Source organism: Prinia subflava, chromosome 12, assembly GCF_021018805.1.
Source record: "Prinia subflava isolate CZ2003 ecotype Zambia chromosome 12, Cam_Psub_1.2, whole genome shotgun sequence".
NCBI lineage: Eukaryota > Metazoa > Chordata > Aves > Passeriformes > Cisticolidae > Prinia > Prinia subflava.
In genome coordinates this window covers 18,248,726-18,507,695 of record NC_086258.1, presented here as the reverse complement: position 1 = coordinate 18,507,695, position 258,970 = coordinate 18,248,726, and the positions used below count along the sequence as shown (strand labels likewise).

Here is a 258,970-nt window from a genome sequence, read left to right as displayed (position 1 = left end):
ACAGCAGTGACAGCCCCCTGCCCTTCCAGCTGTGCCCAGGCTGGGACTGGGCTTGGCAGCAAGAAGTTCATAAAGGAAAAGTGGGAGGTAACAGATTTCCACCCTTAATTATCTCACCAAATTAATCCCAATTAGGAGCAGTAATTGGGGTTACAATGGTTAATCATCTTCCCCCCAGCCACAGCTGACCTATCTCTCTTAACTGCATCACAAAGGGGAGGAGTGCAGTGACCTGTCCATGACACCAGAGCTGCCCCCCAGGCACCCCCTGGGAGGAGGGGATTGGGTCTGGGCCCCTGGACCTGCTGCTGCCCGGGGTGGGGACAGTGAGGGGACATCTCTGTGTGACCCAGTGACCCCCTGGCTGAATTTCATCATCAACGCTTTTCCAAGAATGCTGCGAATTCTGCTGCTCATGCTCCTGTTTGAGCAGGTTCTTGCCAGAAAACCAAAGTGCAGGGACATCTCAGGGACATCCCCACTGCTGCTTTGTGCTGCAAAGAGCCTGGCTGAGAACATCTGCTTGTCCTTCTTTTCCTGGGGATGTTAACCAAGCAGTGCCAGGTGGGACATGGAGCAGCCCTTTCCTCCTGCTTTGTTCTGGATCACAGGAGGGGCTCTGGACCCCTCAGATCCCAGGGGCAGCTCAGGATTGTGTCCAGCCCTGCCTCCAAACCCTCCTTGCTTCACTCCTGCTCCCTAAACCCCAGCCAGCAAACCCCAAACCTCCTCCCTGCACCCCTCTGCTGTTCATGCAGCTCCTGTGGGAGCATCCCAGCACACCTTTGCTGTTCCCTTGGGGAATTTGCTTCCAGAGCCATGGGATGTAAAATCCTCACCCCTGCCTGGCACTGGGAAAGATGCTGCCAGTGCTTTATTGAAAACTGGCCAGGAGGCTGAAAGATGAACTCTTGGAGAGGCTTCTCCCCAAAGGCTGGCTCCCAGCAAGGCCACAAGGGAATCTTGGATGCCCAGTGCCCTGGATGCACTAAAGCAGTTGGACAAAGCTCCATTAAATACCCCCAGAAAGGACAAATTCACTGACAAAGTCACACTGCCAATATTCAGCAGCACAGAAAATAGGGGATTATGCTCCTTGCATTTGGCTCAGCATCGTCCAAAGCTGCAGAGAATTGTACACCACAGATCCCGGGGTTATCTTTCTGGAAGCTTGTTCTGCTGCAGAGAAGGGCAATGCTCCTCATCCTCCTCATCCTCCTCATCCTCCTCATCCTCATCCTCCTCCTCTGGCCACCCCCAGGCAGAGCCTTCTCACCTGCCCACCGCCAGCTCCTCCATCGCCCACCAGGGGCTCAGCCGGTTTTGTAGCTGCTATTTTGGCTGGGTGTTTTTGTTGTAAGTGTTGTTGAACAGGAAAAAATAAAAACTCGAGGCCCCTGGTGGTATTTTTAGTCCCGTATCGGTGACTCGCTCAAAAGCCTCAGCAGGACTGTAAAATAAAATTAATCTGCATCTGCCGTGCGTCACTTTTACAAAGCTTGTCTCCTCCTGCTGCTGCGGGGATGGTTTGCAACCCTCGGCTTGGGAGAGCGCCAAGTACCTGCCAGGCAGCCCCAGAACAGCTGACAGCAGTGGGGAACCAGCAGGGACGGGGGTGTGGGGCGGGCTGGGGAAGGAAATCGGATTCTCACGGAGTTTGCAGGGAGGTTGTGCCTCCTCCGGCTGCTCGGGTACCCCACGGGCACTGTCAGTGCAGGTGGAGTGAGCTGCACTGGTGGTGCTGCGTTGCTGGCAGGGCAGAGCTGCTGGGGTGCTCTGGGAGCCCCTGGCAGTGCCCCACCACCCTGGATGGGGAGCGAGAAGAGTTATTGCCATGGAGACTGATGAGAGGGATGCAAACTGACTGCAGTGTGTCTTGGTTTGGAAAGACAGGTGTCTGTCAGGGAAAACTGGAGTTTCCCTTGGAAAGGAGAATGTAAGACCCTCTCTCTCCAAATTATTATAATTTTTCAATTAGGAGATTCCAGGCAAAAATATGGGAATAGGAATAACAGTTTTTTACTAGGCATATTAAAAATGCAAATGCAGTAATACAAAAAACCCAAGCAAGTAAACAAACAAAAGTCCTAGAAACCCCTGATGGAATCAGGAATACAACCTGACACCCTGTTGGGGACAGAGGTGGCTTTTGTCACCCCTCCCACGGGCCATGCTCCCTGGGCCATGCAATTCAAACACTCCAGGGTGCCTCTGGCCCTTCCAGCTTTGCTCCTGGCACAGCCCTGGCTGGCACCTGTGGGCTGGTGGGGTCTGAGGGTCACCTGCCCAACGCCTCAGGGCAGCAGAAGCAGCTCTGTGTCCCTTCCCCTCTTTTCCCCACATCCAGCAGCTGGCAGAGGAATCCTCCATGTGCAGGTCTGAGCCTCTCCCAGGGCTGGTGATTCTCCAAGGTGCCCACTCCCCATTCCATGGGAACACTCTCTGGCACTCCCAGCCCTTCCTTTTCTGCTGTCCCCCTGCCTGGTCACACCCAGCACTGGCCATGTCCCCTTGCTCTGGGCTGGAGGGATTGCCCCCTATCAGGGCACCCTCCCACCCCAGACAAGCCCTGCAGGGCCAGCAGGGCTGCAGATCCCAGGGCTGTCACCCCTTGGGATGAATTGATGGCAAAGGGATGGGAGCTCACCAGACCCAGGGGAGGAGAGGAGGTTTGCTCACAGCTGTGGTACTGAAAACACCTTTCTGCCCTTGTTCCCTGTTCCCAGGGGTCTGGACACAGCAGGATGGGGCCAGCCCGGCCTCCAGCCAGCCCAGTCCGTGGTGCAGGGAGGGTGGGAGCAGCTGGAGCCTCCACAGCGTTGTTAGAGGTGAGATTTGGGCTGTGCTGCTGCAGGGGGGGCTCTGGGGTGACCCTGGCTGCAGGACCAGGGATGGCTGGGGGGCCTGAGGCTCCTCTGGGAGTTGATATCCCCACCCCTGTGCCCTGAGGGGAGGGTTGGGGGGTGTTGGCAGCCACAGGGGTGGTGGTTTGGGGGCTCTCTCCTCAGGGAGGCAGCCTGGGCTGGGCAGGGCCTGTGGCACAGAACTCCAGGTTTTGGGGGTAGATTGAGGGGCTGTGCCCCTCCCCAGTGCTGGGCTGGTGCCCAAGAGCTCAGCTTGCCCTTGCTGGGGCTGAACACAGCTCTCATGTTCTCTGTAACCTCAGGATGCCCTTTAATTTTTAATGCTTCAATAAAACAGTAATTACAAACACTGGAATTGGTGTTTTTTAAGCAGAGAGTATTAACTTCCCAGGGTTTAATTATTCAACAGAAATTAAGGAAAGTGGGGCTGGATCCTGCTGTTTCTCTTGGCTTTTCCTGGTCCCCATCTGTTTTGGAGGGAGGAGCCCATCTCTGGTGTGTCAGGGCTCCCCAGTGCCTTAAAAATCCAGGGCAGAGGTGTAAGGGGGGCACCAAATGGGCTGGGCTGGGTCAGGGTGAGGAGAGCTCTGGGGGACAGAAGGAATCCCCCTCTAAATGGCTCCTTCTCTATTCCCTGCAGGATTTGCAGCCAAGGCAGGGCAGGATCTCAGCTCTCTGGGAGGTTGGTGACTGCTGGGATCCCAACTGATGCCACTGGGGTCTGTGCATTGCCCCAGTGGGGATCCTGGGGCAGGTGGCACCTCAGGAGGTGACACCATCACCCCTTGTGACCCCCATCCAATGCCTGCACCCATCCCCTGATCAGGAGGAGGCTCATGAGCTCCCAGTTTTTGTTTTCTGGAGTTTTCTGCAGCTTGGGCTTTGCTCTGAGTTCCCTGGGAAGGTTTCAGGCTTGCTTTTAATTCCTCTGCTCCAGCATGGTGTAGTTTAAATTACCTGTGATGGGGAATGGTCTGGGGAGACCAGGAGAGCTCCCAGGGATGCTGAAATGCAGCAAAGCAGCTGGAGCTGAGGCAGAGCTTGTGTGTTTGGCTGATTTTGAACCCCCACCCTGCCTGGGGTAGCAGTGTGGCTGGGAAGCCTCGATGGAGGAAGGCAAGGGAGGTGGAAACAGGGATAAAATAATCCCTGTGAGGAGTGATGGGGATTTGGGGGGGTCCTTGTGCTGGGATTGGACCTGTTGGGGTTTTCCTGCACCCACATCTCACACCTCAACCCTTTCCCCACATCCACAAAACCCCTTTTCTGCATGAGGCACCTCTTGCATTATCCCATCCTGAGTCCACGTGGGGATGGACCTCAGGGGCTGGTGTTGGATGAAGATTTAGGGAGCCAGGTCTGCTGTAAAAGCAAGTTGTTCTTGTTAATATTAACAGTTAACTGCAATAACCTCACTGGTGAGCAAACCTGTCTGCAGTGAGGTGGGAATGCCTTTGTCAGGGCTGGGGGATGAGTTGAAGTGAGTGGGGTGGGGATGATGGCTCTGCTGATGAGGTGCTGGGGATGGGGAAGGAACGTGGGCTCATTTGCAAGGGAAATGAAATTATCACCTGCTCTGCTGTCCTCACTGCACGGAGCCTGATGAGCTGTGCGGGGAGGGGGCTGGAGGTGGTGGCCATGAGAGCCCCCTGGGCTGGGGACCCTCTCTGCAGGAGCAGGGCCTCCCACAGGTGGGGCAGCTGCAGCCCCCCGAGGGATTTGGGGTGGTCTCTGCCCACCCCGAGGGGTCTGGGGTGGTCCCGTACCCTCCCTGAAGGGTCTGGGGTGACCCACAGCCCTCCCTGAGGCGTCTGAGGTGACCCACTGCCCACCCTGAAGGGTCTGGAGTGACCCCCTGCCCACCCCAAGGGGTCTGGAGTGACCCCCTGCCCTCCCTGAAGGGTCTGGGGGGATCTCCTGCCCTCCCTGAAGGGTCTGGGGGGATCTCCTGCCCTCCCTGAAGGGTCTGGAGTGACCCACTGACCACCCTGAGGGGTCTGGAGTGACCCACTGCCCTCCCTGAAGGGTCTGGAGTGACCCACTGCCCACCCTGAGGAGTCTGGAGTGACCCACTGTCCCTTGGGTGGCCCTGTTGTTCCCTTTTCCCCACCTTGCTCTGCTCAGGGGGTATTTAGGGGAGGTCACAGCAGTGACTGGGGTTGGTCCCTCCTGGAAGAGGGGTGGTGGGAAAGGGAGGTGATGCTGCTCCAGGCTCACTCTCCACTGGAGCAGTGAGTGCTGGTGCTGCCCAGGGCTCTCACGCTGTGCTGTCACACAGATTCACGTCCCCAAGTGGGTCTCATCACGTGGGATGGTGGCTTTGGCATGTGCTGGGTGCCTTCTGCCCGTGGTGGGGCAGCAGGACCTTCCTTGGGGCACAGGGCAGTGCCTCCTGCCAGGGACAGGGTGTGACCAGCACCCTCCCCAAGCTGGGCGTGCTGCTCTGCCATAATGCAAATATTTTCATCATTCCTATGCCATAAGGAGTCCATCAGCAGTTCCCAGATGGGCACAGCACTCCCTGGTCTCTGTTTCTCAGGGTGGTGTCTGCTGGCCTGGAAAGAGAAGGGAATTGGGCTTGAAGGAGGAGCAGGGGAGAGGGAAGGGGTGATTTAACTCTCCATGAGTTGTGGCAGTGCTGGCCTGCTGAGAGACCTGGCTGCTCCCTGCCAGCTCCACAGAGAGAGTTCACTGCTCTGCCACCAATCATTTGGGGCATTTTATTCGGGTCTAACTTTGATTTAACTTCGCTAGATTATAAAGAACTAAAAGTCATTCCAAGGCACTTCATTCAGAGGGGAAAAGAAAAAAAAAAGAGCCAGAACGGGATAGTTTGATGTTGTCAGAATGATTTTCCTCTCCTTCAAAATAATCTCACAAAACTGACCCAGATTTTACAAGGCACTCCAATTTTCAAAGACCTTCCTGCCTGTGCAAGAGATGGGTTGTAAAATATATATTTTTTTTTTCTTTCCCTGTCAGTAATTTCACAGAACCTGTGCCTTGCCTCATTCCTGTGGGATCTGTAAGGGCTTTGTGGGAAACACGATCCAGCCTCGTGGCTCATCCCAGAGCTGAAAGCTGCAGTGATACTCCCAGGGATGAGGTGAGATGCTCTGGGGAGAGGCTGCAGAGTGTCCTCATGTGTGGGAAGAATGGAAATCCCCGGGTCACAGCAATGCCCTGCCCCAGCTGCCCTGTGGAAGAGCCCGTCCTTGGTTTTTGGGAAGGCTGGCTCAGGTGTGGGTGGAGGTGAGCAGAGGATGAACAATAATTGGTGATCTTGTGCTCTGAGGCTGCCTGGGGTAGCAGGGAGGGCTGTGAGCTCCCATTTGGGAGAGGCTGATGGAGAGACCGGGCTAATTGCTGCTTCCTTGTTTGTTCAGTTGCTTGGCTGGGTGCTGGAGAAGGAGGAAAGGGCAGCCCTGGGCTGAGCACCCAGAGAAGAAGCAGGGCTGGCTGGCTCTGTGTCCCCAGCCATGGGCTGTGCCATGGCAGGGGGTTGGAATGAGATGAGCTTTATGCTCCCTTCCAACCCAAACCACTCTGATTCTGTTTGAAATTCACTGGATGTGGCACTGGTGCCATGGTTTAGTTGAGGTGTTAGGGCTGGGTTGGACTCGATGTTCCTGAAGGGCTCTCCCAGCCCAGTGATTCTGTGATTGTGTGTGTGATTCTCTGATAGGATTCTGCCTTTAGCAGATAAAGATGCCTGGATGTTCCCAAAGGAGGTTGCTGTAGGCAGGTGCAAAGTAGGCAGCTACCTTCCAAAACTGGGGAAGTGGAGAGAGAGAGGAAGATAAAGAGGAGCCAGATGAAAGCAGGGACTGTGCCAAAAGTGCCTTCTATTTATGATCTCACAAGGTCGACAATAATCCCCACAGCTACGAGCACATAAAAATTGATTCTTTCCTGAAGAGATGGATGGATTCATGGTCAGGACATATTCTCTGATCCTGCTGCCCTCACCATAGCTGGGATTTGTGGAGATGGTGTGTGTTCCTCTGTAGAGGTGTAAATAGCTTCTCAAAAAGGAACCACTTCCAGTTCTGACCTGGGGTCCTGGAAGCTGCTGTAAATGAGGGAGGTGCCTCCTCCAGCTGCTGGGCTGTGTATCCACAGGTGAGCAGCTGCCTGCTGGGGGTCGAGGCTCTTCATCCTGCCCCAAATCCCAGCCTGAGGTGAGTGGGATGATGCTCACCCTGCACACCTCTCTGCTCCTGCCCAAAATCTTTTCTGCTCCTGCACAAACCCTCAGCACCTCAGGGAGGTGACATTCCTGGGGGTCACATCCCCCCAGGGCCAGCACAGAGCTGTGTGATGCAGACCCTGTGAGGCTGAAGGCTCTTTCACTGTCTCTCTGTGCTGCTGTGGGAGGGAAGAAGGGCTGAGCATTTCCAAAGCCTCCATCTCCTTCCCCAGCTCTTCCCAAGCTCATCACGCCACTCCGATGTCAGCTGGAAATCTCCTTCACTTCTTTATTTTAAAAACACCCAGCTTTAAAAGCCGTGGTGTTTGAAACCACTTTGTTTCCCACAAGTGGCAGAAAGCTACCAAACAAAACCCATTTATTTTTCACAGCCTCATCCCTGCAGCTATTAAATCCTCAGCACTCCTGAATTCCTGGGAGGTTTGCTGGGTGATGCCAGGGCATGCGAGCAAAGAGCACACGCTGTAACATCCCTGTGAGGAGTTTGTGCCCTGCATCTCCCACCTGGCAGCTCCTAGGTGTGCTCAGAAGGGCTCTCTGCAAGTGCCTCTGCACAGTTTTGGGGCACTGAGTGTGTTACATAAACCTCACACAGGGATCCCAGCACCGGGGCTTTGGGAGGTCGGGGAGGGATGGCACAGAGAATCGATGCTGGGCTTTTTAACAACCACACAGGAATTGAGCAGAGGTTTTTAAGGGCCCCTCAGGCAGCAGTGGGCTCCCTCTCTGTGCTGTGATGTTTGTTGAGGTTTGTTGTGCTGGGAATAAGGAAGTGCCGTGCTCAGAGCCTGCTGGGTGTTTGTCCAGGGTGCTTCCCCAAACTGCACTGAGAGCTCAGATTGTGGCACTGGGGGAGCTGCTCTGCTCTGGGCTGTGCTCCTGCCCTGCTGAGGGCTCTGCCAAGGAGGAGCCTGGTGGGCTTCCCTCACCTCTGTGTCCCTGCTGCCCCCAGCCATCCCCTGGTGATGCTGGAGAGGACCCCAGGCTGTGGTGAAAGGAGAGGGAAGGCAGGAAACAGGGAGAGGAGCCCCCCGGGACAGCTGGAAAGCAGCTCAGAGCCAGGAGAGGTGAAAAATGAAGTAGCCTGAGCATGAGCAGGAATGTCACGTTCAGGAGTCTCAGTGGAGGATGTCCCTGTTGCTGTGGCAGTGGTGTCACTCACTTGCCAGCTCGGTGTGGGCTCAGTGTGTTGGGTAGAACCATCCCCGTGATATTCCCCAAGCTGCCTCGGACCAAGGATCCCTTCCCATGCCCAGGGACCCTCCAAATCTCCCTCAGGCTGGGGGAAGGCAGGCAGCTGCCTTTTCCTCCTCTTTGACCCAAATTCCAGCCTCCTCGGAGCAGTGCCCTGTGAGGCCACACACACAAACAGTTCCTTGGAGGCTGTTGCCTTTTCCAGGCTTTCCTGGCTGGGAAACGCTGCTGTGGGGTTTGCTGCTGCCTCCCTCCCTCCATCCCTCCTTGCAGCAGTGCAGAGCAGTCCCTGCAGAACCTCCTCACAGCAGGATCACCTCCTCCACACACCCAGCTGCCCTTTGGCTCCCTGCTTCTGGGACCTGCTGGGAGGCACAAACCAGGATTACAGAGCAGCAGCAAGAGGGAAATGCCAGGGAGCCCCGGGCAGCCTTGGGCTTTAAAGTGCCGTGTTTGCTCATCCCCTGGTATCCCCCTGCTCAGAACAAACCCTTCTGCTGCCGAGCAGCAATCCCACACAAATCCTTTGGCATAAAGCTGCTTCCCAGAGGGGGTTTAACAAACACTGGATGGAGCCTGGTGATGCCTGCTCTCGCTCCCAGTGCATCCCAGCACCAAAGCACCCTGTGCTTCCATCTGCCCTCAGGGAGCAGCTCCGGCAGGGGTGAGCAGAGGCCACCAGTGCTCCCTGCCAGGCTGGCAAACGGGCTCCTGCTCCCAGTTTAACCTCCTCCTCCTTCCTACAAACAAGTAAACAGAGAAACCCTTTTCCCCTTCACCTCCTGCCCCGGCTCCCCGAGCTCTGGCTGCCAGATGGCAGCGAGCAGAGGCTCCTCTGCCCCTCTCTGCTGCCAGCGTGTCACGGCTGCCAGAGCAGGGGAAGCTTTTCCCAAGTCTCTCTCAGTGCTCTGCACCATCTGCAGCACGAGCCCAGGGCCGGGCCAGTTGCTCAAGGGCTCTGCCTGAATGAGCAGCATCCTTCCTAAGTGTAAAGCAAAGGGGAGCTGGATCAGAGGCACTGGGGGGGTGAATGTGCTGCCTCCCCTGCATGCAGCCAGGGCTCATCTCCAGAGGATTTCCTCTCTTCTCCATCTCCTTTTCTCTTCCCCATCTCCTTTTCCCGGTGTCTTTGGATGGGTGTTGAAAGCAGCCTGGCCTCAGAAGATGGTGCACGTAGATTTACAGGTGCTGTAGGTTACCTGCTGCGGGAGCCCTAGCACGGATGTTTGCTGCCTGCAAAAGATCTTTTTCTCATTTTCTTGGAGGCTGTTGCAGCCTCACAGGATTTTGAAGGACCAGGGGAAGCTTAGCAGCTGTGAATCCTTGTGGGATGGCTGCTGGTCCCAATGTCACTGCCCTCAGAAGGACGGGGACACAGGGGGGTCCTGCCCATCACCTTCTCTGGGGCTGAGCCCACAGCCATGGCCAGCTGTGGGGATGTCCCCATGTGCTGTCACCCTGAGCCACATGAGGATGACAGGTCAGGGCCACCCAGAGTGGGGAAATCTGTAGCCCCCCCTTGGTTTATTTCCAGAAGGAAGCAATCCAATTTGCCCCACTTGTTAAAGTTTGATTCATTTTTGAACAGCTTTTTTCAAACTGGAAAATGGGGAAAAGCATCCCGAGCTGAGATCTGCCTTCCCTGGAGCTCAGCTGGTGCTCTGTGAGCAGCAGAGGAACCAGCCCTGTGCTGCAGAGAGGATGGGGAGCCTTCCCTGCTGTTTCCCCAGTTTTAAATGCAAGCTGGGATGCTGCAGCAGACAGTGATGGTGCCCACGGCAGTGTGCAAAGTGCTGCTTTGGCAGCTCCCACAGGATCCCCAGCTTGAGGGCTGGGACCCATCGCAGGAGGAAAAACAAAATCATGTCTGTGTCAAAAGCAAGAACTGAATCTGCTCCGCTGATTTCCCAGGTGAGATCTCTGTCAGTGTTTAAATAGGATAAATGAGACGACCTGGATAATTACAGGCCTGTCAGCTCCACTTCGATCCTGGGCAAACTGATGGAGTGGCTGATGTGGGAATTGATTAATAAAGAATTAAAAGAGAATAACATCAGTTAATGAAAGGAAAGGCCTCAGTGCCTATCAACAGGTTGAAGGCAGCAGGATTTGCAGAAGCAGCTTTTTGGGGCCGAGCTGCCTGCTTTGGAGGGAGCGGGTCTGTGTGAGGTGTTCCACTTGGAGCACAGAGTGGACATCAGTGACCAGCCCAGCAGGGCCACAGCTGGATGTCACCATGGGCTGCCAGGTCCCTGTGCCTGTGCCTCCATCCCAGTGCCCCTCTGGACAAGCTGAGCTCCCTCCTGGCCACGAGTGGACACAGCAGAGCTGAGCAGGGCACAGAGAACCCCAGGAAAACGTGTTCCTGCCCTGCCTGCTGCAGCCCTGTGCATCCCCCTGCGCCGCTGTGGGCTCCTGGCAGCCGGGAGGGGATGGCAGCATCCACGCAGGATCCATCCCGGGCTGGCTGCAGCTCCTGCCTCCTCCTGCAGTTGCCATAGGAACAGACGAAGGCCTTTAAAGCATCGCAGTGGGGAGCGTGTCTAGGTCATGCTGGGGAGCAGGCAACCATTTTATAGTGATAATAAATTCAGGGAATTGGGAATTTGGCCGAAGTAGCACGCAAGGAAAGGACTTGAAAAGGCAGAATGGAGATAAATGAATGAAAATAATTTTATGAGGAATGGCCTGACTGAAATCCTTCTCTGGAGTTCAGAGAGAGGAGCCTGGACACAGATTGTAGGGAATTGTTTGTCCCTGAAGCCTGAAGATAGAAAGGCAAAGGCAGCACCTGAAAGTGTTTAGGGACTATTGGATTTCAAACCCCTTCCTTATCTTCAGTCCCTGCGCTGCCTGGCTGTGAATTACTGCTGGCCAAAGATTTACCAACCCTCCATTTGCATGACAGGAACCAGAGAGGCTCCAAACCATCAGAGATGAGAGCTGGCCAAGCAGAGACAACCCTGTGAAGGTCATCAAGGATCTGCTGGAAGTGTCTGCACAGGGGCATGGGGGCAGGTGGCCTGGGTGAGCTCTGCAGGTCCCTGAAGGTCTCCCCAGGCAGAGCAGGGGTCTGGGATGTCCCCTGGGATGATCCTGGGGAGCTCCTGGCTCAGCTGATGCTCGGAGCAGGTTGGATTCTGGAGCTCTCAGCCACCTGCTCATGCTTGGCTGATGCTCTCCTGCATTGTGGTGTGGAGCTGCTCTCCTGCTCCAGCCTGGGACCCTGTGTGGGTGCTTCCCACTACCCTGGCAAATTCCCTCCCTTTCATACAGATCCATGTGCTGTGCAGCATCTCCCTGCCTTTTTTCCCCCACTGCCTGGTGAGACAGAAGCAAAACCTCTCTGCCAAAATGTTCTTTGCTGACAGAGCCCAACCCATCTGTGTTAACAGCAGCTTTAACACACCCAGGTTCTACTGCAAGAGCGTGGCAGCAGGAGAACACGTGGGTGTGGAGGGGGTGGCAGGTCACTGACCCATGGCAGCAGTGTCCTCGCATGCCCTGAGGAGTTGGGGAGCTGAAAATGGGTGGAATCAGACATATCAGGCAATGTTTGTGTTTTCCCAGCCCTTGGAGCTGTGGGTAAATGCAGACCCCCCCCGTTTGCCCCAGCCTGGTGCTGCTGGCACTGCACAGGGAGCTCTGGGAAGCCCATGCAGGTGTCCCCTCCCCAAAACCCTCTGCATCCCTCCCCTGACAGAGCTGAGATTTGAAACCCGTTTTGTGTCACCGTGTCCTGTTGGCTGGGAGCAGCAGGGTTTCTCACGCTGAGTTAATCACCTCGTTATGTCAAACAAGTTTGGGTTATTTTGGGCATGGCTACAAGGTGCCAATTTGTACCTCCTGGCAGCACCAGGCCCCTGCTTTGCCTTAGCACTTGTTCTTGGCAAGACAAAGAAAGCCTGGAGCTGGTGCCTCACGCAGCAAACAAGGCTCGTGTGGGACCTGGGACAGCTGGTGCTGGGGCTGCTGCTTTCAGCTGATGCCCAGTTTGGTTTGACAAGGCAAAGGGAAGAACTTGGAAGTGACTGAGCTGGAATGTGGCCAGAGCCCAAGGCAGGCAGGCACCAAGAGCTGCAGCAGCTCCTGGAGCAGAGACCCAGCTGTGGGCTCTGCTCCCTCCTGGGGGGTGCAGAGAGGGCTCTGAGCCCTCCCAGACACCAAATCTCTGCCTGGGCACTCCAGCAGAAGGAATTGGACTCTGCTCATGCTTCCATTATCCCATCCACAGCCCTGGCTGTGGGACACCTTTCCCTGTGCTGGCTGCAGGCATCTCCTCTCTCATGGGGACAGGGGGATGATGGGGACACGGGATGGAGCTCAGATGCTCAGGTCTGCTTTTGGAACCATGGCAAGGGACAGGTGGAGGGGACAGGGCAGGCTCTGTGTGGTCCCACTGCAGGTACTGGGCATCAACTGGGACTGGAGAGTGGCCCTGGCTGCCCTGGGGGTCAGCACAGAGCCTGGGCACACAGTGACTGCTGTGGGCATGGGTGGCCCTGTCACTGGGCTGTCCCCAGGCAGGGAGGGTCTGGAGCAGTCCTGTGCCAGCCATGGAATCATTCAGGATGGAAGAGACCTCTGAGGCCCTTGTGTCCCAAAGTTCTCCCAGCAGGTGCTCAGCTCCTGGAGCCAGCCTGGCTGTTGGAATGGGGGTGCCTCTCCCAGAGGAGACAGCGGTGTTTTTGGGATTTCTCTCTCTGGCCTGGGTGACTGGCTCAGAGATTGCCTCTCCCCCCTGCCCAGCATCTGCCAAAGCCCTGTTCAGATGCAGCAGTGGATGCCAAGGCAGGAGGGGTGCCACGTGTGGGTGGAGGAGCTGCAGGGTCCCCCTGCCCAAGCGGGTGTGACCGGGGAGGCTCTGGGGTCTCCCAGCTGGCTGACGATGGGAGATGCCCCTCTGAACCCTCCTGCCTCTTCCCAGCAGGTGCTGGGAGCTATTCCCAAACAAACTAAAACACAGAGCACCTCCCACTGCTCTCACCCGAGCCCCTTCCTTGGAACAGGAGTAGGGAAGGGGAATGTTTGCTCTATTTCGGGATTCCTGTGCTCCGGAAATCTTCTCCAACTGCACAGAGCTGCTGTCGCTATTTTGAGGTCCCTTTCCTCCCTTGCCATCCCCAGAGGCTCCTCACTGAGCAGTGGAACAGAAAACAACACATTATTGCTACATTTTGCTGAGTTTCTCTGTTTCACATGAAAGGAAGATGCTCTGGCCTGCCAGGGAGCAGGGCGTGCTCTGGGAGCCCTTTAGAGCCAGAGATGCCAGCAAGGAGCTGGATTTTTTCCTGTCTTCCCAGGATGCTGCCACAGCCAGTGGGGAGGTGCCCTACCATGACCCTGCATGACCCTGCCCCAGGTCCTGCTAAAATCCAAAATTCTCTCTTCAGGCTTCTGTCCATCCCCTCCTAATGGACTCCTCTTCCTCAAGAGCACTGGGAAGGACCACAGGAGCCTGACTTGGAGGGATATGAAGCATTTATTTCTTCACAGTTGTGGGAAACCCCCAGGTGGTGAATCCAGGTTGCCAGGGGGTCTTGGCATGAGTGGTTCTGTGGGATTTTGGAATGCTGCATCCCTGGGCTCCCCACAGCATCCCACCAGCGATGGCAGTGTGAGGGTGGATCCATCTCCCACCCAGGAGGGATGGATTTCCAGCTGGGACACTGCTGTGGGGCTGGCACACAACTGCTGCCCCTCACATCCTGCTTGGGAGGATCCCTGTGAACATTTTCTGACAGAACTTGCATATCCTACCCATAATAACCTCAGGGAGGGGTGGATTTGATGGCTGCAGGGGGCCAGGATCCCATCTCCCCACTCCAGGGCTCTGGGCCCCCCATCAGTGCCTGAACATCACGGGATGTGCAGCAAAAGGGAGCATCAGCCACGAGTCTGCTGCTTTTCTGTGCCCCTGGCTCTCCCAGATCCCAGCTTTCCCTCCTGGACCCTGGGATTCAGGAGCAGCCGTGGGATAAGGTCTTCCCAAGCTTGTGGTGTTTGATGGAGCTGGGACCGGGCAGGACGGAGTGACCTGGTCAGCTCTGGGCTCTGGTCATTTGGATTTTTTAATCCATTCTAGGCACTTGTCATTTGGATTTTTTGATCCATGAGAGTTCAGCACTATCCTGAAGTCCCCTGCCACTGTCCCACCACCTCCAGCTGCACCCCTGAGCGTGCCAGGGCTGCCTCTCGCCCTTCCCAAGCTTTTCCTGGGGTGGAAGGAGTGGAAAGCTGAAAACTCCAAAGATTATTTATTTCAGCCACCTCTTTTAATGAGCAAAGCAGAAAGCTTGGTTTAAATTACCAGCTTTTAATCTTGTTTCTCATTTGTGCGTTTTATTTATTCCCAGAATTTGATTCTTTATTGGTAACCACCGACCTGCAGCTTTGGTTCTTCTAAAACTCCTCTGTTTTGCTAAACAGAAGAAAACACTTTGTATGTGGGAGGTTACTTAAGCAATTATGTGGCTTAATGTACATTTACAGCAATTCTTTGTGTTTGTATTTTATTATATTATAACATGGGGAATGATGCATTTCTTCTTTATGAGATGATTATTAAGTTTGGACTCACACCGTGTGCCATGGTCTGCTTGGATAGAAATTGGGTTTCAATTTAAGATGCCCAAAACCCAGTATTAAAAATGGGTTTTATTAGTAAAATGAAACCATTTAAAATGTGCTAGCCACAGATGAAAAAATTAGCTTATCTGAGCATTTATTTAAAGCTGATTTCCTAAACAAGATAAGCAGTATCTGCCAGGAGGGAGCTGAGTGCTTTGTTCCCACTTTTCATATTCTTTATGGGTTTTAAATTAATATAATACTTAGGATTTATTCGCAGGCAGGAAAAGGCAAAGGAGCTTTTCCACTTTTCCTCATCCCAGATTCCTAGGGTTTGCAATGACTAAATTACTGGGAAATGTTAATGCAGAAGGAATTTATTTTGCCTGCAATTTCGGAGGGTAGGGATGCTGGGAGGTGCTGGATCCACCCCTTCAGCCACTAAAACTTCCATGGGTTTAGAGCTTCTTTATTGAGCTGACAGCACCCATGTGCTGCCTGATGTTTTTAGACAAGCTACTTAAATTACAAGAGGGTACACCTCAACAACAAACTCAATTTTTAATTTAAAAAAAAAAAAAAAAAAAAAAAAAAAGAAGAAGAAAGTGTATTTCAGGTAAAGAGAAAACACTCCTTAACTGGAAACACTCCAAAAATTAAGGTGGAGAGCTGTGCCAGAGCAGGCAGGGAGCACTTCAGCCCCCAGTCTTTTCAGGCACAGAAAATTATTATTATTTGCCTTGCCACAGCACTGAGTCCAGTCCATAACTTCTCGTTCTCCTTCCCTGGAAGAGGAATTTTTCCCCATTTGCAGGTCAGAGCCAACAGTAATTGCCCACTACTGCCTGCTCGGGGTTCTCACTGTAACAATCCCACACAAAATAAATGGCTGTGTGCTGCTATCAGCAGTTTTCTGCTCAGCAGATCCAGGGGCTGTTGTTATCTCAAGGAAAAGAATTCCAGGGATTGCACATAAACAGGGCCATCCTAATAAAGATAAGGGATTATGTGCATCATGCCAATAAAAACGCCCAGGGTGGGTGAGATCTCCTGTTTGGAGAGGCTGGAGCTGTTCCAGGGCATATCCTGTGGTGGCTGAGGCTGGGATGGCCTCTGGTGAGGGGAATTCTTTGGCATTTCCAGGGATGCTGTCCTGGTGAGCTCAGGGATGCCAGTCTCGGGTTTAACCCCTGAGATTAGGGTGATAAATTGTCTCTGCCCTTTGAGGAGTCACGAGCCGGGTGCAAAGAAACACACGGAGCCTTCAGATTTCTCGTGTTCAAGGTCTCCCTCTCTGCCCCTGCTGGAGAAGAGCTTGTGAGATAAGAAGGAATAAACAAAGATGCTCTCCTCCCCTCTGAGAGGGTCTTGACGTCTTATACTGCATATTAAATTTCCATTATTTACAATTAATCACCAATACCCAACACCTATGCTAGACAGGTCATATCTGCTTTGACCCTATCCAAACGTGCCACCTTCACAGCAGAGATGTTGGACAAGAGGGAGAAGGAGAAGGAGAAGGAGAAGGAGAAGGAGAAGGAGAAGAAGGAGAAGGAGAAGGAGAAGAAGGAGAAGGAGAAGGAGAAGGAGAAGGAGAAGGAGAAGGAGAAGGAGAAGGAGAAGGAGAAGGAGAAGGAGAAGGAGAAGGAGAAGGAGAAGGAGAAGGAGAAGGAGAAGGAGAAGGAGAAGGAGAAGGAGAAGGAGAAGGAGAAGGAGAAGGAGAAGGAGAAGGAGAAGGAGAAGGAGAAGGAGAAGGAGAAGGAGAAGGAGAAGGAGAAGGAGAAGGAGAAGGAGAAGGAGAAGGAGAAGGAGAAGGAGAAGGAGAAGGAGAAGGAGAAGGAGAAGGAGAAGGAGAAGGAGAAGGAGAAGGAGAAGGAGAAGGAGAAGGAGAAGGAGAAGGAGAAGGAGAAGGAGAAGGAGAAGGAGAAGGAGAAGGAGAAGGAGAAGGAGAAGGAGAAGGAGAAGGAGAAGGAGAAGGAGAAGGAGAAGGAGAAGGAGAAGGAGAAGGAGAAGGAGAAGGAGAAGGAGAAGGAGAAGGAGAAGGAGAAGGAGAAGGAGAAGGAGGAGGACAGGACCACGGCCCGAATTCTCCATTTAGTCTTCTCAAGTCCACACACCCAAAATACATGCACCCTCAGTGATAAACTGATTATTATCTATTTCACACCTTGGTGACTTGTAACTCCTCCTGCAGTGTAGGCAGTCTCTCCCATGGACTGAAGTCAAAGCCTGTGTCTCCCTGGGCTCTGTGCCAAGGCTTACAATCCCCCTGTACAGACCCCAGACCCCCTGTACAGACCCCAGACCCCCCTGTACGTGTTCCAGACACCCTGCCCGGGTCTCAGACCCCTTTGACAGGGTCCCTGACCCTCCAGGGAGACCAGAGGGATGCCCTGGACTCCAACAGCAGAGGACCAGCCCCGGTCCCCATCATGATCTGGGGATGTTTTGGGAGCTCCCGGTGGGTCTGGCTGCACTGGCACCATCTGCCTCCCTCCCTGGGCATCGCTCCCGCTGCAAAAATTGAATAACGAGGGAAGGCAAGGAAGGAAAACAGGAAAACAAGGCACTTCTGTGCTTCCAGTGCTCCAGCAACTGGCAGCAGTTCCATGTGTGTATATCACTGATGCTGCTTTATGGGCTCCAGTCCTACTGGCATCGTTTTTTTTTAAATCCCCTTTCCAGAGTAATTGCTGTTTGTTTTGTGATTTCTCAGTGGACAATTACAGTTCAAAAACAAGAGTGCCTTTGAAGATTGCGGCGGCGGGCGAGGCTTCATTAACACACTATTAATGCTCCATCGAAACTCACTTGAACTCCACCTGCCTGGGGCCTGGGACGGAAAACTCTGGCTTTGCAAAGCGAGGATTATTTGATCTATTTAAAATACTCATAGTACGGTCTCCTGGATACATTTCAACGTCAGCGGTTTGGGAGGCTGAAATAAATCCTGTAGGTTTGTGCTGTTACTTATCATTCAGAAAAAATTCATTGCGAAGAATAATTTTTTTTCCTGGAGAAGGGAAAAAGAGAGACAAATCTGAACCTGGTTTGTCTCAGGATGAGGTCCTTTACCTGGGGTTAAAGTATTAAGAACAGAACAATTTTGATTCAAACAAGCAGCTCCCCAGCCATGAAGAGCTGGGGTCACCCCACCAGGCCTGCCAGGGATTTGATCCTTTTGGGAGTGTATTGGGAGAGTTTTTCCTGAGGGTACAGTGATGTCAGGAGTGAGAAGAGCTGTTAAAGATAAAAAAGAGAGAAAATCAAGAAGTCTCCTGCTTAGCTCATTTTTATAATTTTTACTGAAAGGGAAGCTCTGGTAAATCAGGGGTTTGTGGTGCTCACCACCCACCTGTCCATTCATCCATCTGAGGTTACTCTGGTGTTTCATTGCTCATCAGGAATGTTCTCCCTTAATTAATATTATCCATCATCCACGAATGAGGCTGTTTGCTGGGAGCTGCTGCCAGAGCTGGGCTCCTGACTCTGCTCCCAGCAGGATTTGGGAAGGATCCACCACCCCAAGCTCCAGCCTTGACTGGGAGCTCAGAGCTCAATAATCACTTCTATTCACGATGCAAATGTGGCTCTGCACTCGTGTCCCAGGGCACAGAGATTTTCCTAAAGGGTAGGAAGGGTTTCTTTCTGCTTTGCTGATACCTTAGGATTGCAGATTTTATATTTTTCAAATCCTGTACTGCATTAGTGCCTAACAATAATAACACATATATAGAGTGTTAGTTACTGTTTTCACCTTTTGGTCAGACAAAACAATTCCTCTAGGCCTGAGATTCAAGGAAACTGTGCCTCAGGTCCCAAAAAGTATAAATAAAAGTGAATTGGGGGGAGGAGCAAACTGGGGAAATGTGACTTCATTACCTGAAGCTGTAATGGGAGGATTAAATGGACCAAACTTTGAATTATCTGAAAGACTCGTGACCATTGTCCATCTCAGATGTAGCCCCTCTCGGGGGTGTCTGACTGCCCAAGGTGCATCTGTTGAAGGCCTTTAATAAACACCCACTTTTATTCTCTTAATCTTGTCTAGCCTCTGCTGTAGAGGCATCGAGCACACAGGGAGGTGGCCCTGAGCAGGGAGGTGTTTGCCCAAGGTGCTGGGGCTGGCACCCAGCCCTGGAGGGAGCAGGGCAGTGAAGGGCTGCACCCCTGGAGATGCTGGGCTGGGATGTTTGTGTCAGCCCTCCAGGGGAGCTTGGGCACGATGGGACAGCAGCAGCAGGCTTTAATTTGCGTGTAGGCACAAGATTTTGGCCACTTTCCTGTGATTTCCAACCCGCTCCTGTTGCAAAGTGCAGCCCTGGAGCCCGCTGAGCATCGCTGGGCAGGGGATGGAGAAGGAGAAGGGAAAAGGGAAAAGGGAGCTGCTGCAAACAGCTGCCATGAAGCCATTCCTTTAAACCTGGAGAAGTTTTCTCCAGTGCACCTGAGGAGGCTTGAGAGACTCTGTGTAGCAGGGAGGTGAGCAGCCCTGGAATTATGCCCTGGAATTACGGCACAGTAATTGCTTGGTACTTACAGTCCAGGTCTAGAAGATCTCCAAGCCATAACTCATTGGAAAGATATTGAGCTCTCATCACAAAGAGGAAATATGGTCTCTAAACAGGCAGCTAATGGTGTGCAATTTATCTGATGGCAAATCACCCACGTTCATTACTCTGCAGCACAGCCAGAAAGAGAAATACAAAATTAGCTGAGGGAGAGAGGGAAGGAGGGAAGGACATGTTTCCTTCCAATGTTCCTTCAAGGTGGCTCTTGGAATTAGGGTGGCAGCTCTTTGTACCCAGGGCTGCAGCCAGCACAACCCGGCCAGGAAGATCCCCTTTATATGCGTCTTCCTCCCTGGAAGCAACAAAAATGTTTTCTGTTATTATTGTCACACTATTCAGACTTCTTACTGAGAAAACCCTTAACACTCATCCAGGAAAACCTCAGAATGGTGGGATTTTTATAGCTCTTGCTCATCTTTGCCAGCACTGTGACTCCAGGGGTGAACAAAGACCAGATACTCTTTTATGCTTCTCCAGCTCCTGAGCATCACCATGCCGAGGTTGGGAATGCCTTCCAGCTTCCTCTGCTTTACAGCTTCCTTCCCCTCCACTCCTTTTACTCTCTTCCAGGTATTCCTGGTGGAGGAAATGGCTTGCTGACTGCAGCAGCCTTTTCCTGAGGGTTGGGTAATGTTTTCCAAGCATTTCCAAGCCTGGTGAGGGGAGATGCTGGGCGAGGAGCAGCCCAAGCGTTCCTCAGAAAACAACCCCAGTCCCTCCATCCATCACCCCTGCTGTGATAAACACACATCTCATCCATCCCTGTGTCTCAGGAGCTGAGGGTTCCCTTTGCAGCCCTGGTGGAGGTGTCTGCAGCAGATGGGGAGGAGGGGAATGTGCAGGGCTCTCAGAGCTGTCAGCGATGCAGGACTGCTCACCACGGACACTTCTCCTTCCTCCTGCCTCAGGGTGATGCCTGGGTGGAGTCACACAACTGTTAAGGTTGGAAAAGGTCTCCAACCCCATGGAATCCAACCATTAACCCAGCACTGCCAGCTCACCCTGCCCCATGTCCCTTAGTGTCACAGCTGCACATTTTTGAGCTCTTGCAGGGATGGTGACTCCAGCCTCTTCCAATGCCTGACCACCCTTTCCATTTGAATTGCTCCTAGTATTGAAATAAACCTCCCCTGGTGCAACTTGGAGCCTTTTCCTTTCATCCTAGTGCTTGTTATGTGGGAGAAGAGACTGACCCCACTTGTCCACAACCTCCTTTCAGGGAGCTGTAGAGCACTTGGAGTTGAAATGTAGCAAAACTCACTGGCTGATCCTGAAAAATCCTCCTTTGTTCCACCAGCTGCTGTGGAAAGGCCTGAAGGAGGGACCCCTGCCCAACACCTGCCCAGGGTCCATCCCCCAGCAGCAGCCCCTGGGATCACTGAGAATTTGCAGATTGCAGACACTGAAAGAAAAAAAAAAAGCTAATTTTAGTTTGCAGAGCAAATACCTTCATCAGTTAGTTATCCTTCATCGTGGAGTTATGGAGGAAGGTTGGGGGCAAAAAAAGCTGTAACATTTCTTAACTCTTATTTTGCCTTTTCTAGATGATCAGAGGGACACAGTGGCTTGGGGGATGTTTGATTGAGGTTGCTGTGGATTTTACCTCCTGTTTTTTGATGGCCAACAGGAAGTTCTAAACCCCTGAAATAAACCTTGATTTCTTGGGAGGGGATGTTTTGTTTCAAAGAATTCCTTCCATTTCCTCCCAGGGTGACTATGAGAACGATCCAGAAACAATGTGAAATCTAATTTTCTGTTAGTCATACACAAAGCACATCCAAGTCGTCGCTTCATGCTTGGAAATTTAATGTGCCTGGAGATCCTGCTGCAGTTCTGAGCTGTCACCTGCTGGTGCCAGGGCCAAATCCTTGCTGGGACTTTTGCTGCAGTGGCTCAGCCTTGAGCCTCTCTGTAACCCTGCAATTCATCTGACCCTGTGCCTGGAAAAGAAACCAACAGCTCAAGGCACAGAAGGGAGGCACCTTTTCCTTCCTTTGCTTGGCCACCGTCAGAGAGGTGGCTGCTGTTTTCTGCTCTTCATCCCTTTCCTCAGATTCCCAAACAATTCCCACCACCTTCTCCCTGGGCAGGTGCGTTTTGATGATGGATAGAGGTGTTGGAATCCAGGGATGGGAATTAATTTAAGCTATATTTTGGTGATGGACAGACTCCCTCGGAGTCTGGAGCTGGGAATTAATAAATGAGGTTAAATCTGGGGGCAATTCTTACAGCCTTTTTTGGAGATTTTCCTGTCAGGGCTGGCTGCTGGCAGGAATCCTGCCTGACTCAGGTCTCCACCAGCTGTGGAGGTGATGATCCACACAGCACCAGCCAAGCTGGCCCAAAGGCTTCCCCACCCCACAGCAAAAACCTCAAATTCCATCCCCATCTCAACAATTCCTGCATAACTTTTAATCTCCCAGGACTGGGGCTTGAGAGACATCAGCAAGGGGTGATGCCCTGGGCTTGTGGGGAGCAGAGGGACAGCCCAGTGCTCTCCTGGGGACCTGGGGAAGGCAGAGGGACATTGGCACCTCTGGCTGTGTCCCCTCGTCCCAGGAGAGCTGGAGTGGATTCAACAGGAGCAATGAGTTGCAGTGAATGCCAAGGCAGGGACATTAAGAATAAATCACTCATAACTGGGAAGACGATAATAACAGAAGCCTCTGGGGAAATCTTTACTGCTGAACAGCACATTTTATTATTTTTTTCTTTTTTCACTTGAAGTCGCTTAATGAACCCTTGTGTTGAAATCTGCAGAAAGACTCACCTTAGGGGATATTGGGAAATATTGATAAATAGTGTTTGGCACTCCTGGGGCTCTCAGTGAGTGGCATTGTCACAACACATGGACTGGATGCCTCCAATTTTTGTTTTCCCACCCTCTGTGGCTCTTCCCACCTGCAAGGGGCAGGCAAGGTCCAGCAAGAGGTCAGCAACCCCCATGGCAGCACTCACACAGCCTAATTCCCAGCGAAAGGGGCTGTTAGCTCAGCAGGAAGACCTATTTCATCCCAAACTTTCTGAAGAAACAATATATTAGCTGTAAAACAGCTTCCACACTTTATTTGCTGGTAATTTACAGCCCACACTGTGAGACAGTGCAATATTTGCAAGCAATTAAGGAGAGGATGACTCAACAGCAGCCACCTCGGGTCAGATTTTCAAGTGTTCATCGTTCATAATTAAGAAGGGATTTGGGAAGCAGCGGCTGCTGCCCTGTCCCGGGAGCTCCTGCTTTGGGGACTCCGGGCAGGTCTGGCCCTGGAGGAAATGGAATTGTTGGTTAATGAGGGGAGGGATGGTGCCAGGGAGCTGTGGGCAGAGGTTATCGGTGCAAGGGGAGGGTTTGGATGGGGTCAGGGGGGTTCCAGCCCAGCCTTGCCGGGGCAGGGGGATGGAGGTTAAGGGGCCGGGAGGAGCACAGGGGGAATTTCCAGGGATCCTTGGGGCAGCTGCGCTCTCCAGCCGAGCACCTCCGTGCAGGAAGGGCAGGAGGAGTCACTGAGCTCGGCTGAACAGCGCACACAGCCCATGACTGCAGCCCCCGGGCATCCCCCGGGCACCCCCGGCCCCGCCGGGCGGCACAGGGATGCTCCAGAGCCGGAGCCGGCTCTGCCTCCCTCCCTCAGCACGGAGAGGGAGTGTTTGACTCGGGTTTATCCCTCAGCACAGAGACTGCTGCCCTTCGGACGGGTGACAAGCCACCACCGAGGCTGTGACAGCGCAGAGCAGCCGTGGGGGCCGAGCGGGGAAACTGAGGCACGGCCCTGGAGTGACACCTTGGTGTGACCCCGCAGAGCCGGTGGCTGTGGGCACATTGAGTGATGCCAAGGACCACACTGAGTGATGCCAAGGACCACACTGAGGGGTGCCAAGGAGAGCTCTGGGGTGGGGGAGGCTGCCAAAGCCTTTCCTGGGCTGTGGCATCCCCCTGGAGCTGCCCTGGGATGCTCAGAGCAGTCTCAGGGGCAGGAGGGCTCTGCTGCACCAGGGGCTCGTGGGCTTCAGCAGCATCCCTGGTGTCACCAGGGCCAGTCCAAGCCCTGGGCACGGGGCACTTGGGCTTCTCTGGGTGTCACCAGGGCCAGTCCAAGCCCTGGGCACTTTGGGTGCTGTGTCATCCTGCTGGCAGGGTGGGGTGACCCCGGACTGCTCCTCTTCCACCCGAGGGATGCTGTTCCTCCCCTCCCTGCCCATCACAGCTCCCACAGCTCCTCAGTCCTTTAAACAGCTCCGTTTGCTCCTCTCATGCTCCTTCTCCTGCTAACCTTACTCCAGAAAATGACTCTATTTACCGCCTGCTTTTCCTCATCGCTGCCTGCTGCAGCCAAACAACACCCTGGGAAGTGATGGGGGGCTGGAAAGGGAAGAAATGGAATGGGACCAACATGGAAACGTCAGCTGGGGGAGGCAGCTGGGCTACAGGGGAGGGTGTCTGCGTGGGGAAGGGCTCAGGGCCCCTCCCTGAGTGTGAGCGCTGTAAAAGGGAGGGAAATGGGGTTTGCATCTCCTTTCTGCTTTGGGGGAGGCAGGTGCTGCTGAGCAGGGCAGGGTTAAGGGCTCTCCTGTGCTTTTATCCCTCCTGCCCAGGGCTTTCCCCAGCCCCACATTCCCGAGGAGCTGTGGTGCTGGTGGAGCCACCCTGGTGCTTTCAGCTGCAGCCACCGCTGTCCCTGGCACTCATCTGCCTCTGGAAATGTGGAAACCTGGAAAAACCCCGGGGTCACACTGCTGGCTCAGGCACAGGGGAGGAAGCAAACACACCCTGGAGTGAAGGCGCCTTGCTCTGCCCCGTGGCCCCTTCTGTAAACAAACATCATTTCCCAGCCAGAGATAAAGTGCTGGAATCCATCACAGCAGAGTGGGTACGGCTCCCTGGCCATGGCAGGTGGGCTGGGACTTTGTCACTGTCAGGGCTCAGCCGAGCTGTCACCCCTCGAGGTGGCTTTGTGCCATTCTCCTGGGCCCTCCTGCTTCCCAGCCAGCCTGGCAACTTCCAAGGATTGCAGGAAATCCCAGAGCTGGTCCATACAAGAGCTGCTGATTTAACAGCTTTGCCATAAACCATTCTTCATTCTCTGGGTTTCACTGGATGACCCAGGCCCTGCTGAAGAAGTGCTATTTCTTCTGCAGTCAGCTGTATTTTAATAAGTTACATTGTGGGTAAAACACCCCCAGAGAAAATCCATGCATTGTTCCATTCATCAGCCACAGCAAGTTCAGAATGAAAATATTCCAAGGTGAGGTAATGTACTGTGACACTGTGCAAGTTAATTTATATGAGAATTAACTGTGGTTGGAAGAGAGGATGAAACTTTCTCCAGTCAGCCAGGGTTGGAGAAGCCCGAAAATGAAATGTAGTGATAGAAAAAAAACAGTTCTTCCTTAAAAGATTGGTTTGTTTGGGTAGGTTTTTTGGTTTTTAAAAGTTTGGGTGCTAAAAGTGTGAGTGGAAGTGCAGCTCCCTGAGCTGATGGAGCTGGGGAGCTTCTGCAGCTTTGCTGATTCCCATCATCTGGAGCTCTGCTGCCCTGCCTGGTCCCCTCCTGGCTGCCAAGGAGTGGTGCCAAGGAGAGCTCTGGGGTGGGGGATGCTGCCAAAGCCCTTCCTGGGCTGTGGCATCCCCCTGGAGCTGCCCTGGGATGCTCAGAGCAGTCTCAGGGGCAGGAGGGCCCAGCTGCACCAGGGGCTAGTGGGCTCCAGGCTTCTCCCAGCCAAAGCTGACAGGAATTTGGCCACCACCAGCATCCCCTTGGCTTTGAGGTCCCTGTCAGGGAGGGAACACGAGCCCTGCTGTGTGTCCTGTGTGTGCAAAGGGAGCTGCAGGCTGTGGCTGCCAGCTGTAAAAGGCTGGGAATGCCATTGTCCCAGGAGATTTCCATGCTGTTTTTTGCAGCTGCACTTCCCTGGGTGCCTTTGGGACATGGGATCTCTGCTGGGAAAGTCCTGGCACCTCCTCGGGCTCCTGTCCCCTCCCTGTCAGATCCTGGTTGCTGCAGCCAGGGACAGGGACACACCCCAGGGTGACACCCAGCTGGGGACACACATCCCACCTGGCTGGGGGTGATCCCCACGGCCTTTGGGTCATGCAGGGATTCCCTGCACACCTGATCTCCCACCAGCCACAGTGGATGGAGCCAGGAAGGACCCTCCAGGCCTTTTATTCCAATGAATGTTTGCAAATTCCTCCCCCTTATCTGGCAGCTTTGCAAAAGCAGCGAGGAGTCTCTGTTCTGCAGCTATTTTTCACCATAATGATTTATAATAGTTGACGAAAATGAAAGTGCTGGAGGAAGAGAGGCCCAGCCCGGGCACTAGGATGGCCCTAATGAAGTCCCATCCAAGTTCCCATTTGTTGTCAGCTATTAATTCTCTCCCCAATTCAGTCCCCAAATTACTTTCCCTAGAACTGAATCTAAATATGAAAATCAATTAAGAAGGGAACGAGTAGCTACATCTGGGAGAGGAGGCAAATATAATGACAAATCACCTGGTTCCTTTCGAGCATGCAAATTAACATTTAGAGTGTATTTTGAGGAAGGGGAGCTTGCAAATGCTGTTTCACAGAAACTGCTAGATCAATTTTCCAAGCCTGAGTGCTGGAGATTCTTCAAAGTTACTGAGGGCTCTGTCTTGGGATAAAAATATAAAAAAGGCAAGAAATCAATGCTGATAATTAATTTAGCAGAATCTATTCGTTCTTTCTCCTTCCAGTCAATGCAAAGAGAAAATCATGCAGGAGCTGAATTTTACATTTCCACAGAGATTGTGCCGGGACAAAATGGATAAACGCTCATAAATTAGTTCAAAAGCTCTGCTGTGTTGTTGAAATGGGGCTTTTTAATTAACTGGAGGAATTTGTCATCACTTTCCCCCCTGCCCTTGCTAGGGGAAGAGAGTGCCATCCAAAGTGCCTGGGCAGCCCAGCCCTCTGGAGAGCCAGCAGCTCCACAGCAGAGTGGGGAAGAGCTTTAAGCTGGGATTTTTTTGTTTTAGGTCTTTGATGATGCATTGCAAAGCCCAGAACCCACACTGGGAGCTCATGTCCCAGCCAGGGTCCTGCTTGTGTCCTGCAAACAGCAGCTGGCTGGGAGCTTGTGGCATTCAGACTTTTGTAGTGGGGTTTGTGACAGGACAGGAATGACATTTTTAAACTAAAAGAGGATTGATTCAGACTAGATATAAGGAAGGAATTTATGGTGAGGGTGGTGAAACAATGGCACGTTTTGTGTTTCTGTAAATAGTTTGGGGGTTTGTAGGGTTCCTAAATAGCTCAGAGGAGCCTCAGTAAATATTTAAGGAGGTTGCAGGATTGGTAAATAGTCTGGGAGGGTTGCAGGGTTACCAGAGGGGCTGGGCTGGGATCCTGGAGCAGGGGCAGAGCAGCAGCACATCCTGTGCTCTGCCCACAGCAGGCAGACAGGAGCCACGTTTTAATTATTCAAAACTCATCTTCCCTCCCATTAGCAACAAATGGGAAGTGGATGGATTTTGGTAATGAATCCTCAGGAGGGTACTCGAGTTTAAAGCAAAACCTGTCCAGTTCAATCTGTCCTGTGGAAATGGATTTAAATGCTCTGATCCTCCAAATTCGGTTCGGTAGGAGCAGATTGTCAGAGAGAAAGGCTGGGCAAAAGTGTGAAAGTGAAAAATAAGAGGGGAAATGGGGCTGGGCAAAAGTGTGAGAGTGGAAAATAGAAGGGGGAAATGGGGCTGGGCAGGTTTTGCCTTTGGTCTCAGCATCAGCAGTGATGGGGATGAGGGGAGCTGGGGACACAGGGCTGCAGCATCCCGAGGGATTCCCCTGAGCAGCTTTCCCTGGGAAAGGTCTGGTTTGGTGCTTCACACTCATTTAGGGATCAGAGTGCTGTGGCCTAGGCCATGCTGGGGCTGGAGGAGGACGTGTCCCTGCAATGCCAACAGGGACAAAGCCCAGGGTGCTTGTGGAACAGGGAATGTGTAAAAAGCCAGGGCTGGTGAGAGGAGTTCATGGGTGTTTGGCCCTTGCTCCATCTGCAAATGGTTGATGAGCTGATCCATTTCCATGGAGATATCCTGAATATCTTGGTTAATGCATGGCAGGCTCAGGGGTTTGCTGTCTCTGGGGTTTGTGGCCCATCCCAGAGCCCCAAGAGTGACATCTCTGGGATGCTGGCCCACACCTCCAGCAAATCCAGGTTTTGCCCCATGCTCAGGGACTGAAAAATAATGTTTTGCACATATACAAACAAAACTTGGGGTTTTCACTTTATGTAAGAACACTGGGATCTTCCTCCTGCAGCCCAGGGATGTTGGATGTGCCTCTGGATCCCAGCTCACTGTTATCACTTTGATAACATCCAGGAAGAATTAATACACAATATCAAATTCTAAATCCCTCAAAACAGTTTATTTTCAGCCTGGATGTCCCAGTGAGCTCCTAGATTTCCACCCTTTGTGAGGATCTGGTCCCTGAGATGAGATTCAGTCGCTTTGCTCCAAGCTGGGAAAAAATCCTGCAGTGCCAGGCAGCTGAACCTTCTCAGTGTTGGAAAAGAGAAAATATTCACTGATGCTTTAGAGCAAGGGATGATTTCTGGGACAGGAAGGACAGCTGAGGAAAGGTTCATTTATTATCCTTGTCAGGGATTTTATTAGCAAAGGTCTGTTGTAAGCATTTTTTTCTTTCTGCTTGTTCATTGTTTTTCCTTAGGAGTGGCTGAGCTCTTCCCCCCGATCAGGTAATGAGGAGCAGGGAGCAAACCCCATTAATCAGAGCTGGAGAAGGGGAACAGGGGCATTTCCCATTCAGCCTTTTTTAAACCCTCAGTGCTACATCAGCCCACAACAAACCATCACCCCCAGTCCAGCAGGAGCCTGAGCCTCCCAGGACTGGTCCCTGTGCCCTCTGGTCCCAGTTCACTCCATGCAAACCCCCACGAGCTCCAGGGCCACGTTTGGCAGCAGAGCTGAGCTGTTATTTTCCCTCCCTCATTAACAAATAAATCTCCTTGTGGGTGATGTTTCAGTGATGGGTACTGGCCACGATCCCAGTAGGGCAAGGCAGTCATGTTCAGTTATTTCATCAGCAGGACGAGGCTCATCCCTGTGACTTCATGCACCAGCTCCAGGCTGGGGCAGCAGGTTGGTGCTCCAGAGGGGTTGGATGCTGTTTGCTCCAGGTTTTCCAGCCCTGTCCACCCTCCCCAGGGCTTCTGAGCTGCCTCTGCCCCACCACCGGCCTGGGCCACACAGCAGCTGCTTGAAATGAAGGAGTTTCTATTTCCTCTGTCTTGAGAAACCAGAAATTATCTAAAGAGAGGTTGCTCAAGGGTTAACATTTTATTGGACAGTTTGGTTGCTGTGTCTGTGTTTGGAGCTTCCGTGGGTTCTGCCCCAGTTTGATTAGCATCAGACCCCAGTTTGTCACGGGGAAGGAGAACATCACCTGACATTTTCAGGCCAGGGCCAGATTCATCTCTTGTCAGGCAGCTCTGCAGCCGTGCCTGTGCATTTGGGAACGAGGGGGGGATGCTCACAGACCCTGCAGGCTCCTGTGGGATCCCACACTGTTCCCTGTCCCACTTGCCACTGTCCCTTTGTCCCGTCTGTGTCCCAGCACACCTTGTCCAGACAAGAGGCAGAGCCCGTGGGAGCTGTCACAGGAGTTACTGAGCTGGATTTCCCCAGCCTAGGAGGGATCCATGCACGGGGATGCTCTGCAGGGACAATTCCCATTCCCAGATGTCCAGAGGTTTGGCACGCCCTCCGTGGCCCCAGCAGCAGTGGAAATGTGTCTGAAGGTGGAACCAGCTCATGCTTTTCTTTCCCTGCACACAAAGCCAAGGCAAAATCAAAACCCACTCGGGGGTGTCACCAGGGCTGCTGAACCCACAGGGACAGGACCCTCCCCAGATAGGTTTTGTCCTATTTTTCCTGCACCACCCATCCCAGAGGGCTCATACAAAGCAGTTTTGGTCCTTGCCACCCTCAAAGGAACCCAAGGCACTCTGAGCCCCCATGAGGGCCCTGCTGCTCCCACTTTGACCCCGACTGGCTGGAGGAGCCACACGGGGAAGGAGCACACGTAGAACTCAGAATTGCCTTGAGGTGAGCAGCAGGAGAGGAAAGCGGGGATGGAGCATCCTCTTAACAGCCTAATATCACATGCCAGGCAGCACAAGGCCTGGAAAGGCAGGGAATTTATTGGAAAAGACATTGTCAAGCTGAATAGCATCAGAGGGAGAGGCACTGGGGCTTGGCATCTTGGTAGCAGCAGCAGCAGCAAAGTCTTGCTTGGAAGGAGCTGCTGCTCCTTCACTCGTATTTTGGCAGGTCAGTTCCCAGTGATTTTGGGGGTGTTGGAGGGGTGTTTTATCCTGGAGTGCAGGAGAGAGGCAAAGCTGCAGCCCTGATGGATCAGCTCCTCTTGGGCTGCAGAAAGTGGCAGCTCTGGATTTGTCCCCAGGTGTGTGACATGTCCTCCCTCTGGGGCAGCGGCGTGGAGGGATCGAGTGTTGTTCACACTCAAGAAAGTAGAAATTTGGAAAATAAGAGATGTGTAAAGACTTGGTAAGGGGTCAGCACTGGGTGAATGCTCTTCTCCCTGGAGGGAATGCCTCTGCTACAGCCCTGGGGTGATGCTCCTGCTGCAGCCACTCCCTGCCCTGATCTAGGGCGATGCCAGCCCCAGGCTGCCAGTGGGGGAAATTTTTAACCCCACTTTAACACTTCCCTGGGTGTTATTCATAGAAAACACAGCATTTTTTGGTGCAGCAAAGGCGTTCCAAGTGAGAACTGTCTCTCCCCTTTGCTCTGCCACCCTCACCCCCTCCCAGCCCCTCTCTGGGCACACTGAGGTTGAAATTCCTGATCCCTCTCCTCATCTCCAGGCTTTGCAAGAGCAAAATGTTTTGATAGCTGAGCCCTCAGCTCCAGCAGCTCAGAGCTAACAGCAAATGGTTTTGTTTGCCATCGGGACAATGGGTCAGGGGGATCATCAGGAGAGTGTTTGCATGGAAAAAGTGGTCAAGCATTGGAATGAGCTGCCCAGGGAGGTGATGGATTCACCACCCCTGGAGATGTGTAAAAACCAACTGGACAGGCACACTGTGGTATGGTCAGGTTGGCAGTGTGCAGATCAGGCAAAGGCTGGACTCGGTGGTCTTGGAGGTCTTTTGAAGCCTAAACAATTCAGTGAAATGATTCCAGGGCTCAGGATCAGGGCTGGGACTGCTGACTAAGCCCATCCTTATCTCTGTCTCAGTGTGCCACGTGTGGGACCTTTCTGGAGAGAGAGTCTTGGCATCTCCCTCCTTTCCTGCTTCATGTGGGCATCCCTGTCCCCTCACAGCCAGAAAACCTTCCCCTGCCAGCTCTGAGTGTCAGAGTCCAGTCCAGACTGTGCCATGGGGTTTCACCTGCCACATGAACCTTTTATGGGGTTTTCTCTCTGGTCCACGCAGCTCTCAGCCCACTGTCCATCTTCCTGGGGTATGAGGGGCTCTCAGGAGGGAGAGGAGGCAGAGAGAAGAGCAGGAGGGTGTCTGAGAGCCCAGGCAGGGCCTGTTCTGGGTGCTGCACCAGAGCAAATGCTCAGGGCTGTAAATGTTTCCCTGAGCCTTTGAATTGTGTTTGCTCCAGCTGCCTTTGGACCTCTCCTTTGGGCTGGTGCTTGGGAAAACATGCTGGGCAAACAGGGCCATCAGCAGGGAGCAGCCCTTGGGGGCAGCAGGGTGCAGCCTGCCAGGGCCATGGGGATCCTTCATTCCTTCAGCTCCTGGTGCAGCGAGGTCCCCACACGACTTGCAGCACCCAGAGCTGCTGGGTGAGGAGGAATAAACCTCCCAGCAGCTGAACCTTCCCTGAGAGGGCTCTGCAAACAGCAGAAGATGAGCTTTACCCAATTAGTAACTGCGTGTGGTGATGGTATTTGCTCAGCTGTGGTTCTTGCTGACTCAGAGGCAGGGGGGGTCTGTGCTGTGTGGGCTCCCCATGTGTCACAGCAGGTTTGGAACCTGCAGCTCCATCCCTGCACACCCCCAGAGTGAGCTCCCTCTGCTCTGGGACAGCAGCCTGGGGTCTCCCTGAGACAACCCAAAAAACCACCCCAGACCCCGGGCTTGAAGTGCTAAAAGCCCACCCTGGTGTGCACAATCTCCCTGAGCTCTTTCTTCACCCTTGGGAAGATCTGTCCTGCAGGGAATGAGGTGGCAGTGATGCCTTAATTTTTATCTCTCATGTATTTCAGACTCTGTGCTGCCCAGGGGTGCAGCTCTGAGCTCACACTCAGGGTCACTCAGCTCTGCACACAGCAGGGACACAAAACAAATCCTTTCCCTGCTGCACACCAAGGACAACTTTCAGCCCAAAAGCACAAACAAGGGTGGGCTGGAGGGAGGAACAAGAAGGATGGGACCTCCCAACCTGGAGCTGGAATTGGACAATTAAACCCAATATGCAAATGGACCAAAACTTATCAAAGTGTGAGACCTTGTGACCGTTTGTCCATTTTGTGACCATTTTGGGTCCACCTTGGGTGTAGCCCTGGCCAGGCTCTTGTCCTGCCCAAGGTGTATCCTGGAGGCCTTTCAATAAATCCCTGCTTTATTCTCCAGCTCTGTCCAGTCTCTGTTCCAGGTCAGCCCTCCCAAGGCATCCCCAGGGCACTGCTCAGGCACGCTGATATTTCCCTGTCCCAAGATCCCCTCTTCACCCCCCACACCCTCAGTTCTACCCCAGGTCCCCGCCCAGCAGCAGCAGTGGCAGCTGGGTGTCAGCAGGACTGGTTTGGGTGTGGGTTTTGGCTCTGTGGTGGAGCTGGATCCTGCTGGGGGAGGACAGGAGGTGTTTAAACCCCACCAGCACCAGGGGCTTTACCAGCACTGCTGGGGCTCAAAGCTCTGCTTAAAACCCCTCTCAGGGAAACCACAAAAACCCAGCTTAAGTGGCCCCAGCTGGTGTCCTGCACATGGAGAGAGCCCAAATGAAGCATCTGCACCCAGTCCAGGTGGAAGGATGGAAAACAGATCCCACCTGGACCCAGCACCCACTTTGGCCTCAAACCAGTCACTTTCCTGGCTGTTTGTCCTGCCTCCTGCTTGGGTTTAACTCAGGAATTGCAGCTCCAGGCTGCAATGCTGTGACCACTTCTGAGTGTGTCTGTCCTGCATCATAGCCAGAAATCCCCATTTTCCCCACTATAAATAGCATTTATGTGTGTGTGTGTGCATTTATAGATATAGAGACAGCTCTGCAAGCTGCAAACCCAATCCTGCAGTGCTGGGTTAGCAGTTGGACTCAGTGATCTTTAAGGTCCTTTTCAACCTTAACTTTTCTGTGCTTCCATAATTATATACATTTTTACATAAATAAAATGGATTTGCAAGCTGATATCCAATCATGCAGTGCTGGGTTAACAGTTGCACTCAGTGATCTTAAAGGTCCTTCCCAAGCTAACTCATTCTCTGCTTCCACGATTAAATCTATCTCTATCTATATATCTGTATCTATTTAAATAAGCACAGTTACAAGTTGATATTCAGTCATGCAGTGCTAGGTTAATGGTTGCACTTGATTTTAAAGGTCTTTTCCAACCTAAATGATTCTGTGCATCCATGCACTGAAGAAAATAGCAGTGGGATTTTGCAGTAGGGGAAACTGAGGCCCAAACTGGCTGTCATGTACCTGAAGAAATCAGTGTTCCTCACGTTAATTCAGTAATTCAGGGGAGGGATGGGTCACCCTGACTGCCTTTGTGCCAGCCCTGCTCTGGATTTTAGAGCAAACTGCTCATTTATTCCCCAAGATATGAAAAATGAGATCTGCATTGGGCTCTTGTGGGGGTGAAAGGCACCGGTGTGAATTGGGATTAAGGTTTTGGTTTGCTTGGTTTTGCTTCCTCCTTTATTTCCATGAGGGATGACAGCAGTAGCACCGTGGCTGCAGAGGCAGAGCTTGCTTGGAGAAAATCCAGCCTGCTTTGACACTCTGTTGCCCTGAATGACAAGAATGAAATTAAAAAGGGAGAAAAAAGGAAAAAAGGGGAAAAAAAGGAACTAAAAAAATTCCAGCAGCCACCACTCGTGCTCTGGCATTGCTAATCCAACAGCTGAAGGTTTATTTGTACTGACTAAGCTGAAGTGAGCAACTTAATTCCCTTTTAATTCCCTTTAGAAGGCTTCAAAAAGCCTAAGAGCTGTTTTCCTGCTCGCTGGGAACTCTGAGGCTGCCCCCAGCCCGCCCAGGCTCTGTGGATTCCAGGATGGTGGCTGGATTTTTACCAGCCCTTCCCAGGCATGGGTGGGATTGGAGCCTGGAGAAGGGCCTGGAGCTGCTGGGATGGAGCTGTTATTCCTGGTGATTGATAAATTATTCAGGCTAGGCTGCTCTGGGGGCACTGCCAGGGGGCTCAGGGCTGGGCTCCCTCCATCCCCTTGCTGCATTCCCCTGGAATGTGTCAGCCAGGACTCGGCCAAACATGTCTCTTAATGCCCCCCCGACCCCTGTGGCTCCAAAGCATCTTGGAGAGGGGAATTAAGGCACTGAAAATCCCACTCAGGGTTAGAGCATCCCTGTGGGCACCTCCAGGCCTGCCTGTGGTAGAGCTGCTCAGGGCTGGTTTTACCCTAACCCTAAACCCTGACCCTAACCATGACCCTAACCCTAAGCCTGGCAGAACTGCTCAGGGCTGGTTTTACCCTAACCCCTAACCTTAAACCCTGACCATAAACCCTGACCCTAAACCCTGACCCTGACCCTAAGCCTGGCAGAACTGCTCAGGGCTGGTTTTACCCTGTCAGAGCAACTCAGGGATGCTTTTACCCTAACCCTAAACCCTGACCCTAAACCCTGACCCTAAACCCTGACCCTAAGCCTGGCAGAACTGCTCAGGGCTGGTTTTACCCTATCAGGGCAACTCAGGACTGCTTTTACCCTAACCCTAAACCCTGACCCTAAACCCTGACCCTAAGCCTGGCAGAACTGCTCAGGGCTGGTTTTTCCCTGTCAGGGCAACTCAGGGATGCTTTTACCCTAACCCTAAACCTAACCCTAACCTGTGCCCTAACCTTAACACTAACCCTAACCCTAAATATTAACCCTAACCCTAAACCCTGACCCTAAACTCTGACCCTAAATGTGGCAGAACTGCTCAGGGCTGGTTTTTCCTTGGCATCCCGGAGCTCAGAGCCACCAAAACCCCCAGCCATGCACATGCTGCCTAAAATCCTGGCAAACACAGCAGAACAACCCCCTTGCACTCTTCCCTCAGTTGGCAGCAGGTGGTTCCAGCCCTGCAAACCTCTCCCCATCCATCCCCTTAGAGGGTGCAAGGCATTTTTTTGCTTTGTCTGTAAGAACCTCTTCAGCCAATAAATCGTGGGGGGAAAAAAATCAAATTAAAAAATAAAAATCAAACTGAAAAGTAAAAATAAACCTGAACCAAAAATTTAAAAATAAACTCAAAGAAACTGAAATCTTTTAACCGGATGGGCTTTCAGGAGGATTTCGGGATGTGGGCCCTGCACAACAGTGGCTGCTCTTCCGTAGCCCTCTGAGTCTTGGAAGAACAGAAACAGAACTGGAAATGGAACTTTTTTGTATTTGAGGGATGGATGCCAGGTCTGGAAACAGGGAGGACAAAGGGAGCCTCAGACTGGCAAGAGAATGGGAGTTTTACCTTCCTGTACCATTTAATATCTGTGAACCTTCAGCCCACAACAAGAAATACTTGAGAATTTGATAGAAAGCACCTTTTTTTTTTTTTTTTTTTTTTTTTAACTAGAAAATGGAAATTGCAGGGGATATTTGTTACTGGACAACTAAGAAAGCAAAGGTTAAGTCGAGTTGGAAAGAGGTTTTATGGCTAGAGCAAAGGATATATTGACCACAAACAAAGAAGTTTTTACCAAGCAGAAATAAGTCTTAAAAAGCAAAAGATACCATAGGCAAACAAAAAACATGTTTTTACCCAGTGGAAACAAAGTCTAAGAATTTTCCACTGCAAGAAAACAGAAAAACAAAACTGAGCTTAAACTGAACATAATATGGTAATGATATTAGTTATGATAGGCTATAGGTAAATGTAAAGGTATTGTGTGTGATGCTAATTGGTTTCTGCGTATTAAGATGTTCAGTAAAAAAAAATAAATATATATAATGCATTGTAACCAGAACCAAGGGGGCATCAGGCTTGTCTGTAAGCTGGAGCTGGCAGCTTTAGGCTGGGCTCTGTCACCCAGGACCCAGGACTGCTGCAATAAAGAGCATTTTGGAAAAGAGCCGCCTGCCATCCCTGCATCTCTCTCATCTGCTCTTACAATGTGTGGGGCAAAGCCAATTGCAAAGGGAAGGAAAGGATCTGGCAGGCTCAGAGGATGTTAGGAGGGTGTTACAGGGGTGGGTGATTTTAGGGGAAGGTTAAATGGCCAGGGCATCCTTGCCTGTGACAGGATTTGGGGGCAGTGCAGAGCTCAGGCTGGGGGCACAGCTGACCCCACAGCTCACCCCATCCCTCAGGGTGGTCCCCTCGCACACCCTGCAAAGAAAGGCCCTGATCTCTTCCCCCTGCTTTTCCCACACCCCATTTATTGCCTAACCAGGAGCAATTGAGCAGCTGCCTGCTTGGACACTCCCTGCCCAGTGCCAGGGATGGCGAATTGGGACTCCTGAACCTCCAAACCAACCTTCCTCCCTCCCTTCCCTCCCTCCCTCCCTCCCTTCCTCCCTTCCTTCCCTCCTTCCCTCCTTCCCTTCCTTCCTCCCTCCCTCCCTTCCTTTCCTTCCTCCCTTCCTTCCTTCCCTCCCTCCCCTCTTCCCCAGCCCTCCCAGCCCCAGTCTCCGCTGACATCTAGTGGCACTGCCACAAGGAGGGCTCAGCCTTTCCTGCGGGCTCCCCTCCTCCTGGGAAGGATGTTTGCTAATCTGAGGCACTCAGCAGGAGGATTAAATATTCCAGGGTGAAAAGGCTTTTCAAATTTATGGTCCAGGATGAAAACGCTTGGCGCAGAGGTTTTTAAATACCACAGCAAACCCTTGCTGGCTGCAGCTCTCCTGCTGTGCTTCCCTTTTTCCAGCTCCTTAGCAGTGGGAGCACGGCCTGAGCAAGGGAGGGTTTGAAATGTGCTGCTGGAGGCATCAGTTGTGAGGGGGTCTCACATCTTTCCCATCTAAAGGAGTGAAAGTTTTGGCAGGACGGGTCAGCTTTGATCTCCTTGAATTGAGATAAAAGCTGTAAAATGGGAGAGGGGTAAAAAAAATAAAGAAGAAGTAGCAGGAGGGGGACCTGTGAGGAGCTGGGGATATTTAGGACAGAGGGGCTCCACAGAGGGGGATGGAGGTGGGTGACACAGGGGTGGAGGTGGGTGACACAGGGGTGGAGGTGGGTGACACATCCCCTGGTCTTGTCACCCCACCAAGGACAAGGGATGCTCCTGCAAACCCAGTCTGTAAAACCTGAGCTGGAGCAGCCACCAGTGCAACCCTGGAAGGGCTGGAGCCGGCCCTTACCCCCCCATTTTACCACCTCCTCCTCCTCCAAAAATAAAGCAACTTGATAGGCATTGTTGCCGTGCAAACAGAATTTTACGCTTCGTGTGATCTCCTCCGCTCTGAATTTCCCTCCCAATGCGTCACGGAGCCCAGCACAGGCTCCCCAGTGCTGAGAACAGGAACACATTATCTGATAGAGATCTCCCTTTCTCCTTCCCACGAGCATCCTTATCTCTGCCCCGGCGTTGTGTGTGCGCACAGGGCAGCGCCTCCTTCCCGTTCAACTGCCGGAGATGGTGTCGATTCTCTGCCCTCGCAGGACCAGAGGAGCACAATCCCTTTCCTGCAGAACCAGTGAGGGATCAGCAGCTCAAAAGCTCCGTCCCCAACTCCACCGCGGCAGGGGCAGAGCAAGGAGAGCCTGGCACGGCTGTAAAGGGAAAGGTGAAACTCCAGGAGAGCTGGGCTCCCCTCCCCGCCCAGAAGTGCTGAGGTACAGAGGTTCCTAATCTGATCTGTTGCTTTTGAAGTAAATTAACTCCTGGGCAGGTCTGAGTGGCTCTGTTAAATAACTCCTGCCCCAGGAGGAAATGGTTTGCCAAGCAGGCAGGAGCCAGAGCAGTTGGCAGGTGCTGATCCCCCTGGCTCACCACAGCCAGAGCCCGGCATCCTGCAGCTCGAGGTGTTCAAAGCTCGAAGCTAAATGTCTTTTTAATGGGATAACATAGCTGTGGTATTTATTGGAGCAGCATGCTTTGCATGCAGGATGGGCTTTTTTCCCTGTTTACTGTTTTTCTCTCTTGCCATTGGAAAGCAGAAAAGGAAAGCCTGTAATCTCCAGCTGGCAGAGCCGGGCAGATAAACTTCAGGTGCCTCCCAAGGCTCCTGGAGGGGTTTTGTCCTCCCTCCTTATCTCCACCTGCAGGTCGCATCATCCCGGGGATTAGCACCGCTCCTGGGGGCAGAGCAGAGGCTGCTGTCCCATTGCTGCTGCGGGCAGGGCTCCCAGGGAGGGCTGCAGTCCCAAGCCCTGCAGGAGCAGCGTGTTTCCCAAAGATAACCCCTGTCCCAGCTCGGCCACCACGTGCAGACACTGCCAGTGACAATGCAGAGCCTGGCTCCCAACCCATCCTGGCAGGAGCATCCCTGGAAGGGCTTGATGAGCATGAAGAAACCAATTTTCCCCATCTCCTCAGGTATTGGAGCTTTCAGCACTAATTATTGTGTGGTTGAATTCATCCATAACTGATATGGTCTTCAAAGCTTGAGTGTCTTGCTCTAACGTTTCCAGTTTTTTATTCCTTTTTTTCCTTTGAACTCCTGCAAGGGAGCCTCTGGGACTCCACAGCTCCTGCTTTTTGTTTGCTTTTAATCAGCTTGCTTTTCTTCCCCAAAACAAAGACAAATAAGGCTGCCATGGTTTCTCCTTGGAAATTTCTTCACACTGAGGAAAAGAGAAAGCATGACTTGTTACAGGCTGAGTTTCCTAATGTCTTTCCACATTTTTATCTGGCTGGCTGTAAGACAAACAGCTCTCTTAATTTAGATGAGAAATTGAAGGGCACACATATCATTTGGGAATGATCCAGCCTGTGGGACTGTGGTGAGCAAGCGTGGTGGAAATGAGGGATCAGCAGGCCAGGGAGCCCGGTCCTTGTGGCAGAACCATCATGGCAAGAGTGGCACTGGTCCTGCTGTGAGCAAACTCTGGTCACTGGTGCAGTGAAACCCCTCTGCAGGCGCTGGGAGGTTGGGTTGTGCTGCTCCGTGTGGGCTGAGGTGATGCTTGGAGGAAGCACCCACAGTGCCCAAGGGTGCTGCTCCTCCTGGCAGCATCTCAGGTAGAGCTGACTGTCCTGGGGTTATTCCAGAGGATGGATTTGTTTGCCAAAAGCACAAACCCTGCGGACAGTGCTGTGGCAGTGCCTCCTGTGCAGGCAGGAATGAGGAGAGGCTGCTGAGTGCACCCCTGCCACCGCCCACACAGCAGCCCCCAGTCCCTCCACAGCTCTGGGGGACAAAACCTCCTCATTCTGCAGCCCAGGTGGGCTCCAGGAGGATGGGGGGGGGGTTCATGCAGGCATGGACAGAAGGTGGTGGAAGGAGATGTTGGTGGTGACTGCCCAGGCAGGGCTCAGAAACCACGGCACAGCCCCAGTGCCTGTTCAGGCCAGCCCACACACCCCACACCAGGAGGGCATTTGCAGGGCCCCTTCTCTCTCTTCCTTCCAAAGGATCCAAGTAGAACATTTTGGGTCTTTTTTTCTGCTTTTCTCATCTTTGCTCCCTGCTGGAGCTGATTTATCCCTCTGGCTTGCAGAGCTCCATCCAAGAGGGACATGTTTTGCCTTTGTAGTACATGAGATTGCTATAAATTATTGCCTGCTTTGTGTCAGCCGGAGCCCGACACAGCCCATAAAACTTTCTGGCCATGATATTGCTCTTGAGCCTTGCACCAGGCTGCTGCTGGTGAGCTGGCACAGACCCAAAGGAAGGGGCTGGAGCTCCAGGGATGTGTTGTTCTCCAATGTGACACCCCCAGCCTTGTTGCTAAAGTCACCCATGAGCTTTACGAGTCCACGGAGCCTCAGAAGGAAGAGCTCTGTCCTTGCTGTCCCTTGTGCCTCTGGATGGCCACTCGTGCTCCAGCTCTGCAGGGGATGGGGCAGGGAATGCTCCCAGACCCTGCTCAGTGGTGCCCAGTGACAGGACAAGAGCACTGGCCATGAATGGAAACACAAGAACACGAGGAAGAGCTGTTTCCAAAGAGGGGGCAGAGCCCTGGAACAGCTGCCCAAGGGAGGTTGTGGGATCTCCAACTCTGGGGACATTCCAAACCCACCTGGATGTGTTTCCATGTCCCCTGCCCCAGCTGACCCTGCCTTGGCAGCAGGGTGGGACTGGGTGATCTCCAGAGAGCCCTTCCAACCCTGACTATTCTGGAATTCTGATTCTGTACCATCCCTGGCCACCCCTCCACTGTGGACAGGTGGGCAAAGAATCCAACAGTGTGTGTTTCCAAGGCTTGCAGGTGCAGTAGTAGTTATTATTATTATTATTATTATTATTATTATTATTATTATTATTAGCCAAGCACAGAACCAGTGAGGCTAAAACTCAGCTGTCTCAAGGCGAGATTGCTGCCTGTTCACTTTATTATCCGTAAGTGATGTGTGCAGGAGGGCAGTGGGAAGCAAAGGGGGCCTCTTGAGAACCACAAGAACTGGACTTTTAATTTTAAACTACCCTTTCCTCTCCTGCCGGTCCATTTTTTATTCCTGCTACGCAGCAGTGATCAGCAGGTAACAAGGGAGAAAGGAAACGGATGGTTTTGCAGCCCTGTCTGGCCTGTTCCAGTGCTGTAAATTTTAGATATATATGGTACGAAGGAGTGCTGGGATATTAATTTCTGTTGTTGAAAATCACAGACCCTCCACTTTAATTTACTGCTAAATAATAAATGACTTTGCGAGATACTCGGCAAAGATAAAGACACCTCGGTAAATCAAACAGCTCATAAGCACTTAGGGCTCAGTCTGTCTTGCATGTGTACTTAAGTGCTTGATATTGTTCTCAGAAAGCAGAAATAAGCAGGCGTTTAACTGATGCTATCTGCCAAAATAAAGGATGAACCCGTGAATCAAATGGTTTCCTGCAAATCCTCATTTGCATTTGAAGAGTGGAATGAAGAGCGGTGCTGTAGGGATCTGGAAACGTTTAGGTCCGAGGCTGGAATGTGTCCGTGGGATGCGGGCAGTGGGGCAGCAGTGGGGCTGTCAGGGAGAGCAGCAGGTGGGTTTATATGGGATTTGTGTGGGGTTTATCCACAGCTCAGCAGGAGGAGGAAGGGAGTGCACGGATCAGTCTGGAAGATGCCAGGACTCCATTTCACCCTGCACCTGTGAAAACACCATGATTCTATGATTCCATTCTCGTGGCACTTGACACGGTGCAAAGCAAGGTGAGACAGTGGTGGCACTGGGGACCCTTATCTGCAGCGTGGATCTGCCATGGAGAGCTGGGTCCCCGGCTGGCTCTGCCTCAGTTTCCCTCTTGGCATGCACAAGAGGCCTTCCACCTCCCCAGGCTGCTGGACAGTTCCTGGCTCAACACTTTCCTCCCTGGGCAGCAGTGACAGAGACACTGAAATTTCTAATTTTAAAAATGAGACACTAATGCAGACACTAATCTGCAGGGAAGGCAGGAGCTCTGGGGTGGCCGTGAGGGAGTTGGATGTTGGGCTCTGGCAGCCCAGCCCCACGGATCCAGGAAAGCAGCAGCCACAGAGTGCCAGGCCCCAGCTGTTTGCAAAGGCAAGTTAGAGTCAAGAAGATGCAATCAGAGTCTGAACTGAAAATAAGATATGGATATGGCCGATTTTGACATTTATAGCTCATGTTTATTATGCAAATTGGCCACACTCTATAGGAAGGCAGCAGAAGGAGATTGCAAAGGGCACCAACTCATCCTTGACATCTGTGTTGGAAGTGTCTCCCGTGCATCTGTGGGCCGGTTAAGCAGATTTTTGGGGTGGTGGGGAGGCAGCCGGGGGTGTGGGGGCTCTGTGAGCAGTGCCAATGCCTGGCTGGGGCTGTGGGATCTTTAGGGATGTGGGTTTGGTGGAACAAGAGGGTGTCAGGGCAAACCATCTCAGAGCTGATCCCCAGGGTACAATAGAGAGGCATTTCCTAGAGATAATTTCAGCAGCCAGAGCTCTGGCTGTGCCTTGGCCTCTCTCTGAAGGGTACAGGAAGCTCCCAAGTGCTTTGGAGTGTTTTAGAGTGTGGCTGCCTGAGCACAGACTAAAAGAGATCCATGATCCTTTGTTGAATCACCTCTGCATGCCCAGCCTTCCCCCTAGTCGGGGTCTGCTGTGCTTGGAAATGGATGTTGACCCCGAATGCAGACACACTGAACACCTCACTGCCAGCCCAGAGCCCTCCCCATCCCACAGGGGGATGGCAGGGGCAGCTGAGTGCCTGCTGCCATCCTGCAGCACCCACAGAGCCAGCAAACACCACCTCAGAGACCCCAGCAACCAGCACCCTGTGGCATGGGCAATGCCACCCTTGCAGGGTGCTGGTTTGGGGTGGGGACTCTCCAGCCCGCTCTGGGGTGTGTTCCAGCCCCATGGAGAGGCCTGAGGAATGTGCAGGTGGTAATTCATGTGCTGACAGCAGAGAGGAGCTCTGGATGGGCATGCTGGTCTGTGATGGAGGAGTTTGTCCAGCTCCATGACACAGCCTGCTGCTGGCTGTAGAGAGGACAAATCTCACCTGGTGTAGCTGATGTAAGGGGAGCACAGCCACACAGAGCTGGATCCGGAAGAAATTTTGCCACAATGAGTTAGTTATTCTTCAAAAAAAGAAGGCTCTGGTAGGTGGGAGGCAGCAGAGGGGATGTGCTGCAATCAGCACACTCCTGGCCACAGCAGTGCTCCCCAGCAGGTCACCAGCTCTCGGATTTGTCATCTTTGGAGTGGAGGACACCAGCCCAGCTGGCTCCACTGGCTTGTGCACACACTGCCCAGCTGGCAGGCTGAAAGGGCAGCAACATCCAGCTGGGGACAGTGACAAGTGCCTGAGAGAGAAAACATCTTTCCCCAGCACAGCTGGATTTGGTCAGGGATGTTCCTCTACAAGCAAGCCAAGCGAGTGTGTTTGAATAACAATTTATTAGATATACAAACCCCTTCAACCTTCTCTGCAGCAGGGGGCTGGGGACAGAGGAGATGCTGATGGGAGTAATTCCAGATACAACAGAGCTCTGTGGAGAGGGGAATTTTCACTTAGTTTTTCAAGGGAAGGCAGAGATCCCTGAGCTTTCAGCTCACCACTGTGGTGGGAGGGACGAGTGCTCTTTGAGTGCCTTGGGCTCAGGTGTCCAGGTGACATCACCAGCCATGGCACTCTTTCCTGAGGGGGACACCTGCTTTTTGGTCTCTGCTGGATGTGTTTTCCAAGTGGGAGAAGGGCCAGGGTAGCTCAAAGCCCATTTCCAAGGCAGCAGGAGCTGGAGCACAGTGCTGGTCCCCATGTACCAGGGGCACTACAAAGGTCACTACAGAAAGGACATTGAGGGGCTGGAGTGTGTCCAGCGTGGAGCTGGGAGAGGGTCTGCAACCACAAATCTTATGAGAGGGAGCTGGGGAGGCTCAGCCTGGAGAAAGGAGGCTCAGGGGGATCTCCTGGCTCTGCACAACTCCCTGACAGGAGGGTGCAGGCAGGGAGGTGCTGGGCTCTGCTCCCAAGGAACAGGGACAGGATGAGAGCAAACAGCCTCAAGCTGCACCAGGGAAGGTTTAGATCAGCTGTTATGGAAATTTTCTTCACAGAAATGGTTGTTAAACCCTGGAACAGAGTGCCCAGGATGGAGGGGAGTCACCATCCCTGGAGGGATTTAAAAGATGTGTGGATGTGGCACTTGAGGACATTTCAGTGGTCCTGGATTAATGGTTGGACTCGGTGATCTTAGAGATCTCTTCCAAGCTTAACAATTCCATGATTCTCTGAAGTCCCTCAGTGTGAGCAGCCCCAGGAGAAGCAGGAGTTTGGGTGGTGGGTGCAGGCCAGGAGCAGGTACAGAGCCAGCTTTTCACATCAGAGATATCCAAACGTACACGGGCCAAGGGCTCAGCTTTAGTTCAAACTCTCAGGTAAAAAAAAAAAACAAAAAACAAAAAAAACCCAAAACCCCCCAACTTTACCTGTGTTTACCTACCTTTACCTGTTGAACTCCACACCTGAACACATGAGACCAACCCTCACAGCTGGGTGCCACCCTCAGTTTCTGACCATGCCAAGAGGAGGACCCAGAGAGGCCCACAGGGATTTTAAGGGTTTGATGCACTGAAGTGCTTTGTCCCTTGCAGATCTGGCAAAGCTCTGGTGGCAGCAAACCCTCTGCTCTGTGCATCTCCCCCAGTGGATGAGCTGCAAACCCTCCAGCTTTGCTCTCCAGGAGGCAGAAAGGCTCCACTCCCTGCCCTGGAGCCAGTGCCCGCTCCTCCCATGGGATATTCCACGTGGGGGCAATGATCAGCTGTGGAAGCCACTGACCCCATCAGGAATATCGATGGTCTGACACATCCCACACCACAGCAGTGACCCCAAAAGCAGCAGGATCCAAGCCCAGCAGGACCAGGCTCCCAGATCCACATTCTATTCAGTTTTCCTAGCACTGTTTGAAAGCCAGGGCAGCTCCGATGTGCCCAGAGTGGGCAAGTACCAAACCCCATGTGTGACAGTGAAAGCATTCTGCTGGAGAGCAGCACGAGGAAAGCAAATTACTGTGGAGTAAACGAGGAAATCCATCATTGGTGGGAAGAGGAGGAGGGAACTGGTTGAAGGATCCATGTACAGGGCTGTGACAGCAGTCAAACAACAGCCCTTTAAATGTCAAGGGGAGGGGGGGTGAGAGTGGTTTAACAGCAACCAAAATGCTGCCAAGCTGGGTGACAAGGAACAAAGCAGAGGGATGGAGACATCCACCTATTATCTGCTCCCTAGAGAAAGACAGGAGCAAGATAATTCAGGTTTATGCTTGATCTACTGTGGAAATCTCGGAGAAGTAATGTTTGCTCTTATCAAAAAGGAAAAAAAAAGAATGCTTGTTTTCAGTGCTGTCTGTGCCATCAGCCAGGCAGCCCGAGGTCGGCTGTTCAAATGAGATACAGAACGTTTACAGCTGGCCAGAGCCGGGCAGAATTACACCCAGGAGGGAGGAAATCCTGCGGGGTGTGGCAGCTGGCCAGCCCCTGGCTCCCTTGGAGGCAAAAGACAGAGTATGAGAGGGCACAGGGGGATCAGCAGGATACACGGTCTGAAAGCCGTGAAATGCTTTAACCTTCACAAATAAAACTCGTGCAAGGGTGTGAAATGCTTTTGTTCTGCCCTGGGCCGCCCTGGAGGGAATGGGTGGCTGTCCCTGCCCACAGGGGGGTGTTGGGACTGTCCCTCCACCCTCCTGCCAGGCTGGTGGCACACAGGCTGTGAGGTGTTGGAGCCCCTCTGGCTCAGCTGTTAAAATCCCTCTCTCTCGTGAGCTCTGGGTAGCCAGCACCCCACAAGGATTTCACTGCAATCACAGTTGGATTTGATGATCTTGGAGGTCTTCTCCAGCCTCAAGGATTCTGTGAATCTGTAAGGAAAAAAAACCCCACTGAGCATTATGACTTCAGCATTAAACCAGCAATGCATGAAAAGCGGGGCTGTGTTGGGAGTGGGGATATCCCTCGGCTTGTAAGTGCTGGTCAGGGGGCAGCAGGGAAGGGCTTTGTGCTCTCAGAAGCACAAAAGCAGCTTTTGCAAAGTCAGCTCCTCAGATCTGTGGGTATTTGTGTTTTCATTCATCCCCCTGCATCACAATTCTTTGTGCAAAGCAGGGATCACGCCCTCTGCTTTCACAGGGACTGGAAAGATGTTCCCTGGTATTTGTAGAACACTCCTGCTGTGTATTTACAAGCGGCAGAAGGAAAATCACAAGGAAATTAAGAGTTTAGTATTCAGAGCAGGCTCTGAGCAGTGCAGGCACCCACTCCTGGGGAGCCTGAGTGTGGAATTACCTGCTCAGCTGGCTCAGCGTGGGGCTGGTGGCACAAACCTGTCCCTGTGTCACTCAATCCCTGTGTTTGGATGTGCCAGAGGCCACACCAAGCTTTAATGGGCAAAAGTGAGTTTTTGTTGGCTGGTGGTGTGGTGCTTGGTTTCCCCAGCTGCTCCTCCCATCCAGGTTTTGCCCAGCTTGGACCTGTATGTATATTTTATAAGAGGTCTGCTAAAATGTGTTATTGCAAGAATAAAACTAAGCACTGCTTCATTTTTAATGAGGCATCAGGGAGCAAGTTATTGCTTGTGTGTTGGAGTGGCTTTCTGCTCCCAGACTGTTAATACCAAAATGTCTTGGAGGGGAAATTGTGATTAAATTTCTTGAGAGATACCTGCATTTGTGCTGAAAGTGTCTCTCTCATCCAGGAGTGGGGCTGTCAGAGTCACTGAAAGTGAAGCACAATTCAGCATAAACAGGCAGCCTTGAGAACCATCAGTAGAATATTAAATCAAAATACTGATTTACGCTGTATTAACTGCCCTGTGGTTTCAGCTCCAGCCAAGAACAGCCTCTGAACTCTCTGTGTGCAGAGATTTTGCCTTTGGGAGGGATTATAATAATGCAATCCTGGAATGATTTGGGTTGAACAGGATCTAAAAGCCCATTTCATTCCACCCCTGCCATGGGCAGGGACACCCTTCACTGTCCCAGGTGGGACAACCTGGCCTTGGGCACTTCCAGGGATGGGGCAGCCACAGCTTCCCTGGGCAGCCTGTGCCAGCGTGTCAGCACTCCCCCAGGGAGGAATTTCTTCCTCCTCCTTTTACTGTAAAGCTATTCTGTCTTGCCTTATTGCTATCTGCCTGTATAAGAAGTTACTCTCCATCTTTTTATAGGCCGCCTTTAGGCACTGGAAGGGGCTGTGAGGTTTCCCTGGAGCCTTCTCCTCTCCAGGTGAGCACCCCCAGCTCTCCCAGCCTGGCTCAGAGCAGAGGGGCTCCAGCCCTTGGAGCATCTCCGTGACTCCCTTTGCACCAGCAGCTCCAAAACCAAACCCCGCCCGGTCGGGCCGGTCCCGAGCCGCACGGGGTCCTGTCCTGCCGGTCCCGAGCCCCACAGCGCTGGGCTCCGCTCCCGTCCCGTTCCCGGGCTCCGCTCCCGGCCGTTCCCGTCCCGTTCCCGGGTTCCTCTCCCGGCCGTTCCCGTCCCGTTCCCGGGCTCCGCTCCCGGCCGTTCCCGTCCCGTTCCCGGGTTCCTCTCCCGGCCGTTCCCGTCCCGTTCCCGGGTTCCTCTCCCGGCCGTTCCCGTCCCGTTCCCGGGCTCCTCTCCCGGCCGTTCCCGTCCCGTTCCCGGGCTCCTCTCCCGGCCGTTCCCGGAGGATCCCGGGCTCCTCTCCCGGCCGTTCCCGTCCCGTTCCCGGGCTCCTCTCCCGGCCGTTCCCGTCCCGTTCCCGGGTTCCTCTCCCGGCCGTTCCCGGAGGATCCCGGGCGCCGCTGCAGTCCCGGCTCTCGCCGCACCAGGGCGCTGTCCCTGGCGGGCCGTGCCCCGCCCGGCGCTCTGGCCCGGGGCTGCTCTCGCTGCGCTTCCGGCTCCGCTTCCGGGCCACGCGGCGCTGTGGGAGGGCCGGGGCCATGGCGGGTACAGGGGAGCGCTGAGGGAGGGCCGGGGCCATGGCGGGTACAGGGGCGCTGAGGGAGGGCCGGGGCCATGGCGGGTACAGGGTGCTGAGGGCGGCTCGGGGCCATGGCGGGTACAGGGTGCTGAGGGAGGGCCGGGGCCATGGCGGGTACAGGGTGCTGAGGGCGGCTCGGGGCCATGGCGGGTACAGGGTGCTGAGGGAGGGCCGGGGCTATGGCGGGTACAGGGTGCTGAGGGCGGCTCGGGGCCATGGCGGGTACAGGGTGCTGAGGGAGGATCGGGGCTATGGCGGGTACAGGGGCGCTGAGGGAGGGCCGGGGACATGTGGAGCGTGATGGGGGCTGAGGTTCAGTGGGGTGTTGGGTGCAGGGAGGGGGCCAGAGGAGATGGAGCAGGGGGGGATCCGGAGCGCGGGGGGGAGTGAAGGTCTGGGGTGCAGGAGGGGCTGTAATGGGGGTCCGGGTGAGCAGGGGCTGGGGGTGGTGTGGGAGGTGGGGGGCTCGGGGTTTGGGGCTGGGGGCGGTGTGGGAGGTGGGGGGCTCGGGGTTTGGGGGGCTGGGAGCGGTGTGGGAGGTGGGGGGCTCGGGGTTTGGGGCTGGGGGCGGTGTGGGAGGTGGGGGGCTCGGGGTTTGGGGGCGGTATGGGAGGTGGGGGGCTCGGGGTTTGGGGGGCTGGAGCGCTGAAGGGGTGCAGAGTGGGGGAAAAGCGAGGTGCTGGAGTGCAGGGTGTGGAGGTTTGGGGGCGGCTGGATTTGGGGGTGCAGAGGGGGTCTGGGATGCAGGGTGGGGGTATTGAGGTAGGGGTGGAAGGGTTGTGTGGGGTGCTGCAGTGGGGCTGGAGGATGGCGTGGGAGGCAGGGTTTGGGAGACCTGTGGGGGGCTTGGGATGTAATGAAGGGGGTGGTGAGGGCTTGGGGAACAGGATGTGGGTTCTGTGGTGGGCTGGAGAAGGCAGCTGTGGGGGGTTTGTGGGGATGTTGGGGAGTAGTGAGGGCCTGGGGGTCAGAACTCCATGGCGGACAGCAGTGGGATGCAGGGTTTGGGGGCCACAGGGTTTGGGGTCTATGTGGGGGCTTTGGGGCTGTGTAGGAAGTCGGTCGGAGGGCTGGGGTGCTGTGCAAGGACAATCTTGGGGTGTGGCTGCTCCCTGGGGAGGGGTTGGGCCCACAGCAGGGTGGGGGAATGGGGGGAGAGCTGAGTGGGGCCAGTGGGGTGTAAGGAGTGAGCCATGTGGTGGGGAGGGGGCTGCAGGGCCAGCCCCAGGGCCAACAGCCAGACCAGGACGTGGTTCTTGCTGTGAGTGTCCCAGAACTTTGTGTGTCACAGGATTTCCTGCCGGGGCTCAGCCCCAGAAAAGCCACAGCCCCAGATGGTGACACGAGTGGGACTCGGTGCTTCCATTCCTGAGGTGAGGGAGCAGCAGGTGAGTGGTGGGAGCCCAGTGTGTCCCTCCTGGGCAGGGTACAGGGCCTGTGGGCTGGGGAAGGGCTGCTGGGTGGTACCAGCCAGCCTCACCCGCGCCCGAGAGCAGCTCCCAGGTGGGCTCCATGCTGGGCCTCATCTGTGCAGTAACAGGTGTGAACATCCATGAAGCATTTTGATGGTCATGTATGATACTGCATACAACAGCTGCAGCCCTGTTCCAAGGAAAAACGGGTTAGATTGGGGTTTTTTAATGTATACTGACTCTTCCTTTGAAAATGTTTTGCAAAGTCACACTGGTGCTCCCTCAGGTGTGGAAATGAGAGTCTGGGTACTTGATTTATCACTAGGTACTGTTTGAAGTGCAACTTTGTTCTCCACGTAGCGGGGAATAGTGATAAGGTTGGCTTCTGCACTTGAGCAAATGTAAAGCTTTGTTGGAAGTTGTGTACTCTGCTCTCTTGTTACATGTTTGGTTTCTCTCCTGCAGCAGGGGGTTCACCTGGGGACAGCTCAGGGCTCTGTGTGCCCTGGCAGGTGTGGGAAGGCAGAGGGAAGGCCTGTGCTGGGAACCTGGCACCACAGTGATCCCAGCTCCTGGCAAGAACTCCTTGCCAAAATAAGAAGTCCTTTTCCTATTGTTGCTGGGGGATGGGTGATCTGGCTCTGGTGTGCTTTTGGGAAGGATTTTAGGGAGAGCTGGGGTGGGATATGGTGCTGCAGTTAACACTGATCCAGAGGGGATGGGGGTGTGTAGGATGGGAGGCTCTGCTCTAGCTGCTTTCCTGGTTGAACATCCTGGTTATTTATTTTCAGGTGGCTGGACCAGGAGGTGACTGCAGGACGGTGAGAGCTGCTCTTGCAGCTTGGTTATACCTGTGTGGTCATTTTGGGTTATCACAGGATCATAGATGGTTTTGGGCTGGAAAGGACCATAAGGATCATCTCCTTCCACCCACTGCCATGGGCAGGGACACCTTCCACTATCCCAGATTGCCCCAAGCCCCATCCAGCCTGGCCTTGGACATGTCCAGGGATGGGGCAGCCACAGCTTCTTTGGGCACCCTGTGCCAGGGCCTCCCCCACCCTCACTAATTCCCGAATACCCCATCTAACCCTTCCCTGTGCCTGTTGAAACCATTCCCCCTTGTCCTGGCACTGCATGCTCTTGTAAAAAGTCTCCTTCCACCTTTCCTGTAGGTTATAGAAAGTAGTTGTCCCTAACTGAATGGTGAACGTGAATAAAATCTATTTTTCAAAGTTGACTTTCTTTATTCTCATTTAACACTTTCGTGCCTGAACACAGCAGGCAGGTGTTCAACTGCTCAGATGGCTGTGCAGGCAGCAGAGCTGACAGCCGCACTGATGCCGGGGCTGTCACACCCTGCAGCGGTGCGGTGCCCATCCCTGCAGCAGTGCCGTGCCCCATCCCTGCAGCAGTGCCGTGCCCCATCCCTGCAGCAGTGCCGTGCCCCATCCCTGCAGCGGTGCCGTGCCCCATCCCTGCAGCGGTGCAGCGCCCCAGCCCCGCAGCGGTGCAGTGCCCCATCCCTGCAGCGGTGCCGTGCCCATCCCTGCAGCAGTGCCGTGCCCCATCCCTGCAGCGGTGCCGTGCCCCATCCCTGCAGCGGTGCAGCGCCCCAGCCCCGCAGCGGTGCAGTGCCCCATCCCTGCAGCGGTGCCATGCCCATCCCTGCAGCAGTGCCGTGCCCCAGCCCTGCAGCGGTGCCGTGCCCAGCCCTGCAGTGGTGCCATGCCCATCCCTGCAGCGGTGCCGTGCCCCAGCCCTGCAGCGGTGCCCAGCCCCGCAGCGGTGCAGCGCCCCAGCCCTGCAGCGGTGCAGCGCCCCAGCCCTGCAGCGGTGCCGTGCCCAGCCCCGCAGCGGTGCAGTGCCCCAGCCCTGCAGCGGTGCAGCGCCCCAGCCCTGCAGCGGTGCCGTGCCCAGCCCCGCAGCGGTGCAGCGCCCCAGCCCTGCAGCGGTGCCGTGCCCAGCCCCGCAGCGGTGCCCAGCCCTGCTTGTGGAGCTGTCGGATCCCGAATCGAGCTCAGCAGTGCTGTGGGATTTGGGAGCATCCCCGTGTGCCGAGCTCCCATCTCCACTAGAGGGTGCGGAGCTCCGCAGAATCCTTTGTTTTCACGGCAGTGGGAAGCTGGGAGCCTTTCTGGTATGGGATGCGCAGGCAGCGAGGCCGTGGCAGGATTACATCCCTCGGGACATCCCTGCTCTGCACCTGGCAGCAGCCCAGGCTGCTCGTGCATTACACAACTGCCAGCCGGGCTTGGAGCGTTCCATGGGATGTCCCTGCCCAGCCTGCAGCCAGGAAGAGCAGCTGGAGAGTGCAGGGGAGGCAGCTCTGCTGTCGGTTGGATCAGGTTGTGCCCAGCTCCTGGACAAGGTTTCCTGGAGGGATAACTTACACATTACAAGTTTCCTTTCCTTCCGCTTGGAGAGCAAAATGTATCTAAACAGCAGGGACAAATGTTTCACTTGCACAATAGCCTGGCGCCCAGATTTCCCTTCCTAGAGAGAATTTCCACTTGGTCTGCAACATTCCCAAGCCAAGCCAAACACCAGTGTGCTGTGGAATTCCATAAGCCTGGGCTGTGTGTGCTCCCTGTGCTTGTAGGATGTGCTGCTCAGCCCCAGGTGGCCACATTGGCTCCTTGGCCAGGTACAGGATTTCTTCCTTGCTAAATTCTGCCTCCAAGTGTCTCGTTAAGAATGAAATCCTGAGCAGAACTGGACCCAGCAGTGCTGCACTCCCAGGAGAGCTGGGTGTCTGGGTGAGCAGGTGATGGGGATGTGGAGGAGCAGAGGCTCCTCTCCAGCTGCTGGTGCCATTATGGAGTTGGATCCATCTGGCAGGGGAGCAGCTCCACAGGCGGGTGGGATGTGCAGCTCTGTGGGGTCAGGAGGCCCCAGGCTCTGCTTGGTGCCAGGGCTGTCCAGTCAGAGCCCTGGGCATGGGAAGAGCTAACTGGCCTCTCCAGGGACCTTCTTGGAGGAATCCTATGGGAAATGTCCTAGAGGGAAGAAGGGTCCCAGAGAGCTGGGTAATACCCAAGGATCACTTCCTCCAGACTCAATAACATCCCTATGGGCAAGGAACAGAGCAAAAGGGGCAGGAGAGATGCAGGGACGGACATGGGACTCTGTCAGGACAGACAAGGAGGTGGAAGAAGGGCCAGGCCACCCCAGATGAATACAGGGGTGGGGTCTGAGTGTGCTCTGGTGTGCTCATCCACGGCCAGGAGTGCTGATGGGAGCACAGAGACCGTGTCCCCCAGTGCCAGATCCTGGTACAGAGCCAGCTGTGGAGCAGCAGCCAGGATCATAACCCAGCCAAACAAATCCTCCATCAGCTGAGCATGAAATGGATATTTATGTGTGTAATGAGGAAGGAGGCAGAGGTGTTTGCACAGGCACCTGTGTTATACCTCAACTGCAGCCAGGCCAAATCCTAAGCACTGGGGCTTTGCTGGGATCTGCTCAGACCCTGTGGAAGGGGAGGAGGTCCCGTGTGGGCAGGGGAGATGCCCAGACTATGGGGAACGAGCTGAGGGAAGCTGCCACGGTGGGGCAGGTTGGTGAGCAATGGGGAAACCTCTTTGTCCTCCAAAGCACAGTCCTGGCTGTGCCCGTGGTGTCACCCCTCACACTAAGCCCGGCCCTGCTCCAGGGCTGCCTTCTGCTCTGCCCTGCTCTGCTCCTGGTTTGTGCTGAGGCTGGAAGAGCTTTGAGCTCTGTGCCTGGCTGGACCTTGAGCTGGGGCAGCAATCAGCTCACACTGTCTGTGTTACGTAAGGGTTTGAACTTTGCCTTGTGTGAAGTGGAAATGTCTGGCCTGCTCTGATCTCTGCAGGAATTGAGAGTGTGGAGATTGGGGACTGTTGCCACTTCTAAGTAAACAGCCAGAGAACTGCCTGTTTGCCACCTTTCCTCTCCCTCCACCACCCACTGAAGATGCTCTGGCAGCTCTCTTGGAGTGGGATATCTGGAATAGCACTGGCAACCCACAGTGCAGCCCAGAGCCTTCCACTCGGCATTGCTCAGCCTTGGTGAGGCTCACCTCTGCTAAGAGGCTGCTTTTAGCTGTTCCCTCGAGAGCTGTTTTTAGGTCTGGCTGTAGCACAGCTCTTCCTTCAGCAGCAGCTGAAGTCCTTAGGGCACAGGCTGCAGGGAGGACACACTGCCCAGACCCCAGGGAAGGATGAGGCTGGGCTGGGCACAGCCCGAGCATCCTTGGAACTCACAGCTCCCACCAGAGCCAGGATTGCATGGCTCTGGTGTATGATGAGTATGATGCCAATAACTGTGCTGTGGTGATGAAGGGCGGGGGCAATCAAAGAAAGCTTAAAAATATATATTTTTAAGCCATAGCTAAGAAATCTGCCATGGCTCCAAGTTGGACTTTGGTCAGAGGTGAACAGGCTTAATTTGACAGCTATTTCTTAAATATTTTAAAAGCTGCCTGGAATAAACTGAATGCTTCCGAGTAGTGACCTAAATTCCACTTGCTGTAAATTTCATTAGAAAGTGGATTTGTGTGCCTGCCAGGCTGCTTTGCAGCTTCATTGATCTGCCCAAACCATGTGCTGTGCAAGTGCCTTCCTCAGCAGATTTTTAAAGAGCTCACTGCTGTGTGCTGCCAGCTCAAAATGTGACTAGTTTTCCTTCTTTTCTCTCCTCTTCCTCTTTCTTTCTTTTTTTTCTTTTTTTTTTTGTTTCCTGGTGCAAATGCATCATTTGTTTACTAATCACGTTGCATCATTAGTTGCACAGAGTCATCCCACTGCCTGTGTGGGCACGGATGGAGCAGCTGGCAAGGAAAGTGTCACTCTCTTCAGCTTGCTTGATGTGCTTTGCTCCCAAATCCCCATCCCACGCCATGAAGGCCAAAGACTTTCACAACCCTGGGAGCTGTAAGCAGCTCCCTGCTCTCCAGCACCGTCACCTGTGGTTCTGACACCCCCTGGAAAAAGCCTCCTCCCCTCCAGCTGTCCCCAAAGTGCAACCACGGCTTTGGATCTTGTGGAGAGGTGTGATGGTAGCACAGATGGCACAGACTGAGCCTTACCAGGGAAAATAGCCTGGGGAGATGTGGGACTGCCACACCTGTGGATGCTGGAGCAACATGCACCTCCCCGGGCCTGAGCAGGGTCACACAGGTGACGCTGAGCTCCCTTCCTGTGCAGTGTGTGTGCTGGGGTTAAAGGGAGTGGAGAGGGGCTCTGCAGCACCACAGGGACACAGGGCTGCTGCAGAACCACAGCTGTCTCTGTTACATGTTTGGTTTCTCTCGTGCAGTGGGAGGGCTCAGCTCCTGTGTTATCAGACATGGAGCAATTGCCTGGTTGGGCTGAATTACTGGGTGGGGAGAAGGTTCCTGTAGCCCTGAGGTTGGATACCCAGCCCTGCCTGCCCTGTGGGAACCCAGTTCTGGGGCTGTCCCTCTGCCCCTGGCACTTCTGCTCCTGTGGGGACCCCCACAGAAATGCTCTGCCAGTTTCCCAGCTTCTCAGCATCTCTGCTGGAGTTGCATGTTATTTATTTCCCTGAGGTCTTAGATGTACAATAGGTTTTGCAGAGCTGATGACCCAATCCTGTACCCTTGTGCTGTCAGCACCTAGAGCCTTTCCTTATTCCAGCTCTTGATGAGAGGTTTCTCTTGTGGCCTCAGGTGGCTTCAGCTGTCCCCAAGCCTCATCTGTCCCCAGCTGCAGGAAAGGTGGGGAGGAAGGAGAGTTGGAGGCAAGAAGTCACCTGGCTCTGTCCTGCTTTGGTTTGGGGCAGTGTGGGTGGTTCAGCCCCTCTGAGGGGGTGCTCTGCAGGCTCATCTGTCCGTGGCTGGCAGAGGGGCACCAGGACTGTGCCAGCCTGGCCATGACTGGGTGCAGGGATGGCACCAGGATCTTCCCTGTGTCATTCCCCTGTCCAGTGCAGTGAGGTTGGAGCAAGTGCAGCTGCACTTGTGAGTGCTGAGCAAAGGGCTGGTCGGGGGGAGATGTCAGGGATAGTTGGATTTAAGTGTTGGGAATGTCACCAAAGCAGCAGTTTCTCTCTGAGACCTATGGGGGCTTATGTGAAAAATGAAATTTCTGTCTATCTCCTTCCATGTGCTTTCTCATCTCCGCCAACGGAGCTGAAGATGGGAGAGGATTTTTCCCCTATATTTAGCTTTGGAGAAATTGCTATAACTAATCGGCTTTAGGATTCCGCATTCTCTCTTTTATTTTATCTTTTTCTGTCACTAAGACCTTGTCATGTGGCTGTGGACTGCAGCGCGCTGGCTCTCTGTTTGCTGGGCTTTCATGGAGTCAATTAATAACCCGTAAAAATAACACCTCCAGCTGTTCCACTTGCAGCTGCCAGACTGGAGTCTAATTATGGGGCCTTGAATCCCAAATCCTGCTTTGCACGTAAAAGTGCCAGTGAATAGGAAGAGGCAGAGGAGATGGCAATGCAAAAAAGGAATGTGGTTTGGGGTCTATTTTTAGCCTTTTCAAGCCAAATGTAAAAAGACCCTTAGGCTGCTTGTGTCCTGCTGAATGTGATCACATGCACAATATTGTTCCCATGGCAAAGCACAGCAGCCGGGATGGGTTGGGGGTTATTTTTGGCAATTAACTTGCCTACATTGCAAACCTCCTTCTGGGTTAGTTTGCACAGTGCCGTGTTGTGGCTCACATCCATGTGCTAATGGGTTTATTGCAATCAGCTCCAGCTCTCTCTGTGTTCCTGAACGTGCCAGTGCAGTGGTGGGGAGGGGAGGAACACAGCTGCTCACCCAGGGCATCTCACAGAGTGGTTGGTGATAAAGGGGTGCTCAGCCTCTCTCTCTGTCTCTCTCTTTCCTGCTGACACAAAATTAATTTACCTGGGGCTCTGGTGATGGTCTCCCACTCATATCATCCTGTCTGTTGTGCACTCTCATCTGCTTTCCAAGCTGGGTGTCATCTCTGGGTGAACTGCTGCCCAGATTTGTCCTCTGTTCTCTGCTTGGGGCTGGTTCTGCCTCAAGTCCCACCACTGCCATATTCACCTGCCTCTTGCCTCCTCCTGGGTGCTCCTGAACACTCTTTTCTAGCTCCCAAGTGCAAGAAGTGGTGCAGCAAAAGCCCACAGGGGCCCTGGTGCATGGGAAGTGTAGGGGATGGGGCAGAAGGAAAGCACTGGGCTCATTTCCAGTCTCTGTCCAGGGAGTTGTCTGGGAACATTTCAGTCCTTTCCATCACAGGGCTCTTGTTTAATTCAGACTCAGCCTGATTGTCATCAAAAGCAAATTGAACAGCTGCTCATCAGACAACTTAAATACCTAGTGGTCATACATCAGTCTGTAGCCATCAGTTTGAAACCATGGCTGCAAATAGGCTTCCTGTGCTGAAGACCATCCCCTTTTTCAAAACAAGTTATTTGGAGACTGATACTGAAACCTGCCCTCAGAAAAACCTCTGACACCTCCCACTCGCACAGGGGTTGCAGAGCCACCCCTGTGACAACGCCACCTCTTCCCTGTCTCCTCAGGCTCCCCCTGACAATCACCAGAGCCTGGAGGTGTTAAACACCTTCTGTCTCAGCCCTTGGGGGATGGAGCCGCACTCTCAGAGGGTGTCCCTTCAGCAGAGCTCTGCTAGGAGTTCTCTTAACCCAGGGACAGAGCAGGCTATCAATCCGTCCAGCCTTGCCTGGCAAAGAGATTGCAAACGTGGCTTTCCATCACGCGCTACATTAGCCAAATTAATTCCAGGACAGCCAGCCAGCGGTGCTCGGGGCCGAGACAGATTAATGCTGCAGCCGTGGCAGAACCAGCAGAGCTGCTGCTTGCACTGTGCCAGCTCCCGGCCGCTCCGCTCAGCCGTGCCCTCCGCCTCACACCTCTCCGGAGCGCTGAACTCCGCGATCACTGACACAGACAATTCAATTGGAAGGAACATCTGTCTCGGAATTGTGCTCCCATTCAGGCTGCCGCTGCCGCCACGGGGTGACATTTCTCATGCGTCTTGTCTGCTTTCTTTAATCTCCTAAACACAGGCACGCCTGTGGAGCACAGGAAGGTTCCTCCCCCGTGAGAAGGAGAAAGAAATTAGCCAGCAGATCGAGCGTGTATAGCAAATAATGAGATTGCCTTGGATACAGGACCGGAATTCATGCAAAGCATGATGCTGATCAGAGGCGATAAGCAGCATTTCTGGGGTCTGCAAACAGCGTCACGAAACTTGCATTTCTCAAGTTCTGAGACACGCATGGACAAAAGCTGCCAGCACAGGCCCGATCCACAGACTGCAAGTTAAAAAATAAACCCTAAAATAGCAATACTGGTAGTTATTTTGGTGTGCAAGAGCCTCATAATGCCTCGTTTTCCTCCAGGCACAGGAATAAGCTGTACAGACACAGGCACTGTGATGCTGGAGGGGCAGCAGTCACAAAGGCAACTTGTCCTGACAGAGCTCCACTGAAAGGTGCTGTGTTTGCCCACAGGGTGCAGAACCAGCTCTAGTGGAGTCAGTGTTTCCTTTAAAAGGAGATGGATTAGTGCAATACTTTTAATAGTAAGTAATTGCTTCTTATTACTCTTCTTGTATTAAAAAAAATAATAATTATCAACACATTAGAGGCAAACAGGGACAAAGTCTCTCACTACCCAGTGAGTGACCCAGCAGCTTGATTCACTGCTTGCTGAAGCAGCTGAGAGTATTTGTACTGTCAGACTCATTAAAAGGAGGGATGGTAAACAGCCTTTGTTTTTATTTTTATAGGAAATTTACTCATCATTTCTGCTGAGCTTTTGGCTGAGACTCCTCTATTTTTCTAAAGAATGAGTGATCAGATCCTGGCAGTGCTTTCAGTCATTTAAAGAGACAACTGGAAGCAGGCTGTTCCCTGGGAGGCAGGTACCAGTGGCACACAGACACAAGGGCTGTTCCCCTTGGCAAGTAGAAAAGCTGGGCATTCCAACAGCCCAGTGAACCCTTCCTCAATCACAACTCCAGCTCCCTGTATTATGAGCTTGACATCTTCAGCATCAATAAAACACCTCAGCAAATTAGTTATTATCCAAGTGTTTTTCCCTTTATTCCCTGTACCTTTATTTACTGGAAAAAAAGGTCATGGGGGTGAGTTCTCTTTAACCTGTGCCACCTCCTGATGTCTGAGGGATAAAACAACCCAGTGGGAGCCCCAGAGAGTGTCCCCTGCTCCTCACAGTCCCCTGAGAAAAACAGTGCTATCAGGCTTTTAGGTATTACAACCATCCAAAATAGGTATTGGAATAAATGTTGGATCGGATTCTTCATCCAGAATATCCACTCCACCAGCTCCTCACATTTAATTATCTCTGTACGAGCAGCCCGCCCTGCACCACCTGCTCACTTTTGTTTTAGCACTGCACCTGAGCAGCAACACAGAACTCAAGGCAGGGAGCCTTGGATGGGTACAGGCTTTGCAGGGACAGCACGGGAAGAAGGGCTGGGACATGTGCCACAAGCTCATCCTGACTCATCTATTTTATGAATTAGGACTTGGTCCTGTTTGCTAATGTTTGTCTGCGTAACCTTTGCTGTCAATGGGGCCGGTGCTGTGATGTCAGCTGCTGGACTCCGAGCGCTGGCAGCTGGTGTCCCTGGCCAGCTCCCAGCCTACAATTCAATTTTCCTACCAGTCACTCGAGGAGGCAGGAAAAAACATGTTTCTGCCTGTTTGTGGCATCAAGACATAAAGGGCTCTAGTCTACAAGGTCATTTAAGGCTTTTCTACAGCAAAGCTCAGATAAATCAAATAGTGGTATAAAGTTAATACACCTTCACTTATGGTGCAATAAACTACAGTAAACTCAGGATGGTTTAATCTGAATAAAAATCTCATCACGGAGTGTAACACCTTCTAAGTATCATACATTAACATCCCCTCTCTGAACACAGGCCAGTCTGGAGATATTTTACCCTTATCCCAGTCTTGTGAAGAGTGGAAAACTACTGCAGAGCTAAAAAGAATATTTACAGGAATACCTGTAAATAAGGGAACCACCCACGAAGTGAGCAGCTCTGCTCTCCTTTCTCATATTGGCTTACTGTGTGACTTTTCTTATGGCATTTGTGAGCCTCATATTTAGAATACTAGTGTCTTCCCTGCCATTAGGAAGGGCTTTAAGATCTCCAGAAATACGTGGAGAAATTTTTCCTCCTGTTCAGTGTTCCCCCAGTACGGGCTGTCCAGGGAAGTTACAAAAATATATACAACTGTAATGGATGGGTACATTCAGGTCTGTGTCTGGAGGGCTGAACTTAGGGCTCACAGTTACTTTTAAGAGAAGAGAGGTGAAGGAGTTCACACATCCTCACACCCAGCTTTACCAGTTTGTCTCTCCCTAGACTGACAAGGGAAAGCAAAAATGGTGACACCTAGTGAAAGACATTAAACAAAAACGGTGCAAACCAGAATCAATGTCCCCGGGGCACAACTCTATTCCATTAACTGTTTGTCACTCATCATGCTTATTATTATTTCCATCATGCTGACAGCGTTGTCATTTGGGACCATTTCCATGGCTTTAAACGTTTAGGAAGCAGGTATTTATTTCAATGCAGCCAGCAGTACATAAAAAATTCCACTGACTCAGATGGGACTGATTTGTTAGGGAACAGCTCTTGAAGCAGTTCAGTGTGTCTGAACCCAAACTCTCATACCTTTCCCACATATTTTAATAAAAGTATGGCTTAGCAGCAAGACCTTGAGTGAACACGTTCTCTCTTGTCATGAACTGCTGACAATCTCCTCTCTTTAGCACAACAGCTCTGAAGATGAGACTTGATGGACAGTAAGAAGTCAGGATCCTTTCACTTTTCTTCACTGCCTGGGATGCAAACAAAAGAAATCAGAGCAAGTTCCTGCCTGTTGAAATTCCAGGAGCTTGAGCTGCATTCCAGCATGGCTGAGAGGCATTTTGAATCTTTTCTCATATGCATCAGCCCTGCACTGCTCCCAAGCAACTGCACTTTCAGTTAGTTATTATTAATAGTAAAGGATTGACTACCAATAGTTCTCATTAATTTCCATGGCAATACTGCCTGAATCAAGATAACAGTTGTGTAACTAAAGTTCATAACGTGAAAGAATGCAATACAGGAAAAGTGCTCAGATGGAGGGAAGTGACCGACCTTGCATAACCTCCCTAAGGCCAAACTTCCCTTCATATCTAGCAGGCTGTGTTCTTAATTTTCTGAAAATATGGAACGGTTTGCACTTTCAGCCTGTGTCCTCTGGGCTTCAGTCTCCTGCATGCCTCACAGCTTTCCTGAAACATTTCACCCACACATTTATTCACTATATTCCTCCTAACGATGGAAGCTGGAGCTTCTATAAGAGAAGATGTAACAGGAAAATAAACAACAGTAGAAAAATTTAAACCCACATTACTTTCCTCCTCTTCATCTATCTTGCTAAGATTGTTGTTTCTGCAGAAAACAGCTGAGACTGCGACTGATTTAGACATTAAATTATGGATTTGCACTCTATCAATAAACCCCAAACATCTTTAAAAATCTAAATAAAGCATTTCTGGTTACCTGGCCATTTGGTGAAGTAGAATAGAGGCAGACGGTAAGAATTAAAACATTTCCCAGAATCTAAAGAGGGAAATATTATGAACAAAGAGGAATCTGAGTGGGCGTAAATTCCTCGCCCTGCTATACCGGTAGGATTATATCTCAGGCTTTCAGAGCAGGAAAAGGATGTTGCAGGCATAATGGCATGGAATACCAATCAGATAACTAAATCTAATTAGAGTTAACTAGTTAACTCCTGCTACATGAAGGCAACTGGCCAAGTGCCACAACAGAAATGAGATTCAGAGGAACAATTTCTCAACATATGAAACGACTTCTTGTAAGGACTAGTTCAGATCAGACAAGAGGCTATGCTTGACTAACTTTAAAAGACACAAGGTTTGTATAAGAAAGAAAGGTAGCTTAATCCCTCATTAGTGGTAACCATAAATTCAGCTTTCCTAGGGAAAGAATTGGATCAAAATGTCAGGACATGACTCTGAATTATAGGGGATTTCTATTCTGAGGGAGTGAGCAAAGAAAAGACTGGATGTGGCACATAGTGCCATGGTCTAATTGTTAAGGTGGGGTTAGGTCATAGGTTTGACTTGGTGATCGCAAGGATTTTTTCCATTCTAACTGATCCTACGATTCTGTGATTAGAGATCTGGAAGAAATTCTTCTTTGTGAGGGTGCTGAGGTAGTGGAACGGAGCGGTTGTGCCTGCCCCATCTCTGGAAGCGTTCAAGTCCAAGCTGGAAGCAATCTGTTCTAGTGTAACCTGTCCCTGCCCCGGCAAACCGTGACACTACACGGCCTTTGGGACTCTTTCTTTACCATTCCACCTCCTCACAACAACCGCCGCTCCCCTCACGGCCGCCGGGCGCCCCGCGCCGCCCACCGCGCATGCGCGCCGCGAACGACGGGCGGCGGCGCGCGCGCCCCTCCCGCGCAGGACGGCGCTGCCCCGGCGGCATGAGGGGAGAGCGCGGCCGGCTCCGAGCGGTAAGGGCGGCGCGGAGCCTCCCGGGGCTCCCGCCCGCGCCCCGCGTCCCCCAGCCCCGCCGCCCTGCCCCGCGGCAACTTTCCCATTGTCCGCCCGCTCCCAAGCCGGCTACTCTCAGCGCTGGCTGCGGGGAACCCCGAGGAGCGGTCGGCGCTGCCCGTGGTGGTGGTGGTGGGTGGCGGTGGTAATGATGATGGTGGTGATGATGATGATGGTGGTGGTGATGGTGGGGCGGGGGTCGCGGTCCTCGGGCGGGTCACGGCGGCGCCGCGGCCGCTGCGCTCCGGCCGCCCCGGGCAGGCGGCTCCGGCCGGGTCCCTGCGTGGCAGCGCGGGGCTGTCACAGGTGTCCCGTCCCCTCTTGAGGTGTCCTGGAACTCTCAGCTGAGAGTCGCTGGTGTCCCGGATCCTTCCGGAGCAGCGCGGAGCTGTCACAGGTGTCCCTTCCCCTCCCGGGGTGTCCCGGTCGCTGCGGGGCTGTCACCGGTGTCCCGTCCCCTCCCCGGTGTCCCGATCCCTCCGGGAGAGCTCAGGGCTGTCACAGGTGTCCCCCCATTCCGTCCCTTCCCGGGGTTCCGCCGCGGTCGGAGGAACGCGGACTTTCTTTGTTGTGTAACTCTTTTTGTCCGGGGATTAGAGAGCGTTTGCGGCTGTTTGAGCTGATTCAGGTGGTTAAAAAAAAAAAAAAAAAAAAAAAAAAGGCGGCGTAGTCATGGGTAAATTCTTCTCGGGGCTGGGATGTCGGAGAACTTTCCTGTGGCTGGGGGGGTTGTTCTTGGCTTTGGCCGGAGCCCGGGAGCCGCCGAGCCGCGCTGCCCCGGCTCCGGGGCCGGGAGCGCTCCCGCAGCGCCTTACGGGCAGAAAAGTGAAGCGGAATTGCTTTAGCAAAGCCATTTCTCGCTGAAACGAGGCTGGCTCGCAGCCCGCGATTCATATGCGATTGCTACTGCCAGAATTTTTCAATAAACGTAAATTGCGGTCGAGAGAGTTCGGGTCAAGCACTTTGTTGGGTAGAGCAGGCACGAAGCCTTTGAATTATTCCTCTCCGTGTTGCCAGTGAATCCTTTCTGGCTGCATACTGGAATTTCTCTCGAAGTTTTTTTCCCCATCTATCTCATAAGTTTCCCTCTGAAAAGTTTCAAATTTTTTGGAGATGATCAAGAATCACCTTGATCCATCAGTGTGCTTTAGTAATCCATTTTTTTCATTCTTTCTGCAAACGAGCATTTTTAACACTTATTTTTAACTTCTTTTTGTGCATTCTGTATTTCTTTCTTGTTTTTTTTCCTGCCTAGTTCCTGCTCTGAGTAGGGCAGCCCACATACAGTGCTGGGGGACTGGGAAATGCTTCTCTGCCTGTCGCTGGGATGTGTCAGTGTTTGGTTCTCAGCAGCAGCACAGGAAGTGTCACCATCCTGACAAAGAGTCATAAAATGTGTTGAAGATTTGTTACTAAAAGTGGACTAAAAATGTGCTAATTTTATGTTGTCTTTGGAAGAAATGATAAGTCAGTTCTGACAGAAATACGTATATATAGCTTTTCAGGGCTCCTGTTGGGTTTTAAAAAAGGTTGTCAGGGAATCGTGAAGGATTTCCTGTGGAATTGCTAGCGTGGTACCACGCACAGACTAATTGTAAGAGAAAATTGAAAATGGCTTCCTACGTCTGACAGATGGTTTTAAAAATTTCTTTTTCAGGTTTGAGTTGATCTCACTAAACTGCAACCATGGTGCAGAAGTACCAGTCCCCCGTACGGGTGTATAAACACCCTTTTGAGTTAATTATGGCTGTAAGTATTAATTTTTGCTGCAGTTTCCTTCTTGATAGTTCCTTGTGTTGCTGAGTACTTGCTGGGCTTTGTTTGATAGATGCTGTAGAACATACAAAGCTGAAAACAAAACTCAAACTGTGAGAACTCTGTGTTTCAATGATTTCTTCTCTGCCCAGAGTGGGTTTTTTTTACATAATGTGCTCTCCTTTTCTGCCAAAGTTTAGATAGTGTTTACAGATGTATTTGAAAGTTAGAGCAAAAGTAGGATTGAAGTGTACTGGAAGTTGATTACTGGGGGCAGACCCTTCTAGAACAGAAGGAAATGTCATGTACACCAATTAAAACATTGCTATGGTTGTGTTTTCATCAATGTAGAGTTTACAGGATTAGAGAGCACAGAAAGCCATGAAAGAAAGGATATGCCTGAATGAAAAGGGAGAAAGGACACTGGGAACATTTTGAGGGAAGGGAAGAAAAAGCATGGTAGGGAGGCCAAAGAGATGAACAAAAAGCCTTTTGCGTGCATGTTGCTAATTGGTGTGATAGTGGTACAAACAGTAATGAAAAGAATGAAATTTAATTAGGTTCCCTTTTTTTAGTCTTTCTACTCATCTTCCTCCCTTTTCTTTCCTTTTAGAAAACAGAGTGGAAGTAGGTATTTGACATTTTAAAGTATATTCAATTGAAACCACACCTGTGGGGCTCTTAGGAGTTACAAAGAGCAATTAAGGAGCTTTTCCCTGATAAAAACAGTTAAAAGTGAACCATAATCTACATAATAATTGTTTGATTTCACTTGCTGAAAATGCTATGTTTAATGGCTTCAGAGGAGAGTTTTAATAGTGCTCATAGTGTAAATATTTAGATAGATCACGTGGTTTGGAGTGCAGGGTTCCTTACAGAAGTGATTCTTTGCAGTCACAGGGCAGAAAAGGATTAGATCACTCTACAGGGAATACTTGCATTTCTTTTTATCTCATTCCTAAGACTGCCTCCAGTGTTGTACATTAGGTCTTGCTCTTGCAGACACTTCAAGGCAGAGCTGTTATTTTGCTGAGCAGTGAAGAAGCCAACTGTGATATGTGTAAGGTCTTTTATGACTTCAGTACCTCTGACAGCCGGGCTTCAGGTGGTCTCAGTGAAATCTGATGGTGTCTGTAACTTTAGCCTTCAGCAAAGTCATACTGGCTCTTAGATCAATCAGCCAAAATTAATTTCCTAAATGAAATTCCCTGGCTGTTTGCTAAACTGATGAGTCTTTACCTTGCTGCTGAATTGAAGGCAAAAATTCTTCCCCTGAGTTATTTGTAAAGGGATATTTTGAGTGAAAATGCTGACATCAAAATTGTCCACAACGCTTTGCTGTGTGTAATTAAAAACACTTCTGACTATTAGTATTAACCGAGAGTTCTTGAACTGTTGTGTGTCCTGGGAGTAATATCTGAAGAATAATATTTAACAAATATAAAGTCTTCCCTTACATTAAAGCTTCTCTTTAGAAAGCAAGAGGCTATAGTAGGTATGCAACTAAGTTGCAAATAATAGTTAAAAATTAAAAGTTAACTAAGAGGAGAAGAATGCTTATTAAAAGAAGCAGCCAAACAGGATCCTTTCTGAGACGGGAAGTTCAGCTGAGCAATAATACATCTGATTTATTTAGTGTGTGTCAGAACAGGGGGTTATCACTTGTACTCGTTCAGAATGTGAGTGCTGGATGAACATCCTCTCCCTGCAATGTTGCTGCTGTTACTGATTTTTAAAACCTGTAAAATTCCTGCTGGTGATCCATCAAAGCTGTCCATGCATTTTCTGAAGTGTGTAGAGGCGTGCATGAGCCAAATTCTGTGAGGAATATAAACAGTATATGCGAGCTTGATGCTTTTTGTTACTGTTTGGTTACTGTTTCCCCTTGGTTGAACAGTGATTGCATAAGTTGATGAAGTATTTCTGGAAGGAATACTTGTGTCAAATTCTATGCTCGCTAGTAGAAGTAGAAGCACTATGTTGCCTGTTCTCAACCAAAAAAGTGCTATAATGTTATTTTAACAGTGCCAGCAACTCTTCTGAAAGGAGGAACAGCCTGGCGTATACCAGGCTTGGATTTAATGCACCCAAAAATTACTTATGTGTTGTGCTTGATTTTCCTCCGTCCCTCTCTCTTATTTGCACCTAGCCCTTGAAAAAATGTGTCCTCAAACAAAAGTTTAAACCCACACCCAGAGATACTCATCTGTCAGTAAAAAATCTCTCCAGAAATCTTTGGTCAATGTGGCAGCAGTGTTCTGTGTGCTGAATTGTCTTTACAAAAATCACTGTTTCTAGCCTCGCTCTGGTGACATCTCATCTTTGTGTTCAGGTGCTGAGTACTTTAAAAAAAATTATTTAGCCAGTTGTCCTCTCCTCCCTGGGTGTTCTGTGGAACTCCAGAGGTAATTCTTTCTCTGGAGTAGTAATGAGTTCCCCAGTGTCAGTGAAGCCCTTGTGCACTGGGAAGATTCCCTGGATGTTACACGTTGCAATTGCAAAGTGGAACTTATGAAGTCAAACTAATATTCAGCCTTCAGATGGAGAAATCAGTATTAATTCTCCTTTTCTAGAAGCCACTGAGTGAATGCCACTTGCAGAGTGGGTCATTTCCAGTGCAAACTTCCGATTTGCCCTCTTTCCCCTTCCTGGGTTTCCAAGAGGTACTTGAGGGAGAATGGAGCACAATCAGCATTCCATTCATGCAGCTCTGGTGTGTTCCCAGGGAACTTGGTTCTCTCAGAAGGGTGACTTCAGCTCTATATTAAGACAAAAAGCTGAATTTAATTCCATTTTGATCTAAGCCAAGATAGCCAAGGCAAAAGTGTTTTGTAGGAAATTATGATATAAAGACTTCTAAAACAGACAAGAGTCAAAATTCTTTTCCTAAGTTGAATTTGTGTTGAAAATAAGCTTCTCTGTTATGGTTCCTCCACTGACATCTAAAACTCATCTGTTGAATCCTAATATATCTCTATGACAATATCCTTAAGGCATGACTCCTTCTCTCCCAGCTGGGAATTGGTGAAGTGCTGAGGCTGGGGGGGAGTGCTGACATCCATTGCTTCAAAGCTTCCTACCTTCCCTCATCATTCAAGTCCAGCTGTGTAAAATCTAATATAAGCTACTTCCCTTGAAGATTTCCTTCTACTGGCAAATTGTGTGGTTCCAGATAATGGTTAAGATGTAAATCTTTTAATGAAACTATTTCCTAAACTTGAAAAGATTCTGGAATCATAGGCTAGAAATCACCACACTTTAGTCTGACACACCTAACACAGGCCAGATGATTTCACCAAATAGTTTCCAAAGCTGACATGATGATTTTTGGCTGCTCTGTGGAATATCTGTCATAATGAACTTCTTGGAATCTCTGTGTGTTAGTGGATATGTATTTAAAAAAGCACCCAGAGCAGCAGCGTGCACAGCTGTTCAGGAGACTGAATAGATGTCGCTTCTCCTCCTGTTCAGCGTTTACGTAACGCTGGAAGCAGCTGAAATGTGGAAAATGGCTGTTTACTTAGACTCACTTGTCAAGTTACCAAGGTTAAATATGCTGGAGAAAAACTGAGAAGCTGCTTTTAGAAAACTTCTAAAGATTACGGATTCAATTTTTTTTATATTAGCTTAAAGAGGTTTACATTTAAAGTAATACAGGGACTTTGCTGACTAAGTAGTTCTTAATATTAAAAGGCAGTTAAGAACTTGAATCTTCCTTAACACACATGAAGCTAAAATTAACTTTGGAGATTTGCAGCTCATTTTCAGTCTGACATACTTTAGATAATTCCCCTTGAGTTTAATTTCCAAAGTAAATTTAAATAATGAATAATCAGTTGCAATGGCATTTCAAGGGTGGAATCTATGCTAATGGAAAATAAATAAGATGTTTGAAAAAGCACACATTGGATTGAACCATTGACCAGCGGGATTTTTCTTTTTAAGTTTCTGAAAGCTCTGTGGAAAATGTATTGCTCTTCAGCCCATTTAGAAAATGTCCTATTTACAGTCCCAAATTACTTAGTTTCAGAAATAATGTGAATTTTAAAAAATCGATCTCACATTTTGCCACTGTTCTGATGGAATATCTGAAGTATCTCAAGCATGAATCTTTCCTAGTAAGTATAATGTGTAGTGCCTTTGATTATATTATCATTTTAATGGTTCAAATTTGCTGCTTTTGGACATCAGGTTGACTGACTCTGGCTTTATAGATCTAAAAAATAGTTCTTAAGGTATATCTCATGAATTAAAGTATCCCTGAATTGCAGGTAAGTAGTAACATTGTAAATGGGATAAATATGCTTCAGTGATAAGAGTAGATTAGAAAAAAATTATCTGTTTTTGCAGATTGACAAATTAAAGTATAATCCCTTTATCTAGATTGTAATGAGCTTCTTGATCAGCAGTACATTGTTATTTCACTATAAAAGTTATTACTTTAAATTTTTTTAAAAATTTGAACTGTATCAAGCTGAGTGCCACACCTGCTCATAAATACTCGCCATTTTCATTCCTTCCAATCTCATTTTGTTTTCCTGGAAAAATGCATTTCACTCATCATGTGAAGAGGGGCTGAGAGGCTGGGAAGAAAAAGGAAGTGCTTTTGAAAGCACAAAGTAGGCTTTAAATATATAGAGAAGTATTTTATTCCCCTGATGCAGTGCACTTTGCTGAGAATTTGTCTTGGATACTTAAATCCTGGGGAAGGGAATAAACTTGAGTGCCTGCTCCCAAAACCACTGAGCAGTTTTCCTTTCTGTTGCAGAACTCCCAGAGTCTCATCTGCTTTTTTCCTGTCTTTGTTGAAAACTTAGCCTTATTTGCTGTTGGAAATGTGTTGGTAAAGCTATGGTGGAGCAGAGCCTTGTGTGGAATTTCTGAATTTATATTAAATGCCTGCACTTTCACTGCTGGTTGATGGTGGTGGTGATTCCTGTGTTAGCACACGGTGTAAGAACAAATGATTATTTGGCCTCTTGTTTGGAATGAACTGTGGGTAACATACAGGAGAGTTCACTTAAGCACTAGGGAAAAATATTGACGTAGCAGCCTGCTAACAGTGCAATTTCTGTATTATTTTGTGTTATTTCATGACCTGCTTAGCTATTTCCATGCTTGGTTTCCTGTTGGGTTTTTTTTAATTTTTTTTTTGAGCAAACACATGACCTGACTGTAGCTGACAGCTGCAGTTCTCTTCTTCACTAAAAGCTTTGAGTCAGTTTTTAACAAATCCTTTACACTTTAAAAGCTAAGCCACCACTACTCTCACACTCTGAAAGGTGTCACAAGAAGGAAAATATGTATCAAAACAGTTCCTGTGTTTTGTTCTGAAAGCACTCCAAGCTTTTCAGCCTTTGCAGGTGTTTTAGCTGTGGTGTGAAGTGCTGCTCCAGGATCTGTTGATCCAGCCAAGCAATGTTGCCTTTGAGTTAAAACTCTTAAATATGGGAGGATCTGGCAGAAAAGAAGTGGTTACACATCCTGCAGAGTCCTGGACACTCAGGGGTCTACAGTTACAGTCTGGAGAAGGTATAACTTCATGCTCATGGTCTAATGTGCGGTTAGACAGTAAGAAGTGTGTGAAAAAAGCCTTCAAAATGTTGCAGGAAAGAGATCGGGTGAATTTTTTTGGGATTGATTGAAAAAAACATATCCAGTGAGAAGCCAGAAGTTACTTAGAGGTGAGAATGAGGTATTTCCACATTTCTTGGGCAGTCTGTGCTGCCTGAGGACTTCCCATAAATCGCTGTCAGTCAGAGCCCAGAGCTGGACCCAGAATTGAGGGGTATTTGTTGTAACCAGGATTGCTTTTCCTTTGAACTTCGTTTGGAGTCAGTATGTTCATGGCATGAGGCCAGCGATGGACTCTTTAAACTGTTGCATTCTGAATGTAGAACGAATCTTCTGAGAATATGCAAGAAAAGCTGTTAATTAGCTCAAGTTGAAATTAATTACAGGTTGGTCTTAAATGGTCTGTTTCCTTTTCTCCCAAGTGAATTGGTCTTCCAGTTTTTTCATGTAGTTTAAAAATACTGTGCGTGTATTCTAAATGAAGAACTAGGATGTTAAGCTGAATTATTTAACACTTTATTTCATTTTTGTGATAGAGTTAAGACAGGTCAGGTTAGCAGCTCATGTAAAGTGTAGAGTCAGGCCTGTTACAGGTAGTTTAGTAAATTTGACTTTCTCACAGTCGGACTGCAGCTGGTTTCAGCTGTCACCAGGCAGTCAGTGGTGTTTGACATGAGAGCCCTGCCAAGGCCCCGCGCTGGTGGCAGCGCTGGTGGCAGCACTGGTGGCAGCATGGCTGGGGGGACTGCCTGGCATCCCCCGTGCTCCACTGCAGCGTGGGGCAGCACTGCCAGCAGAGTCCAAGCCAGCAGTGAGCCGTCACAATTGGAGATCAGCCCTCAAGTTCTTGGCTTTTCTCTGCATAGCTTCTGCTCAAGTCACGCTGATTTCAGCCCAGTCCACAGGGCCTTTCAGCTTGTGGTTCACGGCCTCTGTCTTCTCAGGGTCAGAGAAATATCACCAATATGTGGTTTCCCATTGTAGCTGATGCACCAGGCTGCTGCTCTTGTTTTCTTGCAAAGACACGTTCATCAGCAAGCCAGCCTAGGGACACAGGCTGGGCTAGAGCTGTCTTGGAAAAAAGGAAGATAAATTCTGTGTCAGCCCAATTTCCTCGCTGTGCTCCCTTAAGACTGCTGAGCACCCCTGTGGGAGCAGGTGCCTGTCCCCCCCATGCTGTGGGTGAGGTGCTGGCAGCTGCCTGCAGGAAAGAGGAGTCAGCGGGGCCTCTGTCACCAGGGTTGCACTCTGAGAGCCCTCCATTCCCTTGGGAAATAATTAGGGATCTGCAGCTTGAAAAATGCAGAAGCCGCTTGCTGTAACAGTAAATGAAGGGACCATGAGAAACCTGATTCAGCAGTCTTCAGGTATTATTTAGCAGTGCAAAGTACTTGCGATTTGCACTTAATGGCTTGGAGTTGTGGGTTCTGTGAGTTGCTTTGGCATAAAGGGGGCTCTGTCCTTGCTTCAGAAAGATGAAAATTAAAAATTTCTGTGTTGTATGCTAGAACACAGTCGCACGTGAATGGACTGGCTGCCTATCTTGCTTTGTATTCATGTATAAAACTTAATATTTGAGCATTTTCTGTCTTGGACTTCTCTTGGGTTTTACTTTATTATAATTAGTTTTGGGTTCTATATATCAGCAAATTTGAAAATAAGAATATCACTGGGCTACCAGCTTTAACTTGGGTGACAGCAGAGGAATTGTAGGAAGGAGCAAAGAGAAGCTACTCTTTTGCATTAAAAATGAATTTTTATTTAAACTCCTTTAATTCTTAATTATACATGTTTGGGCTCTGTTAAATTACTGTTTCAAGATTTTGTCATGGTCAGATTGATGAAGTTAAATATCGAAATCTGTGGGGTTATGGATTACTGGATAATTATAACAGTTTTCATTTTGTTGGTATTTATGCTCTCATAACTTGAGTATGAATGCTTTTTGGAATACATGGAGATCAATTTGTGCAGGAGTTGAAAGCTACACTGCAACCCTCACTGTCTCAGCCTGTCTGATAACTTTCTGCTGTGCCTGCTGCTGCTGTAATATTAGATCATATCGCTGTGACAATAATAGATCTCATTTTGTGAAAATGAGATTTCCCTGGTGATGGTCAGGGTGGTGATGTGCCACTCAGAGTTGTTTATGCCACAGCAGAAGGGAGCAGCTTCCTGATGAGAGCACTTCCTTTCTTGTGTGCATTGTGTCCCTTCATTTAGTGTAAAATTCAAATGCCACAGACATTCTGTCCAGTTCAGGCATACCAGGCAGCACAAGTCTTTCCAGAAGATGGTCTGTTCAGGCTGTTTCATTCGATGTGTAAATTATACTGTGTAATTTGCAAAACTCTTGTTGCTGTGCAATTCATTGGCTTGTAGATAAGTTCTTCATTACTGAATTCAAGGCTCTATGAAATTACTTATTTCTATTGAAGTATTTCATGGTGTGTGTGGTGCAGCCACTGAAGTTGTAATGAACAGGATTTAAAGCAATTTGACTTGAACTTGTTTGTTCTGTGTTGACTAAACCGATTCATGTTTTTGTTTGCCTTTCTTTGCTGTAAAGGAGGGTGAAGAACAAAGAAGTGATTGTCTATAATCTATGAGTTTAATTTCATTTTAGAAAAGAATCAAATGACTCTTGATTTTTTTTTTTTTATTGGCATATTTTTTGAAGCTAGGTTGTGTTTTCTCTCTGTGTTTTACTGGGGAGCAGATGCAGGGGTGCAGCAGTTGTACCAGGCCAGTGATGGATCTTGCACTGGTGTTGCCTGATTATTGATATCTGGATGATGAATTTGGATTTTTATTCTGTCTCTTAATGAGAAGCTCAGAACTAGATTGCACCATGAGGCCTCTCTAACTAGTGCTGCCTTTCAGGCAGTGGCCAAGGGCAGTATCTGCCTCTAGGGTGGAAGATAGGAATGAGATAAACACATGGTAACACTCTCTTAGGATACTCTCTCATCTTCCAGCAATGTGTCTTGACAGCCCTTCTGGTGCAGAATGTGCCGTTGTCAGGAATAACATCTCATGTGCTTGATTTCTTGTGCTCCCAGTTCCCTTCTGGAGCCCAGTGAGCTCTGTGGTGACACTCCAGCAGGAGCTGGTGCTTCATGACACGCTCTGTCAGGAGATGGATCCTTTCCCTTGAGCCTGGCAGAGCTTGCTCAGCCTCACACCTGCTGCTCCTTGTGTCACAAGAGGCAGCACAGCGCGGCTCAGGCTCTCTGTGCTGCCTGCCCTCTCAGCTCTGGCAGGCCTCTCCCTCAGGTCCTAAATAACTCATTTTCATGGTGATGCTCTTAGTTCAGTAGTTTGGTTTCACACGAGGAGCTGTTCTCTGTACTCTTGGTTTTCCACCATTGTTTTTTTACCTTTTTGGAGGTCTTCTGATACATCAGACATGGATGTAAGGTATTTTTTTCTTACACTTACTAGCTTGAGGTAAATAGTGTGCAGGCTCCAGACCCCTATCATGCTGCCTTTTGATGACATTCCATTGATGTTAGTCAATGGTCAAGACTTAAAATGATGTACTTAAAACTTTTTAATTGGTTTGCTTAACAGAATTTGGCTGCTCTATACCTGGGAGTTGATGTTTTGCCAGTCCAGAAGCCAAACCAAGACCTTGCTATTTATCTTGAATTTTGTGTTCTGCTGGTGAAGCTCACTGTACTAATGATAGTCTTGGAGGAGTGAAATCACTGGGGCAGAGCTTTCATTTGCCTCTGGGCCAAATGAAAACCTGGTGGGTGAAGTCTGAGGCAATGAAGTCAAACCTGTTCCACTGAACCTTCATGGAGCAGGGGGAAAGTCTGGAGACTTTTTTCCTTGTGGTAGTACAAGGGCAATGGTTTAATGAGGAATTCTGAGCCCACACTGTAGCAGTGCTGTAGTCATCCTATCCTCCTCCACTCATAAATTAGATTTTGTCTGCACAGTAGTAATTTTATTTAAAATAGCCTAACATATTCCAGATGTTAAACATGTTATAACAGACCTTCTTATTGAAAGTGTCTGTGATTCTAAGACCAAACAAGTGACGAATACTAATTATAGGACTCATAAAAGTGAGACCTAAGCGTGGTACAATAGAGCAGCAAGGAATAGTTGACTGTTCTAAAAATAGACCCTCAGTGGACACAGTGGGATTGCAGCTGAATTTTAAAAAACCGACTGCAGAGGAACCAGCCATGCAATTTTGTTAACTGGAAAAGGAAAGGAGAAGCCAAGCACCAAATTCTGCTTTCAGTGTGACAATACCCCTTGCCTGTGAAATGCCTGTTGGCAACACAGAACGTACTTGTGATTGTTCAGCTGCTGTAAGACAAGGAATGATAATTAGAAGAAACGTAGGACAAGCTTAATGATTTACGGTTGGTTTTATGTGTGTCTCTTAAAAAATTCGCAGGAAGATATGTTCCTGTGTTATGTAAAGGGCTGTGTATTGCCAGTGTTGCAGAGAAATAGGAAGAGCTTGGGAATAGCTCACATTCCTCAGTAATCACATGTCGATCTCCAGGCATTTAAGCTTTCCCTGGCCTGTCGCCAGCCTTTGCTGTGATGCTCTTTTGGAGGTCAGCCTCTTCTCCAGAGTGCTTTAACCTTGAGCCAGAGCAGTCATGTCCTGTGCAATTGGGGTCAGAAGCCAGGTTTCCTCTCATAGGAACCACTGAAGTTGACTTTAATTGCAGGGCACATTCTGTCAAACAAAGTGTTGTGCCCCGAGCTACGTGGCTTCTGGGCCAGACTGATTTCCATCTGTCTTGCTTGGAACACGGGTAGGGCAGGCGTTTTTCTCTGAATACAGAATAGTATGGCAAATGTGTTTGTTATAAACAAGTTACAGTGACATTACAAGTCCATCTGGTATTGCTGTTGCCCCCACAAGGCCAGGTAAGATCTGTGGATGTTGAAGAGCAGCTTGGAGCAGCACAGCTGTAAAGTCTGTCCTTGGTGTTCCACCTGCAGTCTAGACCAGGGCAGTGTCAGTTGTTTTCTAACCAGCAATTTGATCTTGGTGTCTCAGTCATAAGCCAGCCTAACCTGAATGATCAGGCTTTCCCACCTTACTCCAAAGGAAAAGAAGATTAAAATTATTTGCATTCAGCGTGGTTGTTGGGTTGTCTGTCCTTAACCTTTTGTTTTTCTTGAGGAAGGAGTAGTATTTGCCCAGCTTCTCTATTCCAGGTTCTCATTTTAGGGATTTGTGTCTCAAGATTGTGCAGAGGCTGCAGTTGAAGTTTGGCTTGCTCACTCTTTGGTGGAGTGGCACTTGGGCACTTTGTGCTCTCTGGACTTCCCAAAGGGAGGAAGAGAATTAATAATTCTCTTGTTTGTGCCTGGAAGGCAAAGCAGGTGTAACTCAATCTCCTACACAGGCTGTCCACTTTCTCCTCTGTCCTGCCCTCATATTAAGGTGTCCTCTGAAGATGGACATTTAGGCTCCCATACAAGAATCAATTATTACACAATTCCACCTGTGTGAATTTATTTAAGCAAACCACAGATGACTCAGATCTGTTTTAAAGTAACTGCTCTTCTAATTAAAGTTACGTTGAGGCATGTCTGTGGTTATTGAAGATCTTCTTTTATAGACAGAAGATGGAATGTTAGCCCTTGTCTTCAGGTCACATCCTTTGTCCCCAGTTTGTTGTATCTGCTGAATTGGTGTACCTTTTGTCATCAAAACTTAGAATAAAATTGCATTAAATCATGAAAGATTTACTTTTTATCTGGCAGAAGATGGAATCTCTGTGTGTAGCAGTGTGGTTCTTAGGTGATTATGAGCCAGTTCCCTTCCAGTGTCATTCCATGCAACATCAAACCGCTGTAATTTTGCTGGTAAAACTTCTCTCTGAGCACTTTTCTGACATGAAAATGCCTAGATGTTGAATGGGAGAGGTGCACTGAGGGGGACAGAGTAGTGATCTGTGCAGAAAGAGCCTGCATGGGTGGATTGACTGGTCACAGCCCTGATGAGAATTGAGGTTTCTGGTGCAGAAAGAAGCTTTGGTGAGTTGGTGACCACAGTTGAATAACTCAACAGTGAACTAATGGAAAAGTTCCACTTATCTAGAAGATTGCTTCATAACCTGTTCTGATTCTCCTGCTTTATTTATAAGGCCTAAATTATTTTAATGAAATATTAAAGTATTAAAGTAACTTTATGCATGCTTGAAAACCCTGAACACCAAGGCTGAGATTCCTTAGCTCTGTAGCCAACACATTTATGCTGCCATACAGAGGAAATTTGCTGCAGACCTTCCTGTCCCCCAGAAACTTCTCTTTTTTTGCTCCTGCTTTTTGCCTGTTCTTCTATCCCCTTCCTTGCTTTTGGTTTTGGGCAGTCTTAAGTGAATCTATGCTTTTTTAGTATAACTCAGATTTGTCAAGAATGCTTAATGAACATATATTGTCAAGTATTTCCCTGAATAAGCGGAGAGTTTTACTGATATTTAGTTGCAGGTGCTGTCTAAATGGAGCATTCTTTCAATAAGCTGCCTGTGAAGTCCTTTTGATTTCTGGTTTGTGTGCTGGTAGAAAAACAAGCACTTCTTTGCTTTGCATTTAGTTTGCAGAAAATGTAATCTAAAACTCTGAAATGCGTGTAAACTTTTAAAATCACTACAAGGATTTCTTTCCCCTGAAATTGTTACTGTCTTTTTGATTGTAGGCAGGGTTTGATGTCTGCTGTAACTTCACAGCAGTAGAAAATTAGTTTTAAATCCTGTTCATGGAAGTGATCCTAATATGCATAATCCTTTCTAGTTGATTCTTAGTCTGGATTTCTCCAAAACATTCTGTGCCACAGCTACCAGAGGTGAGTTTGTTGCAGTGTTCTGTGATTGACAACTGAGATAATGTGCCAGAGTCCACGTGGTTTGGGGTCATGTTTTTGCAGTAAGAATGTTTTGGTTTTAGCAGGACTCCTGATGCTTTCTCTGTTTGATGACCTCAAAGGAAGGAAGTTTAAACACAAGCAAGACAAACTAAAATGGGTACCAAAGTTTGGGAAGATGGTGTGGCTGCTGTGCCGAGTTTCCTTGGAGATCTGCCTGGTTTCAGTGACATTTTGCAATGACCTGGAGGATGTAATGAGCAGTGTGGTATTTTCAGGGGTGGACTGGGCAGTGCTGGGTTCATGGTTGGACTCAATGGTCTTAACAGTCTTTTCCAAGCAGAATGAGTTTATGATTCCAGGTGCATTCCACCTCACGGGACTCAAAGCCAGGTTACAAGAACTGGCCTGCAGGGGTGCCCTCAGGGCTGTTTAAAATGCCAAGCTATGCATTTGGTCTGTAATTTGGAATGCAATTAAAGCCAATAAGTGATCAACACTGTAACCATGGAAATGCTGCCTGAGCCACAGAGAGGAACAGAAATGCAGAAATTTCTGTTGCATAAAAACAGAAATTTGTGTGTTGATGCAGTTGCTTTGGCTTGGAAGTGCTTTGTAGCACTTCAACACATGAGAGGTCCTGCTGTCAGAAATCCAGGGTGGTGTGTGATGTGCTGTGTAAGCAGCACTCTGTGAGCTGTCGAGCTGCAGTTTCATTTATGACACCAACTCAGTAGTATTTCATGATTTTTGTGATTGGCTGTGTGTATCAACTATGGTTATGCCTGAAATTTAACATGAAGCTGTTCCTTTTGCACTGCAGAAGACTTGGAAGAGATTAAATAGGTGTGAAGAAGCCTGGATTGTGTCTGCAGAGCTGTGTGGAGATAAAGCTCTGTTCTGTCTCTGTTCTGAAAGGTTGTTTTGCTTCCCCATGCACATCCCTGGTGTTCTGGATGAGTGGTGGTAAGTGCTGTTTGAAGCCAGCAACCAAGAAAAAATTGCCTCTAAATTTTTATGGTCTCAGAGTAACTTAGAGGAGCCAAAGCACAAGAATAACTTCTCTGCTGTTTCCTGTCTCCATAGAGATTTTTAATTTGCTGAATCAAAGCCCTTCATACAAGATCACAAAGCAGTTATTGAATTTGAGTTTGGTCTGTATACTGGGTTATTTTGTAGTGGTTATGGGCAATATCCCCATTGTTTTCAGGAATTTGCAGAATGGATGGAAGCTGGGAGGTTTCTTGCTGTGTTTCTAGGATTTGAGCAGCAAATTGCCTGCTTGGCATGCGGCAGGGCTGATAACCTATTTGGTGGAACAAATAGGTATTGTTTGTTCAGTGGTGACATCTGCTGAAGACAAGATCACTTTAACAGGCAGAGTCTTTTTGAGATGTACAAGAAACTTAACTGGGTATTTGCTGAACTTGAAAGTACTGTGGGCTTCTAATACAGCTAAATGTAAAAATGGACAGAGCAGTCTTGCCCCGTTCTTTCTATAGGAAGTAATAAAATCTGAGGCTTTATATAGTTAAGCTAGGGGTGAATTTAAATGTGCTGGAATAAATCTGCTCATCCTTTCTTCCTCTTTCTTTGTAGAGTTTTGCAAGGCACAAGTGGGTTGTTCGTAGCAGTGTAGAGCCTGAAATCCTTCTCAGTGAAACCTGGCTAAATCAAGAGAACTCCTTAAACAAGTATAGGCACCAAGAGAAGACAAGGACGAGTGGGGATTATGTTCTTCTGTACACTTAATAAAACCTTTTCTTCCATGCAGATCTCTTGAGTAACAGGGGAGCTGTTGAGGGCAAGAATTAATGGCTTTGGTAAATGCCAGGGAAAAAAAAAAGTTTTCTTATTCACTTCTGCTTACAGATGGCTTAATTTTCCTCAAGTCCCGCTTTCATAGAGAATTTCTCAGGAATTTCATTTCCATTCCACAGAAGGAGAGGTGAGCTGAGGCAGCTCATTTTGCTGGCTGCTAAGCCAGTTATGCTTTCAGATGCTTTCTTGAGACAATGATACTGAAAGGAACAAGTCCTTGTATCACTTCATGATTGAACAAGGCCCAGGGAAGCCCTGGCAGTGTTAATGAAAATGTTTCTGCAGTGACCTTCAGTGTTTGTAGCAGGTAAGGGCAGCTTAGAGCACGGTTATTTAGCAGCTGTGGGTGTTGGGAGCCCAGGGAGTGCCTAGAGACTGTGCAGGGTCCTGTAATGTCGGTGAAATCAGGACTCATTCAGTGTGGGGAGTCTCTCCTGGATCTTCTGAGGAGAAGAGATGTAGACCTGGGTTGTAAATTTGAGCACCACTTCAGTGCAGTATCATAAATAAAGCATTTGAGGAATCTGAATATCATGCTGCAGTAAGTTTTTGAACCACTGACAATTTCTCTTCCCAGATACTCTACCTGAAAGCTCTGATCTCCAAGTTGGAGAACATCCAAAGTTGTTTTTCAAGATTGCTTCTCTTGCTGTTTGAGAAATAATTAACCTTCAATTACAACTCATGAACAACATCTGTGCAGAGTAGATTCTTGTTAGTGCTTGTCTGATTTGTATAATAATGTGTTTGTGTGGTCTATTAAAAAAAAAGACAAATCCCAGAACTTCAAAAACAAAAAAGCCATTGTAATTGTAATCCAAGGATTTGATGCTAATTCTATAAAACTTTCACAGCCCACAGCCTCTTTATGAAAATTTTAGACTATATTGTTTATGAACTTTAAGGCATTATTGTCCTTCTGTGAAGTAGAGGGATTGGGGCATTTTGGACAATTACTTGGGAATGCTTTGCTTTGGAAGACTGGATATTTACTGTACTGTAAACTTACACTCTTAATGCACTAAAGATCATTTAATTAGAAAGTTCCAGGTCACTTCTTACACTCGTGTAGTAAACAGGAACTCTCTAGTCTCTAAAATGGTGCAGAATGTTTGTCTTACAGATATCGACTTGTCCTATTGATTTTTTGGTGTAACTTACAGAAGGGTTATTTATTTTATCTTGGATCCACTTAATAGCCATCATTAATACTTAGATGGCCAAATTTCATTGTACCAAGGAACAGAGAGTGAAGACAATCTATTGTGCTTCTGAATGACTCCTGCCACTCCAGGGTAAAATGATTTTTTGGACTATAATGGAGGGAGGATACAAGGAGGACAAAGTAAAATAAGGTCAGGATGCAGTTGTAAGGAAATGTGATGGACAGAAAGGAGAATTGTGCATTTTTTGTTTCCTGTAGCTTAGAGTAAGGGGCTACTTGCATTTGCCAGGTGAATATCAGCTCTCATTTTGGGAATCCTTCAGAATGCACAATCCTTCCTTCCAGCACACGGTGCAGCCCTGCCCTCAGAGCTGCTCTTGGGAGCCAGCTCTGCTCCTCACACCCTGCCTAAGGACAGCTCTGCTTGGAAAGGCAGGATTTGCCTCTCCTCTGTGGAATTCTGCTCTGCATGGAGTGGAAGAGCTTTTTCCTGTTGCAAAATGAATGTATTTAAACAAAGGTTTATTTGAATGTGGGCATTGTGATTTAGGTTTTTTTTTAATAAACCAAGATGAAACAGAGCCTTCCTTTTTACTGAATGCTTGCTGCCTGCTCCATTTGTCTTAATTCTTAAAATCCCTGCAGTAGCTCTCTTTCAGGTGAAGGGGTATAATTTTTAATTCAAATTGCTTCCACACAAGGTATTTCCTGATGTACTTTCTAATTGCTTAATCCAGTTCAGTGATAAATTGTTAAGCAAACATTTTGTTTGTTGATCTTGCACTGATAGCCAGCAGGTTCACCATTGGTGAACCTTACTGGAAAAACTATGGTGTATTTGTTCTAGTTCTATTGGAATACTTTTAAACCCTTTTTAAAGTAGAAATTGCAATGGAAGGCTTAAACTCTTTTTTTTTTTCATTTTAAAGTAAGTCATAGTGTTCTTTACTAGTCATATCTTGTTGGTATAGACTGTGCTAAGATTTACAGGGAAGTCAGAGGACTGTTAAACAGCCTCATATTTGTCGAGGACCAGAAATGGTACATGAAGAAAATGTTTGTTTAGATGATACAGAGCCATTCAGACAGGTCTGACCCTGCCTCTCCTGCTGGGTTGTCTGTAGTGCTCACAAGCCTCAGCTGTAGTCTGTGTAATGAAAGCCTTCTCCATCTTTTCCAGAGAGAGTTCTAGAACTGAGTGCCTGCCAAGCAGCCTTTGTTTCCCAGCAATAAGAGAATAACTCCTCTCTTTGTAAATGAGAACATTTAATGAAGTGAAAACACTGCGGAGAGAAAAACCACTTAAGCCTCCTGAGCAGGGGCTGCTGTGGAGAGCTGCTCTGAGGGGAAGGTCACTGCACACAGCCGAGGGGAGCTGTGCTGCAGGGAGCAGGGCCTGGCTGGGACCCTGCACGTGTCCTTGGAGGACTTGTCCTTCCACAGCTGGCTTCACAGGGGAGCTTCTTCCCACAGAGCTCACTTTAACCTGTGTGTTAAAGATGTTTGTGCTTCTCCAATGTGCAGTTCGCGTCACGTTCCCTCTTCCCCGTGCCTGGGAGTGTTACCTTACCCAAACCCCTATTTCTGGAGCTTTTTGAGGTGTATCCACTGTAACCATCTGCTCTCTTGCACACACGCCCCCGAGCTGATGGCTCCCATGTGAGCTAACATCCCTCAGAGACACTGGCACCGAGATCACAGTGCTTTGTTCAAGCCTCACGATTTTTATGGTGCTTTGAACAAGTGTCATGATTTTTATACATATGTATGGATTGCAAAGGGAGTGGTAGCTCTGAACAGCAGAATACAGGGCATGAAAAGTTATTTGCCAATCTGTGAGAGTTCATCTTGAATTGTTTCTTTCCAAGTTCAACTGCCAAGAATATGAAACCTCTTGGTTACCCTGCCGTGAGTCTCTGCTTTTCCTATTGATCTGCAGTGCTCTAATGCAAGGGCAGGAAGGGATACAGTGCTCTGCAGGAATGATGAGGCTGCTGGAGGGGAGCCAGGGCAGCATCCTGCTTGAGTGACCCTTCTTGTTTCTTGTGTTTAGGAATAATTCAGAAATCCCACTGGAAGTGCATAGGGGAGCACAGTGAACTTTGGTATGCACTTGCACATTGTTACCCACACATGGGCAGGCACTGCAGGCAGAAACTAAACTTAGCACTGAGTGCTGCAGACAAGATTGGGCTGCCAGGATGAATCTGTTCATGGGTTCTCTTGAGGTGCCCTTGGAGAACGTGGTGCTGCTCTTGGAATGTTGCTCTGCCAGCAATTTCAGACAGAAAACATAAAAATGAAATAAAACATCTTAATAGCCATTAAGCTGTTAAAGCACTCAATATGCTTAATTTTCTAAATGGTAATTGAAATTTCTCCATATTTCACCAGGTCAGAATTTCTGTTTGGAGGATTCACCTACTAGAACAGCACAGGATAAGATTGCTTGGAATATTTTTTTCCTCTTTTAAGTGTAGAAGTTAGTTTTGAATCACTTAGTGACATACTCAATAAGCCGTATCCTTGAAGGCAGGAGACTGGGAATATATTAATCTGATCAGGAAAACCGAGTAATTTATTTGCATGCATCACTCTCTGACTGAGGACTGAGCACATGCTTATTATCAAGGTATTTTATTAGCCCTAGGCATGGTTTGAGAAGTAAAAAGCCAGAAATCTTTGAAAACTGGGTTGGAGGTCATACCTAAGTGCTGTTTTAAAGGTGGTAGTTTGAAAGGAATTTCTTATTCCTGATACTAGAATTCCAAAATCTAAGGGCCGTGGCAGCAAGTACAATTCCCTTGGCTATGAAAAACGACTGCAATGGGTTTAAAATAGTCTGACTTCTGAATTGCTTTCATGTCTTCACACTCAGCTGAAATACTAGCAAGGATAAAAGTGGATTAAATCCTGTTATTTTGACTCTACTCTGAGCATGAGTTGCTAAGGGAAGCAGTTGGAAAAGAAGCTTTATTACAGTGCTATTTTGGTTGAAATTGTGCTTGTCAGTGTTCTTGCTGTTAACATGCATTAAGAAAGTTAAATTTGCAGTTCAAGCTGCTTCACCAGACTGTGTTTGTCTTGATGCACAATGCATCTTCTAATGGATCCGAGTACACAAATGTTCCAGAGACTGGTGGGAAACGTGAAAGTACATTATTGAGGAAGTGCAGAATTGCAGGCTCAAAAGCACTTTTTGAAAGATCTGTACACAGGTGCCTGAGGCAGGGAGGTGTTGTGACTTCATGTCAAGCCCAGCAGCAGCTGCACAGTTTGGAGGATGAGCACATCTGTGCTTTTGACTTGTGCTCCGTGTCACACCCTGTGTGTTAAATGTGACCGGCAAAACAGTAACAGTGTCACCTCCTTGAAACACCATTCTTGGGTGCATTTAGTGCTACAGCAGCAGCATTTCACTCCTGCACGGAGCCCTTCAGGATTTTCTGCAGCTGCTTCTCTTTTGAGGAACTGTCTTTGATTGTATCTGTACAGTGAAATTGGAACACTGAGACAAACGTGTGGATTATCTGATTTTATTTGTGAAGAGAGACCTGTCTGTCCAGGTTTGACCACAACGCTGGCAATACAAGGAAGGGCCAACATTTTATAATAAACTCTGCTTTATCAGCGTGCTGGAGGAATACTGCATAATGCAGTTCAGTTGTTTTCTGTCTGCAAAGCTGGATTTGAGACAAAATTTCTGGTTCAAAACACTTCAATAACGAAGCAAAATCCCTTCAGTTCTCTTGGAAAATAAAAGCAGTGTTTGATCCTTCTTTAATCTTCCCCTGCTCCTTGAATAGCTCCTGTCTTGGCCATGCATGTGCTGCTCTGACTCACGTGGCTCTTGCTGTGTTGTACCACAAATTACAGGTTTTGTTCCTGTGCTGCGTTGGTTCGTGGTGAAAGATTTGTCAGTGTCCTACAGCCTTTAGCAGCTTTTTCCTGCCCACTCTGCTCTGTGAAAGGGAGCAGTTTCTCCCTTCTGGAAGACACAGCCGTGCTTGAATCAGATTAAATATTTTGATGTGGCCATGGTTTGCTCTAATCACCTTTTATTCAAACTGGTGTGTGCTGAGCAATGATGCATTACAAGGATATATGAGAGATAAAGAAATAAAACCAGCCTGATTTAAGAGCCCAGTAAAACTGACTGAACAGTTTTCTGTGTGTATGTTCTTTAGGGAGAAAGAATCCTGAGTCGCTGTTAATCTCTTGGAAACCTTCAAGTACTTTGCTATGAGCATTCAGCTTGCCAGCTTTTGGCAGATAATTAATTCATTCTCTTCCAAATTGAACACATTCAATTCAGTCTTGCCATTTAAACAACACATTCTTCTTGGGCATTTTTTGTTCACAGTTCAACAAACACTCATGAGCAGGTAATGCTTTGAATTGTAAATGTTCACAGGGCAAACATGAAGTGTTTGGAGGACTAAGATGAGAAAAGCATCAATATATGCAATGAAGGAGAATTGCAAAGGCTTTGGCATAAAGGGGGCTGTTCAGATGGGGAAAACTTGTCATCCAAATGTAAAAAAGACTTTGAAAAAAGTGAGAAAAATGTTAGATACCTACTGCCCCTGCTCTCCTGTCTATAAAATAACCATAATATAAGATCCTCAAAAGTATTAAATGAAGCAATTTGAAAGTCAGGAATACTTCAAAATTCTGCTGCTTCTAGGAATGTTTTCTTTTTCTGACTTTAACAGAATTTAACTACAGTCATTGCAGTTAAAGATTAATTTAGAAAGTATGCTGAGACTTTTTCAGGGAGAAGGTTGAGATACTCGTGAGCAACTAAACTGTACAGCCTTCTGTTCAGAACAAGAGCCTTGTAAAAGAAATAGAACTCCTTTGCCATACTAATAGGGCAAAACCCCCTTCTTACTCCCTGTTAATAGGACCCATCCTCCCTTTGTGTCACAGCTGTGAAAGATTTTCTCCCCCAGTGCTGACTATTGTCTTACAACACTAATGCTCTGTGGCTGCTATTGTGCACACTTCTCTGAGCCCAAGAATTATTGCTGTTCTTCAGTCAAAGCGAACCAGCTGTGCACAGATGAGGTCTGGAGCAGGGAGGGGGTGTGACCCCTTCCCTGGCTGCACTTCTGCTGCCTTCCAGAGCAGCTTTATCAACTCGGGACAGTCATGCTGCAAAAATGGTTTAAAAATATGCACAAGGGGAAAAAAGCTGACACTGTTTTAGTGCCTTACACCACTGTCACCATAGTAACAGTACCTTCAAACTAGGATTGAACACTGGTAATAAACTGAAGTATTTTAATTATTCTAAAGGGAGAATTAAGAGACCTTTTCTGTTCCAGCCCCACCATCACATACTTTGTGCAGCTGGTGCTTGTTTTGTTCCCCACCCTCTCCCTCTTGGTGCTGCAGCTGTTTTCCAAGTAGTTGAAATCATCTAAAAGGACCAAATGGATGTTTTACCTCTTTTAAAGAATTGTTTCATGATGTTCTCCCAGATTTACTTCATCTAAGCTTTGCACTGCATTGAGACATCTTGTAAAATCCTACCTCTTCACCAAAGCAAATGAGGTTCTGATAGTAGTGAAAACGAAGGAATTCACAATATGGAAAGCAGACTAAAGTATTAGTTGCTTCACTGTTACCCCATGAAAAAAAAAAAAGTGCCTTAGAGAAGCAGAGATACAGTAGAGACTGTGAAAGAAAAGGACAAAAAAAAAAAAAAAAGCTGTCTGGTATTCTCCAGCCACAGTGGTTTTAAAATCAAAATCCAACAAGTTTACTAGTGGGGATAACACCCTCTTACTTGTTTTACTGATCCCAAATCCTTAACTATCGTGTGTCTGGTTTAATACCATCTTCTCTGTGTGTCAAGTATTTAAGAGATGAAGTTATTTACATGACTGTGTTCTTTAACCAAAATCAAAGCTGTTACTAGCTCTGCATTACTACAAGAAGTTTTGTATTTTCAGAAGTGTGAAACGAGCTCATTGTATTAGACTGCCTGTTGTTGGACAAAACTGTGAACTGATAAACTGCAGTGAAATCATTAGGAACACTCTGTGCCCAGGGAGCTTGAGAGCTCTATTAGCTTAAGAAATAGCTTTTGAAATATTTTTATTAGACCTTGGGGAGCTGTATGAAATCCCTCTAGACAGCTTGGTGAAACACCGGTAATTAGTAAGTGGGTTTTTTTAATCCAAGACATAATTGTTTTGTCTTGTGGTATTTTAGAACTAGAGGGTCTGATTTTCCTGTTATCAAGGGGGTTGTCATGGTACAGAATGAATAACTTCCTTTTCCGAGGGAGAGGAGGAATGGGTTATTTTGCACAGTTTAAAAACAGCTTTGCTGGCAAGGAACATATTAATAAATGGATTGTTTGGAATGCAGTGTGACTCTTTCAGCTGTAATGTGGATTCAGGGAGGCTCAGCCCCTTCCAGGGAAGCTCTGAAGGGCATGGAGCCTCCAGATGCTGGCGCTGCCCGTGAAGGAGCTCTGCACACCCTGAGGAATGAACGGTGGTGATTGTTTGTTCTCCTTCCATTGTGACAGGCGTATGAAAGAAGGTTTCCCACGTGCCCTCTGATCCCCATGTTTGTAGCCAGTGACACTGTAAACGAGTACAAGAGTGAGGATGAGGCCATCCACGTGATTGAGCGACGCTGCAAGCTGGACATCGATGCACCGCGGCTGCTGAAAAAGGTGATGAGCTTTGGAGTGCCTGCTTTGTGCTTCTGCATATCCCTTCACCTGAATGCTGTACCCTAACAAAATCTGTGCCTGTTCCCCAGATTGCAGGAGTGGACTACGTCTACTTTGTCCAGAAGAACTCTCTGAACAGGCGAGAAAGGACTCTGCATATAGAAGCCCACAATGAAACCTTCTCTAACAGAGTCATCATTAATGAGCACTGTTCCTACACAGTGAGTAACAGCAGGCCTTTGGTGGGGCTGCAGATGGAGCCCAGGCAGTGTTCAGACCCCAGGACTCAAACAGAGCTTGGGTCGTTCCTGGCTTTTGCCTTGCAAGAAAAAATAACCAACACACCACCCTGAGGGATAATTGTTACTGTTAAATGTAGCACACTTGCCTCAAGAACTGAGACACGTTTGGCACCCTCTTGCTTGAGCATCTTCTCAGAGAGCAGAACACAACATAATTTACTGTGTTTGACAGCTCTGTTGAGGCAAATCTGTACTTTGTAGCAGCAGTGTGGGACTTGGTGAGGCTGATGACACCCTGACAGAACTGCCAGAGGAAAGTTCAGCTGATCTGCCTTCTGCTCAGCTCAGACAGAGGGTCACTGAGTCAGCTATGTTTTAACCTATCTTTTTTCATTGTTCTTGGCCTTCAGTGCAAGTGTTGATGCAGAGGAGTGTGGTGGCAGGCCTGCTGCTCTGCTCTGGTCATGGTTTATTTCTGAATGGCTCAGCCCATCCTCATGGGCTCTTACAGCACGTACTGTAGCAGTAGAACTTCAAATTGATGCTAAAGGTCAGATCAAAGCTAACAAATGTGACTGATTTATCTGTATTGTAGCACTCTTTTTAGGTCATAACACTCTCTGTTGTGTTTAACCTGTGGTTAAAAGATCACCGGGTGCCAAGCCCACTTGACACTATTATCTAATCTTTTTATAATTATTTCTGCTGTAATTTCTAGGGTAAATTTAAGAATACTCTTCCGTTTACCTGCAGTTTTTATGGGAAAGCTCTGTTTAAATGGAGGAAATGCTGTACAGAGAAGTGCATGTGGTAAATATGTACAAAACACAGTACTTCTCTAGGCCCATTTGCTCTACTCAATTGATAAATTAGGTAAATACAAAACCAGGTTTTTAGTGGAAGAATAAATTGTTTCTAAAAGTTTGTTTTTATTAAAGGTAACTTATAATTGAATTTATAAAAATACAATAAGATTCTTAAATGTTATTATTATGAGTTGTACTTACTGAGGCTGTACAAGCTATTCTTGTATCTCCCATTCCCTAATGCAGAAAAAGAAAATGAAGGGAAAAGGGTTTTTTTTCTGTAGTTGTCTCCTTATAAACTGTTGATCCTGTTCTTAGCCAAATTTAGCATGTTTTGAGGGGGAAGGGAACCCTAAGGCATCAGGCCAGTTACATGCTCAGAAATCCAGACTTTTGTGATGTTTTTATAATGACAAATTCAGAGCCTGGCCTAGAAATTGCTTGAACAAATCTATTTTAACTGAAGAGAGTTTAAAAAACAGCTTTTGTAACAGTATCAGCATCAATAGTAGAATTGTTTGGGTTGGAAAAGCCCTCTAAGATCCAGTCCAACTAAAAGTCTGTTTCAGGATCATGTCAGTAAAACAAGAGATAAGCTAAGAGGGAAGGTGTCAGCTGAGAGAGGAGTGTGCACTTGTGTCAGTGGCATTATCATGGGAGAACAAATGAAAACAGTTTTCATTCTGCAGAATGCTAAAATACCTCCTAGGTCAGTGAGGGAACAGTGTTTTGGCTGTTTCTTGGAAACACGCTGGGCCTGCTGCCCCTGCTGAGCTGGCCCTGAGCTATCAGCCACAGCAGAGTTCCCTGTGGAGGCTTTTTACCCTGTTCCACACACATCCTGCAGTCCCAGCCCATATCTAGGCTGAGACAGAGTAGAAATGGGCAGTCTTCTGGCTCTTGCCTGGTGCACTTGTGATTCTCCACCCTCCCCTTTCTTGTTAAGACAAGAAAAAAAAAAAAAAAAGGAAAAAAGGGGGGCCTGTGGCACCATGAAAGGGCTACTCAGCTTTTTGTCCTTTAGTGTTGCCTCTTCCCAACTGAAGCAAGTGAAGCAAGACACCTCAAATTCCATTGGAATGTTTTGGACTGTGTGAACCTGTAAAACAAGAAACATTTCAAATATTATGAGAGAGAAAAAAACCCTAAATGGATAACTGAGCTATATGATCTTTTGACTTGCAGGTTCATCCTGACAATGAAGATTGGACCTGTTTTGAACAGTCAGCAAGTCTGGATATCAAATCTTTTTTTGGTTTTGAAAGCACAGTGGAAAAGATTGCCATGAAGCAATACACCAGCAATATTAAAAAGGTGAGCCTGCAATTGGGAAGGATGTGCCTGGCTCCAAGTTACCAAAAGACAATGAGGCTGCTGCTAAGTAACAGGCTGCTCTGCTCAGAAAGCTGGGCTGCTTTGCTAAAGGCCTGGGGCAGTGTGTCTGTGTAGGGCTGTTTCAAGTGAAATCTTTAGAGATCTCATCACTTAATTTTCAGACCAGTCCTTTCTGTGTCTAATTGTGTGGGTTTTTCAGTAGCTGAAGTAAAATTTCTTTTTTGAAGGGAAAAGAAATAATAGAGTACTACTTGAAGCAGCTGGAGGAAGAAGGAATAACTTTTGTCCCTCGCTGGACTCCTCCTGTTGCATGTAAATCAGAGAGCAGCACATCCCACCCAAGGAGACCAGTGTCACCTGCCATTAATATCCCAGAGTCTGCCACAAAGGAGGGCTTGAGCAACAAGGAGATCCTCAACAGCTCCAGCAGCCCCTCGGAGCCCACTGCAGGAACGCCCGATGGTATGGGGGTCTGATGGGTTTTACTGGGCAGCTTTGGACTGGACAGGCTCTCAGCACTGGGCAGCTTCTCCCGGGCAGCTGAGGAGCTCCACATTATCTCCTCAGTTGGTGACATGCAGTGTCAAAGTGTGGGCTCAGCAAGCAGTGATGGCAGAGCTCAGGCAGCTGTTACAGAATGAGTGGAGATCAGGTGTGAGCAGAAAAACTCTGTGCTGTTCATTGGGTTGTACATGAACAGTCTGCTCTTACCCTGACATTCAGGGATGAGTATAACTATAGGAGTGATGGGGAGGAAACAGCTGAAACTTCTCTAGACAGTCTTCTGGGAATTTGGGAGAGCTGTTGTACTGGGAGACCAAAGCTTCTCTAAGGATTTCTAGAAGCAGCAAGGTCAGTGGTGCTGTGGATTGATGTATCTGAGTATACTGGCAAAACACTTTTACAAATGTCTGCTTTGGTCCCTTCCTTAGCTACAGAAGGAGAATTTTATCTTCTTTATGAAGATGACCGTGTTTGTTGCCTTGCTCATCTTTTCATTGATTAGAGGAGCTTTATTCAGTTCTGACTTCACTGAACACAGCGGCCACCTTGAGACAGCAGCAAATCAGATCACTTGGTGCTCAGCCTAGGTCAGGTCAGGAGCGCTCTGATCACCTGCAATCTCTTTTTAGATAAGCTGGATGCAGACTACATCAAGAGGTACCTGGGGGACCTGACCCCCATGCAGGAGAGCTGCCTCATCCGCCTGCGCCAGTGGCTCCAGGAGACGCACAAAGGCAAAGTGAGTTCCTGGGGTGTCCCCTGCCTCAGAGTGTGAGACACACGAGGCGTGCCTGAGGAACCATCCTGCCACACCCCCTGGGGCTGACTCTTTCTGCTCTTCGTGTTCAAAACCTAAATTTAAGCAGTGGCAATAGGAGGAGTTCATTGTGACTGCCCAGCTGACTTTGCAGCTGAGCTGCTTCAATAATTAGCATGAAAGCCTCTCAGACTGTCAGTTAAACTGCCACCAGGGAATAACATCAGACTGATAAGTCTTCCTGGTTCCTACAATGACCTTATTTTTATGTTTGTTTGTTTTGGCCAAACATCATAGTCTCAAATACTGAAACACTGGTAGCAGTAGAGCACTGATAGCAAGGCTGGGGTTTTTCCAGTGCCTTTTGATTTGCATGTGTGTCTCAGCTTCCTCTAACTTAGCAATAAAACACAGTCTGTGTTTTGTCCTGATTTATTTAAATTGGACTGGCTTGGTATGATCATACAGGTGGAAATGATTACATTAGAGTTCATGAAATTTTTATATCCCTTATGAAGGTAGCTGCAGTGCCTGACAGGGCTTATGATTTTGTTTCAAACAAAGGCTGATTTTCTTGAGTAGCTCCCACTATTACACACCATCCTCTTGCATTGGTGCAGGGCTGCACATTTTTCGCTTTCTATTGTTTGAGTTTCTGTTCTTGTTTCAAACCTTGAATACAAAATTTGGTTTGGTTTTGTTAATAGATCCCAAAGGACGAGCACATTTTAAGATTCCTGCGTGCCCGGGACTTCAACATCGACAAAGCAAGGGAGATCCTTTGCCAGTCGCTGACGTGGCGCAAGCAGCACCAGGTGGATTATATTCTGGACACCTGGAACCCTCCCCAAGTGCTCCAGGATTACTATGCAGGAGGCTGGCATCACCATGACAAAGGTATGGTTCCAGTACAAAATATGTACTGAACAGCCTTTTTACGTTGTGAATCACAAGTGGCAGTTGTCCCTCTGTTAACTAGAGGTGGCTGTTGAGAACTTCTCAGTTGTTATGTACCAAAGACACTTAAATTGATAGAATGTTTTGAGTTGAAAGGGAATTTAAAATAATCTTGTTCCATCTCCCTGCCATGGGCAGGGACACCTTCTGCTAGACTGGGTTGCTCAGAGCCCTGTCCAGCCTGGCCTTGAACACTTCCAGAACTCTGGGGCATCCAGAGCTTCTCTGGGCAGGCTGTTCAGGTGCCTTTGCCAGCCCTTAGCTGCTGGAGGCAGAGTTCTGGATCAGTCTTTCTGACTAATACTGACATACTTAAATTTGCTTTGCCAGGAGATTAAAAAAAAGTGATTAATTGCACTTCCATAGTACTCTGAGGTGCTTAGAAGGGTGTTAGGCAAATGCTGAGTGTGCTCTTTCAGTGATTAAAAGGTGTTTGTAAATAAGTATATCTTTGTAATCAATTTATTTCTGATGTTGTATAAGTCTGCTGATGGCATAAATGAATATTTATTCGGCATTACAATCAGCTTAATGACAAGAAGTGGAATGTTGCAAAAACATCAAATAGAGCAGGTTTGTTTAAGAAGGAAAGCAGCTTTGGCTGAATTCCCTTTCTGCTGTGAACCACAGCCTGACACAGTCCCCTGTCCCTCTGCTTTATCGTGCACTGATCTCGTTGTTAATACATACATAGAAATGAGACATGTTGGAATTTGTGGCTTGAGGCAAGCTGGGCTCTTTAGATAAGGAAATGATCTCTTACTGTGAGTGATCTGTGCTGTGATTGAGTCTTTTCCCACCAGGCACCATTGTTTCTGCTCAGCTCTTCCTTTTTCAAGCAGCATATGAAACAGGGCAGGATGCTGTCAGCAGTAGTGGCCAGGAGACAGGGAGGATGCAGCAGAAGTTTAATCACAGAGCTTGAATGGCTCTTCCCTGCTGCTCTGGGCTTGACAGACCTCAAACTGAGAACATGGAAAATGAGAATGTGCTTGCAAAGATGGTAGGGAAAAAGACCTGTTAATAAGTTCTCCCTTTCAGCCTGTTCCTTGCCTGTCCTTTGCAAAGACTTCCTCTGTCAATAGCACACAACTGGGTCCTGCCAGTGAGCAGAAAGGTGCAGAATGCATCAAAGACTTGTTTAATGTTCTTCTGAGAAGTTTTGCAGTCTTGTGGTGAACTCCATGCCCCCTCCCTTCCCCTGCAGATCCTTTGATCTCTCTTGCAGCATGCCCACAAGTAAAGCATGGCTTTGTCAATAATGGAAACACCATTTCAGAACTGAGCAGTTCTCTATAATTTAAAACTTTACAGTGGTAGGTTCTTTTTTTAAACCCTCTTTTCTAGTATTGCTCCTTTCCTCCTACATATGCTAAATGTGCCAAACTTAAGCTGGCTGAATGCTGTGTGGCTTTTAGTGCTACAGCAAAGGCAGCAGTGATAATGAAGCATGTTGTCTAGAATGAGCTATCAGTGCTAAAGAAAATAAGTTATTATTTTGGCTTGCAATTAGCACAGATTTCTATACATCTGAGTGGATTTTATTTTGACAGGAATGCCTCGATCTAATGTCTTTTTAAAAGCACAAAGCTCTAATGGAATATAAATTGTATGGTGATAACAAAGCACTGTCAGCTGAGTCTCTCCTTCATGTGTCATTTGGGTGGACCAGGGTTACTGAGCTGTTAGTTTGGGTTTGGAGGCTTCTGTGTCTGGGAGGGAGGTAACGAGGGAGACCTGCTATGAAGCTTAATAGCAGCTTTTGTTTAGTGTTTCAAAAGCTAAACAGTGCATTCCAAGATAAGTGTGTGCTGATACTAAAATAACATTTTCTTTTAGTCCACCTGATAAAACATAAAACACTGTGAACTTCCATGGAGGCAGTGTCTTTGCCAAATAAATAACTTGCCTTGACTCTGCAGTTTTGGTTGTTTGTTGGTTTTTTTTAATAGTGTGTTTTTTGCAGTTTCTCTCCTTGTGTCCCAAAGGACTTAATGATAATTTGATAACCTCTCTTGCAGCTGTTGGAGGGGAGTGAAACTGCACAGACAACAAGACTTGAGGGAGATTTTTATGTAGAAAGCCTCCTTTCGTTTCTTCTTTTTATATTGTATGCTAACACATTCACTTTTATAAGCTGCTGATTGTTTAGAATAGATGAAGCAAAGCTTAACAAGTGCATCACAGCTTTAGGAGGAGGCTGGGAGCTGTTTTGTACAACTAAGAGCCAGAAATGCAAGCTTTGATTCTCAATTTCGGCCAGCACAGTAATTCACCTTAATGCCTGAGTGTCCTGCCCGAGTCAGGCTGCCCCAGTGTGTCTGTGGAAAGGCAGGGCTCTAATGCAGAGGGTCCAGCTGAAGCTGATCTCTGGAGCAGAGTCTGTTCTCACCGGGCTTAACCTGCATTAGCAGGGCTGTGTGCCAGTCCTGCACTGTGTGCAGTGACAGAGCTGGAATGTGGCTCCATCCAGCAGACTCTGCAGAGGGCAGGCGCTGGGTTAACACTGGGTTTCATTAATTCCCTGATGTCAGGATGGCTGTTTTTCCGGAAAGGTTGCTGTAAACTCTCCAGAGCACTATTGCATCACATGTGATAAAAGCCTCACAGCCTTCCTTGCAGCTCTGCAGTTACAGGAAAAGCTTCAGTTCATTGGTGTACCTGAGCTGTCCTGGAAGCTAAGAATAGTCTGTGTCATTAATTGTGTATACCAAGGTCTGGAGTGTACTGATGTACTCAGAGTCCTTTGAACTTTCCATGAAGGTTAGGGAGCTATTTCTGAATCAGGATATCTCCATTTTGCATCTCATTTACAGGTAATGTGTTGGTATGGCTGCACAGAGTGACGTTTATGTTGCCATCTGCTCTCCATTCCCCCTCTTGCAGTGGAGGTTTAACCATTACGGTTCATTTCCACCTGGATTTTCTGGAAGCAGCTCTCTGAGGTGTCCCTTGCTGTGTGGTTTGTGTCTCTGCAGACGGGCGCCCGCTGTACGTGCTGAGGCTGGGCCAGATGGACACCAAGGGCCTGGTGCGCGCGCTGGGGGAGGAGGCCCTGCTGCGCTACGTGAGTGTCCTGACAAGGGCAGCTGGGATTTGGACACCCCTCTGCCACAGCATCCGCCCCTCAGGGTGTGCTGATGGGCTCTCTGGCCATCAGCCTTTGGTTGGAACACGTCTGAAAGCCCCTGGTAGCTGTTCCTGGCTCATTCTGCAGGCTAATGGAAAGGCAGAGCTCCTGGCAGCTCCCGTGGTTATTGATTGGCATTTTGACAGATTTTTCAGAGCCTTCAGGCTCCAGTCTCTGCTCTTGTACAGAAAAGAAAATGCCACACTCAGGATTTTGTCAAGCCTGTATTCCAAGAATAAGAATCATGTATTTTTAAAGAAAAAGTGCTTGCCTGTATTTCTGCCCTCTCTAAAAGCATCACTCAGACTGTTACTGTGGATCTGCTCAGCTTCCAAGCAGAAAGCTGGCAGAATTCCAGGTTTGCACTAACTTTTTTGACTCCTAGTAATTACAGGAGTAGCCATAGTGACTATTAAAAAAAGGGACCGGATTCTATTTTTCTCTCCTAGTGGCATTTCCAAGCAGACGCTAACTTTTGTTGGCTTGCTCTAATTCTGTTTCAAGGTTGCTTTCTGTGATTTCAAAAGGGGCTTTAATTGCTGAGTAATTAAGGGTAATTGTAGTGATTTCTAGTTCATTCCTTGGCAGGGGGAGAAATTTTTGTTGGTTTGATCTTGTAGTTTTAATTAGTCTTTGGATATAAACATATTTTCTTTATCCCACCTACTGAGTTTGAGACTGTCTTTTCTGAACTCCACTCTTTTTTGTGCAGGTTCTTTCAATAAATGAAGAAGGGCTGAGGCGGTGTGAGGAGAATACAAAAGTATTTGGCAGGCCAATAAGGTAAAGTCTGCACAGTGGGAATTAACTGCTTTCATGGGGTGCAGTGAGGGGGGTGGAACAAGCAGAGAGAGTAGGCTGTGTCTCACAGGCAGGTACAATCATACAGTTAATTAAGAGCCTCCCCAGTTAGTGGGGCTAGAGGGAATGTGCCTGGGGAAGGGAAGCCTGAGGGACACACAACACCTGCCCCAGCAGCCTTGGTCTCGTGCTCAAAATGGTTCTGTTGGGGCTCTTTCTCTTCTGCTCCCTCTGCAGAGCAGTGCAGCCTAACTCCCAAATCTGGGGGTTGGATTTTACAGGCAAATCTGGGGGTTGGATTTTACAGGCACTGGGCATTGGTGCAGGCTGCCAAAAAATTAGGCCATGGTAGTATCATGAGTAACATTTCCAGTAGTTTAGGGTGTGGCTTCCATGTCACTTGTTCATCCATAGTCCACTCCAAGGCTCATTATGCTCAGTTCTGGTTTGCTTTCTCCATTTATTATGTGTGACTACTCAGCTGTTGATCCAAGGTGAGGCCATGAGGCTCCTGTGGAACCTGGGATCTAGTTTTCCAGGTTCTGGCATGACTTTGTGTGATGTTCAGTCAGAATTGGTTTGCCAGCCCATCTTTAAGTCATTGTAGGGGTCACTTGTGAAAGTGGTAACTGTAAAATGCATTTAAGGGCGTGGAATGAAGGCAGAACCAGCCCTGAAAAGATGCCAGGTTTCTTGGACTCTCTCCAGTTTCTTCCTCCTTCCCCTAATCTGTAAGGTCCAGGGATGTGGGGTGTGCCTGCTTATCCGTGTTACAGAACCTGCTGCCCAAGCTCTCCGAGGGAGGTCAAATCCAAGGGAGAAGTCTCAGTGGAATGGTGCTCCCTGCTGGATCTTCATTTGTAGCCATAATCCTAAAGGGCTGCATATTAAACATTTAAAGTGAAACAAAGAAGGGTTTGGTGTTTCATAGAAGCCTTATGCATAATGTAATGGCTTCTGGCTGGTGCAGCACAGCTGTAAATCTTGAATTCCTGCCCAGGGCGAGACCTGAGCTTGGAAAGAAACTGAAACACATGCTGCAGCTCAGTACTTAGTATTAAGAACATATCTCTTCCTATAGAAAGGGCTTTCTTCACTGAGATCTGACAACAGAATTAGCTTTGATGTGTATTGGCACCATTGTGCTCTGTGCTGGCAGAAAATCTGCACTGTGAATGTTAAATTGCTTCAGAGCAGCAGCGTGGCCACTTAATTGATCTCCCAGTAAAAGCAATGGTTTAATGTTTGGGCTGACTGTTGACAGGATTTTTTTTTGCTTTGTATGAACTGAACTTTTATCTGGAATCTAAAATATCTGTGGGGGAGTGTGCAGAGTGATCAGTGCACACCCCTTAAACTCTAGAGGCAGCACAAAGCAAGGAGGTAAAACAGAAGAAACCAACACATGCAGAGGGGCCCCACATTTCAGTGTTTTGGGCACTTGCATAAGCAAGGAGAATTTTGACGTTATTTTTTTTTCTTTTTGTCTCTCTCATTCAGCTCTTGGACCTGTCTAGTAGATCTGGAAGGCTTGAACATGAGGCATTTATGGAGACCTGGTGTCAAGGCCTTGCTGAGAATCATCGAGGTGGTTGAAGCTAATTACCCTGAGACCTTGGGCCGGCTCCTCATCCTCAGAGCACCTCGAGTATTCCCAGTGCTCTGGACACTGGTATGTGTGTAATCCAAGGTGTTCCTCAGCTCTCTCAGTTTGTAAAATCACTTGAGATCAAGGCTGTATGTGCAGCAGATGTTGCCATTTGGAAGCATGTCCTTTATATAGGATTCCTGGAGCAGAATAAAAAACACCACCTAAGAACCTGATTACTCCGTTGGTTGATTTGGCTTCTTTGTGGTGTGGACTTTGCATACCCACACTCAGTGGGATCAAAACTGATTCCTTCAAAAGTGACTTGAAAACAATGGAAATGGACTTGAAAAAAATGTGAGGGCCTGATCTGTTCTGTTTTTCCTTGTTTGCAGGTTAGTCCATTCATTGATGACAACACTAGAAAGAAATTCCTTATTTATGCTGGAAATGACTACCAGGGTCCTGGGGGACTGCTGGATTACATCGATAAAGAAATTATCCCAGATTTCCTCGGTGGAGAGTGCATGGTATGAATATAAAGTATTGCATATAGAAACCTTTTTTTTTTTTTTTAATTATTGTTTTTCCTCTCCTCTAAGCAAAGAAGTCTGTAAGCACAGAGTGATTCCTGGTGTAGTTTGGAGGTGGGGGCTGTGGTGTAGGATTCCAGGCTCAGTGCTGTTTTCTGGATCCACTTTAAAAAGAACAGTACAATGCTTCTCTCAGATGAGTATCAAATACCTTTTCAAAACAGCCAAACACAGCTAAAAGCCACAGTCTGTTCCCTGGAAAGTTCAGGCAAACATGGTGGCAGAGCTCTGAGCAAGAGCTGTCACCATCAGCTGATCAGAGTCTGTGTCACCTACAAAACTGATCCCATAAGGAGCCCAAGGAACACGTGGCACATCTGCTAAGAGGGCCCAGCAAACAGCCCAGTCTCCCCACAGAGTATGCAGTTACCCTCAACAAACCAGAAAAGTGGTTTTACTGCAGGATACTGTAATTTCTCAGTCCCTTGTCACGTGCCTTGGTAGATTTTTCCTGCCTGGACCTTAGGTGTCAGTTGGGTCTGGCATTTTAACATCTCGCTGATAATGTAAGGTTTGTTTCACCTGTAATGCTTTTGACAACACAGGCTGGGTGTGTTTCCAATGCCTGTACACTCTCTAGATTATTTTCTGTACCATTCTTGAAAATTCATCTGTGTCAGTTCCAATAGAGTCTCAAACAATAATGAAGTACAGTTAGATGTGTTGGAGCAGAGCATGTGTTTATCTCCAGTGGGCTGGTTTTTGTTGCAGCAGTAGCTTTCAGTGTTATCTAATTTGGAGTTTAAAGCTGGCAAAATCCACTGCTTAAGTAAGCAAAAGTGAATGTTACCAGAAAGCAAATTGCTGCAATACTTCCTGCCAGTTACAGGCAGTGGCAGTCTCTCTCTTCTTCTTTACTTCTGAGTATTTGAACAGAAATGACTTCTCTGAGATCTTTTCAATTCTCTGTTGTAATTCAGTTACTAAACACTTCTATTTCCCCAGACACTTCTGTGGAACCTGTTGTCAACTTCATTGCTACAGGCTTCTTAAAACAGAAGTTTGCTTAGGGAAGTTGTGTAATCACTTCGAGTACTGAGCTGTCAGACAGCTGTAACTTCAAAACTGTTAACTTTCCTGGCTGCAGTGTCCTTTTACCTGCTTGGAAACTTTCTGTATCTCCCCACTATCCATCCTTAAATTTAGCTACCCCTTTTCTTCCAGGTATCTGTAGCTCTGTTTTTCAGACTTAGTTACTATTGCCACTTCCCTCAGGATTCTGAAGTGCCTCCCACCTTTCTTCAGTGTGAGGTGTGTAAATGATAATTACAGCCTTTGCACAGTCCCTTTCTGGGGTTCTGGCTGTTTTGTATGTCCAAGATCTGTTCCCTTGGTGTGCAGTTCTGCAAACGCCTCACCCAGATCATTGTACAAAGAATTACATATGTATCATGTACAAGCTATAAAATTACTTTCAGACTGTTCCCTTCTCCAGAGTATTGCTGAATGTTTGTTTCTGAAGCTGGAAGGCAGAGAACATGATGGGATAATCACAGGAGAGAATTTTTAATTTTTTTTGTGTTTTGTTTTAGTGTGAAGTACCAGAGGGTGGGCTGGTTCCCAAGTCCCTCTACCGGACAGCAGAAGAGCTGGAAAATGAAGACATCAGGCTTTGGACTGAAACAATCTACCAGTCTGCCAGTGTCTTCAAAGGAGCTCCACACGAGGTACAGCTCCAGCTGCCCTTTGCTTGCATTTTCATCTCAGCCCTCTGCTCCAGACTTGTTCTCTTGGCCTGGGAATGGTTTATTGCTTGTTTATTTAGTTCCTGTGCTTCCACCTTCTGGAGTTGGTGCATGGTGATGCACCATGCTTAGTAGCAGAAGTTTTTGATTGTTTCTCCTCTTACTTTATTGCCATTTAGAGGGTATCACTGGTTTTCATTCTATTCACAGCCATATTCTTAGTTAAGCAAGCAAAATTCTCAGAAGTTGCTTGAAAGCTTCTGAAAGTTGTGTGTTAGATTAGATACCCCATTGGGGGGAATTTGTATCTGCAATGCCTTTTTTTGACTATTAAAAAGCCTTTTTAATTGTAAAAACTAAGCCCAGCAACAAAAAAGGCTCTGTTCCTTGTCTTTTTTTTCTGTAGGAGTTTGCCTTTCCTGAGCAAATTGCTGTTGTCTGATGTGTCTTTCCTGTCTCAGGTTCTCATCCAGATCGTGGACGCCTCATCTGTGATCACTTGGGATTTTGACGTGTGCAAGGGCGACATCGTTTTTAACATCTTCCATTCCAAAAGAGCCCCACAACCTCCCAAAAAGGACTCTCTGGGAGCTCACAGTATTACATCTCCTGGTGGGAACAACGTCCAGTTGATAGACAAAGTCTGGCAGCTGGGGCGTGACTACAGCATGGTGGAGTCTCCCCTGATCTGCAAAGAAGGGGAGAGTGTGCAGGTGAGCCAGCCAGAGCCTCTGTGGGGGCAACTGGAGCCCAAAGTGCCTCTTCTTACTCACAGCACTGATGACTGAGTGGTGGCTCAGTGCTGGGCTGCCTGCTTGCCTTTGGCCAGCACTGCAGCTGCTGTTCCAGGCTGCTGCAGGGAGCAGGGAAGGGATTTACCTGGGATCTGCTGGGAGGGCAAGTTGCACCAGTCTGCTCGTGACTGAGATGGATCAGCAAGGAACAGGGGAAGGCCACCTGAAAATGCACATCCAGAAAGTAAAAATCATGCTTTGTGCTGTAATTCTGACAGTTATTGACTGTAGCAAGTATTCTGTGAGGAATATCCCAGTGACTGCTCTCAGTAATAAGAGAAGGCTGGAAATCAAGTCTGAGCTTCTATGTGTTTGCCCTGTAATGGCCAAAACTCCTGAATGGTTTTTTATGCCATTTACAACCTGTTCTTTAATTCCAAATTTGATATAACAGGCAGCATGTTTATAGTCACACACTGCCACTGCTGTTCCTGTTGACTAGAAATGAGTCAAACACCCTCTGAAAAAGCAGCTTGTTAAGCCACCTGGGTGGAAGTGTTAAACTGGAAATAGGGACAGTGACCTCTTGAACTGTGAGGCAGAAGCCTTGACTGCTCTTTTCATAGTCTCAAAAGACAGCTGTGAATGAAAATAAATGCAAAAGTGGATATTATTTTAAAGCAGAACTTGTCCTTTCAGCATGTTAAATGCTAATCCCTCGGCACTGTTGAAAAACTGGAGGAACTGCTGATGTTCTGTCCCAGATTTTGTAAGGATGTTGTGTGGGGAGAGTTTCCCAGCACTGCCATTTGGCGGAAGAGCTGGAATATTGGCATTGGGCAAAAATTCTGGGCATGCAGGCACTTCTTCCAAACTTGGAAAAGAAATGTCAAGCCTCCAAATGTCTGTTAACCAAGTTAATTTTTGGGTTCTGTTGTGTCTGCTTGCAGGGCTCCCATGTGACCAGGTGGCCTGGCTTCTACATTTTACAGTGGAAATTCCACAGCATGCCTGCCTGTGCTACAACCAACCTGCCTCGTGTGGATGATGTGCTGGCATCTCTACAGGTGTCCTCTCACAAATGTAAAGTGATGTACTATACAGAAGTGATAGGATCTGAAGATTTCAGGTATGTCTGGCCAAGGGACAGGTCTGGTCAAACCTTTCTGATTATTTGGATGATCAAGTCAATGTCTGCTTAAATACAATAAATTGTGAGGGTCTTAAAAAGTTGCACTGAGGGCAACTAATATATAAAAGGGGTTAATTAGTTCTCTCCTGGTAATGTCACTGGTCACTTGGCTCTGCTTTGAGAGCTTCTTGGGCTTGGCAGGTTGTTCTGTAGAAGGCACTGCAATTCTAATGCCCGTTGTTGAATTTAATTTTCTGTCAGTGGATAAACTTGACTGAAATTAATGTCTCTTTGAACAGCATCTGGTTTTTTGAAAGGAGTGCAGTGTCTTCATTACTTTATGTGGTGAGGCAGAAAAGCTTTTGAGTATCTGCACCAAAGCTGTTACTTGCTTTTTATTCAGTGTGCAAACAAATACAGTATAGATACTGAGCAGAAATCAAAATGTTTGTGTGTTCTGAAGCTTAAAACTGCTTTCTTCTTTTTTTTTCTGCAGGGGATCTATGACCAGCCTTGAATCAAGCCACAGTGGATTCTCCCAGCTCAGTGCTGCCACCACCTCCTCTAGCCAGTCCCATTCCAGCTCCATGATTTCCAGGTAGTGCCACAACAGCTGAAAAGCAAATGGATGTGATGGCTGGACCCTCGCCCGTGGCAGCTGACTGCAATACAGCATATTCAACTGGCAATTGTGCAAAAAAACCCCACCCCAAAAAGTCTTTTATAGATAGTAAAGTAGCTGTTTGAATTTTACACTTAGTGGTTTTGGTCTTTGTTAGAAACAACAGCTTGTCTCTTAACTTTAACCCTTTTTCCTAACTCAGCCATAAATATTTTTGCAAGTGTGCTTGCACAAATCCTAACTCTGAACACAAGGGCTCTTACTGAAAAGGAAAAACAACCAGTGCATCAGTTAAGAATGATTTTTTTTAACTGTGTAGATGTCAAAAAGCAAAAAAGAAAAACCCTACCAAAAATGCTCAGTAGTGCATTAGATATCAACTGCAAGTCTCCTGTCAGGACATTCCTTGCCATCCTGAGAAATCCCCTGTGATCTTCCAGTGCTGCAAACTGTTCTCCCATTGCCACTACTGATGTCCAAGACAAAGAACAGCAGTTGCTGGGTACTTGACTTTGTGAGTCCATTTTTTTCAAAGCATGCCCACAGAGCTGTGGCCAGGCTGTAACACTGAATATACCTTTTGTATGAGCACATTTCTGGGGAATCTGAGCTCTGGGTCTTGCTGGGTTAAAGCAACTTGTTCTTTCCTTGGATTTGTGTGTGGAGCACTGTGGAGAGAGAGGCAGAGAGCAGGCTCTCCCTCACTGTGTCATGCTGGGCTCATCCAGAGCTGCTCTAAGCTTTTGTTCCCAGCTCTGTGCTGGATAGAGCTTCACTCTTCTTCCTTTGTGAATTCCAAGCAAATGGGTTTTACTGGGATTCTCTTCTTGTCAGGAATTTTTGCAGAGCTTTGGCTTGCTGCTTAAACCAGTCTGAAGGAAGTGTGGCTTCCATCCTTCCTGAGCACTTCTCCCTCCCTGAGGCCTCCCGTCCTTCCCTGTGCCTGGCAGAAATGGAGCACCTCAGTTCTGGTCAGCCTTCATGTGGGCAGGGAGCACAGGGATCTTTCTTCTCAGTGATACCTGAGAAGATGCTCTAAGGATTTTCTCCATTTTCACTACTGCCACTGCCAGAGGTGATCTGCCTTTTGGGATTCTGTCCCTGTTTGCCAGGCCCAGGTTAGACCTTGCTGAACTCTGTCCAGGTGTTCTTCCCTCTTGAGCTCTCTATGCACAGCAAAAGGCTTCAAAGACTGAACTGTCAGACAAATACAGGCCACTAGCAGTGGAGCAAAGAGGATTTTTGTCTGAAATGCACTAGGATTTGTACAGTTAGACCCTTGATCTTTCCTTACCCTTGATAGACCTAAATTGTCCATGCAGGCACAAGGAGCTTCTGTGCTGGCTGCAGCCCCTGCTAGGAAGTGGGATGGGCTGTGGCTCAGGTAAGTGGTGGAGGATCTTACAGAGATGTTGCACTTGGAAAGCAGAACTCACTCGAGATTCTGGATCCCCTGCCTGAGGAAAGCTGGTTCTGATCTCAGCGTGAAGCTTTTTGATGCCTGCAGAGCTCTGGAGAGGCAGGTGCCAGACCCCTGAGAGCAGCTCTGCTGCAGCCCCGTTCTGGCTGTGGCACGTGGCAGAGCTGATGAGAAATTTTAGTAACAGAGGTGCTCAGAGATCAGCCTCCTTAAACTGCACCAAGCTGATCTGTTCTGGAGCTCTTTTAGGACTCAGAAGCTGAAGATGGAGGTTAGGCTGTTACTTGGGCTGCCAGAGTGACACAGGTCACTGCTTTGGTGTCACACAGCTCCCACCCAGTGTCTGCACAGCTCTCACCCAGTGTCTGCACAGCAGCCTGCACAGACTGTGCCTCCGGGGCTGCTTCCAGGAGCTCTGCCCGAATTCCTGGCACCAGGAACCAGAATTCCCAGCACAGGGAGTGCAGCTGGAGCACAGTCAGGTTCACCTGCTGGCACTCATGACATTTCTTCCCATTCACCAGGTGTAAGGGCTGAAGGTGGTCCCTTTCTTTCTCTCTCTGTCTCTCTCAGATGGCGATTTTGCTGACAACTAAAGAATCTGCTCCATTCAACACTCCACATCTGTCCAGGTGTCTGGCTTTGTAGACCTTTTTGAGTTGCAGTCCCTTTTCACGTCTGAAGATCTGTATTTTTGTTTTTCACTTGAGCTGGCTCAAAAGTGGCACTTTGAGTTTTTCCTGCTGTTGATCTTAACACACCTTTTAGAGCTCAAAGCACATGACAGCACAAACAGCCGGGGAGATAAAATTCCAGAAAAACAATAGCTAATCTTCCTGTAAGCAAAGTGCTGTGGCAATATGACTTGATCACTGCAGTCTAAATCATTTCCCATACCCTGGTCTTTCTTTGTGTGATGCTGCTCTTCCTCCTCTCAGCCAGTGACTCTTCTGTTGGCACCTTTCCTGTTAACAGTGTCCTTCACTTCCCTGTCCCTCCTCATGAACTGCATATCAAAATCTGTACATGTTTTGTATACATAATACCTCATTCTTGGTAATAAAATACAGATAGTCTTTAAAAGATTTTTTTATTGTTATCAATAAATGTGAACTGTTTGGAAAAAAAAAAAAAAAAAGAGGCAGTGTCTTTATTTCATTCATGTGCTGCAAAGCTTCCAGGTTCTTTTACATGCTGGATTCAGGTCTGCCAGTGCTGGGTGAGGGAGGGGCTCCTGGGCTGCCCCCACCACTGCCACCTCAGTCAGGAGGCTGAGACAGTCACACTCAGGAAATGATGGGTTTTAATTAGTAGAATTAGACTAAGCTTCAGCTATTTTAAAAACAGAAGCCAATAAACGTCAAACTGTGGGTTTTCTAACTCCTGGAGCTGGAGCAGAGGCTACATCATGTTTATGGTCAGTCTTCCAAATTCGTTCCAAGCTGTGAGGTTTCTCTAGATGAGAATCTTTACCCGTGGTGGTGGAGGTCTGTCAGCAGGACCAGATGGCTGCCTGACCTACTTCAAGCTTTCACATGTGGTCAATATTTCTATGCCAGCACATAACAATGGGCCAGCTCTCTGCTGCTCAGGACCTTGCTGTGTGCAGCAGTCCTTGAGAAGGTGCTGTGCAAGAAGGTGGCTTTGCTGGTCTGCTGGGCTGTGCCTGGAGACCTGAGGGAGCTGCCCTTGTGGTCAGTGCCCCTCTCTGAAATGGCAATTAAATAAACCCTAGCCTCAGCCCCTGCTTGAGCTGGGCAGGTGATAACAGTGCAGGCCAGGGCTGCACCAAACAGCTCCTCTGGGAGAGGTGTCAGTCTGGTTGAAGTGTGTGATCTGGGTTTGTTTGTTCGTTTTTAATGTGGATTTTTATGAGACAAAGCAAAAGTCCTGGAAGAAACTGCACCTGGGTTTTTTTTCCTCACCAGCATCCCCTCCCTCCCCACAAAGCTGAGAGCTCCCTGTTCTTCAGGTGTCTCCATTTGCAAACCTGGGCTTGCCAGGGAGCCTGTAAATGCCAGTGGAGGATCCTGAGCTGCCATTCCCGAGTCTCTCCCGCTGGAGCAGGAGCTGCCCCAGCACCCAGCCCCTGCAGGAGCAGCCAGAGCTGTTCGCTCTTCACCCCTTCACAGGCTGAGCTGATTCCGGGCTCGGTGTGTGCAGGCAAGCTAAAATGGTGATGGAAGGAAGAGTTCTGTGAGCTCCCGGGCAGCGCAGGATGCACAGAGTAGGGTCCCTCGGTGCCCTCCCCTCCGTGCCAGCCCCATCCTGCATCCCCAGCGCCCTCCCACAGCTCCGGGGGGCTGCGAGGCCGGCACAGCATCCCTGGGAGCTGCTCCCCGGGGTGGGGGCTGCTTAATGCCGGCGGGAGAGAAATCCTTGGGCAGAAGCGTTAGGTTTTGGCTGGCTCTCCACACTCATCAGCAGCCAGCTCGATTATTCAGGCGCAAAAAAAAAAAAAAAAAAAAAAAAAAAAAAAAAAAAAATCGCCATCTCCTGGGGGTTTTCTTGGAAGGGTAGGAAGGCACTTATTTTGCTAATTCATGCTGGTGTAAGGGTTTGGATGCTGAGAAATAAAAGGTTGGGGTTTGGCAACTTGTCTTATTCCCTTCCCTGCGAGCACTGCTGAGCTCCTCCCACTTGGTGCCATCAGCCAAGGTCCCCTGTGGTCCCCTGGCAGCCACAGGCCAAGGGGAGCAGGGAGAGGACCCTGGATTTGGGGCCCTTTCCCCTGGGCACAGGAGGGGAACCAGGGGCTGAGACAGAGCTGGGCCTCCCCCAGCCCTCCTCCTGGCCTAACAAACCCACAAATAAATAAATCTCAAATTTTTCTTGGTGCTGGTGAAGCCTTCCCTTGTGCCGTGGGGTGACCTGGGGCAGATCTCCCGGGATGGGCAACCTGAGGCAAGTCCTGGATCCCAACATCCCTCAGGTGGGACTTGGAACTGTGGTGACCCCAGGACTGCCCCACTCCTGGGGACTCTGCTTTGAACTGTTTGCAAAGAAAAGGGGAAATGAAGGAGAGGAAGGAGGAGGGGGAGGAGAAGGAGAAACGAGGAGGGAGAGGAGAAGGAGAAAGGAGGAGAAGGGGAAGAAAAAGGGAAAGAAAAAAAGGAGAAAGGAGTTAATGTCGCACACCCTGCAATAAAAATGCGCAGAGCGGCCCCAGGCCCCAGCTATGCCCCCAGCCCCTGGTTTGCACACTCCCATTTCTCCTAAGGGCATTTTGTGGAGGAAACTTCCAGCTGGGTGTTGAAGAGCAAGTGCAGGGGGGTCCCTGTGTGACCCCCCCAGTCTGGGCTGTGCTGGGGCAGACCCAGAGCCCAGCCCAGCATCGGGGCTGGATCCTCTCTGTGCGGTCAGTGGCTCACCCGGCTGCCACCCCACAGACCCCCATGGGGGTTCCCAGCCCTGGGGGGAACAGGGTGCGGCCAGGGCGGTGCTGAGCCCGTCCAGGGGGATGTCCCAGCTCTGCAGGCAGCCCCTGTGCCCCCAAAGCCACCGTCTGTCTCCTCCGGTACCGTGGGGCACCCACGGGGGACACCGGGCACGAACCCACCCACCCGAGCCCGGCGAGTGGGACTGAGGGTAAAGGGCTGGGCGAGATTCCCGAGGGGAATCGGGGCCGTGCCGGTGCCCCTGCCACAGGGCAGGGACACGGGTGGCAGCGGCACGGCACAAACCCCACTAGATGGTGCCAGCAGCCCGCGCACGGCCGCGGGCACTCCTGCCGTGGGGACACTGTCCCCTCTGTCCCTGCTGCCACCGGGGTCACCTCCCTGCTCCGAGGGAGGGACACTGTCCCCTCTGTCCCTGCTGCCACCGGGGACACCTCCCTGCTCCGAGGGAGGGACACTGTCCCCACTGTCCCTGCTGCCAGGGGGGACACTGTCTCTCGTACCAAGGGGGGACACTGTCCCTTGTGCCAGGGGCTCGCCGTGAAGCTGGGGCTGCAGCACTGGTCAATACTGGGAGCCACAAACAGGGCAGGGGACCCCCGGTGTGACACCTGGGGACCCCCGGTGTGGCACCCAGCCCCCCCAGCAAGGACAGCACACTGCTCATGGAGCAGCCACTCCAGCCCCAGGGGTGGCAGGGCTGGGACACCCCCAGCCCCTCTCCCTGTGCCCTGCACATCCCAGAGGAGGCTCCACTGACCTCCAGGCACCATCCTGGCTGTGGGTTTGCCCTCGCACTGCTGAGAATCTTCCTGAACAGTCAGCATCTCCTAAGAGTCCTGAGAAAGTTAATCACCACTGGAGAAAACTCTGGAGGATCTGCTGGGAGAAACACTGTAGAAGTGGAAAAATTATCCTGCTTATTTCCTGGCTCCAGTATGGATTGGCCCAGCAGCTGCAGTTTGGGCTGTATCCAAACATTGAATTTTAATTATGAGCAGGATTTCACCAGGGACAGAGAGATGAGAAGAGGAACAGGCGAGTGAAAAAGATGGAAACTGAAAAATGCAAGTTCTCCCCCCCAAAAAGCCTTGAAGCTCTTTTTTGAAGCCTTTGTTTGGCAAAACAAGATTTATCTCAAGCATTTTTGCCTTTGCATAGTTATTTATTACAATAATATTTATTGTGATAACATACTGCCTCTTCTTGGAGGTGCTGACAGTGGCAAAGGGGCGGGAGGACCCTCAGGTCCAAAATGTGTGTGGCAGAGCAGGGAGGGCAGGACCTGCTCCTGTCCCCATGGCTGGCACTGGCACTGCCAGGCCCCAGGGGCTTTTGCAGCCCTGGGGAGCGATGGGCAGGTCAGTGCATCCCTCCTGGGAGCTTCTGCCATGCCCTCCAGCCTGGAGAGGCCACACAGCTCCAGCTGCTCCGGCCACATCCCACCAGACCTGCCCCATGCGCAGGACAGGGGCTGTGCTTGCTCCAGGGATTTCCCTGAAATCCCTCACCAGGCTCTGATGGAGGTCCCCCCACAGCTCCCAGAGACCTCCTCCCATCCCAGCTGGTGCCAGTGGAGCATTGCCAGGCTCACACCCCCTGGCTGTGTGTGCAGGCCCTGCCTGGCTCCTTATCTGCTGTTATCACCTGTCCCATTAACAGAGGGCATCCGCCCTCTCTCCACCCCTAGAGTCACAAGAGATAAAGAACAATATCTCCCAACCAGCTTCAACAGATGAAAACAGAATACACATTTTTGGTTACATTTTCAACCCAAGACACAGACCCATCCCACCCTGGGACCAGCAGGGCACTGGTGTGAGGGCAAACAGGCCAGACTGGCCCAGCCACCCCTCCTGGCACTGTCCTGCAGGGCTTGGCAGCCACATCTCCAGGCCCTTCCCCTGGGGCACATGGAGCAGTGACACCAATCTGTGCACATGCCCCAAACCCCACAGAACCCTCTGCCATCCCCCCATGGGACATGGTGCTGCTGGGGAGAGGTGGGGAGGGATCCCAGAGCATTCCACTGGATCCCAGTGAACACCAGCAGTGCTGGGGCTTTGCCTGCTAAAGCAGAAGGACAAACCTGTTCTGGCTCAAGGGCTGTGATGCTGTTCCAGGTTTGTTTTCCTTCACCCTCTGAGGTTGCCGTGGCTGGGGGCAGAGAGGAGCCTGTGGGAGGGAGTCAGAGCTGTGGGTCTGGAATGGGATCACTGGGAATGGTGCTGGGCTCCTCCTGGGGGAGCAGGGCTGTGCCATGGGGGCCAGGGATGGACTGTAGGGACCTGCACAGAGCCTGGCACAGGCCCCGCTGTGGAGCTGCTGGATAACGAGGAGAGGATGAGTGTTAATTAATGAGGGAGAGTGGGAATGAGGCAGGTCAGGGGGAAAGGCACAGCACCTGGTTCTTGGAGAGCTGCTGGAGTTTTGTGGTGTTGGGGAGCTGGTGGTGCCTGCAGCCACCCCCGGGCCGTGGAGAGGGGTCAGGAGACTCCATCACCCCCTCCTCCAGCCCTGCCCCAACAGCAGCACTAACCCACCCCCGAGCATGGACTGCCTGGGTGAGAAACCCACCCAAGGAGCCTGTTTGGGATGAAGAGAAAGGCAGTGGGGGCCGGGGGTGACATGTGGCACACAAACACCAACCCCCCCCAGGAGGGCCAGGGGAGCGGGGGCATCCCGAGGCAGGCAGGGCTGGATGGGGATGGAGCAGGCAGCGCCTCGGGGCTCTGAGTCAGGCCGGGAATGTCACAAGCTGCCGGCTCGTGCAGTGCCCCTGAGAGCCCCCACGGCAGCCCGGAGATGCTGCCGGGTCAGTGATCCCTGGGAGAGGCTGAGAGAAAACTGCTGGCGAGGACCTGCAGAGCCCAAACCCAGCAGAGCAGGGGGAAAAGCTGCTGCCTTCCTCCCCTTTGTCCAGGGAGGACAAAGTCACACATTTCAGCAGTCTGTGCTCTGCACCTCCATGGGACTTGCTTCCAAAAGAATTTTCAGCTTGGAGCTGAGGACAGAAGGACGCTGGAGCTGAACCAGGCTGCAGCAGGGCTGATCGGGGTAAATTCAACCCCTTGAAAATGTGAGTGCTTTTCCTGCCCTGCTTTATAAGGAATTTTGCAGGGTGTTAGTGCTTTCTGAAGTGCAGGTTCCCAGGGGCTCAGGCAGTGAGGTCCCATGGACCAGCATCCCTCCTTGGGCAAGACCATCCCATCCCAGGCAGAGCATCCCAGCCCAGCCCTGCACCCAGGCTGCTTCCCTGTGCTGCCTGGGGGAACAGCCATGTCTTCAAACATGAGCTCTGCAGAGCTCCTGTATCTGCCCCATGGATAAAAATACATTTATAGGGGGAAAACTGAGGGAGTGGGCTTTAGGATGGAGCAGGCAGTAGCGAAGAGTGGCTGGAAGCTGGGAGGACAGGAGCAGGGAGGACATCCCGACCTTAGCAGGGTGCCTTGCCCTGCCTTTGCTCAGTGCTGGCCCCGTGGCTTTGCTGTCACAGTTTTATTCTGCAAACCCTGTGCACAAACACCCTGATGTGTGTGCAAACCCCTCACTCAGAGGTGAGCACAGCCCCTTCACCCCAGCCTGCCTGGAGGCAGGAGCAGGCGCCAGCCCTTGCCCGAGGCTCTCCCTGCACCCACGCCTGGCACCAGGGCACACATTCTGTGCCATCTGGAGCGTGACACGGCGGCAGCAAATCCAGTTGATGAGCCAGAGGATTGCCAAACACATCTGGCTGTGTCAGGTCACCCCGCACCGCTGGCGCTGTCACACGGATCCGGGACAAAGCCTCGCCTTTGTTTGCTGCTGCTCGGGCATCTCCAGCGTCCTGGGCACCGGGGGGGCAGCTCGGGAGCATGAGCTCACCCTAGGCTCGGTTTGTCTCCATGCTAAACCCTTCCTGGAGATGTCAGCTGCCAGAACGTGTCATTTCTGCTTCACGGCGCTGCCTCAGCGCCGCACGGATGTGACAGAGTGACAAACAGCAGCAGCCTTGAAGGATCGGCTCTGCAGGGAGGGTTCTTTAAAACAAACGTGAGCTGGGCTGGGCTGAGCCGCTGTGACTCTGCAGGGCTGCCGTGGTGGTGGGGCTCACCTGCTGTGAGCCTTCCTGACACAGCCTCGGTCACTGGGACCTGCTCCCGAGTCCAAAAGCAAGGCTGGGGCTGCCACAGCTCGGAGTCAGACCCGGCAGTCAAGGGGGGATCCTGCCCTGCCTCCCTCCCGGGCTGCTCCCTGCTCCCCTCCACATCCCGGGATGCTCCCTGCCCTCCTCCACATCCCTGGATGCTCCCTGCCCCTCTCCACATCCCGGGATGCTCCCTGCCCTGCTCCACATCCCGGCCTGTTCCCTGCTCCCCTCCCGGCTCCAGTGACTCACAGCTCATCGCCCTGGGGAACAGGATGATGCTGGAAGGAGCTGGGTTGCTCCTCTCCGTGCCATGAGCAGGCTGGAATGGCAGAGTCAGCTCTGGGGAATGAAATCCTGGGGGGTTCTGTCCCTTGTATCTGTATTTATTGTGTTCATGGGGTTCTTTCTCCCTGTCCATGCCAAGAAAGTGCTGCACCAGTGTGAGCCTGCCCCCAGAGCCCCCAGCACAGCCCCTGTTTCTGGAATCACCGACTGGTTTGGGTGGGAAGGAATCTCAAAGTTCTTCTAGATCCAGCCCCCTGCCAAGGCAGGGACACCTTCCACAGACCAGGTTACTCAGAGGTTACTCCTGGAATTTGCCTCTCTGATCCTCCCCAAGCTGGAACAGGTTTCCCAGAGGTGCCAGTGCTGAGTGTGGACCAGGGGACCAGTACAGAGCTGGCCCAGCAGTCACCCCTGCTCCCCCAGCAGGCCAAGGCACTGAGGGATGTTGGGGGGCAGTGGGGAACACTGAGGGGCAGCTCCTGGGGACATCTCTCCACTGCAGCCCAGAGAACTGTTGGCATTTTGCAGCTTTGCACTTTTATTTTTACCTTCAGAGAAGCTGCTCCAGGAGGGGGGGACACAGCAGTGCTTCACACTCCTTGCCTCAGTTTACCTTGTGAAAATAAATCTCAGCTCTCTGCCCATACTGAGGTTTGCCCTTGCTCCTACAGAGGTTTTTGGCAGCTCCCTGCCCAGCCTGCAGCACTTGGTCAGAGGGATGGAGCTGAGGAACTGGAGCTGTGGATTGAAGGCTGGGATTTTCCCATCCCACATTCCTGCTGGGAAAGCAGAAGGAACTTGGCCAGCACAAGGAGCCACATCCATCAGCGCTGGGTAAACACAGCCAATTGTTCCCAGAGCTGCAGGAAGGGACAGGAGGGGAGCACAGCAGCACCACACGGGTCACTGCACCAGGAAAACACAGGCAGGGAGACTGGGAGGGAGCCGTGGCCCTGCCTGGGAGATGGGAAGAGGTATCCAGGTCCCAGTGATAGAGCAGCATCCCCTCCCCTCGTGGTGACACCTGGGGCCACGCTGGCCTGGACAGAAATGAGACAGAATTTGAGCACAAAGCAGCTGCACAGGGTAACTCGCCCCAGCCAGCTTCTCTCTGTTTCCCTCCTTTGCTGGAGAGGGCTGTTGGAAGTGCACAGCATTCCCCATCTTCTGAGCCAGGGGAGAGCCCAGAGCCGTGCTCAGGCACTTGGGAGCAGCTCTGATGCCACCACAGCTCACAGCCCTGCAGGGAGGGGACACCGAGCCCCCATTTACTGCAGTGTCCCCAGGCTGGCAATGTCCTCTGCCATCCAATCCCCTCCTGCAAATGTGACTTTGGGTTCTTCACCTTTTAGTCCCAGAACATCACCTGCATGACCTGATCTGGTGGGTGGCCACGGCAGGAGGTTGGAATGAGGTGGTCTGCAAGGTTCCTGCCCACCCCACCCATCCTGTGACCCCATGGTTCCGTGATCCCATGGTTCCGTGATCCCGTGGTCACTCCTCGTGGCTCAGCTGGCAGCCTGTCCTGCTGGGGACAGTCCCAGTGTCTCTGCTCACAGAGGGACAGCCTTGCTCAGCTCAGTCACAGGAGGTGACTGGAGCAGGTTTACAGGTGACACCGGTGTCCTGCAAACCTGAGACATGGCACAACTCATCCCTCGGGGCAGGGACAGCCCCACCACAGGGCAAGGTTCTCTTTATGGCTCACAACCACGGTGATTCCTCCCAAGCAAAAAATAAACCTGGAGAACCCAAAAGCTCAAGAGCTGTGTGGATGCCAGAAGTCAGGAGCCAGCCTGGATGCGGGCGCGCAGGGGCTCAGCAGGGTGCTGCCCCCGGGCAGGGCAGGCCTGGCTGCTGCTGATGCTCCCCGACAGGAAATATGTCACAACATGAGGTGTCCTGACAGGCGGCGGCTGCGCCGGAGCCCGCGGCAGAGGCTGCGGAGCCGCCGCGGCGCTGCCCGGGCGGGGCTGTCAGGAGCTCTTAGGGTGACAGTGGCTCTGGAGAGGGACTGGCAGACACTGGGGATGGGCAGAGGTTTCCTCCTCTGAACCCAAAAGGTGAGAGGTTTTGGGGGCAGCCAGACCAAAGTGCTGAGACTCCAGAGCAGAAGGCTCAGTGAAGGAGCTCCCCCAGCTCGCAGGTCGTGCAGGCTGCACTGTGGGGCCTGGCATGTTCACAGGGAACAACAAACTCCCCTGTAAAATGAATGAAAATCTCATTTTATTTTAACCTTGCTTTTGGCTAGATGTGTCCTTTGCTCCTGCCCTGAAAAGGAAGGAGCAGTCTGACCATAAAAGCGTCTACGGCAATAATCAGCTCAGATCCAGGACAACACTGAGGTCACGTCTGCCCCATCATGTGAAGTTTATTTGGTTATTTAAGGACAAGAAGTCACTGGGGAAGGAGTTGGGAACTGTGGCATGAAAGCCCAGGGACTGGAGGCCATGCAGTGAGTGGGGAAGGGCCCCCACGGGCAGTGACAGGCGGCCCCGGGCAGGCAGAGCACTGGGGGATGTTTACAAAATGACATTTTCATACACTCCAGAAAGGAAGAAAGGAAAAGCAGCAGTTTGTTTTCAGGGCGACAGCATCATGTGTGCCTGGCTTTGCACGGCACGGAGCAGTGCTCCCAGCAGGACACGGGCAGGGGAGGCTTGGCTGCCAGCACTGCTGCAGGCAGGAGCACAGCCCGGCTGCTGGGGGCTGAGCTGAGCTGTGGGGATGGGCTCAGTGTCCCTGACAGCCTCGGTGACAGCCTGGCAGAGAGAAATTCTGGCCCAGTCCGGGCTGCAGGAGCACCTTGGATGGGTGAAGAACCTCTTCTGTGCTCCTGTCACCTAAACCTGGGGTGCTGGGCATCTCCTGCCAGCACCAGACCCCCCCTCACTTTGTGTTATTGCTGTGGATTTGCTGAAGATCCCATCTTCTTCTGTCACTGCCCCCCAAACCCCTCCAGCCACCCCTCGAGGGTGCCAGGCTTCCTCTGAGCTTTGAAGTAGCTCCTCTCCTCTCTTCACATTTAAGTTTCTTGGACCCCATGGTGCATGTCAGGGATGTTCTTACCTTAGCTGCCATTTTTTTCACCAGGAAATCCCTTGCCTTTAGGACTTGTGTCAGTCATCCAGAGATGCAGACCCAAGTGCATCCTGCAGCCCTGCCCTGGTGAATGCTATTACACCTTGTACCATTTCTTTTCATGCCTCTTTCACATTCAGCCCCACTGATCCATCAGCATCTCTGTTCCCCTGCCTGCTCCTGGCTCCTCTCCCTTCCCTTTCCCCACTCCTACTGCGAAACCACAAAAGCAAGGTCTTGATTTGGGGTTTTCTTGCCTACAGTAGCATCAGCCAGACAGCCCAGAGCCTCCTGTCCCTGCCTGCACTGATTTAATCTCAGTGCCAGGGGTGAATGGAGGGGTGCACCCTGCCTTGGAGCTGCAGCCCCACGAGGAGGAGGCTCAACCCCTTGAGGAGGAGATTTAGGGTTCAGTCCCACTTGGAGGAGGCTGAGGGCTCAATTCCACATGGAGGAGGCTCAGTCCCACATGGAGGAGGCTCAGGGTCCAATTCCACATGGAGGAGGCTCAGGGTTCAACCCCTTGTGGAGGAGGCTCAGTCCAGCCCAGAGCAGCGTGCAGAAAATCAGCTAAAACTGGCTGCTCGTGTACCTGGGTGTTCCCCATCAGTCTTTGCTGGCTTTACTGGCCCTCCAAGCAGATCAGCACTAATATTTAGCCTTATCTTGTGTCTAAAGAAGTTAAGGCACATGCCAGGTCTGGGCTTCCCTCCTCGATGCCACTGCAGTGGGCAAAGGTGGGCAGAGCCATTCACTGAACCAGTGCAGCCTGCTGCAGGATGGGGTGGTCTGGAGCTCCCCCTTGGCATCTCGGGGCTGCAGGAGACCTCGGTGTCACACATTTCATCTCCTGGTGACCCGAGAGCTCTGCTGTGTCACCCTGTGTCACCCGAGGAAACGCCGTGCTGGTGGCCCGAAGAGAGGCGAGCTCTTTGCTGCAGCCAGTAATCCAGCCAGAGCAAGATAAGAGATGTTATAGAAACTCCTCTGAGCCTGAGAACAGCTACACTAAATCCCTTTAGTCCCCGGCGAGATATCTGTTTACGGGGAGACTGGATTTGTTCCCCGAGGTGGATCAGTACAGGCTGTCCGCAGCTCTGGAACAGGGGCTGGGACAGGAAACGGGCCTGGGTCAGGGAAGGGTTTCAAACCCCAAATGATCCCTTTGGCATGGGAGAGGTCATCTGGAGGAGCAGGGAGGGGCAGAGCACCATTGCCAGGGGCAGCTCCCAGTGCCCCTGTGCCTAAAACTGGTGCCACAGCCGTGAGCCCAGGTGACACTGCTGTCCATGAGCCCGGGTGACACTGCTGTCCATGAGTGCGGGTGACACTGCTGTCTGTGAGCGCGGGTGACACTGCTGTCCGTGAGCCTGGGTGACACTGCTGTCCGTGAGCCTGGGTGACACTGCTGTCTGTGAGTGCGGGTGACACTGCTGTCTGTGAGCCCGGGTGACACTGCTGTCCGTGAGCCCGGGTGACACTGCTGTCCGTGAGCCCGGGTGACACTGCTGTCTGTGAGCCCAGGAGACACTGCTGTCCATGAGTGCGGGTGACACTGCTGTCCGTGAGCCCAGGTGACACTGCTGTCCGTGAGCCCGGGTGACACTGCTGTCCATGAGTGCGGGTGACACTGCTGTCCGTGAGCCCGGGTGACACTGCTGTCCATGAGCCCAGGTGACACTGCTGTCCATGAGCCCGGGTGACACTGCTGTCCGTGAGCCCGGGTGACACTGCTGTCCGTGAGCCTGGCTGCGAGCGGGAGGTGCCAGGAGGATTCAGCCCCCCTGAAGGGATGAGTGGTGCCCGCGGAGATCTCGTCCCACACCTCCTCCAGAGGCACTGTGGGACCCCAAATTCACCCCCAAAGCCAGCTCCAAAGTCAGCCCCAAAACCAGCTCCAAAACCAGCCCAAAGTCAGCCCCAAAGCCAGCCCCAAAGTCAGTCCCACAGCCAGCCCCACTCTCCTCCCTCCCCACTGCCACCCAGCCCGGGGCTGCGGGCAAACCTCAGCCCTCACCTCCTGCAACCCCAGGCTGGCACTGGGGGTCACCAGCAGGGGTTTTTGTGCCCCTCTGCAGCGCCAGCACCCCCGGGTACCCCCGGGCCGGGCGCTGCCCCTCAGGGTGGCCCCAGCGGGGCCGGGAACAGGATCCGTGCACGCCAGGCTGTTCCAGACGGAGCAGCACGTATGGCTGATCCATCTATGCATCCGGGAGAGCTGCGGGCCCCTCCAAGGCGGGCTGCGAGCCGGAGGGTTCGGATTTCGCCTCTCACCTGTCGCTAAACCAAAGGCCATTCGGATTTAATCTCCGGGAGAGGCAGGTTTAACCCTCTGGGGTGCAGCTCGTCCCCACACCGTGAGGAGCACCCGCCCCGCTGACCCTGTCTGCTCCTCTGTCTCACCCTTTGCTCTGCTCACACCAGGCAGCAGCTTCTCCTCCTCCCTGTTTTCACCTGGTCTGGCATGCAGGGCTCATTGCAGGGGGGAAAGGGATGCTCAGCCCCCCGAGGGTGCTGCCTGGGCACTGCCAGCGGTGAGGGCACAGCAGGCAGGGCAGATGGGGCTCCTCACCACTGCCCACGTTCTTCCCAACTGCAGAAAGGTGTTTGCACAACTCAGGCCACTCTGTGTACCAGCCAAATCATCGTAGATAACAAGTCACCTGCCCTCTTGTTTTCCAGAGCTCTCAGGAATTCATCAAGGTTACTGGGAAAACAGCAGGATGAAAATAAGAACAAAGAGCCTGAGAAACTATGTACAAAGAATGTAAACCCTGGATACAGGAGGTGCAGCCCGAGAATGGACATTTGGCCAATTGGGTGACCTGAAGGAGATGAACCTGCCTCCTGAACCAGTGACTTGGCCAGCCAGGAGTGTGTGCCCACGTGGGCTGGAGATTGTAGAATCTATACCTGGGATTGTAAAGTAAACAATAAAAGGCTTCTGGTGAAATCACGTTGGTTCTATTCCTCTGTTGTCCAAATCCCCCTGCACTCAGCACCTCAGCTGGGGCATGAGGAAACCCGGCTGGAAACGCAGCCTCACGTCCAGCACGGATTTACCCACGGGCAGGGGCAGGGGCAGGGGCAGGGGCAGGGGCAGGGGCAGGGGCTGCGGGGTGGGACCCCCACCTAGGCTGTGCTCAGGCCCGTGTCCTGCTGGGGGGGCCCAGGCAGAGGGTGCTGAGGCACTGGGTGCCCGTGGCAGGGGTGCAGAAGCTCCTGCAGCTCCAGAAGCTGGCTCAGCTCCTGGAACACAGCACGGGGCTGCAGAGGGCTCAGCACCACATCCACAGCCATGCTCCAGTGCCTGTGGGCAACGGGGCAGGCCAGGGCTCCTGACAGCCCCTGTGTACCCAGCAGGGCTGATCTGGGCACCGTGGGCTGGAGCAGTGCCCAGCACAGCTGAGAGCACCAGAGCTGCTGTTCCCGCTGAGCCAGGACAGCAGGAGCTCCTCGAGCAGCTCCAGGCACGGCACAGGCTGTTCCTGAGGGTGCCAATTGTCCTTCTCCCACCTGGGAGCAGCAGCAGAGCTGGGAGCACGTGGCCAGTGGGAAGGGGTGCTGTGCTCTTCTGGCTTTCCCCTCACTCAGTCACTTTCACCAGACAGAAGCTTAAAAGCAAAACAAAAATGAGTCTTTGTAAAAGATGTCACAAACCTTGTCAGGACTTCAGGATGTTTTCTGGGAGAGCTTCACTCACTCCCCTCCAGCAGTGGAGCTTTGTGGGCTGGTTCAGGGACAGAAGAGGCACCACCCTGTTCCACATTGCTGGTGGCAAACAGCCCTGTGAGGGGAGCAGATCCCAGGTGCTGAGTGCTGCTGGTTTTTCACAGAGCAGGGTTCAGCCCCTTCCCCTGCCCTTGTCCCCGTGCTCCCTGGGCCCTGCACCAGCTCTCCCCCAGCAGCACAAGGTGGGGAGCAGCAGCCCACACACCATTTCCCAGCCTTCTGACACAAATTGCCCTCTCCTGGCTGCCAAAGGCTGCCCAGCCCAGGGGGGCTTCGCTCAGGCTGGGACCAGGCAGCACCCCAGGCTTGGCTGATGGCTCTGCCCGAGCCCTGACACTGCCTGGGACCCTGGGGACCATCCCTCACCTCCCCCTGCTCCAGGGCTGTCGGCCCTGCAGAGGGACACCACAAACATCCCCGAGGGCCCCTTGCTCCAGACCTGCCTGTGAACGTGGGGCTGTGACCTGCCCCAAACCCGCCCCACACCGCACTCCTGCTCCATCCCAGCTCCTGCCCAACACTGCTGCCATCCCTTCATCCCTGCTCCCGCTGCCTGCCCTCCTCCCTGCCCTGCTCAGGGCTCTTTCCCTCCCTCCCTGCCTCCCTCCCTCATTCCCGCTGTCCCTGGGGTGTCACGGTCCCCTCTCCTGTGGGGACAGCCCAGGGCTCAGCACTGGCGGAGGCTTTGCCCCTGCCACGCTCCAGTTCCTGTGGGTGCAGCACGTTCCCTGTCTGCAAGATCCAAACTCCACCTGGATTACAAAATCCCACAGGATCCTGGTCACTCCCACGAGCCATCCCAGCCCCTCTTGCCATCCTGATGGGCAGGGGCAGGGCTCTTCTGCAGGGCTCCTCCATCACTGTCCCCATCTCCAAGTGCCCATAAAGGCCCTGTGAGACTTTCTCTGGGGGAAACACAGACTGAAATGTGGGGTTTTTTTTGGATAATACCTGACCCAAGCTGGCCAGTCTTGAAAAATTCAGAATTTAGGGACATTAGTCTGAGCACAAAGGGCTGCAGTGGAAAACAAGTCACTGTGTTCATCCTTCCCTGTCTCTTCCCTTCCCTGCTGTCAGGGGCCATAAGCTCATAGGGAACGAGCTATCCATGCAAAAGGCCTTTGGAAATATTCATTGCTCATCTCCTAACAAGATTACCCTGAAATCCTCCATTGCTCTGAGGGAGATTTAAAACCTCTCAGGCTCTTGGTAACCATAGCAGCACAGATGTGAGAACTGAGGGGAGACAAGTGATGTGAAAAATCATTGGGGATGCAGAGCCCGGCTCTGTGTGACTGCCTGTGACTCTGGGTGTGACTCTGTCCCCACGGTGCCACAGCTCTTTGTCTCAGAGCCCAGGCTGGCCCTTCGCCCTGCCCAACCCTGGCAGGACACTTCCACCTCTGCAGAAATGACCCAGACCAAGGACAGCAGCTGTGACATGACCCAGTCCTGGCTCCCACTGCGCCAGGGTCCCCTTCCCATGCCCAGCTCCTCCATGGATGGCATTTCTGCCTGGCATTTGCCAGAATGTCCATTCTGGCTCCTTCCCTGGGTGCCAGCAATAAAGGGGATGGTTTAGAGCCAGCACGGGGTGCTTGGAGCCTGGGGTTCCCATCCCCTCCTGCCATGGATTCCTCATTCACCCTGGGCATCATTTCTGCCCCTGTGAGAGATGCTGGCTGTTGTGAGATTGAGCAGATCCATGTTTTGAGGCCCTTTGGAATGAAATGCTGGGAAAAGGAGCAGCAGCAAGGGCACCACGGCCCCCCAGCACATCCCGAGAGCCTGCAGAGCTGTTCTGTAGCAGCCGGGAGGGACTGTGGGAAACCCTTTTCATCCCTCTTGAAAACCAAACACAAAGAGGCATTAACCAAGATTTTTCATATTAAAAAAAAAGTGTTTGGCTTTAAACAGCTTCCAAAGGCTGGCTCGAGACTACTGGTGCTGCCCTGGTGCCTTCAGTTCCTCATCTCCACTGGTGCCGATGTCACACCAGGCACCAAACCCCCATCACTGCTTCCTTCATGCACCCTCTGCTCACCCACCCCTTCTCCTGGTTTTTATCCTGCCATCAAATCTTCTGCATCCCCAGCTCCTTCCATCTCCCAGGGCTCAGTCCTTGGGATTTGGGATCTCCTCATGGCTCAGGAAGTGTCCGCAGAAAGAGCTGGTGAGGGAAGGTGCCTCACCAATCCCACTGTCAGGATCCAGCCTTTCCCTTCTCCCAGGGCAGGCTGACACCAGGACAGGACTCTGCTCATCCCGACAAAATCTCTTGGCTCTCCTGATAATAAGATTAGCTGGGAAAGCTCCTAACATGGCTAAAATGTAACAATAACTGCAGAATTAAAAGGCAGGAATAATTCCAGTGAAAAGGGTTTTGGAATCGACAGAACAAATTCTTCCAGAACTAAATGCTGGAAATGGTACTTGGCCATGGAAAGAAAAGCAACCGCATTAAACCTCCAAAACCCACACATCCACAAATTCAGCGTAGCAACTTGTTTGAACTTCTGCGCCAAGTTCCTTTTGTGTTTGCACTTTGCATTAATCAGCTCCTGAGACAGCTCCAGAGCGGGATGGAAGGTGAGTGTTGAGCAAACACACCTGGATGGGGCAGCCTGCACCTCTAGAGCCCCACTCCGGGGTCAGGGCCGTTCCTTCCCACCGCTCCTGGCATCTGCTCCCGGAGAGCGCCGGGCATTGTCTTACAGAGATTTTACTTCCCCCTCTGGTAAAATATTTCACAAAAATCACCGGGTAACTGACAGCTGAACGAGGAGGTTATGACAGACGGGAGAGCTTATCTTCCCCCTCCAGCCAAACATTTCATCGCTTCACCGGAGACTTGGGCGCGTTCGCAGCAACTCCGGCTGCAAGCAAGTCCCCAGCCCCGGGCGAGCGCAGGAAACGCCGCAGGTGCCACCGTCCAGCCCCTGGCCACTGGCCATGCCATGGGTGGGGATGGCCACTGAGTGTCCCCGCTGCCAGCAGCCCAGGCCAAGCCGCTCCCGGCGCCCTGCGGGGAGCTGGCGGTGCCGCACGGCCGCGGTGCCGCCGGCAGCAGCGCAGCGCTGCAGCGCTCCAGGGCTGCAGCGGCTTTCCAGGACTGAACTCTGCGGATTGGCCCGCTCTCCTCCCTCCCTGCCCTCCCTCCTCCAGCACCCACAACCCACAGAGATTGGACAGCTTGGTGCCACATGGCAGAGGGGAACCAGGATAAAAAAATGAGCCGGGCTCGGGGACTGTAGAGTCCGCGGCAAAGCAGGTGGGAGAAGTTGGCGGAGCGGCGACACCGACATTCCCTGGCCACGCTGAGTCAGTGCAGGGAGGACGGACAGACGGACACACCGGGGCTGCAGCCACCCGGGGACACCAGCGGGGTGAGCACCAGCTGCGGAGCATCCCGTCCCCTCCGTGCCAGCCATGTCCCTGGTGGCGAAGGAGAAGAACCACGTCCGGTTGGTTTTCCTGGGAGCCGCCGGTGTGGGCAAGACGTCGCTGATCCGCCGCTTCCTGCTGGACACCTTCGAGCCCAAGCACCGGCGCACGGTGGAGGAGCTGCACAGCAAGGAGTACGAGGTGTGCGGGGCCACGGTCAAGGTGGAGATCCTGGACACCAGCGGCAGCTACTCCTTCCCGGCCATGAGGAAGCTCTCGATCCAGAACAGCGACGCCTTCGCCCTGGTCTACGCCGTGGATGACGCCGAGTCCTTCGAGAGCGTCAAGAGCCTGCGAGAGGAGATCCTGGAGGTGAAGGAGGACAAGTTCCCTCCCATCGTGGTGGTGGGCAACAAGGCGGAGAGCGGCGGCGAGCGGCAGGTGCCGGCGGAGGACGCGCTGTCGCTGGTGGAGCTGGACTGGAACAGCCGCTTCGTGGAGACGTCGGCCAAGGACAACGAGAACGTCCTGGAGGTGTTCAGGGAGCTGCTGCAGCAGGCCAACCTGCCCAGCAGGCTCAGCCCCGCGCTCTGCAAGAGGAGGGAGACGCTGCCCAAGGAGCAGGCGCTCAGGCCGCCCATGAACAAGACCAACAGCTGCTCCGTGTGCTGAGCCGGCCGCCCCAGGGGCTGGAAACTCAGGTGGGCTGGGTGGGGAGAGGCGCTGCCTCGGCCAAAACTTCCCCTGCTGCCTCCCACCCCTTCCCTCCTCCTCCCCACCCAGCCCACAGGAGCAGAGAGGGTTGGAGGTGACAAGAAGGCGGGAGCTGGGAGGGATGCTGGGTGCTGGATGGGTGTGGGGAGAGGGGGAGTTCCCAAAACAGCAGGAGGCTCACCTGGGGAGCAGCCCTGGGTCAGCCAGGGCGCTGTGGGGAGCTGGCAGGCACGGGCAGGGGGGACAGACGCCAGGGCTCTGGCAGATGTGGGCACCTGCAGCTGCATCAGCCCTGCCAGCGCTGTCCCAGGGCACTCAGGGCCGGTGTCACCTCGTCCCAAGCACCGACAACCTCCTGGCATGGATCTGGCACCCGCAGCACATCCAGTGTCCGAGCAGTCCTGAGTCTGTACCTGGAGTAGAGCATGTGATAGGGTGGTCTGTGCATCTGTTTGGTTTTCTCTATTCTCTGTTTGTTTGGTTTTTTTAAGCATTCCCAATAAATAAATTCTTGCAAAGTGGAGCTGGAAAATGTCTCGGTTTCTTTCTCCTGTATTTCAGGTGCTGCACTATCAGTGTTTTATGCTCTTATCACTGCCTTTTGCCTTCCCTCCTCTGTGCTCCAGCCTCACATGGAGTGTCCTGGCACTGGAGGAGCCTGCCCAGCTCTCCAGCCTCCCCTGGCAGTGTCAGGACATTCAGAGTTATGATTTTTCAAATAATTTACCCACACTGAAGTTTTTACCAAGCAGCAGAGACCAACAATAAAACACCTTCTCAACTCTGAGCACAGAAAATAACAACCAGCCATTAAAAGACAGCTGATCCACTGAAATAAAAACACAAACATGTTAAAAGGAGATAATAAATGGCACGGGGGGAAGCACAGAAGATCTGTGTTTGCTGTACTGAGTGTGCCCTGAACTGATTTACTCTCCCCTCACACAGCCCAGCCTGGCTGTAATGAGCACTTAACCTGCTCAGCAGCCACACACACACACCAGAAATAGATATCAAAGCCTGATGGATTAAAGAGTCACCCCCCAGATCCAGCCCCAAGGGAGATGGGCAGTTTGGGGTCTGCAGCTTTCAGAAGCCCAGCCCTACAGGATGATGGGCCCCTGATCAGCTGGGGAGGCACCTGGGGATTCCAGCCCCTTCCCAGGTGCCAGCAGGGAGAGCCTGGCCTCCCCGAGGGCATCACTGGCTGGGGCACCCTGCTGCCACCTCTCCCATGGGCACTGGAGCCACGACAGCAACCTCCAGACAAGCAAAATCCTCCTCCCAGAGTCTGCTGTGGGTCCAGGCTGGGGACAGGCAGCAGAGGGGACAGATGGGGGGGGACAGGCAGTGGAGGGAACAGGCAGGTGCCACCAGGACCTGCTCTGGTGGCACCGGTTGCCCTCACCTCTGTCTCACAGCTGGTGCTGCCACCACAATGCTCTGCCCACGTGTGTGGCTGTGCCTCGCCCAGTGCCTCGGGGACACTCAGGGCTGCTCAGGATGGATGGATGGATGGATGGAGGGATGGATGGATGGAGCCCTTCCCAGGACACACGGGGCTCCTGCCTGCACGGAACAAACAGAAACTGCTCACTCTGGGCATCTGAGCCCACGTGGAGGGGCTGGGTGCGCCAGGGAAGCCACGGGGATGTGCCCACCAGTGTCCCTGCCAGGCTGTCCCTGCCAGGCTGTCCCTGCCAGCCCTGCCCAGGGGTGCCCCAGCCCTGCCCGGCCTCCACAACCCCACCCCTCCCTGACCAGCCGGCCCTGCAGGAGCCCCTCACCTCCCAGGGCGGGTTTTGGGTTGGGTGATGCAGGATCAGGAGCTCCAGGCCCTTTGGTTCACAGCACTGTGCTGAAAGCAGAAGGAAAATCTCTCTGCAGAGTGCAAAGAGGAAGCTGGGACGGGCAAGGCCGGCTGCCAGCCCCTCCTGTGAGATCCACGGCAGCTCCTCCTGGGGTCCCAGCAGCCTCCCCACGCTCGGGCTGGCGGAGCCCCCCTAGCTCCTGCCCTGTGCCCCATCCCTGCCTCCCCCGGGCAGAGCAGGAGCCCGCGGGGTCTGCAGGACCCAACTCCCGGCCAGCCCAGCCCAACCTGCGGGGTGCAGCAGCCACCGCTCTGCGGGTGAGATCCGAGATGCAACAGATGCAGGCACCGAGACCCTGCGGGTGCAGGAGATGCACAGGGAGGTGCTGGGGGTGATGGAGCTGCTGACGAAGGCTCAGGAGCTGCAGAGGGACACGCTGGAGGTGCAGGAGCTTCTCACGGAGGTGCTGCACCCTCTCCACGGGCCCACGTCCTGCCCCTGCAGCGCCGGGCTCCAGCAAAGAGCGGAGCCATTGGAGGAGCTCTCCAGCACCTACTGCCCCTCGCCCAATGCCTGCCAGCCTTGTAGAACCCCCTGCCAGCCTTGTAGAGCCCCCTCCCGCCCGCTCCCGGGCCCCCGGGGCCGCCCCCAGCCCCATCTCCCCCGGCCGGGGGGACAGGCAGGGGTGCTGCAAGGATGCAGGGGTGCTGCAAGGATGCAGGGGTGCTGCAGGGCCGCAGGGGGAATGGGCTGCAGGGCTGCAGGGGGAATGGGGTGCAGGATCCCCAGCCCTTCTGCCCCCGCCTGCACAGCCCCTCTCTGGGCATTGCGGGTCTGGGGGCTCGCATCGCTCCCGTGGAATGCTGCGGCAGGGGGGCTCTGCCGCCCTGCTCGGACCCGGGGTCAGGCAGCTCTGGCCGTGCCGTGGGGCTGGGGCTGGGCAGGACCAGAGCCCCGGGGTGCCTGTCCCCAGGGCTGTGCGAGATGCAGGGCGAGGCAGAGCAGGGCCCGTGCTGGGCTGCGGGGCTTGGAGAGCAGCTCCAAATCACGGATCTGTGCCAGGCACAGCCGGTGTCAGCCCTGACCCCCTCTGTGCCCGTGCCCACGGCAGTGCCGGGCCTCCAGCAGTGCTTCTCTCGGCCAGAGCAGGGCAGGAGGTGACCCTGCAGAGTGGGGTTAGGAACAGGCAGCTCTGGTGTCTCCTGGCCTGGGGGTCCGTGTGTGACCTGTGCCCAGCCTGGGCTGTAGCAGGGAGATGCAGACCAGGGGGGCCCCGGGGTGACACGGGGAGGGGGAGCCCCTGTGGGGTGTGGAGCCCGCTGTGCCCTGTGCCTGTCCTGCGGGGTGTGCTCAGGGCTGAACGCCTGCAGCTTCTTTTCTTTCAGCAAATGGCAAGAGGTGAAAGGGCCTTTCCTTCCCAGCCACGGACCCAGCACAGCTCCAGCCCAGGGCATGGGGGTGGCAGCTGAGCCCTGCACACACGGGGCTGCAGCTGTCCCTGCAAACATCACACAGCACAGGCCTAAGAGAGGAGCAATATTTGCCCTTCTGTTTGCCCTGCCAGGAGGACAGGGGTTTTGGGGAGAAGCCTGGGGAGAGCAGGATCCATTCAGACATCCATGCAGGTCCCCCCTGGCTCAGCTCTGCCCTGGAGCACTCGGTTGTCCAGGGGAGTTATCTGTAACCCTGGGTACTCACAGCTCCTTCGAGTCAGGGGAGCAGCAGGTGGAGGAGCTCTGGCTTTCAGAGCAGCTGCTCCAGGCCTCCAGCACACAGGAGATCCAGTGTGCAGAGGGGAAAACTCCATGGCTGTGGCCCCGGGGCTGCTGCAATGTCCAGGGGCACAGGACCCAGGGCAAATCTGCCTCCAGTGAGGCCTGAGCAGGCACCACCCCTCTGTCCTGGCGTGGCAGCCCAGGCAGCAGTGGCTCCCTGCTGATCCCACCTCTGGGGCTGGAGGGGTTTCACTGCCTGGGCTCTCGGGGATCAGCTGAGCTCCTAGCTGGAGCTGGTTTCCCAGCTGTTGTGTCCATGTGTAGAGGGGCCTGGTGCCTGGCATGGGAGAGGTTCTGCAGGGGACAAAGGGACAAAGGCTCTGCCTCTGCGGGGTGACCCTGGCTGCTGCTCTCCCTGCACTGGGGGGTCTGGAAATCTCAGCCCCTGCGGAGCAGTGAGGATGTGCCAGGACACACCCGGCTCCCCAGGGCTGCCCTGGCTGTTGCTGAATGTCTCTGGTGCTGTGTTCTCCACAGAACCGAGGGCGGCTCTCCCCTTTCTCAAAACACCAGAAAGATCTGGAACATCTTCCCCCTGTAACTCTTCCTTCCCTTTCCCTGGCTGGACGCCTTCACTCCAACCCTGTCCCCGCGGCACCCTGGGGGAAGAGCTCCGTGCCATCCCTCCCGTCCTGTTCCACACCACGGAGCACATCCCATCCCATCCCATCCCATCCCATCCCATCCCATCCCATCCCATCCCATCCCATCCCATCCCATCCCATCCCATCCCATCCCATCCCATCCCATCCCATCCCATCCCATCCCATCCCATCCCATCCCATCCCATCCCATCCCATCCCATCCCATCCCATCCCATCCCATCCCATCCCATCCCATCCCATCCCATCCCATCCCATCCCATCCCATCCCATCCCATCCCATCGAACCTCGATTTGTGTGCACAAACCATCGGGGGCCGTGCCCAGTCGTGGGCAGTTTGCTCCGGCCCTGCTCGAGGGGCGGCCGCGGCTCGAACGCCCACGCCAAGGACAGCCGAGGGCACAGCAAAACATTTCAAACCCCAGCGCGGCACTGGCTCGGTGAGGGGGTAATTAAGGGTGTTTGTCTTCGGGAGCTTTGGCCGAGCGAGGCGCGGCGCCGGGGAAACGCTGAGTGCTCTGGAGAGAGCAAACCTCATCACATGAGCCCCATTAGGGCTCTCCCGGCAGGCTGGGATTCGGAGAATCCTGGAGTTGTTTAGGTTGGAAAAAGAGCTGGAAGGTCGCCGAGTTCCCTGGCTGGAGAGTGCAGCGGGAGCATCCTCAGGGCTGCACCCGGACAGGCAGAGCCCTCCCGGCTTCGGGCCGGGAAACGCCTCAAAAGAGGCTGGAGCCGGGGGAATCGCTCTCCTCACCCAAATAACGAGTGGCAGGATGAGAGGGAACAGCCTCGGATTTCCCCACGAGGTGTTTAGATGGGATATTGGGGAAAAGTTCTTGGAAAGGTTTGTCCAGCCCTGGCACAGCTGCCCAGGGCAGGGGGATTTCAAAGACGCGTGGATGTGGCGCTTGGGGACCCGGGTCAGTGCTGGGCTTGGCAGCGCTGGGTTCACCGTCGGGTTTCGTGACCCTGGAGGGCTTTTCCAGCCCTGAGGTTCCACGGCCGAGTCCACGCACAGGCTGTGGCCCCGGCTTGCCTTTGCTCACCCTCTGCTCGCCACGGACCCACCCCTGCGGCGGAGCGGCCTCCAGCACACAGAACTCCTGCGACACCAGCCCGGGACACAAAATCCTCCTGGAATTGTGTCCAAAGAAGGAATTTTATAAAGGAAATCTCCCAACCCCCCCCCCCCCCCCAAAACCCCCGCCCCAAAACCCCCGCGGGCCGGGGCTCGGAGCGGCTCCCTGGCGCCACCCTGTGGGGACACCGGGAACTGCACGGGGGGACCCCCGGGCTGCTCTGGGCACCGCGCTCTGCCACCGCCGATTCCTGTGCCAAACAATCCTGGGACCGCCACCCCGCCACCGCCAATCCCCCGGGACAGCCAATCCCGGTACCGCCACCGCCAATCCCCCGGGACTGCCAATCCCGGGTACCGCTGACCCCTGGGACCGTCCATCCCCCGGGAGCACCGACCCCTTCATCAGCGATCCCGGCCACCACTGACCATGAGACCATCAATCCCCTGTGACCAACCCCTGCAAACACTGACCCGTGTGACCACTGATCCTTGTGGCCACCAACCCTTGTGGCCACTGACCCCTGTGACCACCGATCTCTGCAAACACCAGCCCCTCTGACTGACCCCTGTGACTGCCAGCCCCTCTGACCACTGACCCCTGTGGCCAGAAGCCTTTGACCAGCAGCCTCCATGACCACTGGCCCCTGTGACCAGCAGTGCCAGTGACCATTGACCCCTGTGACCACTGACCCTTGTGACCACCAGTCCCAGTGGCCACTGACCCCTGTGCCCACCAGCCCACTGTGCCTCAGGCGTGGGGCCACTGCAGATTTATTCCCTGGACAGAACAGATTGCAGGAGCTCAGGGAACCGCTCGCTGCAGGGCTCCAAGTGTTTGCAAGAGGATTTACAGTCCTTTGCCTTTTGATTGGCAGCTCAAAGCTCAGCATGCTGAGCTTTGCCTGATACAAAGGCTCTTCAAAATCAAGAGGAGCCAGTGAGGAGCCCCAGCTGCTCTGCAAACGCCTCTGTTCATGCCCTGCATCCTTCAGAGCATCCAGGCAGCCCTCAGGAGAGCTCTGACCCTGCAGGCTCATGGTTGTGCCTTCCTAGAGCAGGGCTGCTGCAGAAAAAGAGAGGAAAAGTGGGGTTTGCTCCCCTGGCACAAAGCTGTGCCTGGAGCTGTGGAAGGGCAGTGTTCCCCCTCAGCCTTGGGGGGCAGAGTGGCTCCGGGGGCCAAAGGAGCTGGACAACACCTTCAAAAACACAGGGATCTCCACTCTAGGCTGTGACTTCCCTCCTTTTCACTGCAGAGCTGATCATCCCCGTCCTGGCTCTGGCCTGAACCCCTGCACAGCAGAACCCAGAGTTGTCTGTGCTGTGGAAACCCTGATGTCCCTCATGCTGCAGTCTTGTAACCCACAGGGAGATGCCAAGGTGCTGGTAACCATTTCTTGTTTTGCAGACCACGAACTTCCAGAGATTTTTGTGATAAATATGTAAAAAAAAACCCAAAAACTTGATAAGTCCTCTGGTTTGGTATTTCTGCCCTCAGGTCCCACAGAGGGCAGCAGCTGGACCCGTGGCTGGTTCCTCTGTGGTCCCCCTGACAGTGAAACCAGCAGACAACTTTCAAGAGTGAATCAGTTCTTGCTCTGCCAGGGGAATGCTGCACTTCAGATGTCCTGTACTGACAAGAACTCTAAGAATAACCAGGTTTGAAAAATGTGATATTTGGCCTCCTAACTTTGTTGAAGGTCCAAGTAGAACAGGACATCTCAGCCAATTCTTTTTAGACTCACTTCAGAAAGTTTTCCTTTCTCATCTAAAGATGGTGCCCACAGGGGATTCCAATGTCCTAGAATACCTGAATTCTCTAAAACAGATCAAAAATCAGTGTTTGAGCTGTAAGGGCAGGAGGATCACTGTCTCTGCTGTGAGATGTCTGTACTAGATGACAGAACCTCTCACCTTTGTACTGAGTCCTGTTATTTTTTAACACTTAGCTTTCCCTTCTCTCCCACCCCAATTAAGGGGAGAAGCAAAAATCACCTACACTGTGTTTTAAATTTTGTATTATGAGGGGTTAGTGTTTTATGCTTAACTCCTGCTAAATAACAAAAATAGTTTTGTGCTGCAGACAGTGTATTAAAGCTTTATTCTCCATTAAATCCAGTCTGAGTCTCTGAATGTCTGTGCTCAAAAGCAGCACCAAGGGGTGTCCAAAGACTTGTCCTAGGCTGGAGTCACTGGGTTCAACGTCCTGCCTTGTGTTTCAGAAGAACCCCCAGAAAAGGGATTTTTCCAACAAGTGGGAAATGATTTTGGACCTACTCTCAGCTGTGCTCCCAGCCAGGTCCCTGTGGAACCCATAATTCACAAACCAAGAGGCAGAGAAAGCTGAGGAGCAAGAAATAAAGGCTATGAGTCCAACACAGTGAGCTCCAGAGGTACCTCACTGCACGCTCGTGTTTACACAGTGATGTAGAGAAATGAATCACTGAGCCAACAGGGAAACCATTTTTTTAATTTTTTTTTTTTTTTTTAATTGGAGTCACTTTCAGATCTTTCAGAAATGAGACTCCCCTATAAATCAGGCAGTTCCTTCCCTGTGCAGTTCCCTCCACCACCCTCCCCACACTGGCTGCATCCCACCTTGGGTGCTGCAGGCCCAGGCAGCTGGGGAAGTGTGCTGGGAAACACAATCCTGGCAGGCTTTTCGGAAAACACTCATCAATAAAGGCGTCACAGGGTGATCAAAGCCATTTGCAATCTTTTTCCTTCAGGATTGGTGATTATCCCAGCAAAGAGGGGAGGGCTGCTTAGCTGTGGGGGCTGATGTCTGTCCCCTCCTCTGCCTTTCAGGTGTTTTCTGCTCCTGCTCCATCTCCCACTGGGATTACAGTTCTAATTAGGCAATTTACAGACTTCACACAGGCAGGAGCTGCCATTCTTTACCTGTGGAATAATCACCTCCTATGCCTTTATCAGAAGTTCCCTGTCATCTGTAGGGAGAGAAGAGATGGGAGGGACAGAGACAAGTGACAGGAGAAGGCAGAAAAAGTGGGTCCTGCTTGAAATCGGATAAAATAATTCAAAACCATGAGCTTTTCCTGCTCTTTTGAGGTACTCCTGTGAGTGAAACATAACTGTAAAAGGCTGAATATTGCAACCAAAACAAGGCCTACTGCAAAAAAGGAAAGAGAATCTGCTCTTTTCCAACACCATCAGTCACACAAGTCTGCAGCCTGCTTGAATATGTTTTCATTATAAATGAAGAGTAAATTCATTTAAATTAGGAAGTGGGCAAAGGATCCAGGAGGTGGAACAACAGAAAAATTACAGAGCAATCTGCCACAGTTGTGAATATGATCAGGACCATCCCTTGAACAAAATGAACATTTAAAGTCATAAAGAATTAACACAGGACAGACAGCTGGGGGACACACACCTCTCCCAGGAGCCAGCAGCCCCACGGGGAAGTCAAGGCAAACCCCCTTCACTGACAACCCCCTTTACTGAAAGCAAGGCAACCTCCCAGCTGATGGTGTTTTATACCATTTTAATAACCCTGAAATCATCACTGCACCGGGACCACGCTTTCATCAGAGTAAAATCTACAAACGACTCGTTCCGACAGTAGCAAACGAACACGGGGGGCACGCAGGGGACAGAAATGTCACCTCCTGTCGCTGGAACATCCCGGGAGAGAGGGCAGGGCGGGCAGGGCGAGCACCGCGGGCTGCGGGCGGGGCTGGCAGAGGACCCTGCCAGGGAAGGCACCCGGAGCCCGGGGAACACGGGCGGGTCCGTCCTGCCTGGGAAAGCAGGCTGGGCTCAGCGCTGGGCTCTCTCCGGGATCGCAGGGCACACGGAGAGGGCCAGAGGGCGGTGAGGGCACAGCACAGCCCGCTGCTCCCCGGGGAAGGTTCGCGGGTGCGCCCCCGCCTCCCGGGCAAGGAGCGGGGAGCCGGGGCAGCGCCGGGACCCGCGGGGAGCTCCGGTCCCACCGGGACCTGCACGGAGCTCCGGTCTCACCGGGACCTGCACGGAGCTCCGGTCCCACCGGGACCCGCGGGGAGCTCCGGTCCCACCGGGACCCGCGGGGAGCTCCGGTCCCACCGGGACCCGCGGGGAGCTCCGGTCCCACCGGGACCTGCACGGAGCTCCGGTCCCACCGGGACCCGCGGGGAGCTCCGGTCCCACCGGGACCTGCACGGAGCTCCCAGCGCTGCCGGGGCCGCGATTCCCCCGTGCCGGTGACCCCGGGAGTCCCTGGAGCCCCGCAGAACCCCGGGCCCGGCCAGGGCAGGGCAGGGGATGCTCGGCTCCCCTCGGCTCCAGGCACAGCCCAGCTCCGCGCTGGAGCTGCCACAACCCAAATCCTAAAGTGTTTTCCGATTCCGTTTCCAGACTCTTCCAACTGCAGTGATTCTTAACATATACAGATAGCCACATGCATTTTTTGTTTGTTTTTAATTAAAAAGCTCCTTCACATACACAATCATATACTGAATTAGCAAGAACAATAATATATTTCTTGGAGAATAGCAAAACATCTGCTCTGCCAGTGCCACCCACAAACTAGACAAAGAACTAAGAAATCTGACAGTTTCCAACCACTTAGGAAAGAGAAATTCTCTTGGCCTAAAGACAGGGAGCCATGCAGTGAAGGTGCCATGGAGGGTACAGCAAACACAAAACACAGTGTTAAAAATGTTTCCTTGTAAAGATTCTGCAGCCAGAGGGTGAATCCTGATCATCAGGAGCTTTCTTTACAATTTCAGAAATACTGGATAGCATCGAAGCAGAAAAATGACACTGAAAAGAATAAACAGCTACACAAACACTAAAAGATTGATTTTGGCCAAAAGCTGAAATTTCCTTTAATGCATCGGGGAGGTGGGGTTCTGAATTTTAAGAGTGCATCTGATTTACAAAAAGATGTTGCTGCCAGCCTCATGGAGGAATAAAACTGACTCCATAAGGGACCTCAATGTCTTGGCAACAAAGCCTAGAGACACCAAAACTGAAAGCCCTCCTTGCCAAGGACAAAATGCCCAACAAAACACACACCAAAGGAAGAATCAGAGATGGAAAAGACAAGGCAACTCTCTTTTAAGTTTCATTATAAACACCTGGAAGAGGGAAATCAAAAAATGGAAAAAATAAAAGGAGGTGGGAGGGGAAAGCAGCTTCCAGTTAAAAACAGCTGTGTGATTTTGGGGCCAGATCAATCAAATTGGCAGAACGGGCTCCAGACTGGGAGCTTTTGCTGTTTCCATCACAGAAGTTACCCCCAAAGCTGGTGTTTGAGTATTTTACACTCTATCATATCTGCCTGCACAACACAGACCCAACTGCCCCACTGGTCTTTGGAATCGTGGCTCATGGACAACCCCAGTGACAGCGTGGGTGGTGGCTCAGGGCTGGGAACAACTCTCAAAAATCCAGCTGCTCATGCCAGATTTTCCTTCCCAAACGGATGGGGGGAATGAGCTCCTCTGGATGAATTCACAGCCCTGAGAGCATCACCCTGCCAGCCCTGAGAGCATCACCCCCAGGGAACGGAGCCAGGCTGGGATCTCTCATGGACCCCAGCCCTGCACCTCCTGTGCCTCAGGCTGGCACCTTTGGGGTAAAAGAACCTTCTAGCAGTGACCATCTTCCTAAACTCAAACCAACACGGAAATATTTTGCTGTTTCTCCCCTTTTTAGGAGCTATTGCTCACCTCAAACAGATCAGTGGAAGTGGCACTTTGGAGACACCCAGGGGCAGAAATTGGGGTGGAGCAGGGCGAGCCCCCAGGCTGGCTGCAGGGGGGTCCAAACTCACCCACTGCATTACTGGAGACATGGAAAAATGAGAAAAACAGAATCTGAACACAAGAATGGCTTCTGCTGCTCCTGGATGAGATGTGCAAAGCGTTGATGGAAAAGCTCAAAGAGTGTCACCAGCAGAGAGCAGAGGGGTGACCACAATACGAGGGGTTTGCCTGGCTGTACACATCATTCTCATTCAAAATTAAACTCCTTCCATGAAATACCTTCACAGATTTAACAATATATATATATTTAGTATCCCCTGCATAAAAGAAAAATACACATTATTTCAACAGCCAAGAAAAAACTGCAATTTATTAAGTTTCAAAGAATCTTCGTACTCTTGAAAGCAACTTTCGGTGCATGTTCTTTTAACAATCACATTCTATGAGGAGAATAAACATTAAAAGCCACAATTGTTGGTTTTCTTTTTAATCTCAGAGTTACAGACATCTTTAATTCAAAAGGAAAGGCAAAAAAAAAAAAAAAAAAAGCGCCCCTAAAAACAAAACCCACCCATCCCCCCAACCCCTCCAACAGAAATTTTCATTCCCAATTTGAAAATATCAGGAGTTTTTTCTACAACTCAATGCTAAACTTCAGCATGGAAAATTGTATGTAAACACGCACATACACACATACATATTTTATATAAGTGTGTGTGTGTATATATATATATAAAATATATATGTAGGAGGCGTGTAATGGCAATGAGATGCAATTACTCTGAGGAAAGGTTATTCAGCTAAATACACTACTAAAACTTGAGGAAAAAAAAAACCAAAACAAGTCTTGAACCCAGTTTGTGCATAGTTCATGATCCTCTATAAAACCAGCTTTTGTTAATTTGCAATCTTGCAGGACCCTTTAAATCTGATAAAACCATTAAAAAGCTAATCTTCCAAAAAAAAAAAAAAATGTAATGCACAAGTTTCCTGATCCAAGCAGGCAGGGAGCACAATGTTCATATAATTTTTAAAACATACTTGAAGTGTATGTTATTCCATTGTCTTTCTTCCTTTCAAAACAATCAAAAACATTGATCTTTTTTTAAACATAAAGCGATTTTTTAATATATAAAGCACTCTTCAAACATCTATTTCTTTTGAGTCCATTATTTGGTAAATATGTAACTGCTACACATTAGATTAGGTATTTTCTTCTTTCTTACTGTCTTTTTTTTATTTTATTTTGTTTTTTAATAATATCTTCAGTGCTAGGAGTTGGGTTTTAAAAATACATGAAATGGTGTGGAGTTGCTCCTCGGGAAACCCGGCTTTCCTGAGACATCTTCCACCATGTGCAAGATAGTGATCACAAAGTTTTCGCCACTTTGACGAAGAGGAGGAAAACAACAACAAAAATAGTACACAGCAATGGCCAAAGAAAAGGATAATACAACAACACTGTTCAATCCCAGAGCTCTGAAGTAGCATATCTTCATTCTGAAAATAGTTTTCTTTACGATGGAAGTCTTTTAGTCTTTTTTTTTGTTTTGTTTTTTCTCTTTTTTTTTTTTTTTTTTTAATTCCTTTTTTTATTTTAAAGTTTGAAGGAGAAAAAAAGGTCTGTAAACAGGTGGGAGCCAAAACTCCTGGCTCCTCCAAAAGCAGTCAAAACTTATGTCCAAGTGCTTGTTTCTGTTCCTGCTTGCAAGGGAACTATCAACTCTTTACAATTATCTATGGCCACAGTTCAACAAGAGTATTTTTTTTTTTAAACTTTATATTCCGAATGGAAAAATGGTGCAATACTCCGGTAATAATTTTCTTGCATTAGTCCACAATAAAAAGCCGCTAAAGGTAGATATACATATTATTCTCCAGAGATACACACTGTAATTTTTAAAATGCAATAAGAGTCCTTGAGTAAACATTTACACGTGAATTGTCGCCGGCCCCTTCTATCAGTTTCTTTCCTTTTTTTTTTCCTTTTTTTTCCTTTTTTTTTTCTTTTTTTGTTTTTTGTGTGTTTTTACCATTACAGGATTAGCTACAAGAAGGGCTGCGGACACTCAGTGCAAAGTTAGAAGCTAATAACAATTAAACATTTGACCAATGAGCAAATAAAAAGCATATACTGAACCAAAGGAAAAAACTTCACACGTTGAGTTAAACCACACGTGGGCACACACACACACACACTCACACACTCTCACATCTGTCCCAACAAAAACATAGAGTCTGAACTTTTAAAAAAAAATTCTTAGAGCCTGTTTTTTGTGTAACTGATGCTGACCTGGAAGTGTAATAATTCAACTTAGAAAGTGTTCACATTTTGTTATTGGCCTGCTGGATTCAAGTATTTGCATGTTGATATGGTTTGTTGCTTTTTTTTTTAAAGTATTTTTTTTTGTTTCTTTGTTGATTTTTTTTTTATTTTTTTTTTTACTTTTTATATTTTTTGGGATTAAAAAAATGACATGAAAAAGTAATGAAACAAGGGTAATGTGCATAGGCAGATCCATGGGAGCAGTGGACACAGAGATACCCCAACCCTGCCCTCCCTCCCCCCCTCTCAACCTGTACAGTCCAGAGTTGCCACTTGGATTCGTCACTTTTCTGTACCAATGGTAAAATATCACACTTCACCCTTTCTGATTATTGGGTCCGCCTCTGTAATGTGCATAATAGTCACAGGCTCATTTAAATAGGCTTTCATTTCCCCTTCCCACCCCCCCCAGTTGATAAAATAACCCTTTCCAGCCCAAATTCTGAAAAGTGCCCTTCATGATAGACCTATTCTAAGCAGCTTTTATACTTGGTTTTGAAAAATCACCATACAAACATAAAAAGACGACATAAAACAAAAAAAACAAAAGCCATGAAAAAAGTAAAACCTGTCATTAGCACGTGACACTGACCAAAGGAGCCCATACTGTTTCAGGAACAGTTCACAAGGACTTCTGCAGTTTCGGATTCGATATCGGACAGAGGTACTAAGGAGGGCTGCCAGTCTCATGGGTTAAAGCTGGATTCTTCATCAAGCCCGGGACTGGAAAGGGTTACCATTTCTTTTTTTTTAAATTTTTTTTTTATTATTATTATTTTTTTAGATTTTTTTTCTGTTTTCCTTTAGTGCTGATGATTGTTATTTCCGTTCTGTCTCCTCGCTCTCCTAGATGGACTCTCCGCTGAGCAGGTCCCCCGGCAGGAGGGTGTTGAGGGGCGTGGGGCTCCCGATGACTCTGCCATCGTCGGCGCTGGGGGGTCCCCAAAGGCTGCTGGAGTACTGGGGAACCCCTCCCCAGAGCAGGTCGCTGCTGCCCTTGCCCCCCAGGCACGGGGGGTTCCAGTGGCCGGCGTCGGGGCGCACCAGCCCGTGGGAGCTGCCCGAGGAGCCCAGGCGGCTCGGCGTGGATCCAGTGTTGGACTGCCAGCTGGAGGTGGGCGGCAGCGCCTGCCCCTGCGCCAGGAAACGGTTCACCTCCTCCTCGCCAGCAAACTCCGCCAGGATGGTGGTGTTGCCCAGGACGCACCTGAGGGCACAAGGGAGATGTGAGGGACGGGGTGCGGAAAGAGCTTCGGGTGGGTGTTGTGGCAGGAAAGGCTGAGGGGGTTGGGATGGCTCAGCCTCAGCTGGTGCAGCCTTCAGCACCTGAAGGAGCCTCCAGGGAACACGGAGAGAGACCATGGACAAAGGGAATGGCTTCAGACTGACTGAGAGCAGGTTAGATGGGATATGAGGAAAACACTCCTCTGTGAGGGTGGGAGGCCCTGGCACAAGTGCCCAGAGCAGCTGTGGCTGCCCCTGGATCCCTGAAGTGTCCAAGATCAGGCTGGAAGGGGCTTAGAGCAGCCTGGGACAGTGGAAGGTGTCCCTGTCCATGGCTGGCAGGGGTGGCACTGGATGAGCTTTAAGGTCCCTCCCAACCCAAGCAATTCTGTGACCTTCCCCAAGCTGAAAATTGCTACCACTCCACTCACTTTGAGCAATCCCTGTCTCTTCAACCAAAACTGCTCTGTCCCATTTTCTATCCCCCTTGCTACATCCACAAGCACCCAAATCCACACATGTGGAGACCACCTCCTCCAACTGACACATCCTGGAGCCCCAGCTCTCTTCAGGAATAAGGACAGAAGCTCTCCAGCCAAATGATGCTCCTACTGCCTCACTACCTTCATTATGCTCATGCTATAACCTGTTGATAAAGGGAATTCAAACTCTAAATACCCAAGTAATTTTCCTGAAACATCACTTCCTGTATTCTTCATTCTATCCAGTGGCACTGATTTCACCACTCCAATTCTCCAGCCTCTATTCCAATTGGTCCCTTGGATTTTAAAACTCCTAAAAATTTGTCATACACTTCTCTCATAACTCCTTTAAAAAAAGATAACCATCATGAACACATTCCTTATTTAGCATTGTTTTACCCTCTGTTTCTCTCTAAGGCTAAAACATTGTCCATCCTATGCTCTCCCTGAGCTTTCTTTGCAATCCTCATCACATCTACAAATTCTTTGTGGCCTTACAGGTGACAAGTCCTAACTGAGGATATTATTAATGCTGAATAAAGTTCTGTAACGCCCTCTTATTCAGTATCCACCCCCAATTAACTTTTTTCTCTCTGATTAGGTGATCTCAAAAATCAAGACTGAAGTAACTAGTGATCAGTTATGCCTCAGAAAATATTTCCTGAGCTAGAAGTGGCTTTGTAACAAAAGGAAGAGGGAGCAGAAACGCACATGTGCAGAGACTTCTGGGCCTTGGCTGCCTCCTCCTTGGAACTGTATCGGACCACAGCATTCCCTTGGGTCAGGTTCAAGTGGAATGTGATGAGAGGGCCGTGCTGCAAACACAGTGTCCGCAGTGTGGAACCATCGATCTGGGAGGAGGAAGGGCAGCACAGGTTACCTGTGGTATTGTGATCTTACCTTAAATGCTTCATTAACAAGTGTTTAAAAGCTAAAGAGTGAGTACAAGTGAAAGGGAAAAAGAAGTACTTAATTACACACTTACTGCTCTCTTCATGGGAGACATGCTGTCTTTTTAAGAATTCCCTAAAGTCCAGTGCACAATTTTTCCCAATTTAGCTTATACAAATTATGTTTATCATTAGACATCCATAGAAATCCAGAAATAAGTCAAAGGGAAAACACACTTCATAGACATAAATAAATTTTCCCCAAGATTAATTTGGATGTCTGCATCCAAGGCTTTGTGGCTTATGCTCTTCCTTTGGAATGACACCGTGAAGAGTAGAGGATGTGACAGATACATGAGAAGAACCCAAAAAACCCATAGGAAAATCAGATTTTCCATCTCTGTATGTGCTTTACAACATCATTGACCTCCAAACTTACACATACACAAATGGTGCCCATTGAATGACTAATTACAGGCATGAAGGTTCATACTTGATTTAACAGCACTTTGAAAACTTAACAAATTCCCTGTAGAAGACTGATGCTTGTAATAAATGCAGAATAATTAATTCTTCTTTCAAATGAATCAAATGGCCAAGGCTGCTAAATGTTGTTCTCATCTTCTCTTAAATTCAAGTGTCTTTTCCTGCCCAGTTTTGTACAGTTCCAGTTACCTGGGGGGTGAGGTTCCGAAGAACCAGCCAGCTGCTTGTTCTCCCTGAGCTGTCAGTACTCCATGCAGAACCTGCAACACAAATTCCACAACAAAACATTTGATTACAGTCTCTGGAGAGCGCCTTACAGGCAAGTTTATCTGGAATCACAACACACTAACAAGCCTCAGTGCTGCTGAAAGCAAATCCTACAGCAGTTTCCTCACATCTTGATTTACTGCCTCCCTTGGAAGGAAAGGCTGCTGAATGAAAAGCTGCTCTTGTTACATTTCAAAGATCTGTGGCATTTTTCATACTCCCACAGTAACTATTAGGGAACTAACAGATGCAGGTATGGCACTGCAACAAGCTGCATCCTCAGGATGCATTGGAATTAATGTGGAAGAGACATTTTAAAATCAGTTCTGATGTCCAAGCTCAGATTGCTGCTTGCTAATAAAGATTTTTATAGCACTGCAGCACTCGGCTCTCTTGCCAATGACAAATTAATGTGCATGACTTATTCAAAACAGGTATTTCTGCACTGACAATGTCCTGATTGAAGAGACAAGGACATAACCAACAAAACCTGCTCTAACAACCTCAGCCTGGTGCTTCACAGCTTGGTGGTTTACAGTAAGAAGCTGTACAAGTCTGATATTCAGGAGTGGCATTTGAGAATCACAGGGGATCCTGTGGGTGCTCCAGAGAGAATCCTGGGAGCAGCTTTATCTGCCCTTCCAAGTGAGGGTTTGGTGAAGAGACATCCAAAATAAATGCCAGGGAAGGAGAAGAACATTTAATTCTCAACTTAGTGTAAGCAGATTATTAATACAGCTTTATAAAATAGGAGTAATACCTGCATATGTATCTGTATTTATATTGAGCTATCTAAATATATACAGCTAGATCCATGGCTCCTTATATTGGTATTAAAGCAAACAAAGGCATATAAAAAAGGGGCCTGTATGAAAAATACAGGCATTCCCTGAGGGCCCTGCAATGCCATCAGGTCCTGAATGCTCCACATCCATGTGTTCCATATTAAATTTCACAGGCTACTCTTGAAGTCTTAGATTACACCATAGAACAGGACACATGTTTGAAAGACATTTTTAGAAATCAGGGAACTGGGGAAAAAAATCCTAGTTGGGAGTTAAACAAATTGGGCAATTCCTGTGTTAAAATCCCTAACGTGACCAGCTGAAAGATGCTTCATTTACAACTTATTCAAATTGAAATAAAGAGACAGGAGATCTCCAGAACAGAACCACTCCAGCTGTGTTAAAGCTCTGCTCTCTGGAGCCTCACACGCAGAGCAGAAGCAAACAGTGCTGCAAAGAAGGCAGAAGAGAGCAGTGAGTACCAGAGGAGTAAGAGCTGGTCCAGCCCAGGGGACTGGCACCCCACGTGGAGGATGGCTTGGTGTTGGTGAGGCCTGGAGGAGGTCTGGTCGGAGCTGTAGTGTTTCTGGGGACCTTCCAGAGTTCGTGGGACAGAGAGGCTTGGGTGTGAGAGATCGGGCCAGAGGACCACGTGGACTTGATGTCTGACAGTTTACCTGCAACAGAAAAACAGTACATTTGGGTATTCTTCACTGATGGGTACCACGGGCTACATCCTCCCAGCTTCTACAACTTTCTGTACCACGCAGTGTTATCAATTCTATACTCTTTGAACCTTCTTAAACCACTGTTTACAATTTCCAGTACTTTTGTCTTAAGTGAACCTCACACTACATGCTATATACAAGTTGCCTTTCAAAAATTTATTTTTTAGTTTTCTTATAGAAGATAATACAAGGAAGAAAGTTCAGAAAACTGATGTATTTGAAATCTGATTTCACCAAAATTATAACAAAACACTTCAAGCTCGTCTCTCTTAAAGGTTTAGCAGGACTTAAACACTTTTTCTTCCACAACTCACTTGACCTCATATAAAGAATTCAGTATATCCATGCTCTTCTTTTGCATTATTAAAATTCTAAGGATCGAAGAGCAACAAAAACTTCATTTCTGAATACTGGAAGTAACCTGTACTCTTTTTTCCAAGAATCTTTGAGAAAAATTAAGTCTTCAGAAGATCAGACTACGCCACAATCTGTCAGGCTTTATAACTTTCTGCTGTTGCTTGTTCTTTCTCTGATCAGTTTTCAAACTCCTACTGCTGTTCCTGCCAACTCAAAGTTTTATAAAATAACACAAACCCAGGAACAGCAGACACAGAGGGGCAGACTGAATTGATTTAAATAATGGATGACAAAACAAATCTTTATTGACCTTTAGACTTACACATCCCTGCCTTTTCCTCCTGATAGCAACACGTGCTGTGCAATTAGAGCCCAATTTCCCTGTCACAGCACAGTCCTGCTGTTTCCAACACTGGCAGCACAGGTAGGGCTGCCATGGACTGAAAGGGACACAATCCTGCATCTTCTGCCCCAGCAAATGATGCTGTGACTGTGCTGCCCCAATGCTTTAACACTGATTGCAGAGAACAAGAAAATATTTGGTCTGATAAAGTCTAAGATGAAAAGATCTTATGAATTTTTATAAAACTAGAACTGGCAGATTTAAGTTTATACTGGATCAGTGCTTTAAGACATGACACAGACACTGAGTAATTTTATGAGTCCCAAAGCCAAATCTACCAGTTGCAAAATCACAGACTCAGTTACAAACACACACATTCCCCAAATTGCCTCCATTTATCTAAATCGTTTAACTCAATTATTTCATATTGAATCATAACAATTTAAGTGAAAGGGCAACTGCTCTCCCATCTTCTGGCAAACTGTAGCAACAAAAATAATTTGACAATGACAATGAAGACATTAATGAGTGTAAAATGGTGAGAGGAGAGGAGCAAGTCTGAGTTTGAGAGCTCAGAGCAGCCCAGCCTGTGATGGGGCACAAAATACAGGCACAGCACCACAGGCCAGGTGTTGCTATGCCACTGCTTCTCATGGGGGTGACACAAACATTACATGACACTACAAAAACAACAACAACAACAACAAAAAAGGCAGCAAATAAAGCAGAAATGCATGACAGATAAAGAAAAGCAAGCCACTCCTTTCTTTCCCTTTCACTGGAGGAAAACATCCCAGACAAGCCCTTTTTGTTTTGCATTCTGCAACCTGACCCAGAGGCTGCACCTTCAGAGAAGTGCAGGGGTTTCAGTGGGTCAGCATTTTCTTATCTAATCCATCTATACAGCCCAACACCATTTTATAATGGGACAAACTGCATAATTAGGCAGCTGGTTTGCAAGCAAAGTTTCCATGTTTTGCAAAAAAAGGTTCGAGAATTTAGAGCTCAGTAAAGAAAATGGATAATTATTTACCTCACCTACAAGCTCAGCCAAACAGGGGAGCATCAGGCTTTGGCTTGACTATTGAAAGACACAGAAGAGCCCCAAACCCCCCAGAGCCATGCAAGAAGTGCCCCTTGGAGGTACTACTGAAGCTTTTTCTGAGCTGAATGTTTCACTTGTAACAGCAAATTCTTTTACATCGCAAATCTCCCACCAGCTCTTCCTGGAAGGGGTCTGTTCCTGCTGAGTCCCTGGACAGTGTTCCTCCCCCAGAGATCCTGGTGCCAGCACTGAGTGACACCAAGTGGAATAAATCCATTTTCCAGCACAGTCCCAGGCACACCATCCAGCCCTCCCCACGGCAGGGCTGACAGGGGGGCTGCCACCCAGCACAGGGCCACAAACACCCTCCTGCCTGGGGCAGCCCTCCTGAAAGCCCTGGGAGAGCACTCCCTAGGGCCTTTTCCTGGGAATGCAGAAGCTGTGGAAGCAGAAAGGCCGTACCTGCAATGCTAGGTGCAGATGCAATGCTGCTGAAAGAGCTACTGTAGCCGGAGGCACTAAGCGGCCAGGCACTCGATGAAGGCAGCGTGGCATTCTGAGATGATGTTGGGGATGACCCTGCAGAACCAGCAGAGAAGCAACTAAGAAAGATGGGCATAATGATGTCTGGTGTGACATAAGCAAATCTGTTATGTGCAAATACAAACCATGCAAGGCATTCTCTTTAATTAGCCTGGTCTCTGAAGTCTAGGAATGAAATGTTACTGGAAGCGTGAGAAAGTGAGGCAGAAGTCCTTAGAAGGAAAGAGAAGAAAGCTGGCACAGGAACAATTGTAGTGCAGAAGGGAAATTCTGCATTTCTTTTGAGACACATGACTCAAAATATTAGTGTTAAATCATTTAGTCTCAGAGGAACAGGCTTCTTTTATCAAGGTCCTCTGCCAGCTGACTTAGGCAATGGCAACTGTAGATGAGCAGAGATGTGTATGATAAACTGTCCTCTTACCATGGGTGATCTGTCCTAAATTACTCAAGGTAAACACTTCCCCTACATCCTAATGCCCACAACTATCTTTAAATTTTTGCAGACTTTCAGTAAAAGCAAAGATATATTTCAGCAATCTCTTCTGAAACTGATAACATAAATGAAATAGCACAAAACCACCTCAGTAAATCATTTACAAACTGAGCAGCTATCTAAGCATATATACAATTTCCTTACTGGTAGCAAATGAAAGAAACTGAACATAAAATCAAAAATCTTCATTGCAAAGACCAGGAGAACTGAAAGTATTCTCTCCAGCCACCAACAAAGTTTGTTATCCTGGGTGACTTATCATTCCTGTCACACAGAGATGGGCTGTGATACTGAAACATCTTTAACTAATAAAAATAGGTGAGCTCTGTAGCAAAAAGCACTGTGTTGAGGTAGAAGGGAGAAAGTAAAAGGACAATCTCATCCCTCACAGCTGAATAAAAAACACAGGCTTTGTTTTTAACTGGAACAGCAACCAACCAAACTTTACTTTAACCAGGCTCCCTATGCTCCAAGGGACACCAATACAGACATCACTTTCAAGGAACAGAACTCTGTATCAGGCCCTGTCTGGAAATAATCTATTCCCCAGGCAGGAACTACGGAATTGAAGAAGATTCAAAGCCCACTGAGCTGAAAAGGGTCCTGATTCCTCATGGGTACAACTCTCAGCTCATAGAACTGACCCTCCAAAGCTTCATTAGCAAACAGGGCAAAGCAAACACGGACCCAAAAGTTCAAGTTTTGCCTGTTTTTAAGTGCACAGGGCAAGGGCAGCACACCCCACAGCCCGACCTCTAACTGGGGAGCAGCTCTGTCAGCACAAGCTCTGTGCTTCAGGCTGCAGTTAGACAAGCATAAAGAAACAGATTCTGCAAATAAAGTTTTTATTAAAACTCTATTATTACCAAGCTAAAAAGCTAATGAGGAAAAGAAGCACACAGTGACCCCACAGCCACTGCTTTTCAGAAGGTCTGACCTCCTGAGGGCCTGTTTACTTCTGCAAAGCCCATCTCTGCTGACCTCTCTAAGGAGAGGAGTTCTTTCTGCATTCCACAGGCAGATTATGCACCGACAGAGCTAATGTTCCTTCACTAAAGCAGCAGGACCTGTAGTGGATATCATCTGATTTTACAGGTACAGCTCTGTAGGTTTAGGCTTCTGGCTGAGGAGTTATTCTTGGGTGCACTGTTTCTGAAGTGTCACTCAATTACATCTTACAGCTTTTCTTTTTAACTTCAAACCTGCCTGTCCCCTTGGAAGCACTTTGGAGCCATCAGATGTTAATTCAGCCTTGTTCATTACCCAAACACTTCATGTTTCAGCTGAAAGAAAGGCTGCTTCCTGCTCAGAGACAACCACAACCACTGCAGGAATCAATGCTCTGGATTCCTTTTCCTCATGTTTCACATCCCTTGCCTGAGGTAACAAGCCCAGAGCTGGACCCAAACTTTAAGGACAGCCCTGGTTTACAATCTCTGCTGGTATCACAGATGTAAATGTTAAAACAAACCCCACATTTTTCCTCCTGGCAGGTCCTTCTGGACAGCCTGACGATGCTATTCCTGTGCCAATTGCAGTGCTCTGACAGAGTGCAGATAAGTTGGCTATTCTGGCACTCAGATCACAATTAACCAAGCCACCTTTCCCCTGATCAGCTTCCAGCACATGTAGCTAACAAGTAGCACAGTCACAATGCTTTCTTGTTTCAGAGAATTCCCTTTTTTTTCTGAAGTAAGCGCTGCCAAGAAAAAAGGAATGGAAATAGCACTAGGAAATACTAGTTAACTAGTCAATTCTCAATTTTTTTCTTTTATGGTTTTGGAGATGAAACAGTTCTAATTTATTTTGCTTATTGATCTTCTAACAAAGCTACAATAATTAGTGTACCAGAAGCCTGCTGTCTCAGCAACAACTATGGAACTTTTATATTGAGTCTTCTGAGAATTTGATTGTGTATAGATGAGTGTGGGCAGTGTGGAGAGCAAAACCTTGATCAAAACCATGTGAGATACAGGTTAGAAAGACTTCCAGTAATCACAGAAGTTTAAATTACATCTCACAGTGTTTTCCAATATAAAAATATTTACATTCCCGTGGAAAACAAGAAACTTCTTAATCCCTTCTTTCAAAACAATTATTTCTGGGTATTCAGTGACAGTTCCGAGCAGAAGCATTATTAGATTAGGAGCACATGCAAAAAAAAAAATGTTATATTTGTAACAAATGAGGTCAACCCTTTTTTGGAAGGGAAAAGAAAGTATGCACAGATGTGGAAGCAGTTTGTGTGTTTACCTCCACTCTTGAGCAGATAGCGATTCACATCCTGTATCGTGGTGTTTATGGTAGGCCCAGTTGGAACACTGCCAGGAGTAACATCAGGGTCATTTTCAGGATCAATATTCTGCAGTCCTTTCCATGGCACTCCTGGGTGAAACTCTGTTTCAAACACCATAAAAAGAGAAGTGTGTCAGTTCTATGTCTAATGTTCAATGTCTAATTCTCCAAAGCCCCTGCGTGTCAGAAGGACACAACAAACCCGCCCAACAACGCGTTTGAGGGACATCAGCCCAACAGCAGGGCCCTGGGTTGTGTTACCTGGTGGCCAGTTTATGCTGGAGCCATTGGAAATCTTATCACTATCGGATTTGGCACGTGACCAGCTGTGAGGAACAGCTACAGGTGGGCTGGCAGGAGACTCACTGTTCTGGATCAGATCATAGCGGCCGTAGGAGTCATCGAGGGAGGACTTTCCCGGAGGACCAATGCTCAAACCTCCAGGGATAGCACCTGCAAGGAGGGAAAGGGGCATTGTGGCTATGGAGTTTCAGCAGGGTGTATTTCCTAATTGTTTTCTTTTTTCTTTCTGTATTACAAGGATAAAAAGAAAACTGAATTGCAATCACAGTAAGTCAAGCTTAATGGCATCTGAAGCCTTAGCAGGAATTACAGCTGAGACACACTGCTGGTATAATCTAGGCACTCAAGTTAAAAAATTCAGCATTAAATTCCTGCCAAAAAAGACGAAGTAATTCAAATCATCACACTGATGGTAAGCAGGAACTTGCTGAGACAGCATACCAAGAAATATCCCTCATCTCATCCTTCCCTAGGCATTCAGTGCTGACAGGATGGATGATTTGACATGGCTGTTCTCATGTTCCTACAAACTATCAAACAACAATTTGGCAACAGCAGTGCAGCTACTTGCAGAATAAAAAACTGCTGTAGAAGAAACAATTCATGCTGCTCATAATAAAATCCAGGATATAATAGAGTTATCAGAGCCCCATGTTCTAAGAGAATAAATCTGGTACAGGAAATAAAGGAATAACTGGCTCAGGATACTGGAGGCGTTAGGGATAAAGGTGTTCAAAGAGATTAGCAATTACTTCTGGAAAAGTAAGAGGTTTGTGTCCCTAACTGTAGGCTGAGTAACTATGTAATCTATCATACCTTTCTTCAGGGAAAGGGTGATGATACTGGAAAAACTGTGGGAGAAAGCCAGTGTAAAGTTTTTTTGGGTTGAAGGTATGCAGGTCTGGAATAAGGGGAAAATTGTGAGATTTGTTTTGCCAACACTAAAGGCATGTTTTACTTGAACTCCATGATCCCAGCAACAAAATTCAACAAATGAAAAAAACATTCCTACACTGCATACAGGAAGTGACAGCTGTGAAAGTGAAAGCCCTTCACTGCAGAAATCACCTATAAAATCTCACGGGCTCAGAGGTCGGTACCAACCATTTGTGAGCACTGACACAAAAAAAGGAACATGAGAGAGAGAATTCCAGTTGCATGGTGGCTGGAATCACCAAAAGCCAGGCTGGCAGGGGTGCCAGGGGACATTACCGTGCTTGCTGGAGTTCTGGTCAAGCGAAGAAGCAGCACTAGACAGATTATCCATTGAGTTGGGGTGTGTCCACTGAGGAAGGCGAGACTGGGACTGAGAAGTGTCCTTCACTGACAAACCACCAGTAATGTCCATGTTATTTACATTCATGTTCGGGTTCAGTCCAGCTGGGGGGGAAAGAGATCCTTAGATATCATCATAGACTGAGGGATGGGAAAGCAGTGTTTGAAATCCAGCTGCAGTGTTTGAAACCCAACATTGATTTTCTGTATCATACAGATATCTGTATGCACGTGTGGCATTTTCAATGCACATTTTCAAGAACTTTTGCTTTTGTGGAACACCAAAAGAATTCCCATGAATTCAGAAAAAGCTAAAACCTTGCTACAATGGGGGAACCAAGATGTAGAGATAATATTTTAAAGCTGTCAGTGTTTTTAGTTGCCATCTCCTCACCTATCTCAGAAGAATGCACTGGGATGTTGTGTTTAAACCATTCCATGGCTAAGCCAAAATATTCCTAATGTCTCCCCAGCACCCCTCCACAATCTCTGCCACTTCATTTTGCTAAAAATGCCCCCCAAAAGGAACCAATTAAAGGTCAGATAGATGTTGTTCATCAGAGCAGGTTCTGCACTAACTGGGCTTCTATTTTGTATACTCAGAACAAAATCACTCAGGCTATTATTCAGGGAATAATTTTGACATGTTTCTGTGACATGAATCTGGGTCTTTTTTGATATATAATCCTGAATGTTAGCAGATCACAGAAAGCTGAGATATCATAAGAACCTCTTAGACTTAGGCCTTTAATTCATAAATCTTTTTGCCTTCTGATGCTCCCAGCCACAACAGCTCACCACAGCAGTCAGAATTACCTTCTTAACTGCTGCATGGCAGATAAAGCTTGGCAATACTATTGTACCCAGCATAAATAGAGTCACAAAGAGATTAAATTAATTCCTTTATGTCATAAAGGAAGTCTGTAGCATACATCAAACAATCACACAGCAAACAGGTCTGAAAGGTTGCTCTGTTCACTCTGTATCCAGGCCAAATCAACTATTTTGACTTCAATCATATTTGACAGATCTATGTCTAACCTAGCACAAAATGCTGGTGAAGATCTCAGGAAGATCCCAGATAATTTATTCCAGTACTCTGCTTAAACCAAGTGATCTAACTAGATCTCCTTTTATGCAACTCAAATTTATTACCTTTTGCATTAGGAAATGGAAAAAAACATCTTCCTAGCTCTCTTTACATTTTTGAAGATTCCAATGTCTCTTAAATCTTCTCTTTAAACTACTGAGCAGAGGATTTAATTTCTTCTTTAATAGCTGTGGTTTTGAAACGTTTAATCACCTCCACCACAATCTTTCTGCATTCCTTCAAACCGATCCAGGTATTTCTTGAAATACATTGACCAAAACTGATGCCTCACCAGTGATGATTACAGCAGAAAGGTGACTTTGCACAACTTTTTTCCAGATGATATTCCTGTTCATCAATATGATATTTGTGTATTTTACAACGTGACGCTGTTAATTTATATTTAGTTCATAAATAGCAGCATATGTGAGGAGTTAGCTAGGCAAATCTTCTGTTCTGATATTTGCATGCAGAACACAGGTGAGCAGACACAGCTACCACATAGGCATGATTTTGTTTTGTTGTTTTAGTGCTATTTTATATATATATTTATAAATCTGTATTTGTTACACTGTGGAGCCAAACACTGAGATGTGAATGAAGGAGATGGACTCCGTGTGTGCAGCTGCTGAAGGAGGACACTCACCAAGAGGGTAAGGAGCAAAGGTGTTCGGTGAAGACTGTTGCTCTTTGGTCTGCAGGTCAGGAAGGCCGGGAGCCTGGGGATGGGGTGAAAAGCTATCCATGGCTGATTTGCCTGCAGAGGGGTGCAAAGATAGATGTGGAGGGGGAGGCTGCTGCTTCATAAGCAGGGCCTGGGCCAGCTGGCGCTGGTGCTGCTGGATCTGCTGCTGCATGTTATTGATTGTACGTGCAACCTGCAGGGAGAGGGCCAACAAACAACTGTCAGTGGGCAGTCCACACAAACACGCTGCATTTCTTTGTGAATAAACAGTGAAATAACACACTGCACCTCCTTACAAACACAAACTGGCTGCGTAAAGGGCTGAAGAGCTTTCCTCCAGCAAGGCTGTGGATCAGCTTTACCACTCAGCACCTTCCCTGTGCATTCCTGAATTAAGGATGCTTTAGCTGCTTTGGTGTAACGTCACTGAGCCTCCCCAAGCCACTGAACCCAACCCTAAAGCACAGATTGAGCTGGCAGGGACACCTACTTGCTGCTCCTGTTGTCTCATGGGTCCGGAAACGTTACGCTGAGCCTGTAACATCTGCTGCTGGATTTGTAAACGTTGGTACGCCTGCGGGGACAGCGACAGGGACACGTCACACACAGCACACACTGCAAGCCCAACACGCCCCCTCAGCTGCTCTGCTGCACCACAACACAGACAAGGCAAACTCTGCAACGTTCTGAAAACATTCCTCCAAGCAGCAGTAATAATCCTGTCGCTAATGTAGTTTATAATACTTTAAGTCCCATGTTTATTTTCTTAAAAAAAAAAAAAAGTCCACATGGCAAAAAGTGGTCATTAAAGATAGGAACCTACTTTTTTTCTGAAATAACTGTAACACAAAGCAAGTTTATAGTATTATACAAATAGTATAAATACCAATTGTTATACTTGGTTTAGCCATTTTGAGTTCTGCCAGTACTTTGTAGTTGAATCACTTGTGCTGCTTTATTCCTGAAAAACCCCCAAATTTTCAAGTAGCTGGCTTGGCAGCAAGTTTTTTTACATGGTAAGTTTCTCTGAAACACATGAATTCAAATTCCAAAGGAATTCTGTACAGGTATTTTTCAAGTAGCTGGGTACTGTCAAATTATTATGGGAATAATGCTATGCTCCTTAAAACTAGAGAAAATAATCAGAAATGAGTAATAGTATCAAACACTGTTACTAATAAAAGAGTTTGACAAGCACCCTGAGACCAGCAACTGAACTAGCCTGTCATATGTTTAACCCTGGCCAAGAGTGAGTTCACAGTATCTCTTTTTAAAATACTCTTAAAATCCAATTAAGTATTTTCATACACATTTAAAAATATAGATATAAAATTTGAAAACATGGCAAAAGTACACAGAAGTAAGTAGTTATTACCACGTGACATATTTAATATACACTCCGTTAATTAAAGGAAATTCACCCTACACTTTTATTTTTCAGTGAGGCAAGTGAAGAAATTCTGCAGGTAACTCAAGTGACCAGCACTGCCAAGATTTCTCTCATTATGTTGTGACACATGCCCAGTTTAATCTTTCTACTGACATGTAACACACAGGCCAGGGCTGTTTGAGAACACACTGTGTTATTCACACCAGTAGGAAGACAACTGACTTTTAGTTCCACTGATCAGCTGTAAAGGATAATTATTCCACAAATGACTATTTATAAAGCCCAAGGCAAAAAAAAAAAGAAAAAAGATTGTGTTTCTTTAAAAAGAAAAAAGAAATCAGCAGCTGATTGTTTTGAAGATCTGTCATGTCATTTAAAAATTTAGTCATTCTCCTATTTTATCTTCATGCTTTCAATTCTGATTTAGAGCTTATCTGCCATGTCTTTTAACTTACCAGCTGCAGCTGATAGAGCTGGTTCAACATCGTCATATGCTGAGGATTATTAATTGGCGAGGTTAACTGTGCAGGGCTGAGACCAATGTTTTTTGCTGCAAACTGCAAAAGCTGTGCTTGAACCTGAAGAAGAGAAGAGTGTTAAACACTGTACATTTACTTCTAACAGTGGCAGCTGTGTGAGCCATTAATGAGAGTCACATTGGCTGGAAAATGTTACTAGCATCAGAAGTAATACCATGAACTATCAAAAAATTAGCAAGAGGCTCTAATACAATCATAATAACCATACTCAAGTGTTCAATTATAACAAAAGAGATGAGAACAAGCTCCTCAGAAACACCACTGTGCAAAAAGGAGCACGAGAATGTGCTCTCAGAGGTAATTATATGATATGCAAGTGAGAACACCTCAGCCATGTCACATCTTCCTGTCTAGGACACAAATAACACAGACACAGCCAGGCAGGAGGCTGTGAAGCCTCAGAAGCATGACAGAGCACACGGGAAGAATTCCAGGGAAAGGGAAAACGTGAGTGAGGTGTTGTCTGACCTGAGGGGATAGAAACTGAGGCACTTGAGCACGAAGACTAGGCTGGGATGAATTAAGAGGTTGCACTGGCGGTTGCTGCGGCTGTTGCATGGTCCTGGCTTGTGCTGCTCCGCTATTGCCAAACATACCCAGATTGCCACTCGGTATCTGCAGCAGGACAGGGACAGGCACTCAGTGACACCACAAACCTCATAACCTGGGGTTACCTGTCTGTGCAGGCTTTACTCTCAGTGATTATGACAGGCACAAATCAAGAGACCAGCACATATTAACTGTGCTGAACACCAGGTTTAGAACTGGGCAGGGCAAAGATTGCGTGTACCCAACATCCCAAACCCCCAAAACCTTGTAGAGATGCCTGAACAAAAGGCAGCTGTACTTGAAGATGGATTTCATAAGGATGCAGGACCCTGGAGGGTCACAAGAGGAACAATCAAAAGTACTTGCCAAATACATTCGTATTTGTATAGCAAGGGACAGGGGAACGGAGGCATTAAACTCCCAGTAACCCCATCCTCCAGCTGGCTAAGCAGTTTTTTTACTTAGTCATTTTACAAAGCTACTGATAATGGACATGCTATTAGTGGAGACTGCTTTGGAAAGATGTGCTTAATGGGCTGTGAGTGCTGGACAAGTACTGCCTTAAGAAAACTGACTTTAAAAGAATAAACATAATAAAGAGCCACAACAGAATGACGGTTTTTCTGTGCTCTCATTTCGTATCTTTGCTGGGACTTCAGTTTGATGACAAAAATAACCTTGTCATAATCAACAGTACTTTATGGCTTCTCACTCTCATGGTGGTTATCAGTTTCCCCTGCCCCCATCTCCTCTCCTTTTCTTTGCCTCTCAGCCTGTTCTACCCAGAGGCCAAAACACTTCCTTAACTCGATGCTCTACCTGACCCAGCCTCTGCAAGCCCAGTTTCCTTCTTGACACCTGCTCAAACTATGAGATGCCTTGACAGAGCAGGAGTAAAAAAGTCCCCATCACATCACCGAGTAATTATACCAGGCAGGAAAGAAGAATTGGACCAATCTCACTGCCTTACAGTCTGTGACAATCAGCAATGCCTCAAAAAAAGAGATTTCCCATCAGTGAAAGCAGTGCCACACCAGGGTTCAGGGGTGTAAATCAAAAACACTGCAGTCTCCTCTAGATGGATTTGTGTCATTAGCAGGCTAATTACAACTAAGCAGCTATTTGATGTCCTGTAAGGTGAACTGTTTACACAGCAGGTAGCTCCTCCTCTGATGTGTCACATGAACAAAGCTGCTCCACTCCCAGTTTAAACCCATTTTTCGTGGGGAAGAGGCTGACAGGCACTAGCAGCTACTCCAAGAGAGCCGAAATTCCCCTGGGGATCTCCCCCAACAGCCTTACCTGTCTAGAAGAATTCAAGTTTTGCATGCCCAGCCCTGAGGCAATCCCGCCCAGGGTCTGATTAGGGAGTGCACTGTTTGAAAGGGGGAGCTTCAGGCTTGGTGAAGGCAAAAATGGTGAAGTAGTGGGCTCTTCCACTAGGCCGCCATCCTGATTGGAGAAAGAAAGGGTGAGCTGTGTGCGGCACCAGAGCCCACAGCGCACAAACAGTGGCCCATGGAGACAGAAAAGGGCATGGATGAATAAAAAGAGAGAGATAAAAAAAGAGATGAATAACAGGGAATGGAAAGCATGGAGTGAAGGGAGAAGAAAAAGAGAAACAGGATTAAGGTCCGGTTTTTTGTAACTTTGTTGCACTTAATCCCCAAATGCACAATCACCCTCACCCACCTTTCCAGCGGAAAGGAAGGATTTTAGCAGCTGATGGCAGAGCTATCATGTGGCCATTGTCTCCTTCCCACTTAGGTTTTCTCCTTTCTTCTCCACCAGACTGAAAGGTGGAAGGGCAGAGGCCCAGCACGTTTCAGGGAAGCCCTCTGTCTGTCTGGAGAACTCCAGCAGCGGAGCACAGACATAAACCACTGCTTTAACAAACTCAAAACTTGGGAAAGGCCACATCAGCTTATTTGACACTAGTCTGGATTTGGTTCCACATCATAGCTCTGCTCTTAAAAAAGCATTTTTGCATTAATCCCCTTTCCTAACTGAGACACACGAGCCTCTTTCAATATTCACACAGCGCTGAGATATTAATACCCCACTCTGAAACATGACACTGCAAGGCAGCCAACGAACACAAACCATCAAACCCAGTAATGACAATATGGGCTGGGCAGCCTTCCTGAACATCCCCAGGAGGAGGCAGATTTTAGCAAGGCAGGAGAGCCCCCTCTGCTAACTGGGCTGTGAGGAACCATGGCTGAGCGTGGATCTGATGCACAGGAGGCAGCCCCCACGGGGGGCAAACAGCAAGGCAGAAAATAAAATAAATTAGAGGCTCCCCAATCAAACAGGTAGATCTCTGCTCGTGTTTCAGTGGGGCTCTGAGCTCTATCTCAAACTGTGCTTTGATGTCTGGGAAGCCTGCGGTAAGCATGATCAAATAACACTGTGTACAAAGCAGGGCTCCAAGAAAACAGGCAGAGAGAAAAAGCTTTAATTTGCAATGTGCTGGGCTGCTGTTTCTCAGGCAGTATGTTCATTGCAAGGAAAGGCTTTTTAAAGGGGTGAGGAGCTAGGTTATTTCAAACAATAAATTCAATGCCCCAGAAGACTGTGAGATACTGGTGAACCTCCTTTGTTCAAAAAGCAGCCCAGTCTGCTTACCACATACCCAAACAGATGACCTAATGCAGCAAGCATGCTCAGTGAATTATATGTTTTAAGTTAATCCTGAAAAATGCATTTTCTACAGCTCTCCTTTGATGCAAAGGAAAAGTTTCTTTACTATCAGGCAAAGTGACACTTGACATCCTATCTGACTATCCTGAGGGGGACACTGACATTTTCTAATGATATCCCCAAGGCCTTTCAGCTCGAGATATTTTACATTCTACTGGACATCAGTCACACTCCACAAACAACTGCAGCTTGCATGACAGTAACAGGTTCAAGGATTTCTCTTTAGATCACAGACATATGTTTACAATTCTACCCTTCCCCCTTCAAAGTGAAAATAATTTCAAGCTTGGTGCTCGCTCTCTCCTTCAGATGCCATTGTTCCCTATGTGAACAGACCTACTGACCATGAAATACCCTCCCTACCCCCCAGATTTATTCAAGACTTCCCTTACTGCCATTATTTTTTCTCAATTTGGAAACAGGCAGTGCCAAGGATGGCAGAGGACAGACCACACTGGAGACTCGGGCATTTCATTTCCAGACTCCTTCACAAGTGTGTTCCTTGGCCGAACTGCAGCAAATGGCTTTGTGTGAGTTTATAACACTTTGTTCATATTCACCTGGTTCTATTTTATTTAATTTGAACTCGTTGCATTGTGCTGCACATATCTGTGCGCTATAACTGAACTAAAATCAATTCATTTAAAATGGAATATTTTAGCTGGTCAAATTAAAGCACCCTTTAGCCATTTTCAAGCCGGACTAGAGGACAATTTTACTGCTCACAGTGGTTTCTGACCCATTATTTCTCCTTTATGTAATAATTGTTTCCTGAAGAACAATCTTTTCTACCTAACCTTTCCTCTTCAGTGATTTTCTTACAAATTGATATTACACTTCTTCCTCAGGCCACTCAATTAAAAATTGAATCATCACATTAATGCTCAATCCAGCAATGCTTTGAACTTTTTTGAAGGGACTTGACACAACCATAAAATCCTACTGGTACCACTGTTTTCTGCTAGTTATCTAACACAAAGCACCACACTGGTGTTTTTTTAAGATTTTGGGAAGTCTCTCACAATAGTTTCACACACCAAATGTGACAGAATGCAAGTGGAATTACTCAAAGGTTTTTAGCCCTATGAGATAGGGACAATTTAGCAGAGGATGCCTGGACACTTTGGCAGTCACCTGCCAACAACTGCCACTTCATGAATCAAAATGTCTCAACAGAGATGAGAGGCTGATGAATCTGCCAGAGGTCTTTATACAAAGTCAGTTACAGAAGTAGCTGGCAGAAAATACACATCAACTTCTAAACAAAAAGATTGGAAAAAAAAAACCCTTTCCTAAAAGAGGAAGTTAAAGTAATAAAATCTCATCTAAAAAAAAGTTATCTTCAAATCAAACACGAATTAGGCAAAAGAAACCTGGAGGAAATGCAATATTCAAAGAAGTGCTCATCATATAAGGAGTGACGAAAATGGTTTCACTCCTTGGATCCAAGGTGGCAGAGATGCAAGAGAGAAGAATTTAAATGATAACTTTAAAATCCTAGTGACCATTATCTAATTGTGACATCTAAAAAAAGTTTCTCCATATTAATACAGTATCCTACTTGTTATCCCAAAGACAAAAAACAATCGCAGACCCCAGAGATTACTGGGCTCAGAATGTGAAGGATGAGGCTGAAAAATCCCAACAAACAGAAACAAGGAAAAAAGTCCAGTCAGAAGATTTTTGGAAGAACAGAATTGAAGCTAAGAGGCATCAAGGCTTGTAGAACTGGATTTTACAGTAGTAGAAAAGAGGAGCTGATCACTGATCATGAGGTTAGGGAAAAGGAGACTTCATTTGCAAGGTAAGGATTTCAGTGTTCCAACACAAACTCTACACTTGAAAAAATGATCTCTTCTCTAGGCTTATTTCTGGTATTTTATGGATGCTTCCAGGAAAATCTGACAAGTTTTTCTTACAAATCTGATGGCTCCAGAAGACAGGTAACACCTTCAGTCAAACCTGACACCTAAGCACAGCACACCTGCCACCAAGGGTGAGAGATCACGGATCAGGGCTGCATATTTATTCCCTCAAGCCCACTGGATTTTCTCCTTTGTCCTTTTATGGTGCTACAGGTCAAGACAACATCCTGAGAAATAATAAATTAACACAGCACTGAGTGCCAAAGATTGACTTGGTGTGACATGGAATAAAGAGCACAAGCAGAGAAAGCAAACACTCAAAGGTGATGTTGAATGCACAGACCACTCCTGATCCAGAGAGAACAGGGAGTTCAGTAGGTCCAGAAGCAAATGTCAGGGTTGGAAATTTTCCCTCCTCAAATGTATAAAGTTAAAAAAATACTAAATGCTGGGTTTAATTGTTTAGAGAAAGTTGATGGAGTCTCAATGCCGGTGAGCTGAGAATGGTAACAATGAGCACACCACCCCAAACTACAACTTCACGAAAAGGAACCTTGCAGAATTTATTGAAAACTCAGCAAAGCCAACAAAAGGATGATTGACTTGATAAAGCAATAAGTAAAAGAAGGAATGTTGGCTGGAGTGCTCTGTGCAGGTGTGTGGAGAGCTTGCTCCTCACTGAAACAAGAAACAAGAAACAAGACAGCTCCAGACTTGTGCTCTGAAACAGCACCTCAAAGGGCAAAAAGGTTTTGGAGGAGTTGCTGGACTTGCATGAGCTGGTAAGAGAAAAAGAAAGAAAATTCTTTCCATAAATCTGGAAAGAATTTCTTTGGGGGAAAAAACCTCAGTATTCTTAGAGTAGAAACTATATTTATTTAATTCACTTAGCAAGTTGCTCAACACTGTGATAGCTAACAAATACAGTGTGGGATTATTTCTTTTGTTAGAGCCAAGTCACTGTGACAGATTATGCCTAGACTGATAGATTTTCCTTGCTGTATGAATATTAATGATTTTACTACTCCCTTCTCAATAGTTGTGTTTAACATATGTTTCCAGAATTATGCATCATGCTGCACATAATGCACCTCTCTCTCTGGCAAGAATTTTACTACTGAAGATATTGTTATCCAACAAAAGGAGAGGCTAACTGGCATGCATGCCTCTTGTGTGGCCTTCAATTAACACATTCATTAAAGTCTGCCGTGGCTGAGAATGAACTTTGTACGAGTGGATATCATTACTGCCTCACACCCTGTACACAGCTCATGGGAAATGAATTGGTTTCAGCACAGTTTGTCAAAAGCACTGATTTCTGTGTTCAGATTCCTCCACACATCTGTATGAGCCTTTAAATAACCTGGGAAATACAGAATGCATCTGAGATTCTTCTTTACTTATCAGTAATTTCCAGGGGGATTCTTAGGTGATTTGGTAAGTTTCTGCAAGACTTTCTGTCAAGGCTGTAAATCCCATTTCCTACTGAAGATCTGGCTGCACTTTTCCTATATTCCTTTCTTTAGCCACTTTGAATCCTGGATACCACAAACCTCTGGAGCCTTTTCCTCAGTCATTAAATAGTGCTGGAAAATTTGTCTTATGTGACCACAGACAGGGAAGCTCATTGGAGGAGCTATTTATGACTGGGCATGTCTGCTCTGAGACTTAACAAAAATACCTGAGCACCTCCTTCCTATTTAGGTACTGAACTTTCACTGAAATTTCTAAAAAGTTCCAAACTAAAAGAAGAGAATTAAGAGCCTAATTCTTTGAAGATTTTGGCCTTGGTCCTGCCTGATTGTGAATCTGGGCAAGGGTCACTGAATGGACTCTGTAAGAGTGACAAGATTCCTGTGCTTAGTTTTTTGTGCTTTCTTCCTATTTCTAGTTCCATTGTGTTACTGATTCCTTAGAAAGTTTTTAAGCATAAAACTGGGGATGATCATTGTTTATTTCTATGTGACAATCAAATCACTGATCCTTTCCACAAGGACCGAATTTCCCCCAAGACTGAAAAAAGACAAGAAAAGGAATAAACCCGTATCTACCACATTTCTTTCTACGCTTTCTAAGCAGACAGTGAAAATAATCCGAATTTCTACACTGTGCACACTCTGACCTGGGCACCTGGGCTGAACTCACCTTGTCAAGGAAGGTGGGGCGGTCCATGGAAGACTCTTTGGAGATTGGTGGTGGGCGGCAGCCAAGGGGTTTGGTGACCATTCCATTGTAGTCGGTCACTCCCATTCCACGCTTGTCCATTTCCACCTTCTTTTCCAGCAGAGCACCTGCACAGAAAGGGGAAATGTATTGGAAAAGGTGAGGCAGAGAGAGTAAAGTTGCCAACAGCAGTTCAGAGAAATACACCTTGCTTACAAAAGCAAGGCAAGATAATAAATATTATCCAATTGGTTTGAATAGAATCAAATGCTCAGATTCATGCAGGGTTCCTGTGTTGCTTTAAAGACAAAAAAGTTACTTACACAGATACTTACTCATGGCCTGATCGAGATTCATACTGTTGCTCTTCAAGGCCTCTTCCGCTGGCTCTCTCTGTCAAAAACAGGAATTATGTTAAGAGGAAAAGTAATCACATTCATGTGATTTCAAAGTAACCTGAGAAAACAGACACATCTCTTAAATACTGGGTTTAATGTTTACTCAGCAGCCTAAATAACGTCTGTGTGTGTTTTTTTCTGCTTTCAGTAATTCCCACAATTCAGGTATTGCAGTTTGTCAAGGAAGTACCGGCTCTACAAGGTGAAACACACTGTTCTGTTTAAACTCTTCCTGTTTTCCATGAACTCAAATATCACAGTGATATGACTTTCTCTAATAAACAACCCAGCTATACTCTCATTTCACTTGTTTAATAGAAAAAGAGGAATGGGAGGGGATTATTACTGCAGTTCAAAGTAATACCTGTTGTTATAAAACTATGAACTTCAAAATATTATAAAAGTCCTCATGGAAATGATATGCCCAGTTGATCTCGAATCATTCCATAGGTTTACAGCAGATTTCTGAAATCACAGTATGTGCTTAAACGCAGGTCAGACCTACTTCCTGACCTGGAGACTGAAGATCTTGGTGTAGCTACACAGTCTGCAACAGCCACAGGCAGAATACAAGCTAAAAGCTAAGGCACAGTGTGCTGGCTGAGCACTACTCACAGGGAAGCCCATGTCTGTGAGCTGTTTTATCAGACGGTTCATGATCCAGGCCTCATCCTGCTTGCTAGATGTCTTCATGCCCTTAGTAAATAAATGGGACATTCCATTAATGGGCTGCTTGCCACACTCATGGTAGTGAGATGTACATAAAAGAAATGGTAAGTGGTTTTTATTAATAACACATGCTACTGAAAGATGTATTAGTACATTAATTCAGAAAGTATTGAAGAACCCTCCGAGCAACACGACTACGATTCTCTTCCCCCAAAAGTGTAAAATTTTATCTCAGCTGAATAGGTGTTCAGTGTACTATTTAGTATTTGATTTGCTGGCCACTGAATTAAAGCCACCGTTGAATTTACGTATTTCATTTTAATCCTTGGCAGAAAAATATAATGAAATAAAGCTGAAATAGTACAACACTTCCTGAAAAACATTCCCAAAAACAAGTTTGCAACCTTGAAGTTAAGAATGTTACTCAGTGTATTTTCTTAAAAACAAACAAGAGCGTCTAGATAAACACCTTTAAAAGATCTCTGTGCAGCTTTTCTATCACAAAATCCTTAAGAAGTCTCTTCCTTTCAGTTCTCCAGAAAGTACCAAGGGACAAGCGCGGATTTGTTTTGGGCTGCGGACAGTACAAGAAACAACCATACTTGATCAAATCACCGGCCTAACTGTTGGCTAATGGAATAACAAACAAAGTGGCTAAATGCATTCCCAATTCCTTTAAGTTACAGCCTGGCCTTGTCCTGAAATAAAGACTGTGCAGTGGAAAATTTCCTCACACAATTGTCTATGTTCTTGGTTGAGTGCAGCATTAACACAAGTTCCCTTTGTTCTCACACACACACACACCGTCCTCACAAATAGAAAACAGCTTTTTTTGTTAAACAGCTCCATCACAAACTACTGTTTGCTTTTGCACCACCTTGGGAAGTGTCTGAAAGCCCCCTTAACACCTTCTCCTCTTTCTGTTAATACATTATCATTTCTTTAGAATACATGGAAGCTTATAAAACTTAGAGAAAACAAAGGCAACAACAACAAAACTCGTGAAGCATCTGACATGCCTAAATTCAAAGATCTCCCATTTTCCCCTGGAAACAAGGTAGGCTGTACTTGAACCACTGTAGTGGCAAGCTGTGCTTGTGTTCAGGTGTCAGGGCTTTTATTTCAGGTGTAATGCACCAGCAAATTTGTGACAACTTATTCTGCAAACGTTACGCTAATTCCACTCTTGCTGGAGAGTGTCTTTATTTTTGTCTTACCTTTTGAAGTCCTTTCTTCGGGGCATTCCCCCAGGAATTACAGGAGGAGCTGCTCTCTTGTGAAGCAGTATTATTCCACATATCTCCTTCTTCATCTTCCCACTGACTAGTACTGAGATTCACTTCATCCCCACCACTGCCCCAGCCTTCTTGCATAGATTTTGAAGCTGGAGGGAAAGTGGGAGAAGAAAAATCTTTCTCAGTTTCCTGCAAATTTTACAGAAATAGCCCTTTGTGCCATACATAATGTGCTAACATGAGTATTTTGAAGAGACAGAGGTTCATCAAATAGCTTAATTGGCATTAAAATGATAGGAATTGTCTTCTTTGAAGCTAGCAAGAAAAAGGGATGTTCTCCAAGTACTTAGAGAAGAAAACATTCAGCAACTGCAAGCCCCGCTTTTTACCAGAACTAAGATCTGTGGTCATGGCCACTCCATTCTCCTAGGAACAGGGAACCAAAGTATGAGCACACATTTGTTAAATGTTATTTTGCTTTCAATGAATCTCACCATTTTACCTACCACATTCTTCCATGAACAAACCAAATTTCAGTCATTAATGCTCAGAAACTCACTCCCATCTCGAAGAATGGAATCTGAAAGGAGCTTGTGGGCTGCAGGAAATGCTTCATATTCAGTGATGAGGTTCTGTCACCTCAGTCCATTTTATTCTGTTTACTCTGTTTAAAGCTGGGATTACTCATCTTAAGAGCTCTCGCTCCTGCTTTTATGTTTTCTGGGACTTCTAACTATGTCTCACTATGGTATTTTGCAGGAGTGAAACTCCAGGCAACCTCAACAGCCAAAAGAAGAGCCTAAAGCAATCACTGGGGCCCTCAGGACATTCAGAGATGGAGGATATTTATTAAATACTGTGAGAGAGGAATCACGAAGCAGGAAATAGTTCAGGATGTTCCTGAACCTGGCAATAGCTTTAATGGCTGCAGAAAACACCCCCTCACTCAGTTTAACCCCACATGAGGTTGGTAAGATCAGTGGTTCTCAGGTGTGGCTTTTCCTACCGGAATCAACTCTATCTTAGCTGTTCTCCACTGCTGCTCATCCCAATAGAGGTTTCTTTTAGACACCAAGGGTTTAAGTCCCAGTCACATTCTTCTGCAGTTTCACTGCTTCCTGCACCTCTGCTATGCTGCTTTCCAAAGACACAAAACTACTCTCCTTTAAACTTACAGATAGATGCACTATATTAATATTTTTGAATTAACTGGGTATTTGGATTAACAGCTAATGCAGTTCTGAGAATGAAATCACAAAGGCAGTGACTGAAATACACAGAAAAGCAGAAGTGGCAGAAGCATTCCCCTCCCCTGCCAGGCCGTGGCAGCCCTGTGTGTACCTGGTTTGCACAGTGCTGGGGCAGCAGCTGGAGCGTTTGTTCTTCCATAGGTCCCTGCTGGCTCGGCAGGATTCTCTCCCCACCCGGTCCCACTGCTGGGGGGCTTGCCCCACGCCGAAGTGCCATTATCAACTGCAGCAGAAGGGGAGGAGGGCTCTCCCCAGGAAGCTTCGCTCTTGGTGTGGACAGCAGGCATCTCTCCCCAGCCTGCTGGAGCAAGGCAAGGAGAACAGGGATGAGAGGAAAGGTTTATTCACCAAACAATTCCAAAAAACTTTCAACTTTATTGAAGAGTTTCTCTGGAAAGAGCATGAACCAGGAAGTACATACAGTGATTGTAGTTAAGTGTTTAAAAAAATCCCTTAAATTTGGTCCCAAGAGTTTTTTTCTTAATTCAGTACTAATGCCAAGTTGTCAACACAGAAAGAGGGTTTTTCTCCACAGCCAGAAGCAACCAGGCTGCCAAGTGAGCACCACACTGGTCCATGAGCAGCTGCTCCCACCTGCCCAGGGCCAGCATTCCAGGGACCAGGACCCCAGTCTGAGCTGGGCCTTGTCTCACTGAGTTTTTCACCTATTTTAATTCCTTTTCACTGTTTACAAACTACAAAATCTCTTTTCTCATGCCTTGGCAGTAAGGTGCTGTTTGATGTTCCCACTTTGAGTGAAGATTATCTGTGCTGAATGTATCCCTTAAAGCTTTTATTACAGCTCATGGTTACCTACCTATCCCTCACCACTGACCCTCTACATTATAATAAACATTATTTTAAGGCAACTAATCAAGACTGTAATTAGGACTCATTAATCAAACCATGGGGAATGGCAGGTAAAAGCCATTGTTTTCCTACAGAGTATTACATTAACTCACTGGAAGACGTAAGCTACTCCAAAGAAACAGCCTTAGTCTGGCTTGGCTTGAGTGTAATGCGCTTAAATCCATCTGACACGATTTTAGCCCTGCAGCAGAACGTGGCAGGAACAGCCACAGGGCTCCTGAGCAAAAGGAAACTGAATTTACAACCATCGTTACCAGAGATTTTCCAGAGAGAGGACTTGGATCACAGGTGGAGTTCAAGGTACTTTGCAAACGTGAACAACAAGCAAGAAAACAAAATTCTTAAAGACTAACCTATTTTTCTACAATTGTAAAAAAATTACATCCCATTACACGACAGCTGAGATCTCAACAAATATTGTAGAATTCAGTCTGCTTAAAACTCCCACTGGTAATTAGGCTGCTAAATCAGGAACTTGTTTTCTCTTCATTGGAGAGGAATGGTATTAAGATGAGTATTTTGTAAGTGAATGACCAGATGCTGCTTTGCCACAGCACTATTTCCTTTTGTTGCTCCACAATGGTATCTGTAAAAGGCTCTGGAAGGGTTTCAGAAAGCAGGAACAACATTTTCTCCAGAAATTGACACCCAGAATAGGTATGCAATGCAAGTACCTTGAAATACATTGGAATAACCAAACAATAGTGTTTCACTGAGCAACAAGTCCTTGCAGAACTCCCTGAGTTCCACAGAATTCCTGTAACCAGAAATTGCAGCAACATCCACTGCCAGCAACAACTCAAACAGTGCCTGGCAGAGAAAACAATCGAATAGATGGGCCCAGAGCTGTGCACTGCTCCTGTGTTCTGAATTATTTTTTTAAATATTTATTTTAGGCTCTATTCCTTACAGCCACTGCAGCTCTCTCAGACACTCATGCAAGTACAGATGGCACAACCCAGGGCCAAACTCTCCCCTGGCATCTTGCAGCTTTATAAAACTCCTTCTCTACCAGCAAGAGGCACTGAATTTAAAGCAAGCTCCTGAGACAACCCAAAATGTCACTGTTTCATTCAAGTGATTTCCAATTTATACAAAATTACCGTGGTTCAGGCTCGATCAAGGTAGCTCACATTTCTGGTTATTTTAAGGTGTGTAAAGAAGATAAACTGGCAGATCCACAGATGTACCTAAATGAACCTGTACTTAACATGACAGCCTCCTCGGTGTTGCACCTGAAATGTTTATTTCAAGGTTCCTGCTTGTATCTTCAAGCCAACTTTATTTAAGGGAGGGTTTATTTGAGTTTCTGCCTCACTACTCAGGAGGCAACTGGCAGACAAGTGCGAGTATTTAATCAAACTGGCAGCTGAAAAAGATTAACTGCAGGCAAATGAAACAGAAAACAAAACATCTCTCCAGCACCAACCAGACTGCAAACAGGGACACTGCAGAGTACTAACATCTCCCTCACTTTCTACAGGAAACTACCTAATTCAATTTATGAAATCATCCTTAAAACACAATTCATACATGAAAAAGCCAAAGTGTGCTATGTCATAGAATAAAAACCTCAAAAAATCCTGGTTCCTCTGTTGCTCTTATAAATTCAACAACTTCCACTAAAGGCCACAGATGTGTAATGTTCAAATTATTTTAAGTGCTTTTAAATGCACTGAGCAGGAAATAATATGGGATTACAAATAATGGGGGAATCAGCCTTTACTAACAGAAAATAATACTAGTACATAAAAGCAAACAAAATGAATCAACTAAAAAGTTTTCCAACTATCTTAACAAATAAAATTAAGGGCAGGAAATTAATAAATAAAAGCTGAAGGCTATACAGAAATAACTGTGCACTGCAAGAACTACCCTGTCTGTAATTTCTGGAGCACTTCTCAATTGCAAAGCTGTTTTCCCTCTGTGTAAATACTGCTGTCCCAACGCTACTGTCTCTGTGCTATCTTTAGTGACTCCAAATAATTCTGTTTTAGGAAGTTTAAAGGTGAATAAAGTTACATTTTTGAATGAATGATACAAAACTCTCCACAGCTGTTGGGAAGGCAAACCAAGACCTCTGAGTGGTCTCAAACCTGAACCTGCCAAACATTTTCAAAAGTTCTGCTTAACTTCCTATTTTCTGATGAAAATAATACAGATTTATGCTCTCCTGGTAAAAAGCTCCTTAAAACCCACCCCGATTTGCACGAATGTTGTTTCACAAGAGAATATGCTCCATTTAAAGGTTTCTTTGGCAAGAAAGTGAGGTTTTAGTACTGAAGTTCTTAAGCACTGTTAGCATTGCAAGAAATTAAAAGATCACAGTGAGTAATAAACATGGACACATTGGCAGAGCTTTGTTTTATAGAAATAAAAACATAATTAACACTGGGCCACAGCCAACAGGAAATCCTCAAGGGAAAGTGAAATGTTAACTAAGCTGTGGCAGGATGCAGTTGTTTTTCCTCAAAATAACCCTATAGCTATTTGGATGGCAGAAATTGTTTTCCTTTGAGTTGTTAGTCTGTGATAGATACCTGAGTACATGAGCACAATACAGGCAAACCAAAGTATTAGAACCTTATATAGATAAAAAGAAGATATTAGGCAGAAAAGAGGTTGTTTACTAATTACACACTAGTTATTCTGGGTTTTATATATACATTTAAGAGCCACCTACAACCCTTAATCTTTCAAATCCTCATTTTCTGAAAGGGATTCTAGTTCATCACTGAGCATTCAGAAAGCTTTAATTTGGGTTTCAGCAGTGACATTGCCCTTGTGTGAAAATCAAGGGCAGCTCTCTCAGCATCACTTGGCTGCCCCCAAAACCTGGCTGCCCATGGGCTGAGCACCCACCAGAGGGGTTTGGGTTTTCACATGAGCACCCTAAAGGAGCCCAAAGCTCAGCTGCTTTCAAATCCATTTGGATGGAAGTTCAAAATAAGAAAAACACTGTCACGTGAGCTGCCACTTAGTGGCACAGGATTAGAAAAGGAACAGAGATGTTTGGAGCTTTCAGAACTTACACCCAGTTCAGGTTGTTAAAATTTAAGCTCCTTGCTCTCTAGTAACCACAAAGACCTTAATTTGTGCCCTACAATCCCCAGTGGGAAGCTGGTGTTATCTTCTGTTGTTTCTTTCCTCAGCTGGAGGATGCTGGAACCCTGCCAGGCTCTCCTGATGTATTGAGAACAGGAAAGCATCAAGCCCACTCCTCAGCACTTGGAGGGTGGATCTGATGCTGTTTGGGATCCAAAAATCTCTTTTAATCATTTCTGTTTGCAAAACCTTTTCTCACTTATTATTCCCCTCGTATCAAAGCTGCATGAGTTAGAGGTGTTAGGAAGAATTATGCACAAGTAATTTAGATTAAACCCCAATCTAACTCAAACCCACCAGCTTTCTGCTCATCTTTTTATGTAATTCACCACTGCCTTGAGAACAAGCTCCTATAACCAGAAAGGACTGTAGCTATCACATTATCTATCCCTTTCCCTCCTCTTTTTTTCCCAATGGAAAATGAAACTCCTTAGAGCATTCTTCATTTTCAGCAAGTGTTTACCAACATCTGCTTCCCATCAATGGCTTTCAAGTTCTGCCTTCAAAGGATCTGGAGAACTTCTGGGGAAGGGTGACAACTCGAATAACAAGACTGTAACTTGGCCTCTATTTCCAAATTAATAAAGCATAAACTTCAAACCCAAAAGGGACTGTTAATCCTTTGTAAACCCCTAACTAGTGCTGTGCAGCAAAATTAAACTCCACTTCTTTGCTTGCAAGATGTGTGACTGTGACAGCTTCCACCTGCACCACTCCTCCCTCCTTGTACAGGAATGCAATCCATGATTCCTTATTCATTATATTCCCTGAATGTGACTGGCAGAGCACATCACCATGCAGGTGACAAAATGAAAATGCCCATGGTAACTACGGAGTTCAAGAGTTGTAGGATTTTAGATGAGCATTTAACTGTGCCCTACAGCACAGGCTCTAATAACACAATCATGCTTTGCCTGGAAAAGAGCTGCTGCTGGATGAACTTAGTTTGTGGATTGCAGAAATCTCCTGGTTAGAGGGTTCTTGTCTCCCTCACTGTAGAGGCTGGAAATGCCAAGTGGAGAGGGAACTGGAGCAGGAAAAAGAGTTAAACAGCACAGCTCCAGAGCGCAGGGCCTGTCTGCGTGGGAGGGAGGACACTCACTATTGCTCCCCATGTTTTGGCTGTGTTAGGAAGATGGGAGATGATTTGTAGCTGGTTCAGGTCTGTGTACATTCTCCCCACACCGTGAGGATGTTGCTGTGCAGCTGCCTGAGTGGGAAAACAGGGCCCCTGCACTCGGGGAATTACTGGGATCACTTGGAACTGCACTGTGCTCTGCGTGTGAGATAAGCACAGCAATGGTCCCTCTCTGGCACAGCCACAAGTAAACACGGGCACAGCTCAACACACAAGGGACTGACTGCTCCTCGCTTCCATTTAGACAAAAACCCTTCTATGGAGCAAAAATGCATAAGGCTTAATTTATGCCTGCTAAAACTTGATCGAAATTTTAGTATCAGAATCACATTTTAAATTGTCTTCACTTTACTAATTTTATACTTTCTTGCATGCTGACTTAAGTATATTCTGAGAGTTGGCTTTGCTTATCTTGGAAAATTAAAAAAAAAGAGAGAAGATAAAAGATCTGCTTATCTTAAAAGATCTTAGAATCTTTCTAGCTCACATTTCTCAAGAAGCCCAACACTGACTTTAACCTGGTCAGGGGACAGCTTGAGCAGGTTGGTCACATGTTCATAGGCAGCTTTCTGAATATGTAAACACATTGCTTCAAAGGAACCTTTCCTTTGCTACTGCTCATTCTCCAAAGGAATCATTGCAGATTAACACCAGCTTTTAAATTCCATTTTCAAAACCTGAAGGGCTCAGGACTGTTAAGTTTTCCTCCATAAAGTGTTAATTATTTGAATAATATTAACAATGCATTGCTGTGTATGCATGAACTACAAGCACCAATGTAATCCTCCAAAAATCACCTTAACGAAAACAAAACCTCACCCAAACCCAACCAAAAATCCACTTTCATACTTTCATTACAATTCAGGAATCTGAATTCTTGTTTCATGGGTGAAGGTTTAAATATGGATTAAATAAGCTAGTCACATATGTTGGACTGACCAAATACAAAGACATTTAAAGATTTCTCCTTCTGGAGCACGTTATTTTATTAAAATAGGTACCCTCTACTTTAAAATATTTGACCAGAGTGGGGAACATTAGACTATTTTTACACAGACATTAAAGCAAATTTGAATCATTCCAAAACATCAAAGAGAAAAAGGATGGGAATGAGAGAACAAATCCCACTTGGAGAAAAACGTGGGTAGAAAGTCAGTACTTAGCCATGATGAAACAGAAACTTGGAAACAAAACACAGATGGAGAATTTGAAAGAGTACTGCATGATTAGATTTACTTTGGAGAAGTCTGTGGTCATGATATAGATATGGGCTGCTAGTGTAACTTTTATTGAAATACCTCTCTTTTAAGCATTTTGCCCATTTTTATTCCTTGCTGCTTGCCTACAATAGCAACTTGCCTTTGATTAGAAAAAATAAGAAATGCCTAAAACCTTTGAAACACAGCTGGATAACCTTTTAGGATAACCTAACTTCAGCCACCCTGAATATTAACATCTTGAACCACTCCTGCTTTTTGAGAACCACACAAAATCCAGGGTGCTGCCCGTGCCTAACCCCTGAGAAGAGAACCATTTCTTCATAAAAGACAACAAACTGGACCGAGAAACAGCAGCAGCCTAAATTAATGCAATTGTTAACAAACATCTGTTGCCAAGAGATGTTTTGCAGAAAAGAAGCAGATGCAGACTGTCTAAACACACTGAGCCTGTGCAGTCGGGGACAGCAGACAAATAATAGAAGAAAGGTTTGCCAAACCCCCCCAGCCTCTCAAAAGCTGAATTAAAAGGTGTTAAGTAACTGTGGAAGAGATGTTACAATAAATATAGATCCACAGTCTAAGAACCTACCATGCTATTGACCAAATATTGTTTCAAGCTTTTCCTACATTCATTCGGATTATGGAAATTTGTGTCAGGTTCCATGGATTCTGTCTTGAAGACAGGATTACTTCAGAGTAAAAGAATAAACCTGTTCTGGACATAAATACAGGATTTTCTACCCAACACACCGACAGGACAGACAGCATTCAGCAATTGTTACTGGTGTAAAGTATCTCATAAACGTTTTTTATGCAGTATTTCACAAAACTGTTGTCATACCTGGGCCAAGCAGCGGGGACCGGTTCGGCTGGGCACTTGACTGGTGCGATGGCTGAGGTTCAACCATGTTGGTGTTGATAATGGTGCTAGTGGTGGTGGTGTTGGTTGTGGTACTGCTCTGAATGATAGGATTATTTCTATCCCACATGTTTACAGTCTTGTTGTTGTTGTAATTTGGGTCGCCCCAAGCTGAGGTACCATCATCGATTTCCATCTTGCGGCGAATGGACGGTGGAGATGGCTCTTCCCAGCCAGTTGCCTCACAGTTCTCTTTTTGTTTGGCTGGCACTGGCCCACCAACCCACCCTGACCCCGTCTGTTTTACAGAAGCAGCTCCTCCCCAGTTACTCACATTGTTGTCCTGGGGTTTATTAGCCCAATTTTGTTGGGGGCCTGGCTTTAAAGAATCCCCCCAACTTGTACCTGTATTAGCCTTGCTGTTTGTGCCATTCCCCCACCCACTGGTCCCAGACTTTGTGGAATCATTCCAGCCAGACCCCGACCTACTATCAGAATCCCATCCAGATCCATTCTTCTTCCCATCACCCAAGTGTCCAGGAACAGATGATGAATCTGTCCAGTCTCCACCTCCCGAAGTCCAGCTCGGATTTGATTTCTGTCCATCTCCCCAGTTTTGAGATTTGGGTTTCTGAGGTTCACCCCAGGTAGGTGATTTGTCCTCCTGATTCGCGGTCCCACTCCACGCGTGGCCGCTTTTGGCAGCAGCAGCATTATTAACAGTAGTAGAGCTTGCTGACTCTCCCCACCCCCCTGGGCCATTTGGTGCTTTGTTGTTATTGTCTCCCCAACCTGTATTTGTTGGAACAGCTGCCGGTGGAGAGTTGACCCACCCAGATACTGAAGAGGTATTTGTACTGTTCATGATGGACCCATCGTTCTTCCCCCCTGAGTTTGAAGATTGAGTAGCTGCACAACCCCAGGCCTCAGTTCCATTGTCATTCTTCCGTTCAGACCTTGGGGACTCTTCAAATTCCCAGGCAGTGTTTTGCTTCACAGGGGTCTGTCCCCACCCCGTATTGGACAGGACCCTGGGGTCAAGGTCATTTCTTGGCAACTGAACTTGCCCTTGGTCTATCATCCCTTTGTCTCTCCTCCTGCCCTCTCCAGCCCCCTCCCTCCCAGTACTGCCTTCATTTTGACTCCCACTGCTGTCATTGCTTCCTTCACTAGCCGTGGTGCCAGACGCTGCAGCTTTGGCCCAAGAGTTCATTTGTTCATTGCCCTGCTGCATGGCAGGATTCGGACTGGTAACGCTCGAGCTATCCCACCCTGTTGATCCTTTCCCATTGATGTCGCTATTGGAATGCTGGTTTGGGGGCTTGCCCCACTCCCCGTTGACACCGTTGCTGGCGCTGCGGTTGGGGTGGCCCCAGGCTCCAGAATGCACACTGCCAACCCCGCCACCGCCCCTGCCCCACGCCAGCACCCCGGGGCCGGAGGGAGGCCCCGAGTCCCACGCGTTCGCTCCGTTTCCTTCCTTTTGCACAGCGCTGCTGGATCCGTTTTGTTTAGCACTTAATGCTGAGTTCACAGTGTCTCCATTCCCCTGACTGAACCCAGAATTGCTGTTTCCTGTGGCAGGATTACCTGGGGACATCCCCCATACTGAACTGCCCATTCCTTCACCACTGCCCCCGCTGACTTGAGAAACCGCTGTTCCGTTAGCACCAGGAAGGCCTTGCAGGTGGGGCGGGATGATGGCCCCCATGCCCACGGCCATCCCCCAGTTCGGCAGTCCGTTTGTCTGCATTGCATTGATAGGGTTTGGTGAAGAGTTCATGGGGTTAGTGTTATTTGGTCCATCAGTGTTAAGGTTCTGAGGTTGTACGCTGAAAGACACATTCTGAGAAGTGGACGTTTGTGGTTCTGTGCTCTCTTGCGGCAGCAAGTTTCCCCAAGCACCTAAGGTGCCTGTTGGGTTCCCATTCTGGTTGCCCATGTTCTGACCTATGGCACTGACTGGACTGCAAATACTGGAAGGGTTGCCTGCTCCCACAGTTCCTTCATGTCCAAGTACAGGCCAGGCAGCTGGATTGGCATTAGGGTTAAGGTTAAGATTCATGCCAGCATTCGAGTTGGAAGCACCCCAGCAGTTCTGACTTCTACCATCTCCCATCATGTTGTCCATCTTTCCATCCCCACCACTGGCAGAGCAGTGAGCTAGGCCAGAGCTGGAGCCCGCAGCCACCCCCCACACCCTGGCCGAGCCGCCGTTGCCGTTTGCTCCACCAGCTCCAAGGGCACTCTGGTTAGAAGTGCTTTGGACGAGTGCTCCGTTGGCGCCATTATTGCCATTAGTTTTCTTTGTATGTCCAGTGAAGTTGCCTTGGGCACTCCCTGTAGCCATGCTACTGTTCTCTGAGCCACAGTTGGAGGCAGAGTCAGTGTCTGTAGTACATTCTGAAGCAGACTCAGTCTCAGCTCCGGTAATGGAAGGCCACGCTTCCTTGTCAGTCCTGTCTATTATCACTTTATCCCAGCTGCAGTTGCCTTCACTCCTGAAAGCGGGCTGCTGTCCCCAGTGGGAATTCTCATAATGGTCTCCCAATCCACTGTGGCTGAGATCTGAAAGGATCCAAGGTTAAAAATGAGTCCACTGTTCAAGCACTGCAGAAGCCCTCTATTAAGCACTGTTTTACATCACTAGTTAAAATGCTACATTCTGCTAAAATTTAGAGTACATTCTGTAACATAATACAGCAATTTTCCTCACTACAATGGAGCATGATGCTCATATTAATTTGTTTGAGTTTCTTTTTTTTAATCTGGCAAGACTCTCAACTAAAATAACTATAAACAATTTCGTTTTAAAATAGAGCAAGTGTTTTGTAGCCTCCAGTGTACCAGTAAAAATAATAAGCAGGCAATAAATAAGAAGAGTAAATATACTAATCTACATGAAAAGTCAAAAAGCAAATTTGGAAAAAGAACAGAAGAGTATCTAGCAAACTCTTACCATTTATTTTGACTCAATTCTCCTTCTTCAGAGAAACACAAAGAGCATCCAAAAAAATGTAAAATGTCTGCCTGCCCTGAGATATTACATACACATTCACAGCACAACACACTAAATTCTTACTGCATTTAGGTTTGCAACCCTTCCTGGAAATAAAAAAACAAATATAAACAGCAACCTTCATTGTAAGGTGCCAATTATAAACACCACTGATGTATATTTTAGCAGAGAACTTCAGCATCTCTAACAGACAGTTTTGTCAGGAAACTTACCTCTCACAGGCTTTACTTGTGGTTTAAACATCATTTTGCATTTGTACACACAATCCCTTGTGTCCCCAAGCCAATGAAAAGTAATGCTGTGCTTTTCCAGCACTGTCACATCCTCAAACACAGACACTAACCCAAAAAATTAACCAAAAGCTCTTGAGCACCTGCTTGCTCACCACAGCAATATGATGACAATAAATGGGAAGGCACAACGTGCCTTTTTTCCCTTTGTTCATTCCTACGTTAAGAATTCAAGCTTTGGTCAAGGTGTTCATTTATTTTCTATCCCAATTGCTCTGTAGAAGATTATTTCTCTTACTTTCTTTTGACAGGAATTTGATAACAAGTGTTTCAGTCTGATTAAACAGATCTGTATGGGGAACAATCTGCTGAAGAGCTCCTCTTAACTGCTTGCACGTATCAAAGTAAAAAATTTTGGATGTCAATTATTTTTACTTGCTTTAAATCTGCTGAAACGTGGCTTCTATTCTTTGTGATTTGTGAATAAAATGAGAATTTTTGTGGGGAAGATGGATGCAACAAATCTCCCAAACAAGTTGTTAACAACTAATGCCTAATATGAATTAATTTAAATCGCAAATATGTTGGTGTGATCAGCTCCTCTAATTAGTGGTGTTCTGATACTGCAGAAATTACTCCCACGATTAGAAAAAGCTCTCTCCCTGACAAAGACAAGCTCTCACGTTCACACATTTCACCTGTAGCTTTTTAAGGTGATTACTTGGTTGCCTTAGGAAGATTTTGCAAGATGAAGAAATATATGCTAAACCAACCCAGACTGCTTTTTTTCTTTTTTTAATTCGAATTAATTGAAGCAGAAGAAAGAATTTTAGAGAAAGGAAGGGAAAACTTTCTTAGTTTATCACCTATCTTCTCATGATACCAGGGAAAGACCTAAATAATCAGAGAAAATTGAACTGCTTGGGTTTGAAGGGACCTCAAAATCATCTCATTCCATCCCCTACCATGGGCAGGGACACCTTCCACTGTCCCAGGTTGCTCCAAGCCCTGTCCAACCTGGCCTTGGACACTTCCAGGGACGGGGCAGCCACAGCTGCTCTGGGCACCCTGTGCCTCATCACCCCCACAGGGAAGAACTTCTTCCATAAAAAATGACAAGTGCATGACAAATCTGAAAGAATGAGCAGAACCACTTGGAATTACCTGGATTCCTTCCTCTACATGCAATGTCTGGGGAAAGGAAGAAAGCATCCTGTTATTCCTGGATACAGCCACTGCTGCAGCACGGAGCTGAGGAAGCACATGGAACATTTACCTGATGCTCTAGATTTGCTACATGGGTGTTAAACAGAGACCAGAGTCCTAGATAAGACATGGAAAGGGAAGGCAGGCTGTGAAAAGACTTAAAACAGGGTCAGCAGGGTCAGAGAAATGAGCCGAGGAACATTCTTAGCAGAGTAGGAATGAACAAAGGGAAAAAAGCAGCAGCAGGCCAGGCCAGAAGATAAGAAGTTGAGGCAACCAAGAAATCAGATAAGAGGAGTTATACGAGATTTTTTTCAACCCTGTGGGTGGTGCGACTCAGGGCTGCGTTTGAGCCCTGACAGAAGGATTTGAAAGTGGCTGGAAATACATTGTTGCAATGAAAGGTCTTGTCAAAGCCCAAAGCTCAGCTCTGTGTGCGGGTGCTGGGAGAACGACAGAGCTGTGCAGGGCAGGCTGGGGAAGGGGGATCAGGAGAGCACCAAGGATGTCTCCATATGAAAAGGAGCTGCTTTTTTAATCAGTTCCTTTCTCCTCTCCCCCAAAGATGGTGGTTAAAGCAGTGCTCACATTTTAGAGCACTTAGGAGACAAAATAAAGGGAAGGGGAGGGATTGAAGATGCCAAGATAGCTTAGAATTATTCCCGAGAGTAGGGAGCAAAACAATTTGTTAAATGGGAGACCAGATCTTGAGGAGCAGTAAGAGAAACCAAGAAGAAAAGAAAACTATGATGGAGAAGGACTATAAAACCCAAGAGATGTCCATATGAAGAGCAGAAAATGGCCAGGTGCCTGGGCTTGGCCAAGCACAGCTACTGCGGGGAGGATCCAGCCAGGAACAGGCAGCTCCAACCCCTGGGCTTCCCAAGGCTTTGCAAATCCAGGTGCTCCCTTTCCTGTCCCATTGGCACAGTCGCTCTTCCCAAGGTGCAGATGATTTGCTCAACAATAACCACGGGCTAATCTGAAAGTGGTGACTTTGGCAGGCATGACAATAATTCCGTGTAGGGGATGTGAAATCAGCCAGTCCCTGTGCTGTGCCCTCCCTGCCCCGGAGCCAGCGGGATCCACAAGTCACGGATTCAAAAATCAGAGAAAAAACTATGCCATAACCTCAGAGTGTCTAACACCCCCTGGGAATAACTGGCTCTAACACCAAAGGCTGCTGCCATAAAGCTCTGAAGAAAAAGGACAAATGAAGAGAATGGAAAAAAAAATCACAAAATGAACAGAAACCTGCAAAAACTGGGGCTCTGCTGTCAGACAAATCAAGAGTTTGAATACAGATCTTGAAGAGAGTGAGTTTTATATTCTTGTCTCTAGAAGCAAATAACAAAAAGGCATTTTTCTATTTTCTTTTAAGTAAAAGGGACTTGCTGCTATGAAATAAATAGTGAGTAGCACAGTCTTAATCTGTAAAGACCTTAAACATTTCCGAAAAATAATGAATGCAAAATATTTTATATAATTAAATCTAGAGAACTTTTCTGTTTGTTTGGGATGGGTTTTTTTTTGAAAATGAAGATTTCTTCCAACTTTCTAGGAAACTAGTTCTTCACACAAGTTCCCAATATTTTCTTTTCTTTTCAAATTTTTAAGACTGAAATGGGAAACCCATTTTAAAAATTCTTAAGAATCGGTTCCTCTTTATTTATGCAAAGATGTGAAATAAAAGCACTGAGTCCACCAGAAGCATTTTTATCCCTCCTCTGTGAGCTGAGCAAAGACTGTAAACAAGGCACATGAAACAGGAACCACAGGTATTCTGTGTTGGCAAATCCTAGTGCCGGGACACCACAAAGTGAAAACAATTTTTAAATTAATACTTTGTGTTTTAAAATCTTAATTATGCATCTTCTATAAAATATCATTCCCCTGAACAACAACATTTCTTCAGCCATCAGGAAGGAAATATTAATTTGAGGATAATGGCTCAATTTTTTTTTTAACAAGCACAGAACTTCTGTCCAACAGCAACCATACACATGACCTGAAAAATGCACAGCTCTGATCAGTCTAACCAATAGCATGAGGGGGTTGTTTTGTTTGGGGTTGCTGTTTTTTTAAAATAATATCCTTAATAGGGTGGGAGGAGACTGCTGGTGTTATTATGTACTGTAGCAAACATACTTGACCAGCTTCAATTCAGTGCTTATTAAAAACAGAAAACACTTTTGGCTGTGTTGGGTAATGAATAATTAGTTGCAGAATCAGTTTATTGTTTACATAAATAACAAATGCAAAATATGAGTAGAGCAAAATGGGAGAAGCTGTTGCATGCATTTCTTAGAAAAGTAAAATACTTTGCCTGTACAAGCAACTGACCCCAAACTTCCCTCCTCCTCCGAAAAATCTCATTTGCAATTATATTTATTTTTTTTATTCAGCTGAGTTAAAAGCAATTATATCTTCAGAGCTTCCATTGCAGTAATTAGTTCAAATGCTGTGCAGTAAAACCCTGTCTCCCCAACTATAACACAACATTCAGCTGACTTTGGAACCAAAGTACAGACAGGGTACGAAATGGCAAAGCCTGGGATACTTTTAATGGAACATTATTAATAAATTGTGCTCAGCCCATTTTAAATCAGATCTAACAGTGACTCCTCTCTTATTACTCGTTTTATTTTTCAGTCCACATCTGTCACGTATCAACAGCCAGACCCCCTGGCTCGCCCTGTGCTGCCAAAGGACAGGTGACAGACGCTGCTCCCTGCTCTGACTTGCAGAACACAGAAAAATCCCAAGGGCCACTGACAGTCCCACTGGGGATTTTCCTTGGCACACAAAGGTTAGTGATCCCCAGTCAGAATGTGAGAAAAAAGGGCAAATTACTTTCTCTCCCCCCCCCAATAATATAGTTTTCAATTCAACATGTGCAGATCTTTAAAATACTATAAATGAGTTTTTCAAATCTAAATTAAATAGGAATAGCCAGGAACGTTTTAATTGTTAAATAAAATGTAGCCTAATTTCATAAAGAAAACATGATATATGCATCTATTCTGAAACACAAAATATAATAAAGCAGAGAATATGGGCATTGTAGTGCTAACATTTCAGGTTACCTGCTGCATCCAGCTCTAGGCATAGAGACAGATTTGAAAACTGGTATCTATCTGAAGCCCCTACAAAGCTCACTCACAACAAGTCTCATGGATTGAGGAAGCTGAAATCTTGCACAGCACACATAATGTGGAAAAGCAGAAAAGAGATGGAAGCATTGAATAAAGCAGCTTTGTTTATTTTAAAACTAAACCATAGCTAAGCCCACACGGGGGAAAGCCTGTTATCCCCTTTTCATTTTCTGCACTACGACATTCAAACGTAGTTCCGTTCCTCTGATGCTGAAAGCTTTCAAATGCATTAAGAAAACAAGCAAAAATAAACAAGATTTTTCATTATTAGTAGAGCTTCCACTAAATGCTACCTCTCCGACACAAAAGCAGCAGTAGAAAACACCAAATCATTGCATTTTTCTGCTCAGTGCAACATATCTTTACAAGCAGCTTGCTGCGAAGACGCCATTTTATCAAACCTGAAACGCAGCCAAAAGCTCAGGACGCTGTGCTGCTGCTCTCTCGCTGAAATGTTATGTAATAAATTGATTTAACAGAAGCAGATGCTATTTTCTCAGGGTTAGGGTTACTTTCTCTCTTTTTTTGGCTCTAAAAAGGGCTGATGGGTAATAAAATACCTGAAGAAAGGAGCCGCCCAACCATCCTAGGAGACGCTACATTGTGTGCAGAGCTGTTTCTACTCCTGCCTCTACGTTCTCCAGGGCTCCCGGCTTCAATATGTCGGCTGTGTACAGTGTAAGCCTCATCCTGTAGAGCTGCCAAGAAAATCTCTCTGTGCGAGAGCGCGCCCAGACAACCTGCGAGCCCGGCCGGGCCTCGGCTGCACTGGCTATGGAAATGCCCTTTCCACGCACAGCCCTCCTCCCCCTTCCCCGAGCTCCGCTCCCCGGCTCTAGGTGAAGGTATCAACAGAGCAGGATTTTTAAGCTTTGATTATCTAATTGCAGCTGACACTAAACCGATCTTCCTTCCTCTTTAAATTCTTTCAACTGTCACAAAACATTTTCACTTCAGGACCCAGCTACAATTAGCGCCCGTAGCTGCTTTTCTGCCGCTTTTGAAAGTCAGCCAAGAGAAGACGCGGGCGCTGCTGAACGCCTGCCCCGGCTCCTGCCTCCTGTCTGGAGTCCTCCTCCTTCCTCCTGCCCCAGCTCATCCCCAGTGCTCTCTTCCTTCCTCGTGCCCCACCTCCTGCCCAGTGCCTTCCTCCCTCTCCCAGCCCCATCTCCTGCCCAGTGCCTTCCTCCCTCTCCCAGCCCCATCTCCTGCCTCCTGCCCAGTGTCCTCCTCCCTCTCCCAGCCCCATCTCCTGCCCGGTGTCCTCCTCCCTCTCCCAGCCCCATCTCCTGCCCGGTGTCCTCCTCCCTCTCCCAGCCCCATCTCCTGCCCGGTGTCCTCCTCCCTCTCCCAGCCCCATCTCCTGCCCAGTGCCTTCCTCCCTCTCCCAGCCCCATCTCCTGCCTGGTGTCCTCCTCCCTCTCCCAGCCCCATCTCCTGCCCAGTGTCCTCCTCCCTCTCCCAGCCCCATCTCCTGCCCAGTGCCTTCCTCCCTTTCCCAGCCCCATCTCCTGCCCATTGCCCTCCTCCCTGCCCCAGTGCCAGTTCCTGCCTCATCGCTCTCCCTGCCCCGGCTCCTTCCTGTGCCAAGCGTCCTCTCCTCTCCCCTGCCCCAGCTCCCGCCCGCCGCCCTCCTCCCTGCCCCAGCGGCAGCTCCCAAGTCCCAGATGTACCCTGGACTGCTGCCAAGCCCTTAATGACTTCCCTGCCTCTATCTAAACCAGCTCTAAGTGGCAAAGGCGAGCGCATTAATCAGCAGCGCAGTTGTTTATAGAGGCAGGGAAGAGCTGCCCGAACAATGCGGCAGGAGCGGGCGCTGGCTGCGCCTGCACAGCGGGACCGACCATCTTGGAACACCCCGGGCTGGGAGCTCCCTCCAAGGCACAGGAACACTCAGAGCGAGCAGAATGGGGTCAGCTTTACATTTTTTGGGCCTAAAGATCGTCATAAATTCCAAGATTGCACGTAGAGGGCTTTTATCAGTGCCCGCATGCAAATCTCGAAGGCTAATTCGCACAAACTTCCAGCACGTCTAATACACTCCTTGACAATCACTTCCCCTCCTACCTGCCCCAAATACATATTAATGACGTGGTAAATGGGGCACGTTTCAACTTTGCTGTTTCAGTTCCTGCCGGGGGCTCATTGGAGCGGTGCTGGATCTCACGCCCATGGCTCTTTAGAGCTCTGGCCACGCTCTCAGGGTCGCTGCCGCTCCTCCACCGAGGCACAATCGCTGCTGCTATTCTTGGCTCAAGAACTGCTCCACTGAAGGACTCCTGAAAATAGTTGGTTTCCTCCTGAAGCCATTTATTCTCTGTTTCTCTGCAATAGTCTCTGAATACCGGCCGGGTTCAACCTCATTTCAGAAACAACACATAAATGGACATCAAACCTGCTTGGTTTTGTGTTCAGAAAATTGTTTCAAATGCACCCAGGAACTAGGCTTGAGAGACAATTTTGCAAGAACTGTTTTAAGTGGAACTTTTGTTGTGGTATATTATGTTCCTTTAAAACTAACTATACTATATGATTGAAATTTCCATTAGCTAAAACCAGGCTCCTTGTATTTTTCCTATAAATAACACAGACTTCCTATAATCAACTTCAAATTTATGAAGACAAGTACTTATATAGGGCACCTATTGAAGGGGACTGTTTTTACCAGTCAGGGTACACAGAAAGCCAAAGAAGAACCCCAAGAAATGAGTTCAGAGCCCACCAAAAAGCTTGGGAGCAAACTCAAGTGCAGCTTCCAACAAACTGTTCCCTTCCTATCTTGGACCAACTTTGATGGGAATGTGTCTCATAAATTTGAAACTCATCATTATTAATACCTGAAGACTAAAAATGGAGATTTGAGAGGTGATACAGCCCACTCACCCGGTCCAAGGAACTATTCCTGACACACACGAGGTGAATCTAACCCAGCTCAGCAAGGACAGCCTCCAGCGATGGAGCCTGCACATTCCCAAGTGCTCAATCTCACTTCTCAAGACAGCTTTCATACCAGCACAATTTTCTTAATGTTCACTCTCAATCTTCCTTGTTGAAATTTAAGCCCATAATTTCTTATCTGATCTATCACAGACACACAGAAGGTATCATTTCCCTCCCTGCAGCAGCCATTTAGGTATCTCAGCATTTATAATTCCAATCTTCCTTTCACTCAGGAGCTCTGATTCCTTCTGATTCTGGCAAGGCTTTTCTCCAATATCTCTACCCACTCCTGTTGCATTTTTCTGCTTCTTCCAATTGGTTCCTTCTGAAGCTCAGGACCTCCAGCTGGAATGCTCAGGGGCCTTATTCCACATATCCCAAGGGAAGCAGTGCTGCCTCTACCCTTCAGTGACTGTTCTCTTTTTAACACATTAATCAAGTTTACCTGTGACCAGATCCCTTTTTGCAGTGTGAGACTCACACACCTGTATCTGGGCACAGAGCTGCTCTGGCCAAAATAAAGAAACTTTCCTATTTCTTTATTTCTTATCCAATTACACAGTTGTGTTACCACTATTCTATACTATAATTTTGCCTTTCTGTTGCCTAGCACTCTTCTCCAGTTGGCCTTGATGAAAAATTTATTGAAGGCTGTTGTTTAACTATCCCCTTTGGCATAACCTGCTCTCCACAAACCTCAGTGACTCTGCATTTCTCTCCTGAAAAGTAAAACATGCACAGAAATGGCTGCTTTGAGGTTTTTTTTTGCCCCTAGGATCATTGTAACAGTTACTCTGACTGATTTACACTTCCTCAGTTCTAACTTTCTCACCTCCTAACATTGGTAGGTTTTTTTCTCTTTTGTAGTTTTCATACTCTTAAAGTGACCACAATACTCCAATCCATCCTCTGCTTAGTCTACTATGAATGTCATCATCTCCAGACAACTGCAAACTCTATTTCCCAAGGGGCTCTAACTCACTGTAGCTTTAGTTTTAAGTTTACAGATGAAGGGGAAAGGTATTCAAAGTGTTCCTGATGCCATCCATCAGTGGTTCCCTCTGTCCCACCGACCTTGCTTTTAATACTGACTCACTTATGAAAGTTAGCTTTTTGTTCTTTGGGGCTTTTTTCCCTCCAAACTGCCAAAAAGTTTTATTTCATTCTAGTAGCATTATATATGATTCTCAAGCTATACAAATTCAGCTTTCCTGTAATTTCCACATGACTTTAAGTGTGCATCTGGGACTTTCTCCTCTTCCCAAGGACTAAACTCCTGCCTATTCCCTGGTCACTCTGACCTTAGTCGCTTTCTATTTTTTATTTCTCCACCATCAGGACAGGTCCTGCTATTCGGTCTCTTCACATACTTTGTCACAAAACTGCCACTGCACATTTGACCACCTTGCCAGGTTGTTTCCTGACCTTTCTTTCCTCACAGACACCTGGACAGTTCCTGTCCCTGGCTGTCCCTGCAGCACAGCCATCCACTGTGAAGGTGCAGAAGAGACTCAGCTCTGCAGCTCGTGAAGCAAAAGCAGCCACCTCTGAGCCATCAAATTTTTGCACAGCCCCACTCTTTGAAAGTGAGGACAGTAAAACTACAAAAGTACCTCAGTTATTTATCCTTCCACAGATTTCTATTTTTCTTTCTCCCTGTGCAAAATTCTGATCGCTGTCAAAGAGATTTGAAGCAGCAGATTTATTTTTCATGCTCTGCTGCCTGATGTCAGATAACGTCCACAACACAGAAAAGTTTGTTTCAAAGATTAGTTTACTGATGAGTTTTTAGTATAATTTTTCATTCCTAATGCCTGTATTTCAGCTACACAGAGACTGCCACTTCCTTGTATTCAAAGCATTGTAAGGAGTTTTTGAAAATTTTGATGGGAGACAAAACTCTAAACTCTTTCCTGTCACTGCAGTTCAGAAAATGTTCATCGTCCAGGAGACAGAACCATGGGTTAGATCCCTTCTCTGCATTATCTGCTACATTTGTGGCCTTGTGTGGTGTTTTAACTTCCTTTTGTCTAAAGCACCTGTGAGCTTTGGGAACACTGCCTGATTTCCAGGGCCACAGGTCACACATCAAGTGCTACCAAATGCTAAACAAAGCCCTGAGAAACAACAAGAAGACAGAAACACAGCAACCTCTTACACCTGAACATCCCTTTACAGCATTAATTGAGTGAGACTAGTGGCAAAAAATAGAACCAAGCCAAATTTTGGTAATTTTTCTCATGTTTTAACCTCAGTAGTAGGAAAACTTTTCCACAGCCACGTTACAGAAATGTGTGTACAGTGAGCTGTACAATGGATTGCTCTGGACTGTGGCCAACAGAGGTGTGTAAGGATTGAAGCTGTCAGGAGTTTCTTGGCAGGATGGAATTGTGTGTTTGTCATAGACAGTCACCTTCCACTGAAGCAGCATGAAGAGCCAATTCCTGTGTTTCCATGCTGCTTTCTTCATTTGAGATCAACAGCCATGACACCATAAAAGCGTGTCATCTGGTATTATGAAGAACATTTTTTTTAAAGTGTATTTTCCATATAAAATGCAAACTTATATACAGAGGAAGTGTGCAAACACAATAAATAAATATTACATAAATTCTACTTTAAAGCTTTTAGTGTTTTAACTATTACATATTAAAAACTCTGCTCTGGGAGATCCAGAATAAATCAATTTTAAAAGTTTCTGGTTTTAATTGTGCAACTTTCCAACTAAAAGCAAAAACACAGTAATGTTTTGCCAGCAAAGATATGCTGCTAATGGAATTGCAGAATATGGCCCCAAAGAGGTGAAGTTCAGCAAATCATTTCCATAAAAGCACTTTTCACATGTGCTTTGTTTGTCAAAGCTCAGCCTGTTTGCAATGCCTCCAGGAGATCAAGCTAAATCTTATATCAGACTTTTGAAATTAAACTTTATTACTATATTTCAGAACTGCTTTGGCATGTGCATGCCTTACCTACAGCCATCAGAAATCACCATGGGCTGAACTGCTCAAGCTGAATTCTTAAAGCATGACTTTAGCAGAAAGGTCTCTATTACTTTGCTGGATCTGATGAAACGACTGTATGTCAAAGTTTATCAGTGTTTTCCAACTCTATTGACTGGCTTTAGAAGGCATAATAATCTCTCCCTAAAACTTTTCTCCAAATTTGACTTTACAACCATACAAAATTGCCCAGTCTGAGGGAATTCTGAAGTAACTGCACTTAAAGGATTGGATGTTTGGAATGAGTATTGTCAGACATGATTATAACAGTAACCAGCATATTTTAATCTTGCTTCCTAACAAAATTATCAGAACCAGAGCTAATACAAAGAGATTATAAGAAGAGTTACCCTGTCACAGAAGAGCACTCAGCAGCTGCCCACTTCAAGGTGGACACCACACCATGTCATGAGCACGAATCTCTCAACTGCAGCTAAAGAAACCTTCAAATGCAAAATAAACCTTCCAGCTCAAAGAAGAATGGAGTTCAGCACAAAATCTGGCATCAGCCCACACGCGAGAAACAAATCTCTGTTTGTAACTGCTGTCAAATTCTCACTTCACAACAAACAACAGATAGAACAAATTAAGAGTGCAACTCGAGTTCCCACAATGCTGGTGTGTTTACTCATTCTGATTACTGCAGGAGTTACTTGCTCTCATTTCTTTCTGGACTTTGGAAACAGATAATATGGATCTGTTTTGCAAAATACTCTACTTGCCAATAAAAGGATGGGCCCAGGTTCCACCCTGATTGCTGCAGAAGATGGTAGGTTGTTTTTGAGTTGACAGATGGTGGTTTCACATTGCTGAATTTCAGGAAAGTCAAAGGCATCTTGGAGGAGAACTGATTACTTCTTTTGATCTCTGTTCTAATAATCATCAAACATACTGGTTGCCTGGAGACTCCTATATAAAATTCATCATTTGTAAAGAAGCTAAGAAATCTCTATTACTTGTTGTTTTTAATCTCCCATGGTAGCTTCCAGAAATTATCCTAATTCTTTTAGATCACGTGGCAAAGGATCATTCCAATAATTCAATTAATGGGAAAATGCCTCACACCTTAATGAGGGAAGTTAACTACTCACCTGTTTAGTGAAGTTAAATGACAAAGTGGGGAGGGAAAAGAGTCCCATCTTGAAGTAAAAATAACCAACCTGACTAGATAATAGAGTACTGCTCATAAATTAGAGATACAGCTTTCCTTCAGTGTAATCCTGGGAAGGATTAGAAGGGGCAGGTCAAGAACAAGCTCTGTAGCTCAAGACAGACGTTCCACACAAATAACTATTCTACACTAAAGTACTTCAGAAAACAGTTCCATAATAGTTAACAATGAATAAAAGACTGTTTTCAGGGGTAAGATTTCTAAAATATTTTACACAATTTGAAATGTTTTAATTTTGTAACAGTTTGTCTGGTTAATGTTTTAGAGACTACCTTAAGAGAGAAACAAAAAATCCCTACTCTCACCCACTTCACTGATATTTCTAGGTGATAAACCTGACAAAGAATATATTAGTGGCCATTAATTCCCACTTGCCTTACATAGGCAGAACATCCTTTTTAATTCATGACATTGCAGTTAAGTTCTGATAAGTGTTTTGGATAGGCCAAGGCAGTAGATAATAGGGGCTGGTGATAAGAGAATAAAGAGATAAAATAGTGTGATTTTTGGAGTGGAGAGACTGGCAATGACTCTCTAACAGTATTCCTTGTACCCAGGTAGTTATAAATAAGGCCTGAAAGGAGCATGAATGTGTAATTTTAAGTTAAATCTGAAGAGATATGATGCTGTAAGAAGAAATGCTACAGACATGAACTCACATCAGGCATCTTCTGGATACAAGATGCTCGTGTAGGGCAATCCTGACTCTTTGGTTACACCAGATCATTCATATAAAAGGTCTTGCTGTGGTTCATGATGAGCTGAAGAAGCCAATCTTGCTTGGGCAGAAGCCAGCCCAGGTCTGAGGGGCTCTGGGCAGGGCAGGACAGGGAGGGAGCCCTGAGCACAGCTGAATCACTGCATTTACACCTTGAGGATGCCCAATAATGCCCCTGCAGGGATCCCTCTCCCACAGTGCACACAAAATTCCTCTTTGCATGTGGCTCAGGTAGCTACAACACTGAACTCTTTGATTTTTTGTTCCTACCATTTCTCCAGAGAACTTTCACATGCAAAGACTCTTTAGTAAATGAAATACCATGGGAACCAGAGACAGACATTTAAAGGAAAACAGCTCCTACTGATGCTAAGAGGAGGATGGCAAAAAACTCCCTTTCAATTAAGTATTTCTTAGTGAGAATCATCCTGCTTAAAACTCTTCATATTCGCAAAAACACACCAGTTTGAGTAAGAATTCTGAGAAAATTCTCATGTTGACAGCATATAGAATTCCCTATTTTTATTCTAAATCCAACAGTCACTCAAATCCCAACAGCTGAGAGGAAAAGGCTTTAGCCTTCCCTGGGTACTCTTCCTACTTCTTTGCTTTTTATGCTCGACAAGATGAAAACAAAAGCCTGTATGAGAGACTGAGCAAGACTGTGAATATGTGCAATTCATGGCTACAAAAGTCCCTCAGGAGAGAGATACTCCTCCCTTGGCCTCCCAGGGCAGCCAGGCACAGAGCTGCTGTTGTTATAAGCCAAGCTGGACATTTATTTTTTTCCTCCTGTGCCTGCAGTCAGTAAATGAGCTGATGCTCCACCTGCTGGAAAGAACTACATGAGCTCCAGAATTCAGCAAGTTCTTTTTGTGTGGAAAAGGCCATGGCTGAGATCTCACAACACCACGTCGTGCCAGCACACAAAAGGGCAGCCAAGACTTTGCTTGTTTAATATCCTGTTCCAAGGGGTCTGTTCAGTGTGCAGAGCTCGTGGTGCCTTTGAAACCTTTTGTTTTGTCTTCACAGAGTGAAGAGCAACAGGACAATTGTGACTCTATGGACAAACTGCTACTGAGTAATTAAAACTGCAGGTTTAGATTTGAAGTGAGGAAGAAATTATTTAGTCAGAGGTAGTAAGTCCAGAGGAGGCCATGGAAATGCTCCAAGGGCTGAAGGCCCTCTGCTCTGGAGCCAGGCTGGGAGAGGTGGGAATGCCAGGAAAGGCTCCAGGGACCTCAGAGCCCCTTGCAGTGCCTGAGGGGCTCCACGAGAGCTGGAGAGGGACTGGGGACAAGGGATGGAGGGACAGGACACAGGGAATGGCTGTAAGCTAAGAAGAGCAGGTTTAGATGAAATATTAGAAAGAAATTCTCCACTTTAAAGGTGGTGAGACACTGGTGCCAAGCTGGACAGGGCTTGGAGCAACCTGGTCTGTGGAAGGTGTCCCAGTCCATGGCAGGGGCAATGAGATGGGCTTTAAGGCTACTTCAGCCCAAACTATTCCATGATTATGATGCTAAGTAACACTGCTGCTAAGAGTTTGATCTGGGTTAACTTGTTTGGGGCAATAATATAAAATGCAGCTGAAAAGCTGCTGCACTGTTTGTTTCCCTCTCGTTTCTACTAGCTTTTACTGTACTCTGAACTTTTCCAGTGCTAACATAAAAGAAGCAAAAAAATAAAAACCCCCAAACTAATTCAACAGTGTAAAACATCTGCTGAGGGTCGCTAGACTGGCTCATATACTACACATACAGCAAGTTAAAATAGGAATTGGGAAAAAAAATAAAGCCTCAAGGTAGAAATGCATCTGGAAAGATCAAAGTCAGACAGCTCGTACTACACTCTTACAAGTAAAGTTCTTTTATGAGTTATGTTATGATTTACAGTGGCCTTTGTTTCATTAAACTCAAACACAGATGCTTCAGACACATCTACAACGATGCCTGCGAGAAATCTCCTGACCCTCAGGCAGCCTGAGCCTCTTCAGCTGCCTGCTCTGTGTGTCCCACATCAATAATGGTGAGAGGGGCAGCTCCAATCTCTGCTGCCCAGGACCCGAGGGACAGCTGGAGCTGTGCCAGGGGGGATTTGGGGTGGGTATCAGGGAAAGGTTCTTCCCCCAGAGGGTGCTGGGCACTGCCCAGGTTCCCCAGGGATGAGGAATGAGGCTCAGAGCTCCAGGAGCATTTGGACAGTGCCTCAGGGAGGGATTGTTGTGTCTGTGTAGACCAGGAGCTGCACTGGGTGATCCTTGTGGGTCCTTCCAGCTCAGGATATGCTACGATTTCTATGATGCTAGAGTTCTGAAAATAAAGTAATAAACCTATTTCTGACACAGAACATTAGTCTGACAGTTAACAAATATTCTCCAGTCCCAAGAAGAAGCCAAGAATGTCAGAACCATCCCTGATGAACTGGGATTTGCAAGGAAGATTGCTGTTAGAAAAGTTAGAGAACGGCTGGGAAATGATTACTTTCCATCTCACTAAATGCAAATACTTGAGAATGCAGAGGCAGAGCCTCTTTCCTCCCTAAAAAAGAACTGTTTTAATAAATAATCAATTGTTTCATTTTGTATGTTCAGTTTTGGGTTTCTGGGGAGTAGCAGAGTGATATTTTCAAATGTATTTCGATAACCACAGGAGCTGTAATTTCAGAGAGAGATTATTCTCTTATCTAACTAAAACTTCTAAGGACAACACCAAAGAATTTTCTCTGTTGTAGTTCTGCTCAGCAGCAAAAATAGTGAAAGATTTGCTAATGCCCAAAGGGAAAAACTGCAGACAGTTCAGATCCAAATTTTGTGATGTTTGACAGTGCTAATGAGTGATAATGAGCAACACTTGAGATCACACAGAAATGACTAATATTCAAGATATCAAACTCCTCCTTTATGATTTAGTCCAGATCACTTTTTGAAGCCATGGGTAACTGTATGCCAGAACAGTCTCTGCTTTGCCTGACATCCACACCACGCAGAGATGGAAAAGGGGATGTGCACCACTGAGCTCATCTCAACAGCAAAGCTCAAACCATCACTAGCACAGAGGGCAAATAAGGAGAGAGCTGCTTATTTCACACCAATAGCTTCAGCAAAATGAAGTTAGCTAAGAGACTTATTCCACAGCCAAAGAATGGCCTGTGTGTGTGTTTGAGACCCCACCTCCAGTGCTGTGTCCAGCTCTAGGCTCCCAACATCAGAAGAATGGAGAGCAGGAGAGAGTCCAGAGGAGACCACGGAGATGCTCCAAGGGCTGGAGCCCCTCTGCTCTGGAGCCAGGCTGGGAGAGATGGGGGTGCTCACCTGGAGAGGAGAAGGCTCCAGGGAAACCTCAGAGCCCATTCCAGTGCCTGAAGGGGCTCCAGGAGAGGTGGAGAGGGACTGGGGACAAGGGATGGAGGGACAGGACACAGGGAATGGCACAGGGCAGCATTAAATGGGCTATCTTGATTAAATTCTTTCCTGTGAGGATGGTGAGGCCCTGGCACAGGGTGCACGGAGCAGCTGTGGCTGCCCCTGGATCCTTGGAAGTGTCCAAGGCCAGGCTGGATGGGGCTTGGAGCAGCCTGGGACAGTGGAAGCTGTCCCTGCCCATGGCAGGGAAATAGATGTTCCTAATGTCCATTCCAACTCAAACCCTTCTGTGACCTGCAAAGGACAGAATGAAGTGATAGAAAGGCCTGAGACACTCAACTAGTTTTCCCAAAGTGAAAACCTCTTTTCTTAAGGTGAAAATAATAATTGAGAATATAAGCAAGCAAAGGTATAAAAATGTCACAACAGCACATAAGCAAAGTTCCTATTCCTTATTTACAAACATGCAAAACACTGCTCAAGGAGCATTAAAATTATCAGAGTGATAGATATAACTTGTAAATATCCAAATTACCAATGCTTCTGTAAGAATCATCACTAAATATTTACACTTCCTGAAGATCCATTATAGCTACCAAAGAAACAAGAGGGGAAAAAGAAAAAAACAAACTGGAGGAAGACCCCACAGCTCTGAGCACATGAGCAAAGAATAAAATCTTCTACAAGTTGATGCCAGAAATGGCACATTGTGCTAGTATACAAGTAATAATGGAGGGTTGGAATCTTAAAATGGAATTTTGTGGGCCTGATATTTTAGGGATTTTAGCCTGCTGGTATCTGCTAGCTCCTTTCCCAAGGGAAAAGTTTCTTAGGAAAGCTTCTTCCCAAAACAATCTTGGCAAAACAACCATCCTTTCCCAAAACAATCTTTCTCCAGGTGGTGGTTTGCCTTTCTGGTTCTCAGAGAAAAACATTTTGGCTGTTCCTCTAGTTTAACCAGTGGGATTGGGGAGGTGTCATTCCTGTTCACCAATCACGTTAAGCCTGTTATCGGAACACCTTATAAAATCAGACAATGAAAGCTTTTTCTGAGATATTTGGAGTATTTCATCTTTCGTTCGTGTCCTACAGCGACAGAGTTTTAAAGCACTCCTGGAGGAGGCAGCTGCTCTTACCTGGCTGCGCCTTGCCGGGATGCTGCTGTCCCGCTGCTCCCTGCTGAGGAGGAGGAGGAGGAGGAGGGCTGGCTCCCGCTGCTGCTGCCGCGCCCGGCGCCGGGCCGGGGGCACTCAGAGCCCCGGCGGGCAGTGGCTGCCCCCGCTTTAGGAGCTGCTTCTGTTCCTGCTGGCGGAAGCGGGGAGGCACCTCTCGGGGCAGGTATCGGGACGCCGCGGGCTGCTGCCCGTTGGCAGACGCGCGCTTGCCATTGCTGCTGTTGGTGAGAGTGCTGGTGGAAGTACTGGTACCGGTACCGGCAGGTTGGGGCTGGCTTAAACTGGTCTTAATAGGTTCTGGCACTAGGGCAAAAGAAAATAATAGTCATTGGGTTAGGATCTGAAAAGCTATCTGTTTGGGTTTTTTGCTTTAACTGGTGAAAGGATGTTTTGTAGCCACTGAAAAGTTAGCAGAGTGTGTTACTTTTTGTGTAGGTTTACCTTCTGTGATGGTACTGGAAGCTTTTATGCCCTACTGAAACGAAACATCTGTATGGTTTAAAACAGGAAAGACAAAAGAAAGCTTTCATAATTTCAGTATTGAACAGAATGCTAATTTAAAATGTGTGCCACCCTGCTGCACCCACCTTACCTTTTTAGTTCAGCAGATTTGGAGGCAACCTTGCGAATATTAACATCAAATCCCAGGGTCTACAGCCATGAAAACAAACATTTTCAGGCTTGTAATAAGCTCCCAAGAAAACAAGCTAAAAGACCTGATCCACCAGCTTATTCAGCACTCACACAAACTTTGGGTTTCTTGTGGTCTTTATCCAAACCTTTGTATCAAACTCTAAGGACATCCCAGTCACCGACATCCAGGCATAGATCTGACACCCCCACTAAGCCAGGCTGTAATGAGCCAGCCAGGCCACCCTGGAATGTGCCTGCACACCTGGCACAGGTGAGCAGCAGTGCCAGGTCCCCTGGGGACAGCCAGGAGGGAGCAGGGACAGTGCTGGGGGTGGCAGCCCTGGCTCAGCTCACCCGGCAGCAGCTCTTAGGTCACCCAGAGAAACCTTTTGAGCTTCTGGGATGGACAGAAGCAAGCACTGCCCCAGCTCATCACAAGCCTTGTCCAATAAGTGCAAACCCCAGCTGATTCACAGTCACAGAAAATGCTGAGTGGGAAGGGACACAGGGATCATCACCCTGCGCTGGCCCCGCACAGGACCCTCCCCAGGAGTCACCTTGTGCCCAAGAACGCTGTTCAAACACTGCTTGTCACAGACACTATAAACTCACACTCAGCCTCTCTCCAGGCTCTGGCACACCTAGAAAACCCAACAACTTCTACAGCTGCAGCAGTGAACAGCGCCAAGGGAATGCCGAGGGTGGGGTCAAAGCAAGCAGGGACTTGACCAAGCAAAAAGATGCCAAAAAGTCTGACAGAACCATCAGCACGCTGCTTCTCCAAGATGTTTGTTTTGGAAACCTAAATAATTTCACTGTGATTCTGTCTGAACAAAAAAGGAACTCTAAATATATTAAAAATTTTGAAGTACCACTAACACGTGAAGAGCAGAGAATAAACTTTCCTTAGCTTTTCAAAATATACAATTACCTCTGGAAACAAACAGCTTATCCTTACTTTGAAATTTAAAAGTAGATAAAAAGTGTCATGGAATGCAGAATAATTCTTTTCAAATACCAAATCTGCATATTCAACATGTATGTGAAAACTATTCTGTTTCCACAATACAAATAGATCTGACATTCACATGATAGAAAGTAAATCTGACTTCATCGTAATGGGTTTATTTTAGCTCCTATTGCTTCTGCTACTACAGTTACAGCAATGTAAGCATTTACCTCTACTACCACCACCATCACAGAGATGCAAACATTTACAAACAGTGAGATCTGAAGGACTCGGGATTTCTGCAAAGTCATTTAGCACAAGGTTCACCCAAAGCACTGCAGACACAGGCTGATCAACCAAAAATAACCCACCATGGCAGGCAGGGAGGTTCTCCAGCTCGGCTGACAGACCAGGCACACATCCCCTGGCGCCAGCAGAGGAGAGGGAATGCCAGGGGAGAGGAGGAAAAGGGGAGAGAATGGAAGCTGCTCACTGGCACAATGCCAGCAGAGCCGGGATTTGTCTGGCCCCAAGATTTTCGTGAGGAATATTAATTAATTGGAAACATATTTTAGAGAGCAAGACAGGCAAGCTTTTTAAAAAGCATTATATTCTCAATATTGTGTATATGTAAATCACATCTCATACTTCCAAAGGTGTGCATATAGATATATTTATTTTTTAAAAATCACTAGTGCAAGCCATAGAATAGGCAACACTTTTCACTTTAATGTAAACTAACAAAGGTGCTTCATCACAAAGGTGAGGCCAGAGAAACCCATTTTTCCAGTGTTGGAGACAATGTTGCCTTTACATATCTGAATCACAGATCAGAGAAAAGAACAAAGAAAATCAAAATACCACTGTACTTTAGAACTAAAATATTTCTGTATATTCATGCTACTGTTTTTTCTCTAATCAACAGAGCTCAGTAATTTTTATTTTGCACATCAAAATCTCGTTAGAGTACTTAAATGGAAGCTCTTGTAAGAATACTATATCTACAAATCATGGTAGCTGGAAAAGAACTGTTTAATTACCCCAATGACAGGGAATAAAGCAAGAAGAGTGACCAACATAACACAAATGGGCTTGAGCCCTAAATTCCAGCTTCATACCAGGCTGGAATTTACACTTCAAACACAGCAACAATACTTAGAGAATATATACTACAAAGACAATACAAAAGCCATCCTCAGCAATGTTTAACCGGCAATTTTCACTTGATATGCACTGTGAGAAATACCAAATGTTCTGAGTGTCTGCCCCGGATGTCCTAATTAAGAATTGCTATTGGCAGTAAGAGCATCTTTACAACCCCCTGAGCATTGCCCTCCCTGCAGGGCTGCACGCTGACACGATGGGTGCCCCTTGCAGGACGATGGGTGCCCCTTGCAGAATGATGGGTGCCCCTTGCAGAACGATGGGTGCCCCCTGCAGAACAATGGGTGCCCCTTGCAGAACAATGGGTGCCCCTTGCAGGACAATGGGTGCCCCTTGCAGAACGATGGGTGCCCCTTGCAGAACGATGGGTGCCCCTTGCAGAATGATGGGTGCCCCTTGCAGAACGATGGGTGCCCCTTGCAGGACGATGGGTGCCCCTTGCAGAACGATGGGTGCCCCTTGCAGAACTGTGGGTGCCCCTTGCAGAACGATGGGTGCCCCTTGCAGAACGATGGGTGCCCCCTGCAGAACGATGGGTGCCCCCTGCAGAACGATGGGTGCCCCCTGCAGAACTGTGGGTGCCCCTTGCAGAACGCACGGGGCACACAGGCAGAGCAGCAGGAGCTCTCCCAGGCAGGGAGCTCTGCCTCTGACCAGCCCCAAGGGCCGAGCTGCCAACCCACAGAGAGTCCTGGCAGCCCCAGAGCAGCCTGTGCACCCCTTCACCTGCCAGGACTCCACTGGCACGGTAATGCCATGTGGGCAGCTGCTGCAGAGGCAGGAATTAAACCACAGCTTTTATGGCTGAATTTGCCTGAATGCGATCAATGTTGTTTAAATCGTGTGGGGGAAAGGATTTAACACCCAGTGATTTTCATAACCAGCACGTGATTAAAGAGCTAAAGCAAAAACATTTAAGTGGAAAGCCTCTTGCAAAAATACAATTAAAGGCGTAAAATGAAAGCCTTGCGATTTCTTGCTCTTAAGATGTTTGTGATGGGTATCTGCTTACTCTCCATTCCGAGCCGTACATACACTAAACAATGAGCTTGCTTGTAATAATTATCAGTACTTAATGGTATCTAAACTTCTTAATCCAATTTTACCCAAACAAATCCAATAATTACTCCATATGCTTTTTGATGATTACAATCTCGGGAATCCCAACTGCATAAAAAAGTGTTACGAGCAATTGTAGGTGGATTTTATTAATATAATGAATAGGATCAGTCTAACAGATTTCAATTACAACAATAGCTTTTAAGTACATTTCTATGACATAAGGAAAGAACATGCATAAATGAAAGAAACTGGTTAAGCCACATAATACTGATTTATGGCAGCTTTTTCCTTTCATTTACCTCATTAACATTTCTCTGTATTTCAGAATCCCCCACTCCAGCTCTATAAAACTTGCATTTCTAAAGCCTTCAAGGACCAGACATTCCAGAAGAGAAACAGTTAAACCCAGAAATGCATTCTTGGCTGCTACTGTGACAGGATTTATTTACAGCTTCTATTAAACACAGCAGCTCCATTACAAAGTGCTGGATGTGAGGAGAATTTTTGATTATACAATGCCAATGCCTCACTGCGTTAAACATATCATGCCAGTGTATTATTTTTTTCCTTCAGCAATTCGTTCAGGTCATTGTTTGATGGGTTTATGAATTCATTACAGGAAACAGATGGATCCCATAATTCAGAGCTATTCTCCCAGCCAATCATACGGGCAATTTTTTTCCTCATCTTGCTCCCCCCTCCAAATCAACCTTAATGAAGCCACTTCCTCCACGGCCAGTTCCCTGCACACACACACACACTGCAGCACATCCACTGCTGGTTAAAGCTCCCTCTAAACACTAAAGGCTTTCCAAATAAAGCTGAGGAACACAATCCCACAGACACCCCCTCCGAGGTCACACAGAGCGCCAGGAACTTACCCAAGTCGGGTGAAGACAGCCACAAAACACAGCATTGCACTGGGCAAAACCACAAGTCCTCATTAGTGAGAAACCCATTTTTATTTGCTCACAGGAGTCTGTTGCAGGAAAAAATTCTTGACACCCCCCCAAATCTACTTTCAAAGGCTGAATTTTCATTTAGCAAATTACCTCCTTTGTCTTCTAAGTGCTGGGATTTGCTATCCACAGTGACATCTGCTGGCAACAGCAAAGGTGCTCAGAACTGCTGCATAAAACCCACTTCTAATGTTTTTACACATAAAATGACAAATTTTCTGCCTGGACATTCCCTCCTTCAAAATAATCAACAAATAATGAACATCCCTTCCCTCAAAATTATGAACTTCTGGGAAAAAAACCACCTTGCAGTCTAATGCCAAGATAATTCCAAACCTATAACGGCTTTAATAATGTAACCAGAAGCTGCTGTTTGACATCAAAGCCCACATTGAGTGATAAAAGTAAAAATACATGTGTTATTGTGGCTTTAGAACTCTGTCTCCATTTATTTAAAGAAATGCCTTGACTTTGGGCCAATTCCTGATGATATCATTTATCTGATACTCAGAACAAATAAAGTCTTCTCCTGGTTTAAATTAATTTTCCCCCCTTGCAGCTGACCGTGGTCCAGCACCTTCTGCTTCCTCTTCCAGACATTTCCTCTCCACTTTCTTCTCATCTTTTACAACATTTCCTTCCTCAGTCTTTCACCACCCCAGTTCTAAAATCTCATGTCTTACCCACTTCTCTTGACAGACTTCTCACTTCTACCAACTTGTACCTTCTACACTTGAGGTTTTGTTTGGTTGGTTTTTTTGGGGGGCAGGGGTGGTTTGTTTTTTTTTGTTGTTGTTGTTATTTTGCCAGGCAACTCGAAGTCAGAGTAGGAATTAACAGGAAGCTGCAAAGTTCATAGAGAACTTCTAAATCAGTTATCAGGATTTCTCAATAATAGAAGGTCTTATCTTCCTAACGGCTGGCTTTATGCAAAGGTGTGAAATAGAGAAGCACTGAGCACTTCATTCCCCACCTCCACTTTGACTCTCCAGCAATGTAGCCACAAACCCAGCTGACCCCTGGCTCCCACCCAGACACTCCTTTGTTCCTCCCTCCCCTCAGACCCAGTCATTCACCTCAGTTCAAACAAGTTCTGTCTGTTTGCTCACATTTCCCACCATGTCCCACCAGCCAAAGCTCACTCTATATGTCTTAACTATGTAATGGCTGCTGAAATGACATTCTAACTTGATACTGTCATAAGCAAAGTGGGGAAATGTGAGCAAAATGTAAAATTGGTTGAAATGTTCTCTGGGAGAATCAATGGCTTGCTGTCAAAACAGAATATGTTTCAGAAGAGATTCCATGGGGACTTGATCTGAGCCTACGCTGTTCAATATTTCGTTAACAGCTGGATGATGGACTAGAGAATATCCTTATTAAATCTGCAAATGACACCCAAGATGGGAGAAGAAAGATGGGGGTGGTCAGATCACTGTGTGACAGGATCACAGCTCAGCAGTGAGGAGCTGGAGAAGAGATGTGACAAAATTCACTACTACAATTCAATAAGGAAAGTCACATCATTAGGCAGGAGGAATTAAATACAGAACAGCAAACAACTCGCCTCACACAGTTCTGCAGAAAAAGAAGCAATGTTTTAGCAGAACACAAACCAAAGAGGAAGAAAAGATAATCAAGAAGATTGTAAAAAGCCAAGTGATGGGATAAACGCTCAGCACCCCATCTACTCGAGCCTGGCATCACAAAGCCTTCCCTGTCTGTAGCCACAGCTGAGCATCTCTCCCAGATGGAGCTGGACCACCTGAAAAGGGCACAAAGGAAACGGGAATCTGGAAATGGGAACTACCACAGCAAACAGAGATAAGGGAGTAGTCAGTCTACAAGACACTGGGTACACAAATTTTAAAAAATATAAAGAAAATAGAATTAAATTATTTGCTCCACCTCACAGTGAATAAGACAAGACCTGCTGGGTTTAAATGGCAGTCAGGGAGATTTGGACTTACATTCCAACAATAAGGATGATTAAGGATTATCTGCAGACATGACACAGGTTTGGTGATCTTGTCTCAGGGCAAGAGGATGGAATAAATGACCTCCCCAGAACCCTCAGAGCACATTTTCTACCACTCTACGTGAAAACAGAGCTCCAAATCCATCTTACTCAGTTCTCCCACTTCCCTCAGCCATGACAAAGAAATCCTTTTTCTCTCAGGTTGTCACAGCACTACCCCCAGCTTCTGCTGGTTTTTAAATAATTTTCAGATGTGGCCTTTCTTCACCAGCCCTACTTGCAGATCCTCTCCATTTTGCTCTTTATTAGTGTAGGTTTGAAATTGTATCAATCCTGGGTGACATTTTATCCCTTCACCACTATGGTGAGTCCTCTGTATGCCCAGCACAGCCCACCCTGAGGCAGAACTTCTGTGCAGCAAAGGGTCAGAGCCCAACTCTATTCACAAACTGAACTTTTTTCTTAAGAGCTGGAGAAGTTCCTAACAAAAACATAGATTCTTGAGTACTTCAGAGCTCTGACACAAGATTTTGTTTCCCTTTCTGGAACAGCATCTACATTTTGTTCTTTCAGATCTGTCAGCAGAGAGGGTGACAAATACTTCTTTTGACAGAAAGATACAAAACCTGTTTTGGGTGACTCAACATATATTTTTAAGGTTTTTTTCAGTCCTATTCTACATTATTCAGGTTGGTTTCACATGCAGCAATCTTGTGAAGAATACTTTTAACAGTTTTAATATTTCCCTCATTGCTTTCCTCCATGTTAGCGCTGATTATAATTTTAATTTTAAATTCACAATTAATTAGCTGTGCCATTAAAAACGGTACAGCTAATTAGGTTGATAGGTTGTCATCAACAATAGATTGATAATCCAAAGCAAATATGATGCTCTTCCACTGCAAGCCAAACTCTCTCATGTTTATTGAAAGCTCTGAGTGCACACACATGGGCTTTGCCATCAGCTAATTGATGAGCAGAAATTGGACTGCACACATCAGTCCTCAAGCTCAGCAGCCCAAGCTAGGAACCAGGTCTGTGGGCAATGGAACAGTTAAATTCACAGAGCTGCATTCCTGCAGGACGTGAACTGATAACAGATGGTAACTTTCAAGACTTGACAATTCATCTGTTTCCTTTCAAGTGAGAGTTCTCCACCGGGCAGGCACGGTATTAACCATGCACCTCCCTCTGCACACACACCTGCCCAAATGCTACCCCTTGTAAAGCAACAGATAAATAAATAAATTAATTCACCTCACTAGAAGGTGTTCTCTGTCCTGAAACCTCTGACATCTCAGCACAGGGGTGTTTCCTTTAACACATCATCACACATTTAACTTGGAATTCTCCTGCAAGCCCAATTCCTACCTCTGGAGCATGGCAATACACTGGCCTTAGACAGAGATCTTGGCTATTCTAAAGGAAAATAATGAAACTATTGGAGGTTTTTAATCACCCATATTAATAATGTTATGAAACAACAGCATTAACAACTGTCTGAAAAGGACAGGAGGGAGATAAGAGTCACTGCTGAGACAAATTAACTGGAGCAGGAAATTACTACTGTAAAATTTAAGTGAGAGGGCAGCTCAGAATTAAGAGAGGGATTCTCAGCAAGTGGTTAGAAATGCTGGCAGAATATTTTCAGGTTCTGTAAGACTTTCCTATAGAGTGTGCAGAACTCTTCACAGAGAAATCACATCTTGTATTCCTTCCCAGAGTATTTAGGAACATCTGAACTCCACCAACTAACTGTAAAAAGACCCACTAGGGAAACATGGTAAGTTCTATCCCACCAACAGGACATGAGAGCATCACAAACACAATCCCAACAATTCAGGAACACGGCAGAGGATGTCAGGGGCCAGCCACGGGCATGTGCTCCCCCCTTCACCTCCATCTCACCCTCCAAACCCTCCTCAGTGTTGCTCCAGGCAAGGTACTCCCAGCAGGAACTACACAATAAAAGAGTCAGAGCAGACAGGAAACAGCTTAAAGTTAAATTACACAAAACCAACACTATCATCAACACAAGTGCCAGTGGGAAAATGCAAGCATATATTTACAGATTAAATAACTTCATACAGAGTCACAGAAGAGATCTGGGCAGACCCAGGAAGCGAATCCCTCAATTTTTAGCTAACTGTGTGCATTTAATCTCATTAGACAATGTTTTACACAGTTTTCATATGCAAAAGAATGTTTTAAAAACAAATTTACAAATGGCACAGCCATCACACCAGACATGTTCTTCCTCCTTTCCACATACCACTTCCAGGCACAGACTGAGTAGTAAATATTCTTTATAGCAGAAACTCAAACCATGCGCACAAACAGATAAATATGCAAATTCCCAATAAATAGCACATTCCTAAGAAACTGAAAATGAGGATAGCCTCAGTATCCACTGATTTACTGGATACAAGAGCCCGAAATTTCCTTCACCTTGAACAGTGATGGAACCCCAGTATAAATGCAGATGTGGTTGGGTAAAGACACCCCACATCCCCCTCATTTCTATCTGGGGTTGCCTCTACAGAAATCACACAGTGCACAGATTCTATCACACCTGGAGTATGTGCTGTACCCACAGTCTGTCCATGCAGGGTGGATGTTCCTGGAGTTTCAGGGTGTCCCAGGGCACAGTCAGTGCTGCCATCCCACCCAGAACAACTGGGAATACTAAGCACTCATGCTACAGCAGGTACAACCTCTTTTCCCACTCAGACACTTGGGCTGGAAAGAAGGTAAACACTCCCTGGCTGTTTTCTGGAATGCCTGGAAATTGCCAGTGCGTATTTATGGATCAATATCCATGGATAGAGAGATCAATGTGTGCAGGACACCTCTGAGCTGCCAGGTGTGCAGGCAGCCCGTGTGATTCTGTGTGCCCAAAATCAGAGTCCAGGGAGCCCCAGGCCTGCACAGTGTGGACCAACCCTGGGCCCAACAGCCCAGACACATCACATCACTACACACAGGCACATTTTTCCCCTGGAAAGCAGAAACACAGCTCCTGCAGGTATTTCATTTGTGCTTTGGAGGAGCAGGCTGCAGTGATATTTAGCTCCTCTCAGACATGCCCATGGAGGCACGCTGTGACTGCCTGCAGATGACAGGGCTGCTGCTCACATGGGAAGTGTAATGCTGCTTGACACTGCCTGTGCTGCTGGAATCATGGGACTGGGCACACATGTCACTCTGACTAAAGGCCTGTGCAAACACAAAGCCTCGGCCCTCCTGTCGTGGACATTTATGGTACCAAATGAATATTTTATATGTGACACTAAAATAGCAACAGTTTTGTGAGCAACCAGTAACAGGCCTCTGTAATTTTAGCAGAACGCTTCCAGTTCACATTCTAGCTCAAAAGAAGGCTTAATATGTTTATACTACAGCTCTAAAGATAGTGTTGTTATCTGAGCTATCATTCGAAATCAGTCAGCAGGAAAAACTGAAGCAGAGCCAGAGTGTCCAGCATGGAGCAGCCTCCCCTGGTCCTGGATGTCGGAGTCCATGTTTCCATGGATCCTCCACAGAGAGTGAAAAGTACAGAGACAGAATTAAAACCTTTAGAAAAATCAGAATATATAAAAGCTACTTTAGATACATAAAGTAGAAATCTAACCCTGAGCCTCAAGTCTTACATGCTGTAAGCCTAAAGGAAGCTGTGTCCTTCTACACTGAACTAGGACTTAGGGCATGTAAGACTTAAGGCTCAGGGTTAGATTTCTACTTTATGTATCTAAAGTAGCTTTTATATATTCTGATTTTTCTAAAGGTTTTAATTCTATCTCTGTACTTTTCACTCTCTGTGGAGGATCCATGGAAACATGGACTCCGACACCTGGGCAGTGTGGATTTGTTCCAAGTTTCAGGTAACATCACCCTGAGAAATTGTGCATGGAGCCAACTCAATGAAAGGTAAACCTGAAATATTTCAGCCTTAGATGTTAAAATCTTGTGGCCTTATTAGGATAACTGAAGATGTGTTTATTTATAATTCACAGTATTATTTTGAAAATCATTGCTTTGAGAAAGTAGGTCTTTAACATACAGAACCCATAGGGACATCGTTATCATTTTAGGGGACTGTACTAATAAAATTTCACAGATTTTCTATCATAAAAACCTGTTTGGGGTTGTATATACTTCTTTGGACGCAGTTCCTAGCATTTGAAATACATGGAAATGTCATCCTTGCCTTCAGAAAGGAGCAGCTGAGAAAAACCTGAAGCCCAAAATGAAGTGTGATCCCTTATTCAGTTAAACAAAATTAAATTAAAGTCATGCTCTAGAGATAAAACAAACAAACCAGGGTTTAAGTCTGCATACAGATCTGCATGGGGGGACAGGAAGAAAACACACTGAACTTAAAAATTATATTTCAGGTGTTTTTAATACTTCCTTCTAAACCTAAACATGGCATTTCATATGGAATAGTGTTTTTCTGAATAAGCTTCTCAATGCTGGCCTCTTTCCTAGAAGGTTTTGGGTTGGAAGTCTGAGTTCATCCACCTGACAGTCAAACCTGGAGACTCTGAAGCAAACTCTTCATTTCTGATTCAACACCGAATCTGATGCAAACTCTTCATTAATTCAGTTTAAGCTGAACAGATTTTTTTATGTCTCCAGTGCCACCGTGCATTAATACCACACATGAAAAACAGGGTTTAAATTATTCAGAACCATGAAGAAAGCAGCTCCAGCAGTTTACAGACCTTCTCCTATTACGGTTCTCCAGGAAAATTTCTTAAAGAAAACCAGACTAAACCCTGATGGGGATTCAACAATCACTTCCCTGCAGATAAGGGGGAACCAAAGAAAACCCAGAGCGAGTTCATTTGCTGAGCACATTCTGCAGGACCCCCCTTCACGGGCAGTGCCCAGGGAAGCTCCTCCCGAGCTTCCAGCGCCCACTGGGCAGCAAGAACAATCCCAGGGGATCCATCCCGTGTTTCCAGCGGGGTTCCTGTCCCAGTGACAGCCCTGGGTGATCCGGCTGTCACCATAGCAACTTTCACCAAGAACTCACAACGCACCCAAACCAACTCCGAGCTAAATTAACTTATTGCATGTCACCAGTGAGAAATGACTGTTCAGAGGTAATTTTCTGTACTAATATGTAATAGAGTTAACTCCCTAAATTGAATTAAATTAATTAAATGCCACTCCCAGTAAATCAGATTCTATTACACGAATGTTAAAAGAAATTAAAGATGTTTTAATAAAGATTACTAATAATAACTTAATATTATTACTTCATTTTAATTCAAAAATTCTGCTCAGTTTATTTTAGACACATGTCTTCCCCTCACTAGGAAGGAATACCTAATTACTCCACACGCATTACACACAGTTATTTCATAGAAATGGGCTTAGACTTAGCTAAAAAGAAGCAACACCAGCATTTTAAGAAGAAATACAGCTTGGTTTAATAAGTGATATCCTAATATTCTTCCTCCCCTCACACTATGGGTCAATTCCACACTTTCAGTGAGTTTGTCCAGTTTCCAGAGAGTTTCCTTTTTGCTTTTTGCAGAAAAAAATGAAAATGTCTTGCAGTAAAGCCAATTGTCAACAGAAGAAACCACCCTGTCTGCCTAGGCAGGGTACAAAAATAACAGCCCTTTAATGGCTTTGCAGATCTGTCTAACGATGCATTATTAAGTTTGTTTTTTAAAGTAGATTCTTGCACTTTGGAGGACAGACAGCTAGGAGGGAAATCTAAGGTGTTCCCAGTTGCTCATGTAAATAAAAATTTAAATTTGCCAGCTGATGGTGTTTGTGCTGTCCCCATGACCCTGACTTTAACTCGTAACACACCAAGACACTTTGGGCAAAAACAGGGGCTATTTAAGAATTATCACTTGTTAGAATTACAAACCACATCATTCAGTTTTATCTGCTATTTCTTTTTCAGGAAGAAGCTGTGTTTGTGCTGAGAAGGCAGCTGGTGACAGCAGAGGGAGCACACGGAGCTGTCACATCTGCCACTGGCCACAGGGTGACAATGACGTCAGCCCGAGCACCAGCTCAGCTCAACATCCACAGCAGAGGCAGCACTGCCACTAAAAGAATATAAATAAGGACTAAAACACTCCCTGAATCTCCAGCAAATGTGAGTTAAGGCTGTGACAACCCCGTGGGGTGGAACAAGATGAGCTTCAACATCCCACCTACACTCCAGGTATCAGTAGAATGCGATAATGGATTTAAGTGTTCAATGTTAATACACATCTAAGCTATTACCCACAGATTTTAAGTTAGAATTAGATTTTTTTTAAAGTCTTAGTAGCCATAATAAGGCACCAAATCACCAAGTCTTCCACAGATCTTCTCTGGAAAGGAAGAGCTGAACAACTTGGGAGGCTGAAGGTGACCTCTCATTTGATTTCTCGCACTGATCACTGGGTAAGATTAGACATAACTACACAACAAAGAAAAAAATTAAATTATTACTTTTGGAAACTGGCAGCAAGATATGGAAGCTGTAGCAAGATATGAATTATGATGTAGCCCAAGTCAGAAAGGGGGCACTGAACATATTATTTTCTTCCTGTTTCACTCTGAAGACTTTCTCCTGTTGAGAAAGGAAATGCCAGGTACTCACATGTACAGCAGGAAAGAACTGCCAGAGCAGCACAGGACAGCCTGACACCCCCAGCACCTGCAGGAAGGCTTCTCATGGTTTGTCAATCAAGCTTAAACAACTGCAGTGGAAACTTTGGGGAAATTGAAGTAAGGAATAGATTTAAATGTATATTTCAAGGGACTACCTGCAGGGGGAAAATGGGTACTGATTAAACAGGAGAAATGGGGAGTGAAGAAGAAACTGCACATTATCAAACTGAAGTCTCTACAGAATAAAGTACCTGAAACTTCGAAGTTTCTCATAGCAAGATGAGTTTAGGAACAGAAAAGTGAAAGAGAAGAATCAGCACTGCTCTGAACAGCCTGGATTACAGAGCTACACAATGGGTGAGCCTGAAAGTCACAGAAAATAAATCAGCCTTAGGTTTTACTTGTAAACAGCAGCAGGTTACTGTCCACAGATTAACTCAAAGGCAACTTAATAATTCTCCAGTCACAGCGTGCTGGTTTTGGCTGGGACAGAGTTAATTTTCTTACAGTAGCTGGTGTAGAGCTGTGGTTTGGGGTTGTGCTGATAACCCAGGGTGTTTGCATTACTGCTGAGCAGTGCTCACACAGAGCCACGGCCTGCTCTGCTCCTCACCCACGCTGCCAGCCAGGACACTGGGGGGACACAAGGGGCTGGGAGGGGACACAGCCAGAACAGCTGACCCCAGCTGACCCGAGGGAATATTCCACACCAGATGGTGTCATGATCACTGTATAAAGCTGAGGGAGAAGGAGAAAGATGAGGAGTTGGGAGTGATGGTGTTTGCCTTCCCCGGGCACCGTTCCCTGTGGTGGAGCCATGCTGTGAGGGATGGCTGAACACCTGCCTGCCACGGGAAGTGGAGATTCAACTCCCTGTTTTGCTTGCCTGTGTGTGTGACTTTTGCTTTACTTATCAAACTATTTTTATCTCAACCCACGAGTTTTCTCACTTTTACTACACCAATTGTCTCTGCATCCTGCCAGGGGGGAGTGAGCGAGGGGCTGAGCTCCTGCCTGGGCTTAAACCACAACATACAAATGCTGCATTTAAAAAATAATTCTGCACTAACTGCAAGGACTTCCAAAGAAGAAAAACATAAATTATTATGGTTTGAAAAACAGCCCAGGAACACTAGCACAAGGGAAAACTGGACAGGCTGATAAATGAAAACCAGGAGACACAAAAAGGCCTCTGCAGTGGGAGGGAAGATCAGCTCTGCTGGGCCAAGCAGCCAAGAAAGAAGGGGCTTAAGTTACAGGAACGACTTTTCAGGCTGAACATGAAGATGCCTTTCCAACAATAATCAAAACGTCTTTCAAGAACATCTGCTGGGCCTGTCTGAGAGAGGGGAGAGGGTTAAGAACATCCCTTTTTGCTTATCTAAAGGGATATATCTAGTCATGTGATAGCAAGACCTCAAGGTGGCATTTGAATTTTTAACGGAGTTGCAGAATCATCAGTTTTCTAGATTAGTAACTCGTGCTTCAAAACAGAAGTTCCTGAGAGCCTGTCTGGCCTCCTAAAGGTGCAAAGTCTGACTGGTTCCATAAAAACTGATTAAAAAAAGCAACAGCAGCCAAATCAGAAATTATGCCTGCAACGTTAAGAGCATCCTGGAAACAGGAGGGCAAGTCATAAAACAGAGAACTTCAGTCAGCAGGGGAAGATGCCACCAGGAGCCTGAGTCACACCAAGCTCAGCTGTCCCCACTGGACAGGCAGCAATAACAGTGGGTGCCACGCCCGGGGCAGCTGAGCAGCATCGAGGTGCTGCTGTTAAACACAGGGCCCACAGGGAGCTGAGCATGAGCCACTGCTGCCTCCCCACACGGGCAGGATGCCTGCAGGGAAAATCACCTCCTCTCTGGATGCTAATGCACCCTGCACTGCCTCAACCAGCTCAGGAAGAACCTGAAGGATCAGGCGCACGATGCACACCTGAGCAGCAGCTTCAGAGCACTTACCAGAGTGTGAGCTGCTTAAACAGACATTTTAAGTAGTCCTGTAGGATTTGTAAAGTATGAGCTACCACCTTTAACAACTCAGGAAAAACATTAAAATAATCTAGCAGAACACAGGGAATCCAAGGGTGCTCAGAGCAGAGGAATGTCAATAGCAGATAGTCAACAAGAGAACACAAGGTCCCTCAGGCCAAACGCTTCACACACAGTGTAAAAGAATCAAAAACACGTTTTCATTCCCTTCCTTTTCCCAAGATAATCCTCTCCAGCATTTGTACAGTAACTATTCCAGGAGCACGTTCTAGTGTTACAGTTCAAAGTGGATTTCATCCTTCCCAAGGAAGGGATCAGGTAACCTTAGAAACCCGGCGTGTATCTCAAAACAATCATTACCAAAGTGAGCTAATACATTTCCTGATGAACCTCTCTTCCAGCTCAGTTTGCAGATCTTATCAACATTATATTTATATGCCTTACAAGCCTCCTCCAGGTAGCAAGATGATAATCTAATAATGGAAAGTGGTCAGCACACTGCAGATAAATCAAAGCTGATAGGTCATTTTTTCATGGGAAGCTGTTAGCTGCCTTCTCCATGAAAACCTGTGTGAGCCAGGCCTCAAGACAGAGAAGAAACTGCCTTTGTGGGCATGTTTCTTTAAAAGAAGAATAAAAGTGAAGAACAGACTTTAGTTCAGAAAGTAAAGGGACAAAGAAGCACACTGATGAACAGGTGAGCTGTGCTATAAAGTCACTTCAAGGAAACAAATCTCACACTCTGCCGGGTGGGGAGGAGATGTGGGATGAGTGTTTGTTGCTATCAGTAGATACAAAAGTGGCATCTTAAAAAGGAAACACTGAGCCACTATGCTCTGATGGAGGGCAAATATCAGACAATACTCTATTTATAATTGGGCAACAGTTACTTTATAAGCAGACTGGCAGGAGAATAGAGCATTTGCCAATGCCTGAGCTGCTGCAATGCCAAAAGAGCAGCATTTGACCATTTCACAGCCCGCATGCTCCACACAGTGCACTGGGAACAGCAGCAGAGAGGAAAGCACCCACTGTGGGCAGATAAATACCCATAACCCAGCATGCAGCTTGAGCATAACCAACACCATTATCACTGTGCAGCTGGGTTAAAATTTATCTTCTAAAATATCCAGTTGTCAACAACAGTATTGGAAGTTTTGTTGCTGATACAGCAAACTGGGATTTATCTGAGAGCACTTCCCACCAAGGGGCTTCCTGAATCTAGAGCAGAAAATCCTTGCTGGTGTTACCCAGTCTGTGCTTACTCTCCCTTCAAAGGGTATTCTTGGTCCTAGGCTAGAAATACATTTGACAATGGCCAATGTAAAGAGAAATGTGATGATGCACATGTTGTTGTTCTGCTGCCTTCAAGCATCGACCCTTACAACCTAGAGCATTTGAAAAGTGCTTTTAGCCAACTATGTCTTGTGTTAGAAAGCTCTTATTTTTATCTAATTTTAGAACTAAATATTTACAGGTCAGGCTCTTGCCATCCTCAACCTAATAAACCCATATTATTCCTAACTGAGGACAGAAAAAGCAATATTCTGCCTGTATTATGAGCACATGCCTAAATCCACATAACAGCAAACTAAAACAGGCTTTCTCTAAGGAGAATAAAAACCACCTGGGGAGCACTAGGAGTATCTACTCCAGCCCTTACCTACTTTTCCATTCCCAGATGAGGAATCTGCAAAGCTGACAAGGGAAGCACTGACCAGGACTGGAGGTGCTTTACTGGAGCAAAGCAGCTCCAGGCAAGGACATCGAAGCACCTCAGAGGGGGCAGCTGTCTTGGAAATCCAGCTCAGGCTTGGAGCACATTAGGAAGAATATATTTCATGGTTACTTCTTACATTTTCAACTAACCCCAGAGTTATATGTTTCTTTGTTTTTCTTTAAGAGGTATCTGTTTGTTTGTTTTTCTTTAAGAGATAAATGTTTTTCCCAGAAAACCTGTACTGATAGCTTTGGTGTGTTGTCTGAAAAGAGCATTTCTTTGAAAGCTGGGGAACCTACAGCTTCCCAGGAGCTACAGAAGATTTAAACCTTCAGAGCTGTCAATGCTTGCTTGCAAGGGCTCAGGGTGTCCAGCCCTGACAAACCCTCTCTCCTGCAAAAAGACACCAATTCTCAATGCAAATCTCTCCTTGAGCACCTTTTACCTGTAAACCAGCAAGACACACAGAGAAAGAGCTACAAACCTAAATGAAGTTTACCAAAGATTATTCATACATTTACTGTTTACCTTTCCTCCTTCACTTCACAATGGTAATGTTAAAGATACTCATCATATTTCTTGCACTTGTGAGAGCAAAATGCCTATTAAATACCACTGAACTACTGCCTGTCACAGTCACTCTACTTGAAAGAAAAGCAGGTAGGAAACCAAAGTTTTTTCTCTAGTATTTAACTCCAGCTCTCCCAGCTCATCCCTCTTGCTTTGTCTTCTTGACTATGCAAATTGCTCCTCCTGTCTGCTCTAATCTTTTTGCATTTTCTACTCCTCTTCACCCAGTACTGGACTCACAAATTACCTCCACCCTCTATTCTGTGCAGGCTGTAAAACGGTAATTACTCCTCTATCAGAGAAGTGATATCTCAGTGGGTTTTATGAACAAATTCATGTTTGTTTAAAGATACTTATAATAGCAAAACACCCCCATGATAACGTTTATCAAAAAGAAAACATTTTTGTGTTACAAAGCCTTAACGTATGGCCACAGGTTATCATTAAGTTATCAAGTGACTGCATATTAAGATCTAATTGAAGAACTTATTGCAGTGCTCCCCCTCCTTCTGCAATGATGATTTATGGCACATTTTGTCACTACAATGTGCAGCAGTTCAGTACAAACACAGCACTTAACTAACAAGATGACAGAGGCAGATATTCAAGCATGAGCTATAAATACTCAAATGAGTCAGAGGTTGTAAATCTGTTGTAAATCATACCTGATTTGTAGGCTGGAACACATTTTCTAATCTTATGGAAAAAGCCTCTGCTGGTTCCTACAATAATATGACACGAACCAGGAAAGCTCAAAACTTTTATTTTTAAAAAAGACTGATTGTATAACACACTGTCATGATTTTACTTAAAATCCTGATGAGATTCTCTAAAAAGTTTCATTTTCCCTTCTTTCCCATGGAAATACCACTAAACATCAGTAACATCTACCACAGCCAGGATGAGCAAATTACCAATATACACAAACTTCATTTCTGTATGAGCAGAATGGAGGTTACAGGAAGGTGATTCACACATACACAAGCACAGGCAGAGAACATTCTAACAGCCTATTTGGGCAGGGTAAGTAAAGAATCAATTTAAAAATATGCAATAATCTACCTGGCTGATTTGGAAATGAAAATAACCCAGCTTTGAAAACAGGTATGCTGCTACTCCTGTCATCCCAACAGAAATGCCAGAGCAGGGGATGGGATCTCGGATATTTTCATCCATTCTTTATTTCCTTTTAATTCCCCTTTTCTAATAGAGTGTTCCTCCAGGTAAAATACACAGCACTGCTTGTGGGATAACAGATAACCTGAAGGAAGCATACCAGCATTTGTGACACCACAATGGTTTACCCAGCAACCACACACTGTGAAGTGTTTTCTGTTCAGTCCCCTAAAATAAAACGTATGAAAGTGTGAACCCTGGCAGAATAATCTCCCAGTCTGCAGACAACCTCCCTGACTCTGCGAGCTGCATATTAAAATCATCTCACTCCGAGGAGTCCCAAGGCACAGAGCCCAGACAGCCTGGGGGAGGGGACAGCTCCACAGCAGAGCACAGAGGGAAGGGAAGGATGCTCAGCTCAGGAGCCCCTGCACCACTGGAACAGAGCACAGGCAGTGCTGGACAGGCTGCTGAATGCCAGCATCACTGCAGCCACTCCAGCTTCTGCAATTCTGCTTCACTGACCCTCAGCAGTGAGCTGAAATTCCCATTTTCCCCTAGGAAAGCCCAACTCTCCCTTCCTGGTCCCAGGCCATGAACCACCAGACAGACCTCCAAGGATCACAGAGGTCCAACAGGCACAGATCAACCATCTCTGCTTTACAGTAAAGGGATAAAAATATTTTCCAGCTCACATTTCTAATCAAACTATTTACCAAAATACTTTCTATGTCAGACTAACTGTGGTACACAGACTTAACTGTTTTTACTACTCTGTTTGCAGATTTAGCATTTACCTTTATTGCAGATAATGCTGGAGGGTTGGATGGATACTTTGCCTTTCAATTACCAGGGTGGATGTTTGAGTAACAAACCACTTAAGCTATTTTATTTCAGCTTTAAACAAATGCATTCAGCTGAGGTGGGAGTGAAGCAGGCAGGGAACTGATCACCTGTGCTGATCATAAACCTGCAGGAGGCTGGCTAGGAGAGAAGCAGGCAGCAAAACACACCCTGATGGTATTTATGACAAGCACAGCTCCTTTAAAGCCCCTGTAGTTATTAAATAACAGCCATTCCTATACTGGTGACCCTTTACCATACAGAACAGAGCTCACAATTACAGCTGAATGTTTTCATTAGAAAAGCCTTTATACACAAAGTTTCTTGATCAAGTGCACATAAACTGGCAAGAGTTTACACATGTAAAATAAACACTAATAGCCTGTGCTCAATAGTTCTGCTCTCAAAAAAATTACCATAGAAGAACAACAACTTCAATGTGCAATAAAAACCTGCTCATTTCCCACCTCATCTAATTCTGCACTGCTTCTCTTCAGCTGAACAGGAAGACTACTTTCATTTGTTTTCAAGTAATTGAGAAACATTTCAGGTCTTTATCAGCTCTCCAATCTTTTTTCCTTTCACACATTCCCTAGAATTGTTGCCAACAGGGTATTTATAAAAGATCCAGCCTCACAAAAATACTCAGGCAAACAATGTTGCAGGAGAAAAAAAAAATAGAAACTGAAGGAGCTGTTATGTAGAGAAAACTTAAAGCATTGGATCATTCTTTAAACAGAAAAAATCATTTGTTTCAGTGGATGCAAGAGCTGTGTGAGGCAGCACTTCCTAGCCCTGACTCCAGCAGCAGCCACATACCTTTCCCCTAAGGGTGGAAATGTGTGTTTATTTTGGAAGGGGTTTGTGCTCCACATCACAAATGGAAACATTCAGCTGGGGCTGAGGCCTCAGAGCAAGACTGAACTGACAACACACCACAAACACCCCCACAGGAAACCTCCTGCCTCTTGCTTCCTTTCCCTTTCCTGAGGCCTCACCAGCGACTGAACCTGCAGCAGCTCAGACCAGCTCACAGCTACATGTACAAACACACAGGTTTACTGCTGGTCAGGACAGCAACTCCACGCCTCTGTGACAGACAAATCCATGGGAATCTTACTATTAATTGCAAAGAATCAGACCTTGATCACAGGTTTCTAGCACAGAAGGAGCTAACTCAAAGGACAAACCTCCCTCCCTCTCAAGCCCCAGCACCTGGCTCTTCCTACCCACTTCAGCAAGGGCCTTCTCCTCCACAAGCACTGCTGAGAGCAAACAAGGGACTGTGCAAACACCCTGCCCCAGCCAGCTGAAAAACAAACTCAAAAATCCTTCCAAATCCTATCTGCACTTGTATGATTCCTTTTTCTCCACTAGGACCCAATGGTGCAAGCACCTCTCACTGCCATGGCAACCCAGTTGCAGAACTCAGTGACACACACATAGAATTAAGCAATTTTTTTTTAAGCTACCACAAACAGCTCTGTTAAGTCCTATTTATAAAGACCTCACCTACCAAAATCTACGTTTCGCATTCCAGTCCAGCTTTAATCTCTGATTTAATACATCCTGCTCACTGGCATGCATTACCTGCTGCAGTCCATTCACTTAGTTTTACCATGCCATTCTGTCATCACAACTAATTTAATTGCTGTGTCCCAGATAGGAAATAAATTAACTGAATTCAATGATAATCCCTGTGTTGCCTTTTAGTTCTAGTAGCATGTGTCACTCAACCTTGAAAATGTATCCAAATAAAGCACTTGGTGCAGCACTGCAATAAAGTTTACAGTCAACTCTAAATATTATAGGAAAAAAGTTCAGATTTTTCCTCTCATTAATTTTGTATTAATATTTTCTGTATTTTAAGAAATTCCTGCTACCTCTCATAAGCTCATGCACATCCCTCCTAAAGATAAATGCAAGGAACTACACTATAAAGTGCAAATAAATAATTTCCACAGAGCAACCTGAAAAGCAACAAGTAGTTGCCAGACAAAGGAAATTCAAAGAAAGGTCACTTACAGGACTGTAAATAACCCCTGGCCCTTGCCCTTAGCATGAACAGGAGGTTTGGGTTCTCTGTAGGACAGGTCCCCCCTTCCAATGATGCTGAACCACAAAAAGCTGCATCACTGCTTCTGACAGATGAAACAATAAATGCCAAAGCTGCTTAATTTCTAACAAAACTATTCTTATTCACTGCTGTTTTCTTCCTGATTCATATTCTATACCAATAAAAGATGCTTAAACACATGGATAGCAAACCAAAAAAATCCAACAGATGGAGAAATGCAGTTCCTAAATTTGAAAGAAACAAACTCACAAGCATACCTGAAAAAGTGAAGTTGCTAACCAGAAACTTAAACGTGGCAGTTTCAAGCAATTAAAAGCAAAGCTGTCACAACAGAGACAGAAATAGTAACATCCCACAGAGGGAAAGCAGAAGGCTCTGTGTCTCACTAGTAACAGAAATGAAGAGCCACTGCATTAACACGTGAAAATGAATTTAGTTACCCTGACAGCAAAAACATCTGCTGCTGAATTGTGATATTAAAAAGTCATTATAATCCATTATAGAACAGTGAAACCTTTTCACACAGAAATGAGCTGATACAGAGAACAAAACAAGCAATACTGTGGAAACAGAAATATTCCATTTAGATAGAAATTGCTCTCGTGTATTTTAATTCTGAAGTCTTTTATGTACCTAAGTTTTGGTGGGACTCACATATCTCTGCTCTCTTCTCCTGAAAGTAAAATCCAGTGCTATAAACTACATGAGATCTCACAGTGCAGATGCTACAGAATTCAAACTAAAACCTTCTGACCTCTCACTTTCTACACAGCAAAAACTCAGAAAGAAAAGGGCAGAGTTTCAATAAATTACTGTTACAGTATCTTCATCATACAGTTGTTACTTTCTTTTTCTGAATTCCTATTACTGAAATAATATTTAATTTCTGCTGTATAGATCATAAGAAGTGTTTGAATGATAAGTTGTTTGGTCCACTCCTTATGTTAGGCTTGGTTCTTTTTTAATTCTCAATCTGTGGGACTCTGGGGAGCCCCAGTTGCCCTGCCTGCCACTGAATTACCAGTTACCAATACAGGACAATGCACTTGAGCTGGTTCAGAGCTGTTCAAATCAAAGCACAGACGACACAAAAAGATCTGTAAGCCACCAGCTGTAGCAGAGAGCCATCACCTCTTCCTCACCTTTCTGAAAGCCACAGCTTGATGAACTTTTCTCCTAGGGAACCTGGCAGCCCTCTGCCCCCAAAGGGGAAGGCACTCCTTACCTCTGCTGCACACAGCTCCACTCGCTTCCCAGGCAGAAAACCCACACAGAAAGAAAAACAGGCACTGGTGGCAGCGGGGGAAACAGCTTCTCCTAAGCTCCATGAATTGAGTTTACACATTAAATTGAGTTGAATTGTGCAAGGGGAAAGGGGCAATTACTTGTCTTTGAAACAGATAAATAACTACTAACAACTAAATGGAAAACTGCATCTGTCTTGACAAAAGAGATGACACATGCTGTGTTATGGTTCACAGAAAATTAATCCATATATTCTTGTCAAAAGGCTGCTGTAGAATACCCAGCAAGATAAGCCAAAGCTTATGCTGAGAATCCCAACAAAACTTTAGGAACATAACAATCCTAGTAAGATATACTCCCCTCATTAAACAGACACAATGAATAAAAAAAGGTACAAGCACATTTTTTTAAACAAGCTTACAAAAATATCAAACATTTCACAAAGAATAAACATGAATTTACCTTTGGTTTTTTGTTCAGCAGCCTGAAAGAAGAGAAGAACAAAACAAATCAATGACTTGTCAATACTGCAAATTATACCTAATAATTATAGGGCTGCAGGCCTAACTTTTTGCAGAAACTGCTTATATAAATCAGGGATTTGTTTCATTTAAGGACTAGAGAATGGTAATTTAGCTCTGTATGATAGGAATGTGGGAATGGCAACCTCTGTCTGATTGAAGATGCCAAGGAGGCGATGTAAAGAATGAGAAGAGAGGGCAGCAGCCCCATCCACCCAGCCAGCCTTCCCTCTCCTGAGGGTCAGAGGCTTTCTGGACCCACACTATGTCTCTGAACCCTTGAGCACCCAGCAGAATTAACTTCTGTGCCTTTGTCCAGCATCCCTTTAAATCCACCCACACTATCAGCTTTCACAGACCTGTCTATTTTATAATCTGTTCGGAATCTACCCCATTTTTTTATGATGTCTGATTTTTATACCAGAAAATGAGGGAGGAGAATGCACAGCAGTGAGAACGAGCCTGGGATCCCAGAGTGCCTGGGACTGATCCGGGTTCTCCTGGCTGAGGAATGAGCCAGGGGTGGGAGCAGCCCCTTCCCTGCAGGGCACGGTGGGCACGGGCAGTGCCAAGGCCCTGGCACAGCTGCTTGGGCAGGATTCTGTGACCACAGCCTCTCCCCAGGCAGTGGCAATGATCACTTGTGCCAGGCTTGTCCCACAGGTGAAGCTGCAGCTTCCACACTCACATTTAAAACTGAAACAGGAACATTACAAACCTTTTTCTGAGCACCTTCCTTCTTTTTCTTTTCTTCCTGCTTTTTCTTTTTCTTTTCTTCCATCAAATGTTCCTCTTCTTGTGTTTCTTGTTCTTTCTCCCTGATAAAAACAAAGGTTAGGAAGAGCTTTTCAGTAAGACGAAGTTTCTCTAGGAAGGTGAATAATCTGTATTTGCATTGCTAACTTTGTACATCTCATGTCTAAAAAAGGCTGCTTCTTATGCTGCAAAGTAAAAGCACTAAAAAAGAGCTGTTCCAGAACTGAAACTCACAACAAATAAAATAGCAGGCAGTAGTAATTCAGAAAGGATAGATTTGATTTGGAACCTCTTTCCACAATCACTCATAAGTACTGCTTAATATTAGCATATTCTAGGGAAAGAAAGTTTGAAACTGGAAAAAAAAAAAGGAACAAATCCAAGTAATTAATGCAAGTTCTGCTGGCTTTCAGCAGCTGTGATTCACAATACACCTTGAAGATCATGAGCAAGTACATTATTTTGCAACTATTTTTCTCTTTTTGATCAAACACATGCTGCATTAATTTTCCATACTCCTCAATTTTGTTTTCAAGAGTTGTAAACTAAGGCCTAGATGAATTCCAATAATCATATTTTGTGTTCATCCTATAAATTCTAGCTGAAGAATTTGCATTAATGCAAAACAAGATAGTTCCAGTATCACTTTGATTAAAAATTAACCTGAATCATTGCAAACCAAGAAGAAAAGCTATTTGAAACCTTCTTTTCTCTGCTTCCTATGTCCATCACTGAAATAAATGGTTATAGCAATGACCCTCCCCAACATCCTTTTCAATAAATACCAATGCAAATAATTCATTTACTTTTCTATCTCTACTTTATCTTCCTTGACAGCTCTTCAGGTCCAGATCATTTATCAGCCTTACAGATCTTCTGAGAAGGCTGTTTCTGATGGGCTGAAGCCATTACCATCACTATTATTAGATTCAATGTCTTCCAATTACTTCTCAAGACCACTTTTAGCCTAATTTACTATTGCTTTACATTTAACTTGCCAAAGCCTGCAGCCTCCCCTCCCTTTTCATTGTTTGGATCTTTGCTGTTGTTAAAAAAAAAGAGGGTTTTGGTTACAAAACTCTTTTTTTTTTCCTTTCTTTTGGTCACAATGCGTGAGACTGCTCTTGACCTAAAGGAGAAAACAACCACTCTCCAGATTTTGCACATTGTGTCTTCAAATATTCCCTATGAAACATTTTGCCTCTTAACAAGTTTGCGTTTTCCTACATAGTTTCTCTTTGTTATAAAACAGGAACATTGTAGCCTTTGATATTTTGGTGCTGAAGGGTATTCTGGGATTTGGCTTTTTTAGTTGCCTGAAAATTCTGATCCTGGCCACTGCAGATGCTTTAATGCTTACACAGATCCTGTATGGAGCTCCAGACTAAATTAAAAGCAGATTCCCTTTCCTTGTGCCACTCCTAACTATAAACACTACAGCAGCGATTCACAGCTCCAAACTTAGGTGTTAGTGCCTTTTTAAGACACTTTACAGCACTCAGACTATTTACAGAGGTGAGAGATATGGCAAGACCCAGGGTCTGGAATGGCAGCCAGAGGTTGGGCACATCTGGGAGCTCTTGGTGCACCACTGGAGGTCCAGACAGCCAAAATGGCATTAGGTATCTGTTTTTTAAATACTGATCCACCTTCTATCCTGACCAAAAATTCACCACCTGCACGACTGCTCATCTTATGCCAGTTCCAAAGGGCCACCTTTTAAACCCTGTGCTGTAAACTGAGGTGTGGGAAACATCTGCCCTTAGGAACTGCAGCTGGGGATTTGCATTTTGTGTTAAATTGCACTCAAGACAAAACTGCTTGAAACTGTACTTTTAAATGGCTTCTTCCAGGACTTTGTGACTTAGGTTGCCAAAAGAAACGGAGTTGAAACTGTAATAGATTTGCCTTTATTCCTGTTAGCTCTGAGGAGAACAGAAGTCCCCAGGATCTCAGTGACTACAAAGAAACAACATCCAGTCCCTTCATTTGCAGTGCTCCCTACCCAAGTCACAGCAGACTCTACAAAGGCCCTGTTCCAGTGAACTCCCTCAAGCTCTCACACTATTGCCAGAGGAAGTTCAGCCTTTTTTAGTTTTTGAAAGCAGGTGAATGAAACAAGTCCATGTAAAATGAGAAACTTTTTGGTTTCCTTTTGCTAGCACTTAAGAAACCCCACGCCATTACAGCAATTCCACAATACCACAGTTACATTTAAATGCCCTACAATACTCAGGGCAGTAGTTAAAAACAAAAAACCACACACAAAAACAAACCACCACCACCACTTTGCTTAGCACGCAGTGTTTTCTTTCAGCTATAAAAGTATATATTACCCAACTTCCTTGTTAGGCCTCTTTTTTTTAAAATATCAAGTTCTTTTCCTGAAATACCAGGTTGAAAAGGATTTTAAAAGATCATCTGGTCCAGCCTTTCTTGGTCCAGCCAAGCCTTTCAAGTGCCCAGCCCTGGGGATCAACCTTCACCACTGCCAAAACCATTCCTTACACTGGATTCCACTATCAATTTTTGTTTCCAGGCAATGCATCATGTCAGTGGATTTTTCAAATTCAAGAAGAGCAAACATTTTGCTCCACTAAGAATACAACGTATTTTATTACCGTATAAGCACAGCAATTTCAAAATCAGAGGTAAAAGTGCCACTCCTCACAAAAACCTGAGGTTTGGTTGTGGGGTTATTTTTTCATTTCTGAGATTAAAATAGCCTTGGATTAGCTCAGAAAATGATACTGTAATTTTTAATGGAGCTCAATTTTCAAAACTGATTTACATAATGACACTTCTGAATACATGTGCTTTAAATACGCTTAAAATAGAAATAAAGCTCCAAGAGGCCTCTCAGATGGTAACTCTTGCTGTCACTTTTAGGCAGAAATTAGTCATCTAAGAGCAAAACAAAAGGAAAACAATAAAAACTTGGCTATATAAAGTTTGATTACGTTGTCAAAGGCACATGTTGCAGCTTTACTTCCTGAGCGACAATTTAATCTTTATTGCAGGAAACACGCTAAAACATTTATGAATACAAAGCTCATGTTCTAAAGCAGGAGTGTCTCAGAATATCCCTGTAGGAGTTTGCCTTGTTCTTACACATGGATCTGAATCGGGAGGGGGTTTTATGAGCAAGGAGTTTTACTACAGAATGAAGTGGTGTTTCCACAGATTGCAAATCGCTTATGAAACCCAAGCCTAACCCAAGGTTATCTTTCAAGTGCATGTGCTTGAGAGCTCTCTCAGAACAGGAAAGCAAGAGGAGCTGCAGGTCACGACCACAACAGCTCCAGCACTGTGGCTCTGGCCTGTCATTGCCTTCTGATGAAAGGTTTATTAATTCCTTTTAAAAATTAACAAATCTAGGCTGATTTATTTTTTAAGCTGAGAAAGAACTGGAGTTTTCTAGTTGGATTGCTTCCACAGCTTAAGGCACAGTTGGTATTGTGGAGCAGCACTGAGGGAACATTCTGACAGCATTTTGCAATATTCCTTTTGGGAATAGTGTTCCGCATCAACCTTCAGGTAGAGTCTAGTTGTATTATTGCCCACACAGTATTTTAGAGTACAGAAGTTCCTGCAGTAATTGAGGTCTAAACAGAGACTTGTCTCTCTCATCATTCTGTGTCACACTGGCCCAAACATCAATAATCTCATTGATTCTGTTGTACATGCAAAATACTGGAGGTTTGTTTAATAACAGGAAAATTGCCTTTTCAGCACAGCATTCTTAATCTTTGACTACAGATGCCTTTGTCTGGTTTAGCCACCATACCTTAATTCCAAGATACCTCTCGTACCTTAAATCCTACTTTATGCTGGAATAAACTCCCTTGACAGTTGTGGAAGTTGCTCTTACTGACAGGAAATGACAGAAATCCTAAAACTTGCACACAACTGCTCAAGCACTGCTCTGGTTTAGACTTCCTTCACCATACAACAGGCCATCGTGCATTCCTGCAGAGGCATTTTTCCTAACAGTGATGAAGGAAGGGAAAAAAAGGCAGAAAATCTTTAAATTGAAATTGGAACTGGCAAATAATCATCCAAATGCAGGCTGTGGAGGCTTTATGGAAGGAATTAATAGATCCGTGCATTGTTACAGGTGATAACAGAGAGTCTGGACAGCACAGACACAAGCTCTCAAAGACAAGTTCTCCGAATCTGGTATCATACAGTTCCAAATAGAAAGGAAGAAAATTACTACTTAGGACATTCAAGTGTCTGAAATCTTCAAGGCAGGAAACAGTTTGAAGGGTGGCGATGAAACAGGATTGAAAATTAACATCAAGAAAAGAGCACCAGACTCGGGAAAGGCGGGCTGTGATTCCTTCAGGACACCTGCAATATCAGCCCATACAAAGAGGCTGTTTCTTGGAAATCAACAGGAATCTCAACAACAATGCAGATACCCCCATGCACGGCAGAAATCCTACACAAAGCAAGAGGTCATATCCTTGTTTTCACAAGTGCTGGAACAGATTAACTAAAATTCTGTATTTGCCTATTGCTAATTTTGTTTCCTGCTTCATTTTTACACGGCCCAGCTCTGTGACCTTTGCAGAGTAAATATGGGTGAAGGGAAAGGGCTGGTGTGACTGTTAAAGTGCCAGCTTTGTTCCCTTGATATCCAGGCTCAGTCATTAATCAAGAGGAGTCAAGCTGGTCCCTAATTACAAGCTCTCCAATCACCTCAAAAAAGAAAGCAGCATGCAAAACTAGGTCAAATAAATAAGAAGGAAATATGAAAAAAAACCAGCACAAACACGTGGGGACAAACTGAAAAAGGCCAGAAAAATACGAGCACTGTGTGCGTAAAAAGCACCAACAAATCAACCTTTAAGTGCTTCATTAATATGCCAGAGGAAATATTAGTTTTGATTCTGGGTGGGAAAGGGGGAGCAGTGACAGATGACCCTGCGAGGGCTGAAGTGAGAGGACTTTTCTCCCTGCTTCAGCCCTCCCTAAAGAGGTCAGCGGGGAACAGATGGCCACAACCGCCGGCACTGGTGCGGAGCCCGCAGATGACAACACTTCTCCCAGGGATTTCTCCCAGGGATTTCTCCCAGGGATGACTTCTCCCAGGGTCTTCTCCCAGGGATTTATTTCATGGGGCTCTGGCCAAGCTGGTGCCAGGGGCAGCAAAGCACCCACAGCCAGGCTGCTCCTGCCCCAGGATCTCCACCTGCACTGCTGCAGTGGTCCATCCTGGCTTCCTGCCCAAAGGGCTGCTGAGTATAGCTCCAGGCAAGACACTCAAGATGCGTTTTAAAGTCCCTTTTCCCAAAATTTGAGATGATCTGGCTTCCCAGGAAAACTCACACGAAATGGCGGGGAAGAAAACGAGATGGAGCTAAACATTTTGCTACCACTCCAAAGAGGAAATCAGGCCAGCAAAGGCAAGAACAGCTTAAAAATTCCCGGGAGAAATGGGATGTTTCCCCACTGGCTGGGCCTGCTGTCATTTACCACAGGAATAAACACGCTGAAGTCACTGCAGGTTACCTTAAAGCACAAGCAGGTGGATGGATGGCACTCTGGAAGAGCAGCAGATGGCAAAGACTGTGCATAGAACTTAAAAGGGAACAGAGAAAAACATCAGCAAGAGCTAACAAGGATTTGTGGAGGAGAAGAAAAAGCCTGATTTTTTTTCCTACAGCATAGTCCCAGGTATTTTTGAAAAATATGAAAGAGAAACAACCAAACTACATAACCGACTTCTCAATCCACATGGAGATTTTTGTTAATAAGAATATGATTGCTTTATTATTTAATAATTTTGAGGTACATAACAAAATTACAATTAAAACCCACAAAACCCCTCCCACAAGGCAGGGACCTGACCAGGAATTTTTGTTGCAGTGTGCCTCATGCTCAGTAGCAAAATTTTTATTAACCACTTTGCTGCTGGAAAAAATGTGTCCACTTATTTAGTTTCCAGAATATATCAAGTCATAGGGCTGCAAAACAATCAAGGAGGTACAATATTCAGAACATCCTGATAAACTCAAAATGCAGAAAAAAGGCAGAGAATCAGTGAGGGAAAAGTGCAGGGTACCATTTTTAGTAGGAAAAATCCTATATAAATACAACATAGGGAACAAGTGGCAGAACACCAGTTTTGGGGAGGAAAAAAACCAGGTGCTACAGCAGATTTCACTCCAAAGGCAAAGCAACAATGTCACAGATGGCCAGAAATTTATCAGCGGCTGTGCTGTGTCCAGTTTGGGACTATCTACCCCAAGAGAGACACAGGTTAGCTAGAGAGAGCCCAGAAAACAGCACCAAGGAAATAAAAAAATCACAGGCCCTTGGAAAAAACTTTAGACTTGGATTTGCTTGATCTAAAGAGATGGCAACCCTGTTATTCAAAAAGGTGTTAAAGACAGAGGTAGAGAAGCACGGAGTAAAATCTTTCTCCTTTGGCTGTGGAAAGTAGCACTGAATTTAAATTACAACAAAGAAGATTTGGATTAGGCGTAAAGAAAAATCCTCCACACTGAAGCATTTTAAAACCCCCCAACATTAAAATGTATACCAAATCTTTATAAATATTCATTTGGAGAAGAGGAAAAACACAAAAAGAAAAGAAGACTTATTTTTTATGAAGCAACACTGATATAAGGTATCATCAACTCCTAGACACAAAAACAATTAGACAGGGAACCAGAGGCCTCAACAAAGTGAAATCCTACAATCTCCTTTCCAGGGAATTAGTGGGGAAAAAGCCCCCAGTCACACCACTGTGGACAAGATAAATCTATGGAACAGTTACATGTTCAGTTGTGAGCACACAGCTTTAAACTACACCCCATAATTTGAAAGTCTGGGTGCAAAATTTGTTCCTGTGGGGAGTCATAAATGAAGTTCAAAGAGAGTTTTTGTTTGACTTCAATTTATGATTTCTTGATTTCATGTTTTGGGGTTTCTCAGTGTCCAATTATGTCCCTGTCCTGCAATTAACCCTCCTTAATAGATTACTTGCCTTGAGGGGGGTACTCCTTCCTCTGAAACACCAAGGTATCATTCATTGCTAACAGATGTGGGCTGGACTTTGACACCTCCGGTTTCTGGTGAACTTATCTTGAAGTGCAAAACAGAAAACTGATCTCCTGAGCAGGGGCAGCAGCTGGATTCCTGCAGTCACTTAGAAACCCCACTAAATTCGGAATCTCTGCAGGAGCAGAGTGCAGCTGCCACCCAAAACCAACCAAGAACATTACAGCATTAGCTGAGAACATGGTGTGAAAAGCAACACATTCACTTAAAACTGATGAAACCAGAGGAAGATTTTAGGTTGTCTAAGAGATTAAATCAATAATCCTGCTCCTACAATCTGTAAAAAAGAAATTCCAGGATCAGAAAGAGCTGTGTTCCATGCTTTGTCTCAAGGTTGTGTTTCCAGCAGTAGCACACAGTGTTTTTAAGATGCCACTTTGGAATATTGGTTGAAGAGCAATAAAATCCTGGCAGGACCCCAAGGACAGAAAAGGAGAATTCCAGCTGCTGTGTGCTGCAGGACCTGGGCTCCCACTGGAAGTTTCCAGTTCACCCAGTGTTAACTTATTGTGACCCTCCTTTATGCACACGTAAGGTAAATAACCACTCAAGCAGATTAGATTAGAACAAAAATAAAGCAGAACACAAAGTTACTATCATTCAATTCAAGATATTTTTCAAAAGTGCACTGACTTGGCCTTGTTTTAGCTTCCACTGCTTACTACCAATGACTGGAAGAGGGGGGAAATTCCAAAGGGAAAAAAAAAAGTTTTATAAGCTAAGGATGCAGATGAATTATAACTGCTAAACCAGAAGTGTGAGGAGCCCATATCTGAGCACTGCCAAATCCTAGTAAATGTTTGTAGGGGTTTGGAGTTTTTGTTTTTCACTTAGAGGCTTCCTTTTGGTTTTGTTTAACACTCCAGTTTCTCCTGGTGTGTCAGATGAGAGGGATGGGTACTGATGAGAGCACTGGAGTACAACTGGGAATGTTTCAGATGTGTGTTACCCCTTCATTACTAAGTAGTGCACACCAGAGTGGATCTGCAGAGCAAAACTGTCACTGCAGAGGATTTCCTCTTCACACCATCCCTGTCTCAGGTGGAGCCTGGCTCCAGCCTGCTCCCATGCAGCAGGAAAGCATTAACTGCACCCTTGGAACTCATCATCCCGCAACGTTTTATTTAAAGAGAAGCTGATAACTGCACTCTGAGACACATGACGCCAATCCAAGCACAGCAAGTGAGGACAATCACTTGATCAATCATGGAAGTTCCAATCCAAATGAAGAGATTGATGTAAATAATCCCACAGGGATGCCACCACACAGGTACATCCCCTCTCCTGGGGAGGTGTTGCTCTCCACAGCGCAGGCCTATTAGTGCACATACAAGCTCCAACATAGGGCAGCTTAAGGAGTTAATAGGTAAATCTGGGCATGGGCTAAAACACTGTACACCAAACCTCACTCATTTATGCATTTCAGGCATGGCCCATACCAGAATTTGCTCCCTCAATCTGCTGACAACACCCTAGCAGACCTTAGGGATCCCACCATGGGCACCACTCAGGCTATGCAAGGACCAAGAGTAAAGAAGCCCCACACCCGAAAAAAAAAAGCTTGCATTAAATTCATCACTCAAAGCAGGCTACAAACAGCAAGAAACGTGCTATGAAAAACAACTCTCCTCCCCCAGCAAACATGGACTGATGGAAAAATTAAGCTGCACACTGTGAAGAGTGCAGATAACCAGATTTACTTTCCCAGCACTGCCTCCCTCCCAGGCCTGATGATAGCTACCAGCAGTTGATCTGGCATCTGCTCCCCAGCCTTCCTGGGACATAATGCACAAAGGAAAACAGCTTTGGAATCCAGCAGCTCAGCAAGAGCACAGCATGTTTGTCTCTCCAGATATTGTTGGCTATTTTGGTTTCTGTAAATACTTCAGAAGATGAGAGCCCTGTGCCAATCCCCCTGACTGTCACCCTTTAGCTGACCCAGGAGCAGAAGCAACCCATGGACAAGCTGCTGGCTCTGCTTAGCTGAACTCCAAGAACACTTGAGAGGAGCACTGCTCCCTGGGGCAGCTGCACAGGGATACTGCAATGCAGGAGGCCAGGAAATTGGAACAGGAACAGCAACTCCACAGGATGTTTTGCCACTCTCCACTCCTAGGGACTGAGGCTGGTGGAACCAGTCAGTCACCTGTCATCCTGGAGGGACAGCGGGGTCAGGAGGGACAGGCCACAGCTGGGGGTACTGTGCAGTAAACCTTCAGAGCCCTCCAGCAAGCACAGACAAGCCTTTATGCTCCTCTGTTGAAAAAAACTGAAAAGCAAGTCTGTGTAGCTACAATAATGCACCGTTTTGCCTGTAGGGTTTTCCAACACACCTAATCCTCCTTTCTCCCTTCCATCATGGTTAGGTGTCAGTACTCCATTATTTCTGAGCCCATCACTTTGTCAGCAGCAGGTGAAAGCACAGTGAACTTATTTACTGCCAGAGCTGCAGATCAGCTTGGTGCTCTCACACAGGTGGGGCTGGACAACACAACCTACAGCATCAAAAAGCAGGAAAGAGAATTTACCCTGAAGACAGGCATGTTCATGGTGCTACTCTTGTGCTTACATCTTCAGAAAAAGACCCTCAGCTCACAGCAGCCACAGGTCCACTGGGTGTCCGTGTTCATGAGTGGTTCCAGTGTGATTGAACAGGCACAGGAAGGTGAGCAACACCTCTCCTTAGGCAGACTTCCTGCCACAGGCACCGTGGAAAAATGCACACACGCTGCCCTCCTTCCTACCCACAGGCAGGGAAACTGTACCAGGCATGTCCAAAAATAACACCAACGCCAGCAGGACAGTGAGGAGCAGCAGTGACACACGTGTCACTCAACCTCAACACTCATCTGCCCATCTGAGACAACCTAAGGCCCCCTCCAGCCTGGGTTTTCCTGTGATATTAAAATCATTTCCTAGATGTGTGGCAGAAGCTGTGGAAGCTATCTCTAGGAAGACAGAGGGTGAGCCTCTGCTGCCAAGGCGCAGAGATCTCCAGGTGCCACCTCAGAAGGCACAAGTGGTGGGACACTGCTGCAGCCCCGACTCCAGACCTGGATGGGGGATTTAAAGGACAGCACCCTCACAGGGAAGGGGTGTCTCAAGATGTACAATCAGAAAAACATAAGGACACTGCTCCTCACGCTGTATTGGCCAGGGTGGGAAGGATGAGGTGCTCTCTCCACACCACAACCCATACAGGTGCTGTCACCTCATTGTACCTGCTCCCACATGGACAGGTAAGGGGAATGCACAGCTCCTGACACAACAAGGCAAAACAAGATGAAAAAGGGAAAACAGATGTCAAAAAAACTCCTTGTCTTAAAAACCAAAAGGAAATACACTTAAAGCAAGTATGATGATAGAGATCTAAGTTTTTGTGAGATGTTTATTCCTCTACAAGATTGAAGAATACACAAACCCATCATTTCCTTCTTCTGCATTTTTAAATTTGCTGAGTGAGCTCATTGAACATTCAAGCTGTTGTCTTCAAGTTTTCCAAATACCATTCTATTTAAAGGCACTGTGAATAGGGAATTCAATTTATCAAATGAATGAAAGAAGAATTCTTAGCAGGAACCCTGGTGAGCTAATCAAGAGTCACAATAAAATGTCAGGGGTCCTGGAATTCTCGGCAGGAGGTTAACACCAAATTTGATCCCAGTCAAGGAAGACAAAACACACTATAGACTAATAAACTGTACTAAAAGTTGTGCACTGCAAATTCGTGAAGTTTAAATACAAATTAAGAAAATCTACTTGGTTTGTGCATTTTATACACTCTTAGTATTTCACTACAAAAATCAAAACATGCTATTCACCATAATCATGTCATTTAATTTAAAATACTTTTTGAAGCTTTTAATACATTTTGAAGCTTTTAAGGTTTTGTTCCACTGCATCTTCAGCTGCAAGGCTGTTTTGAAAATTAAAGCGGCAACATAATTTGAGTAAGATAAGAAACAATTACTCTGTACCTATCTTTAGGCTGGAAACTGGACTCAGTTAAAGATTTATCCTAGCATCCAAAATTAAGGAAACAGCATAACCCATGCTAGCACCTTTTCTTCCACAAACCTACCAGAGTTTAAAAGATTAGCTCTGCAGTGCTGAAAGGGTAATCCTTAAAACCTGATGAACTTAATGGAAATAAACTTCCCGGTCCTCTTCTTATTTTCCATAGTAAAAGCATAAATTAGAATATCAGACCTAGCATCAGAATGGGCCATCATCCATTTTTCAACTTAGCAAATGAATAGCAGCTCCATGGGGGAGGAGAGACAGGGTGGGGGAAAGAATGGGGAAAGGAAATAGCCATAAATGATCTTCCAGGACAGGAAAACTAGTTGCAGTAAATAACACTTTGGAAATCAATTTATGGTCAATTATGATCTTAGTAATAACTATTTTATGCCTTCATTTAGTGCATGAAATGCCCAGGGGAGCAAATATTCTCAGAAATATAACCAATATGTCTCCAAGTATGTTATCTGATCAGTAGATGCCGACAGAATTCCAGAAAGAGCAGCTCTTGATTGTCTGGATGCTGACTGAGGGATTGGGGATGGGGGAGGATGGAAGCACAATTTCAGTGCATTTGGACTATCAGTGTTGCAATATCACCCAGATAAAATAGATTATATCTATCAGTCTGGGCTGTTGGCTTCAAAAGCAATGAGTTTTGTCATCACTGCAGTATTTCACTCAGAAATTTGTGAAGCACATTTCATTCTCACAAATGTAAGAAAAAAATTAAAGTTAAGTGCCTTTTTTAAGCAAATCATTATGTAAACATCCATTCAGTGAGCCAACCATTGCTTTATTCAATTATTACATGTAAATGTGGTAGCAGAGTATAAAGACTGACATCTCTAATGCACTGTTGGTGTAATGAGACTTACTCGGACCATTCTTTTCTGAAGTGAAGGAGCTGAGCTCTATGAGATTGATTAGAAGAACAGAAATAGTAAAAATTACACATTCACCAAGTTCCACAAATTCCCAGATAATAAATCTTTCACCTGAAACAGTGCTATTTATACAGAGACTCTGCTCCTTAACACCAGCAGTTCTATTACTGTGAGAGGCCAAATTTAGCTCTGCACCTGGATCAGACACATATTTTATTATGATCATACTAGAAAACATTAAATAGCATTTAGTTTGCTACTACTAGGCTCTCCTCCTTCCTTATCAGAGGATGCTGCATCTTCCATATTAATTTATTTTTGAAAGATTCAGGATAAACATATACTTCATTACAGTTTACATCAGCCAACAGAAACCAAATAATTTCATAGGCAGGAAGATGTGAACAGCACACATATGCCAACAGGTTATTTTTAACTAAGAGCAATTTATTCTGCATCACAAAACAGGAATGAGGTACTGGGCATTTACAGCGTTCCAGCCATGACAGCATAAGGAGATAAGGATGATTAGATTTGCAGAGATGGAGCATCATTTGTAAGTGAAAGAACTTCAAGTGCAGCACCCATTTCAAAGCTGACGAGGTGGTAAAAATTCAGACAACACAAACACTGGAAGCAATTCCCCTCTGTTAAGTAAGTTTGTGCATTTGGTAAGTGCAATTAAAAACACAGAGGGAAGAAGAAAACTGAGACCTGCAGATCGACGGAATGATGCTAGCAGAGGGATAATGAGGAATCCTAGTCCTGACTTTGGTAATACATTTGTGAAAAGAGACTGACTTGATTTACAAACAGCCCCCATTAGGTTATGCCTGCAGTGCTATTAAAGTTTTCAGCTTCATATTTCATGTGCACGATCATCCTCAAGGCTACTGTGAACATACACTTAGCTCAAGCAAAAACATTACAAACACCACCAAGACCACCTCCCATGGTCTATTCATGACCTTGTAGGAACACAGGAAAATGGCAGTCGGCACATTATGCATCTGTAGAGCTGATTTTTTTTTTCCTTGGCATTCTCCCTGAACTGCTCCTTTTTTTCTAGGATGGTTTGTGTTAAAGCATTGGGCTGATGCTCTTTTGTTTACCAGTAACCAGCTACTGTTTAAAAACAAGGATCTCCATTGTCAGCACCAATGAATGACGTGAGCATCAGCCATGAAAACACTTTGGAATTCTGAAGTACTAAAAGACCTGAGGGTCGGAGGCTTGAGCAGGACTGAAATCAGACGGACACAACACAGATATCTGGCTGAGCTTAAAATAGACTTGGCAGAAATCATCCTGGACTAACAATCGATCCGCGGACGTACTGACCACCCAGAATGTATCCAAGCCATGGTAAGCGCTCCCTATCGCTCCACCAAAAAAAAAACTCTCCACTCCCCATCAGGAAGACTTGAAAATGCAAGATGAGAGAGAAAACTGTACATTTGTGCATGCAGAACACAGGAAGGGAAGAAAGGAACAGGAAGGAAAACAGCACATCTCAGAAAAATCAGGTAATGCCATTCTAAGAGACTCCTCTTGGGCAGGACCGTAACAAAGGCAGCATCACCATTCCTTCAGAAAATCACATGGGAAAACATGCACAGACCCCATGAACAAGAAGGGAGGAGAAAAGTGGAAGGAAGAATGGATCTCCCCCGAAAACACCCATGGGCAGCCACTAAACACAGCCCAGGGTGGTTGTTTTCCTTGCAGTGGAAGGCGGGTGGGCTGTTATCTTTTCCTAAATGAGCCTATAGCTGGTAGCTGCATGATAACTATTTTGAGATATATAAACATATTTTTCTCTGGGGCTTAATTACCACAAAGGATGCCAACCGATCTGACAAGTCAATTTTTCTCTCAAATTAAAAAAAAAAAAACCCGAAAAAAAGCCCCACACAGAAAAAAAAAAATCACACAACAAACCCAACAACAACAACAAACCCCCTAAACCTGAAAAACATAACTGTCCAGCATTGTGGAGCAAAAAGCAGCCCAAACATCCAAAGGATAAGTATTAGGTATTTTCACTACAAAGCAATAAGAAATTGTTACCATTTCTCCTAACCGAGCTCCTAAAACATAGACGTTCTGGACTAAGATGTAAGTAAATGTACATCTAGTTTGCAATTTTTTAAATGGCTGTACATTTCAAACCCCAGAAAAAGCAGGCTGCAGATAGCTGTTTATTACAAATGACTTCCACCTCCTCCACAGCCCTCAAAGGCAAACTATAAAGCTGTGTGCAAAGCCAGACAATCTGGGCACCCAGCCATAAACCATCACTGCTGCAGCACAGATAACTGTTCTCGCTCTCAGCCATCCTTGGCTGCAAACCCACGGGGAAGAGCTCCAGAAACCAGACCTCAGGACCGTCAGGGCTTCTAATATTTTATGAACCTGAATTACAACCACGTTTAAGGCCTCAGTGCTGAAAAATTACAGCGCTGATTCACACCCAGGGTTGAGACCAAAACTCACTCGGGTTTGCCTGGTACCCTGAACCTTGAGATACAAGAACAGCCAGTTATTTTACAGCTGCCTTCGGTGACAGAAGCCTTTTGATTGGGAGGAAAAGAGAGGCATGCTACTCTTCAGAAAAAGACAAAAGAATCAGATGCATATTTTAGAGCAGTGCTGCATTTTCCACCATCTTTGACATGACCTCAAAGAGCACAGTGACTGCTCTGTGCAAGAACAGGCAGTTTGTTTATCACCAAATACACACATTTTTATCTTGGGCGAGAGATTTTAAAACATGTTAGTGACAAGGTAGGAAGGTGCACAAATGAAGTTTCAGAAAACACAGCTGTAATTGTATTTGGGAATCCACACTGAAGTTAACCATGATTAAGTAATGATAAAATAAGCCTAGAGTACATCTACTTGTGGCATTTAAGATGTACAACTCAGCCATGCTTTCAGTTGACAATTTTCCCAACTAGCACAGATTCCTAAAGGGAGATCAAATAATACTTTGATTCCTCTGCTTTCATACATTAAGAATAACCATCTTTCATTTTACCAACAGCATTTGCCAGTGAAGAGACGGCGCAGAGCACATAGATCATTTAGTAATGCAATTTACTGTCACTTCTAGATCATCTCCCCATTCAATAAAGTATACTTCTTTTCTAAACACTATTTGCCCTGGCTGATATCTTCATAATACAGCTGAAAACCTCAAGCCATTATCACTAGAAGGCATCAGCTGATCCTAAATTGGCTAGACTGCAGCGTCACAGGCATTTAAGAGGTTTCCTTATCATTCATCTTTAATACTGAGGGATCGACACACTCCTACCTGCAGCTTCCAGGCCAAAGGAAACCTTCTAATGGTATTACCATTATCTTGTAATCTGAATTTTAAACAATTAAAACAATAGCACTTTTGTGTTGCAGATCTCTACTGTAACCAAAGATGATATATTTTTCATCAATTTTCATGTTCTAAGTCTTACATAAAGCATTGATTTTTTAAAGAAAAGCAGAAATATGCACTCTGCATTGAAGCTGCTGAGCCTTCAAAGAGAAGCAGCACTACAACAAGGCACTTAAATTCAAGTCATTAAGAGAGACCATTTAGTTTAGTCAGAAAAGGTTTGGTCATTTTATTTTAAATCTGCAGTTCTTTCAGTCAATACGATCTGGCAATTCTTTCCAAATGAAAGCCTCTTTTTACTGAAGCAGGGAATGGCTCCACCCCTGACCTCCTCCTTCAGCTTGTTTTGGAAAGGGGCCAGATGACAGCATTTGGAAAAGCGCATGTTTATCTCGGCGAGGCCAGCTGCTAAGTTAACATATTACCCGTTCCCACATCCCCCGCTCTTGGTTAAGTCTTCACAGCTAAAACTGAAAGTAAACGCTGCCATTGGGCTTTTAGTACATGTAACACGAAAGAGAAAAGGAGTCTCCGTGGCATGGAGCATCTGAACGGGCTGCAGAAGTGTAGGTCATTCTGAGTGAACAGCAGGCAGTAAATAAAATTCCTGGCCTTTCTGAATGAAAAACTGAAAAATAAGCAGGTTTATTTCTAGACTAATTTAAAGCTATGCTTTCTATAAGTCTGCCACTCAGCAACAGTTTGCTCCACTATACAAGGAGATAATAAGCCCCTGCTTGACAAAACCATTCACTTTATATTGTTTTATTGTTAGTCCATACTTGGCAAGGTATGGAACATGGGAGCTTTGAGAACTTCATCAAAGAATCTTCAGATTAAAAACAGTCTTATGCCCAATTATGTTTCTCATTTTAAGAAAAAATTCATCTCATTATTTTCAAAGTCTTAAAGAACCTCTTTCGAGCAAAAAGAGTACAGAATTACCATACTTCCCTCAAACATCAGTGAAAGATCTCAACTTATCAAAAGCACAGTGTGTTTGTCTTGTTAGAAAAGCCAAATCCTGGAAAAGAAACCAGAAATTAAGGCAGAGATGGGGTTTTCATTGATCCCAGCAAGGTCCAGCAATGGGCAAACCCATCCACTCACAGGTGATCACAGACAGATTTTGGAGGAAGCCAAGACGCCGTGGCTGAGGGTGAACCCCCAAGTCCCCAAATGTTTTTTAGCCCAAGGGCAGCGTCCCAGAGCAGACTCCACTCTGCTGTGGCCAGCGGGGAAATGGCACAGCCCAAGGCTGCCCACAAGGACATTCCCAGGCACTGGGACTGATGCCCTGCACCACTGACAGCTCCAAAATAATCCATGTGCTGGAAAGCTGATGAACAGCACACACAAACACCCATGTGTAACACAACAGCTCGTAGTCTGATGGATACCCAGACTTAAATCTGTCAATATGAGAATCCACCCATAGAACAGGAACATTAATATATCCTGCTGCAATCCAGAGGAGCTCTCAATAAAAAGGTTTGTCTGCGTTGTTTTTTTTTCACTGCAGCAAACAAAACTTTTTAACAAAAGTACCAAATATTGCCTAAAATACAGCCCCTACTCATACCCATCCCTCTGGCCCTGGAGCAAGTCCTGGCTGCAGTTTTCCCTGTGGCAGCACCTGTTCTCCGGGGGCTGGAGTGTAATGAACCTTCCTCAACTCAGGAAGCCAGGCAGATCACTTCCAGTCAGAAATGATCCGTTCCCCTTTGAAGATAAGAATAAAGCCACACAAGGCATCATTACACTATTGCTGGTGCCCTTAAGCATTGATTTTCCCCTAAAAAAAAAAAAGTTCAAATTAATCTGATTTACTACAGCTTTTTTCCACAGACTGAGTCCCGGGCTCAGAGGCAGCCAGGTTAGGTTATCCACCAGCTGGGATTCTGCAATCTCACCCAAAAAGCACCTCAGTGCTACCCAGGGCAGACCGAGCTCAGAGGCTGGAGCAATTCCCTCACTAGGGTACCCACTGATGCTTCCACGTTCTGGAAAGAATTCCAGAACAAGCACGCCAGCGCATCCGAGGGCTGCTCCTCAGCACACCATTTTGAGCTCACAAATCACACACAGGAGCAGCCAGCCAGACATCCCAGGGATTCCTGAACCCGAGGAACCGCGGCTGTGGGAAACTCTGTGATGTGCTGAGCACAGGTTGTACCCACTGCAAGTCACCTTCTATTTCCTTGCAAAACACCAGGGGAAGCAGTGAGAACGTGTGTGTGCCTTCCCACCACCTTCTCGAAATTATTATTTAAAAAAAAAAATTGTAATATCCGAGAGGAAACTCCATTTAAATTCTCAGTCGTCGGGGAATCCATAAAAAAAAAATTAAAAACCCACCCACGGCAGGGAAGGAGGGCAGGATTTGGAAGCCGTGCCCGCTCTCCCAGCAGCAGTGCAGATGTTCTCCTGCTCCTCCGCTCTGGCATTGTCCTCAGGTCCACAGCACCACCGACACCCACCTGATTTAAAGCTCTGCACCACCGGCCAGCCCCAGTAACAGCGGGATTTATTGGAATTTTAATTACCTTAACCGGCCTAATGTCCACAGCAAATTTCTGTACATAAATTAGCATAATTCGCCAGATACATACATATGCAAACGAGAGGGAAAAATATGCAACAGACACGGGTATGACGTCCCACGGATTATTTCTAAATTTAAACTCGCTGTTAGAATAATTGAATCAATCTCTTCTCGCAGATACACTCCAGTTGTAACAGAAAATAAACTAGCCACAAAGACCTGCAGTCTTATTTTTAATGGGAACGAGAGGGGAAAACCCAATTGAGTTCAATAAATCCCATAATTGAACCTTCAACTAATTACATATTAAGAAGATTAACCTTTGACACAAACTTGTGATACAAACAAAGAAGCCTCGAACAATTAATAAACTTCCAGTGTTTCAAGATTTCTCAGGTTAACAACTGAGCCCTCCCCATTTTCCTCCCCTCCTGCGTCGCAGTTAAAGGAATAAACTCTGTTTAATATTCTCTCTCCCCCTGGACATTCCAGGTTTAGACGAAGATTTCTCTGTGAACACTCAAGAGAAAATTACTGCGGATTCCCACAATCTCATTACGCGAGGGGGGAAAAGAGGAAAAATAAGCTAAATCTAGATATTTTAACATTTAAGAGAAAGCCGCCATAAAGGACAAAGCTAGAGCTCATGTGCTCGCCCACAGGGCAGCACTGCTGGCCATGCCCACAATTTCCCAGCCCTGGGATCATTTCCAAGCCGCTCGGCGATAATTTTCACACGTGTAAGTTCTAAAGCAAGAGCACACGGTCATACCTTGCAGCAGAAGCTGCCTTCATGTCATGTCTGAGCGCCACAACATGCTCACAAATGGCACTTTCTGCTCGCTGCTCGGGGCGAAACAGCCATTCCGGACACAGAAAAAATACGGAATTAATTCTACCATTAAAAAAAAAAAATCCGGAGGTTGTTCACATTTTTTAAAAATCTGTATAAAAATAAAATGGATTTTGAAATGTTTTGGGGTGTTTCTTGCTTGGCTAATAAGCAGTTTAAAAAAAATAATAATCTAGTTTAGACTTATGAAAAAGGAGGAATGCACCGGCTTTGCAGGTCTCTTCCCGTGCTAACTTCTACCATGCCTGCATTAAGAGGTTCTTACCCCTTCTTACCTTTTAGTCTTTTCTTTATGGGGCTCTTTGGCAGCTTTCGATTCAGTCTTGCTGTAAGGAAACAAGTGACTATTTTGTCTATCGTGTAGGGGTCTTTCTGACGTGTTCCTTTCTTATTTTAAAATTTTTCTTTTTTTTTTTTTTAATTTTTTGTAAATGTACCCGTAATTTCACGAATATGAATACGAAAAAAATCTCACACGGCCAAAAAAATTAAGTTTGTTGTTGTTGTTGTCGTCGTTTGTTTACCCCCCTCAGGGAAAAAAAAAAAAAAAGTCTGCCACACAGGAGATGAAAAAAAACCCAACAGATCAACAGGAAAACACTATCCAAGTCGAAAAGCAAAGAGCTTCAGTGTTATCCAGCCCAGACGAGAAGTGCAGCAAAAGCAGGTCCAATTCCAAAACAAGCTTTTGATTTCCAGTGAAGCAAAAAAAATTAAAAAAAAAAGAAAAAAAATAACCAAGACCAAGAAACCAAGACAAAGTACACGTTCAAGTCCCCAGCTAAATTTTTGCACGAGTGTGTCTTAAATACAAGTTTGCTTTTATGTGTTGCAGCAAAACCCACGAAAAGCCAGGATTTGGAGTTGATCGGGATGAGTTCTCGTGTGTGTGTCTTGATGGGTTCTCAGTCCACATGGAGGAGCATCTGAGGGTTTTTCAAAAAGTGCAAATCAAAAAAAGAGAAACTGGGATCCAGAAAAGAGTTTTAAGATGGATCCCCCCTTCAAAATAAAAGGAGGAGGGGGGTAAAACAAAATAAAACACCACCGCGGAGGCACGGGGGGATGCGGAGTCTCACATGGGGCTGCGGACAGGAGGAGGATCCCGCCGGGAGGTCCGGGGGGGCGGAGGATCCAGCGGTGTCTCTGCGAGGGGAGGAGGGTCCGCGGCTCCGCAGGGACCCCGCGGGCGATCCGGGGCGGGAGGAGGATCCAGCAGCCGCTCCCGCAGGAAGGAGCGAGCGCGGGGAGGGGATCCGGGGAGGAGGATCCAGCAAAGTCTTTCACGGAGGGAGGAGGGAGCGGGGAAACCCGACAGTCTGTGTGCCTGGCTCGCAGCGGGATCCGCGGGCAGGCGGAGGGGGGGGATCCCGCGGCTCTCTCCGTGTCCTCCGCAGGGATCCGGCAGGGACCCGGGTGGGCGGCGGGAGGAGCTGGGACCCGGGGGTCGGCGGGGAGCGGGGCAGCCGAGGCGGCGGCGTGTCCCCGGGGAGCCGCAGCAGCGCCTCGGGCAGGGTCGGTCGGTCCTCCGGGGTGCAGAGGGGGAGGGGGGGGGGACGCAGCGCCTCTCGCCGTCTCTCCCGCTCGCTCTCGCCTCGTCCGCTCGCAGGGCAGCCGGTGCCGGGCTCAGTGCTGCCGGGCCGGTCCCCCGCTCCTCCGCGCCGCCGCCGCTGCCGCCGGTGCCGCCCTGGGGAGCAGAGGAGCCGCTGCCGCCGCTGCCGCCGCCGCGGCCATTTTGTCGCTGACTGACAGAGCCCCGCCAGGCAGCGCGAGACCGCGGGGCGGTGCCGCGCGCGCCCCCTCCCGCGCTGGCCGCGAACAGGAAGTGCCGCGCTCCCCCCTCCCCCCCCCGGCCCCGACCCGGCCCTCCGACCACGTGACGCGGGCGGGGAGGGGAGGGGCAGCCCCCGCCGATATGCAAATGAGCGCGGCGGCCGCAGCCAAACAGCGGCGAGAACGCGCGCGCGCGCCGCGGGACACGCCCCCCCCCGATTCGCCCCTTCCCCCCACGACCCCCCCCGCGCAAAGCGCGCGCCCTCCCGCCACCGGCGCGCGCGCAGCCCGCGCCCCGCGGGGGAGGGGGAGTGGGCGCTGCCCCCCCCCCCCCAGCCCAAAGGGGTGCAGGGGTCACCCCCACCCCGGGCAAATGGGTGTCGGTGCTTACACACACACACAACCCCCCGTGCCAACGGCAGGGGCGAGCGGCAATTCGCCCCTCCCTCGCAAACACCCCCCCGTAGGTGGAGGGAGAGAGGGCGAGAGAGATGTGTCCCCCCAAAGCGGTGTAGAGGCGCTGTGCACCCCTCCGAAGGGGTGCAAAAGGGCTTAACACGCACGCGCACACACCCCCGTGCATTTGGGCGTCGGAGCATTCACCCCTCCGTTGCACACTCCCGGGGACTGGAGAGCTGTGCCCCCCCCAGCGATACAGGGGGGCTTCACCCCCACCCCCGTGCAAATGGGTGTCGGTGCATTCACACACACATACACACACCCCGGACAAAAGGCATTGGGTGCACTCACCCCTTCCTTACAGCCCCTGGGGACGGGGCTGGCAGGAGAGCTGGACCCCCCAAAGAGGTACAAAGGGTGCAGAGGGGTTCTCCCCCCCCACCCTGTGCAAACGGGGGTCGGTGCCTTCACCCCTCCTCACACACCTCCGCAGCTTGGGGCTCTTCAGGGGTGGAAAGGGGGGTTAAACACATTCCTGCTGCAGCCGGAGTTGCCAAGAGCCCCCCCTCCCCTTTCTAACAGCTTCCCTTGCCTTAAACATCCATCCCTTGCCTTAAACATCCATCCCTCTGGATCCACCCGTGCCCTGGCACGTGTAGTGTGCACGGCTCTGCGTGTCCAAGCACACACACCCAGGCGTAGGCGTGCACAGAGGTGTGAGCACACACCTGCAGGGACACACCTGTGTTACCTGGAAGTGGCCCAGCCCTCCAGGACACCTTCCCGCACAGCCCTGCTGGGCTCTTGGCCATCGGAGGGGATCCCCGTCCTACCCAGGTGTCTCTAAAGTAATGCCGGTATTTTAAATTCAGAGATGGAAATGTCACATTTCAGAATGGTAGCTGACTTGTCCCCCACAATAACCACATTAACTGTTTCTATCAGGAGAAAGTCAGGATCTGCTCTCAAAATACCACGGGAAGAGTGGAATGCAAAAAATGAGTAATTTTTTGTTGAAAGTTGTTGTGTCTGGGTCTTTCAGCAGGTCTCTCTCTCTCTCCTCTCCTGTTTCCTCTCCCCCTTCTGCAGTGAACGTTTTGGGAACTGCAAGGAAATCCAGAGCCCGAATCCTTCTTTGCTCAGGCCGTTCCACTTAAACCCGAACGGAGCACGGGTCACAGAGCAGGGCTCTGGCTCCCACAGCGGGGCTGTGGGGTGAGAGAAGAGCCCTGTGTCATTCCCAATGCCATCTGTGATGCCAGCCCCAAAGCCACCCTGTGCCAGCCCCTGGGCAAACGACGCCAGGAGCCCGGAGCCCCTTGACCACTGGAGGGAGCCCATATTGTGCCAGAATGCAACAGAAACACTACGGGGAAGACAAAAAAAATTACTAAAATATGAAATATCAGATCATTGTAGTCAGAACAAAGTGTCTTCTCCAGGTCAGACCGTGATCTATAGCAATGCAAAATGTTATAAAAATCAGATTTAAATGTCCCATTGTACTTCATCAGCACAAAGAAGAGAAAGAATTATTAAGAACAAGGCTCTTTCCCCCCCTCCCCCTCATTCTGAATGTCAGTCTGGCACCTTTCACCAGGAGTGAATTCACACACCAGGATGGGGGCAGACCTGGCTTGGAGGGAGAACGCCCTTGTGTCATCCCAAGGGCTAGCTCAGCTCCCCCTCACTCTCCTCACTTAAATGTAGGTCAGCACCTATAGACTCTTTCCCAAGCCGCCCGGAGCTGCAGCACTCACCACTGCTGCCTGCCAAGGAGATTTTGCTCTCCTGATAAGCCAGCCACTCCGGAGGCACAACAGAAGCAGCCACATGCCACGTTATTGGCACAACATCCTCCTCAGGCACCTACAGGAGGCTGCCCTGCACCAAAAACTCTTGGCAATTGTGCCGAGGAATATTCCTGGTTCCCCAAATTACGTGTTGTGAATGTTGAAATGTTTGTAATTCAAACCACACTTTTAACACACAAATATTTCTGGCTTCGCAGAGTGATGCCAAGTTGCTGGAGACCCTGAAATGTCAAAATGGAGTAAAACTGAAAGTGATTTGTGTACTAATCTGTTTTCTTGGCCCCGGAGAAATTACCATCAAAAGCACGATATAACCACAACCCCACAGACACAGAGAGCCCCTTGTGTTTAACACCCCTGTCCCAAAATACTGTCCTTAACAGATAAAAACAACATTCTAGTAAACTTTTCCTGTCACACCTGAGCTCTTTTCCCATTGAATACAAGGCTTTATCTAAAGTAATTTTTGATTTTTTCCCCCTGGTTTGGTCTCCCACTGGGGTTTTGCCCTTCCTCCTCCTGGTTGTTCTCCTTGGGGGCTTGCACAGGTCGGGGTGGGTTTGCCCCCCCAGCACCACGAGCTGAGGCTCTGTGGCAGCTGGTGGCTACTGTCACCACGCTTGCTACATCTGTCCCCTAATTGCCCCTCGGCCTGAGCTGACAGGACCCTGGCAGGGCACAGGCTTCTCCTTGAGCTGTGTTTTTCCAGAGCTGCTGCAGCACAGGAGACACAGCTCTGGGCAGCCGCTGCTGCCTTTGAAGCCTCTCCTTCCCCCCAGCGCTCAGGTGGTGGCTTTTTGTCACACGTGAGTAAGAACAGATGTGAGCTGGTGTGAATGGGAGGAAAAGGGATGGGTGATGCCAGCGGTTCAGAGCTCATAGAGCAGGAGGAATTCCACTGCTGCCTTGTAAACCCCCACTTGCCCAGTCTGCCTGTGTCTCAGGGCTGTGACCAAAGTGTTCTCAGGGTGCTGGGTGTGTTGGGTGGGTGGCTCTGAGCACAAAGAGCCAGGCACTCACACAGATACACCGTTTTCTCTGCTGAGAGTGACAAAGCAAAGGTCTTCACACATTCAGGGCTGTGTTGGAGTGGCTCAACCACACCCAGGCAAAATACTCCTCCACCCACCGTAGACTTTACACCTCTTGCTTGGTTTTGTGTCATCCAGCCGAGTGCAAAATGGTCTCCAAGCACTTCTTGCACTTCTTACCCGGCAATAAGGAGCACACACAAAATTAGTGTCAAAGCCTGACTCGAGCACTGGCCATGCTCCGGTGACACAAATAACCTCATTCCTTAAGGAGAATCCAATCTCTGAGGCTGAACAGGAGTTCCCAGAGCCCACACAAAGTGATGCTTCAGCTCCAAAGCTCTCCCTTGTCTGAGGTGATGCTCACAGGTCAGATGGTCAGGGTCACTCTGGGAAACCAGGATCCAGGATAGCACAGGCTCTTCCCAAGTTTTCCAAGGAAAATACAAACGTGCAAGCCATTTGTATGGAGTCCCTCTGAAGGATGCAAGCATATCCCTCCTGGCCACCCCACCACAAATTGTGTCTTGAGGGTGAACACTTAAATAGAATCATAGAATTGTTAAACCGGAAAATACCTCAAAGGTCTTTGATTCAACCATTAATGAATTGCACTGAACTTATACATAACTTTTCAGTGGAAAAACTCACTTCCATGACTTATGTTTCTTTCCCCACATTTTTCTCCCACTTGCTGGGACCATGCCCTGCTGTGACACCTCCACATCAGGGTGGTTGTACCCAGCTAGGAAATGTCCTCTCCATGGCACTGGCCCAAAGCAGAAAGGGCTCCTGAAAACCTGGTACCCCATGTTCCTCCTGATGTCTGGCACAGACATTTCACAGCAGCAAACCCACTGTGGTGAGCATCATCACAGGAGTCTGACAGTTCACCTCTTACCCTGCACTGGATGAGCTGTTTCCCCCCTTTTTTTCTGTGTAACAACCAAATACTTGAAACATTTCCCCAGAAAACACATCTGGATTCAATTCCCTCCCCAGCCCGAGAGTCTCTAACCTGTATTTCCCACGAGAGAGATGTAGCACGATGCTAAACAGCAATCTGGCAGGGGGGAAAACATGGTATTTTTTATTCTTTCTCTCCAAGCAGAGCTATTGTACAAACAGGAACACAAGTGTCCCCAGGCCAAAAAGCAAGCAAGAAGCGCATGACTCCCTACCCTGCCTGCCACAGCAGCAGTGATAACACGTTCTGCTTATTATCAATAGCTGTTTTACAATAAATACCTAATCTGCCCTGAACAGAGGGCTCAGAGCCCTGGGTTTGCTTACCCCATAGCTCACCCCATAGCTTATTTTGGGTGAGAGGGAGCAATGGTTTAGAGGTTGGAACCTGTGAATGTGGCACCTTGAGTTAAGTCTGTAGGCTGGAGGAATGTGCTAAGATGCAAATTTCCCATTGTACTTCTGAGAATAAAAGTATTGCTGTTAATCAGCCTCTCTTCCTCTGTTTTTTAGGTCATCATTTATTGGTACAAGGGGGCTGGAACAAGCAGAGGGAAGACACAGAGTGTTCCAGTGGCACAGACTGCTCATCATCCAGGCACGGCTGCAAATGTTACAGAAAACCCTGGGTTTGTACAGAAAACCCTTGCTGAGCACGCAAACCCCAGTGAAACATTGGAGCTGTCACCTCTGGCACTGACAGGGGCACCAAGCCAAGTGTTTGTAATAAAAATTCTGCAACAGAAAGGGAAAAACCCCTGATTACCCAACATTTCAATGAAGTGGGAGGAAGCTGCCAGTGCTTCTTTGCTGAAAAGAAGCCTTCCCAAAAAGGTTTTTCCAAGTCTCCTTCAGCTTGCAGATTTTTATCTTCACCCCACACAGAGCCTCCTGCACGTATGGGAAGCACTGGAGGTGTTTTCATGATGTGCTCAAAAGTAAATGTACTTTTGGTTTTCCTACCTGTTTGCATGTCTCTCACCCCAAAGGGAAAAAAAAGCAGAGTTGTGCCAGGCCACAAAAGGGTTAATTTGTTGTGTATACCAGTCTGACCCTTTTTGGCAGCTCAAATAGCTGCATGCAAGAAACACCTAAGGGATGAATATTCTTCTGAAACTTGGGCTAGGGAGAACACCTTCTAGCACCCCACCAGCTATTAAAGCAGTAGTGAAAGAACTCGCAAATCCTTAAGATAAAAAAATAAACCCCAGTCCTTGGGTCAGGCACTGCTCCCACCCTGGTTTGTGCAGTGCCTGTGGCAGCCCAACACCATTTCCTGAGGACAAACCAGCCTTTGGTGGGGTTTTGCAGCAGGACTTTATAATACGTGTCAGTCATCCAAAGCTGGCAGTGGAACAACAGAACAGATTTCTGCCTCCAACGTTTTTGTTAGAGAATTTCTTTGTATCACATGTGCTGAGTGTGGGCATCACCTCCTCATCCTGGGAGCTCTTCAGGGTAAAGGATGGCAGAATGGCGAATGCTTGCAGATGCAGCCCCTTTCTCAGCAGCTGCTGGGCCAGCAGCTTCAGTGTTCAAGGTAAAAATGAGTCACGATAGCCCATATGGATGAGACAAAAATAAGATCCTTGGGCAGTTTTTATGAGACCAGGTGATGGACCCAGTGGTAGAAGAGTTTTTCCCAGTGTTCTGGCTGACACACATGGGAATAATTTGTCCTCTGTAAAACCTTCAGAGGGCCATAACATCCACTTCTTTCTTTCTTTGATTAAGCTGGGCATCCTGGCTGCTGCCTTCCTTCTCTGTCACTGGCAGAGGACATTTTAAAGGGGATTGATGCCAATATAATGTACATTAATTGCCTGCCTTGGGAACTTTGGGTGAAAACGCTGTGATGTGATGACTGCTGCTCTGTACAGACTCACCAGGTATCAACACTTCGGTTTGGATTGTACCTAGGGCAGCTTCTGTATTCCTGACAGAGCTGATATGACTTATCCCCGGGGTGAGGAGGTGGGAGAGAAAGAATTGCTTGTGACAGATACTAGTCATGTTGCTTAATGAAGTTTTGCAAGGTGTTCAGAAACAGCAGGACGGGGTCAAATCAGGGAAGGTCATGCTGCTGGAAGCTGCAATCCTGAGTCAAGACCTGACTTTTCCCCAGAGCCTGTCACTCTGCTCCCTACCCGGCTGGCAGAGCTGCTCAGGTTGCAAAGAATTTATTGACACCCACCCACCATCCCTAAAGTTTTATGGCAATATAGATCCATTAGAAATCCATTTTACAGAGGTATTAAAATAATGAAGGTGAGAATTAAGAGAGCAGCACACTCCTTGGAAAACCCACTGATCATAATATACTGCTTTAAAGAAAGTTATCGTGCAGTCCCCTTAAAGAAAGTTATCAATTAGTCACTGTATCAGACATGGGAGAATTGTTCCCTGAAGAGGATTTTAGGAGGAAAGCCAGTGACTAAGTGATGAATTTATCATTGGGGGTTGCTTGGCTCTGTGGATTAAGATGACATGGCACAGAGGGCTTGGAGAGCAGACCTGGGGCCCTGGGGGAGTTCAGGCAGGAGCAGGCACCAGTATGGAGTGAGACGTGACACAGCTCCCAGGCAGGGTCCTGGCAGGTCAGGGAGGAGAGGTGACACCAGTGGGGTGGCTCAGAGCTCCCACACCTGCTCAGGGCCCTGGGCAGGACTCCCACAGCAGCCTGTACCTCTGCAGTGCTGGCTTGGGGATGGTGCTCTCCTTCCCACAGCCTTCCAGACCACCACAATGTGCTGTGTAGAATCAAAACATGATGGATTTTCTGGTACAGATGCCCCACTGAAACCAGGGGCATCAGGGCTGATGTCAAACTGGCCCTGGTCAGTGGCTGGGTACGGGAGATTTGTCTGTCCCTGCAGCTGAGCTGTGAAATGCCCTGGGGTGAGCCAGGACAGCAAAAGCTGAAGTCAAAGTACTAAACCTACTTGATTCCTGCAGCTCAGATAACTGAACATGGACAGAGGAAGGAGCCACTAGGACGTGGCTTTTCCTTGTGGGCAAACATCACCTGTAACATCTAGACACGATGAGCACACATGAGCCTGTTCCATCCCAGCAGTCTGAGGGAGACAGCACAAAAGAGAGAGGGTTGGCTAAGGAAAAGGTTGTGACTGTTGCCTAAAACTGGGAGAAATCACAGTATTTCCATGGAACTGGAATAAACTTGCAAAATACTTTGTTTTGATCCAAACCGTCCCTGGAGGTATTTAAAAGATGTGTAGCTGTGGTGCAGAGGGACATGGTCTAGTGGTGGTTTTGGCAGTGCTGGGTTAATGCTTGGACTTGATCTTAAAGGTCCTTGCCAACCTAAACAATTCTGTGATTCCATAAATCTAGATTTCTCAATGCAAAGGCATTTTGTGAGCCCAAAGCTGCCCTCCTCTGCTGCTGCATGGCTGAAAGGGCTCCCGGGGTGACCACAGCAGTCACATGCTGCCCACACCTCACTTGGCTCAGCTGAGAAGCTCAGCAAAGCCCTGACAAATTGCCAAGCTCTCCTGAGATAAATAATCACAAACAAAAATATTTGTGTTTACTGTGGGGATTTGTCTGCGCATAATTATGCATTAGTCATTACGAGGACTACAGGAGAGTTTTACACATGTAAATATGTTCAGTTAATTAGACAGGACCGCTTTTGGTTTGTTTCTTCTCTGCAGTCTGATCCTGAAGTCATCAAACACTCCTGGATCACGAGGCAGGTTGAACGATGTGCGTGAGGAAAACAGCTCTCTCCCTGCTCGTAAGGCAGCTCTGGGTATCCATATATATTCCTTTAAAATACTTCTCGTAGTTTTTCTGTCACAGCCTCAAGGTACTGCACACGATACAGCACAGCCTTCACACTGTTCTCACATGTTCATGTTTCAAGGGGAGATCAGATGGATTTCTCAGGTAATACAATATAAGACATTATTTTCTTCTGAAACATTTTAAAGTGCAGCAGCTTTTAGTAATCTTCTAGCATCTTCTCCTATGTATGACAGAGTCTATTAATGCTATTTGCATGAGAAGTTCACAATAAATCATTCATGCACAGTTTAGTACAGGTTAAGTGTAACAGCCTAACTGTGATTTTCTATAAGAAAATCAGAGCAGCTCATCAGCTGGTGTAAATCAGCAGTGCTCCATCAAAGGCACTGAGTCACACCAACTAATTGCTTGGCCCAGGGGAAAGATTTAGGCAAAAAAGCAGCAGGGAAGAGCACGATTCCTGCCTCGCTGGAAGGACCTTCTCCCCTAAAAACCTTTCCAAAGACAATCCATAGTGGGTTTTCTGTTAATCCTGTGGGGCCGGCACAGCCTGGCTGGTCCAAGGTCATCGCTGTCCCCTGACAGCCCTGGGCTCTGCTTGGCCACACTCCTGGAGGGTGAGCAGTGCTCAGGGGAGCCAGCCTGGAGCAGGGCCAGGAGCTCAGCAGGAAATCTTGGCCTTGTCCCGGCCCCGAGAGTGGGAGGAAGGTCCAATTCCACAAGAACCTGCAGCTGTCATTTAGGCAAAAGCCTGGGACAACTGCAAAAGTAGATCCAACCCCCCCATGGTGGGGGGCTGAACTTGATGACCTTTAAAGTCCCTTCCAACCCAAACCAAGCTGTGACTCCCTGCTTTAGGACAGCCTGGTGTCCATGAATCCATCTCCACTTCACTGCTTGGTTATCCTCCATGCCTGGACCACTGACCCCCTTTGCTCGTGGGAGGAGGAGGAGGAGGAGGAGGAGAAGGAGGAGGAGGAGGAGGAGGAGGAGGAGGAGGAGGAGGAGGAGGAGGAGGCATTCCCTGCCCCGGGGGCAGCACAGCAAACCCCCCTCGGGAGATGCCAACAGGGAAGGGGCCACCCTGCTGCCCCCAGCCTGGCCCAGGATCTCTGGAAGTGAAAGGACATTCCTTTGCAGTGATGTGGAATTTGTCACCCGCTCTGGAAAGGGGCCATATGGGCACGAGAGGAGCCAAGGGGTCCCTGGAGGGGGTGGCCGATGGCAGCCCCCGCGGTGGGGTGGCTGCGGCACTGAGCGCTCAGCTGGGCTCGGGCAGGAGCGAACACGGGCACAGCTTCTCTCACAGATGAAGATCTCTCTCCTCCCCCCCCTGCTGTTTTTTCTCTCTGTTTTTCGGCCTGGTTCTCGTTCTCGCTGCGGTGGCGTGTGGGACAGAGGCTCATTGTCCCCGCTGCTCGGGGAACGCGCCGCAGCACCGATCTCATTAGAGCCGGGTGTGCCCGGCCGGACCGCGGGGAGACAGCGACAGCCAGCACATCCCGGGGGACAGCCTGGGGACAACCTGGGGACACCCTGGGGACAGCCTGGGGGACACCCTAGGGACAGCCTGGGGACATCCTGGGGGACATCCTGGGGACACCCTGGGGACACCCTGGGGGACATCCTGGGGACACCCTGGGGATACCCTGGGGACATCCTGGGGGACATCCTGGGGGACACCCTGGGGACAGCCTGGGGGACACCCTGGGGACAGCCTGGGGACGTCCTGGTGGACATCCTGGGGGACACCCTGGGGGACATCCTGGGGACACCCTGGGGGAACATCCTGGGGTGGAGGCACATCCTGGGGGATATCCTGGGGGACATCCTGGGGACAGCCTGGGGGACACCCTGGGGACACCCTGGGGGACATCCTGGGGGACACCCTGGGGACACCCTGGGGACGTTCTGAGGAACATCCTGGGGACATCCTGGGGGACAGGGGACAGCCTGGGGGACATCCTGGGGAATATTCTGGGGGACAGCCTGGGGGACACCCTGGGGACATCCTGGAGGACAGCCTGGGGGACATCCTGGGATGGGGGCACATCCTGGGGGACAGCCTGGGGGACATCCTGGGGGTACAGCCTACGGTCTATATCCTGGGGGGCATCCTGGTGGTGCATCCTGGGGACACATCCTTGGGGGAACATCTCCAGAGAAGCCAGGAAAAGGTTTAGATCCTACAAATATGAGGGAGAAGAACTAGGGGAGGGTCTCCACAAAGTGCACAGCAGCTCACTGGTTGTGCTCCTGGTTTGACTGAGAGCCAGCCAGGCTGATCGAGATGCATCTTCTAAATGCTCAAATACCAGCAGGAAGGTGCACAATCTCTGGCTATTTATTTGTTACTTATAAAGAACATCATTTTTAATGCACTGGCTAAATAAGAATTAAGTGTGTTAAAAATTCAGGTTAGATGCTGTAAAGTGTTGTCTTAGGGGAAAAAAAGGGGAACAAATAAACAAAAAAAAATCTCGGGCTCTAATGATTAGAGCAAAACCCCGATGTTAAGAGGACTTTGTCTCAATAGAAGCAAGTTACTCATCTTTTCCAGAAGATACATGCATGAATTGCAAAATGTTTATTTTGTACTCTCTGAAGTGGTTAATCTACATGCAAAGCAATGAAAAGGTGCCTTATTAGGCTAATTGCTAATAAAAGAAAAAAAAAAAAAAGAGAGAGAAAAAAAGCGCCCAGAACTACTCTGAGCAAATATTTGAAAACAGATGCAGAAGGCTGTGAAAACAAACACAATCTCGTTTTTCCATGAAGTTTTCCCACCAGAAATCAGGCGGTTCAAAGAGACGTCCGGTTAATGCGGTACCTCCAGGCTCCCGGCGCTGGAGCTGTTCATTAGCGGCCACGTAATTCTGTGATGCAGAACTGGATTAATGGAAAGGTGACTGGGAAGCCACCGAGGGACCTGCTAATGATACTGCCTGGTCCTTAGAGAAGTCCTCTCTAGCCTTGCCCACCGTGCAGCAAAACACACACACCATCAGGATACAATGCCACATTATCACAAGAAAACACTTTGGAGAGGCGAGGAAGATGTCATCACCGAGTGGTGCTGGGAACGGGTGAAGCCCAAGATGGAAAAATAATTGCATGCATGTTTTTTAATACAACAGGATTCCCCCAAGCTCATTAAAGCAGATGGAAGTTTTAAAACCTGTATTACTTTAAAAATTAATTTACAGCTGTGGGGCTTGGTGGCCCAGAGAACATTAAAATGATAAATCCAGAAAGGTGATTTGAGCAGAAAGGAGGATTGCTTTGGTCACAACATGGCCTTGTGCAGCTGGGAAGGGGAGATGGCACCGTTTTGTTGCTGTTTGACATTTACCTCTGCTGTGCCGTTGCTGGGCTTAACCCAGATTTTTAAAAACTGTGACAAACCATTAAAATTTCCTCCCAAGTGATGTGTCAGACAGAAAGGATCTTGGTGCCTCTCTGCTTCATTAGATACTGGCTGGCATGGTGAGGGAGCTGGTATGGATATCTGTGCTTTGGACCACAGCAGAGCCCTGTCAAAGCTGGATGTCTGCACTGGGTCATGGTACTGCTCACAGCCTGGGCATCCACACCAGGCCATGGCAGAGGTCACAGCCTGGACATCCACACCAGTCCATGGTATTGCTCACAGCCTGGACATCCACACCAGTCCATGGTATTGCTCACAGCCTGGACATCCACACAGCCTGGACATCCACACCAGTCCATGGCAGGGGATCACAGCCTGGACATCCACACCAGTCCATGGTATTGCTCACAGCCTGGACATCCACACCAGGCCATAGCACTGCTCAAAGCCTGGGCATCCACACAGCCTGGATATCCACACAGCCTGGATATCCACACAGCCTGGATATCTACAGAAGTCCATGGCAGGGGCTCACAGCCTGGACATCCACACCAGCCCATAGCACTGCTCACAGCCTGGACATCCACAGCAGTCCATGGCACTGACTCTTGTCACCAGCTTGCCACTCCGAGGGCTGAGCAGTGCTGCTGCCTCGCTCCCCCCGCTGCAGCCTCGGCCTTCAGCTGGCCAGCCCCAGCACTGCCCTAATTCCCCTGCTCAGCAGCCGCCTGCCAAGACAAGCTGTGCCTGTCTGAGAGCACGGCAGTGTGGCGGCTGCCCAGGGCCAGGGCAGGGGGAGGGCAGGTGCTTACAGGGCCAGTGCCAGGAGGGGAATCCTTCACCCTGCACAGCCACCACCCTCAGCTGGGACAGCCCTGCCTCCGGGAAAGGCCACGGATGAAGTGGCGGGACAAAGCCAGGCAGCCCCTCTGAGCCCCGTGGGGGCTGGACCGTCTCTTTCCTGCTCTGTATTTGTCCCATGCCGAGCACCAAGTGCTGGGATGGGCGAGGTAGCACGGAACAAAGGCTGGAGGCAGGTTGTATTCAGCTCACACCAGCTACCTCTGCTTGCTGGGAAGAAAGGAGCCCTTTGTTTGGAAACAGCAGCTACTCCTAGCAAACCACGCACAGGGCTCCGTGCTGCAGAACCCGTGTAATGTACAGGAGCGGTTTGGCACAAAATGGTCCCTGTTCCCCCCTCCCCGTGCTATCCTCACCCTCACGGCTCTGTGCGGGCAGCACATCCTGGCTCTCCAAGGGCTGGAGTGTGTGGCCAGGGATGGGGATGAAATCACAGCCTGGGAATGCGCCCCTTTGGCAGCCCCGCAGAGCCCACGCCGTGGGCAAACCACAGCTGCTATGGCCGAGGTGCTGCTGCCCCTGCCTGCCCCTCAGCCCCCAAAACACAACCCGGGCTGGCAGCCAGATGGGGTTGGCACGAGTCTGGGGCTGACACGGGTCTGGGGCTGACACGGGTCTGGGGCTGGCAAGGGTCAGGGGCTCACACAGACCTGGGGCTGACATGGGTCTGGGGCTGGCACGGGTCTGAGGCTCATACGGGTCTGGGGCTGACACGGACCTGAGGCTGACACGGGTCTGGGGCTCACACTGGTCCAGGGCTCATACGGCTCTGGTCCCTGGCTGCCGGGCTCGGAGTTGTCCCCGGGAAGCGCAGCCGTGGATGTGGCCGGGCTCACACGAATCCCTTCACTGCCGCTGCTGTACCAGGGTGTTCCTGTGTTCCAGAGGTTTCTCCCTGCAGAGAATGTTTCTGGGATCCCCGGGCTGTGCCCTGGGGCGCCGTGAGACCCAAAGACCCCTCAATCCCGAGGGACACCCCTCACTCAGACACTCATCCCGCAGCCTCTCTGCCTGCTGCATTTATTATTAGATGCTTCTCCTTTCCCTTCTCCCACCCAACAAATGAACTTTAACAGTAAATTAACTTTATTCTGTGGCTGGTCAGCCTGTGGGACGGCAGCGGGGCGGATTTTCCCCCCGGCCGTTCCGGGAGGCCCCGCGCCCGGCAGCAGCGCCGTGACTCACCGGCTTTCAGGCTGCCTATTGAAGGGACCGGAGCCCGAACAAAGCCCCCATTCACTCCCCGGGCTCGGCTAGTTTTTCTTTGAGCCCTCACTGCTTTATTTTTATTCTTTCCCAAACATTGTTGGTTAATTTCATTGACAAAATTCATAACTTGGGGTTGGAGAGCTCGCTCCTATTCAGCTACGAGCGCTGGGGGGTTTTGTTTTTCTTTTCCGTGCTGCCCCTCTTGCCTCATTCTCTGCATCGTCCTGAAGGCAGTTTCCAGTCTGTGCCATGCCAAGGGATGGAGCTGAGGGACACAGAGAGTTTAGGTGCTCCCCAATTTTTGGGTGGAGGAGAAAAAGCACCACAGCAAGGTCTGAACCTGAGGCACGAGGGTGACACTGAGGGCAGCATGGACAGGACTGCAACCATGCACTGCAGAGCTGAGTGACCCCTGGAAGCACACAGCAAACATTTAAAATCAAAAGCCTGTTAAACTTTTATATCTGCAATACTCTGCATCCAGTCCAGTTAATTATAGCCCTTTAAAAACATCTGCATTTCATAAAGGACTAAGTTTCCTTCCCCTCAGGCTGCCCCTCCTGAGACATCCCTCTCCAGGCTGCTGGGTTACACAGTAATTACAATCCACAAGTACCTGACATCACCACCAAGTGCAGTGCATTATGGTTTCGAAAACAAGAGAAACAATATTGCTCAAGATGGGTCTGAGCCAAAACCCCAGCTCCAAACACCATCATTTTTTCTGGCAGAGCTGAGAGCCAGAGCCCTGCGTGGCAGCCAGGGCCCCCCTGGAAATGTCACAGACAGAGAATGGAGGAGTCACTTGGAGCTTTGGTAAAGGATATTTCTCCTGCCTGCTGGCTGGAGGGGTTTAAATACATGCAGGGCATCACTGGGAGACCTGCAGCCCCTCTGCCAGCTCTGCCCCCTCGTCCCATCCAGCCTAGTGCACACGAGGGTGCTGGAATTGCAGGGCCATCATTTTGGGAAGGGGTATGGGTTGGACCCCAGGCAGCTCCGGGGTGGGAGCAGGCAGCACCCCCTTCCTGAGCTGGCAGCACCAGCCCCACACCAGCACAGGCAGCCAGGCCAGGGAGCTGCTCTGGGGAAGGCACCAATGTCAGTGCAAGAGGCTGTGGGTTCCTTCCCTCCCTTCCAGCTGGGAGGAGGCAGAGCCTGCCGTGACAGAACCTGCAACAAGCTTATCTATGTTCCAGACATGCACGCGTAATAGATAGACATCATTTAGCTCTTGGCCACCAAAGTGCACTCAGCTGGTACCTAAAGCAAAGTCCTTAATGGTGTTTTATGTGGTAAATCCCTTTTCTCCTCCTCTCCAGAGACAGAGGCTGGTTCTGGGGTGAGAGCAGGGCAGGAGCATCAGCCCCACCAACCTGCAGAAACAGCCTCCCTGACCTGTCACCTTCTTGCTTTGCTAAGCTCTCGAGGCCAGGTCTCTTTCCTTGCTCATTTATCAGCTTTGTTTCCCTGCAGAGAGGAGCTGGTTAGAGAAAGAGTGTGATTTTCAGTCCACAGAGCAAGCAATTTACTTTTTAAGGTTGTTTGCCAAAAACACATTCCTGCTTCAGCTCCCAGTCCAAGCAGAGGGGAGGCTGAGATCAGAAATAAGAGTCAGGGACTGATTTTGCTCAATCGTTTGTGCTCTCTCTGCCTTGTGTGAGAGCTGAGCTCACTCAAGGGTTGAGGCATCCTCTGTACCTTCACATCTTGAACAACAAGCAGGGAAAGAAAAAACCACAGGATTTCCTCTGCTGTCAGCAATACCCAATAAATTCACAGCAAGAGTGAGGCTTTAAAAGAAAAAATAAAACTGAAAATCCCCCAAACCAAACATTTTATCCTTTCCTGGTCTAATTGGGGAATAAACTTAATATCTAATTTTAAGGGTGAAGTGAAAAGAAAAGGGATGAAAGCGAGTGGAGGCAAGCGCTGCGCCCAGCCGTGATCACAGGCAGCAGGCTGGGGCTGCACCTCCAGAGGAAGCAGCAGCTCTGCCTTGATGTGCTCCCAGTCAGTGGGGCTGGGGCAGGAGTCAGGCCCTTCTCTGCCCCACACAGCCAGTGGGAGCCCGTGCCTGCCACCACCAGAACCCGGGAAACCGTGGAGAACATCCCTCAGCTGGGATGTGCTGGGTGCTGGGTGTGAGGGACTGAGCTCAGTCTCCCTTATCTTGGGAGCAGCCCCACTCAGATTAGTGGGGTGGCTCCTGGGTGGCAATCCATACATGGTCCCTGTGTCCCAAATGCCTTGGATGGGTATGGGATGGTTTTACATCAATTAAAGGATGCTCTGGTGATGCAGGGACATCATAAGTGCTGCTCCCTGCCTAGGGAGCCAGGCTGGGGGTGGGAAGCCAGGCTGTGAGCATAGGGCCTGATCCCTCTTCCTTCACTCCACACTCCGGCTGCTCACCAGGCTCCCTCTGCTCTCCTGCTGCCTCAGGACCATCTCTCCCCCTGGATGTGGCCAGCTGGTGACACAGGAGTGTCCCTCACCATGGTTGTTTAGCCCAGCCATAAGGCCTGGAGGCTGTGCTATTGTACACTCAGCTTTCCCTCAGCACCCTCACTTCTTCCCAAAGAACCTTCCCACCAGCTTTCTGAGCATCACAAACTCTCCCAGCCAAAGCAGGCTGGGAAATACCTGGTCCCTGTAACAGAGGCAGTGTGGTCAAGGGCTCCTGGGCAGTCCTGGTCACTCCTGGGGCACTCCTGGGGCTGTGCAGGTGTCCTGATGTGTTCCCCAGGTCCCGTGGGTTCAGTGCCACTGAAGCAGTCCCAGGGAGAAGTGGCAGAGCCCCAGAGTGTGGGGATCTTGCTGACAGCCAGACGCTCCTTGCAGCTCTCCCTCAGCTTTGCAGTCCTCCCAAAGACAGTCTGCAATTCCCCAAACGGGGGCAATTCCTTAAGGAAAGAGACGTCTGAGCTTTCTTGTCTTTAAAGAGCAGTTTACCAAAACAATTCCTCCTTTTGAGACCTGATTCTTCTTTCCTTGCTTTCTCTTCCACAAACCATTCCCTCACCTCTGCTGCCTCTGGAGCAGCCCAGCCACATGCCAGAGCATCGCTGCCATTCTGGGTGCTGGCCACCCTCATGTTTTGGGTGTCACATCACATCCAGGACAATTTAACATACATTGGGTGCTGCTCCTCAAAGGGTTTTCCATGTGCATGAAGCTCTGGATCCTGCAGGGAGGTGCTGTGAAGCCCCATGGATGGGATGAACAGAGTCCTGGCACCTCTGAAAGAGCTGGTGGCCCCTTCCACCAGAAGTGCTGGGGTTGTTCTTAAAACAAGTCTCCTGGCTAATTATTTTCTCTCCCTGTTGCCCTTCCCTTCTCCTGTCTATAACCCTTCCATCCTGTGTGTCTGGTGTGCTGCTCCAGCCTCTCCCCCTGCACGGGATGCACAGACATCAGTGGGTGGCACCAGCTTTTCTCCAACCAGGAGCATCCCAGAAAAGCCTGGAGGTGCAGGGGGAAAGCCATGGTGCTCCTCAGTCCCTCTCAGAAAGCCAAAATGCCACCCAAGGGTGCTAAAGCACCCCTGGGCTCACGCCTCCCACTTAACACAGTTCCCTAATACTCAAACAGAGGGTTCCCCTCCATTCCACAGTGACATGGGCACAGGGGCACGGCCCAGCTTGGCAGGCTGGCGTGTCTTTAGGGCAAATACATCCTTCAGTGGGAAGAAAAAGGATTTGTCTGTGAAGGATTTGTCTTTCTACATGCAGAGAAGAGATATTTATATTAAAAAAAAAAAAAAAAAAAAAAAAAAGAAAGGCTTGTAATATACCAGAATACCTTCCTCCCTCACCAAAGGTCAAACTTAGATCCAATTTCAGTCAGGAGGGAGACGTCTGTCAGACAAGCACTAATCACTATTTAGTATTCATATTCACCTATTAGAAGCTCCATGCTGTAAACATGTCTATGAATTAACAAGGCATCTGGCCTCTCTTATACAATATGAGCAGCTTGGATCATAAAGTGTCTGCAGAAAATAAAAAGTGCCTTCCATCTGTCTCTCCCAAATATCACTGCTATCACCAAAGCAAACAGACCGGCTCTTCCAAAGCAGCGCCGGCCCCCTCCCCCAGAACGTGTTAGTCAAACAAAAACAAGCGTTTCACCGAGAGCACTTGACAGATCTGAAACGGCTCCGAGGAGCCAGGCGCAAATTAAGAACTGGGGAAAAATTAGCTGAAAGATAACTGGGGAAGAAAAAAAAAAAAAAAGCTTCCTAATAACAAGGTCTTTTCTTAGCTGTCTGAGTAATTACCCACAGTGCTGGCGCTGCTGAAGCCATGGGAAGGTCAGTGATGCCCGGCAGAAGATGCAGGGGCATGCCAGGACCTGTGCCAGGCCAGTGCCACCGTGGGAATTGCTGTCCCAGCTTTGACACCTTTTTGCAGCTGGCGGCAGAGAAGGATGCTGTGGGATCGTGGTGACCCTTGGAAGGGCCAGAGGGTTCTCTCAGCCCTGCAGCATGGAAAAGGCAAACCCCAGGTGGCCCTGAACCATCAGGGAGAGGTTCTGTGAGTGGTGCCCGGGGACAGCTCAGCTCCAGCAGTGCCACTGTCACAGACTGGCTGCAAAGCCCATCCCAGCTCCATGGGCTGTGCTTTCCCTCTAGTCCAGAGCCCTTTGGCTCCTCACGCTGCTCCCTGGATGGCTGGGTGAAATACATGAGAGCTAAAGGTGGGTAATTTGTGCCTGTTCCCAGTCCTGGGGCAGATGGGGCAGTTCCAGAGGAGCTGGGCCAGTGCAGGATATCAGAGTGAGGAACTGGAGCTGCCCCGCTGGGTTACTGAGGGCCAGTGGGGACAGTGAGGCGTGTGAGACAGTGGGAACAGTGTCAGAGGTGGGGCAGGAGCACACCCAGCTGCTCCCCTTGTCTCCGTGTCCCGTCTCACTGCCTTTCCTTGTCCTGTTTCCCAGCCCACTGCAGATTCCAGCTCTGGTGCTTCCCAGGGAGACCCAGCTGCTGGCAAACAGGGTGGCTTTGTGCTGCCTTAGCTCCTGCCAAGGACTGGGTGGCCTCTGGGTGAAGACAGGACTGGAGCAGGGTGACCGTCCCTTTTGGGGGCAGCTGCTCACCCGAGAGGCTCCAGGTCCCCAGGACATCACCCGAGCCCTGGTCAAAGCTGCTGGCCTTAAACCAACTCAGGCTTCTCCATCTCAAGGGAAGGGAAGGTCTGCTCTAAAACCTGGCTTTGTTTTCTGAAGATAAATTTAAACCAAGGGGAAGGAAGAATGAGGTTCATAAATCAGGCAGGTCTGAAAATGAGGCATGAAAAATGAATGAACAGAGTGCGTGTGCGAGCGCTGCCGCCCAGACCTGCCCTGCTGGCACAGCCCACCCTGGCTGGCAGCCCCCAGCCCTGCCACAGCCCCCAGCCCTGCCCCTGGAGCCCTGGCAGCTCCCTGGCACTGCTGCCTCTTCCCCAGCTCACATCCACACAGAAAACACCTCTTTACACTTGAGCTGCCCGGGCTGTGATGGGCTGGGTGGGATCCAAGCCCTGTGCTCAGGGTCTGCCTTGCTCCATTTCCCCTTTCCAGGTTTAAATGATGTTTTTAAGCTGGTTGGACTGTATGAGATGTTTAAGCTCAAAACCAGTGGAGCAGAGGGAAGACATGGCTTTCTGGAAGTGGTTCTCACATCCCCCACACGCGTGGATGACAGGAAGAAGAAAACCAGGAGGCTTCCAGACCTCCCAGCTGCAGACACCCCAGGAGCTGGCTGTATCCAGTGGGCCTCTCTCGGCTCCCTGCCTGGCCAACAAGCTGTTCCTGTACCAGCAGTGCAGAATTGTCTGTCTCCTCCACATCATCCCCTGAGACAGCATCCCCCTGGGAATGGGCTGGAGCAGCCTGCCTTGGTGATGGGCTCAGACAGTGGGAGGAGGATCTGCACCCCTCCCTCAGGCTGTGCTGTGTCAGGTCCTCAATGTGCAGACCTGGCTTGGATCACTAAGAAACCCTCACAGTTTGCAGCTCCAAGTGCATCGGGGTCGTGGCCACAAATATTTGCATTTTGCAAAGGAAAAAGGCCCCAGCCAAACCAACCCAACGTGGCTGCAGCTGCTGTGCTGGGTTGTGACAAGGCAAGTTCTGAAAATACCCACCTGTGTCATTTGCCATGCAAATAATTTGAAGAAATAACTCGACCTGGGGCTTAGGGAGAAATGGTGGGAGAGTGGCCAGTGGCTGAGGCAGCCCAGAGCAGCTGGTGTGGAGCTGGAAAAGGTGGGAGGGAGGGAGAGGGAGGAATAATGATGGGGAGATTTGGTTTTGGCCACCTGTGAAGTGACCTTAAGTGTCCCCATCTGAGGGACCTGTGACTGGGGAAAGGTCTTATTGAGCATCACCATTCAGAGCACCACCAGGATCCTTCATTACATCCTTCCCCCGGGGAAAAGCTTCTGAAAGATGAGTGTTTTCCTTCCTGTAAGGATTTACCTGCCTCTCTTATACCGTGTTAACCACTTGCACTGCTGAAAAATCTGCCACAGGAGATTTCCAGCCAGTTCCAGGGCCAGGCATCACCTCCAGAGTCCCCCAGGACAGAAGCAGCTGCATTTCCCAGCTCTGGGATGGCAGCAGGACCCAGGGCTGCCCTCGGCCACGCTGCTGCCTGACCCCAGTCCCGGGCCACCAAAATCAATAGGGAATTTGTCACCAGCCCCAGCGGGGACAGGATCAGGCTCTGCATGCACAAGGAAACCCCTCGAGCATGAAAGCTAATTTAAGAGGAGCTCATCTCCTGGTGTTCAGAGACATGGAGCAAGGAAAAAGCATGACAGATTTTGGTATATTTTAACTGAATTATTGTCCACTGGGGATTGAGCCAAGACCACAAACATTATTTCACTTTCTGGCGAGGCTGCAGTGATGAATATGGGTTTCAAAGGAGAAAAAGCTGGGTGATTCTTGTTTCTAATCTTGAGTCATTCCTCGTCCTTTGGAGGCTGAACACCACAGCACAGGGATGCTGAAACAAAGACTCCCATTCCTTAAAAGGCATCAGGGTCTGCAGGTGAATGCAGCAAGGCTTAAAACACACATTTCGAAATGCAACAGAATTTCTCACTAGGCTCTGTTAAAAATATTCTGTTTAATTGATTTTTTAAAGAAATCTATTATGCTGCTCTAGGCATGGCTATTGATCTGCAGTGCTGGAGAAGTAATGAAGAAGCCTTCAAATCAATAAGGCCAAAGTATATCTCAAACTATATCTGCTCCACCAGCACAACAGGGATGTGGCCAGTGAAATTCCCCAGTCAGGACTGGGAGCATGAACAGACCTGTTCTGATGACTGCAGAGATTTATTTCTATTGGCATAAACATAACTAATGAAACCTCGGCGACTCTTCACTTCCGCGAAAGCTGATAATATATTGTGGTGCTCACAATGAAATGAGCAAGAACACATTTGCAAAGGAAGAAAAAAACTCAACTCCCTCAACCGTGAGCTGTATTTCCTTCTTGGTGCCCTTGATTCTCCTCCACCCCCTTCCCCCAGACAGGGTAATATTTCTTCTTGGAGCTCTCGCTCTCGTACGAGCTTTAACAAGGCTTTTGTAAGTCTCCAAGGCTGCAGTTTTAGGTTTTCTTTTATCCCTCGCTGTCAGGATGGAGTAGGTAGGCAGCTAAAATCACAGGCTGATAATATTGTTTGGGGCTAACAGCCTTATCTTATCTTGTTCGTATTATTCATATTACCTTAGATAAGCCACCTGGGGCCGCACACAAGCAAGATCCAGGGGAGTGACCTCATTACAGTTCAGGTGCCTATTTACTGTAATAAGAACAGCTGGACTAACACAGCCACACTTTGAACTTGGCTGGCACTTTCCATCTGAGCCTTTGACTCGATCCCTTTCACGCTTCAGAGCGCAGAGGAGCAGAGGGGCCGGAGTTAATCAGCTCCGCCACTTTTCCTCCAGAAGGGATCACGGGAGGGATTTGGCCACTGGACATGGAAGGACTGAGGGAGGGTGAGTGCTCAGCAAGGGCTGCACCCCCAGAGCTGGGGGGCTTTTGCTGAGAGTCCCCCATTGATGGAAAAAAGATGCTTGAAACACAATCAGCCCTTTATTCCCCATCCAGAGCTGATGGGGGAGAGATCAGTTGTTCCTGCATTTCTACCTCAAACAGATCCAGCACAAGGATTGTTTGTTTGTTGTTTGCCCCTGGAGGATCTCCTCCTGCCCAGCTCGGGTGCTGAGGTTGGCAGGAATTCAGACAGGTTTCCATGGGCAGTGTCCAGGGTGAGAGCTCCTGCTGCCTGATGGCCCAGGAGGGACAGCAGGGTGGCACCTCTGGGGACAGCCCCAGCAGCCACACACTGCTCAGTGCCACGCTGGTTCCAGCTGAGGACCGTGACAGCCACTGAACACTTCAGGCGCTTTCAGCCAGCAAATTAATCTAATTTTTTTTTTAAAGGAATCTCCTAAGTTTAAAAATATGGTAATGCAATTAGTGGCTTTGGCAGGCTAATGAAGCCACTTTAAACCCTTGCAAAAATACCATTAAAAGAGAATGCTTAAGAGCCTCTTCAAACTTTCCAAAATGAGAAGTACGTTCGTATTCAGAAGATGCCAATCTAGTCTCCTTTCTCCAAGGTTCAAGATTAATTAGGGACTTGTTTAGTGCATGAATGAGGAAACAAATGAACTCTTGGATCACAGAGCACTGGAACCAATTTTTTAATCATTTTTTTTCTTTACAATTACATTCCTATCAAGAAAGTCTTCATTAGACTTTCTGTCACGGGGCCACATCATGCCAGGTAACTGTTACAAGTGCTTGGCTTCCACCCAAAGACTGAACAATGTGAGTTTTCTGAGAAACAAATCCACGTGAAATATATTTAGCGCTGTATTTTCTCATTAAAATGTACTGCATTTTCATAATAAATACATATAACCTTTCCTCTCTCAAAACAAATTATTTAGAAAAGACCAATGACATCTTCCCCTTTACAAATTCTGCCTGGGTATTTAAAGATTACCTTTGAGAAATACATTAATGTGTGATCTAAGAAGCACCATACAATTGATGGAGATTACTCAGGTAAGGAATAATAGATGGGAAGAGAAAAAATATGTTTGAGACTAAAAGAATGGGGTTTGCATGTTTAGTGAAAGAGAAAGGAAAAAAACAACTGCTCCTTTTTTCTTTTTTCAATGAATTACAACCTGTCCTGGAATCGGAGGGATTGGTTTGGCTAATCCCATCCAAAATGAGATGCAGATTTGGATCAAAACTGTACCAAAATTCAGGCATTTTCTGCTCACAGTGAGGATCAGCTGAGATAACTCACTCCTCATCAGTCCCCTACCCACACACCAGGTTTGTTTTGATGCTGAGAATTTCTCCAGAAAAAAAAAAGGCACTAAAATAGATTAATTTGCAGAAAGATACTGCTGTAGTCATGCAGAGAAAGGGAACCAAAACTCCAACGAGGCTGAGCTGCAAAGCACAGACACACAAACCACGTGTGGCGAGCAAATGCCAAAGATGTGTTCCTTTGCTGCTGCTGCTGAGATCTTACTAATTAAAAAGTTTAATTGCGCTTAGGTGAGCTGCATCCAAAACGCAGGTCACAAAATCCGTGGTGTCAGGAGCTCTCTGGGAGTGAGAGGGATGTGCCAGGTGTGCCTCTCATTCTCCTTCCCCAGGTGAGGAAGAGGATGAAGGCTCCCTGCAGGGCCGGGGAAGGGATGGGTAACACGAACCACGGCTGGCAGATCTACTCCCTCCTTCCCATTTGCTGAAAGGCCAGAAGTCTTTGTTTCAAAACCTCTCCTTCCAGGATTATGACATTAATCCCAGTGATTAGATGGCTCCAGTTGTTCTGTTGGATGAACAGGTCCTGGGTGCTGCAGCAGCTGACTGGGCTGTGCTGTCTCCAGCTGGGCACTTCAGTCAGGCTGTGACAGATAATGGTGGTAATTTATAGCTCCATAATCCACACTCCCAGGATGCCAATAACCTAAGGATACAAACCCCTGAATGTTCTGATAGGAATGCAGAATAACATCCTGCTTGCCTGGATCTTGTCTTTGCCAAGTACTCAGCATCTCAGGCAGGCCTGAAGCAGTTGTGGGATTCCAGAGACCTCACAGACTTCTGCATGTTTGAGTTGTTTTCATTTGATTTCTCCCATCCTCCTTAGTGCTAGTGACACTCATTTCATGCAGTGACACTCATTTCATGCAGTGACACTCATTTTGTGTAGCAGGGAGGTGTTTTTGTCAGATTCCCATCTTTCCTGTCATGTGCTCTACCCTTACCAGGGAAGTGGTGGAGTTGCCATCCCTAGAGTTATTAAAAGAACATATAGACGTGGCACTTGGGGACATGGGGTGGTGGTGGCCTTGACCTTGGATTAATGATTGGACTTGATATCCTAAAGGTTTTTTGCTGACCTAAATTATTCCACTATCATCTCTGGAGGGCCACACCCCAGTGGCTCTTAGATCACTTGAGGATCTTGTTTGTTGGACTTCAACCAATTCCTGGTGGCTGGACTGTCTCTGTGGTAAAATCTGCCAGGTTGCAGCCTCTGCCTAGGAATTCCAGGCATCAGGATCGACTCCTTTCCAGAGCTGACTTGCAGGGACTGTATGAGGAATATCCTCTCTGCCACCCCTAGCAAATATTATCAGGCTGTGGTGAACACCACAGATTCAGATTTGCGTGTCTGACCTGCAGGGTGGTTGCTCTGTCTGTCTCTGGAGGGAAGGATTCTGCATTTCTCCTTGTGTTCCAACCTGTCTGAAACCAAGACAGGGCAGAGAGGGGGAAATTCACCCCAAATTGCCAGTGTGCCCAATATCTCCTCAAAAAAGACACTCCAGCTTTCACGTGACTGCTGAGTCTGGTCCCACCAAGGGATGCTGCTGCTAGAGCAGAGCCATTTAATTAGAAGGAGAGCCAAAGTTTTCAAAGGAAGAGAAGAAGAGGGTGTGGGATGTTGGTGCAAGAGTTATGGGATAATAAAGGACTCTGCCAGCTGCCAGTGAGATGCACAGATCTCAGCAAGTTAGTCACAGATCACTTATTTGCATCAAAATGATGAAATACTTGACTGAAGGAGGAGGGCTGTGTGAATCTGACATTCTTCTTGTCCCACTATAACCCCAGGAGCCTTAAATCCAATTCAGTGCAGCTCTGGGGAGATGTTTTGCTTTCCTGTGAGTCTAAATTTTGCATCTCTGAGCCCTCCTTGCCATAAAAATATCTGTTTGCATGGAGTATCTGTTTACCCTGTCCCAACAATAGCACTGTAAATTGGACAAGGATGCAAGAAAAGCTGATATTCCCAGTGAGGATGGGGCTGTGTTAATGCAGTAGTTTGAAGATCAGCACTAAAAAGGTCAGGCAAAGGTGTGTTTGGTTTTTTTTTCCCCAGTTCAGATGCACTTTCCTCAGTGCTCTATTCTGAGCTGCCTGGATGAGCAAAGTCTGTGCTCACCTCACCAAGAGCAAAGGGTCTGCACTGTCAAAACCCAGACCTGGTGAGGAGGAACTTTGCCTTGAAGGTGTCAGACATCAATCACCTGGGGGCTTGTGCCCAGAACAACCCTCAAGGAGATGTCTCTGTTCTGTGCACAGCACCTCTCCTCAGCCTCCTGGCATCTTCCAGTGGGGTTTTTCTGGAGCAAACCCTGTCCTGCCTGGCTTTGTCTTTAAGATGTTGGCTCCTGCCTGCTTCGGTGGGAATCGTGCATCCGTGCTGTGATGTTCTGCTGGGTCTGGCAGTGTTTGATCACACCAGGTTCTGCCAGACCTGCCCTGAGTGTCAGGAGCAGGTCCCTGAGCAGAGAACAGCAAGTCCTGGAACTGGAGCGTGGAAGGAGGATTTGCAAACCTCTGTGGTTTTTACTCTTTGCAGCTCAGGAATATGGAGGAACATCTACAGCTGGACTCTTAAATAACCAGGTTAACTACCCTCTGCAAATAGGCCAAACCTGCTGCCCTGATCCCTGCTGCTCTCATAGTGTTTTAATAGCTCCTGCAATAAAAAACAGTGAGTCCCAAAGGAGAGCTCTCCATTTATTCAGAAAGATGTTGCTAAATTCCCATACAAAACAGATTCCACTGCTGGAATAAGTGCCTCTTCCCTGGCAGTTCTTCTTCCTGCCAGCCAGGCAAAGGCAAGGCACAGAATTATCTGTGTAATCTGATTTGGAAGGTTAACTTCCCTGGATCATAAATAAGCAGGGATTTATGACCATAAAGGTGTGCTACCTACGGCTTCAAGGGAAAAGCGCCATGCTCACACCTCCCTTCTCTCCCACTTCTAAAAAGGGGAGAGAAGGATGCCAAGACCCAGAAATTACCATGGTGTAATGGAAGATCCTCAGATAGGCTTGGTTTAATTACACACTTCTATCATTTCCTGCGTGCTCCCCGTCCCATTAGGAAATTACAGCAGTAACTCAGCTAATGGAATCTCACTGTGCAAACAGCCACTGGGCTGCAGGCTCCTGCTCCCAGCTCCTGCTCCTGCTCCTGCTCCTGCTCCTGCTCCTGCTCCTGCTCCTGCTCCTGCTCCCAGCTCCTGGATCCCAGCTCCTGCTCCAGCTCCAGGATCCCAGCTCCTGCTCCTGCTCCCAGCTCCCAGCTCCTGTATCCCAGCTCCAGGATCCCAGCTCCTGCTCCTGCTCCCAGCTCCTGGATCCCAGCTCCAGGATCCCAGCTCCTGTATCCCAGCTCCAGGATCCCAGCTCCTGCTCCTGCTCCCAGCTCCTGGATCCCAGCTCCAGGATCCCAGCTCCTGGATCCCAGCTCCTGCTCCAGCTCCTGCTCCCAGCTCCTGTTCACAGCTCTTGCTCCCAGCTCCTGGATCCCAGCTCCTGGCACGGCATATGTGCAGCAATTCCAGAGCACACAGCTGGTGGGGACTGGGGGTCCTTCCTGCCACAGAGAGGGGGTTTTCTTGCTCAGAGGAACATCCAGTCTCCCTTGCATGGAGGTGCAAAGCCCTTTTCCACGTGCAAACAAAACTGGAGGGAGCCCTGTGGTCTGGGTCTGTGTTGGGAAACACCCGGAGGCTGCAGAGTTCAAGGGCAGGTCTGAGCTGGGCACAAGAAGATTTGTTGCACAAGAACAGGAGATAAAGGCTATTAAAGGAAAATAAGCTCACCCCCCAAAACAGAGGAAAAGAAAAAAATCCTTTTTTGCATATTTCTTTCCTGCTGAAGGTACAAATGTGCCGGCTGGAGCACAGCCTCTGCTCCAGGGCCCATCGTGTGCGACACAATAGCACAGGAACTACAGAGGGAAGGACGGCCTTAAATCAGGCACCAAATCTCTTCAAACACCACGTTTTCTGTTCAGCCTTTCAGCACTTCACTCATCCTTGGCAGTGGAGCTGACCTGGTCATTTTTCCCTTTTTACTTCTCACCGCCACGTTCCGTGGCATTTTCATGAATTAACGCAGCGGTGTGGTTTTGTGCTTCACAGATGGAAAAAAAAAAAGCCAAAAAACCCTTTCCCTATTTAAATAGAGACATGTGGCAGCTGACATTTCTTGAAAACACTTTGACTCATATTAAGCTTTGTACGTCCTTTCATTATCTTTAAAGACTGGTAAAAGGCAGGTCTGTGGCAGCAGGAAGAAAGGAGGCAGGCAGCCTACCTGGGGGAGGTGGAGGGGCACAGAAATGTTTCTGGCTCCAGGCTCCATCCCCAGCAAGTTCCAGAGCTGCTGCTGGGACACCCATCACCTCCTCTTGCCCCAAAGAGAAGCACTGGTGAGCACAGCAGCTGAAAAAAGTGACAAGTGTCACTGTCCCCTTTGTCTTGAGCTTCTGAGGGAGCTGGGGAGGGAAGCACAGCCCGAGGAGTGAGGGTGGAAGTGGAGGCAGTTTGCTGTGCAGAGGATTTCTGTTTTCCTGCTGGGTTTTAGAACGCCCTTCCCTCCACTCCAGGCTGCCAGCTGCCATTCGAGCAGCCCAGTCCCTGCCTCTCTCTCAGCTGGGCTGGTGCCTGCAGGGCCAGCACCTTCCCTCGGGGGGTTCCTGCTCCCCAGCCCTGCTGAGAGGGGCTGGGAGTGCTCTGCTCCCCTGTGCTGCCTCTCCAGACCTGTCCCTGGTCACTGAGCCCCCTGGGTTTGACCCCAGTTTAATTCCTGAGCTCTGAGCAGCATTCCTGGACACACGGGTGGAGCTGGCACTGCTGTGACCCACCACAGCTTCCCCTGTGCTGTGCTGGACAACATCCACAGCTTCTTTAAATGGACTCCACAAAGCCAAAAACCAAATTATTCTG

At 47.8% G+C, this 258,970-nt stretch overlaps 3 protein-coding genes, 1 long non-coding RNA gene and 1 other non-coding gene across 15 annotated transcripts; 4 read left to right on the top strand and 1 right to left on the bottom strand.

The window, feature by feature from the left end:
* The first annotated feature begins 47,909 nt into the window (after positions 1–47,909).
* Positions 47,910–49,755, top strand: LOC134556754 (uncharacterized). The gene is made up of 2 exons (XR_010081932.1): positions 47,910–48,491; positions 49,307–49,755. It is a non-coding gene; the product is annotated as an uncharacterized LOC134556754 (long non-coding RNA).
* Positions 48,541–48,696, top strand: LOC134557365 (small Cajal body-specific RNA 16). The gene has a single exon (XR_010082035.1). It is a non-coding gene; the product is annotated as a small Cajal body-specific RNA 16 (non-coding RNA).
* Positions 49,756–60,923: 11,168 nt separating the features above from the next.
* On the top strand, positions 60,924–99,949 carry SEC14L1 (SEC14 like lipid binding 1). The gene is made up of 16 exons (XM_063409050.1): positions 60,924–61,036; positions 62,734–62,825; positions 84,783–84,932; positions 85,022–85,153; positions 87,166–87,294; positions 87,543–87,777; positions 88,449–88,558; positions 89,284–89,473; positions 92,512–92,600; positions 93,376–93,446; positions 94,965–95,136; positions 95,448–95,582; positions 97,178–97,312; positions 97,792–98,043; positions 99,015–99,193; positions 99,693–99,949. Exons 2-16 carry the CDS (start codon positions 62,763–62,765, stop codon positions 99,796–99,798), a joined length of 2,148 nt encoding a protein of 715 aa, XP_063265120.1. The 5' UTR covers positions 60,924–61,036; positions 62,734–62,762; the 3' UTR covers positions 99,799–99,949.
* An 18,781-nt stretch (positions 99,950–118,730) lies between these two features.
* Positions 118,731–120,487, top strand: LOC134557329 (GTP-binding protein Rhes-like). The gene has a single exon (XM_063410250.1). It carries the CDS (start codon positions 119,296–119,298, stop codon positions 119,920–119,922), a length of 627 nt encoding a protein of 208 aa, XP_063266320.1. The 5' UTR covers positions 118,731–119,295; the 3' UTR covers positions 119,923–120,487.
* An 11,556-nt stretch (positions 120,488–132,043) lies between these two features.
* TNRC6C (trinucleotide repeat containing adaptor 6C) lies at positions 132,044–229,899 on the bottom strand. Of its 11 annotated transcripts, none has more exons than XM_063409846.1 (24): positions 229,761–229,899; positions 210,672–210,771; positions 209,895–209,916; positions 186,457–186,798; positions 166,498–169,083; positions 159,415–159,624; positions 158,056–158,222; positions 157,308–157,412; positions 156,785–156,865; positions 156,107–156,164; positions 155,754–155,899; positions 150,343–150,516; positions 148,960–149,106; positions 148,408–148,530; positions 147,053–147,136; positions 146,524–146,755; positions 144,725–144,892; positions 143,471–143,662; positions 143,168–143,311; positions 140,338–140,454; positions 137,885–138,079; positions 136,540–136,610; positions 135,686–135,825; positions 132,044–134,475 (listed from the first exon to the last, which is right to left on the bottom strand). In XM_063409846.1, exons 2-24 carry the CDS (start codon positions 210,732–210,734, stop codon positions 134,115–134,117), a joined length of 5,928 nt encoding a protein of 1,975 aa, XP_063265916.1. In that variant the 5' UTR covers positions 210,735–210,771; positions 229,761–229,899; the 3' UTR covers positions 132,044–134,114. The 11 variants fall into 11 exon arrangements, with proteins under 11 accessions (XP_063265916.1, XP_063265918.1, XP_063265917.1 ...); XM_063409848.1 differs by having other exon boundaries at positions 150,343–150,492; XM_063409847.1 differs by having other exon boundaries at positions 159,415–159,621.
* Positions 229,900–258,970: the final 29,071 nt, after the last annotated feature.

What these genes read in the sequence shown, in the direction of transcription:
- LOC134557329 (XM_063410250.1), top strand. Translation starts at nt 119,296, where the DNA reads ATGTCCCTGGTGGCGAAGGAGAAGAACCACGTCCGGTTGGTTTTCCTG.
- SEC14L1 (XM_063409050.1), top strand. Translation starts at nt 62,763, where the DNA reads ATGGTGCAGAAGTACCAGTCCCCCGTACGGGTGTATAAACACCCTTTT. An exon ending in GTATTTGGCAGGCCAATAAG is followed by an intron (nt 93,447 to 94,964) that starts GTAAAGTCTGCA and finishes TCTCTCATTCAG; the next exon opens with CTCTTGGACCTGTCTAGTAG. An exon ending in AAGAAGGGGAGAGTGTGCAG is followed by an intron (nt 98,044 to 99,014) that starts GTGAGCCAGCCA and finishes GTCTGCTTGCAG; the next exon opens with GGCTCCCATGTGACCAGGTG.
- TNRC6C (XM_063409846.1), bottom strand. Translation starts at nt 210,734, where the DNA reads ATGGAAGAAAAGAAAAAGAAAAAGCAGGAAGAAAAGAAAAAGAAGGAA. An exon ending in TCACAGACATGGGCTTCCCT is followed by an intron (nt 156,165 to 156,784) that starts GTGAGTAGTGCT and finishes TGTTTTTGACAG; the next exon opens with AGAGAGCCAGCGGAAGAGGC. An exon ending in GAATCTCGATCAGGCCATGA is followed by an intron (nt 155,900 to 156,106) that starts GTAAGTATCTGT and finishes CTTTCTGTGCAG; the next exon opens with GTGCTCTGCTGGAAAAGAAG.